General features: G+C 41.9%; 3 protein-coding genes and 1 pseudogene across 5 annotated transcripts; 1 reads left to right on the top strand and 3 right to left on the bottom strand.

Moving 5' to 3' along the window:
• Window positions 1–16,519: 16,519 nt before the first annotated feature.
• On the top strand, window positions 16,520–63,357 carry DYTN (dystrotelin; the record flags this gene model as incomplete). The annotated part of the gene is made up of 12 exons (XM_080932975.1): window positions 16,520–16,713; window positions 18,011–18,096; window positions 19,068–19,168; window positions 28,311–28,382; window positions 28,596–28,759; window positions 31,615–31,726; window positions 33,740–33,888; window positions 46,216–46,360; window positions 49,818–49,888; window positions 51,554–51,713; window positions 55,065–55,527; window positions 63,254–63,357. 12 exons carry the CDS (start codon window positions 16,520–16,522, stop codon window positions 63,355–63,357), a joined length of 1,821 nt encoding a protein of 606 aa, XP_080789101.1.
• A 2,867-nt stretch (window positions 63,358–66,224) lies between these two features.
• Window positions 66,225–70,365, bottom strand: FAM237A (family with sequence similarity 237 member A; the record flags this gene model as incomplete). The annotated part of the gene is made up of 2 exons (XM_080933073.1): window positions 66,225–66,355; window positions 69,954–70,365. 2 exons carry the CDS (start codon window positions 70,363–70,365, stop codon window positions 66,225–66,227), a joined length of 543 nt encoding a protein of 180 aa, XP_080789199.1.
• Window positions 70,366–96,708: 26,343 nt separating this feature from the next.
• ADAM23 (ADAM metallopeptidase domain 23) lies at window positions 96,709–232,515 on the bottom strand (the record flags this gene model as incomplete). Of its 2 annotated transcripts, none has more annotated exons than XM_080933339.1 (26): window positions 96,709–96,867; window positions 108,382–108,472; window positions 116,190–116,301; window positions 118,910–119,078; window positions 121,950–122,069; window positions 123,215–123,320; window positions 125,387–125,450; window positions 126,110–126,160; window positions 131,771–131,851; window positions 133,117–133,206; window positions 133,806–133,877; window positions 137,283–137,382; window positions 139,264–139,312; window positions 141,199–141,289; window positions 142,140–142,224; window positions 143,038–143,201; window positions 145,419–145,490; window positions 151,647–151,712; window positions 153,451–153,524; window positions 154,256–154,328; window positions 157,940–158,003; window positions 159,448–159,530; window positions 166,496–166,559; window positions 201,766–201,842; window positions 230,841–231,058; window positions 232,314–232,515. In XM_080933339.1, 26 exons carry the CDS (start codon window positions 232,513–232,515, stop codon window positions 96,819–96,821), a joined length of 2,487 nt encoding a protein of 828 aa, XP_080789465.1. In that variant the 3' UTR covers window positions 96,709–96,818. The 2 variants fall into 2 exon arrangements, with proteins under 2 accessions (XP_080789465.1, XP_080789466.1); XM_080933340.1 differs by lacking the exon at window positions 108,382–108,472 and adding an exon at window positions 104,361–104,451.
• LOC308433298 (ATP synthase subunit d, mitochondrial-like) lies at window positions 198,420–198,966 on the bottom strand (annotated as a pseudogene). Its single transcript has one exon. The product of its transcript is annotated as an ATP synthase subunit d, mitochondrial-like (transcript).
• Window positions 232,516–258,320: the final 25,805 nt, after the last annotated feature.

Raw genomic sequence — 258,320 nt, 5'->3', positions numbered from 1 at the left:
AGTGAGCCTTGAATTCATTTCTTGCACACCAGTCCCATAGATACTTTAGTCTAGGTTTCACATGCTGGCTAGAGAATTCTTATTCCATCTTATAAATTGCTCTTAGGATTTCTTAAAGCTGTCGCCATCCAAACCAGTTTTCACTACAGGATGGAGCCCCAGGTTCTTGGTGCTTCTTGTATAACATCTTTCTTTCTTGAAGATGTTTCTCTTTAGGTTTAACACAATCTTCTGGCTTAATGACTCTTTTTGTCTATTGGAGATGAGACTTGTGAGACTCCAAGAGATGCAGTGAAGTAAGGTCTTATATAACCATCAATTTGCTCACTTTCTGGCCTTAGACTGAACATCTTTAACTCTGAGATGGTCCTGGCCCAGAGCTGCATGCTTTCTCAGGCTGCAGAGGACACGGAAAGGTTACCCAAGCTTGTAGCTGAGCTTCTGGCAGCAAACTGGTAACCTCCCAGTGTGAGCATCTGCTCTGCCCCTCTCAGTAACTTTTTTCTGGGCAGAAATTAGGAACCTAGAGAGAGATCTAATCACAAGTTTCTTGCTTTGCTGGTACAGAGACACATGGTTTTTAGTGAAGGTTCCACAAGCCAGGGTTTTGAGGAGTACACTGTCTCCTCTCTTCCAGTAAGTATGTTACTACTTTGCGGGGAGAAAGGCCACAAATTTTATCCTGTTCAAGAACAACATACATTAGTCACATTCAAACAATGCTACCAAATCAACTTTCATACACACCCAAGTGTATTTACAAAATCTTGTAATAGGTTCTCAGTATTTGCTGTGTTTCCTACTTTCATTTGTATTGCTGTGATGAGACTCTAGCACCCAGTAAGTAACCAAGGCCCCTTACAAAAGAAAAGCATTTCTTTGGGGTGTACAGTTCAGAGAATGAATCCATGACCATAATAGTGGAGAGTGTGACAATAGGCAGGTCAGGGTGTGAGACACACATCGCGATGCCATAAGCTTGAGGCAGAGAGGGAGAGCCAACTGAGAACAGCATGAGCTTTTGAAATCTCAAAGCCTATATCACCAGTGCCATATTCCTGCCAACAAAGCCACACCTTCAATCCTTCCCAAACACTTCCACCATGACGGGGGTAAGCATTCAAACATATGAGTCTTCAGGGGCCTTTCTTATTCAAACAATTATATAGTGGATTGGACGTGTTTGCCCCTCAACGGTTTGGGTTTTTTGTTTCCTTTGTGTTGTTTGTTTGTTTGTTTGTTTGTTTACTCAGTTGGTTGGTTGATTTTGATTTTGGTTTTGGTTTATCCTGTGTGGTAGTGCTAATAACTGGTGAGAGTTTCAAGTGATAGATTCTCAGTATGAGGTCTATTGAAAGCACTGCCCCCAGAAACAAGTAAAATTGTCCTGAGAGACTCTGAACTAATTATAAAAGAACAAGACATGTAATGCTGATTCCTGTATTATCAGGTAATTTTCCTTTCTGAATGTTCCTCCCTTCATATTGCCTTTTGCCATGATATGACACAGACACAGACATACATGCAGACTCTCACCAGAGCTGTCTCTGTATTATTTGGACATTTAGCCTCAAAGATCTATAGTTTTGGTGGCTGAAAATAATATACCTGCACACACATGAACACACACACGTGGACACACATACACATCAGCTACCTGGCTTTTGGCAAAGATCAAAAGCATTCACCAGAGAGAAGGCATTTCTCCTTCAAGAAACCATTTCAGGAAAACTGCTATCCATGTGCAGAAGAATAAAGCTATATCCCTCATCCTTCATCCTGTACAAAAGGTAATTCAAAGTGAGTCAGAGACCTTTATGTCCAATATGAACCCTGACATTGCTGGAGGGAAAACACTGTAAGATGCAGACACAGGAAAGGATTTCTGAATTCCAGAATTGATGAATGATGTTACAATATCCAAAGCTTCTAAATGCAACAGCAATTACTTACTAAGGAAATTGCTCAGAAAAGAGGAAGAGAAATTTCCATTAACTAAGAAAAGACTAATATCTAAAATATATAAAGACCTCAACAAAACCTAAATATCAATAAAGCTAAGCAATCAAATCAATGGGCTAATGAAATAAAGTTCTTAAAATATGAAGTGTAAATGGCCTACAAACATTTTAAAAATGTCCATTAGCGATGAAAGAAATGCAAATTAAAACTACACTGAGATTCCATCTCACCTTAGTCAAAATGGCAGCCATTTAAAACCACAAATGCTGCTGAGACAGGGAAAGAGGAGTCTTAGTCACTGCTGGTAGAAATGCAAACCAGTCCATCAACTACAAAAATCAGTGTGGAAGTTCCTGAAGGGAAAAAATCAACTAAGTATAGAACTAATGTCTGACTGTTGTATCACTCCTGGATATCTACCTAAAGGACTCTAAGTCAATAAACCTCAGAGATATTTATTTGTTTACCGCCGCACTGCTCACGATAATCAAAATAAGGAATTGATCCAGGGATCTGTAAATGGATAAAGACAATTCAGTTGTATATACAATGGAATTTACTCAACCTCAAAGAAAATGAAATCCTGACATTTGGGGGAAATTTGATGAAAGTAGAAACCATTATGTTAAGCAAAATAAGACAGGATTAGGAAGACAGATGTTTCATGTTTCCCTCACACATGGAATCTAAATTTGAATGTTGTGTGTAGGTTATGAAGTTAGAAAGGGGACCATGAGAGGGGAGGGAGACGTCTGTCAGGGGGGAAGAGAAGAAAAGTAGCTGACAGAATAACAAGAAAGCAGAGAAGGCTCTTTGACAAGAGGTAGGGAACTAATACGTGGGGTCAGAGTGGATGGGAGAGGGTAACAGAGGAAAAGGGTTAATAAAAATAATAACAAAACATTGTGATACAAATGTATCAAAATGTCTTAAAGAAGTTCACTACTTTATATTCTAACTTAAAAACTAGTTTAAATACCAATGATTCGTATAACATAAGATGTTAATGATCACATGAATAACTTGGGTGTAACACTGCATTCAATCCTGGTGATGAAACCCACACCTTCACAACTCACAACACCCCAGTGGGGCTGCAACCGATATATGAAGCTCACAATTGGCTGGACCTCATAATCTTCTCATTGGTTTTTCTCTATGACCTTGCACCTGTTGAGATGGCTGTTAACCAAAACATTAGAGATAAAAAGCCTCTGTGAGAATAGGAAGAAAAGAAACCATCTTATACTGGTAGCCGACAGGACTACCAATGAGTTCTGGGTTGAGTGAGATCCTGCCAGCATGGGTAAGGTGGAAGAGTAGCAGAGGATGAGTTCCAACATCAACCCAGGGCCTCCACGTGCATGTATGTCTGCATGCACACACACCCCCACACATGCACACATGCACCCACATGCATGCACACACACAAGCACAAAAATGAAAAAAATAAAATAAATTTAAAACGAAGTAACTATACGAATCAGCACTGTCACTCATGAGCACCTATCCAAAGGAAAAGGAATGAACACCTAGAAGAGATGCCTGTGTTCCCGGGCTAAGGGTCAACAAGTAACAACTCAATATTGTTAGGCCTTTTCCAAAAGGGAATTTTGTCATTTCAACAATACCGGTGAACCTGCAGAACACTGTTATGGAACATGAAACCAAACATATAGACTCAGATACTGTGTGATCTCATTTATATGTAGATTTCCATTGAACTGAAGCCAACAGTTGGATGGAAGTCTCTAGTGTTGTGAAGATGTTGGTTGGTCCAGGGGTGTGCAATTTCAGCTAAATAGAAAAAGCCTAAGGAACCTACTGCACAGCAAGCCATAACCATGTAATAGTTATAATAATGCATTTTAAAATATAACTAAGGGTAGATTGTTTTTGTTACCACAAAAATATAGTGTGTGAGGAGGAAACATATTAGCTCAGTCTATCTGTTCCTTAGTGTGTTTCTGAAAACATTGTGTCATTCATCAATTTATGGAATTGTGTAATCTAAAGTTAATTCATTTATAAACATAATATTTTTACCAAATGCATGTGTAATATCTACTAAGCTATCAGACATCTCTTTTTGGACTCACTAACATATTATGGAATCAATTTTGAACTCTCAGTCATCCTTGTTTATGTCCATAGAATTAAAGCTACTTGGGCACAGTAGTCCTTCAATGCATGGTTCATAGTCTCTTTAGGATTTCTTCTTAAAGGCTTGTAAATAATATTGGCCCATAAACATTTTGCAAGCATATGTTTGAATGGATGGAAAGAGAGAGAGCCATAAATCCTCTATTTCATCATTCAACTTTTTGCTGGGCTCATAAAATGAATTTTATATGCTCATATGTCTTCCAATCATATTCACATAAGAATATTTTGTGTTTTGAAAACAGTAAAAACACACAGCTTGCTTGGACTCAGAACATTATATTTTTAGCTCATTTGTTGTGTTTTCCTTGGTAATGGCGACTCAGTTTTCTTGCATCAACATTAACAAATTAACCTGAAAGAATTCAACATAAATATTTTCATAAAGTATTCTTGATTTACATATGGGATTGACTACATAGGTTTAATTAAAATCTATAAAGACTCCTCTCTGTCTCTCCCCCTCTCCACCTCCCTCCACCTCCTCCACAGTTACATTCTTTATATTTATGTATTAAGCAGAGAGTGGGCAATCTCCTGTTTGCCTCCAACTGTACCCCTTTGTCATGAGGAGTGGTCACCTAGTTAGCTTCTAGAATTCCTATGCCTAACTCAAGGCAGGTTGTGATGGAAAAGGAAGCCTGACCTTTTCCTACCTACTTGTTTGGTGAGAGTTGTTTCAGATACAGAGACTGGATTATCTACCAATCAGCATTTTCAGAAACTGCCATGTTAGCAAAGATCTCATCTTGACAGTCACTTATAATATGAAATACTGACAGCGGGACTTGATTAGCAACCTAAAACACACAGAGAGAGATGAGAAAAGACAGACAGAATGAATGGGAACGAGGAGGGGAGAGGAGACCTTGATGTGACTTTGGGCTTGAGCCACAGTTTGCAATAGTAGCTACAAAGTTCCACTCATCAGAAGTAACTGAAACCAGAAGTCCAGCCAAGTTTAAGACTACCAATGATCAATTTGCTAAAATTACTTTTGCTGTACTTTTATTCATTCTCTGTGTTTAAAAGTAATCTAATTTCTCTTAGTTTGATAAGGACTTTAGACAACTCTTTTTATAGGTACAATATCTTAATTGACGGAAGCAGTCCATGGCAGCTATCTGTCCAAATCTGAGCGTGGTGTCATTTAGAGACACATTCAGACATTTTTCCCCATTGCCAATGTCAGGAGGTATATTAGCTTGAGGCAGATACAATATACAATGCATTCTTGTGTATTGAAGAAGGCAGGGGCTGGGCCACCTTCTTCTACCCCTTGGCCTTCTTTCCTTTGGGCATCTTGCTCTGCTGGAGCAGAGAGAAAGAAGAGAGAATTGTGGGCGATAAGTAAGGAGCCGTGGAGATCGCGCGATAAGTAAGGAGCCGTGGAGATCGCGCGATAAGTAAGGAGCCGTGTAGATCTCGAGAGTAGGCTCCCACTGCTTGACATCTTTAATGGTAAAGTTTTAATACATTTGGTTTGTGTGATAACACTTTTAGAACATCCTAACAAGACTAGGACAGCTAAATTTTAAGTCTGAACGTCTTTAGAAATAAGACATTAAGCTAGATTTATGACTTAGAAGGAAATGTGAATTCACCAAAAGTTATTAGCATCTTTCTAGTGATTGGTATTATATTTAGTATCTTTTAAAATGTAGAACCACACCTTTACATTTGCCAAAGAATAATACATTGAGTTTGACTCCAATCCTGTGTAACTCTTTTCTGGGTTGGTTTGCTAGGTTCTGTCACCTGGGATTTGGGGTCCTAGTCACTGTTCCCTAAGCTCTGTGGTGACTCTTGCTCCTAGCAGAACTGGGACGTACTTTATTTCCCTCCTCATTACGTGAAACTAATACAGAAATGACCCTTTGAAACAGAGACGTATGAGTGACCTTAAATTATTCAGCGTATTATTACTAATGAATGTACTTCTTGGAGCTCTTAAAAGTGCTGCAACTGCTGTTGACTCTGTTGTGCCCATAGCTGCTGGGCAGTCAGGAGGAGACATCAGGCCAACATGAGAATGTGGTACCTGGGCATCTTCGATTCCTCACCCTTCCCCACAGCCAGAACAGTGGAGCCACAGCTGCCGAGTGCTTAACTAACATGTTGCTCCAGGCAAACTAAGAAAGGTAAGGGGCTGTCCTCGGTGCAGCTCTAGCTGTCCAGGCTGGATGGAGGCCATCTTTCCACACCACTTAGGAGTGGGGGGGTCATCTGTAGAAGCACGCCTGTACTGAGGAGAGTTCTGACCTGATATTTCTTGCTGCATGTTTCAAAACAGACTCTACTTGAAATATCCGGCAACCTCCTGAGTTTTGGCAAGTATCGGGTTGTCACTACTGCCGTTATTGTGTTTCCGTCTTATTATTTTTAACAACCCTTAGATGGAAGTTCATGTGTCATCTTTGGCATGCCCAGCTTTGGCCACACACCTTTATATTCACTTTCTATGGACTGGGATCAAATCCAGGGGGCTTCCTTTTAAGGAATCATGCCACCAATCAAGCCGCATGCCCAGCTAGCTCACTGTCATCTTAAAAAAAAAAAAGAATCAGTTTCTGATGTACTTTTTATTTAAAAATGACATTTATCTGCCAATTTGTTTTTACAGTTTTTAAGAATGATTTTATTTATCTTATGCATGGGTATACAGTTGTCCTCGGACACACCAGAAGAGGGCATCTAATTCCATGTGGTGCTGAGAATTGAACTCAGGACCTTTGGAAGAGCAGTCAGTGCTCTTAACTGCTGAATCATCTGACTTTTTTTTTTTTTTTTAACCTTAACTCCTTCATTTACTAGAGGAGGTGAAAATACTATTTAAATTGAATTGTCTTATAACATTTTGATTGTCTTCAACTGTTGTTGTTAATGAATGTCTTTTTTATTGGAACCGTATGCCTTCCTTATATCATAATATTCTTTTTAAAAATTCTTTTGGATTAGTTTATTTTATGTGTGTGAGTGTTTTGCCTGCATGTATATATGTGCATCGTATGCACACACAGATGTTAGAAGAAGGTCTTGGGTCTCTTAGAATTAGAGTCCCAGGTAGCTGTGAGACACCATGTGGGTGCTGAGAATCAAACCCAGGTGCTCCACAAGAACAAATGCTCTTAACTGCCAAGCCGTCTCTAGCCCACGCATAACATCCTTTTTAATGTAAGAGTATAGTTCTTAGTTTATAGTTATTAACCAGGGAGATAATTCACTGACTTTTCTAAACAAAGGGCCAAATTCTATGTAGATACATTTGTATGCATGTTTATGATACATGGATAGTATCTGTTAAAAATATTATGTATAGAGTTATTTGGCATAGTTTTATTATAAATTTAAACAATGGAGGTCTTCATATTTGACCCTTAGCATTTGAGTAAACTTAATACTTTCTTCAAATGAGAATTCAAACCACGTTTTAAAATGCAATTGCTTCCTATTTTTAAGTATTAGCTTAATAGAACTATTCCTAGTTTTCTAAAAAAAGAAATATCTATCAAAGTGTTCCTTGTTTTTTTAATCCCCCAAGGGTTGTAATCGTCTTCCCTGAACACCTGTGTTCGCTGCTCCACAGGTGAACGATTCACTGGCTGCCCCTCATCAATCATTCTTCCTCTGCGAAACCTACTGCAGAAAATGGTTCACTACTAGTTACAGGGACCATCTCGCCATCTGTCCCCTCATCCCAGGAATTCTGTAAGATGGACGCAAATAAGCAAGGTGAGTATTTATTGTTAGACTTTTTGACAAAACTTACAGACACAAATTTAAACACAGATGTGGTTTTAGACCCCCGAGTCACAGAGTAGAGATGGGGCAAATTTGTGGGTAAAAAGTTATTTATTGGGTGACTAAAATGGTCTTCTCTCTTCTAAACAGAAATCCATAACAGGCAGAAGAATATTTAATCTATTATCTCTAAAATCCTAATAATAATTCAACAAAAAATTCTCAGCATCAACACAATTATATTGTAAATTACTATTCTTATCACAGGAACTTATATCTTGTTTAACGTCATCTCTATATATGCTTTACCAAGTTAAGATCAAAGTCCAACATGGACTCAGAGGTGATCGAAAAGTCCCCCACTGTCACTGAACAAGTATTTGGTAAATGTATTTGGGGAATCTAATGCCCCTGATTCCAGCATATCTAAATGCCATGGTGAGCCCCAGAGGGGTCAGTGGCATTTTTAGTTTTGAATTCACTTGCAGCTCTTTTTCCTTAGCAAGTCTAGACTGTTAGCCTTAGTTGTTCGGTTTAAAGTCCTATGATCTCATACTATTTACTGAAAACAGCAATATCAATGTTTCAAGTTACCTCTAACCTTTTCAAATCTGAGCCACGCCACCACTGGGCTACCCACAGAGCAGCCGGTAACCCATTTGTGGTTCTGTTTTCTGTCCCTAATGCAGTGTTTCTCAATTCAGCGTGCATCCATGGGGCTCGGTAAATATTGGGTTCTGTCTTCAAAGTTTGTGCTTTGGTGCTTCTGCGTGGTCTGGAAATGCTCAGCTGGCAAGTTCCCAGACAATGCCAACAGGGTTTTCTCGGGCCATCTTTGGAGGACCTCTAACCTGCTGTGTGATTTTCTAGATATCAAACTCATGGTGGGAGACTGAAAGAGACACTATCATATTCACTTTGATATCTGTGGGAAATAAGCACATTGCTGTGGCCTGAACAAAAATCAGGATGGATGAAGTCTGAAGTTCCTCAGACCGCTTCTGGGAACAAAACACACAGCTTGTGTTGTTACAGCTTCGATCACCAAAAATTGCTTCTTCGTGGCTTGAGACCTGAGACATACAGCATTTCCTCCTTTTCTTGAGTTTTTCTCCTATTATCAGGAAAAAAAAACGAATTTAGTGGAGCCTCAAGGAGGTGGGGCTGGCAGCAGGTCGCCTGGGACGCTCCCCCATTCTCCACGGCACGTTGTATCACAGCTTGCCACGTTATGCTGCATAGCTTCATCCGACGACGCTGCAGGGCATTACTTGACAGGAATGACGGGCCAGAGGGCTGTGCAGCTCCGCGCCTCTTCAAAAGGAGCTGCATCTGGGGGCCTGCAAGGCTCTGGGTCTGCTGAGTCTCTGTGTCCGTTTGATGCATCAGGGAGAAATCGGGGCATAGAAACCTGCTGATTTCCAGAGGTACAAGATGCACCATTTATCACACTTTCACAATTATTTCTGCTCTACCCTTAGTGTGTTCTCCTCCAGAGGCTACGATGCTTCTGACTTCTCTCGTTCTCTAATGTTGTCTGGAATGTAAGCATCTTTAAAGCACAAGGAGACGCTGGATTCAAAGTATGCAGTCTGTTATGTACTTCCATGACGCTTATTTAAAAAGGCAGACACAAGAAGTTTGGGACACTGTCTCTTTCTTGGATGACAATCTTTAGGCAGAGCCCACTTCTACCCATATAGGGGGTCTTTGATCATGAATTGCTTATTGAATGAATACATATGTTCTTTGGTATTTACAAAGAATTCTAAGTCCCCAGAGATCCAAATCTGCAAATGTTTGAATTCCTTACTAAAATGTCCTTCATACTTGCATATACCTGTGCATGTCTGACCATACTGAAAATCATCCCTAGATTATTTATAATACCTAATGAAGTATGTAGTCTGAGGAAATAGATCTTATTACGTATTTGTGAATTAATTTAAAGAAAAGCCTGTATAGATGAAATTTTATGTCCATTTGTGATCCTTCACCTGATTGAATCTACAGATGTGGAGATTTCCAATACAGACAGACAGCTGTTAAATTCATAGTGTGGCTTGTAGTCTACCCTAACTTCGAAGGTGACTCTGGTTTAGTTCTGTGTTGCCTTGTTCAACACCCCCAGCCACTGGGATTTTCAGCTAGATTCACAGTAGCAGTTGAGTTGCCTCCTTGAAGCAGGCATGATATACTATCAGAAACCAACTGGGTATCTCCATGACATGTGTGACACTATTGTACGGGTGGGTTAACATTGCCTAGCCAGGAACTATTGTTGTATACAGAGTTTGCAGCTGAATAAGATCATTAATGACAATTCTTCCCCAGAAGCCTACACAGGACCTCTGGCATCATGGACTAAAAGTTAATGATGAAAGTTGAGGGACTGGAGAGATGGCTCAGTGGATAAGAACAATGACTGTTCTTCCCAAGGTCTTGAGTTCAATTCCCAGCAATGATATGGTGGCTCACAACCATGTGTAATGCCCTCTTCTGGTGTGTCTGAAGACAGTGACAGTGTGCTCATATGCAAACAATAAATAAATAAAAAAGAAAGTTGAGCCCTCCTAGAGGCAGTCCTGACTGCCATCTTTGTTTCACAAGATGAGCACGTCCAGAAGTATCTTTAACCTTTCAAGAATATGTTCTATGTCTGGGGGTAAGATTGCCCAAAAATCTTTCCTTCTGCACCTGTAAGTTTAAATCAAATATGTCTGTGGCTGTCCCTCAATTACATAGACATAAACATTAGATATAGATATAAATAGTAGATATAGATAATGTAGATAGATATAGATAAAATACACACATACATACACACACATACATACAGAAAGGAAGGAAGGAAGAAAAACAGATATAGAGGTGGGGTAGGGGCAGAGATTGGGGTAGAGGTACAACAGGGGGAAGAGAGAGGGGAGGGAGAGGATATTCTGCCCTTCCCAAATAAAAGTCCATGCTATTTTTATTCAAGGAAAACATTATTGAAAATAATTCTCATGGCCTCTTTACATGCTGTCAGCAATAAATTTTTCTCTATTCTTTTATTTCTTGGTGGTGCTAACTTTGGCTTTGCACTCATCAAGATTCTAAACTCCTTAAATTCTGATGCACTAAAGGTTCATGGACTGCTCCTTAAATTCAAAGAAGCTTTAGTTCTCCTCTAAAGAACTAGAAGAGCGTGACCTTTGACACACACACACAAGAGTGATCGAGAAAACTCTATCTTTTCACCCTATAAGTTCTCCAGTTGCTGCCTGGAGAAGAAACAAACACACATGCTATTATAACTCTCCTGCCTTGTACGCTCCTTACTTCGTTCCTGATGGGGCCACTTAGCAAAGGCTGAAGGACTGACTGTGTTTCTAATCACGAAATTTCCCCTGCACAGTAACCCACTTATTCCTGACGTCCTGCAGCTTAGAAATCAGCTGGTGTTAAATTTAAGATTAGTTGCATTTGGAAGTCTTTTTTTTTCCCTTAGCATAATTAATATTTCAGTCTTGAGCTCAGAGCTCAGCTGTATATAAAACATTTGCTTCAGAAGGAACATTATGGTTATAAACTATTTCGCTGCAGTTGGTCACCGCAAAAAAATATCCAACGTACAAATTGCCCAAGATACAGAATACAAAATACAAGGGCAGCTCTTTCCAAATTTTACAATTTGTTTCCTCTCTCACTCAAGAGCCCTAACTAATCCAAACTTCGTTATTTCTGAAGTTTTTAGATCCTCGTTCTTAGCTTGCTTTCTATTGTTGTAGTAAACACCATGACCAAAAGCAACTTGGGAGAGTGTAGTGGCTATTTCTGGTCGCCAACTTGACTGTATCTGGAATGAACCACAATTTAGAATTGGGAGGCTCACCTTTGATCCTATACTGAGGCACAGAGGCTATGGATCTTAGGACACTAAGGCAAGGAGATGCTGAGCTCAAGGTCAGCTGGGACAAAGGGAGTCCCCAATCCAGGTGTGGTGATACCTGGGACACACCTTCCATTCGAGGAAGGAAAGCTCTGCTCTCTCTCGGCCTGCCTGCCTTGTGGGACGGAGCATCTGCTAGATCCTTGGACTTCTCAGCTGCTGCTGACCATGGTTGGGGACTTGGACTGCAGAGTGTAAGTCACCAACAAATTCCTTGCTATATAGAGACTACCCATAAGGTCTGTGACTCTAGAGAACCCTGACTAATACAGAGAGGAAATGGTTACAGCTTAAATCGAGACAGGATGGAACTGTAGGAGATCTGTAGCAGAAGCCATAAAGGCTTGGCTTACTGGCTTCCTGAGCACCCCACTTGCTCAGTTTACCTTTTTGTACAACCCAGGAACACCTTCCTAAGATAGCACCATCCATGGTCTGAGTACTCACCCCAAAATCATTAATCAGACAGTGCCCACAGACTTGATTCCAGGCCAGTCTAATAGAGGCATTTTCTCAATTGAGGTTCTGTCTTTCCAGGTGACTCTTGTTTGTACCTCGCTGACAGTACAAAAAAACAGTACACCCTACACCTGTTGAGTGAGTGAACTTGTCCCCATTCATAAAGAAAACAGCAGCTCTCAGACATGACAGACATCACTGTCAGTCACATTCTTTTACTTAGTCTTCATCTCAGGGAATGAGGGATGATGGGATTCTCAGGAAAAGGAATTCCTTCAGCTGTGCACCCTCTCCCATCTGGCCTCTCTCCAGTGAAGCTAGTGGTATTCAGTTATGACAGAGATCTTTACCCAAAGAGGCTTTACCATATCATTTAATGGTATCTCTATGGGGAGACCCATTTTATAACAAGACGACAATATACTAATACGTTGCGTTCTTAAAAATTGCTTGGGGACTAGCTCTTAACTATTCTCATCACCCAAAAAAGTATAACCATGAAAGGCAAAGCATATATTGGTTAAATCTGCATAACTGATCTATAATATGCACATCTTAAAAAAAACATACTACATGAAGTAGGACTTGGGGTATAGCCCAGTTGCAGAGTAGGTTGCTCAGCACATACAATGGCCCATGTTTGTTTTCATGTTTTTCTGGGAAGAATGCTATACATTAGACATGTATTGTGCCTGTTGAAATCCAGCAGGAGAAGCTCAGTCTGCTGGCCTGACACCTTGAACATAGAGTCCTTGGACGAAGATTTGGGGATTAAATTGTACACATGCGTTGATGTGTACACTTCCTACTATGTATAGACTTTGGCTTCATTTTCCAACAAACAGAAGACAGCTGGCATTAAAAGGGTTTTGGGAACTTAGCTTAGGGGAAAGTCATTCAACAGAAGAAAAGTAAAATACGCTACAGGCACATGTGCTCCCCCAAAGCGACTTTGCTATGACAAATACTACCTGGACCCCTTCACTTTTTGAGGCCACCACCAGTTCCTCTTCTGACTCCTCCTCTCCGACCCACAGATATATTCTAGAATTTCTTATGCTTTTGCAATGCAGTCTTCATTTTATATGCTGTTTATTCTGGTGTTCTCACCTACCCCTCAGATTAAAGTTCTTTAAAATGTCATCTTCTTTGGTGTTTCCTCTTGACCCTCCATTCTCCACTCAGGCCTGTGCATTATGAGGGCTGCTTTCATGACTCACCTGAACACACTCTAGCAAAGATTTCAAGAATCAAGCTGAGGCTCATAAACAGCACAGTAGCTCAGAGCTGATGGTGTAGGGACTAAACCAATAGTTTGCCTCCAGTTTCTAATGTTTGCCTTGTTTGACCTTCAGACACTGCTTTCTCCCACTACCATTGGTGTTCTTTCTTATATTTCCTCTTGGACTTCTCTTTCTTGTCAGTTAATTAATGGATTGTGTTCCCCACATTCATTTCTTAGTTCTACTTTTATCCACTAACTATTCACTCTACTCAAGCAACCTAAGTGATGGACAAGATACGGTCCACATCAAGCACGGATGGTGTGTCTCTAGCTCAGCTCAAGTAGCAGCCCTGACTTGAGATGCATAACCAAAGACTGGGGACCTGACCAGCACTCTGTGTAGCTTCTCTTGAAAGCTGAACTGTGAAGGCATAGCCTTTAGCCACATATGACTTTTGAATACTTGAAATATAGCTACAGTGAACTGAGACATGCCACAAATGTAAAACATTTCAATGATAAAAATACATCATGAATAATTCTTGACATACTTGTTAAAAGTAATAGGGATTCCAATAATGCCCTATATCCCTGCTATAATATACCACTAGTATGGAGCTAATAAGTAAAATACCAGAATTATCACTTGACTTTCTATAGTAACGCAAACAAGGTAGGGTCTCCTCTTTGGCAAACCTTGTGAAGAAAGTCTTCAACTAAATCAGCATCCACTCATTAGATGTGGCACAGAATAATAGATTGAAATTTATTCTGTTTCTATTTGTAAACCACAGTCTATAACATATATTTAAATATTTGGAAAAACAGGGTGTTGGCTGATTCCAAGATCTATAGACAATCTTACTGTCTAGAGATAATTCCCAAAAGTCATTGCCAGTTCCTAGACAATTGCTCTAGAATTATTATTTTTTTTTTTTTACTACAGAAAGCTTTCAAAACTTTAGCTGGCATACATCTACTTCAGGGCCTTGTTCAGGAGCACATTGCCTATACCTGCCCTTGGAGTGTGTTGTCAACATGCTACAGCCACGTTAGACTGTGAATTTGTAACACGCTTCGGGTGGTGCAGATGCTGCTGAGACAGAAACCACACTCTGAGGACCACTGCTTTGCCCCACCACCAACCGGCTTTAGCAGACAATTTTGGCTGCTTACAATAAACTGAACATGTTGCGTGTAAGACCTTCTAAAGCTTCAGTGAACATGAACACATGGGGAGATCTAGTCTGCAGCTTTACATTTTGTTAGCTGTGAAGACCGATCACCAGTCTTATCAGACAAGAAATCTGTCGTGAGAAGACGAAAAGCTGAACTGGGAAATTTCTATGTGTGTTTCGTTGGCATTTGCAGATAAAATAGCTTACCGTCTATCTTAATTGTCTCGATCACAAGATAAGGCTCCAGGAGCCCTTCAGTTCTCTCCTGGGGTGTGGGATTTGCTTAATAATATAACTTGTTATCCACTCTACTTCATGTTTTCTTTGCAGGTGCTCTTAATAGGATTGAGAATTCTGTCTATAGAACAGCCTTCAAATTACGAGCTGTGCAAACTCTTTGCCAATGTAAGTACAAGTTCTTTGTAACACTCGAGACAATCTGACCCTGATAAGGTGTGACGTTCCGTTCATGAAGGAAAGCAAACCTTGCCTCCTCTCAGGTGCCTTCCTGGACCTGTGCGTTGAGCTCATTGGTAACACACAGAAGGTGGGGGTGGGGAGAACTCGCTGTGAGCAGTCTACCTATACGTTGCTTCACTGACAGCAATAGGAAAGGTAGGCAAGGATTTCAGAAAGCAAAACATCGAAAATTCCAAGACAGTGTTTCACAGGGACTCCAGGTAGCAAGATCCAGAGACTATCACTATTCACAATCTTGTGAGATTAATGGACCTTGCCTTTATCTGCAGGGCTGTCATTTAGAACTCTCACAAGACAAGAGCCCCCTGCATTCCAAATGCCAGGCCCAGATGATAGGGGTTTGTAATCAATGATTTAAAAAAAAAAAGTTTGCAGCTGTGGCCACCTGTGGCCAGGTTTTATTGAAGAGGTACTCCTCTATGCCCTAGACTCTCCCTTCAAAGCAATATCAGAAAACAAATAAAAATTTTTATTATGCTTGGTGGATTCCTTACCTGTGAGGGTGATTTATGAAGTAGTGAGAAGCTCTGGGTTTTATCATTTTACAGGCTGAAGCATTTTAAATGCCAGCAGCTCTTGGGGCTCTTGACACCCCCACGTCCTGGTGGTACAGAGGGTGTTTATTAAACTTGTCTGTCACCCTCTGTTGGCAAGAAACTATAGGGCTAGCTAGATTTCCTTCTTCTCTCTATCTCCTTGCCTTGTAAACGTTTTACATGATGGCTCTACATAAGTGTGCCTGTGAGAAATCAGCCACCGTTTTTTTTACAAATAGCCCTGGTTTTATGAAGTACCGTCTCGAGATGATAAAACTGATGGAACCAAGATTTTCAAAACGTGATGTTACTGAAGAAGAGAGAGCCCCACTTAGTCTGGTAATTCAGCCACTGATTTTAGGATACCCTTAAGATTTCTATTTTACTGTGGGAACTGCAAACATTTCAGGACACTATATTTCTTCCAAAGCTAAGCTGTAGGCTGTACCCAGATAGGAAAGGCCAATGTTTAGTCCTCCCAGGGCAACAGTGCAAAAAGATTCTCTCCCACTTCATCACCATAGGCTTTCAACTTCCTTAGAAGCTTTACTCTTCCCATTTCTGTCTCTTCTTCACCCCAGTTTGTAAAATCCACACCCCACCCTCAGCCACTGTCCTACTAATAGCATTTTCATGACTTACTGACATATGGTTTCCAAAAATAATCTAGGTCCGTGGTGGACATATTTAATTCCCTTTAATGACCACCGTAAAACAAACAAGCCTTTAAACTAACGACAACATTCTCACTAAAACACAGGGAGATATTTGCTGTGTTTGACACTGTAAGCCCTCATCAGAAAATAAGTCTCCATCCTTTGTCTGGCCTCCCACAGTGGAACTGATGGACAGCCTCCTGATTCAGCAAGTTCTATGGTGTGGACGTTTCGGGCAGAGCACGGAGACCTCCATTTCCGTGCAGCAGCTTTTTCAGGAGCTCCGGGAGCTGTTTCAGAGAACTGGAATGGGAAATGCAGCCCAAGTCCAAACAAGAGCACCGGAACTCACTCTGAGTCTTCTCATGGCCATGTTTGACAGGTGAGGATGTGGGCGTGTCCCACGGCCGCGACAGCAAGATCTCCGGCCACTGGCTCTTCCGTTCTGTCTAAGGTTCACCTGACATCTGGTGTGAAGGTGCTCTCTCTACTTGTCGGCTTTATTATTTGTCACTAACTGACTCATTACTCACCAATGAGGAAATAAAGAACTGTTCCTAGGTGTCGATTGTACAAAGGATGCATAGGTAGCTAGAAGCAGGAAATCTCTTTGTTTTTTTGTTTGTTTGTTTTTGTTTATTTTTTTTCTACAAACTCGTTTCCACCCCAGAGCAATATCCTCACCTTTTGGAAGGGTGAAATGTCTTTATACTGCACTTTACCCTTTGCTCTCTGGTAGCTTATTTCTTGTTCATTTCTTTCTTCTCAAGTTTTGGCTTAGTTGAGTGTTTGGCTGGGAGGGAATTGAATACGTAGCACATGGACAGCAATTGTACATCTCAGAGGTCATGCTCTGGAGACAGTGACTTTGTGGATCTGTGTGGGCACAGGAGAGTGTGTACAGTATGTGCTTTGCTAAGCTGAGAACTTTTTTCTGCTGCTTCTCGGTTTGAAGAGAAGGATGAGTACGAATGAGAAGGAGATGATGATGATGGTGGTGATGGTGGTGATGGTGGTGATGGTGGTGATGTAAACTTGCCTCTGGGAGGCAAGCACAACATAAATCCTTATATTTGTTCTTCTTCCTGATTTGCTACTTATTTCTAACTCTATAAATAATAGATAAATACATTCTTGAGTAATCGTGCTATGAGTTTTATTCTCTTTAAACATTAAGCCTTGGAGTGTCTTTTCAATTGGCGTACTTGCCTCCAGTAGCTCTCCCGCCTTTGATAAACTGTCTATCCAGGGCAGAAAGTGACAGAGCTAGTGGGCAGAGCGTAGTCAAACTTGAGGCTAGAGCCCATGAGTATTTTTGGAGGGCACATGCTTTTTTCATTTTACCTTGCTTTGCTGTGTGAAATGCAGGTAGGTGAATCCTAAGGAAGTAACACTGCCCATTCCATCAGGACAGGCCACACCCAGACCTGGCATAATGCTTATCACAAAGAGGCATTCAATAAATAATTACTGAATTATGAATGGATAATGAATGAACGGGACAATCACATTCCTTTAGTGCCCTGTTCTGCCAAATTCTAAATATATTGAAGAGACTATAAGAAGTTAGCAACATAGCATCATATATGAAATACCCATGAATGCTTCCAATTTTTATAAACCATTTGTATGAATAACTCTGCCCTTTCTGTCCTTGTCTGTGATGTGTGGTCCCACAGAACAGGATCGGGTATTCTTAAGCTTCAGCCTGTGGCCGCTGCACTGGTTGCCCTCTCTGGGGACAGTCCTCTTACAAAGTACAGAGGTAACGTGCATAGATGCTGTGTGTTCCGAAGCATGGTGACTCAGCCCCCAGTGTCTGCTAGCTTCTGAATCCCTGTGGTAACGACCTGCACTTCAGCATGGTGGTTTGGTTTGGTTTGGTTTATTTACCTATCTTGGCATTTTACTTTTATTTTACGGGTGTTTCGCCTGCATGCATGTCTGTAGACCCCATGAGTGCCTACAGAAGCCGAAAATGGAAGTCAGATGCCTTGGGGCTGGAGTTACAGATGGCTATGAGGCTTCTCACGGGTAGTGGGAACCAAACCCAGGTCCTCTGGAAAAGCAGTTAATGTTCTTACCTGCGGGCCGCTTCTCTAGTCCTTATCTTGTTTATAAATTTTTTTTTGAAAAAGTTTGTAAGATTCTCTTTTTTAAAAAATCTATACTTTCTAGTTTTGTATTACTTAGCTACCCTTGACAAGTATGATTTTAAAGATTACCCAGAAACCTTTAATTACTATTTTTTTAAAATAGGGATTCTCAAGAGGCCTTTGGTCCAGTGAAGGCCTGTGTCCCCAGTGTAGGGGAACGCCAAAGCACTGAGGTGGAGAGGGTGATTGGGAGAGGGAGCACCTTCGTGGAAACAAGTGGAGGGGAAGGGGGGATAGGAGTAGGGGGAAAGGGGGTAACATTTGAAATGTAAATACAGAGAATACCCATTAAAAATATAAATAAATAAATAAATAAACAAATAAACAAATAAATAAATAAATAGGGATCCTCACTTTGCTATTCTCCGAGCTTTACCACAGAGGTGTGGAATCACCAGAGGGTGAGATGTGCAGGAGTCATTAGTTATTGATGACCCGCCCTAGATGCCTTCACAGTAACAAGCAACCAGTGAGAATAAAGTCCGCAGCTCTTTATACTCAGAAAGAAATTTCCTCCAAGCACGTACCCTTCAAGGACACAGGTCTCAACAGCAGATCTCGTCTCCCTCTACGTGCCTAGCTTTCTTCCAGCTCTACGCAGAGAACAGCAGGAGAGGCAAGGACGTGCAAGCCCGCATGACCCGAGGAGTCTTGAGAGCCTTGTTAACAGATCTGCAGCAGGTAAATCCCTATACCTGGGACTCCTCAGCGGATGTCAGTCATACTAACCTATTATTGTTGTTGCTGCTGTTGCTCTTCTTACGGTGTGGAGTCTTCTTTATGGAGCCCAATCCTTATAGAGCAGCCCTGACTGCCCCTTTCTCTGCACTGAGCCACTGACCTCCCCAAAATGTGTCACTTTGTATGAGCCACCTTTCCGGTACAGGAGACCTGAGGCAATCAACTTGAGAAGCAGAGATTTGTATCTTGGCTCACTGCTGTGAAAATTTCAGCCTGTGGCCAGTTGTCACTGTTGCTTTTGGACTGTGGCAAGTTGAAAGCATCACAGTGGGAACATATGGTAAAAAGAAGCTGCTCATCCCATGGTGACCAAGGGAAAGCAAAAGACTAGACTCTAATCATATTCTTCAAGGGCTTATCCCAAGTGAGGCCCCACTCTTACCATTTCATCTGTGTTCTGATGCCACCAAGCTGCAGCCAGGCGTCTATCTCATGCCTTTGAGGGGACACTTAAGATCCAACCACAACACAGTCTCATTCCCAAAGTTCTTCATTGTCCAGTCCCATCTGCAGCGGGAACATCTACCATAGCTTCACAAGCAAAGCTAGGTCGTTTGACCTAAACTTTCTCTCTAAAAACAACAAATTTCTGACTCTCATACAAAAAATAAAGTCTGCTACTCATGAATTAGAAAAAGTCAACTTTAAGATGACTATAACTAACCAAAAGGAAAAAAAAAATGTCAAAGACTCTGAAGACTAAAATGAATTTATAGAGGGGCACAAAACTGAGTGTTGCAGGGGGAGGCGTGCTGCCTTGGTTTTCAGGCTGGTGTTACAGGAGCACACCACACTTAGCTTCTAAAACTGTGGGTGCCACTGAAAAGTGTTATCCAAATCTGAGGTGTCTGCAGGTGTGGGTGCTGGATGTTGTGCACTGAGGGAGAGAGAGGGAGAGGGGGGGAGAGAGAGAGAGAGAGAGAGAGAGAGAGAGAGAGAGAGAGAGAGAGAGAGAGAGAAGAAGAAGAAGAAGAAGAAGGAGGGAGGGAGGGAGACCCAATATATGTAAGTAAGCCCTCTCTTTAGGCAGCTCTCCAGTGCTGGACAGGCAGAGGCAACAGCTGCAGGTTCCCTGGTTCTTCCCACTTTACCCCACATCTATGAGGGGAAAACTACTGCTTTTCAGATGTACATAAATAGCCAACTGTCTTTAGTCTATATTTTATTCATATAGTGATAGGATGCATTTATTTAGAGATTCGTGAACCTACTTAATTGGGACCGCTATGCTGTACAGTGTAAATAAAGCACCTTTCGTGACGCAGGCCCTGGATATGGTGACTCAGGTCCTCCTGTGTGCATGGCTATCACTCGGCCTGCTGAACTGTCTCCTTGGCCATATTTCTTTCCATGGGCTTCCTATGTCTTTCCATCCCATCTTAAACGAGAGCTACATCTTTGCTTGTTGGATGCTGTCCCATCATTCTTTTCCCTCTACGTCATGCTTTCTCTCTTTCTTCTCCCTGGGTCGGTACACTTTCTAATCTTCGTCTTGAGTCCACACGTCCATCCTCCCGCCCCACAGTTCTGTTGCTGCTGCTCTGCACCGTGGCTTGCATTTTGCTCCTTGAACTATTCTGCTCTGGTATTCACATTTAGTTTGTATTGCCCTCAGCTTCTCTGAGAGGTTTGTGAATTGTTTACATCCATTCTCTTGCCATTTGATGAGCTTCCTTATTAATCGGTATCACTGTGTCTGCACATCAAATAAGTAGGTAGCTGTCTTAGTTATTTTTTTTTTTATTATTGCTTTGACAAAACACCATGACTACAGAAATTTATAAAGATAGCATTTAAGTTGAGGGCTCGTGGCTCCAGAGGGTTAGAGTTCACGGCTGTCATGGCAGGGATTGTGACAACAGACAGGGAGACATGGTGCTGGGGCGGTACCTTGAGAACTACTAAACAAGGAATACTTTAAGGAATCAGCTTTGGGTGTTGACAGTGGAGGGCTGGCCTTCTTCCTTCTTGATGTCCTAATAAAATTAGTTATTCATTTTTAGTTTACAAGACTAAAGTAATTAGTGTGCAATTGGAACATTGAATCCACTTAAACATTTTATTTTCAACAGGCCAGAAATATGTATTAAAAATTAGGACAACAGAGAAAGAAATAATAAAGTCTAACTGACCAGTAATAATGAATGGGAGATCTTCAGGTCACCCACCAATTCCTGTGAGGACAAGTAGATGAGCTACCAGGATTCAGGATAGGGGTTGGGCAAGTAGATGGAATGTAAGGTTGTTTGAAATATGGAGGGATGGGAGGAAAGGTAGGGTGAAAATTGAGAGGTCTAAGCTACCACACCTCCTAGTTTGTTGGGAAGAATAGTGTAGACAAATAGGAAATATTTTTTAGGTTTAGTACGAGGAAGGGTTGAGGAGGCTACTAGAGTGGAATTGTCAGCATCTCCTAAGCAATCGGGGGAAATAAGACTGAAATTATGGGGATAAACGAATAACAATGAGGGGCTTATGATACCTTTGATTGTATAGTAGGCATAAATGGGATTTTATCTGCAACAGAATCTAGGCCAGATTACATCTGATCCATAAACATGACTTAGAGACAGAGAGCGCTAACTGGGAATGATATGGGCTTTTGAACCCTCAAAGCCCACCCACTTCCTAATGACATGCCTCTTCTAACAAGGCCACACCCCCTAGTTCTTCCTAAATAGTTCTACCAACTGGAAACCAAGTATTCAAACATGAGCTTATGGGGGATGATTCTCATTCAATTCACCACAGTGGCTGTTCCAGTTTTGATGTTTACCTTTGTCTGGAAATATCTGTTAACAGTGAACCTGTGTAGAATATCTAGGCAGACTTGCTGTTATGGTCCTTAAGCCCATGAATTCCATAGCCAGTGCATTGCTGGGAGGTGTCCTAAGCCTGGGATCATTGCAGCCAGCACAAATGTAAATCGAAATCCCAGCCTTACCCTCTAAGGCCTGCCTATCACTGAGAGTTAGTTATTCAAGGTCACTATCTCCAGCCAGAAATAATACAGGCTGGAATGTGAATCCATCTCACAGGGCCTAGAGGCTCTCAACTGTATGTTCTCTAGATACTGTACTACCTCGGGTTAGTGGAAGAGTGACACTGGCTATATAAAACGGGCACCCTGCCTGTTGGGATTCTGTAAACCCCACCCCACAGTTACCTGGCAACAGATATGCTCCGCCCCATTACCTGACACTATAAAAAGGGCTGCTTGCCCCCTCCTCTCTCTTCTGTGTTCCTGCTCTTTGCTCTCCGGCTCTTGCTCACCCCCTCTTGCCCCTTCATTCCCCATTCCCTTTTCCCTCTATCTCTCTCCATGGGCTCATGGCTGGTCTCTACTCTTCTACTCCTCTTTTCTCTCTCTCTCTCTGCCCCTACCACCCTCTTAACTTCCCTCCCTATGTGACTGGTCCCTCAGGTGGAGGGGATCCCAACATGGGTCTCCCAGAAACATTCCCCTTGCTCCCATGCCTCATCACACCTCTGTGGAGCATTACCCCGCCCTGCTTCATCTTTTTCCTAACACTGCCTTCTTCAGTGGGAGGAGGGGAGAGAGTATATACATTCGAGTGTGCGTAAGAGAAAACTGGGAAGGACATCAAGTGAGAGTATGGTTATAAGAGTTTGGGTACCTTACCAATAGCTACACCACTAAATAAATGTCTTTCTTTTCCATCAGTCATTAACTTCATATACATTCTCCAAGGGGAGCAGAGTCCAAGACATGCTAGGGTACTGACAGACTCAGTCTTATATAGACTTTGTTCAGGAGACTCATAGCTGCTCTGAGTTTGAAGGCAACGGCCACGCAATGTCCAGACATCAGTATTCCATGACTGACTTCCCATTTCCTCTCAGCTCTTCTATTCTTTCTGATGCTCCCTGAACCTTGAGGAGGAGGCAATAAAGATGTCCCATTTATGGCCAGGCACTCAACAGACATTTATTTCCTGCACTTTGACCAGCCATGGGTCTGTACAGTGACTGCCAACCACTGCAAGCAGAAGCTTGTCTGCCCAGAGTTGACAGCAGGTTTTAAATGTTTTAGTAAGGTTAAAATGTTGCAGGCAGCAAGTGTTGGGGGTTGGGGGGTCTCAGGAGCAATAGAGAGGCATAAATGTTCTCACCCCCAGAGATAGGATTCAGCTCTGAGACAAAGGAATTATAAAATAGTTTTAACTGGAAAACAATAGCACAGACTCGGGAGGCAAGATGTGGACAGAGTCATATCTTATGGAAAAGCTCAATTAAAAAAATAATGATTCATAAACTGAGGTAGATAAAGGGAAGAATTTCCAGGATTAGTCTGTTTTCCTAGCTTAGAGTCTACTCCCGTTCTGTTCCTGCATTGAGTGTTTAAATGAGTCACAACATCAAATACATAGTGGGAAGTGTCAATTATGAAAATCTAATGATATGGAAATGCTAAAATTAACAAAAGGCACTTAGCATACATCTTGACATTGGTCCCAACTGGTCTCACAAGTGTCCTGACTTCTGTTTGTCTTTTTCTTTTTCCTTTTGTGACCCTAGAGTTCATACTGCTTACTATTTTAAAAGAGAGAGAAACAGAGATAGCGGTAGAGAGACGAGAGGCAGGAAGACTGTTAGAAAGAGACAGATTCAAAGCCAGATTTGGGGAAACTTGAGGAGATTCTCTGACTCAGATCTGCCTGATGGGTTTAGTGTGGTTTTATGGAGGGAAGGGGGGATGTCCAGAGAGGTCTGTGCTCTGGGCAGGGTCTTCATCATCCAGAGGTGTGCCTGCTTCCCTTGTCTCTGCTGGGAACCACACATAGACTTGGCCATCTTGCAGCTAGTGAATGAGAACCTCTAAAGTCTTCTTTTCAGCCAAAAAAAAAAAAAAAAAAATTAGAAAGGAAGAGTGTGCTGGTTAACTTGACACAACTGAGATCATTGGAGAAAAGAGAATGTTAATTGAGGAAATGTCTCCATCTGGTGGTGCGTCTGTAGGGTGCCTTCTTAATGATTAATGTGAAAGGGCCCTGCTGTAGATGGCACCACGCATAGGTAGGTCTTGAATTACATAAGAAAGCAGCCATGCAAAACAATCCAGTAAGAATCGGCCCTTCTTGGTCCCCCCTCACCCCCATTTCTGTTTGAGTTACTGCCTTGATGTCCCTCAACAAAGGACTGTGAACAGGGACCTGTAAGCCAAATAACCCTGTCCTTCATAAGATACCTTAGAACATGATGCTTATCACAGCAGAAGGTAAGCAAATTAAAATATGGCAGGAGGGGCAGTTCTCATGATGACCTGGTTTAACGCAGTTCTGTAATCAGCTTATAGCTGCTACACAGTTTGCTTTTCTCTGGACCATAACAACCTGACTCAGAAAAAATGCCAGGTGTATTAATACTTTACTGCTCTTCCGGTGGCTGCAAGAGTGCATAGATCCTGCCGCAGATTTTCTGCTGTCTGAGGCATGCCTCAGGCAGCCAGCATTGCAGATGTTCATCCTTAACAACTCCATGTCTCGGGGCTCAAGCAGGTACCAAGCCAGGGGAGGCTTCATCTGCTTAGCCACTTGTTCCACCAGACTGGTAACAGTAGAGCCAGTTTCAAAGTGGATTCGATAAAAGGAACTGGGCAGAGGGGCATTTCTCTCTCCTCTACAAGTCTTTGGGACTTCCTGATCAACACTCGTGGCTTCTGATTAGCTCTAGTCTCAAAGGATCTTAAAAATCCACTGGTTTCAAATTCAATCAAGGTCAATGGGCTGCTGAGCTGCTGAGCTCCTGGCTCTCACCGCCTCTCCTTCCTCTGACCATACAAGGCCAGGTTTCTGAGAGGGCCAGTGGGAAGGAGTTTTGCAATTTGCATAGCAAATTATGATCCCATTGGCTTCCATTATGGGATCCAAGACAGATTATGGCAGAAAATTCCAGTCCTCCAAATGTGATTCAGATCATCCCCTAGGAATGCTAATTATCATTCAGAGTGCCATCCTGCCCGAGAGAGAGTGTGCCACCTAGTCACATTTCATTCTTCTCCATAGAACACCTGCAAGAAATTAGCCAAATAGGCAATTCAGCCACAGAGAAAAGCCTTTTCGCAGATATTTAAAGGGGAAGCATCAGGTTTTAAATTCTACTACAGTAGGAATCCCAACTACAGGGTCAGAATCACAGAGCTGGTGATCTGTCTTTCAGCACTCATGTTTTACATATGAACTGAGACCCTTTTCTTCATTAGGGATAAGGACACCACTGTAAGAAGTATGTTGGATCATCAATGCTCTTAATGAGTGGCCCAGTTAGTCCATCAGCACTCAGAAGGCAAAATGGGAAATGAATAGCTGGGAGGCTGCTGCTGTTGTGGTTTTTGACTAAATAACATAGGGAGTAGTTACTTATGCCCTACTGGTGACAGGGTTATTAACAATTTAAAACGCAAGCCATCTTGTTACTAGTAGGCAAATGTTTGTTGACTTTTGTCTGGCTAATTGTCAGCCAAGTGGTTCTAAGTGCCACTTTCCTGATTGGGAGGATGTTTATCTGAGTTGACGGACTCCGCAGGAGGGCTTTGCAATTACTTCTGAGATCGTAGGCAGTGTGGCTGACAGCCTGCGCTGGGCAAGATGTCAGATGTGAAACTGGGACTCCTGTCCAAATGGGAATAAATGAAGGTGACGGGTTCACACATCTGTGTACACAGAAACCAGAGCCAAATGTGGTCGCCATCTTGGAAATCACAAGAGGTTCTAGGTCCCTTAGTTAATACCCCTGTGGTGACAGTGTTTGGCAGGACGGAGCACGGACAATCAAGTCACTAGATTATCAACAAAATCAAGATAAGCAAGTAAATAGAATGTAACAAATTTTGTCCCTTTAATAAAGAGGGAGAATTTCTAAGATGATAACCCAATCTCCCAATAAATTTGCTTTTTCTTCTCTTTTTATCTTAAACACAATGTTATCACTTAGTGATCCCTTGATCTATTTAGTTTTAAAAATTTCTATTTAACAAAGATTACATGTCCGAAAGCTGTGAAGGGCAGCATAGTGAAGTGCACATGCCTGTGGTTCCAGGGACTCCGGCATAGGATGGGAGGATGGTTGTTTGAGCTCAGGAATTTGAGGCCAGACTGCAAGATCCTATTTCAAAAGAATAATTACAGAAAGGAAAAAAAAGCAAAGGAAAGGAAAAAGGGAGGAAGAGAGGAAGGGAGGCATGGGAAGGAGGGAGAGGAGGAGGGAGGGAGGGGGGAGGAAGGGAGGTCTGTTACATCATTATGTATCACAGGCAACACAAACACTCACAGGACTGTGTAATGGTCACCACAGTTTAGTCACGTGCACACCCATCTACCCAAGTCACTGTTTGTTTGTTATTAGGGTCCAGTAATGAAGGAAGTAATGAAGGAAGACCCCATACTCACATAACATGCAAAGGCACAGGGCAGTTATTCTGCAGAAATTACCAGCATACAGGGGTCAACCATTTATCAAAATGGTGACCCCAGACAAAGGTGTGCCAGCCTTTGGGAACTTTAGCTAAGGTGAGGTAATCTAAACCTTCATTGATGGGTGCTGGGGAAGTTATATAGGTCTGTTTCTGATTGGCTGCTATGTTAGTTTTACTATATTTGGTGAGGCCTTGAGGAAATTCCAGGATCCAACTCAGCTCTGAGCTTAACATAGCCATTAGTAATTAACAGACCATCCTCAGTTGCTTCCGATGAAAAGCCCAATCCACTTCCCCAGGAAACCAAAACGTCTCCATTCTCAAGGTTTTTTGTTTGAGGGGGGATCATCTCTCAGAGTCAATTTATGACTTGAAAATGAGGATAGCCCCAAACCCGGTTGCATGTCAAATATCGAGTGTGCAGGATGACATCACTAACACGTTACTGTGCTGTGTGTTAGATCCGCAGAACCCATCCACCATAAAGTTTAAGTTTATACTATTTGAGCAACCTCTCCCTAATTTTCCCACTTCAGCCCCATCTCAAAGAAGCCACACTCTACTCTCTGTTTCTATAAGTTCAGCTTTTTAAAGATTTCTCCATGTAAGAGAGAATGTGCAGTATTTCTGTGTATGGCTAATTTTAATTTTACTTAGCATATTTTTCCAGGTTCATTTATGCCACAGCAAATGGCAGGGTTTCCAGTTTTTAGAGGCTGAATAACGTTCATTGATGCCAACAAGCACCTAGGTTGTCCTTATATCTTGGCTGCCATGAATAATGCAGTGAATGTGTAGATATCTCTTTTTGATTCAGTGAGTTCAGTTCCTATCTGTCCTTCCTTTCGCCGATGGTGATTATCACCCTACTCCAAAGACTGGAGTTATGGTTTACATGTAAAGTGCACCCCCAAGAGACTCCCCAGTCAGAAGCTCCCAACCAGTAGATCCTGTCACTGAGAAGTGAGTGAAGACCCTGATCTAACCAATGTCTGAATACATCAAGGGAGACAGACTTTGAATGAACTATTGGTAGAAACTTTCTTTGGGGCCTAGTTAAAGAACTAGGCCAACAGTGATATATTTCCCTGGGCCTCTCATTCCTCTGCCCCTTGGTCACTATGAGGTCTCTCTTGCCACCTTGACAATGCTCTTTCTTGCCACAGTCCGGAAGCCACAGACTGAAAGCACAAACCAACCTCAAACTCTCCTCTCGGGAAGTTCTTTATGTCAGACATGTTGTCAAAAGAACAAAAGGAATAGGACAGACATGTGCTCAAATGAGATGATATAAAAACACTTGACATGGTTTTTCTTAAAGCCACTGTAAACCTGAATGCGGTGTCACTGTAACCTCCACGGGGGTGGGGGGAGATTAAAATAACCCACCTGGAATTCTAAGAAGCCAGACTATAGGCCTCTACCCTTTGCTACCTCAATGCCTTCCTGCTGTGATCTCACCCTTGGCCTTTCCTTTTTCATCAGTCAAACTCAACCGTTACATCACACAAAACCTAAACTTAACTTTTTTCTTTTGATTGAGATGCTTCTTCCGTTCTCAGATGACCTCTGTTGTTGCTCGCACGGCCTCTGTGAGCATCATGACTAAGTCCATTTTCAGAAGTTAACCCAAGGTTGCCTTTGCAGATTCCAACTGTCGTGGGAGAGAGCTGCCCTTTGTGTCCCGTGGAAAGTGCTATCCACAGCTGCTTCCGAGGGGTGAGTACTATGGCCCAGGGAGCTGGTGCTGAGGCTTTAAGACTTTGCTTATATTAGACGTCACGTGGATTCCAGGACTACCTAATTTTGGAGGCAGCCTTGCCTCTAGCTTTCAGATGTCTTTATCAAAGCAGATACAGAAACAGAGGGGAGAAAGAGGGAAGAGAGGGCAGATCCCTCTGGACGTGGTTTCAGCCTGCTCTTGCTTCCCAGGTGTTGAGCTCTGGAATCAAGGAGGAGAAGTTCCTGTCTTGGGCACAGTCTGAGCCTCTTGTCCTCCTCTGGCTCCCGACCTGCTACCGACTGTCGGCCTCAGAAACAGTTACTCACCCTGTGCGGTGCAGTGTCTGCAGAACCTTCCCGATCATAGGACTGAGGTACCATTCAGTATCATGTTCCCTAAATGGTCATTTGACAAATGGACCAATGGTAGAGCTGCATAGGACAAGACTCTCTCTGGGATCCTTTCTATACATCTGGAATTTTCTTGCCTTTAGATCATTAATCGCCTGGCTGAGGCAGCCTGGTTGAAAATAAATTTATTTCCTATAATTGGTGAAATATTAAGGTTTTCTTTTTCCTTTGACTCACACTCAGAAGAAGCCAACGTCTTTGTTCTTCTAAAGCAATGGTTTTTCACCTGTAGGTCAAGATCCTTTTAGGGTCAAACAACCCTCTCACAGAGGTCAAATATCAGATACACTGCATATAAGATATTTATGTTATGACGCATAACAGTAAAATGACAGCTATAAAGTAGCAACAAGAAATTTTATGGTTGGGGTCACCACAGCATGAAGAGCTGTATTGAAGGGTGGCATGAGGAAGGTTGAGAACCAAGGTATAAAAGAGGTGTCTTTTGTTCCAAACAACTTTTTAAACACTTTGACACTACCACCAAGAATGGTTTGTTAATTGTGAAAGAGCCATTAGGCTGAGCAGGTCATAAGGATCATGTCTCTAACGATGTGGGACAATCTCTACAAAAGGCTACACTATTATCTCCAGCTTCCAGAAACATTAAATCCTGTGGTTAGCAGGTAGTAGAGACCAGTGGTCTAAATCCAGACTCCCTACCTTGCCACCATAAGAACAAGGTTTGGGAGTCAAAGGAGCCATCAATCTAGAGCAGATCTGCTGAGACATGGGCAGATGTGAGAAAGTCTCGTTCATGGACGAGAACTTCTGAGCCCCTCCTTGACTTTAACAGTCACCGTTTAAAACCCCTTCCCAGAGGTGTGATGGTACACACCTTCAATCCCAGCACTCGGGAGGCAGAGGGAAACTGGATGCCAGCCCTCCACAAAATAAGTTTCAAGAAAAATGGGGCTACAAAGAGAGACTCTGTCTCAAATAAACAAGTAAGTAAACGAGATATCATGACTTCGAGGTGGTGGCTCACGCCTTTAATCTAAGCACTAGGGAGACAAGGGCAGACCAGTACAGTCACCGAGTGAGTTCTAAGACAGCCAGGGCTGCATAGAGAAACAGTGTCTGGAAAAACAGGGAGAAATAAAGGAAGGAAGGAAGGAAGGAAGAGGGAGGGGGAGAGGGAGTGGGAGAGAGAGAGAGGGAAAGAGAGAGATTGACGTATAGTTTTGAAGAGAAGCAAATGAGACTCCTAGGCCAAACATGAGCAAGCCATGAGTCATGATTTATGGACACAGGTATGCGGCTCTGCAAGGGGGAAACTCCCAGACTTCAGTCACAAGGGGCCTAGAAGGGGAGGAAGTCAGAGCCCCAAGGCTTCTCATTGGCCAATTTGGTCCCGTTCTCTTGTATTTCCTGATCTTCACTAGTTTAGACATGAAACACATTTCTCATGGGCAAAAACAGGTCTGCTGGGCCCACTGGAAATCTGCAAATCAAGTTTTAATTTTGCTGAGAAGCTATGTTGGGTTTACAGGGGATTTGGAGAAAGCAGCAAAATGTGACCTATAAAAACCTCTTTGCAGGTAAAGGTGTACTTTATATAAATAACCACTGTATGTCAAAGCCCGATAGAGAATTAATTTGAAATTACACAAAATACAACTTGTTACATTGAAAACGTTTTCCCCTCAAAAATCGTTATTTTATGACATTGAGTATCGTGTTTTTTATGTGACTTTATGTTTTCATGTGACATGCTCAGTCCACCAAGAAAACGGCAACACATAGCATGAAATGTGTCAGACTTCTGTCCAACATGCCTTTGTCATTACAAAAATGAAGTTAAACTTAGATTGCTGGTGAGCTAAGGAGCACTGGCTCCAGGGATGTCTGTGTCTTTTAGAGAAGTCTCTTGATACGTGTTTAGATGTATTACAGCCAGAGCCTTAAGCTTGTGGCTTTGGCTCTCAAAGCTCAAACAACTGCTTTGGTTTCAAGGAGGCTGATGGAGAAGCAACCACAGAGCAGAAGCCACCATGGTGCTCAGAAGGTGCAGGAAGAGTGAAAGGCTCGCTCCACTATGGGAAGAAAAGGGGGCTGGGACATGGCTCAGTGGATAAAGAGTTTGCATTGAAAGGGTGGAGACTGAGTTCTATTCCTTAAAAGCTGTGGGCACTGGGGGGGGGGGTGGAGGGCAGGACTAGAAACACAGGAGGACACTGGAGATTGGTGGTCATTCTAGACAAATGGGTCAGTAACAGACTCAGTGAGAGACCTCAGGTCGGAAAATAACGTGGAAGACATCCAACATCAGCCTATAGCCACCACCAGTGTGGAAGGAGGGAGGAAAGGAGGGGGAAGACAAGGTATAAAGATCAGATGTTGTCTCTGTTACGAGAATTAAGTTCTAGATAGATGGGTATCATTTGTGTTCTTTAAAATAAGTCATATAAGGCTGAGATGAGGTGGTAGAAAAAGCTTTGCTGAAATTCCCAACAAACCAGCTGTATAATTCAATCAGCTGTCTTTCTTGTGACTCTGAAGATGACTTCAGAATTTGAAGGAACACACTTAAGGGTCATTAATTAGCATACCTTCCAGACGATTCCCTGTAGCTCTCTACAATGCTGGATGGTTCATCCAATAATCCTGATTAAAGGTCTTGTTTCCATCTTCTACCTTGTGTTGGGAAGGGGAGTGCCTTCCCACTTAAAGTGTGTCGATTAGTTTTCAAAGCTGCACAAAATTTTACAAGGCCAAGAAGGCACGCCCCGTATGTTTGGGGTTCCCATTCTCTACTTGAATCTCTTCTGTTCGCCCTCCTACCGGTGATGATGTAAGCTTCCTTTTCAATCGGCAGATACCGCTGTCTAAAGTGCCTCGATTTCAACATCTGCGAGCTGTGTTTCCTCTCTGGTCTCCACAAAAAATCCCATCAGAATTCACACACCGTGATGGAGGACTGTGTCCAGGTAACACTAAGGCAGTGTGGGAAAAAATGTCACTGCCCCCATCCTCACAAGACATTTGATTTAAAAACCTGTCCTTTTGAGCTGAAAGGGATTGCAACCCCATAGGAAGAACAACAATATCAACTAACTATATCCCTCAGAGCTCCCGGGGACTAACCCACCAACCAAAGGAAGCCATAGTTCCAGATAGATATGTAGCAGAGGATGGCCTTATCATCATCAGTGGGAGGAGAGGCCCTTGATCCTGTGGAGGCTGGATGCCCCAACTTAGGGAGATGCTGGAAGGGTGAGGGTGGAGTGGGGGGTGGGTGGGGGAGCACCCTCGTAGAGGCAAAGGGGAGGGGGATGGGATGGCGTTTGCAAAGGGGAGACCGGGAATGGGTATAACATTTGAAATATAAATAAGTAACCAATTAAAAAAAAAACCTTTTCTTCTGTCAGTTAACACTCAAGACACTGGCGAGGGCCAGCTCAACCATCAACTTTCTTAGTATCACAGGGCTCTAATGTGACCCAGAGCAGTGTGTGCTGGAGGAGAAAGTCATAATGATACCCATTGTTTCTTAGGAGTGACACATGCATGAGACTAAACGTCAATGTGCTTTGTTTGCATCTCAGGTTTTTATAACTGTTTTGGGGACCAAGAAAGGCTTAATGGGCTACAGTCTGACCCCTGATCTCATGCTAGGAGACACCTGTCAGAGTTAGCAACTGGAATGAACACAGAAGAAGGGTGTAGATTTGACAGAAATAACACCACCAAGCTTCTGGTTGTGGTCCTACTTTCAAAAGCTTTTAATGTGACTTCCCCCAAGTCCTAAATTTCAAGTGCCTTTTCCTTTCCCTTTGGGACAGAAAGAAAAAAATGTACCTAGGTTTTTGCCGAAAAGTAAAACTCTGTAACTCTTGATTCTTTTAAAGAAAATCATTAGGAACCAACAAATCCATTTAATTCCAAGAAGAAAGAAAAATATAATGCAGATGCATTTTGCTGTTCTTATGGGGGTGGGTAGCAGTTGGGGTGCCTGAGAAAACATTGTCTTTTTAACCACTGATTTCAGGTGAATCTGTCCAACGAAGTTTTTCATTGTACTAAAGGCGAAGGTTGGATTGCCTTCACCAAAGACAGTTTTCTGGTTCTTTCCAATTCTCTCTTCAAGATCAAGGTCCATTCAGGATGCACAGGCTCCTGAATTTTTCCAAATACTTTCCCCTGGAGCAAAGCCTTGTTAAACTGCTCCAGCTTAGTTCCTTGCCTCTGAATACCTTTCTGGCCCTTGGAAGCCTGTGTCTTGATGGTGTTATAGTGCCACCATGTGGTCATCTTGCTAATAGACATTCATTTTCAAGAGCTGGAGACTGCAAATTGATTATCACTGTTTCTTTTCCCTGAAGCTGTTTCGGTGGGTGGTTTGGCTAGGTTTCGGGTCCTCCACTACCCACTGACATCGTATACAGTAGCAAACCGGCCGGGAAGGGTGTTCCTAGAGATGAACCCACAAGCCCCCACCTTATTCTTAACGGAACCCACGTCTCCAAATGTTAGCAACCATAAACTCAGTTCGATGTTCAAACAGCTTTTAGAATCCCCAGTCTAAGAAGCAGTTGTTTATTGAAGCAGTTGGGGGATTCAGCACGGAGACTTGTGCTACATGCAGGTTTATACATGAAAGGTGTGAAGGAATTCTAGGAGCAAGGAAGATTATGTTTCCCAGTTGTCAGCAACAGAAGAAATAGTTACCAATGTTCCATATCACCACCAATGGATAAGGAAAGGTCAGGCTTAAGCTGATCTGATGCTCTTTAAATGTTTCACTTGTTTGATTTCATGACTTTTGTTCATTTGTGTGCATGTGTGCCAACAGCCAACACATGGAAGTCGGAGGACAACTTGTGGGCACCAGTTTTCTCTTTGTACCGCATGGGATAGAGGGTCAAACTTGGGTGGTTAGGTTACCCACTGAGCCATCCTGTCTACTCGTCAGGACCCGTCAGTGTTGTTCATTTCCACAGATGTCAGCAGCAGAGAATACAAAACTCCTCTTCACGAGCCTCAGAAACAACTTGGCCCAGAGATGCCACAGGGCAGGAGCTACGGGGAGGCAGGGGCTGCTGGGCCAGCTGGCTTCGAGGGACTCAGCTAGGAGCCATGGGCAGACCAGGTGCGTAGTGTGGGTGCTGGTGTGACAGCCAGCACAGATTATAGTCACAGGTTTTTATTTTTATTGCTATGTATTAATTATACACAATAATAGGTTTATTATAGCAGTTGCCTACACTCATATAGTTTATCGTTATTCACCGTGTTGCCTTCTCTTGTCCCCTATTGCTCCTACTGTTCCTCTCCATTTCCGCCGTCCTCTTCTACTTTCATATCTTCCTCCTTTCATGTCCCACATCTGTTTCTTTCTTTCTCACCATCCCCCATCCCCCGCAAGCAACCTTAAAGTGAATATAGATCTTCAGGGAGGCACGGGGTCTCCAGGACCTCTCTTCCCCTGGTGACGAAATGCTGGTGGGGCCAGTCTTGAGCAGGTCTCCTGCGCAGGTAGTCACGGGTAGCCCGAGTTCAAACGCAGATTGGTATATGGTGATCCACCCTTTCATCTCTCTCTCTTTCTCTCTCTCTCTCTCTCTCTCTCTCTCTCTCTCTCTCTCTCTCTCTCTCTCTCTCTCTCTCTCTCTCTCTCTCTCTCTCTCTCTCACACACACACACACACACACAACCTTTCTGCTTCCTCTTCTGTGATATTCTCCGGACCTTGGAGGAGGAGCTACACATTCTGAGAACTCAATGACTGCTGAGTCTCAGTGCTTGCACTATTCATGGGGCCCAGCAGCAGATTCAATGCTAAAGCCCCTGCGGAGGACAGGGATGGGAAGAGGATAGAGATTAAATGACTTTTTACAGCCTTTAGGTCTGCAGAGAACTAAGAGGCAACAGCGCCATGTAGTGGCCACTGAAGTAGTTGCTCTTGCAAGTAAGTGAAGGCGTCAGGGCCTTAGGAGATTGTGTTTGAGTAAGTGCCCTGAGAAGTGGGGGAGAACACTTCGCGCTTGAGTGTGCGTGAAACCGGACTTGTGCTATAGATGAAATTTCACATCCTTCCATTCGCTTAACCTGAATGGTTAAGCTGTCCCGGACATTATCCTCCAAATAATTATTGCATTTTGTTCTGTTGTCTTGCTTTGCTTTTTGAGACTCTGATCTGCTGTGTCCCAAGCTGGCTTTGAATTCACCGTGTGACCCAGACTAGCTTCTTACCTACTTTCTTTCACGTTTTCAGTGCTGAAATTGCAGCTGTATTCCCACCACTCCCAATGTAAACTATAATTTTTTGTGTATATATACATGCTTATATAATGTGTGCAGATGCCCATGTGTTTGAGGGTACATCCACATGCCAATGTGGAGGGCAGTGAAAGACTTCAGAGTGCTTTTCTCTAGACACTGTCCACACTTTTTCCTTAAAAAATGCTGTACTTATTTATTTGTGGTGTATGGGAGCACATATTCCTATATGCCACATTCATGCCTGGTGCTCATGAGGACTTTGGATCCCGTGGAACCGGAATTGTAGATGCGTGTGAGCTGCCAGGGTATTGAGAACCGAACCCTGGTCCTCTGGAAGAACCCAGTGCTCTTAACCATTTAGTTATTTTTCCAGTGCCCCCTCCCCTAGTTAGAGATACTTCTCTCTCAACTGGCCTGAAACTTGCCAAGTCAAGTGCTGGCTGTACAGCGAGCCCCAGCTTTGTCTCTTTCCCAGTGCTGGGTTGAAGGTACATGCCACCACACTGGGATATTTAAACGAGGGGTTAGAGATTCAGACTGAGATCCTCATGTTTGCAAGGGGAGCACTCTACCTACTGAGCTTCTTCCCAACCCCACAAGTCATCATTTTGATAGCCCACTCCCCTTTTTTCTCAGGATAGCCTGCTCTCACCCTTCTCTGGAGAATCGTTGTTCATCAGCAAGCGCACACATGCTTAGAATCTGGGTGAAGAAAATACGGAGCCCCGGAGTTTGATAGGAGCTGAAACAGAGAAACCTCAGACTCGCCCAGTGGCACATTGCAACCTTTGCTGTTCTGTGACTTACTTTCTTCATCTCGTTGCAGAAAGAGCCTGTCCTTCATTCTTCCGACATTCTGTGTGTGGGGACAAGATAAACAGAGGGAACTGCAAGGGTCGTACAGCTCTAAAGTCATTTAAGTTCTTGGTTTTATATCTGATCTACCCCAAGTATAATAAACGTGATAGCACTTATTATATATAAGTATAATATCTACCCCAAGTATAATAAACATGTTGTTTTCAGCATGGTCTGGTACTCAGGGACTCTGACTGGTGACCAGTCTGGCAAACCCATGTGCGTGTTATAATTTCACAAATGTGATCGCAGGCAAAGAGTCTCCCATGCTCCCTGTCAAGCTGGAAAATCAGGGATGCTCATCTTCTGTGGCGATGGTTATTGCCCGGGGACAGAACCGGACTGGTTTAATAATTCAGCAAGCTATTCTGCACGAGAAGACGCCTCCTTCCTTTTGCTATAGATTTGCTTACACATGGCTGTGCACATCAGCAAGAATAACTTCCATTTATAAGAACATAATTGAAAGTGAGATGTCAGGCATTACCCTTATTAAATATTTGGTGGAAGTTCTTGCAAACATAATAAAAAAAAAAACAAAATTAAAATGCCGAGGAAGAGAGAAGATGAAATCACTTGGAACCAAAGGAACTTAGCAAAAAAAAAAAAAAAAAAAAAAAAAATTAAGGCTTTGATTGATGATGGAACATGAAAGAAATTTGCATAAAATCGACAGTTCTTCACTCAATCCCTGGCAATAACCAGCTAGGAATTTCATGAAACTCTCGTTTATAATGTACCCAATTTTACAGAGAAATGATGGACAAGCTTAGCAAAAAACGAGACGCATAGAATAAAAATCATGCTACGTCAATAAGTACGGAAAACAAGACCCAAGCAAACAAACAAAAACGCATGCTGGATAGCTGGACAGGATGCCATGAACACAGGGTGGGAGAAAGTGAGTAGGAAGTCGGTCATAGGCCAAACTGAGAAGGGGACCAAAGGCCATAGATTGGCTCAGAAATGTATTGGCCTTGCTCACGGGCGGTCCTGGGCATGAGCTAGCTGACAGCAGGAAGCTTGGGTAGAGCTGAGGCTCCCACAGAGGTCCTGCATCGCTGCAAACCTTGATGGGGTGTATCATATCATCCCTGTCCTTCCACCCAAGACTTCCTGAGATTAGCTTCCTCTTTAGACAGGCCAGGCTGACTTCTCCCCAGCGATTACCAGTGAGGTTGCGTGCTTTTTTAAAAACAGGTTCATTTAGCGTGATATTCCCCTGTGTGCACTGCCTGTCTGTGGCGGGCAAGCTACTTAATACAGAATAGTAACTTCCAGGATGCTTCCCGCCCTGTGTGATTCATTGTATGATGCAGAAATCTGCGCAGTGAAACTGACCCACCATTCCTAATGCTCACACATTCACCCACTTGCAAACTCTTCTATGTGATGCAGAATCAGTATTCAAGGTGCCACGGTAGCAGTTACAAATCGGCAGGAGATAAAGGTCACCCACACGAGCCTCTCCAAGCTGCCGTTGGACTGGAGGCGGCTTTTGCTGCCTTGTTTCAGCTTCACACTGTAAACAAGTATCTTTCACACGGTCTATTCTGGACTAGATATTTTCACACTTTGGTGCCTTTCAAAGTGGTTTCCACAGCTGCAAGCAGCCCTCTAGTGTAGTGCTGAAGTATTTTCGGGGCTCCCGGAAAGCTGTGATGTCGCCTGATGAGACATGTGTGAGATGAAATTTCTGAATAAAACATTCAATGTGGTAAGGAAGTAACTTCTACCTGCACCTGATCTCAGACTTCTTTTTTTAATTATTATTAATTGGTTATTTTATTTATTTACATTTCAAACATTCTCCCCTTCCTGGTCTCCCCTCTGCACACCACATCCCTCCTCTTCGCTCTCCCACCCACCCACCCACTCCTGCCTTACCACTCTAGCATCCCCCTACACTGGGACAACAAACCTTCCCAGTACCAAGTTCATCCCTCCCACTGATACCAGATAAAGCCATCCTCTGCTATATATGCAGCAGGAGCCATGGGCCAATCCATGTGTACTCTTTGGTTGGTGGTTTAGTCCCTGAGAGCTCTGAGGTATCCAGGTAGTTGATATTGCTGTTCTTCCTATGGTGTTACAATCCCCTTCGCCTCCTTCAGTCCTAACCCTAACTTTTCCATTGGGGTTCAAGGGCTCAGTCCAATGGTTGGCTGGGAATACCTGCATCTGTCTTAGTCAGATGATGATGAAGCCTCTCAGAGGACAGCTATACTAGGCTCCAGTCTGGGAGCAATTCTTGGCATCAGCAATAGTGTCCAAGGTTTGGTGTTTGCAGATGGGATGGATCACTGGGTGAGGTGGTCTCTGGGTGGCCTTTCCCTCTGTCTCTGTTCCATTATCTCTCTCTGCATTTCCTTGAGACAAGAACAACTCTGGGCTAAAATTTTTAGATGAGTAGATGGTCCCATCTCTCAATTGGAGGCCATACCTATCTACTAGAGGTGGTCTCTTCAGGTCCTATCTCTCCTCTGCTGGATATTAAGCTAATGCCATCCCCATTGGGTCCTGGGAACCTCTTACTTCCCTGATGTCTAAGACTTTCTGGTGCTTACCCCCACTCCCCACTCCCCACTCCCCACTACTACACATTTCTATTCATCCTCCTGACCCTCTGGACCTTTCTTATGTCTTTCTCCATACCTGATCCTGCCCTGCCTCTTTTTCCCCTCCCCCTCCTCTCTCCCTCCCTGGCCCTTCCCTCCCTCTACCTCCCAGAATTATTTTGTTCCCCCATTGAACTAGGATTGAAGCATCCACATTTTGGTCTTCTTTCTTGTTAAACCTCATACGATCTGTGAGTTTTATTGTGGTATTCTGAGCTTTGGAGCTAATATCCAGTTATCAGTTAATATATACCATGTATGTTTGTTTGGGTCTGGGTTAATCTCACTCAGGATAATTTCTAGTTCTATCTATTTGCCTTCGAGTTTCATGAAGTCATCATTTTTAATAGCTGAGCAGTAAAAATGTACCACATTTTCTTCTGTTGAGGGGCATCTGGGTTGTTTCCAGCTTCTAGCTATTATAAATAAGGCTGCTATAATCATAGTGGAATAGGTGTCCTTGTTATATACTGGAGGATCTTTTAGATATATGCTCAGTAGTGCTATAGCTGGGTCTTCAAGTAGAACTATTTCCAATTTTCTGAGGAAGTGCCCAATTGTTTTCCAAAGTGGTTGAACCATCAGCAATGGAGGAGTGTTCCTTTTTCTCTATGCTCTCACAAATTTCTGCTATTGCCTGAGTTTTTGATCTTAGCTATTGTGAGGTGGAAGCTTCTGTCATTTTGATTTGCATCTCACTGATGACTAAGGATGCCAAACATTTCTTTAGGTGTTTCTTGGCCATTTGGGAGTCCACAGTTGAGAGTTCTTTGTTTAGCTTTGTACCTCATTTTAAAATACGGTCATTTGGGTTTCTCAAGTCTAACTTCTTGAGTTAACAGCTTGGTTATTAGAACCATTTGCTTGGAAAATTTTTTCCAGCCTTTTACTCTGAGGTAGTGCTTGTCTTTGTCACCAAAGTATGTTTCCTATATGCAAAAATATACTGGGTCCTGTTTACATAATCGGTCTGTTAGCCTATGTCTTTTTATTAGGGGAATTGAGACCATTGATGTTGAAAAATATTAAAGACCAATGATAGTTGCTCCCTGTCATTTTTATTGTCAGAAGTAGAATTATGTTTGTGTGATTCTCTTCTTTGCTTTTGTCATGAGATTAATTTCTTAAGTGTAATTTTCTTCCTTGTGTTGGAGTTTTTTTCTATTATCCTTTTTTTTTTTTAAAATAAATTGAACAACTTGCTTAGGGTCTCGGTTTCCACCCAGTGGGTCCGTGCATGCAGAACAGGCACTGAGGCCATCTGCCACCAGGAACAGCAGAGATCCAGGGACACAGGCCTGGTGAAACTGCACAGGGAGTAGCAGAGAGGTCTGTGCTGAGCGCTCAGAAAGTGTGCCTCCCCCCCCATTGGTTTAGGGGAGCAGGAACCCTGCCTTAGGGACTTGGTTTGCAACCGGAGAGCCCATGCATGCAGAACAGGTGCTCAGGCCATCTGCCAGCAGGAACAGCGGAGATCCAGGGACACAAGCCAGGTAAACGGGAAAGATGAGAACCAATCACTGGCAATAAGACCACATATAATCACAGACACAAGATGGCAAGAGGAAAGCGAAAGAACATACCCCAGGGAAACCAAGACAACCTGGCAACACCAGAACTCAGCTCTCCCATCACAACAAACAGCAGAATGCCAAGCACTCCAGAAAAAGAAGACTTAGACCTGAAATCATACCTCAAGATGATGGTAGAGATCCTTAAACAAAAACGAAAGGAAAGGCATAAAGAAAAAGATGTTTTTAAAGAGAAAACAAGAAAAACACTCAAAGAACTAGAGGAAAACAGAACCAAAGAGATTAAGGAATTGAAAATGGAAATGAAAACAATAAAGAAAACACTAAAAGAGACAATCCTGGAGTAGAAAACCTAAAAAAGAAATCAGGAGTCACAGATGCAAGCATATCCAACAGACTACAAGAGATGGAAGAGAGAAGCTCAGGAGCCGAAGACAACATTGAAAACATAGACAAAACAGCCAGAGAAGATGCAAAAGCCAAAAAGCACCTAACCCAAAATGTCCAGGAGATCCAGGACACAATGAGAAGACCAAACTTAAGGATAATAGGAATAGAAGAGGGTGAAGAATATCAACTAAGAGGCACAGTAAATATCTTCAACAAAAATCATAGAAGAAAAACTTCCCTACCCTTAAGAATGAGATGACCATGAGGGTAAAAGAAGCCCACAGAACTCCAAATAGAGTGGACCAGAAAAGAAATTCCTTCCGACACATAATAGTCAAAATGCCAAGTGCCCAAAGCAAAGAAAGAATACTAAAAGCAGTAAGGGAAAAGGGTCATGTAACATATAAAGGCAGACCAATCAGAATCACACCCGATTTCTCAACAGAGACTATGAAAGCTAGAAGAAGATCCTGGACAGACATCATGCAGACCCCAAGAGAACACAAGTGTCAGCCCAGGCTGCTATACCCAACAAAACTCTCAATCAACATAGATGGAGAGACCAAGATATTCCAAGACAAAACTAAATTTACACAATGCCTGACCACAAACCCAGCACTACAATGAATTACAGGTGAAAAACGCAATACAAGGAGGGAAACTACAACCCAGTAAAAATAAGAAAATACCTAAGCAAGAAAACCAAAAGGAGAAAGACACACAGGCACAATTCTACCTCCAAAAGCAAAAATAGCAGGAAACAGCAATCACTATTCCTTAATATCTCTTAACATAAAAGGACTCAATTCCCTAATAAAAAGATATAGGCTATCAGAGTGGATACATAAACAAAACCCAGAATTTTGCTGCATACAGGAAACTCATCTCAGAGACAAAGACAGACACTATCTCAGAATAAAAGGGTGGGAAAAAAACCTTCCAAGCAAACGGCACCAAGAAGCAAGCTGGAGTAGCCATTCTAATATCAAATAAAGTAGATTTTCAATCAAAAGTTATCAAAAAAGATAAGGAAGGACACTTTTTACTCATTACAGGGGAAATTTGTCAGGAGGGACTCTCAACCCTTAACATATATGCTCCAAATACAAGAGCACCCATATTCATAAAAGAAATCCTACTAAAGCTCAAAAAGTACATTGCACCCCACACAATAATAGTGGGAGACCTCAAAACCCCACTCTTAACAATGGACAGATCATGGAAACAGAAACTGAACAGGACTCAGTAAAACTAGTAGAGGTTATGAGCTAATTGGAATTAATAGACATCTACAGAACATATCATCCTAAAACAAAAAAATACACCTTCTTCTCAGCACCTCATGGCACCTTCTCCAAAATTGACCATATCACAAAACAAGCCTCAATAGATATAAGAAGATTGAAATACTCCCATGCATCCTATCAGATCACCATGGTCTAAGGCTGGTCTTTAATAACAACAAAGACAACAGAAAGCCCATATACACATGGAAACTAAACAATGCTCTATTAAACGATTCCATGGTCAAAGAAGAAATAAAGAAAAAAATTAAGAATTTTCTAGAATTTAATGAAAACGAAAACACAACATACCCAAACCTATGGGATGCAATGAAAGCAGTACTGAGAGGAAAACTCATACCTCTGAGTGCTTTCAAAAAGAAACTGGAGAGAGAATACACTAGCAACTTGACAGCACAGTTGAAAGCTCTAGAACAAAAGGAAGCATATAAACCCAAGAGGAGGAGACGGCAAGAAATAATCAAACTCAGAGCAGAAATTGACCAAATTGAAACAAAAAGAACCATTCAAAGAATCAACAAAACCAAGAGCTGGTTCTTTGAGAAAATTAACAAGATTGATAAACCCTTAGCCAGACTAACTAGATGGCAAAGAGAGAGTATCCAAATTAACAAAATCAGAAATGAAAGTGAAGACATAACTACTGGAACTGAGGAAATTCAAGAAATCATCAGATCCTACTACAAAAGCCTATACTCAACAAAGCTGGAGAATCTGGAGGAAATGGATGAATTCCTAGACAGATACCAGATACTAAAGTTAAACCAGGAACAGGTAAACCATCTAAATAATCCCATGACACCTAAAGAAATAGAAGCAGTCATCAAAAACCTCCCAACCAAAAAAAGCCCAGGTTCAGATGGGTTCAGTGCAGAATTCTATCAGACATTTATTGATGACCTAATACCAATACTCTCCAAACTATTCCAGAAAATAGAGTCAAATGGAACACTACTTAACTCATTTTTCAAGGCCACATTAACCCTTGTTCCTAAACCACACAAAGACCCTACAAGGAAAGAGAAATTCAGACCAATCTCACTTATGAACATTGATGCAAAAATACTCAACAAAATCCTTGCAAACCAAATCCAAGAACACATCAAAACGATCATTCACCATGATCAAGTAGGCTTCCTCCCTGGGATGCAGGGATGGTTTAATATATGGAAATCCATCAACATAATCCACCATATAAACAAAATCTCAGCTGTTCCTGTTGGCAGATAGCCTGAGGGCCTGTTCTGCACACAAGGGCCTACTGGGTGGAAACTAAGACCCTACGGTGGAGTTCCTGCTCACCCGAACCAGTCGTCAGGGGGTGCACTTTCAGGGAGCTCGGCCCAGACCTCTCTGCGCCCCGCTACTTGCAGCGCAGTCTCACCAGGCCTGTCTTCTATTATTCTTTGTAGGGCTGGTTTAGTGGAATGATATTGTTTAAATTTGATTTTTCATTGAATATCTTGCATTTTTTCACCTATGGTAATTGAACGTTTTGCTGAATAAAGTAGCCTATTCTGGCATTTGTGTTTTCTTAAGGTCTGTGTGACATCTCCCCAAGACTCCTTTCAGAGTCTCTGTTGAGAAGTCTGGTGTAAATCTAATAGGTCTGCCTTTATATGTTGCTTGACCTCTTTCCTTACCACTTTTTAATATTCTTTCCTCATTCTATGCACTTGATGTTTTGATTATTATGTGATGGGAGGAATTTCTTTTCTGATTCAATCTATTTGGCATTCTGTAGGCTTCTTGTACATTTATGGGTATCTTTCTTTAGGTTAAGCAAATTTATTCCTATACTTTTGTTGAAAATGTTTACTGGCCCTTTGAAGTGGGAATCTTTACTTTCTTCAACACTTATTTTTCTTAGTTTTGGTCTTTTTATTATGTCCTGAAGTTCCTAGATGTTTTGGGTTAGAAGCTTTTTACCTTTTGCATTTTCTTTGACTGCTTTGTCTATGTTTTTTATGGTATCTTCTATGTCTGAGATTTTCTCTTCTGTCTCTTTTATTCTGTTGCTGATGCTTGTATCTGTGACTCCTGATCTCTTTCCTGAGTTCTCTATCTTCAGGGTTGTCTCTCTTTGTGATTTTTTTATTGTTTCCATTTCCATATTTAGATCATGGTTTTGTTTAATTCCTTTACCTGTTTGATTGTGTTATTCTGTATTTCTTTAAGGGATGTATATGGTTCCTCTTTAAGGGCTTCTGTTGTGGTTAAAAAAAAAAAAAAACCTGCGGTAACCAATTATTTTGGGCTAGTGCCTGCATCAACAAGCTATATGGCACTGTAGAGTATCTTTATCTCAGCAGTTCCATGCTGCTCCCAAGTACTTGCAGACCCCAGTTTCCTTTGATCCAGGCAGTCTGATCTGCCTGCCCTGAATGCTTCAGGCCTGGGTGATCCATGACCATCCCAGGGTGCTGTTTTCACTCACTTTCCCTTGGTGGGTTGTTACCATGCCTGGCACACACCCATCCCAATCACGTGGTGGGCTTTGTGCATCCCCCTGCTACACTTTCTTTTCATCCAGTTAAGTCACCACATTAATGAACACACCAAAATACTCATAACAACCTGTAATTATGTGCAGAGAATATTTACATCCTCCACCGTGTTGGCTTCCTGCTCATTCCCCTTCTACCTCTTCCTCTGGCTCTCCTGATTCTTCACTTCTCCCCTTCCTTCCTCCTTCATAGACTTTTCCCATATACCCTTCCTTCTCATCCAATGATAGGCTTCGCCTTATCCTGGACCCACCTTGCTACTTCATGACCTTATCTATGGCTTCTATCTGTTTACCTGTATTCCCTTGTGTTTGTTTAAGGGACTTATTTATGTCCTCCTTAAGGTCCTTTATCATCCTCATGATATGAATTTTTAGATCAGAATCTTCCTTTTTGGTATGTTAGGGTATCCAGGGCTTGCTGTGGTGGGAGAACTGAGTTCTAATGTTGTCAAGTGGCATTGGATTCTGTTGCTTTTGTTCTTGTGCTTGCCTCTCACCATCTGGTTATCTGTGGTGTTAACTGCCTTGCTGTCTCTGATTGGAGCTTGCCCCTGCTGTGAGCCTGGTTAGGTTGGGCCTCCTTGTGTCAGGCTGTCTCTGGGTGTGGGAGGGGGTCTAGAGTGCCCGATCTGTGAGGCTGATTATGGTTGACCTCCTGGGAGTCAAGATAACTCAGGTGTGGGTGGGGTGGGAGGTGATGGAGCACAGGATCTGCTCCTAGACATAGTTGGGAACCAGAAGAAAGATGTGTCTCTGGCAAGGCAGGAAGTCCTGCATCTTCTGGGCCTGAGTGGGGAGGGTCCAAGTTAGAGTAAATATTGGGGCCAGGGGTGAAGTGGTGACAGAATTTCTGGGGTCAAGCTGGCTCTGGGTGTGTGTGGAGTGTGGAGGGAGCTGGAGCCTGGTCTCAGACTTCTAACCTCTAGACATGTAAAAGAAAACAAAGTCTGCTATTTAATGCGTGTTGTATGTGGCATTTTGTTACAAACGTCAGAGTTGAGACAGTACAATGACCCCGAAGTGTTTAAATTATCTGATGAGACAAGGATAGAATGTGCCACTCCAAAAACGTGTTGCTCTCTCTAGCATTACACACCCACCTCCTTGACAGAAGTGGCTAGCTACAGAATAATTACTTTTTATTTTTTTCTCATTGTGTCTTAGAGTCATTATCACAGTCTATAAAAAGCAACAGAACCAATCTGTTTCTTACATGTGAAGTCTTTGTGAGCAGTCAATTCCCTGCTCTATCAGAGTTTTCTTCTTTTGCTCAACTATAGTAACCAAAGATGGTAAAATGCTTCCAAAATAATTTTGAATAAAAGTAAATGGAACACTGTACAGTCAAATATTTCTGACCTGACAGTCATCTGTGATCCTTCAGAGATGACAGAGCAAGCTTCGATGACACACCCATGCTTTGACTCCCTGGTCTCTGACCTGGACAGCATGACCCGGAGTCATTATCATTGACTTTCCTTGTATTTTTATATCTAGATTGGCATGGAGAAGGGAACATGGGATTTCCATTCACTTTTTTAGCTGCCTCGATCTCTACTAGCTGGACAGTCTGTTTAAGAAAGAACACAGGAGAGAAGTGGGAAGTGGGACCACATTGTCATTTGATAAGACAATGACCTTGACATCTGACTTCATTAGCATTTTCAGTCAGAAAGGGGGAGGCAGCTGGAGAGATAGCTCAGCAGTTAAGAGTGCTTGTTTGTTTTCCAGAAGACCCAAGTTTGATTCCCAGTACTCTCATTGGATAGCTCACAAGTACCTGTAATTTGAGGCTCAGGGTATCTGACATCCTCTTCTGGGTTCTTTGGGCACACACAAATGGCACACATGCAAATATACCTGCACCTGCATGCACACACAAATAAATCTTTTAAATACATTTTCAGAAAATATTTTCCTTAATATTATACTTAATCATTAAAAAATTGCTCCAACACCTCATAAAAGTCTGCATTCTAACAGGCTTTGTGTTCAGTATAAAGGCCCTAAAACCCCAGTGTGTGCAAGCTCAACCAGAGCAGAGGAAACAGCTGCCACAGAACGCATCAGGTTCCTGTGCCAAAGGCCATCTTCTCCTCTACAAGCAAATGACAACCCACATCACCAGGTAAGTCCAAAAGAGAAAGAAGCACAGCATCCACTCTGTAAGCACGCATCAAGGCCTATTAAACTAATTAATCCCATACTAATATAATTAATGGAAACTATGGAGCCATGCTTTCAACCATAAAATATTACATTTTGTGTGTGTGTGTGTGTGTGTGTGTGTGTGTGTCTTTTGAGACATGGTCTCTCTTTGAAGCCCAAACTGGACTAAAACCATATCAGTGCTTGGGCTTTTGCCTCCAGAGTACCAGGATCACAGCTGTAAGCTGCCCGGCCCACCCTCTCCCCGGACTGCACACTTGTTACCTAAAATTTGGAAAAAATAAGTTTAAAAAAATGAAAATAATCCATGTGTACGCATCATTAACATTTCAATAAGCTTCACTCCCCTTGAATATTTTCATTTAGAGCGTACTTTGAGATGTACTGATTAAACTGTCAAAGTGTCAATGTAAATTATATTGTGAACATTTTTCCATTGTCAGAATTCCTCAAAAACATCTGCATGGTTATTTAAATAGACAGAATGCTATTCATTTAACTTTTTTTCCCTGACATTTAGGTTGCTTCCGATTTTTACTGTAATTTAAAATTTACTTTTAAAACTTCCTTTCATTCTTCTTTATGTACAGTTTGCCCTATTGTCTCTCTGTGGTACATTTCTAAAAAAGGATTACCAAAAAAGGTCGTTGAAAATAAGTTTAAAGTTCATCATGCTTATTGTGAAATTGCCTTTCAGAAAGTTACACCAGATCACACACCCAGCACCTCCAACTCCTAGCTCACTGAAACCTGGCTAAAGCTAAAATTAACTATTGCCACATTTTAATTCTATAGTTAACAAGAAAGTAAAATATAATTTCACCTGCTTTCATTTTTCTCAACTTGATTGAAATAAAACTCCCCTCCCCCAAGTACTTTAGAAGCCATTACATTTCTGTCCCGCCCATTTCCTGCCTCTCTCCTTCAGAGTCTCACTTCGATATGTCAATATATTTAAACTTTGCCTCTTTCTTGGCAGAAGAGAGCCTTGCTTCCTTTAGTCTTTTGAATAGAATGGCTTGCTTTATGAATTTTTTCTCTTTGTAGTTTCTCATAGTTTTAGCTCTCCAATAGAAAAATCGAATGACTCCTTATGAATATTTTATTTTTAACAGTCACACTTTAACAGTGACTTGTCTTATTTCCCTGATGGAGATTAAAAGAGGCCTGCTATGTCGTCCTCCCTCCTTACCTTGTTCTAGTTTGTACTTTCTCTAATCCTATGCTTGTAGTGCATTTCTGGTTTATTTAGAATGATTTTAGTAGTATAAGGAAGATGTGAGTCTGGAGTTTGAAATACTTTACCTGAAGTTGAAGTATAATTGTCATATTAAAAGGAGCACATAGTACCACATGTTTAATTTGTACCACTGTGGAGTGTATGCACAGATATATGCCCATGAAACCACAACCACCATCCTGACCATGAAATACCCAACATCTGCCCATCATCTCCTCCAGCTTCCATTCAACCCTGTTACCGTTATTGCTCTTGGACTTACTGTTATTACTGGTATGGCAGGTAAAAATGGGTAAATGAAATGCTACACTCTGACAATGTGGCAGATGTCTAGGACTTGTTTATTTTGCATAAACACAACTCTATCTCATATACGACCACCTGCCCGTTTCTTCCACTTCTCTGTTAGTTTTCATACTGCTGTGAAACAATTATTCTTCTGGAAGAATATCAAAATGTTCGTCGCTGATGCAGTCTAATCTTCAGGGGGACATCGGGGGTGATCATTTATAACACTTTTTAAATAAGTTTAATAATCAAGAAAAAGATTAGTTTCCAAAAGACAGCTGTGCTAAGTAGAACCATGCCCAGAGAGTGGGCAGTGTACCCACCAGTGCCGAGAGGCTAAGAACCAGGTGTTGAGCTCTTTTCAGCTATAGGAACTTTGACCCTGGTTTCTCAGGGGTAACTTGTTTTGGGTTAGTTTTTTTCCATTCTTTTCCTCTACATTTGTGTGTGAGGAGGTGTGTATACATGTATGTGTAAGGCCTAACTATTAAAATGACAAACCAAAAGCCTTTTTACACACTTACAAGAAAGCCACACACTTTTTTTGCTGCATCTAATTCTAAACAACTAAAAACAACCTTAGGCACCTGGAAAATGGCTCAGTGGGTCAAGGTACTTGCCATCTAAGATAGACAACCTGAGTCCAATCTCAGGAGCCTGTCCTCTGACGTCCACCCAGGCACCATGCACACACATGCCCCATCCTCAGTGACGAATAAAAAATCAACTAATAATAAAAGTTTTTTAAAATTAAAAAAAAAAGTTTTATGCTCTTTAATGGAGAATAACTCAACAAACTATGGTATCTAGCCTGTGAACGCCGTTGTATATTTACATATAGAAACCTAAAATGTTTGTCAATTACAGAAGAAATGTATTATATGATAATATGGATGCAAAAGTGTTTACAGTTTCTTTTTACATTAATAATATAAAGGTCATTACTGTAAAAAGCTGTGCTTGAACATTTAAATAAAAATAACAGCCTTTCACTCGGAAGCAACAGAGAGTCTACACCGACAAGAAAGGTGAATGCATGTTTGTATATAGCTCCTTCTCTTCTTTCCATGGTCCCTTTTCTTTTCTGCCCAATGCGCACCTTTGATCATCTGAACAGTGTTCCTCTGGGCCCAGGCCCTCTCTGAGTCATTCACAGGAGGAGGGGAGGCTTCAGAGTAAAACCATAGTTGCCTAGAAATGGAAAATGGGGAGATCCGTGTCTTACCCAGATGGGTAGCAGCCATGGGCTGGGTCTCTGTACTGTGACCCAACCAAACTGAGTTGGGTCAACAGAGATCCTTTTGTGGCAGCTCAGGAAGTAGAATGTGACACGAGAAAGTACAGTGAGGAAATCCTAAGGAAGAGTAGAACCACCATTATTCATTCAGAAGACTTGGTGCATCCAAAGCGAAGTGATGGCTGTTGGTAGCCATCCAGTTAGGAGACAATGAGGAAAGAGATGTGGAGAATTGAAGGAAAAAGTGAGAGGCTGAGATCAAAGTTTAAAAGGACCCAACCACGTTCTGTGGATGACTCTAAAAGTTCAGAGAAGCAGCTAATGGGGGCAACACAGAAGACTGCTGTAACTTACCCCTTATACTTCAGTATTTTATATCAACATATATGAACATATTATAATATATTAATATTAATGTATAATATTTATAAATTAGGCTTTGTAAATTAGGCTGAATGACTCTACTTTTCAGAAATTAATATTTGCATCATTGTGCTTGGACACAAATCCAAACATCAGCTAGTTTATAAAACACTGCATTTTATTTTATAAAAGATACATCCGTTATCATGCTCAAATGACAGTTTTTTTTTTTAAACGTGCTTAAGTTCAAACTAAAATAATTATTTTCCCAATTTCTTGCTTCTCTAGACCATAGTCAACATGAAGAATGAACTGTGGAGGACCCGTGACTCTGTCAATGCTTTGCACAGGGAAAGAAGGTAAGAGCCACACGTAGACATCTGAGAAGACAGGAACCTCATGTGGATATGTGACAGCAGCTGAGCCAAGCCAGGAGCTCCACCCTGAGCTTTCATAGAGACATTTCTATAGAGAAAAATGGAACTCCCCCTTTTAATTGGAAAAATTATTTAAGCAAGGAAGTCTTATATTTCAATGTGAGGTCTTTTTTAAAAAGGCAACTTAACGCTGAGTGAGTAGTTAGGCTTAATGGACATCATCTAACTGGGTACAGTACCGTTTTACCCTTGATCACCTGAGGTCATTACTTGAAGGGAGAGTAAGAGGGGCTGTGTAGAAGTCTCAGTTGACAATATACTTGTCACATAAGCATGCTGATCTGACTTTGATCCCTAGGACCTACATGCTGGAAGGAGAGAACTGACTCCTGCAAGCTGTCCCCTGACCTCCACATGCCCATCATGGCACACACACACACACACACACACACACACACACACACACACACAAACACAAACACACAGCCAGGCATAGTGTTGCATGCCTTTAGTCCCAGCCCTCAGGAAACAGAGTCAGGGGGATCTCTCTGAGTTTGAGGCCATTCTGGTCCATAGAGTGAATTCTAGGACAGTCAGAGCTACATAGTGAGACCCTGTCAATCAAAATAAATAAAAAATCCTTGTAGCTTTTCAAAAATGATTTTAGGCTACGTTACTCCCTGTATGTAATCCATATCTGCTGCAGACATCACTTGTAACCTGATAAAATATTTACCACTACAAAGCATACTAAAGTATCAGACAAATGTATTTAAAGGAATGAAAACCTGGGGCTCCAGTTTGGCTGTGTGCATCAGCATTTTTATTGATGGTCTGTAGACAGCACACATCTCGGATGTATGTGTGACATGATATAATAGGTTGAATTTGGGATTATTAACACTTAATTCCTGAAACAGTACAGCAGTCAATAAAGACATACCTTCAAGGGATTGGAAGGAAACGGAACAACAGCTGGAGGCCCAGGTTTTCAGGAAACAGCAGAAGTGGCCTGAGATGGACACTTAACTGTAAACTCCGTGAGAGGCAACATGAAGTGTCTGGTAGCGTCACAGGGCCCTGACTCTGTCTCTGATCATACATTGAAAGAGCGTCATCCAGTTGTCAGTGACAACTTCTTAGTCTTCAGTATCTGGGGACTCAATGAAACTGTGCCCTCACACAGGCCTTCCAGGCCCACACACACAGGATTCAGTGTGCTTAGTTACAGAGGGAAAATATGAAACTTCTACAGGACCGATCAAAGAACAAGACCGTGTTCATTGCATACCTATTATGTGACAGGACCAGTCTTCGTGCTAAGTGAATTGCCTTCGCAGATGGGGTATTTCTAGACACAGTAATAAGGGCAATGTGTAAATGTAAGTCAGCGCTAAGCCGTGTTGTCCAAAGTAATCCAACAGGCCTAGTGAGCTTTCTAAAGATGTTAATGCCTGTGAAATATTTAGTTGAAAGGAACATGTAATGAACACAAAGGGTATCTGCCCACAGAGAGGCAGCAGCAAGTGGTGTTGATAGAGTTAAATGGGGGTCAAGGCACAGGCTGCCCACCAGAAGGACCAGCTGAGCTCTCGCTGAACTGTAGGTACCATACTCTGCTTTTATGTAAACCTGTTTCCTTACCAGGCTCCTTAGAAAACAGTTACATAGATACAAGCACAAACTGCAAGGCACGTGCACCTTACAGGAAGAACAGAACTGCAGATTTGAAGCAAAGATTCGGGAGCTCACGACCAACCAAGACAACCTACAGGCACGGTTACAGCAGATGAGGCGCGACCTACAGGTACAAATGTGAGAGCTGCTGTCAACCTCAAGTATCCCCTGCCTTGACCAAAAAAGGGCTGCTTCGCAAAACCTCACACACCACTTGGACCAGCCTCTTTCCTTCCACTCCCCTCCATCTCCCCAAGTCTGCCCCCCCTTCCACCCACGATGTTGTCCCTCTTCCAGACAGTAGTCTTGCTACACAGAGGAAACAGTAGAGCAAAGGGCTCCCCTCAAAGTGCTCCCATCAAAGTGCTCCCCCCAAAATGCTCCCCTCAAAGCGCTTCCCTCAAAGTGCTCCCGTATAGCATTTGGCCTCTGACCCCTTTGTACATTGTTAAAGGGTGTAGAGGACTTTCCTGGGATGCTTTATCTCTGTTGCTGTTTTATCCTGTCAGTAACAACAACAGAGACGGAGAAGTATTCCAAAAACATCTTCATTAACTGAGACATGACACTGATAAACTATTATATACATAATATTTTCGAGGAATAACTGGATGTTTTTAGAGCCTGGAAGGGTGTCAATGGTTTGTGTGCTTTGTTCAGTCTCTATAATGTGGGACTTAATGAAAACGGAATGTTCCTCACTGTAAGCAATCTGTTAGGAGAGGTTAACTTAAGTTGTGTGAAAAAATCTAGTCTTCCATAAAGGTGCAGTTAAAAAAAAAAAGAAGAAGAAGAAGAAAGAAATCTTGCTGTATGTAGCCTTTCATATAACTAATGTATTATCCACTGACACAGCGTCAGACATAAAAAGCAATTGTTTTCGAAAGGGTAGGTGTGTTATAAGATCTGAAGACGTGTTTGTTTCATATTCGGCTTTATTAAAATTCCAGTGTTCTAGCTGCTCTCTGAGTGGAACTATCCATGTTTCATGTTGTAATATATATTGGCCACGTGGTGAATATTGACTCACCGAGCTGTGCTGAACCTCCTAAAGCTTGCCAATTTCATTATACATTTTTTTTTTAAGAAAGAAAGATAAGAAGAAAAAGTCCCATGTCAGAAAAACATTGAAGAATTGAAAAGCTATTCAGCTTACCCATGGCAGATACATGCTTTCTAAAATTTTAATTATTGCTTGAATCCCTGACTGTTATGACCACAGAGTTAATAATTTTCTCTGCAGTGTCACATTTATTTTCTTCCCCCCGGAAAATTATTTCCTAATGTCCCAGCCTAACATAATCTGTCGGTCTTTCCTCGGCAGGAGAGGCAATGCCTGTGTTTCAGGGCGCATCTGTGATACTTGGTGGGTACTTCCCATTTCACTACACACAAATCTGAAAAAAGAATTAAAATTTGTATCTCTTGCTATACCAGCAGATATTAAGTTAAGCTTCTTTTTACTGTTTCTTTATTTACATCACAAATGCTCCCCTGCTCCTGCTCCCCCCTCATAGTCCCCCTACTCCCCCTTTGCCTCTGAGAGGGTAGCCCTCCCTGGGCATCACCCCACCATGGTGCATCAGGTCTTTGCAGGATTCGTCACATTCTGTTTCACTGAGGCGAGACAACGCAGCCCTTCTTCTTCTTCTTCTTCTTCTTCTTCTTCTTCTTCTTCTTCTTCTTCTTCTTCTTCTTCTTCTTCTTCTTCTTCTTCTTCTTCTTCTTCTTCTTCTTCTTCATCCTCCTCCTCCTCCTCCTCCTCCTCCTCCTCCTCCTTCTCCTTCTTCTTCTTCTTCTTCTTCTTCTTCCTCTTCCTCCTCCTCCTCCTCCTCCTCCTCCTCCTCCTCCTCCTCCTCCTCCTCGTCCTCCTCTTCTTCTTCTTCTTCAGTTTAGTCCTTTAATAGTGTCCCAAATTTCCTGGATGTTTTGTGATATGAATTTTTAGATTTTTTTTCATTTTCTTTGACTAATGCATTTTTTTCTATTGCATCTTCTATGCTTGAGATTCTCTCTGTTGCTTGCATCTATAATTCCTGTTGTCTTTTTTAGGTTTTCCATCTCCAGGATGGTCTTAATTTGTATTTTGTTTATTTCTTCCATTTCCTTTTTCAGGTTTTGAATGATAGTCTTATTCATATTGTTCATGTTTGGTTGTGTGTTTTTTATATTTATTTGCTTCCTGTTTTAATGCCTCTTCTGGTTTGAATGCATTTTCCAATATTTCCATAAAGGATTTATTCATGTCCTCTTTAAAGGCCTCTATCATTTTTATAAGATTGAATTTAAGATCTCTTCTTGTGCTTCAGTTTCATTAGGATATTCAGAGCCTGTAGCAGGATAGCTAGGCTCTGGTGGTGCCATATTACTCTATTTTTCTTGCTTGTGTTTTTATGCTGTCCTTTAGGCATGTGGTTTTTCCTGGTTTTGGCTGGATGGTCCTGATAGCAGCAGGGCTTCTCAGCAAGGTGGTGGGAGGCATGGGCCAGAAAATGGAGGTCAGGGTACCAGACTCTGCTGGCTATGGCTCAAGTAGACCCTATTCTACAAGCTGTGTCCTGGGTGTACCCTACTCTGCAGGTCGTATTCCATTCAGACCCAACTGGAGTGGCTGACATGTCCAAAAAGGGTGGGTAGTCAGATATGGTTCCAAGTTGGTTAGTGTTGGTACCCCTGAAGGTTTCCACAAGGATGCTCTCAGGGTCCCTGAAGGTTTCTCCAGACATGGAAGCAAGGCCAGAACTAGACAGACAGACTCCAGAGATCATATGCACCTCCATCAGCTGTCCTAAGTGGACCAGCTGCAGCTATCTACATTTAATCATACCAGCATAAGATAGTTTCCTATGAGTTTTGTGTTTTGATGTTATCTGGGTTCCTGCTGTGGCAGCATTGTCTACACTCACTATTGCTGGTTGTAAACTATCAACATACATTTCAGTATAGACATACAATTCAAAGAATTAGTATGTAAATAATTTTATTCTACAGATTCCAACAAGAGTCTCTAGGTTCCTGAGCACCCTGGTCCCAAACTAAAAACAGTAGAATATATCCCTAAAATCTTGTGTCTCCAGCTTCTCATGAAGTCCCCCACAACACACCTCTGAGGCCTATCATTAGGAGCATGTTTCACTCTTATAAGTTGTGCCTGTCAATCACCATGAGTGTGTTTCAAGAAATTCCTTATGACACCATTAGAACCAGACATAATCAGAATTAGACATCTTTCCAAATTTCTTGGGGTTGTTTCTGAAACATTTTACAACCTGAGCAAGGCCCAGTCTTACACACTTTTAGATTTATATTGAAGTAACAGCATCAAATAATATTATTGATATGTCAAAAGTAGAAAGCAAACAACAACAAAACTAGCCAAACAAAACCAAAGCATGTCACCAGTGTGGTTGGGATGCTGAACTTTAATAAATTTGTGGAGGCAGTAAATGATTTCTCCCTAAAGAAGGTTTTCTTTACCCAGGCATTGCTGCAGCCACTCCATCCTTCACCTCAAACCACAGTACCCCAGATTGTCCACTCTTTACGAAATGATGGCTTATGGAAAGGAGGTGACTCTTCCCACATCAAGAGCATCACTAGAGATGGTCTGGAATGGAAACCTCTTACCAACTCTGCGGAGGAGAATAGAAAGCACAAAGGTCAAGCAAGTTCAGGTAAAGTTCTACCAGACTCTGAATCCCCAGAGGTCATTTTACAAAGTCACCCACAAAAGATGCAGATGAAAGGCCACAATTCCCCATCCGCTCACCAAGAGGAACTGCAGGACACTCTCCAGATTCCTCCTACTGAAGTAAGCAGCCCTGCTCAAATACCTTCACCAGGAAAAGAGCTGGACTGCTTCAGTGAGAACAGCCTGGTAGATGAGGAGCTACAAGCACTGTTGCCCAGACTCCTTGATGCCTTTGACCTACACTCGCCAACAGGTAAGGGACACTTTGGGTTTTGTCTTGTAAGTTCTTTCTTTACGTTTGTTTGTTTGAGACAGGTTATCAGGATGTAGTCCTGCTTGGCCTAGAACTGCCTATGTAGTCTAAGCTATGCTTAGATTCACAGAAGTCTTCCCTACCCTTAAGGAGTCCCAGTCATGTAGGGATTTTAGAGCCAAAAGAGGGTGATGGCCAGGAGCTCATTCCACTTGTTTAAATGCCAAACTTCATAACATGACTCAGTCTTTGGGTTCAGTCCCTGTCATTGACTAATTCATAAGATCACCATGAACACTAAAGGTTATCAGTCATTTGAGACATTACAATAGCATCTGGCATGTAGTAAATTTTTACTATTTTGAACACGCAATTGTTGTTCGTAATCTGAAATCATGCATACCCGAGCAGCCCAGTGTCACCATTTTGAAATGAGAACAATAATGCTCCTGTCCTAGTGTGATAGAATATGGTTTCTTTGTTCTAAGTTGTATATCATCACCCATAACTCATTGCTAAGTTATAAAGGCTTTTGGTACTCTACTAAGACTGTTTTATAACCACAATGTCTTCTTTCTATTTAGAATACATCTATCTATCTATATATATATATTGTGGTTAATGGTTTCCCAATAGAGGATCTGTAAGATCTGGAGACTTGTATGAGAGTGGAAATGGTATTGCTTTGTGTTTCTGCACTGGAAGAAGTTCTCAGTAGTTATGTTTTCTATAGATGCCACACAGTAGGGAATGTAAACAAACAGAAAAAGAAAAATGAGTAAGGAAGAATCTTTAAGAAAAAAAGAAAAAAAAGAAAAAGAAAGGAAAGGAAAGAGGGAGGGGCTGGGCATAAAGGGTGCAGTATAGGGGAAAAGCGGGGGAAGAGGATGATTTTTCTCTGTTCTGGAGGCCACAAGCCCAAACTCAAAGTGTCATTGGTACTGGTTTCTTCTGAGGTCTCTTTCCTTCATTCATTCATTATCATCTTCCACCCATGTCTATATAGTTTCAGTCTGTTTATGTTTACATCCATCAGTCATATTTAAATAAGGTTACCCCAATGACATCATTTTAACTTAATTGTCTTACACACACACACACACACACACACACACACACACACACACATGCACGCAACCCACTGAGTCCATTATTTAGTGTTGTAATTACCTCTCTAAAATTGCTGTCTCTAAATATAGTCATATTCTGAGGTTCTAGGATTAGAATTTAATAAACTTGAGGCTTTGAGGGTCACAGATCAGCCCATGACAGTTAGAGCTATGACCTAGGCATGTGACAATGTCAACTATATACAGAACTTGGTAGACTCTAGTCAATAGAACAGAAAGTATTATAGTAGAAAGATTAGAAGTCACAGTCATAATGTAAAAAGAAATGAATTCTCAGTGATATCAGGTCAAAGACAGGAGGAGAACTTTTTATGCCTGATTCTTACACCAACGCAAGATCCTGTGCTATGGTTCTGCCCAAGCATCTTTGGGATCTTAGTATTCAAAACAAAGTCAAGATCCAATTCACCTCCTCAGTACAATGTCACTGACTGATTGGGCTTTATTTTAGAAACTGGAGTTTGTGACATGTTTACCTTGCTTTTTGCTTTACTTCCATTTTCCAGTAAGCTGATGAAAGCTTCAGAACTCCAAACCATTTCCTTGGGTCAGCCCCCATAAATGCAGTTGCTGTAGTGTTGGCTTTAGATTCCTCATGGTGTATTTTAATATCTTAACATTTGTCCAGTTTCATACCTGAGGGTAAAAAGTTAATGCATATTTAAGTGACATTATCAAGGTCTGTACATATAACTATGTTTATATGTATTTATCATCATTATAACATCAAAAGAAAAATATAAAACTTAAAAGAAAATCATCAAAGAGTAAGTATGTTACTAAGTTTGCTTGATATGATCATGTGTAATGTATAATTAGAATTGCCTAATGGTTTAGAAAGTACTTTTAATTCTCAAAATGTCACCTGTTTCCATTCACAGCAGAACCATTGAGATGTTCTTACAGGAAATGTGCATTATTGTATAAATATTCTTATGATTCAAAAATACTAATTTGTGTGTGTGTATGTGTGTGTGTGTGTGTGTGTGAAATATATGCTTGTGGTATGTTGGTGGTAGGGTATCTGCAGACACTCACAGAGGCCAGAGAAGACCATCAGTGTCCTACCCCATAACTACTTACTTTATTCGCTCAAGGCAGGCTTCTCACTGAACCTGGAGGAAGGCTAGTGCCCAACAAGTGCATATTATGCCTGTGCTGCTACTCCTCTGGGCTGAGGCCCATGTGCAGCCATGCCCAGATCTTTTATGTGGGTGCTAGGGATCTAAACTAAGGTCTTTCTGCTTGTGCAGTAAACACCTTTTCCTCACTGACCAACCACCTCAAACCTCCTCCAAAATGTGCACATGAGGATGTGTGCACATGAGGATGTGTGCACATGGGGCATGAGGATGTGTGCACATGGGGCATGAGGATGTGTGCACATGGGGCATGAGGATGTGTGCACTTGGGGCATGAGGATGTGTGCACATGGGGCATGAGGATGTGTGCACTTGGGGCATAAGGATGTGTGCACATGAGGATGTGTGCATATGGGGCATGAGGATGTGTGCACATGAGGATGTGTGCACATGGAGCATGAGGATGTGTGCACATAGGGCATGAGGATGTGTGCACATGGGGCATGAGGATGTGTGCACATGAGAATGTGTGCACATGAGGATGTGTGCACATGAAGCATGAGAGGATGTGTGCACATGGGGCATGAGGATGTGCACACAGGAGGCATGAGTTAACGTGTGTTAACTGCATGGCTAGCATTCCTCACTCTGTATCTTCCGGCTCAAGTTATTTCTAAAGGGTTGTTTGTGTGCTTGTTTGTTTAGATACAGGGTCTTGTGTAGCCCAGACTGACCTAAAACTTGCTATGTATGGAAAGAAAACCTTAAACTTGTGCTTCTCTATTTGCCCAGGGCTAGGATTGCAGATGTGTGCCATCACTGCCAACTGATATAGTGGGGGGAGGGGCAAGTCAGCCTGGGCCCTTGCATGCTTTGCAAGCACTGTGCCCATCCCCCATAACCCTTTATTTACATTTTTATCCTTATTTCAGTCTGGTGTGCATCTAATCTTTTCTTCAAACTCCACCTCACCATTGGTAGTCTGGATTATATAAAAATATCTTCCATAACCTGTACATTATCTATACAGACTTACCAAAATTACCCTAAAGCCAAGCAGAGCCAGATGTATGATAACCACACCCATGAACGTGTGGGAAATGCAGCTAAATTAAGTTATTGTCCACTTGTTTTTATTTCCATGATTTTAACAGAAGCGCCAGATAACAGCACAAAGATTCTCATCATTTTACTGTTCTTTTAAAGACAGAATTGTTATTAAAAGTGAGAAATACCTACTACTGGCATTTAATAGTCTAAAATTTGCCCAGACAGAAGGTCACTAAATTCATCTGGTATGGCAATTAGCCCAGGAGTTGATTGCCTTCGTAGATGACACTTTTGTTAGGAAACTACCACATTTTGTAAATGAAGATGACCTTCATTTTACTTTGAAGCTTAAGGTCATTTAAACAGAAAATGTGGTGATCATTTTGAGGCCACTATTTATATTAACCGAATAGAATCATTCAGTATCAGTATCTAAGATAATGAGATTTCCAGAGACCATGGGAGTTTAATTGAAAGAGAGGGGAGGAGGGAGGGAGAGACTGAGAGAAAAAGGGAGAGGAAGAGGGAGAGAGAGTTATATAAAAGGAGGTCCCCAAACCTCTGAATGTTGGAAGTTAGTAGCAAATGAATTAGGTTAAAACCATTTTTAAAAAAAGTTAGATTTGAAGAAGTGTTTAATATTCTTTTCTTATGATAAAAGGAAAAAACATATAACCTCTAGCATTATTATCTCATTTGTTATTTCTTTCCATTTGAGATTGGAATTCTCTACACTGGTAAATTCTTTTTCTTCTTGCTCCTCTGCTTTGCCCTCCACTGGCCACTACCTGTCTCTGTTGTGTGCAGGGGAGGCAGAAGCTGTGCTGCTGGAGCAGTAGGGAGTGACTGGAAAGCAGGGATGCAGTGAGCCAACAGGTCAGCACTTGCCAAGGTCTGCTCCTTCCCCACACTCAGTACAAAATTCCACATTCTTGCTCTGAAAGAAACCAGTTTGACTATGTAACTATGTGCAGCTCAACACTAACCCTTCTGAGATCTGGTGCAACAAGTAACTGAAATTGTGTACAGGTTAACACTAACTCTTCTGAGATCTGGTTGAGTAAGTAGTGATAAAGGATTGCATAATTAAGAGATATTATCAAGATCTCTTGTATAAATTTATTCATATGGGTTTATACAAACATCATTGTATTATTGGAAGGGAAATCATAAAAGTCGAGAGTAAATTCAAATGACCTAATAATACATAATATGCAATAACAATTATCTAACTTTTTAAACAATTTGAAGTATTAAAATATCATGTTTCCAATTATATTCTCAGTAGTACAACTACTGAGATCCTTTCACTGGAAGTGTGAGCACTGCTTTTATTGTTGTTAGTGGTGGTAGAGACTTAACAAAAAAAACCTGTCATGCAAGACTAAAAGAAACTTTTTTTCCATTTCACATAGCCAGAGGTTTCTAACAACAAAACCAGAAGCTCTGACTGATAGGAAAATTTGAGACATTCCTGACACGTATTATGAATCCGGGGCTTTCCCGTGAGACTCCAGGGAGAGTTTATGAGAAGAGTGAGAGAGTTGTGGGTTTTTTGTTTTGTTTTTGTTTTGGGCTGTGTGGTTATTAGCATGGAGAGGATGGAGATGAGAAACCTGGTCCAGTCAAAACCACACGGCAGAACTCCAGAACTGGACCCCCAGAAAAGGAGACATATATACATCGCCTGACAGAGAATGCAAAATGATCACCAGATACTAGTACACGTGTGAGAAGTGGGGGAGGACTATCTGAGGCAGGAGAGGAGGCCAGCCAGTGGGACCAGAAAGCTCAAGGGAGGTGCGGGATGCAGCCACGCAGACCACTGTATCTGTTACATACATTCTAGGGTCAGAATAGAAAACCAGAAAGCATATCCAAAGACACAATCTCCAAAGTTCAAGTATTAGAAAGACTAAGGAGTACCACAATAAGGCCCAGAAGACCACAAATTAAAATAACTCAAAGGAGCCCACAACAAGACAAGACACATTTAGGGAAATCATCAGACGTCAAATACAAAAGAGAACTAAGAACTTGGCAAAATAACACCATAAACACATTTCTCGAGCTAGAGAGAAACCATCTGATGCATTCAAAATGCTCAAAGGAAAGTAACACTACCAGCTAAAACTATTATAGCCCAAAAGCTACTTGGTGAAAGAAATATGTTAAAGAAAAATATAGAATACCACCATACTGAAATGGGGTGTTTATTCACTTGGTTGGCTTGAATGCTGTTAGAAGGACAGGGGCTCAGTATCTCAGTATTTATTCCAGAAAAATAATCATAGACTAGACGATTCAATAGTTTTTAGTTCCTACTTCTACCATTCTGATAGCCTTCTAGCACAATTCTGATTTAAATTATAATTAAAGAAATAGTTTTTGGTATTGTGATTTCCTCTGGACTATCATTTTCTAATCTATGCTATATTACTTCAACACCCTCACCACACACATTTTTACCTAAGATCATAACCAGTTATTTGGTTCATGTGCGCATGTGTGTTATACATGACTGTGTGTATATACATGTACACGCATTGTGTATATGCATATGCATACGTGTGTGTATGTGTGGGCATGCATGTACATGTGTGTGAGCATGTGTAATATGTAGTATGTGTGTATGTTTTAAAAGTATGCATTAAGGAAAGTATTAGATTCTTGAGTCATATCTTAGGCTTTTGTAAAACATATTTTTGAAGAAGCTTACAACAGCAAGAAGATAAACTCTTGTGTATGCAATGGATTCTGCTGTCCTGCTTCTGAATCACTCTATTTAAAGCTTTTCTTGGGGGTCAGGGAGAGAAGAGATGGTTCATCAAGGTAACAAGCTTCCCACCCAGAGCTATAACCTGAATTCCATCCCTGGAATTTAGATGGAGGAAGGAGAGAACTGAGTCCTACAAGTTGTCCTCTGACCTCCAGGCGTGCTGAGGTGCATACTCACTCACACATGCACGCACACACATACACACAGAGAACTAAATATGCCAACTATTCAACAAATAAATATAATTTTAAGTTAAAATTCTTTAACCATTCTGGAGAGAACACCTTGAATCCCACAGAAAATAGTGCAGATATGCTGCAATATAACCATGACACTACTGGAAGGATTTTCTGAGTCCTCATTCTATGCCCCTGCCATGTTACATGTTGACTGTAAATTAAAATGCCAAATACAGGACATTTCTAAAAAGTGAGTTTATTAGCATAACCACAACTCACACTCTTTCTTCCAGGTGATCTTGCATAACATTTTAGGATATTTTACTTTATAAAATTATCGACACATATGTGTCTTTACCTCTTCAACATGTTAGGGAATGTTTAAATGTAAATAAGAACAGATTTCTTAAAAATAAAAGCTCTTGTTTTAAAGATTATAAACGTCAAATTTCTAAACAACAGCTGCCAAGTTCTGTTAGTTTTACCACACAATTCCTATTATAACAGATCATGGGGGAATACTAAAACCTTTTTAAAAATTAAATTAATTTATCTCATCTCTCTGACCCATTCATATCCACTTTCAAACCCTGCTCTCCCAGAGTCATGGCCTCTTTTACTTTAATTATTAATAGTACTATATATGACATGAACAAATGTATAAGCACAACCCACTAAGTCCATATAGTGCTGCTGTATGTATATGACTTTAGGATTATCTGGTTAGTGTTTGATAACCAGTTCAGTAGCTCATTCCTGGGGAAGACTGATTCTCCCTCACTCACCCAGTGGCCATTAATTGCTTGAAGCTCTTCATCTAGGGGTGGGGCCCCATGAGATTTCCTCCATACACATTGGCATTTTAGCTGGTGCTGTTTCTGTTCAGGTCTTAAACAAGACAGCCATATTGTTTGAGGTTCTATAGATGCAACTTCCTGTCATATATAGAAGACACTATCATAACACAACATATATCCTGGGCCTCTCTCTTACATTCTCTATTTGCCTTGATGTTTCTTGAGCCTTATGTATAGGTGTTGTACTGTATCATGTATCCATTAGGCTAGGCTCCTCACAATTGCACTCTCTGCATTTTGACTAGTCGTGGCTTTCTGATGGGGTCTCTACTGTTAGCTGCAGGGATGTGGTCTCAGAATATAACCATATTATCCCTAGTCAGGTGCTCTAGAATCCCCTGGATATTTAGAAGCAGATTCATAGGCTGGACCCACTCTTGTGTTGGGGCTTAGGTCGCAAAATGTTTCAACAGTCTTCAGGGCATTTTCTGTTCCACAGATTCATTCTAGCAGCTGGGATGGATGTATAGGACACACTATAGTAAGTTAAGTACTGATTATCTTCCCTGTTGAGGGAAAGGGCAGCATCCTCTGGAATGAATCAAAGATGGGATCTGATTCTTCTCTGTGAGTCAGAACTGTAGTCACATAGTTCTTCAGAACCCAACGTAGTATTATCCTAAAAGCCTTCTCTCCCTGCTGGTTTCAGGTCTTCAGCCTTTGGTGGACATGGAGCTGTACGGTAGAGCCGAGCAGGTGTGCAGGGCCTTCTCTGCCTTTGTGGATCAAATCACCTTGCCCAGCTTGGAGTAAAAAGGAATCCAGACTCAAAGGCCCCTTGGTGTGATGGCAAAACCTTTATTCAGCATCTGAGTTGTAAAGAAGTAAGCCTTCATTGTATCTCTAAATGGTTGATGTGGAAGGTATGCTCTTCCGTTTTGGTTATTTTCCCTACTAGGCTGTCTTAGTTCTTCTGTATAGAGTAAAACTTTGAGGGCAAAGAAAGGCAGAGGAGGTAAAAGAGAGCACATGTCAGCAGGTAAAATGCTGGTGGTTGAGTTTTTGTTGGTGAGATGCTCTCTCTCTATTGGTGCTATTATTCAATTGTGTGACCTATATGAATGCAAACAACAGCCTTCAAGTGTCATTTGTAACACTGAATTTATGACCAAGTTCTCTATCTGATGCTTCTGTTAAACAATATGTTTAGAAAAGACCACAGCGCACGCGCACGCGCGCGCGCACACACACACACACACACACACACACACACACACACACACTGTTTAAAATCTGGACCTTGCCAGTGTCAATTTTCCAGTTGGGATGTTGTAGTATAGTTATGAAAGATATTCTTTTTGAGGGAAATTGGACAACCCATATTGTATATCAATGTCTCTGCACCATTCCTTACAATCATATCTAAATTAACAAGTAGCTCAACCATTTTTTTAACATGTGTCTCTTTCTGAAAACCCCATGCTTGAGGAGTCTTACCAAAGCACTTACATGGGGTCCTTTCCCCTTTGGTTGAATTGTTTTCATTGATGTTTATATTGATATCTGGGATACTACATAACATCTTCTTACCACTATCACACTTCATTTGTAAGCATCTTGTGTGCATTTATATATTTAATTCTCACAACAAACCTAAAAAGTCTTTAGCTTCTAAAGGCACAAAGAGGGAAAATGACCTCCACAGTCCCCCAGCTAGCCTCTCATGCTGTGTCCAAACCCTGTGCCCAGATCTATACATCAGTGACTAATCACTCATTTCTCTCAATAAACATTGCCGTGACTCCAACGCTTTGGTCTTCAAGCTGTATCACAGAGAGAATGATCAATCATTCCTAAGCCTGCCTGCAAAGTGAAGTAGGTCCAGGCATGTTTGGAACTCTGTGGTATCTCTTCAATCTAATCCCAATGTTTACATTTTTTCCTTTTCAATATCTCTTAATGTAATCACTTTCCCTCTTGCATCACTCCAGAGCCTTACTTACAAGCTTGATCAGCAACTCAGCTCAGTGCAGGTCAGCTCTTTATGGCTGCTCACTGTCTATTTTGAACTGGCTATGAGATTAAAAAATGGCTGAAAAGGACAAAAAAAAAACCTGTGGCATGTAAAAGTTGTATGGGTTTAAATGTTCATGCCCACATTTCGCTGGACTGCAGCCCTGCTGTTTTGAATACCCTTTAGCTTCTAAAGGCACAAAGAGGGTAAATGGCTTCCACGGTCCTTAAGCAAGTCCTTCATGCTGCATTCAAATCCTGTGCCCAAATCTTGCTTGGTTTTCTCCTGTTCTACCTAGACAGATGTCATGGAAACAGGCACAGGACAACCCACAGCACCAGTAACAGTCATGCCCTGACCCATTATGGAAAAATGAAAACTTTTGGCTCCTGTATGGAGTACAGCGCTAGGGAAGGAACAGAAGAAGAATTGTATTGCTTTGGTGGTTTGTAAGAAGCAATGCTCTATCCGAAATGATTCAAAGAATTTGATGAAACACCATAGGCTAGAAAACAGGATGGATGAAGAACATGCGCCTGTACAGAAAAGTAGTCGGAGTGCTAGCTTATTAAAGTTTTCATTTCTCTGGTCAATCAAAGCCCAAGGCCGTGTCTCCTTCACCCCCTCCCCCAGATCTTTTCAGGGTCCCATTCCATGTTGTTAGGTCACAGAAAACCCACCAATGAACTGCATCTTCTGATACGCTTTAGACAACTTTTCCAGTCTGAAGATGGCCCCAGACTTCAGCGAATCTTTTCTTGAGGCTAATTGCTAATATAGCTAAAATTCAAACTCTTCCTCAAGCATGGGCTTTAAGAGAAGGATTACAAACCTGGGATTAATTTAAGTAGGAAATAGTGTCATGACTAGATCTCACACATATTGACGGCCTTGGACAAATCTCATGCAGACTGGTCATTTTTTTTCAGGGAAAAAAAATATAGACAGGTTTTTCTTGTATCTTGTTCACTTTAATTTTATTTTGCTTTTCAGTGCAAAGTATAACCACTTATACGGCTTTAATATTTAATCAAACAGCAAATATATAATTGAAAGATAATTATGCTACCTTATTAGAGCTTGGATACAGTTCGTGCTAATATTAAAGATTTAAATAAAGAGAATCCAATAACATCAGTTGGGAGCCAAAGCTTTTATTAATTTTGTTTTTATTAGATGAATGTTTTATTCCCTCGTGAGCTTTTTTTCTTCATTCTGTATTCAAAACTATTCTCTCAGACAAGGTTGGGAACTGCAGACCAACAGCATCAGTTCATGTATACAGTCCTTCCACACCAGTTTCATAAGCAATTCAGCAGTTAAAGGCTTGTGATTTGTACAGCTTATGATAGCTAAATGTGTGGCCCTCTAGTTCATTAGCATTGCCAGCCCTTTCCAGGCAAATGACCATACTGTAAAGAGACAAAGCCCTCATTCCCAATCATCTTTGCAAGTTCTCTAGCTCCTGTAAACAGTGGGGTGGTTAATCAGTAATTACCATCTGAAGAGACCAGCTACCAACCAAGATGCTGTAAAGACAATTCTTAGAGAATTTGACCCAGTATTCATCTTTGGACATTTACACTGCTTAAAATACATAAATCATTGATAGGAAAATATTCTTTTTTTTATTATTCCAAGGCTTGAATTAGCTCTGAATTGAGCTTTATTTTCTCTTTACTTCCAGCTTCTCTTTCTTAATAAACTGAGAGCCCCGCCTTTGCATTTTCATGCTTGTCAAATCTTCCACCAATTCTTTCTTCAAGTAAAGGGTCTTAAGGAGCTGAGAATATGCACCTGAAAATAGAGAAAGGGAACTTCATAAGGTCTCTGCATTAAATTTAGGTTTGTTGTTCTACTTAACAGAAAGAATTGGCATTTTTGCTATGCCACCATTACAATTCTATATACAGTTAGAACAGACATGTAAACTTATATTTACAGTATTTTCTGTCTCATGAATTTTACTTATGTAACCAAAGTAAAACAAATTATTATTTATAATGTTTGTAAATTAAATAGCATGTGATCTTTAAGTTTTGGAGAGTCACTTTTTTGTCTTTAATATAGAAACCCAAAGCAAACATTTTAAACCACCAAGAACATAACCTTCCAGAGGCAATGCTGACCTCATTCCACGCTTGCTCTGTCTTGTTCCACTCCTACCTACTGGGGTCATATGGATTATTTCCACATTTTTTATAAATAATATTGTTTAACTATTACTCCATTGTGGACATATGGATTATCTCTATGTTTTTGATAAATAATATTGGAATGAAGAGTCTTGTACCCCAGCATTGACTGTATTTCCTGACACTTCCTGACAATCGAGTTACAAATGGATGCTATTACAAATGGATGCTTGCAGAACGTGTGGCTTAGAAAAACTTCTCCAGCAAAGAGGAAAATGAAGCACTGAAGAATCTGTTCATGTGGTAGAAGCAGTGATTTTGTGTTTACTGTCTAAAAAATAAGAACTATAAAAGTTTGTTAGACACTTATCACAAATGTCATCAGCTTATAAACCTACATTTTAACTTTTCTCGCCACAAAAAAAAAAATAATAACCTCCAAATGCACAATGTTTCAGGAATGTATAAACTGTCAGCTTCAGGAATGCAGATCCCTACTCCCAACCCCACCCCACCCCTGTCCTTAATGACAAAGCAAAACCTGCTGTAGGAAGATGGTATCACTTTTACGCAGAAGATATTGTGCTACAAAATCTTTTTATTTTCAGAGAAGCCTTTAGAGGTTTGTGAGTGAACTCCGCTATTTCCTCTTTGGGGGTTAACCAGTGTACTGCCCTCAATCAATAAACCAACCAACCAATCAACCAACCAACCAATCAATCAATCAATCTCTCTCTTCTCCCTCCCATTTGCCATCTCTCCTCCTCTCTTCATCTTCCCATTAATGTCTTCTCAAACTCTTGACATCCTCTTTCCAGAACCCCCATCAGTGTTTACAGTTAAACCTGGAAATATGGATCATATTTAGAGCTTCCTACAAAGGCATCAGGATTTGGTTACTAATCAGTGTCTTTCTAGATCAAAGTTAATCTTTATAATCTTTTCTCATAATGTCATCTGCATCCCTTAGAATTTTTAGAGCTCTCGTGTTTGACTTCTTCTGTCCCTGCTTATTACTGTTATAAACAGCCATGGTGTCCTGGTTTGTCATTACAGTTCAGTCACCTGGTCTTGGGTAAAGCTTTCGCAGTTTCTCCAGAGTTAGGGCCTTTCATAGAATCTCAGAACATTCAAACACATGAAGAATGAGAAGAGATTTTGTGGTTCATCAAATTCTTTCCATAGTCTGTGTTTCCCAATGAGAAGAGTAAGAACTTACACAGATTAACTTTCCTGGGGTTCCATATGGATTTTATGTCTCTTGTTTTCATATTTGTTAATGCCATATTAAAAAAATGTGATAATACTACTACAGCATCTCATGGTCACATGCAAAGCATGATTCATAGAGAAGATTTCATAAGTGGCTTTAAAGTAATTTATTTTAAAGTCATAGGAACAAGAGCCCTTTTGCATATGACGTATGCAGTAATTTTAGCTATATCGTTTTGCCCTATGCTATGATTTTCCTGAGAACTATGGGGACAAACACCTCTTCAGCTTCACCTTCCTCCCAACTTTATAGCACTCCATCCCCAGGAACAAAAGCAAAACTAACTAGAGGATCCACCCTGGTACATCCAGAGCCTGGCTGAAGCACTTGAGACTAATTGAGGCTGCTTGGAGGAAACCACAGTGTTCCTGTAACTATTTAACTCCCAGACATGTATGTCCTTGACCCAAGACCCCATCTTACTGTGATTAGACCAACCAAATGGAAAGTCTCATTTCCTGATCTTCAAACAGTTGCCTGTGCAAAACATTAAAATAACTTTAGTAAAGGGAAATGTAGGCTTCTGTTACTGAGCTATTCACAAACCAACGTCTCCTAAAGTTTGCAGAGCAGCTGAGGCTATCTCAACTTTCTGGTGAAGAGCAGGAAGTGACTTTTAGAAGTTTTGGAGGCATATTCTTTTCATGTTCAGCTGAATACCATAAGTCTTTCATTTATTCTGGAGACATTTCTCATAATTGTGGAAAATGAACTCAAGATTTTAAAACATGAAACGTGGTGGCATCTTAAGTGCAACAGCTACCTCTAATGAGACTAAATGAAGCCTTACAAACCACCATCAGGAGGCTTCAGAAGAAGAAAATACAGGGTTCTTATTGGTCAATGCTGATGTGATTGTTATGCCTACTTATATAAATGATAAATGAGGATTATCCTGTTTCTTGGCTCAGCAAATCATGAAAAATGTTTAATTACTGGGGTTAAGGCAAACTATGTGTTTTAGAAGCACTTTAAAAAATCTTAACTGTGGAACTGTTACTGACAAATTTTTTTTTCAGTTGAACCATTATAGAGACAAATAACAATGCTTACGATTAAATATTCACTACTAAAGATGGTTCTGCCTTGATTTCCCCCCAGTGCATAAATAATCCTAACTGCACCAAATTGGCCCTTGCTACCAGATTTGGAAAGTTATTGATGGAAAGAACACCCAAGAAGGAAGGAAAACAGGGTGGCTAGGGCACGGGTGTCTCTCAGAACTTGCAAGAGTTTATTCCCTCACTAATTTTATATATGGGACATTTCGGCTGAACCTCTAGAGAAGACTAGTTTTGAATTACTATAGAGTAGTCACTGCAGTGGTAAAAAAGCCATTACACAACTTATTAAAAATTAATAACTTACTAGAAGTTAATTGCTTATTTGTGATTCATTCAAACAACAAAGTACAAATATAAGTTAGTTGGTATTTTTGATTTTGACATCATCTATCAAATATTTCTCAAGATACTTCTTTAGGTGCATGAAGGCAATGTTTTGTTTTTACTTTAAAGGGGGCAAGAAGTCCCATGCTGCAAACACCCCCCCCCCAGCTCCTATTTATGTCTTATTAGTCTCACACCAAGGAAACACCAAGTTACCTTTAAGTTAACAATGAAAATTGTCTTCGCTTTAGGGCAAGCTTTACACCTTTACATTGCAATTTTTACACTGGGCCTCTTCTTTCCTTTCTTTCTTCCTTTCTTTCTTCTCCTTCCTCCTTTATTTCTCTCTTTCCCTCATTCTTTCTTCCCTTCTCTCTTTCTTTTCTTTCTCTTCCTAATGACCTTTTATTTTCATGTAAAGTTCTAGAATGAATACACTATGTTGACTCGAACAACTCTTCCGTTATTTGAGCCCTCTTGGCATCACCCACTTAAAGGACTATGTGAAATATTAGCTTCCTCTAGAGCCTCATCCCTCTTCCTCACACATCAGCACAATCACATTTGATAGACAGATTCAGCAGGTCAGGACTATGCACCTTGTTTAATCCCCAAGTGCCTCTGCAGCACTTTTGAGACTTTCTCTTCTTCTCCAGCCAATTCCCTCCTTCCTAAGCCATGGTTCCTGGAGAGGACACAGTCTACGTAGATGTCCCAGAAGACTTGGGCCAGATCCCAAAACAGTGCCCCATGCTTCAAGTTCTCAGATGACTTCAGGTAGATCATAAAATCCCAAAAGCCAGAGACAGTGTTAGAAACACGAGGCTTCCACATCTCCAAGAGAAGTATTGATGAGGACTCCCAGCACTGGGGATCAGCTTGGTTAAGAGTCAGCAGGTCTGTGTGACTGTGGCAAACAACAGGAGACACATAGCACATTCCCACAATGAGCAGGGAGCAGGTGAGACTCAGGGGGCAGTGAATCTTGCTTCTGTTCCCAGGATCAGCCATGGTCCTGGAACAGCACACATGGAGGTATATCAGTCCAGGCTTGCTTTTCACTCAGTAAGAGAAATTCATGTTCCCCTGAGAATCTCAGTCCCAGGAGAAGAAACACCACATTACTAATTAGGAAGAGAATATCCTTCTTCCCCATCACAGGCCTCATTCTCTCTAGATAACCCATTCCCAATCTAAGAAGACTTCCCACGATGTATTCCACGTGAGATGATAGGTGAACTGTTTACCGTGGACTGTAGCTCAAAAGAATACTGTGTGAAAATTAAAGTTCTGCCATTTTAACACAAAAGTGCACTACAGTTAGGAACTTGACATTTTTGTTCTTGTATGCATGCTTCCTGTTTGTAGTACCTTTTAATTTTTAAAAGATGTTAGGCTTATAGAATATTATAGCAGAAATAAACACACAGTTGACTCTTGACTTGTGGACAAATGTATTTCAAGATTGGAGGACAAAGTAACAGTAATGGATAGTTTGTAAGCTTAAATGTTACTCGATTCTGATACACCTTTAATAAAGATATTGCTTTCTAATTTCTCTCTGCTTGCAGTGAATCTCAAAGTATGTCTCCTCTTTGACTTTTCTAGTTCACATTGTCTATTGTAATAAAATCATCTGAACAGCCACATGTCACCTCTAACTAGTCCTTATGCCACCTCTTCAAACAAGTGCAACAGGAAATTACACCCTTGCTATTATCAAAACTTTCGTCCCCCACCCCCATTAAAAGTTCATCTGATTACTCTCCAAATATCCGAAGCAATTCAGCACAAAGAAAGAAAAACCAGAGGGACACGCATACTGCTTACTTCCTCATCAGAATTTGTAATAATGACACCAGAAGACAGGCTCTTTCTCTTTCTGATCAGCAGGGGGACAACTGGAGACCCTGCTAAAGTGTTTCAGAACCTGTTCTTTAAGGATCATGTTTGAAATAACAGATCACTCAAAAAATGTTTAGTTTTTGCATCATTTTCTCATTTACTTTACTAGAAACGATTGCATTAAGATGAAATATCAAAGTCACACCCAAAGGTTATCTTTGTTCAAAGACTGCACAGCTCTGATATCCAAGTTTTTAGAAGCTAAAGTGGAGGGCGCTGTCCGAGGTGCTGAAGTTAACGTGTCCTTGGCATTCTCCCGTTTGTGCTAATCTAGCTGGAGACTCTTCAGAAAGGCTCTCCATTTCAGGACTGTTTCAGAAAGCTGGGCTCCCTAACACAGAAGTCCCCTTGTGCGCCCTGCTGAGAGTCCGGTGCTGGCCGAGTTTGGGCCAGGCACCTGCTCACGCTGCTGCTTCGTCCTCCCAGGGAAGAGCCTCGGGGTCAGGGTACCACTCACCTCTTTGTTCCTTCTTTTGTTTGCTTCTTCTGTGGGTCGGTAAGGCGCCGCTCCGCAGTTAACTGCCCTACCCGCGATCCCTCGAGTGCGCGGAGAGGACGCACTCTGGCTGTTCCCAAGGCAGGTGACTGTCCCCAGCTTCCGAGTCCTGGAGTCCTGGATGCCAGCGTGTCTCTTCTTAAGCAGTGGGAGTGTTCGGCTACGTCAATGGACCTGCAAACTGCTGCCTCTCGCCCCCAAGTCCCCATCCCAGTCTCCAGAATTCTCTTTGCCCTCCCCCGCAGAGGTTTGCAGTTTGGAAAATAGGGCGCTGGCTGTAGACCCCCCCCCATCCCTGACCCGGGCCCACATCCACGCTCCTTTTGAGGGCAGTCTTTTTGTAGCCAGGCTTTCAGGACCCACTTAGCTAGAGAGTCAAAGTGCTGCAAAGTTGGGGTTCAGCTTGATGCTTGTCTGGGGGATAGTGAAGCCGACCTGGACTTTCAACAGTGCTTTATCTGAGTTTCAAAGGGTGAGAGGGGAGGAGCATGGGAGCCCTTAGGGTCTGGAGAAGTAAAAAAAAAAAAAAAAAAAAAAAGTGCAAATTCCCAACTGCAGACAGAGTATGAATTTCTCCTACTCCACTGAGGCCCTGAGGCAGATGGGAGAGAAAGTATGGCAGACTAGGAACTTGTTGCTGTTGATCTGAGGTAGGTAGCCCTTTTGTTTTTAGCCTGGGCTGCTGGGGGTGTCATTTCTTTCCCTCCGATTTTCCCCCAGAATTTCTGCTCTCCCAAAATAGGGGAAGCAGCTTGGATGGATTTCCTCTACTTTGTCTTTTACCCACTCAAGACCTCAGTCCCAGGATGCAGTCCATGACTTCTCAGTGGCTTTGCTGGGCGTTGGTGCCCACTTAGAATCATTCTCTGCTAAGGGATCTCGAGTGAAGGGCCTTTATTCCCTTGTCTTTCTTGAAAGGTCCCCAGCATCCTAAAAACAAAACAAAACAAAACTCTGTACTCTTCATTACATGAAGGCTTTTGTGCCGCTTGACAGTATCCATGGTTACCTGGGGGGGCTTAAAGTGAGGTTTGTTGAAGGCTCAGAAAGCCAGCTTCTCCAAAGATAACATTAGGATGTACTCTGAAGGAGTCCAGAGGGTCTTTGGATTTTTCCTCCTCTCAACTGGACCAAGTGTGCTTTTGTTTCCATCTTTAAATTGGCGCACACACACACACACACACACACACACACACACACACACACACACACAAATACCTGCTTCCCTTTGCCCCCAGTGGGTAGGTAATGAGATCATGGTCTTGCTTCCTGGACTTCAAGGACCCTACATCCTTTTAGATATTCTTACCAGAAAAGTGGGCATTTTAGAGAAGCCAGTGGACACAGAAATGGGTCTGTTGAAACCTAGCAAAGGGATTCGACTCGGAGCAAGATGAGAATGATTTTCACTAAGTAGGAAGAAGCCAACAGAGTCACACGGATTCAGTCAAGGGTCCCAATAAAATGAAGGGAAAGGAGTTTCTAGTGGGTCTAGGAAGACAGGTGATGGTGAGAATATTAAGGGTGATCTCATCTCAGCATCTGCGGGATTGTGGTGAGTAAAGACAGGAATGGAAAGTCAGCAAATAATGGCAGTACCTGAACCTTTCCCTATAAAACTTGGATATCAAGATGGAGAGCAAGTGGAGGCTAGAAATTGGGCGTTGGTCATCCAGCTGAGGTAGGGAGCCCAAGAGAGACGGCTGAACATCAGGAAAGGGTGAGTAAAATTGTCAGAAGTGAGGAGCAGATAGGTAAGAAAAAGGAGCCAACACCTAGGAGAAGGGATGACAGCTTACTTTCTCAAACAAGAAAGAAGCAAGAGTGCTGTAGGCACAGAGGACAGGGAAGAAACAGCTAAGAGAGATGGTAACGGATAACCTCAGTTTTCTTACTGAAGGTCAAAAGTAAAGGAGACGCGTGTTAAGTAGGGAGTCTAGAGAAGGGAGCAAAGCTTTGGAGTATCTGTTGCAGGCAAGAATGGGGAGAAGAAATGAGAGAGAAGACATATTTGAAGGCATCAGTAAGAACTCAAAAAATGCACAAGACCATGAATTGATAGTATACTACATTGTATGCCTGAATAGTTTTTCTGAGGCAGAATAACATAATTATGACAATTATTCTCTGAATCCCAATTGTCTGGGTTTGATCTGTGTGTCTTTACCTTGTCATAGTTCGTGGATTACCAGAAAAACTTTTTTGTACACTTACCATGCCTGAGATCAGGATGTATCTGTCAACTGACAGCACTCTGGCAATTAGATTTGCAGCATTGTCTTTTTTTTTCTTTTTAAAATAACGAGATGTCGATCACAGATGATGTCTTTGAACTGATAGAATGCCTTCAGAAATGTGATTTAACCCCTAGGAGACCACCCTCCTGCTTGTGAAATGGACGAAAATACTGTTAATGGTTCCTGAGGATAGAGTGAACTCATTCTCAGAAAACAATTGAGGAGATGGTAGGCGTGGCAAAATGTGACAAACATTAGTGTTTTTCTTGTTCTCTTACAGCACTCAGCAGACTGGGATAAAAGAATGGTCAATATGACACAGATTCGGTCTTTTTTTCCCCTTTTTTATTGGATATTCTCTGTATTTACATTTCAAATGTTATCCCCTTTCCCCCTCCCATCCCTACTTCTCCTCCCCTTGCTTCCATGAAGGTGCTCCCTCTCACAACCACCCTCTCCCACCTCAGCACATTGGCATTCCCCTACACTGTGAAAATGAGCCTTCACTGGACAAAAGGCCTCTCCTCCCATTGATGCCAGAGAATGCCATCCTCTGCTGCATATGTACCTGGAGTCATAGGTCTCACCATGCAAACTCATTGGTTGGTGTTTTAGTCTCTGGGAGCTGAGGAGGGTTTGGTTGGCTAATAATGTTGTTCTTCCCATGGGGTTGCAGACCCTTTCAGCTCCTTCAGTCCTTTCTTTAGCCCCTTTATTAGGGTCCTTGTGTTCAGTCCCATGGTTATCTTCAAGCATCCTCACTTGTATCAGTTTGGTTCTGGCAGAGCCTCTGAGGAGGCATCCATAACAGGTTCCTGCCAATAAGCACTACTTGGCATCAGCAATAGTGCTTGGGTTTAGTGACTATATATGGGATGGATCCCCAGGTGAGGCAGTCTCTGGATGATCTTTTCTTCAATCCCTGTTCCTCTATTTTTCCTTTATTTTCTTCCATTAGTGTTTTTTTCTCCCTTCTAAGAAGGACTGAGATATCCACATTCTGGCCTTTCTTTTTCTTTTCTTTCTCTCTTTCTTTTCTTTCTTTCATTCTTTCTTTCTTTCTTTCTTTCTTTTTTTTTTTTTTTTTTTTTTTGAGCTTCATAATGTATGTGAATTGTTTCATGGGTATTCTGAGCTTTTTAGGCTACTATCCACTTATCAGTGAGTGTATACCATGATACCATGAATGTTCTTTTGTGACTGGGTTACCTCACACAGAATGATAGCTTCTAGTTCCATCCATTTGCCTAATAATTGCATTAAGTCCTTGTTTTTAGTAGCTGAGTAGTACTCCATTGTGTAAATGTACCACACTTTCTGTATCCATTCCTCTATTGAAGAACATCTGTTTTTTTTTCAGCTTCTGATTATTATGAATAAGGCTGTTATGAACAAGGTGGAGCATGTGTCCGTGTTATATTTTGGAACATCTTTTGGGTATATGCCCAAGATTGGTATAGCTGGGTCCTCAGGTAGTACTATGTCCAGTTTTCTGAGAAACCACCAGACTGGTTTCTAGAGTGCTAGTACCGGCTTGTAATCCCACCAGCAATGGAGAAGTGTTCCTCTTTCTCCACATTCTTGCCAGTGTCTGCTGTCACCTGAGTTTTTGATCTTAGCCATTCTGACTGGTGAGAGGTGAAATCTCAGGGTTGTTTTGATTTGCATTTCCCCGATGACTAGGGATGTTGAGAGTTTCTTTAGGTGCTTCTCAGCCATTTGATATTCTTCAGTTGAGAATTCTTTGTTTAGCTCTGTACCCCATTTTTAATAGGGTTATTTGGCTCTCTGTAGTCTAACTTGAGTTCTTTGTATAAATTGAATACTAGCCCTCTATCAGATGTAGGATTGGTAAAGATCTTTTCCCAGTCTATTGGTTGTTGTTTTGTCCTTTTCATAGCATCCTTTGCCTTATAGAAGCTTTGCAGTTTTATGAGCTCCCAATTGTATATTCTTGATTTTAGAGCATAAGCCACTGGTGTTCTGTTCAGAAAGTTTTCCCGTGTGCCTATGTGTTCTAAGCTCCTCCCCACTTTCTCTTCTATTAGTTTCAGTGTATCTAGGTTTATGTGGAGGTCTTTGATCCACTTGTACTTGAGCTTTGTACAAGGAGATAAGAAAGGATCAATTCTCATTCTTCTGCATGCTGACTGCCAGTTGAACCAGCACTATTACAGATTCGGTCTTAAAACTTGGGGTAAGATGTTGATGAGCAATGAAGCTATCAGGATTGTGAGGGCATAAGTAGCTTAGAAAAAAAGAGGCAGGGTAAAAAGAAAAAGATTTCAAGGAAATGAAGCAATCTGGAGCTGTCATTGACATGTGGTAAGAAGGTGTCAAAGGAGCAGAGAGATTGTTTGTAACCAGAGGATCTGTGGTCGTCAGGGATGGAGAGATTAAGACTCCAATTGAATTGAAGGTCTGAGGAGAAGTGGGTGCAAAGTCTGCTTCTCTTGAGTTTCACTTGCATGTGAGGATGAAGATAAGGAATCAGATGGCCATCCTTGCTTCATAGACACTGTGGGTGGGAGACACTGTTTGCACAGCCACATTCCTGAGATCAGGATGTACCTGTCAACTGATGCCATTCTGACAATTAGATTTACAGCATTTAAAAAAAAAATTAATAACAAGATATCTATAATTGATGGTATCTTTGAACTGATAATAATATTTTTAAAAATTATTTATTTATTTTATGTACATGAGTACAGTGTAGTGTCTTCAAACACACCAGAAGAGGGCATTAGATCTCATTACAGATGATTGTGAGCCACCATGTGGTTGCTGGGAGTTGAAGAGCAGTCAGTGCTCTTAACCTCTGAGCCATCTCTCCAGCCCATGATAATATTTCTTAATACCTTAAAATGTTATGTAAAGGTAAAGGCTGCTACTGTTGAGCCCTGCCTGCCTTGTAAGTAGGAAGATAATGGGTTGAATGGCCATCTCTGCTTTCCAGACACTGAGCATATGAGACTGACCCCCAACCAGAGCCCCAAGCAGCTGGAAGTAAAGACTCTTAAAAGTACACATTTTAAGACATAATGGTAACTAGTCAGATAATCTTTTTTTTTTTCTTTTCATTGTTATCACTTGGCACTGAAATTACAGAGTTTTGGTAATACTTACATGTAGGTTCTAAAGTAGAATCTCTAATTAAGCATTCCTCATAAATATTAACAGCTTGTACCTTAAAACAAAACAAGCAATCATTGAACATTTTTATTTAGACAAAGAGCCTATCCATCACCTACTCTAGTGTGATAAATATTTCATATTTTCCAATTTACCAGGAAAATTTAGAGAGATTCTTGGGAAGAGGAAATGTATGACTCTCTAGTCCCAAACTTGGCTGTCATCATCATAATTACAAGATGAAAATGACATCCTAATTTATGTTGTTAGATTAGGAGAAATTGACACCAAGACATGTGATTAAAACCTTTATCTTCTGCTGAACATATAGGCTGTCTTTTCCACGATGTCGTGTTCTGATTGCTTCCTTTGTATATACTACAATCTCCAGCAGTGTTCACATGTTTGCAAAACCTCATTTTCTACCTGGGGCCCTATGTAATCTTAAGAAAAGCATCATTTGGCCTTCATTCTTTTCTGTTTTACTATGTGACAATTTCTTTAGGGTTATTAAACTGCTAAGTGTTAGGTTATGGCTTTGTTCCTACACTTAAATTTCATTCGCTGTGTTTTGTCTGTCCCGCGTGGTGTGCACACACGGGCACATAGCCTGTCATTCTGTCCTCCTTTTGCTGTCTTTATCCTCACTCTCCTGTCTGTTCCATAGTACCAACTGGGAGAGAACATAAAATTGTTCAGTACACAGAGAAACACACATCCGAGCTCAGTGCACACCATCATCTGTATTGTTAAGAAATATTGAAGAGGCCCTAGAGAGTCGGCTCTTCACCTAAAAGTACAGCTGCTTTTCCAGAGGACTTAGGTTCAATTCTCAGCACCCACAAGGAGACTCACAGTCTGTAATTCCAGTTTCAAGGGTTCTGATGCCCTCTTCTGGTTTCCATGGGTATCACATATACAAGTGATGTACATGCAAGCAAAACGTTGAAGAAATGAAGGATCATTTAAACCCCTTTGCACTTAGGTGAATGGCTGGCTTGTCTGGCATTTGGTCACCCAGAGTTGTTTGAGTTTTATGAAGTTGCAGCATACAGCTGAAAAATGAGTAGTTGAAAAGTAAATTGCAATTAGCTGAATGTGCCCCATGGGTAGATTTTCTGATTTGTGCCACTTGAAGCAATTTTCTAAGACATTAAAAGGGACTTGCGATTAATTTTAATGAAATTCAAGAGCAGTTATGTGGACAGTTTGCATCTTCAGCACTGCATTAAATTTGCAAATGCTAGGGCAGCCTCTAAGAATGGGACGCTTCCTTAACACTCGGGATCAGATAGTAAAAATAATCATTCCTCTCTCATTATTTTGTGCTTCTCCATCATTTAAAAATGGCAGTAAACAGGAACAATTTCCTGGAATGCCCATTGGGTTAAGTGGATGAGTCACTACTTAAAAGGCATCCAATTCACAAGGACAAGTTTCAGTGCAGTAGTCAGATGATACTGGACATCAATCCCAAAAGGTGTGAAAGAGAAAACTTACCCAGGGACCTGGAGTCATTCATAGCTTCTTGATTGACCAGGTAAGGAGGCCACCGTGGTCAATGAGAGCTGAGATGTCACAACCATAGTACTGGGTGTCTTTTAGTGGCTTCTTTCTGTGTGTCTCTAAGAGAACTTTGTTTTTTGTTCATTTTTCCCAGAAGACCCCAAAGCCCAAAGAAACTCTCGTGGCTTTGTCCAGCTTTGATTTTACTGATTAAGACAAGTTCAGCAACTCAAGAGTATTGACTTTTGAATTGGTCTTGTCTTTTGGACTACTCACTTTCTACAAGACCATAACTTAAGGGATGTTTGTTTGTTTGTTTGTTTGTTTGTTTGTTTAGGCAGGGTCCCACTGTATAGGTCTGGATGACCTGGAACTGGTACATAACATTGGCCTGTCACAGAGCTCCAAATGTCTTTGCCTCCTGAGTACTGTGATTTAAGGTGCACACACCTGAGCCATTATTTTTATTGGATAGTTTATGTATTTACATTTCATATGTTATCCCCTTTTCCAGTTTTCCCCTCTCTCATCCCCTGTCCTCCTGCTTCTGTAAGAATGTGCCCCCTTCCACCCATCCACTCCCACCTCACTGCCCAGGTATTCCCCTGCACTGGGGAATCAAACCTTCACAGCATCAAGGGCTTCTCCTCCTATTGATGCCAGACAATGACATTCTCTGCTAGATATGTGGCTGGAGCCATGGGTCCCTCCATGTGTACTCTTTGGTTGGCAGTTTAGTCCCTGGGAGCTCTGGCGGGGGGGGGGGGTCTGGTTAGTTGATATTGTTGTTCTTCCTATGGGGTTGCAGACCCCTTCAGCTCCTTCAGTCCTTTCTCTAACTCCTCCACTGGGGTCCCCGTGCTCGGTTCTATGGTTAGCTGCAAACATCCTCATCTGTATCAATATGACTCTGGCAGAGCCTCTGAGGAGACATCCATATCAGACTCCTGTCAGCAAGCCTTTCTTGGCATCAGCAATAGTGGCTGGGTTTGGTGGCTGTACATGGGATGGATCCCCAGATGGGGCAGTCTCTGGATGGCCTTTCATGTAGTCTCTGCTCCACTCTTTGTCTCAGTATTTCCTTTAGACAGGAGCAATTCTGGGTTGAAATATTGAGAAGGGTGGGTTGCCCCACCCCCCATCTGGAGGCCTCGCTTAACCTTTTGATATGGTCTATACAGGTTCTCTCTCCCTCTTGTTTTCAGCTAATCTCATCCCTGTTGGGTACTGGGAGTCTCTTGCTTTCCTGGTATCTGGGACTTGCTGGTGGCTACCTTGAATTCCCCATTCCCATTGCTACAAACCTCTGCTCAATTTCTTGACCCTGCATATATTATCCCCCCTCCTCTCATACCTAATCCTGCCCCCTTTTTTTCCTCCCCCTCTACTCTTCATCCCAAGTCCCTCCCATTAGTATATTATGCTCTCTTCTAAGAAGGACTGACGCATCCACATTTTGGTTTTCCTTCTTCTTGAGCTTCATATGGTCTGTATCTTGGTATCTTGGGTATTCTGAGCTTTTGAGCTAATATCCCCTTATCAGTGAGTGCATACCATGGGTGTTCTTTTGTGATGGGGTTACTCAACTCAGGATGATATTTTCCAGTTCTATGCATTTGCCTAAGAATTTTATGAAGTCACTGTTTTTAATCGCTGAGAAGTACTCTATTGTGTAAATATACCACATTTTCTGTATCCATTCCTCTGTTGAAGGACATGTGGGTTCATTTCAGCTTCTGACTATTATAAATAAGGTTGCTATGACAGGCTGAGGAAGATATTAGAGAAACACCACCCTTCACAACAGTCACAAATAATAATAATAATAATAATAATAATAATAATAATAATAATAATAATAATAAAACCATCCAGTGAAAAAAAGACAGCATTTTCAACAAATGGTGCTGGTTCAACTGGCAGTCAGCATGCAGAAGAAAGCAAATTGGTCCATTCTTATCTCTTGTACAAAGCTCGAGTCCAAAGACTTTGGATCAAGGACCTTCACATAAAACCAGGTACACTCAAGCTAATAGAAAAGAAAGTGGAGAAGATCTTCAAACACATGGGCACATGGGAAAATTTCCTAAACAGAACACCAATGGCTTATGCTCTAAGATCAAGAATAGACATGTGGGACCTCATAAAGTCGCAAAGCTTCTGTAAAGCAAAGGGCACTGTCAAAAGGACAAAACAGCAACTAACAGACTGGGAAACAATCTTTACCAATCCTAGGTCTGCTAGAGGACTACTATCTAATATATACAAAGAACTCAAGAAATTAGACTCCAGAAAACCAAATAACCCTATTAAAAATTGGGCACAGAGCTAAACAAAGGATTCTCAACTGAGGAATATCAAATGGCCAAGAAGCACCTAAAGAACTGCTCAACATCCCTAGTCATCAAGGAAATGCAAATCAAAACAACCCCGAGATTCCACCTCACACCAGTCAGAATAGCTAAGATCAAAAGCCCAGGTGACACCAGATGCTGGTGAGGATGTAGAGAAAGAGGAACACTCCTCCATGGTTGATGGGATTGCAAGCTGGTACAACCACTCTGGAAATCAGTCTGGTGGTTCCTCAGAAAATTGGACATAGTGCTACCCAAAGACCCAGCTATACCACCATGTAGGTTTATGTATCTAGGCAGTATGACAAGGGACTATGGTTTTGTCAACAATAAGATTCCAAGGAGCAATTATAAAACTTAATATAAGATTTCTACCTGAATGCCATGTAGGATTCATAGCTTCAGAAGTCAGGGGCTGAGAATAAGCATAGGCAGTTGGGCAGAAGCACAGCGGATGGATAAGTGAGGGCACAGATCTTTGTGGTGAGGCTGGAGTCATCTTACAGCTTGAACGAGGCTTCCAAGCTCAGGATTTTTCTTTGACACCTCGCTGTCTCTGGAACTTAGTTCTACTCTGTTTGCGATTCCATGATGTTTTGTTCCTTCCAGCTACACAAGTACCTCTGATCTCCATCACCTTCTCATTTCTTCCAGCCAAAATATGAATGCTTTTGAGTGGGAATCATGTAATAATTGTTTGTGTGCTTTTGCATGCATAACATACCACATATTTGCATGAGTATACATGTGCTTCTCTTAGTGCATGTGGGGCCCGAGGGTTGGGGGCATCACTGAAGGTGAGTATGTGAGTGTATGTGTACAAGTATGTGAGTATGTGTGAGTGTGTGTGTGTGTGTGTGTGTGTGTGTGTGTGCAAGTACATGTTGGAGTGTGTGTAAGTGTGTGTGAGACAGTCTATGTGTACATGAGTGTGAGTATGTATGTGTGAAAATGCATGTTAGCGTGTGTGTATGAGAGGGTGTGTGTTGGAATCTGTGTGTGTGTGTGTGTGCATATGTGTGTGCATACACAGATGGAGACCAGAAGTCCATGTCTAAAATTTCTCTCAATCACTCTCTACCTTTTTGAGATAGAATGTCTTATTGATTGCAACGTTCACTGATTCAGCTAAACTGGCTTTCCAGCAAGCTTGAGAGATCCGCCCGTCTCTGCTCCTCCAGCACTGAGATTTTAGAGATACGTACCTGTGTGCCCAGCCTTGTTTTACTATGTTATTTATTTTTGTTTTATGTGCTTTGCTTGTATGTATGTCTGTGTGAGGGCGTCAGATCTTGATGTCAGATCAGAGTTGTTAGCTGCCATGTGGTTGCTGGGAATTGAGCGCAGGTCCTCTGGAAGAGCAGTCAGTGCTCTTTATGGCTAAGCCATCTCTCCAGCCCCTTTGCCCAGCTTTTTATGTGGGTTGTGAGATTGTCTCAGGGCCTCATGTTTGCATGGTAAGGACTTTGCCTACTGAGCCTACCTCCCAGCATGGATAATGATTTTTAAACAATGCTGACTTAATTCAGTTATGTAACTAACAACATTTGGAAACCAAGCCTGGAACAGTGAGAGTAGATGGTCATCTTTGATGAATTTTCTTTCATGTGCCTTGACAACAACAACAACAACAACAACAAAAAAGAATCAGTTACTTTTTTTTTCTTCATTCAGTACTCAAAATTTTTATTATACTTTTCCTGAATGGGCCCATTCCTTTAATGTGCTTATGGGCATATTTTCTGAAATGGAGTTTTGGATTGACATACTATGATGTTAAAAGTAAATGGAAGATATAAACACACAAACATATTTTTCTGTGATCAAATCAACTCATATCCAATAGCAAGATTTTAAAGTTGATTCACTGAAACACAATTGTGTTTCTACATCTATTTTTGAACTTATGTTTATAACATGCTATGTGAGCCAGGAGTTTCTTAGGTCACAATCAATCTGAGTTTGCTGTCCTTAATAAGCAAGTATGTGGTTGTTGGGGGTCGTGCGGTAATCCCAGGATGCCAAGCTCTACATTTCTGTGGTTCTCTTGACTCTCCTATCTCATTTAAAGTGGGAAAGTAAACGCAGTTTCCCCCATCAATGGACTTAGGTTTCCAATCTGTGTGTTCCAACTGTGCCACGTGGTTATTTATAAACATAAGCATGTCTAGGAGAGAAAGTGCGACTGTGGAAGACAGTAACTCATATTGTTTATGGGCTGGGGAATGACTGTTTTCTACCCACAAGGTTAACCTCATAAGACAATGTGGCCTAATGGGAAACTCAGCAGTTAATAAGCTTAAGTTCAAGTTTGAGTTAGAACAATTCTTTTGTTGCTTATCCAGTTCTTAGATCACAATTCCCCTGATTTTAAAAAATGGAACTTTTCTTATTCTTGAAATCCTTCTGCCTTGACCCACTGAGTATCTGGATTGTAGGCATGAGCTGTCATCTAAATTTCAAATAAAAAATAAATAAATAAATGAAGGAGAGGAAGAGAAATCAAACAATACCATTTATGGAGGCCCTTACATCATGGCCTTTATTCCCTCACTTAAAACATATTATGGAAAAATTCACTCATTGAAAATAGAATTATTTTATTTAACTCAGCCTCCATTAGAATATTCCATCTAACTAGTACTAATAAAATGGAGGGAGGCGGGAACGTGTCATATGATGCCCTGAGTTGTGGTAACAGCAGCCACTATTCACTTCCTGGATTCATCCATCTAAAGCTGCACTTGCTTTTCTGGAATGAAGTCAGGACAGTGAGCAAAGTGGTCCAGCCATATGCCTTCCAAAGTAAGAGATTATGAAGATGACTCAATAGTCACTCACTGTTTCCAAATGTATCTATCCTCTGCTGAGTCTCAAAGGTCATCAAGGTAAGTCCTAAATCACTGATGAATCTATGAGCTAGTGGGGAACATAGCTTTTATAAAAGGCCCCCAAAATGGAATGGCACACACCCATACCAGAGTAATCCATTTGTTCAATATTTTATCTGCATACATTGAGATGATGGCATTCGCCGCCACCGTAAGAGGGTGCATCAAAAGACAAGAGAGGCTAAGTCTTTGTTCTTGTGGAGAAAGGTAGCATTACTTAAGTAAACAAGCAATAGGAATAAGTAAAAGGGCAGGGAAAAAAAACCAAAAAGAATGAAAAGGAGGCAGTAAAATCACGGCCAGCATTTTGCTGGAGATCAAGAAGAGCAATATGGCTATGAGAATAAAACCGACCTCTGTCCTTCCAGCGTTTGTAGATCTCCCAGCTTTGAAACTACATCAAGGCTCCTTTGATCAAAATCGCAGTCCCTTGTTCTCATCAAATTGACCATGTCATCCGGACTTCAAGTGTCATTAGACACACGTTTCTGAAGCCACAGAAAGGACCCAATCATGCACCAAACTCAGGGCTCTTCGGCATCTCCTTCTCTGCACCCTATTTCCGGTTCTACACCCACACAATCATTCATGAAACTCTGCAACACTTCAGGTGACTCCTGTTGCCTGAAAGCCAGAAGCTCCCAAGGAAGTGTGTCTTTCTGTTAGGTGCCTGTTTCTAATATATCTGTCCTTCCCCTTCCAGATTCTCAACGCAGACAGAAGCAGCCTAATAAGGACAGCATTTATTTTGGCTCACAGTTTTAGGTTACAGTTTCTCCTAGTGAAGAGCTCATGGCAGCAGGAACTCGAGGGGGCTGGTCACATACAATTCATCCAGGATTGGGAGCCAAAAGCAATGATCAACACATGTTAGTGGTCAGATTACTTTATCCATATTACATAGCCCAGGATTCCCTGCTCAAAGAGAGTGGCCCTACATACAATTAACATGGGTCTTTCCATGTACAAATTACCCACTACAGCCATGCCAAGAGGCCCATTTCCCATGTGATTCTAAATTTTGTTGACAATTAATGTTAGCCATCACAATAGCCTAAACCAAATTACCTATTCAAATCTATACTTAGTAAGTATTCATATGATAAATATTTTTTAATAAAATATTGAATCCTCCATCCTGTTAGATAGAGCTTTCATATTCAAGCTAGTAGTCACGACTGTCTTAACACAGCTTTTACCACCCGTGGTTTTGATTAAATAACAACGCAAAGAGCTTCTAGACAAAGGGAGTTATTACATCAGCTGAGAAGACAATTAAGTGCAAATGGGACTTTGCTATGTTTTACATCTGAGCTTGATACATAGTTTTTTTGTTGTTGTTGTTCATTTGTCTTAGTTTATAAACCTAGTTCAAAGTTGTGATTCAAAAATATACGAATCCTTTCATCTATAGAATACTAGTTTTATCACCAAAGGGGAAAATGATTTCTCCCCTTGAGTTATATAGGGCACCGCCTCTTGAATGAATTAATGTATGAATCAATCAATCAGCAACCAACTAGATGAAAATTGAAGGTAGCCAGGCCAAGCGGCCAAGAGCTAGCAGATGGGCAGGATTTTATTTCTGACCTCCTAAATGGCTGCCCAAGAGTTTTAGGTCTGAGATCTTTTCAATTGGAAAAGTTGAGGAAGAAATTCTATATTCTTTCCCAATGAGTAGCTTGCCCAGACTGGCTGGGCATTTGATGAAATGTCTAACACACATGTGTCTTGGTGAATGTTTGCCTGGTGTCTTTTTGATCCTGAAACAGATCAATGGCAGTGATCTATCAAAGAATAGAACGTTCTGTATTCTTCACTTGTGGCAGCCAGCTAATGAGGAGTGGACATCAAACTGGAAACAACGAGAAAATAAACCACATTTTCAAAAGTCTGACTTACTTACAGGTTGTCAAAAGAATGGTGGTTCGGACACAGTACAGCACTTTCCAGACTTCACACTTTCCTCTGACTCTAAGATGGCCCCGGACAAGAAGTAGGCCATCCTCTGCTTTCTCCAGCAGCCTCCCACACACACACTTAATAGTGAAAAGCTACTACGAGGTGTGAGTCCTGAGGTTGGGGGGTCATCAGGAGTTGGAATAGTTATACCAGGGATGCTACCAGGGTCTCGTGCTTCTGTGGTGGAGGAAAGAGAACCCTCTATCAAACGCAAAATCTCAATAATACTTTTGACTGCCAATTACTTCTTGTGCAGGGAGTTCAGTTTAAGATGTCGTCAGGGTCTGAGTGGGAAGTATTTCCCACTGTCCTTATGAGGGGAATGCTTGGCCCATGGTTAGTAATGCCTGATGCTGTTTTTGGAAGACTGGGGAAACTTTCAGAAGTGACATGCCACCACAGGAAGTAAGTAAACTGAAAGGGGATGTCTGGGGGTTTGATAGCCTAACCCTACCTCCTCCAATCTCCCTTTTCTGGCTGAGGAAGCAGTGTGACTGTTAACATGTCTCCCTCCTCATGGTGGACTGTAGCCTTGCTTAAGTTGTGAACTAAAACAAACCCTCCCACCTTTGAGTTACTTCTGATCAGGGGATTTGGTTATCGAGTTGAGTAGATAAGTAAAACAGGCACTGACTATGTCTTAGGAAAGAAATGAAACGTGTTTATTGGCTTTAAATTATATGTAGCATGTATGTATGTATGTATGTCTATAAAACTTCATAACCAAACAAATTGTAAAGGCACTTGTCAGACTGTTCTCATATGCAGAAGGACTGGGGATGTCGCTCAATGGTAGAGCACGTGCCTGGCACAGAGAAAGCCTGGATTTCTTTCCCAGGATTGGGAAAGAAAATAATTTATTGCAGGCAAGTCAGCCAGGGAGATAACCTATATTGTAAATATTTGTGAGAGTCGGCTAATGAAAATGATGTGCAATTGATTGATGGCCCAGTTGTTTGGCTTTCTGCAGGATGAAATTATACAGACACAGGAAGCCGTGGAGCGTCCAGGGACGCTCATCCACAAGTTATCCATCCACGAAAAGCTGGAGGCTTTTTACTCCGTATGGCAGCCGTCCACTCAGTATAGACTCCGAGAACAAAGCACAAATGGACTCAATTGATTGTATTGTCTTCCTTTCATCTGAGTGCACGGTCTCCTATAAATACAAGGCTTGTTCTTATTTTTTTTTTTCAACGTCAATGAACAAAAAGATAAAAATTTCTTCATTTCCAGCCACAGCAAATTGAATATGACTTATTTTATGACTTCCCACAAGGCACTGGAAAGAAAGGCTGTGGAGCTTGCTGAGAACTTCATGTAATGCAGTCAGAGCCCTGACCTTTTGTGAACCCCTTTCTACCAGCTCCTTTTATTTCTTATTTTCAACACACATCTCTAAAGATACTAAGTACCCAGTGAGATGTCTTAAGCATCTCACTTCTTCTGTGAATGGCTCTGAGGATATAATTTGAAAACTGGAGCTTGATAACAACTTTCTTTGTGTCCCATCTTCTGCCCTCTTCTCCTTTCATGTCATAGCGACCCAGAATAATACTTTTCTGCAGAGAGCTACTGTAATATTATTGATAAACAACCATTCTGCTGATAATCAAAATTGGCTTCTAATAAGCATTGGAGTGTTATCCCAGTCTCTTAGAGTGCCAAAATGCTGTCATTTCAGCTTTGGCTCCAAGAAAATTCAATTATAGTCATAGTAATAGAAGTAAATGTTTCTTTTTAAAAATCAGTCTTGCTGTGCTGAGACATTATCTAAAGTTCCTTCATTCTAAATGTTTCTTTTCTCTGTACCCCATTCTCCTCAGGAACTGGTTTTATGTTGTCCTCTATAAAAGCCCACTATTCATTCTGTAGCATGTGCAGAAAGAAGATCTAATTCATTCTCTCTGAACAGATTTTGTTCTTGTGAACAATAGCATCCAATTCTCTGAGCATACAGCAAGCACCTTCGGAATTAATGGCTCCTTGCATGCTTCAGCCTCTCTGCATTTCCTTTTTCGATGATGACATTCTTTAGAAACTGCTTCACATTTTTGTGGCTTAAGGTGTATCTTGAACTAATTCGAATGTTAACATCTATGTGTAGTTCTTGAGCAAGTATTTCCACTTGAATCTCACCAGTGAATGCCACACCATTGCAGCAGCCTGCTGGGTGTCTTTGACTAGATTTCTTTTAGCTCCTTAGCCTCAGCAGTCCCAGAATGAAACAGGCATTTGTGTCCTGACTCTGTCATCTCTGTCATCCCTGGCTACCAACCTCAACCTTCATATTTTACTCTCCTCCCAACTTGCTGCTCACTTGCTAATTTATGGAGAATTCTTTCTTGTTCCTCCATTTGGCAGCAGCAGAACTCCATTCCACGTCCATGACAGTAGCTCCTTATCTTATATCATTATGTTTGGTTGGGATAGTCTAAACTATTTGCCCATCCCTTGCCTCTCTCCCACAGTCCATTTTGTAGATTGTTCCTAACAGTCTCCATTACTCTAGTCCACAGAAGCCTATTCACATTTGCCTCAAGAATCCAGCCTATGTGTGACAACTCAGAACATCACCTCACCCAGAGCTACATTCACTCTTCCTTGCTTCCTCTCCAAGGATATTGCCCAATTATTGTCACAGATGAGACGTTTTAGAAACACTCTCTGGGGAATGACTTACAGATCAGACCACATTTAGACTATGCTTTTCCATACCAGCAAAGACTAAGAGGAGTAAATAGGATTGTATGGGGTAAGGTTGTGTGGCGAGCTTCCCCTCAAAATAACTTTTGAAAATGGGACGGCTGCTGTGGTGTCCTGAGTTGTGGGAGTGAGAACTCTGCAGGAAAGGAAAACTTCTATTGTATTTGAGTCCTTGGTACCTTGCTGACAGTTGCCCCCACTGGACTTACACATGCCTTGACTGTCCAGATGGAAGTACTGAGCATTGAAATTCCATTCCAGCTCCTGTTTGTTCACATTCCCACCAATTATCCAGATCCTGTTGAAATGTGCTCTCCTCATTGGGGGTGTACTGATGCGCTTTCCAGATTTCCTCTAGCAGGAAACTGTATCCTTCTCTGTTGACTTACTTCCCTTACTGAGTAGAATATTTTCATTATAAATGAAAATCTTTCCATCTTTCTTAACTTTTCTACCCAACTATAATATCCCGTGGGGAAGAGTCCTAGCCTCGTTCTGACCCATTGTGTCCACTGGGAATTCTTTTACTGAGGAGATATTTGCATTATATGTTAACCCGGTGAAGTTCCTAACTAGGAGGTTGAAATTGGCATTCTTACGATTTTTCCTTCATATGTTTTGCAAGAGCAAACTGTTTAACTCATCATACACAAGACGGAAGCACATTTTGTCTCTTCTTCGTGAGAACATCGATCCCCTTCAAGTAAATGCTCATGGAATGTGCCTGCAGCCATCCCTTGGGAAGGCCTTGCTAGTCACTCTGGCTCTGTGCCTTCTTGCTTTAGTTTTAAGGAAAGGTTTGATATTCCTACTTGGACAGTGGAGTATTTAAAAAAAACACATTCCCCCCAGTTTAGATACTCTCTCCTTGTCCTAGTGGTTGACCATGGTACCAGTAGCATCCAAATTCTATCTGGCAAGTGATTCTCTTCTGGGGGTTGGGGTGGGGGCTCCTGCTGCCCTGTTTGCTCACTTTCTTGTGTCTTACTGCTACTACCTATAGTCTTCTGGGCCCAGGAAGGGACTCAGAATGTAAATTTCCCAGGTCATGGTTCTGGCTCTGGCCTTGCTAGAATAGTTGTTTCGGGGAAGGTTCTTGAAATCTACAACTTTGAGCTTTATTCACTCACTATATAGATGACTCATGGTAAGGACTCTGGGCTCTCATCCCTGCCCTGCCACTGACTTAAGCTCTTGTCTGTACAGACTAAGTTCTACAAAGATCAGAAGTGATATCATGAAGATGTTTGATGAAGTGACATTTGGGCATTTGCTTGATGGGTGGATGCACACAGGTGTGAGCCCGCACACTCACGCACATACATACAGGAATATTCACATTCTCACACACACACGTGAAAGTCCTGAGAAAATACTTGTCCATTTTTGGAGACTTCTGGGATTATGAGGTATGGTGGGAGAAGTAAAAGAATGAAAAGACAAGCTGGAAACATTAAAGAGATTTCAGTGTGATTGGAGTGTAGTGATTTTTAACTTTGTTTTATCAGATTTTATTCGTTTTCCAAATCAAAAATTTATACATGTAGGTTTTTATAATAAGGAAATAAATTGCTTTAAACCACCCTCTCTGCTGAGTTTTGAGATTTTGCATCTCTTAGGTCAAAAAGTTCTTTTTTTATGTCACTAATGTAGAAAACAAGGGGATTCCGGGGTAAACAAGGTCAACAGACTCATCCCTATATCTAAGAGGCATTAAAAGTCAATAATAGAAAGACCTTATCTAAGGGGATCTAGTTGGGTCCTAGAGGATGCAGTTTAACGGACCTGTGTAATCAACCTCTGATATGGTGGTTGTAGATGTAGCTCAGGGCTCTTCACCTGGTACCCTGTACCCCAGAATGACAGTAAGGCCACATTTGCATACTCCTCAGGCAACTAGCTATGAGAGGCCATGCGTGGACTTGTTATTTTAATGTCTGTTATTTTAAGATTACTTGCTTTCTAAAGACGAGCATGCTATGCAAAGAGCATTTCCATCTGTACCATCTTGATACACATAGATATATGAATGTATGTATATGATATGAATGAACTTCACTACTACAAGAAGGGGGTTTTGAAAAGTCTCGATTTTGGCTACACTAAGAAAATAAACGAAATGAACAACAGCGTGCTCATTTTCCACTTAGTGACAAATGGCTGGATCTGAAATTAGCTGATTCCTTCAGGGCAAGGTGCTTCTCTCCAGCATGGCTCAATCTACCCCCCATCTGTTTTGGTTCCCCTTTGGTCCAGGTTGGTAACTGAGTCTCCTGTAGACCTCATTCTTTGCGATATTTGAAGTGTGAGCACTTCACCTACATCGAAAGAGCATGTAAGGCCACTGTATACACATGGGCACATGCACATTCACTGCTTCTGTGTGAGAGATCTTATCTTTCTCCCTTGGGATAACAGAGGACTCCCTGCCAGAATCTACAATCCATGTCACGTTTTTTCTGTCTTCTTCTGAAGACCAGAAACTGAAGAGGCAACTTTGTTCCAGGCTCATTTACCCCCTGAAGGCCAGAAGCTATTTAAAATACCAGAGAACTCTGAAGGACTCTAGACCATTCAAGATATAGAGATATTTTGTTTGTTTGTTTGGTTGGTTTTATGTTGCCAGTTTTAAAAGACTGCTTTATCATGCTAATCATGACTTTCAAGATCATCACACTTAGATATTTTGCTACGAGTGAACTCTAGTGTCATGATTAGTCTTTACAGATACACCAGAGCACAGACGGGTATATACAATCAGCTGGAAGAAGATGGCCCCCAGATCCTAGGAGGACAACTATTCCATATGACAAGGGACCATGGTATTGCCTTTGTTATCAGAAGTCATGTGTGTGCCTATAGACTTGAGCCAGACCTGCTAATATGTTTTTGAAAAGGTTAAGGAAGGGTAATCTTCCCTCCAAGGCATAACAGAGAGACAAGGCCTAATTTTCATTGGCAGAAAGTATGGCTGCCCTTAGAAAATGATGTTGACCTTTTATTAACAGGAAGTCTTACTAAATGGTGTTTTAACCGTTTGTGATTCTTCTCCACCCCCTTCACTCCTGACTGAGCTTAGCCAGAATCTTGATGGGAAGAAAAAATACTGCCAGGTCCACAGCTCAGGCGAAGAAGCAGTTGTTTCTGTTGTCACTGATCATCCCAAGCAGAGTAGGCATATTCATAATGAGCACCTCAGTGAGAAATTATTCAACAATCTAAAGTTCTAACAGACACCTTAACCGTGGCACAAACAAGACACTCAGGAATTGAATTAGACAACTAGACCTGGACTTTACAAGCTATACAAAGGATTTATGGGAGACCTTTTTCACTAAGATGAGATCACTGTTGTTGACTGTACGATGGTATCAAAGCCAATGTCACAGCCATAGCCTTTTGCTCAGCTACTACCTCCTTTTTGAAACCCTTCAAATCCCAAGAGCAGGGAAAATACCTCCCTCCTCTCTTCCTCTGGTGTTTATTAGGAATGAATTATGCCCCATTAGGTCACTTTTTTTTTTTTCACAAAATAAAGATGTCATCCCTGTGTGCTTAGGCTTTGAAAGAGTACTAGACTTTTTATTTGCTGCCTCAAAACAGTATAACCGAAAGGGGCAGCGGATCAAAAAAATTCAGATAATTTGACCAGGTGTGGTGGCACACGCCTTTAATCCCAGCACTCTGGTGGTGGAGGCAGGTGGATCTCTGTAAGTTTGAGGCCATCCTAGTATACAGAGCTAATTCCATCCAGGACAGCCAGAGCTACACAGAAAAACTTTGTCTTGAAAAGAAAGATTACTTGAGATCCCTCCTTTAAAGTCAACTATAAATGGCACCGTGCTTACTTCCTTAAGTATGCTATTTGTGCTATTTAAGTGTTTCTGCATTTCCTTTATTACGTTAAATTACACAGTAACAAAAGGATTACAGATAATGGACATAAAATTTGAGAAGATTATTCAGGTTCAGTAGTACAGGCTCCTTTAGGAGACCTTTAAGATGACTAAGGGAGGATGGGAGTCGGTCAGACCTGACAATCATGTGGTGAGATCATGAGCTCAGCAGCACCTGGGCTCATCACGGAGTCTGGAAAGTTCCCTAAAGGAAACGAAGAAGGCTGCAAGACTTTCGTGATGACAGCAGTGTGGAGAGCACCTACGTGTGTCCGTGCTGTGTCTCACAGATAACTGAGGCACAGCAGTAGGGTGCAGGGAAGAGATAGTTAGAGGAATGTAAGTGGTTGGCTAATCTTATGAGCTATCAGGGTCCCTTACGTTAAATGTTTTTGATGATGTACATAACCAGATGATGTTGCTGTCTCCTTCTTTCATCTCCTGTCTCCTTCTGCCTGTCTCTTTCCCCTTCCTTGTGTGTGTGTGTGTGTGTGTACATGTGCTCGTGCATACTTTCATTGCTAATTTGGTACCAAGTCAAAGTGTGGATGTTACCGCTAACTCTTTAAACTCTGAGGACAGACACTAAAAACACAACATAAGATCATCAGTGGTATGATTCTTGTTGTTATTTTTTTTCTTTGTTTCATTTATTGCTTTCTGTTTCATATGAGGCAAAGAGCTTTCAATGATTCCAATAAAACTAAGTCCTAATCCAGAACATGTTTACCATCAACCAGAGAGTTTATTTCACTCCATTGGCTGCTTCAATCTGCAGTGAACCTTTGATTGAGACTGCCCAAACCCAGACGATACCAGGCACACAGCCATTTAACCACTAATGTAAGAAAACAGAGAAGAAACGGAAGTTAAGAAAAACCAATCAAAGCACAAAACTACAACATCCTACAATAATAAAACTTTTAATGCACAGTCAACTAAAAGATGCATATAAGGATGAAGGAATCTGTTCACAGGCAGCTCATAGGATTGGAATTTAACTTCAAACAAAAGTTTGAGTTGTGCATCTAAAAATTACAAACCATTAAAGTTGAAGGGAACAAAAGAAAGAAAAATAACAACGGAAGCATCAATAACCATAACATGTGATGGGATGATTGAAGAAAGAATTCAAGTATCGGAAAGTTCTTCAGACATATCTTGGAAGTTTGTGCATTTCCCATCTTTGCATAGTAAAAAAAAAAAAAAAAAAAAGGTAAGAAAGGAAAAAGAAAGAAAACACATCACTTGGCAAAACTCCACAGCTCTATGTGATTCATGTTTCGAACATGCACCTATGTGTACTGCTCACTTAGCTGGTAGAAGTAGCTCTAAGTCAGTGGGCTCATGCACTATCCCCGGTGAGCAATGAAGTTAGCACACGCCTCCTCGTCCGGGTGTCCTTAGTTACTGCAGTAAAAGTACAGCCGGTGAAATGGGAAGTCAGTCATCACTTGACACTCTTGTTGGGTAATGTCGAACAATGGGAGGCCTGTGCTGTGAATTCAAATTAATAAGAAGGAGTACTCACACCCCTGAAATAAGCAAATGGATGCCATGTGCAAGAGGAAAATGCAGCACGGAATTTGAAACAACGTGACCTAACACCACTGAAAGTGATTCTGACCCATTTTGTACAGTGCTATTGCACGACCCTCATGTCTGTACACACGTAGCTTAATGCTCGTGTATTTTACATATACACATGTAATTTAACATTGGAGCGCAGGTGTGTTCACCTATGAAACCGTCAGTGTCACAAAAAGGTACACTGGCATTTGTCATATGTACATAATATTTGGGGACCACTGTGGTCTGATTTAAAATGTAACATCGCACATTTACAATGTTGTTCGTGAAATGCTCAAAGGTTAACAGTAGAGACCTGGTTTGTCACTGACGTGGTTTTATGTTGGGTAAAGTCACCGTGGTGCCTCAGAAATAGTGATGAAATGAGTTATGGTGACGTTGGCAGCTGCTGGTATCTCATAGTGAAGTGGACCCCGAAACGTTGCAACAACAGAAGAGATACCAAGTCATCTAAGTTTCCTCTGACCTTCCTCCAACTGAACCATCGGCATTGAGTAAAGGGGTACAACCTGTGTCTTATGGAACCAGGAATAAGGCCAGGAGGCCTTACATATAGCCCTGTTATTACTATATAGACAAACTGCAAGTTCAAGCGAAAGACTGCATACCTGCATAGCACCTGTTTCTCAGAAAGCCGTCCGAAGGTTAAGATGTTAAATTATGGTATGGGGTAGTAGACAGCAGTCAAGCTTTCTGCTCTGTGAAGGTGAAACCTCAGCAATTAAAGATACCTTTGAGGGAGGAGGGAGTTTCATGCAGTCCATTATTAGGAAACCCTCCTCCCTTATGGTCAAGGAAAATGTAAAACTTAAGTCATGAGTCTTGCTGGAGAAGGGCTTAGAGCTCAATGTAAAATGTAACTCAGTGCCAGGAAGAAATGCATAGTTCATCTGGATGTCTTCCTGCTAAAAATGGACCAGTGAAGAAGTAGGGGCTCTCTGGGGACTCTGAGTTCTTGATGGGTTTTTCACTGTATAGATGTATGTCCAAAGCAAACGTTGGAGAAAATACCCTCAGTAACTGTTCCCTTAGAATTGCAACAGAAGCTTTCCTGGCAATGCTTAAAGAAGGAATGGGGGGGAAGATGAGGGAAACTCAGCCCTGGGAATGCCAAGACTCCATCTCCCCAGCTCCTGGGGGGAAAAGCATGTGGATTCATCCACACTGGAATCCCATCACAACCCAGAGTCCACGGTCCAGCAAAACACTAAAGGCCAGGTGAGTTCTCAAAATCACCATTCAGCTGGAATGACCAGAAATCACCCGCTGCTCTGCCTTGCCACACTGGGGCTTTTACACAGGCTCCGAGGCAGAAGGTGAAGCATAAATAAAATTTATCAAAAACAAACAAACGAACAAAAACAAAAAACCAAGAAACAAAACAAAACAAAAAAAAAAAAAAAACCCCAACATATTAACAGAACAGAAAGCTGAACTTTCTCCAAGCATCCAACATTTAAGAGTTATTAATTTTTTATTTAAGGCTTTAAGTTTCTCCTCCTTTCACATTTACGACAGGGAAAGAGAACTGTCGGAACCAGAAGCTAAAATGATGAGCTTGGCACTTTTGTGATGAATTTGAGAAGGGTCTCTGTGTTCCTACAGTATTTACATGTGCTTGTGATGACACCAAAAATGTTAGACTTGTCAGTGCACACACACTCACATTTACGTAGTATTTTGTGTTCTTGTTATGGGTTATTTTGTGTCCCCCCCTCCCACCCCATTTTTAAATATTTGGTTTCAAACATACTAGATTTGTGCCCAAACTCCCTGTATCTGTGGCTACGTCTGTCTTGTTAAACGAGCTCAACAATCCGTGGACATGCTGTAAGAGAGGACAGAGACAAAGGAGGAAAGGAAATGAGAGAGAGAGAGAGAAAAAAGATGTGGAGCAAGCAACAAACTCAAGTCTAGAGAGAATCTTTGCAAGGAAAACATTTCCATACAGACAAGCGAAAACGGCGTGTCAGAATCTCGTTCCCATATCTACATTTAGAAAACTGTACAATAGCATTGTTCAAGTCCCAGCTCCTATTTCCAGAGGATGCTTGGTCCAGGAGAGAAACGATGGGTACAGTGCTTCAACAAGAACACAGTCCAGAGGAGTGCTGCCACGGTTGGTCTCAAGTGGACCGAGGGGCATGTAGGGAAAGGGTTGGCCAGGGTGGAGGTGGAGGGGTGGAGGGGTGGAGGGTGGGAAGGCATTAATCCAAAGCCAGGCAGAGTCTGTGTGGTCACCTGTCATCTTCCCCTCGGGATTTCCACTGTAGGATTTGCTGAAGGTTGGCTTGCTAGCTTGTTGGAATATATGCCATGCAGTTTTTACCCTTCCCAAAATTGGATCTTCATGCCACTGGAGCTTGTCCTTGATAATAAAGGGGTGAGAAATCATGCCAAATCACTTAGAACATATTAAGTGCCAGCAGGCTGAAGGGGGAGAGGGCCATTTGCTATTTGTTCTTTTACTGCGCTTGTTGCTGCTTCCTTCTTCTTTAGTTAAAAAGAAAAAAAAATAAAGGATTCTGAACAGGTTTATATATATATATATATAATGACATGGCCTTTAAGCCCCTCCCCTTTATTGACAGGTGATAGGGGGTTACTTGAAGTTGTTTCCAAAGGGCCCATTGTCTCATACCCATCCCCATCCTCCGATTTGAGCTCTGTAGTCATTGCCACCCAATGGTCTTGTTTACAGACTTAAGAGTTCCCGCAGCATGGCTGAAAACATGTCGTTCCCGGAACCCAACAGTGCCAGGTGGCATTCCTCCAGTGCAGCTGACTCAGATGGGGCCTTGCTGAGTGGGGTCGAATCTCCTTTTCTTGACGTTTCTTCCAGAGTACGTCAGAAGAAGATGGCGGGAGGAGAGAAAGAGAAGCCACCATATTAATCAGATGACAGTGGGAGACAAATGATGACAACGACAATGGTGCCAGTCCCAGAGCAGCGTAAATCCACTCACACAGAGGCAGTCTCCAAGTAACTGGAAACACAGAGCAGCTAATGTTTTCGAACATCTTTGCATTTCCCCCCACGAGACTACGCACTTTAGGGGTAACATCAGGGGAAACTTCAAATTGTTCATTTTCAACCATGAATCAGTCTAATTTTAGAAGCAAATACCATTCCTAATTCACCAGATGAAAAGGACTACAGGTTAGTAGTTTTCACCTTTGAGAACTAGGGAAAACGCAGAAGGTCTTGTAGCTGTGGCATCCACAACCCCCAGAGTTCTGTGGCACCAGATAGGCCCTCAGAACAGGAGCAAAATCCTTGCTCTGTCTGGCTATTTCTGCCTTGGGTGTGTGAGGTCTTACTCCACTATGGAACAGGCACTTTTCATGGTGGAAAGTTGGCAGACAGAGTGCACAGGGAGGCGGTACACTCAGGAGAATGGACACAGGCCCTGGTTAGCCAAGCAAATGCAGCGGTATAGGTCAGTTGAGAGAAGCAAGTTCAAGTGCCTTGCTCAGTGTCCAGTCTCCTAAAAAGTGACTCCTGTGCTTGAAGAGAAAGAAAAAAAATTAGCAAGACACAACATGGCAACACTGTGAGTTGGTTGTAACCTCCCCATGGTCTGGCCTCATGTGGGGCATCAAGCAAGGGGCTCATGCATTAGTCTGCATACTGGCGGGTACAACTCCACGGCCACCAAGGCATCATGCAAAACTTGAGGCTGAGGAGCCCTTGCTCCCTCATTCCCCTGCCCACATACTCAGGGCCAGCTGAACACCTTCACTAGCCTTAGGTACCAAAATATTATAACAGATTCCTCCTCCCCCACATGACCTTCAAAACAGAAACACTACCAAAGCTTAAAATATGTAGGAAAAATGTCTTGCTAAGTTCCTACTTTACTGAAGGCCCATTTCAGCTTTCCTTTCGAAATACCAAGCATGAGCATCCTCTTCAAAAATTTCCCTTTTCTCTTTTTCTTGAACCTCCATTGAAGCATCTTCACAAAAGCCTGGACACATGGTGGCTTGGCCTAGTGACTTAACTCACTGCAGCAAACATCTTTGCATTAGAGCCTCGGATTTTTCTTACTGCCCAATTCTCTGAAGTCAACGACGGTTTTGAGAGCAGGCACTGCTGACTATACAAAGAGTGTAGGTAAGACTGAATGGGACATCTCCATCATGTGGCTGTCACCAAGTGAACTTGCTGGGGCTGCTCAGGACCTGCATTTCCTACCAAAGTCCATGCTCTCTGAGATGTCTAAGAGTGATATATACTTACTGAAGACTTGGGGGACTGCCTAACCTTGAGGACTAGGGACCCTCTCTAAGCCAGATTATGCATTACTACAATTCAGGTAAAATATATAATTTGTGTCTCCTCAACTAATATAAATGCTGAGGACAGAACAAACTCAGCAAGCACCGAACAGGACAAGACCACATTACCCATATTTAAGTTCTTTCATTCAAACACAGGGTAGGTCCATGGTCAGAACAGCCAAGTAGCATGTTTTTAAAGAGAGAACTGAAATTCTACTTCAGTCAAATTTGAAGCTTAGATTGTCCTTTTCCCATCAAACAACATTCCAAAGGATTACTAAATTCTTTGGTCAGACTAAGACGTCATTACCCCATAGAACCACAAACTTTCTGAACAGTACGGACCAAGGACTGGAAGCCATTTTCTCCTCCACTGAAGTCCCAGCAGTGAAGAAAAGCAAGCTGTAGTCTGGGGGAGAGGGAGCCTAGAGATGTGCAGAGAGGGATAACTCTGCAAGGCCTCTGGGATGTTCCCTTACAAGTAAGCCATACATCTGCTGTAGGTCACTGTACATTGAGCCCTGTCTATCCTGAATTTTCTATATGAACATAAGACTTTTTGTTCAGTATTAGTGTGAAGGTAAAAACTACAACAGACAGGTCCTTGCTGGCTTCTTTCCCGAACCATTTCATTTAAATGCCCTCTGCTCACTGGATAAAAGCAACTTTGTTAGCACAACCAGAACAGTATTTCTGGATCATTGTAAAATATCAGTGCAATCCATTAGCCTCATAATGACACAGTTTTTTTAATCAATGTTTGGTACTTAAGGGAAATCTAAGCTTTTGCCTATAATGCATATATTATATACATACACATCAATATATCAGTAAAGATCTCTAAGTAACAATAACTACCATGGGCCTTCTAACAAGGATGCAGAGTTACCTACTATTCTCACCCTTAAAAAATGATGTGTATGAATGTTTTGACTGAAAGTATGTAAGTATACTCATGCATGCCTAATGCCATGGGACACTAGGAGAGACTACCAGATCCCCTGGAACTAGAGTTTTAGACAGTTACAAACCACCATGTGGGTGCTGGAAACCAAACCCCAGTCCTTTGCAAAGGGTACTAAGTGCTCCTAACTGCAGAGCCATCTCTCGTTACCTTCTGTTTCTCATCTTAGTCCCCATGCCATCACCAACACACACACACACACACACACACACACACACACACACACGCACATGCACACGCACACACACACACCAAACCTCTAGGCCATCTTAGATTAAACTTCCTGGTCAGCAACGGGATGTATAAAAAAGAAAGTGCCTAGTCCAAGAGTCTTGGACAGTAAGGTAATGTAGCACCTTATTCTGCACTGGAGTATGACACAGAAATTAGAAAAGAAAGCAACCATTTGGTTACCATTCTCATAAAGAAACTGGTTAAAATTTATTCCACTGCATCCTAACTTTAAGACACCACAATTTGGTTATTTTTCTGACCAGAGTCCTTTGATTGTCATTTTAGAGGGGTATCAACTGTTTCAATCTTTTCTTTAGAGAAGAAATGGAACAGATGGAACCCAGGCTAACCAAAAATGGCTTAGAACTAAGGGAGGTTGCTCATGCCAATGACATCTCAGTAGGAGAGCCACCTTCGACAACTGCAGGTTCCTAGAGAACTTTTATCAAGGACTGCCCTGAGAGGTTACTATGCTCTCTGCTGGCATGGTGAAAACCCACTTTGCCACTGGAACCCATGGAGACCAGAGGGGGTAGTGGGGCATGATTTGGGATTCCAATGAGTAACACATTTTAATATGGTAGAAGAATCCATATTCACCCTGGCATCAATGATCTAGTGAGGACTGTCAGAAAACTACTCACTGACACTTTCACGTCATTTTCTTGCCACCATCATTGTGTGCACATATTGTGTGCACGTGTGCTCTCATCTAATTCTTGTATTCAAATTTAGAAGGTTGTGCTGGCTATGTTTCTGCTAACTTGACATCAGGAAGGAGAGCACCTCGATTGAGAAAATTCCTCCATATAATCAAGTTGTACACAAGCTTATAGACAAATCTTAATTAGTGCCTGACAGGGGAAAGCCCAGACCACTGTGGGTGGTAACATCCGTGGGCTGGTAGTCCTGGGTGCTATAAAGAAGCAGACTGAGCAAACCATGAGGAGCAAGCCCATAAGCAGCACCCCTCCATGGCCTTGGCATCAGCTCCTACCTCCAGGTTTCTGCCCTATTTGAGTTCCTATTCTGGCTGCCTTCAGTGCCAAACCATAATATAGAAATGTAAGCCAAATAAACCCTTTCTTCCCCAATTTGCTTTTTGGTGATGGTGCCTCATCACAGTAACTCTAACTAAGACAGGTATGCTGCATAAACAGTTTCCTTGAATGTAATAATAGTAACACTGTTCTAAACGCATATTCGAAATTTTCATCCCATTTTTTCCTAACCTTTTGCTACTAAAATAGTCGTCTATTTCATTTGTTGCAATGTCCAGTAAAAATAGTAACTCCGGTAGTTTAATCGAGTATCTCTGTGATGGTTTGCATATGCTTGGCTCAGGGTGTGGCACTGTTAGAAGGTGTGGCCTTGCTGGAGGAAGTGTGTCACTCTGGGGGTGGGCTTGGAGACACTCCTCTTGGCTGCCTAAGGATGCTCAGTCTGTTCCTGGCTTCCTTTGGATGAAGATGTAGAACTCTCAGTTCCTCCTTCACTGTGCCTGCCTGGATGCTGCCATGCTCTTGTCTTGATGACAATGGACTGCACCTCAATTAAATGTTGTTATTTATAAGACTTGCCTTGGTCATGGTGTTTGTTCACAGCAACCAAACCCTAACTAAGACAATCTCTATTATTCGGCCTGAATGACAGAGGTCAGAGGTCAGTAGTCCCTCCTCACAGCTCCCAACTTCATTCTATAGGTGAAGAGGAAAAGCATGTGGCCAAAAAAAAAAAAAAAAAAAAAAAAAAAAAAAAAAAAAAAATTGCAAATGAAGGATGAAGGATGCAGGGTTGCTGTGTCCCAGCCTATCTTCATGTTCCATGAGACACCTTAGAATTCAGCACAAGATTCTCAACACCTGCTCAGCATCTCCACCTAGGTCCTCAGACTTCTAGAACATGGAGTATGGCTTTAACTAATGTTACCAGATTTTCCATTACTCGATGTAACAGAATACATGAATGCAATGGCGAAAGTCCCACTGAACAGTACTTTTTTCTTTTCTGGGAATTCTACAAATTCACATTTGGAAGTCTTGTGTGCATTAACCAAATGCTTCAGGCTCAGCCATTTGACTAAAAAGAAGCAACCTTAATTCATGTTATTTTTAGATCACAATAATTTTCATACATTAGCATAACCTTACTACACGAAAAGTGCACCCACTCACACATACCCACACGTTCTCCAAAAGTAATATCTTTCAGCACCTAATTCAGAAGAAGGGTGCTCTCGGGCAAGAATCCGACACACAATGTGACAGTTTCGGCTGACAGCATAGCTGTGTTTCTTGCTCGTATTTGTGTATCTGTGCAGGTCAGGGATGGTTAGGACCCTCTTCCACACCCAAATCACTCCGCAGATCTCATCTAAAGGGCTGTGACACTAAAAAAGTCTCCCTCCCCCATCACTGTCATCTCAAGTGTCCACACTCTCAAAGGCTGCAGGCGACTTTGCTCCAGTTTCAAGAAGGGTTCCCAATCGTGCTGTCTAAAACAGTCAGTCCTTTTTACAATGATTTCCAGTTTCTGCTTCTAAAGGAAACTAGTTTTATTTACACTGAACTCAATGAAGCTTTGAAGGACTTCCAATTCAGTATTTCCAAATTATCTCTAATGGTCTTCAAAACCATACATGTCCCCAAGCGCAGACAGCCCTCCATTCCTCCCCCAGTGCAGACAGCCCTCCATTCCCCCACCCCACCCCAGTGCAGACAGCCCTCCATTCCCCCACCCCACCCCAGTGCAGACAGCCCTCCATTTTGAGGCAGGAGTAACAGTTCACAGCTTGATACAAACCACCAGCTACTATCTAAAAGCAAACAGCATAACAACAATGTATGCGTAGCAGAGAGTACAACAGCGCCTCTAAAATCCAACTCCAGAAGTCACAAGAAGTTAATCATCTGAGAAACATTTTTGGCCTGCCATTCTCAAGGCATGAAACATTTACTGCATGGCATTGTGCCTTTCTACCTTTCACCAAAAAGGAAATATTACAGCGACAGAACATAAGAAAGGGGCTTTAACTGAGCTCATTTGGAAGGGTCACCACACACAGTCAGTGGGGCTGGGTTTAAACTTCTGTGTTCACCCCACACACCTCATGCCCTGCTCTCCTGACGACTGGACATCTCTCAAATGCGAATCATCTGCACAGAGCCTAATCCACTCATCCACACAGTGATTAAAGGCTTCTCCCCCAAAACATGCAGTTCAAGCTGAGAGCTAGCCAGGCTGCTGTTTCGAGGTCCTGCTACAGAACAGTGTGCTCTCCCAGAGAACAAAGAAATGGTGCATCTGCCCTGCGTGGCAATGGCGCTCAGGAGACGGTTTCTTGGGCATTTGAGATGAACGTTTCTTAATGCTAAGGAGCTATGTGCCAAGGAGTGAGCCAGATTTCTTTTTCTGGAGGTACATTAACTTTTTTTTTTTTTTTTAAAAGGAAGCATTCTAAATAGAGTAGCGACTTTCTGTAGTACACGGAGCCTTTTTCACAGTAGTAGGACGCTAAGAAAAGTTTTCTTCTGGATTGAGGAAAACCCAAAACAAAAACATACAGCTTCTGAGCTGTTTCCTTATGTGCACCAGACTGGACAAAACCTCTGTCAAACGAGGAGAAATCCAAACACCAGGTGCCTGTTTAGCGTGTGTGTGTTTCTGAAAGAATGTGGATGCCCAAATTACTATTTCACTAAACAAGTCCAATTTTACAGACAGCTATGTAAAAAACAAGCGCCGTTTGATACATGTTTCCAATTAGAAGCTTTTCAAAATGCTACGGGCTTACTCATTAAATCCTAACACCAGAACAAGTTAGCAAAAAATGTTCATTTATTTAGATTATATCTTGTTTTGTTCTTTCATAATCACCTTTTAATAATAACATTTTAACTGGCTTTAATGAAGGCCATCACACTGTTTGTTTAGGACAAAGCTTTCTCCATTGAGTGGCTAAATGGAAGGGGATGAGGTGGGGGTAGGGGGGCATTTTGGTTTGACTGCAGGCTTTATTTCCCACTTAAATTCATCCAATCAATCTGGATAAAAACATACTTAGTTTGTGAAAAGAATACATTACAGAGGAAGGCTTATCTATAAATATTAAAAATCAAGGAACCAGGGCCCAAAATGCTTGAAAGTGATCCTCCAATGAATCAGAGGTACAAAATATCCAAACTAGAGAACTTGGGTTTAAAAACTTTAAACACAGGAGGTTTATCTACAGTATCCAGTATAGTCTACTTTAGCAATCTTAAGAATCAATATGCAATCCCAAATAAAAGTCATCATGAAAGCACAGCAGGCCAGTTATTTATGTCAATGTTACATTAAATGCCACAAAGCCATTGCTTTCAGTTAAATTATTTTTAAGTAAAAAAAAAAAAAAAAAAATGAAGGTTTCAAATCACAAAGTTACACGTAAGAAACGATGGTTATGTGCTGAGGTTACAGAAAACCGCAATGGACTGTAAACCAGGGTTCAGCAGAAACAATGATGAACTCAAGTGTATTTATTTTCAACATGTTTGCTTAGTCACCTAAGTGCACTTGAGAGCGCCCCAGGAAGCTTGCTCCCACAAGCTAGAATGTCTTCTAGGACTTCAGATGAAAGTGAATTCCTTCCTGAGGTTGTACTTCTCTGCTTGCCTGCAGATGGCGTTTGAATCTCCAGCTCCTCTGTCTCTAACCCACTTCTGAGTAAAAGCGCGTATTATTTTTTTGTTTGCGGTGGTATCACCAACACCCAAGTCTAGTAGCAGGAACTCAAAACCAGGTTACGTAAGCAGAAAAGAGAGGTGCCCGAGCCACAGAGGAGGAGAAGACATGCGGCATTGCTTACTTAAATCCCCAGCCTGTGCCCCCAAGGACAATAGCTGCTACCAGGATGGCACCAGCGATGGAGCCTATTATGAGATTGGTGGCGCTAGGACCTGTGACAGAGGATCATGGGAAGAAAGTCATGTGAGCCAACTACTTTTGTAAGCAGGTAAGCAGCTTCAGAGAGCAAAACCCTGCTGTGCAAGGCCCCTGATGCTTTTTTGTCCTAGCTTAATCTCAGGTCGGACACTTCCTTCTGTAATTGGTTGGATTATTACCTTTAAGGCTGTCCTTTCTTTCCCACTGATATAAAAACTCAGTTCGGCTAATCTTTCCTCCAACCTTGAAACAAATCAGCCCTGCTTGCTTTCATAAATGTGTTTTGTCTCTTTCTCCTCTCCACCCGCGTCATAAATCAAACAGGTTTGTGCAAATAAAGAACGGGGGCTCCATTAGCACCGGCCCCATCTGCTGCTGAACCCATAAGATAAGAGCCCATGACGGTGTCCCTCCATCTGACACTCTCAATGTTGTTTGCTCTGTACTGAGAGGCAGTGCGAATATCGATCACTGGAAACCTGGCTTTGAAACTCTTTTTTTTTTCTCAGATATTTCTTTAGTGTTAAGCCCCCCAAAACGAGCTTGCAGATATAGGAGACCTTAAATTTATAGGAGCAATTTATAGCAGATGGGGAAGAAAGGATTCTTTACATTCCACCTAGAGATATATATCTTTAAAATTTCATTGCTAACCGGGAGACACTTGAGACCTGGTAAACTATATCTAAGGGGAGGGGATGTCAGGAGTGATAATGTGAAGAGACCACCATTGTTAAAAGGTGGTAACGAATTACAATAACTCCAGTCTTCTTCTTCATTTGGCCTTTAAAAACCAAGACAGTTACACATAGTTAAGATGAAAGAGGAAGTTTCACATCCTCCAGGATTTATGATGCACATGCTTAGCAGCGCCTGCTAATAATCAAATACCTTAAGTGCCAACTACATAGACTTGCCTATAAATCACAACGTAGCCCATTTGGCTGGTTTTCCTAAAAACCTCTTGTTTTTTTGTACAGACATTCATTCTTTGCTGAGCAGGATAATCTCTTTTCTCCTCACATCTCTACAGCTGAGCGGGGACGGTTTTGCTTAGAAGCCACACAGCACCAGAAGTCTAGGTGAGCGAGCAGAAGGTGGTGGAGCCCCAGGATGGAGGGTCTTGTCTGGCTCCCAAATCACAGAAGGTCTACAGAGCACGAATCTCAGGCCCTTGGGGATACACCAAGGACAATAAGCAGCATCGGTGAGAAGGACAAACGCTTTTAGAGACTGTAGAGTGAGCATCCACTCCATTTCACACGTCATCGCATCTAATCCTCCTGACAAAGGAACACTCGGGGTAGGAATTTGGACCACAGAGATGAAGGGCCAGACAGTTATGAAGTTAATATGTAACAAAAACAAGATCCAAACATGGACTTGGCTGACTTCAAGATTTGTTCTTTAAGCCAAGGGTTAGAACACTGGAGCCCACAGGCCACACCAGGCCTCACTCTCCCTTTGGGTAAAGACATTTTTACTGCAACACAGCCATGACCCTTTGCATATATACTGACTATAGCTGTTTTGACAGCACTACTGAGAAAATGTGATAGATACCTCATAGCTTGGAAGACAAAAAACTATTTGCACCCACCCTTTATAGGGAGTTTGGGAATGACTGAATTTACATCCCACTCTTCATAGGAAACTTGTGGATGATGGCTCTGACAGAACTTCATTCTACTCCACATGTATTTTGTCTCCATCTCTCTACAGTGACATTTGGAGAAAACATTCAAAAACTATGTTCATAGTGCCATGTATTGCACCCACACTTGAGCAGATTTACTTTGTTGGTTCAGAAGAGGTTGGGATCTGACTCAATGCAGAATCCATGAAAAGTAATCCCTGGTGTTCAATAAACTATATATTAGAATTTAAAATTTCATTCTGTCCATGGAAACCTTCTTGGTTATGTGAATGTCACACTGTCAGTTAAACCAAGAAGTATTACAACTATGTTGTCCTATATAATACTGTTTTCTAAAAACTCATTATATATCAATTGCAAATAAATGAAACTCCAAGGGGGAAAAGTTAATAACATAGAGAAAATTTTCATGAAACAAGAACACCAAGTCTTATTTTTGTTTTTTTAAAAAAGCATATACTTAGACACTTACCTGTCACAAGCATAAATAGAAACATACCAGCCACACTGGAAAGGATGGATGGGAACAAAGGTAACAGGACTGCTTACAATTAAGATTTTTATTGATCCTGTCCATCTCTAAGACTGGATGAATGAGCAAATTTCATGGCTTCCACTCTATCTGAAGGCACTGAAACTATAGCCACTATGTAACATAAAAGATATATTTGAGACAATCTTTCAAAAGCTGTCTTTCCCCTGAGAAGAATCTCACATGAATATATGTCTAGATTTTGGCCCTGGGATAGGAACATCTGGCCAACAGTCACAAAATGCAACTTGCAAGACCACGTTCTGGTAGTCAAACATTTTAGCATGGTAACATGTTCATCTTCTTACAGGTAAAGGAGAAACACAAGCTCTTTCCTGGGGCTCCTCCTCCTGATCTAAGATGTTTCACGGTAACTAAGGGAACCGGAGTTAAGAGCATAACAAGGCTACGTTGGCTATGAGTGCTCATGCCATAATCCCAGCATTTAGAAATCTGAGGCAGGGGGATTGCTGCAAGATCAAGGCCAGCCTAGGCTACCCAGTTAAGTTCTAGATGAACATAAGCCATAGAGTGAGACTGTGTCTCAAAACCTTTTTAAAAAAGATTGGCAAGGCCTTGCAGCTATAGTAGAATAGCTTCATGTGTAACACACACGCCTGCTCCCTTCTTACGGCTATCTTGGTGCCCAAGTTGCCTGACTAAGGTATGTAAGAAGGGCAGATGTGTGTGTCCCCAACTAGGGAAACTGAGGACATGCTCATTCAATGGGCTAGGTGAAGGATAGCTGGTGTGTCCCTGAGACGCTGGATTTTTATTTGTATTTGTGTTTTTCGCTACTATGAAGTGTCAGTAGAACCCCAGTAAACAGAACACAGGGTGTGAAGGGTGATCTCTGCCACGTGTGCATAAATGCTCTCTGGGCGCTAAGGAAGAAAATGCTTCCTGATGAGCTAGTCTGTGCAGAGCAATCTCAGCTACCCAGAGGGCGAGGATGGAGGGCAGAGGGAGGCGGCCAGAGCCTCGGGAGAGTTGCGTTTCCGGGAAATCTAACGGGCAGGTGACCATAACGCACCGGTTCAGACGATGGATACTTTAAAGACAAACCACCAGGTGAACTGCAGCTGTTGAATAAGATCGTGCAAGTTTGAACTTAGTATATTTTCATGTTTAATGTCCCTTGCTCCAATGTGTATGAATACTTCAAAGCTAAACCCTAAACCAATTTTATAACAAAAAAGGGGAAGTAATTATCCGTCTTCCTTGATGTCCTCAGATAGTTGGCACATTATCATTCTCAGTGCCTTTAAAAGGTGTGAGAGTTTTTGGTATTCCCAATTGTACAGATGGATTTATTTGAGTAGCAAGTAAAATCCTTAAAAGCTTCTTTAAAACACTCACTTAAAAGCATTTTGCCAATTAATAGTAGTAGTAGTAGTAGTAGTAGTAGTAGTAGTAGTAGTAGTAGTAGTAGTAGTAGTAGTAGGAGTAGTAATAATAATAATGTCTGAACTTTGAAAGTCTTGCAAGCAGGAGAGCAAAGGGAGCCTTGGGCTCTTGCCTTCATTGTGAATATGCACCCAGCACTGTTCTATGCCCCACATTGTTCCAGACAGGAGAAGGTTCTATGGTACACAAGAAACATCACAGGTCACAAGACACAGTACATCCAAATCACACCACAGATGACACCAACATGTGAAACGATCAACAAGACAAAGATGGAAGGGTCAAGTCCAGGCCAGAGTCACCTCACACACCACAGAGAGACACGCAGACACTCAGGAGGATGCTTACTCTATGCCCCACCCTGTGCCTCCAAAAATCACCCCCAGGGCCAGAACGGTGCCAGCCACGGCCCCTATGAGCCTGCTTGTGGCCATGTTCACTGTGTGGAGGGAAAAACGGAGATTTTTTTTAAAAAGCAGAGAAAATCACACACTGGTTTCACTATTGTACAAAACAGTCTCTCCAGGAAATGCTTTGAAAGTTGGCTAAGTTTGGATATCTTCACTCAGAAGTTTGAGACTGAGATGGGCATGCATCAGCGAATATACGAAAATGATTTTTAATCTTCAAACTCTACATGTTCTACCTTAAAACACAATCTCTTATAAATACTTTTAGGCTCATAAGTAATCCATTCCGAATTATAGCTTTGAGCAGTATGAGGTAAATCTTCAATTGCATTATAGCAAATTTATGTTTTAATTATAAACCAACCATTGATGCATGCTTTATAAATTTTTCAAACTGCAAAACATGCTTAACATCATTTAAATGGGGGAATAGATCATTATTCAATTTTTTGAAAATTCATAAACACCCAATAGAGTAGCTTTAAAATTCTTTGTAATTTACCTGGGAAGTTATTGGACAGTATATTTTGAATTACTGCAAGGTTTGGACTTCTGTCTTAGGGAGTGGACATTTAGTTACTGGACTATAGATTCCAGTGTGTAACCGTGTGTGTGCTGGGAGGAAGAGAGGGTCTCTGAAGACAGCAGAGGCTGCCTCAGACCACCAAGCTCTTCTGAGCAGAGCAGAGACACTCTATAGCTGGGCACCCTCACTTCTGTGTGAAGCTTCCCAATGTTGGGAGATAGACCTGGAACAGGCAGAGATCCCCAACATGTTCTCCACATGGGTTACCCAAAGTTAGAGGAGAGCATGTTACTCAGCGTCAGTCATGTCTGTGTAAAAGGGAACCAGCTCAGACATTTTATCCCTTGTTTCTACGTGAACTGAGGGTATTGGATGCTATTGACATTCCCGATGAGAACGGTTTCGAGTCAACAGGACTGTACCACCCAGACTGTATTCTGTGAACACAGGGGACTGTGACCAAGAACTGAGACTCATGGTCACAATTGTTTAAGACTTCCTACTGCAATCATGGACCAGTTAGTAGGATATTGCCCCACAAGGGGAGAGGATCCTAGATCTCTAAGCCTGCTTAGCAATTTCACAAATACTTCATTTTATCACAAGGTAAATAATATAAGTGAGAGTCTAAGGGCTATTAACTAAATACTAGCTGAGGTAGCTTTTTAAAAATAAAAAGATGGAGACACAACATGAAACAGAGAAAGCCTAGTGAAGCACAGGAGGGGCCAAACAGGTGGCGGTCCCAGGGCGTGAAGCCCACATTGTCATTCAAAATGACTCAAACTACATCTCAAATTTCCAAACCCTAGAGACAAAGACTAGGAAGGAAAGGGATTCCAAACATAAAACTTGACTTGTTTTTAAAAATAAAACCGCTGCTTCCAGGATGCTAAATTAACAAATACATTAGTTCATAACTTTTGGGGGTGGAAAGGGGCTTAATTTTTCAGCAGTGGTTCTCAGAGCCTAAACACACCAGTCCATCACCATTCCCTTTAACTCTCACATGAGGTAGATCTCATTTGGTTAGAGGAAAACATTTTCTTGCTCTCCCATGTGGTGCTAACTTAATATCTGTTAATTTAAAAAACTATAACTACCACACGAAAGGTAGATAACGATATTGCAAACTTGTCTACGTTTGTTACATAATCCCTTACTGTTGAAGCGGGAGGACTAGGTGGCCCACTGCGCACGTATTAGAAACCAGATCAGGAAAGAAGGAAAAAAAAAAATTCTGCAGATGCTTCAAGCACGTATTCCAGGCAGGCAGATGATGAGCCTTAATCAGCACTGAGAAAGAATAATTATCTTCAGATTCTTAACAGATAAGTGCTCTTAACATAAAGCAAATGAGCCGAGGTGGGGAACAGCTTTCTCAGAATTCATCTCGTGAACGCTCCCCATCACGGGGCCAGCTCAGGCACGCTGGAAAAACACGAAAAGATCGCTGGACAGGTCCCTTGCTATGATCCCGAACAGGGTTTTATCTCTTAATTAAATATCTTAATTTCAGACGCGGCCTGATTGGCAGGGACTGATTGAGTGACCCTCGGGTGAGCATCATTATACAGGGGACAAATTTGTGAACGCAGCCCAGATGAAAAGTTTGAATTTTTTTTCCCTTGGGCCTTTGGAAGTTCGTGGTGTAGCTTTACTTGCGCAGTTGTCGAGTTATAGCGGAACTGCCTTTGTCCGTTAATTCTCACTCATATGCAGTCATTGCCTGCAAACCCCTCTTCTACTCCCAGGCTTTCTTGTACGCACAGAGACTTATCTTAATTTTCTCTTATCGCCCCGATCACGGCACTGCCAGGCTCACAGCTGATAAACACTATCCTGGTTTTGGAAGCTTGACACTGCCCCCTCGCTGTCTGACACACTTACCCTTCTTTACACTGGGGCCACAGATCATGGCCATTACCTCGGTACCTTTGTGTGTGTGTGCGCACGTGCACATGTGTGTATTTATTGTTTACAATCCTGCTTCCTCTTCTCTAGATTTACCCGTCCTTATCTTTGAAAAGAGACATTTGGTAAGAGTATAATAATAAGATGCAAACTATAAATGTTCTCCTTTTTTTGAAAAAAAAAAAAAAGTCTTCATTTTGCATGTAGAATTCCTGCACAGGTAAGTTAGACTTCACACATTGAAAGAACAGTGCTCTTTTTGAAAGTGAATGCTCCTTAGAGTTTCCAAACCAGAAGGACACAGTGTGCCTCCTGTGTGGGAATGGGTGGGTCAGCTCTAAATGCCTCCATTGCTTGGCACTTCAAAGGCCACAGTTCTTCCTATAGGGAGTTGCTTTACTAAACTGCAGGTTAGAAACAAACACTTAATAAATCCCTTTATTTTACAGCATAGTGCCAATATTATAAAAGTATCTTATCTAGCTTGAAATTTCAGTGTGCTAGACATAAATTCATACCTACTTCTCCCTTTCCACGTAATAAAAATAATTCGGTTTTAATATATTGGAAGGCATGTCTGGAAGGATATGCAATAAATTATTTCATGACAAATATTATTTTGTTGGAAGTTGGTTCTAATGCTTTCTCTTAGTTTGGTGCCCAAAATTAGGAATCTGTGTGTCCAAACCCTGAAGGTCCCTGTCCCCAACTGGCTTTCAATTGATCATTAAAGAGCCGATGGCTAGTGGATGGGTAAGATGAAAGAGGCAGGATTCTAGATTCCCAGGGAAGAAAGGAGGAAGAAAGGGCGGCCAGGAGAAGGGGTAGGACCGCACACGGGGAAGGAACAGGAAGGAGTGATGGCGGAAATGCAGGCCCAAGAAGGAAAGTGGCCCCTGGAAGCTTCTTGGGAAGATAGGGGGTGGCCCAGAGGAGCCAGGAAAACAAAGATAAAATGTGGATTTAGGAGGCATTAAATCAGGAATACCCCCCAAGAGTGTTTCCGGGCTGCTGGGAGTTTTAGAAGTGCCCAGGCATTGATATCAAAATTAAGCTGGTGAATGTGTGTCTTTCATTTGCAAATCCAGTGATCTCTTGAGCTGGTCTGGAAGGGCTACCCATCAAGAGCCAAAGCAAGCTAACTAATTCTTCAGTACAATATTTCAGCTAAATATGATGGCATACACTTTTAATACCAGCAGCTGGGAGGCCCAGGCAGGAGGATTGTGGGTTTGAAACCAGGCAGAACTACTTAACAAAATTCTGTCTCAAAAAAGGAGGGTGGGGGCAAACACTGCAATTCATGCTATTACATAAATAGGCACTAAAATATTGTAGAATATGATAATATTCTTAATAATATTCTTAATCTTTTGTGAGTCTGTGGCTAACTAAAAAATGCCTGACATACATAATATTTCATACTCACATATAAGAATCATTTAGTGATCAGAACTATAAAATCAAGGCTTTGTCATATCTAGTCCTCTCAAGGCTATATGCAAAGGCTACAATAAATAATATCTGGTGTATTATAAACATTTAAAGTCACTGTTTTCAAAGCTCTAAAATCTAATGATATACTTCATTTCTTCAGAGTCATATTAAGTACTGCTGGTAAATCATTGATCCTCTAATGGGCTTAATCACTGCTGGGCCACCATTCCTTCTCTTCCTTATACACAAAGAACTAGCAGAAGGACTTGGCATTCTGCTTTAAATGAGGCAGCAGCAGAAAAGACACCGGGGTTAAGCTCGTGTGATCACATTTTATTTAATTAGCTCTTAACACCGATAATTAGTTTTCCCATTTGTAAAACAGCGGATCTGGACCAATTGCCTTCAAGGTCCTTTCTATCTCTAATTTGATGGCTATGGTCCTCATTAAAGGGGCTGGTCCAACCTTCCTAGGCATTCTAGGCCTGCCCACACAAGTCAGTGTAAGTGATATAACCCACTTTCTTGTCTTTGCTCTTGTTACAGTGACGGCATGATGGACAGCAAAACTCCATCACAGCTCACAATATGCACTGAGCAAAGTGGATACAAATTAATGAAAAATAAATGGCAGTCTCTCTCCTCTCTCTCTGCATGTGTGTGTGTGTGTTTCTGTCTATATGTGTGTGCACATGCAAACATGGGTATGTGCACACAAGTGTGTGTAGACCAGAGGTTTGCATCAGGCATTTCTCTCAGTCACTCTCCACCTTAATTTCGAGGCAGGGGCTCTCACTGAACCTGGAGCTCACCATAAGTGCTCTAGACTAGAGCTCACATCTTCATACAAGCGCTTTTCCCACAGAGCCATCTCCTTGACCCCCAGAAATTCTTTTGAACAGAAATGGAGGATATTCTATCCTTGCATAATAAAGGAAAATAATTCCTTTCAGTGATGTCAATATAAAGGACTTGAGAGAAGAACTCAGAAGGTTTTCAAATATAGAACTAATGGCAACATAGGGGTGGATGATGATTTTCAAATACCAAATAGTTTTTTGAAAATCCTCCAGAGGGCTGGAAATACAGTTCTGTGATAGAACTTGCCAAGTATTCATGAGGCCCTGGGTTCAACTGAGAGCCAAAGGGGGTTAAGTAGAAGATAAGAGAAGCAGAAAGAAGGAAGGCATGGAGAGGGGAGGGAGGGAGAGAGGGAGGGAAAGAGAGAGGGAGGGAAAGAGGGAGGGAGGGAGGGAAAGAGAGAGGTAGGGAGGGAGGGAGGGAGGGAGGGAAAGAGGGAGGGAGAGAGGGAGGGAAAGAGGGAAAGAGAGAGGTAGGGAGAGAGGGAGGGAGGGAAAGAGGGAGGGAGAGAGGGAGGGAAAGAGGGAGGGAGAAAGGGAAAGAGAGAGGTAGGGAGGGAGGGAGGGAGGGAAAGAGGGAGGGAGGGAGGGAGGGAGGGAAAGAGAGAGGGAAAGAGGGAGGGAGGGAGAGAGGGAAAGAAGGAGGGAGGGAGGGAGGGAAAGAGGGAGGGAGGGAGAGAGGGAAAGAGGGAGGGAGGAGGGAGGGAGGGAAAGAGAGAGAGAGAGAGGGAGGGAAAGAGGGAGGGAGGGAGGGAAAGAGAGAGGTAGGGAGGGAGGGAGGGAGGGAAAGAGGGAGGGAGGGAGGGAGGGAAAGAGGGAGGGAGGGAGGGAGGGAAAGAGGGAGGGAGGGAGAGAGGGAAAGAGGGAGGGAGGTGGGAGGGAGGGAAAGAGGGAGGGAGGGAGGGAGGGAGGGAAAGAGGGAGGGAGGAGGGAAAGAGAGAGGTAGGTAGGGAGGGAGGGAAAGAGGGAGAGAGGGAAGAGGGAGGGATGGAGGGAAGAAACCCTCATCCACAGTGTTTGCACATTTAAAGATCTTTTCTCTCAACTACCCATGGTTTCTGGTCTCACATCACTAACCTAACTTCTGTACTGTGTGTCTACCATAGTCAACTTTAGCAAGTTGATGACTACACAATATTCATGTTAAGTCTCTACCTACATCTATATATTCATCTGGGATGTAATTTTCAAAATACTCAAAATAAATAGGTCCATTTATGACACCTTCAACACAATAGAAAGGGATCTGTATACTCTACCCTTACCAACGTGGTCTCGCTCCAAAGGGCTGTAGTTAGGCACCACCTTTCTTTTTTATTTTTTTTCATAATAGCATGTATGATTTGAATTACCAAAAAAATGGGGAAATATCTTAACTATAACGAACATGGCTGCCTCATAAAGTGAGAGCAAGTCAAACCAAAAAGCAGCCATAAGCACTCTCTTCTCTAGAGTGCAGCTGTGTGCTTCACAGCACTGAGCTTGACTTTCCTTGGTAAACGAGCAGGTGAAGAAATGGCAGACAGGAACAGCTCACGGAGCCCCATCCCACCTACCAAGCAGGAGAATGTAAATCTGCTCCGTCAGTCAGCGTACAAGCACGCCCATGTGTCACAGAAGCAAACAGCACCGAGGTATCTTTGGAAAACACAGTAGTGCTGTGCAGAGGGTTTGAAGAAGGAGCCTCATTTCTCTTGTCAGAGCCCAAACCTCCAAATCTAACATCTGAAGGTGGACCCAAGAATGTTTTGTTCTGGTTTTAAAGTAACAAAGCCTGAATGTGGAGTGGAGTGGATTTCTTTTTAGAAACAGAGGGAAAACAGAAATAGACTGTGAGGGTGTAATAATTATTCTTATAGAATTTTAATATCCCAGGCATATTAAGCAAAGGAATGAAGTGTGTTTTAACACACCCACTGTTATGGAACAACTCACACTCATACAAACCAGACTACGTCTCTAGGAACGGTAGTCTAGGAAGCTTAATCTGCTCTGAGGGTCGTGCACTTCCATACAGACCACACTAAAAAAGGTCAGAGTTTAAATGTCTCATCCAAAGCAAGCTTGATCAACTCGACACTAGTCCTATGTGTTTAAGAAAACATTGTGGCAGTTAACTTCTAGGATACTATTAGTAGTACCATATAAAAAGAAGCTGAGGTACAGTGCCATGGTCAGAATTGGTACTAGCGATAGTTTGTTTCTGGGAACTGGAGACTTAGATGCTACATAAAGCCTATTGTAACTGACAGCTTTTCATGATCTTTGGGAATCAACTGAGGGGGTGAGGGAGGGGAGAGTAATGAGAAAATGACTGTCATATTCACTTTTACATAGGCAAGGCTGTAAAATGATGCAATAGAAGCTGAGCCTGCTCCCAGGTTGGCCTCTGGTTGCCTAGGTAACAGGCATGTCACCTGACCTCGGGCCTGAGCATTCTCATCTTCAATATCACATGGTGACTAGGAACTGCCACAGACTCATTATGCTAAATTCTAATCTCTCTCTCTTCTCTTGGCAGCTGCTTAGAACAAAGCTTCAGACCTTTTACGTTTCCTTTGAAAAATTAAAGCTATCTGAAGAACTGATTCCTTTACCGAATCAAAAGAATTTGTTAGAACGGGGCAAAAAAAAAAAAAAAAAAGACTACAAATTTCCCCTGGAGGAGTGAAAAAAGTCTCATGTCAGCCCCAAAGACTGTACCTGTTTGAAAATGGAACAGTTTATATGAATTATGAAATAATTGGCTTTTGGGGAACATGTAGGGCTTAAAGGGCAGAGAAGAAACTGGATTAAAGAAAGCCAGTATATTTACTTTTCTTCATTCAGCTCCAAGCTAAGAGGTAATTTAAATATGCTTTGAAAATACGACACACACAGGACTGTGTATCTTCATGGCCAAAGGATACATTCCTGTGTGTCTCCTTCCAAAGCCACGGAAGTGTATCACTGTCGCAGTGGGAGACTGGGATACAGTCTGCAATAATCTAAAACCGGAATCGTACAAACCCTTAGGTCCTTCATCCTTTGGGGGGTTGGGGTTCCGAACTGGATCCCGGATGCTGCAGTCTGTGCCTGCCCAAGTGAAGTCACAGATGCAGGTGGCTTCGTTGCTACACACCTGCAGAGGAGAGAGAGAGACAGTAATGGGGACCACCGAGGACAAGCATCATCTAAGCAGATCCTGTATGGACGGATCTTTCAACATCACTTAGGTTTCCACAACATTCCCATGGCTTTGAGGACCAGGTTCACGGCTCAAATTATTGAATATATGTCTAGTAATTATGGAAAATTTGATTAAGATGAAGAAAGCTTTTTAAAACCGTATTATTCACAATACTAGATATATTTAGATATATAAAAGTCCAATGAGATAGGTTTATTTTTCCCCTGAAGCAAATGTTTCTAGGAACAGTTATGAATGTTTAATACAGTAAGCTATCAGACATGGGACTCAAAAAAAAAAAAAAAAAAAAAAAAAACAAAAAACAAAAACACAGCACCAGAGAAGAGAGGGAGTGGTCCCAGAGCAATCCTCAAGCTAAAAGACCAAGAGGCACAATCACTAACAGGCTGATCTAGCCACTCTGCCTGCCTAGTAAGCACTCCCCAGCCCTCCCACCTCTACAGAGCCATTCTTTCCCAGTCAGCAGGCTGGCACCCTCCACCAAGCAGCAAACAGCAGGGACTTGCAATTCACATGAATCAAATAAAACACTCCGCAAACTAGAGAGAAAGGTGTCTCCTTTTTATCGTTAGAAATGATAACGTCAAATGCCAATGCTTTTAAATCTGAGATGCTGTGACATATGGTTATAATTAATAAGACCGAACTTTACTTTAACAAAAAAAATGGTGAAAAACTTGATGGGTCCAGGAAAAACAGCACAGAGCTTTTATGTTTTTATATTTCTAGAGCAGCGACTAAATGCTTAAGAAGCTGGTGGTTTTATTTTGCATAGAAATTGTGCTGCACACTCATTACATATCCTTTGCTAAAAATGTCACCCAGAGCCTCTCACTCGCTCTACACACTGTCAGCTCAGGGCTGAGAGAACTTAAATATCCACTCAGAGTCATTAAGACATTAAGAAGCAGGGCCAGGATCTAAATCCAAAACTCTATCCGGTGCCTGAATCCATGCTCTTAAATCACCAGATAGGATGGCTGACTTCAATGTCATCTTCTTGGGATTAATAAATACCCAAAGGGCATGCATAAGGCACACCTTAGGGAGGAGGGTCTGAGTGTGTTTCCAAAGGATCACCTGCAGGAGAAAGATCCCACCTGAGTGTGGGTCCCTAAAAAATGGGTCCCTAAAAAATGGAGGAGGTAGCTAAGCACCTGTGGTCCCTGCCTTTGCTTCCGGCTCTGACAAATACGAGGGATAACTTCCTGGATGCCGTACCAACCCCCATCCTGCTGGACTGAACCATGAGCCAAGCCACCCTCTCCTCTTGAGCTACTTCTGTTGGATATTTTGTGATGTCAACAAGCATCAAGCTACCCGGTCTCCCTGTGAGTTTGTGTTTTAACCAAGCATCGCCAGGAGAGAAGCTTCCTGGTTCTGTCTGCCTTGCCCTCCTCAGTGTTTCTCTCTGTGTTGAGCTCCTTCTACCTGCAGCCCAGCATCTTCCTTTTTTATTTCACTTTTCTTTGTGTCCATTTTTCTAATTTCTGAAGTCTGTATAAGTTTTGGAATGCATTCATTTTGCTGAGACCAATCTAAATTACATTACATAGATTACATAAAATTACTGCTATTAAACTTGGCCTTTTCCGGGAAAGGTAACATTCTCAAATGCTTGGTCACAGAATTAAAGCTACACACAGGTTTGAATACAGAGAGCATCTTAGATGGGGGCTTGAAACAGTCTAAGTTTATCTGTACATCTTCCCGCACATCTTTAGAAGTATTCATGTCCTCTGTGATCCACTCTCCTGTGGAGATCCACTCAGTGTGATCTGAGACGAAGGTCAGTAACTAACATGACATATGTCGTTTTGTGATATCAAAAAAAAAAATAAATAAATAAACCAATGTTGACACAGAGTCTACAGTCCCTCAGGAACCCTATCAATTTTCTTCCAACTGTTAGGATGTCATGAAGGCTAATTTCATATGCCAAGTTAACTGGGCTGTGGAGTGCCCACTTGAACATCATTTCTCATGTTCTGGGTAACATCTGAATGAGGAAACTCCAGACCCCCCCCACACACACACACTCACACAAACAGCATAAGCAGAGTCTGAGCTGAGAAACTTCATTTCATCGTTTTCACTCCCAGAACATCAACCCTGCCAATTCTCATGTCTACAGACCCAAATGGGTCACACCAACGGCATGCATAGCAAACAGTGGGCATCACAGCTTCCAGAATCACGTAAGCTCATTATTCATAACAAAATCCTCTTAGTCAGACAGATACTCAAAAGGATGGAAGGACAGGCAGAAGATTCATCTTATTCTTCTACAGACTATTGATTAACATAGATGTCCAGTTGTATCTGGAGAAAGTGGTCAATATACATTACCAATAATGATATGAGAAATAAACAAATTAACCAATAGATGACTATTTAGCAGACAAAAGCACTAAGAATATGGTGATAATCAGGGCACAGAAAGTGGCCACAGCCAGTAAGAAGTGGCTGTGTCTGACTACCTTGTCACTGTGAACTCAGGGTCCCAAAGGCTCAGATCATAACACTAATGTCTACTTACCCCATGGCCTGAGCAAACTTTACCCTTGGAGTCAAGTGGGCAGCTGCTCATATTTAGGGCTTGAATCTGTAGGCACTTTCGATCTAAGCACATCATGGAGGGGCCGCATGGAGTCCCATCTTCTACATAACCCACATCCGTGTCATCGTCTAAAACTACGTGAGCACCACTGAAAGCAGAAAGTGACATGTTGTATTAAATATTTAATCTCAATTGAGGGCTCTACCCCACCTTTGATCATTCAGTTCCCAGAGGAAAGTCACAACCCTTTATGTTTATGAGCCTTTTAAGCATCAGACCTGGGCAGATATCTACCCTTTAAGATATTAATGTCTACTTTCCTATTGATAACCCTAAGTTATAATTTGCTGTGATCTATCTGGGCTGCTTTTACCTCCAGTTGGACAATCTTCTTGACCATGTTTTCATGACTCACCTAACCCATGCCATCTTCTCCTCCCTCCACCTTTCTTACCTCCCATGGTCTCCTGCCTCCAAGCCCAAGCCCAGGAATTGAAGCCTCACCTACTCTCTTCTGCCCCACTACAGGTTGTAGGCCTCTTTATCCACCAATCCGGGCTAACATAGGGGGCAAGGTTAGTATCACTTGGGTCTATGTAAGAATCTCCTCATCCCTGGGGGCAGCCAGGGCCAGGATTTAGCATTACAATATAGAGCAAAAGACCAAACCTCAACAGTGATCCACATACACATGAACACCACACTGTCCAACAACAGCTAGCAAGAGCTTATTCCTCCCTCCCGCCTATCTCTAATAAAAGTGTGAGAGAGAAACTGCCTCTTGTCATCATTAACAGCACACATCATTAGGAGCAAAGACTGTCAGCAGGAGACAGTCAGACTCTTTGGGTGTTCTCCATATTAAGGATAGGTGAAAGTGTTTGTGTAGACAAAGAAGAAAGTGTGTCGTTGATTCTCCAAGGCCTAGTGGGAAAGAGACAGAATGGGAGGGAAAACAGCGAAGGAAGCTATTTAAAAATTATTATTATTATCTCAAAGGATTAAGCTATTACAGTTGAAAAGAGAAAGCCAGGTCTTCTTTACTAAAGCTTACTTCTTCTGTTTCAAAGTTAAGGGTAATTAGAATTTGGATGATAATTAGAAACTGAATGTAACTATTAACAGAGAGTCTTGCTGAATGTTTACCAACATGGCAGTTTGTGATACAGCCTTATAATTCAGGAAGGCTATTAAAGACACATAAGGTTGCACATGCTGGGAGAGCACTTGTGGACAGGAAAGGTCTAGATACACAACTACAGATGTTTCCCAAGGAGGGGCTTACTCTCCAAGGCCTGGTTAAAATTATCTTGGCGTCAGTTAACAAGATGGAAAAGTAGCAGTTATCTAACCAAGACATCATGAAATTGTGCAGAATCACTCTTGGGTAATTTCCAACATTTATTCGCTCCTATAAAAAAGGTGGTTTGAAATTCTGGGATAGTGACAATAAAGGCGCTGTGTCAGTTCTGTGGTAGGATCCCAGAGGTGTTTTAACAGCAGTGCCTCTGGACAAGAGAATGCCACCACAGAACCACAGTCACTCTGAAGGCAATGGTAATTACTTGTGACATAATACAGCTTCCTGGCTGAAAACAAAAGCCTCTGGTCTATGTGCTATGTGCTCACAGACAAACGAATACGAAAAAAGGGGGTGGTTGTGCTAACATCAATAAAAATATTTAACAGCTATTTTCTGTATGGGTCTGGGTATTTCTTAGGTTGTCATCTAAACCAGACACATGCAACATAAAATACTGCTTAAACTGGATGTTTTATGAAAAGACAACATGGTGTTTAAATAGTGATTCACTGCAATGCTCACATTTTTTTTTAAGCCAGGGATAAAAAATGAGTATGGGTTGAGTATCCCTAAGCCAAAACACTGAGCTCTGAAATGTTTCAAATTCCAAAACTTTATGACTACTCACAGCATGTCACAAGTGGAAACATCCACTTAACCCTCAGTCACAGTCAAAATGTGGCATCCTAAAAGTACCGGGTAAAAAGATCCCTGCTCAGAAGAAGAAACATAAATGGCCAATAAATACAGACAAGTGCAAAATGACTCAGGGCACTGAAGTTCAAATCACAATAAGATGTCAATTCCCTTAAAGCAGTTGTCATTTTAAAAAAAAATTACAAATGCTGGCTAGAGTTGGAAGAAAAAGACAGCCTTAATACCCTGTGAGTAGAAGCAAAATTAGTACAGTCTCTAGGAGAACACTGTGGGGGGTTCTTCTAAATACCAGCTAGGACCACCATATACTTCCTGTGGCATTATTACAATAGATGGGCTATAGAATCAGTATAGCTAGCCATCAATGGAAGGAAATAGATACAGGAGATAAGGTGTAACCTTAACAGTATTAGCTGCAAAGAAGAACGAAGTCTATCATTTCCAAAATAGATGTAAACTAAATTCCATACCAAAAGATAAACACCACACACCCTCTCACACATGTATACACCTTAAAAAGTTGATGTAATGGTACAAGAGAGAGGAGTAGGAATTTGAGACTATGTGCCAGGGTGTGGAAGGATGGCTGGGTGTAATTAATAGGGGCCACATGCTTTTGTGAAGGTCTTTCAATTAATACACACGGTTCATATGTCAATAAAATAAATGCACAAATGATAAAATTTCCTTTGGCCTGTGTGTATAAGGTGTAAATGAAAAAATAAATCCATGTTTAGTTTCGGGTCCCATTCTCATATTTCATTATTACAAACATTCTAAAACCTGAGCAATTCTAACTTTGAGCTTCAGGTATATGAGTTATAACTTGGAGCATAACCCTATTCCTAAGACTGTGATTTGGAAAATAGTCTCAGTTACTCATAACCACTACGATTTTAGGCAACTAAAATGTGCAAATCAATACTACTTTATAAAGTCGTTCTTTACATGGAAGACAAAGACAGAATTAGAAAATCTCAGATCTTTGACGTTTTCAAATTTTTGTTTGAAACTTGTGGTGGTTGTTCTTTACTAGGTCTCCTGACCTCTATCCGTTACCTGCAGTCAATAACTCGGCCTTGATGGTAGAAGGAAGTTGGGATGATCTCTCCTTGAAGTTGACCGATACGGGGAGCTCGGGTAAGATTGGTGCAAAGCAGGAATCCACAGAACACATCACTGCACAGGTTTAGAAGGCAGAAGACAGGAAGAATCCAGCTCAAAACACCACTATGCATACATTAGCTTTTACATGTTACAGTTCTGGGAACTAAATGCAGAACCTTGCAGACACTAGGCAAGCAATCTATAATAAAGCCTAGTTTCCAGCCCTCAGATTCCTCAGTAGTCTCTTCATTGCAGAATACAAGCACTGAGAGGCTGTCTTGGTTATACTAGCCTCATTTCCTTGTCTAAAGGACCACAGCTTCACTCCTGGCAGTGATGTGTGCACTGTTGAAATAAAGACCAGCGATATTCTCAATCAGTAGCAGTGTGCTCCTGTTCCTGACATCCCCTGCCCTGTGCATCCATCCTCCCCACTGTAGAGTTGAGGGCAGTATAGCCTGCCTAAAGATGAACGTGAGGAAGAGCCACCTTTGAAAGTGCAGCTTTTGCCTCCACCTTGCAACCATGAGCTCACAAGAGTAAAGAATTTAGAAGTCAACAGAGTCAAGCAGAGGCGAGCAGCGGTCTGGATCCTTGGTGATATTACATGACTCACCTGTCATGAGGATACCTCCACCTCCACCCTAGCTTAGCTGCTCAATAAACAATGAGTCATCCAGGATGACGACAAACAAGTTAAGTGTCAAGTTGCTAAGTCGGAAGTCCACAGCCCATGGTGCATAGAAATGTGGAAATGCCTCTTGACGCTTGAGAAATGCAGATTAAAACCATGCCAAGATAGCAGCCCCTACCCACCAGACTTGATAAACATTATAAATCTGGTAAGATCACATATTGGTGAAGACAGCATATATTACAGGAGAGTTTCCTAGTGCACGACTATTTTATGTCATCTGATGACAATGAAGATATGCATCCCTGGGACGTGGCAATTACTTTGCTACATCCCCAAAATAAGATGGAGACAATATTCACAGGTCGCGGGTACAAGAAGACCCAGAACAGTATAGTTTATTTATGCTTTACCTCTCCTTTTAAAATTTACTTATTTCTATTTTTAATAGAGCATATCACGCTAACCCTTTGACAGTTCATATAGGGACACACTGAGCATCCACAACTCCCCACTTCTGTTCCCTGTGCGTTTGCATTGGTCTGGGGGTGGTTGCTATACCCCAGGGTGCCCACCCACTCACTGTTTGCTGCATTGGATCCACCGGTCTCCATCCTTGCCACAATTGCCCTTCTCCGTGCCTTCCGTGTTCAGCTTTTCATAGCAGAACTTGTCCGACCCCGCAGCCTCTATCAGAGATGGAGGAGAGAAAAAAACACATTTTAGTGCTCTGGGCCACTCACATTCAGCGGGGTGCCACAAACCTGTCTATCAACTGCCTCCCAGAAAGAGGACAAAAAGGAACCTTGATTGCCTGTTCCTACTGTGGAAACAAGTAAGCGCTGATTTCAAGCTCTGAATGTGCCCTTTGCTGACTTATCAAACTTCCAAACTTCAGGGGCTTTTGTGAGCTGGTGCAAAAAAAAAGTTCCAGCATAGCACAGTCTGAAATGAGAAAAATCTCTGGCCAGATCTTATGGTGGGTTTTAGAGACCAGTGAAAAAAATCACCAGCAGCAACACATATCCCGCCGCCACCACATAGTAAACAAGTCTGTAGTCTTAACTCTGTTTCATGTCTACGGGTGTTGTGCCTAGAAGTGAGGCTGTGTGTCATGTGCATGCAGTGGCCAAGGAAGCCAGAAGAAGGCATCAGATCTCCTGTAAAAATGGAGTTACTGACAGGTATTAGCTATCGTGTGGAGGCTGGAAGTTGAACCCATGTCCTCTGGAAGAGCAACCTGTGCTGTGCCACCTTTCCAGCCTTCATAAGCCTATTTATGTTAAAATCAGGGATTAATTTTAAAGTTTCAGACCACTGACGTTGTTGGGTCTTTTTAAATCTTTTTGAGACAGAGTCTTCACTTTTTTGACCCTCCTGGCCTGGAACTCATTATGTAGTACAAGCTGACCTATGACTACTAGTAATCCTCCTGCCTCAGATTCCCAAATGCTGAGATGATAGGCATGAACTAACATGCCAGTGAGTCTCATTTCTCTGCTTTCCTGTCCTGGTAGTGTTCATCAGCTTGACACAAACTAGAGTCAGCTTGGAAAGAGGAAGTTCAATTGAAAAGTTGCCTCCATCGGACAGGCCACTGAGCAAGCAGGGGGTGGGAGGCATTTTCTTGATTAATACTTGGTGAGAGGAGGCACAGGCACTGCTGGTAGTACCTCTCCTAGGCAAGTGCTGCTGGGTGAGTGGGAGAATACCCAACGGGGCCCCAAGTCGCTCAGGGAGAAGTGGAGGGGGAAGAAGAAAGGATTGTGGGAGGGGGTGACCGGGACGAGGGCAGTGAGAGAAATGTAAGGTGAATAAGTAAATAAAATTAAATTAAAAAATAAAAATTATAGTATAGCTAAACAAAAAAAAACCCAATTTTTTCAAACACACAAGTAAATATATTTATCAAAATAAATAAATGAAAATATAACCAAAAGAAAGAAAGATAAAAACAAACAAACAAACAAAGCAGCCAGGCAGGCTGAGGCCTTCCTGAGGAGCAAGCAAGTAAGCATCACTTCTCATCTGACTCCTCCTCTGCCTCAGTTCCTTCCTCCAGGTTCCTGCTGTGAATTTCTGCCCTAATTTTCCTCCCGATAGAGTGTGATATTCAAATTTAAACCAAATTAATCCTTTCCTCCTCAAAGTTGGTTTTATCAGTGTTTCTTGTTTTGTTTTGTTATCAGAAAGCAAAGTGGGTCAATTCCTATGTAGCCTTCATGAACTGAAGCTCTGAATCACAGTGAATCTCAGCCAGCAGACGTGTGTGTTAACTTTCAGGCAGTGTTTGAAGTTCCTTACCAAGGTCCTGTCTGCTACCAAAGAAATTCCTTCATGTTATCACTGACCTTGAATAATAGCCAGAAAACCAAAACCAAAACAAAAGGAAGAAAAAAACATCCAAACAAAACCCTCAAAACCCAAAACCACACCTGCTGCTCTCACAAGGTAGACCAGAAAGGTACAAAGTAAGATGTGCAACCATGCAAGTGGCCAGACAGCAGCTATGATGGAGGCGCTTCGGTTTCCATGACGATCTCTCACTTGGATATCTGTTCTGTGGTCTTTGCATCAGCAGCATTGTTTGAGGTGTGCTGGGAACGGCAGTAACTGCAGTCTGCCTAACTTCTATACTATCTCTTTCCTTTCCTCCCTGGCTGGACTTTTCTTTCCCATCACTTCATGCTGTGTATCTCTACCACGGACCGAAAGAGCAGGGAACCACGGAAAAGAAACTGTGCTGGCCACCTACTTGTCCCCCAGATGTACTGGCATTGGTTGTCTCTTGTCTTGCACTCTCCGTTGTAGCAGCGACCCTGAGAGAAAGAACACACACGTTGTGAGTCTCAAGGCACCAGGGCCATTGTCCCCATTATCTGACTACAAGGTCCCGTTCTGGTTGAGTCACACAAAGGTCTCATTCCAAACTCCAGCCTTTTCACCGTGGGCAATAAGAAACATAAAGTTATCAAAGAAGTAGAAAGTCTGCCAATTAAAACCGTAAAGTTATGGGTACATGCACAGCAATTCTCTTTAAATGTAAGATAATTTCTTAAACTTTTATGTGGAGCAAAAAACTGTGCCATTTGCAAATGGTACTGAAACGACTTAGCTACTCTCATGTGTGACTGTTGAAGATATTAATGCTGACTTGGGAAAGGCTCATAAAATATGGTCTTTTTTTTTTTAACTGAATAGACAGGCTGAAATTATTTAAGGATAGCTACAACTCAGCAAATTAGACTCCTAGTTTCCTTAGCCATTGCATTTCATTCTCTCCCTTCCCCTCAGTCTGGACAAGCTGTCACTGGTTAGACATGGATGATCTGGAAGGAAATAAAGCTGATATAAACCAGCACCCCACTGCAATTTACTTGGGTAAACTTTCTCCCCAAGTTACATTTACCAAAAGTGGGGAAGGGGAAATGACACTAACCCTTTCTAAATTGCACTGAAATCTTATAGCCCAGCATACCTGATTTTGATTGCAGGCATAACCATCCTGTTTATGTAGATTCGGTGGACACTGAAAAATATTATCTTTTTAGTTGATATATAGATGCATACAAAGTAAATTCAGAAAATGTGTTTAATATAATAAAACAAGAGGGAAAGTAAATGTACAATTAGGAATGCTTAGAAAAACACGTTTAATGCCATTAATGGATTTTTAAATTTAATTTAATTTTATCATTAATGAATGACGTCTAATGCAGCTAATTCGTTTTATGTTTTATGTTTACCAGGAGATGGGTTAGATGACAAACAATGTTCATTTGTCAAGTAGCTACAGCAGAAGGGACTAAAATGGGGAGCGAGGAGAACGGACCAGCCTGCTGCAGAGGAGTAGGCACATTAAGAACTAATTCACAAGACTTTGCACAGCTCCTTGTAAATGTCAAATCTACATGTGACACTGTGACATGTGCCTATGGGACATTTTTGCAAAAGCGAAAGAAACCATCTTGAAGCACTGTGTAATCAGTGTAAGTGCGGTATCCCTCTGACCTCTCAAGCCAGACTCGTTACTAGAATGATCTATGGTGAAGTGGGGTTTGCTGCTGCTGCCGCTGCCGTCACTGTTTTAGCCAAACCACCATGACATGGTTTCAAAGTACACTTCACCTTCCTCAGAAGTTATCCAGAATAACCCCAGCTATACCTTTTAAACGTTTAAGAGAGTTGGCGAAAGGTCAGGGACCATGATTTTGAAAGCAAACACAAAAGAAAAATACTTGTGGGATGGGAAAAAAAAAAGCTTATACGGACAGTCACTGAGGTCCCTCCCGTTCGCCATTTTCTCAGCAAATGTCTTTTCAGCCAACGACACCTCAGGTTCCAAACCAGAGTCTCCGTTATTCTTTATCTGTGTCCCCCTCTTTGTCTTTTTGTCTCACACACTCCATCCAGTAGGACCGCAAGTCCTCGGAGTCACGTCAAAAATGTCAACTCTTTTCCTTGGCTTCTACCATTCAATCCCAGGTTTAGGCTGCCATCACTCTCAGTGGATTGTCTCCTCCCAACCTAACTTCCCTGCTTCCACCCTGGTTCCCGTACTGTTCCCAGAGAGACCTATCAAAACACAAACACCAGATCTTGTTGGTCCCCAGCCTAAAAATTCTAAATAGCCTTCCAAGGTACATGGGATCTACTTCTCCCATCCACACCCCTCCATCCCCCTCCTCATTTCCAGCTCTCTCGGTGGCTGATGGGATTCCCTGTGAGGTGCCAGCCCACTGCCTACTTCCTGTGGGGCTCATCTCATCTTCCCTTTAGGGATTCCTCTCAAACCTTCTCTAACCACGTTCTTTAGAGCGGCAGCTCCCTCCCATGCTGGCATCTCTGGTCCCCCTTTCCTACATTGTCCTTCTTCACCACACTTTCCACCCCCCCCCCACCAATCCACGTACTTCCCTAGTTTATTTGCTTCTGCCCCCACGATTATGTGAGCGCCACGCAGGCAGGGTTTTCTGTTTGGCTTCCTGCTGCACAAAACAACACCAGGATGTGGTGGGTGTTCAATTACTACTAGCTGACTCAGAAAATGAATGAATCACCCATACTGGTAGAATGAAGTTGTTTAATGCTTGTACTCACAGGGCAGTTTACTGAGCTCATCGCAAGAAAGATGAAGGATGCATGCGCGCAGTTTTCCTCAGGAGCAGTGACACATTACAGGACACAGCAATAGACTATCGGTTCTGCATCTTCCTAAAGGCTAAAGCCCCTTTCAGACTCAGCCACCAGGGCTTTTCACTACCTGGTTCAGGGGCTCCCAGGGATGCAACAACTGACAGTAAGCAAACCACACGGAAGAGATCCCCGAGGCCTCTTCCATCTTTCTGGGTTCCCTCGGAATGCAATCATTATTCATTGATCCTATCATAAATTATTCACTTACCCTAAAACCAGTACAACCAGAGTAAATAGAAAGGAGCGTGGGGTGCTCCTTTGTGATGTCAAAAAGGAAGGGGGAAAAGGAGAATGCTTCCTAACCCCCCCAAAGCCCTCATTAAAAACTGCCACGGGTACATGTGCCTTGATTTCTAATCAATCTGGCTTTAGCTTAGGCTAAGAAAAGCCAGTTGTTAGACAGATGTAGCCTTGCACACCTGCTGTGCTGATCTGAATAGAATGTCCCCTGTGGGCACACCGATTTGAATACTTTGGTCCCCAGTTGGTAAAACTGTTCAGGCCTTTTATAAGCTGTTTAAGTTATGGCATTTGTCACAGCTATAGAAAAGTAATTGAAACACTTGGAATCCTAACAGTCAGGAGGCTACAGAGAAAGGATTATGACCAGGCTGGGCAGCAAAGTATGACCATGCCTCAAAAACAAACAAAGAAACGAACAAACAAAGAACTCAGCAAGGCCAGTCGCTAATCTCTGAAATGTTTAACAGGGAAATCACCTGGAGGTCCTTAACATCCTCTAAGGATGTCCCAAACAGGGACAAATCTGGATATTCCCTGTGTGATGAAGGGATGCTCCGGAATTTCTGAGCACCACTGCTTCCGGGTTCACCAGGGATGCTGTGCAGGAAGATCCAGCTGAAGCAGTTTCAGGGGTACCTACTCATTTCTAGTGCCCTTAGAGGCCATGATCACAGCTTTCAAATGTCTTTCCTATGTCACCGCATTGTTTGCTATGGTTTTCTTCCCGTTGCTTGAGTATTTATTATTCCTGAGTATTGATTATTCTGTCATAAACTGTGCAATGAAAAAAAAAAAGCCCAACGTGGCCCTAAATGAGATATCTGCATCAAATCTGTCCCCTCTGAGCTCAGGGAACCCTGTGGAAGAGGAGGTGAAGGAGGTGGGGGGGACAGTGGGGATGAATGGCACTGGGAGAACAGGACCCTACAAATCAACTGAACAAAGCTTATATGAACTCACAGAGACTGGAGCAGCAACTTCAGGGCCTTCAAGGGTCTGCACCCAACCCTCTGGATACACTATAGCTTTCAGTTTACTACTGTGACAAAACCCCGGAATGTGTGAATGATGTGACCCTTGTCCCTTCTCTTGGGGCTCTTTTATTTTCCTGTTGGCTTATCATGTCTAACGTCAATATAATGTTTTTTGTTTTATCTTAATACATTTTATTTTCTTGTTTAAAAACAAAAAAAATGTTCAGAGAGATCACTAAAGGCTAATATAAAATTAATTAAAAACATGAAGCAAATAAATAAATAAATAAAAAGAGAGAGATGAGTGTATAATGCAGCCATGTAGATCATGGTTCTCAGTGATGAAGAGGTTCAATGTTCATAAAAACTCTGAATATCAATAAATCCAAATTTCACTGCCTCTTACACAATAGAAGAGAATATTGTGGATTTTAGGTCCTTCTACTTCAACGACCTACTTTGGGTTTATTATGATGATCACATTTTAAAATTATTAATAAAATTGCATTCTATTCTAATGTGCCACTGAAAGATATAACAATACGATTTTCGCCAAAGATACATGACAGCAAAAGAAAAACAACTGTACTTCTTAGACAATAAAATAGGTTAAGGAAAGTGACCCTATTTACTTGTGTGTGTGTGTGTGTGTGTGTGTGTGTGTGTGCGCTCGCGTGGTATATGTGGGTATGTATCTAAAAGCCTTATTTCCATCAGATTACAAACCAATCCAGGAATTAAAATTCGAAAGGGAAACCTATACTTTTAAAAAAGGCTGAACGTGAGAGTCGAGGACATATATTATTACAGTTATAATAATAATAATAATAATAATAATAATAATAATAATAATAATAATATCCTATAAGGCTAACAGTCAAATGGTATATCAGAATTGGTATACCTGTGAAAGACAGAATCCACAATTCTTGTAGTCTGTCATTACAGTACACAGAAAGATTACGAAGAAGTTTGTTTACATACTTAAATATGAGGAACACATGTGCAAGAGTGACGTATATATAAATAAAGTCAGGATGTATTTCCATGTGCCATATCACTTGCAGAGCCATGGGTAATAACACACAGACCTTCCTAAAGGTTAATTAACGTCTTTTCTTTCTCTCTTCTCATGTTCCCTTCCTCAGCACAATGCCAAGCACTCTGCTCTCCCACTACTGGTGAATAAGCTGGTGAAGAATACTTAGGTCTGAGCCAGAAAGTCTAATGTGGGTGGGAAACAAGCACTGTCCACAGCTTCTTCAGGCTGAAACCAACTGCCAGTAATGTGCTACAGTTTGACCCAGGATCTCTTTGGCGACACATGTGGCCCTTGTAGTAAGTTATGCCGGTCATTTTTGTTTTATAGCATGACCTTCTGCCTTGAAACTGCACTATATTCATTGTGACCTCAGTGGACACCAGTCGGCCTTGAAGTTGGCAACTCCAATTGTGGGAATGTATCCTACAGAGATAACCCTGCGGGAGAGATATTCCTCCAAATGTACGACAAGTCTTTACTTCTATACTATTAAATGGTGAGAAATTACTGATATCTAATGGGTGATCTCTGGGCAAAAGCCAACTGATGACTTTGCATCGTACTATCATAAAATGAGATATTAGCACAAGGAAACCTCCTGAAGACACATCAGAAAGAAAGCAAAAGTCCAGTGAAACCCCAAATCCTTCCTGTGGAATACAGGTAGCCCTGCCAGAACCATGACATCCTTTGAAACTTCTCTAGTCTCCTCCAGCTCTGCCGGATTTCGTTGCACATCCTGAAGGAACAATGTCTCCACACTTGCTGCTATAAACTAATGCCTTCCATAGCTACTATCCCAACCTAATACCCCACACTATTCTTTCCACAGGACTCTCTTTTATCATATATAATATAAATACATATGTATATATATATATTTGTGTGTACATGTGTACATGTACTTATATATACATACACACATATTTTATATAGTATGTACAAATACATATACATATGTAACTTACCTGCCTCTCTACACACAACAGAACTAGAGTAAGAAATCAACAACAATCATGCTCCCTTCCACATCCTGGCATTTAGCAGTACTTGGCAAGTAAGTCAACAGATGTTCATTTGAGTGGCAAATAGGGCCATAAAATGACACACTATAAATAAAAAGCACAAAAAATATACAAATAGGGAGTCAAGAAGTCAATACTAATTATGGCATTAAAATAATTTTAATGGACCCAAATCATGCCAAAGACAGAGGCAAGAGGCAGGCCCCTCATAGGCACAGCGGCGGTGGCAGAGACAGAAACCCAGCCTTGGCCCCCGGCCACAGTGGTTCTGCTTGCTCCCAGTTTCCTACAATAGCACCCTTCCAAAGTTTGTTTTTTTTTGTTTTGTGTTGAGTTTTTTTGTTTGTTTGTTTGTTTTTAAATTCTTCAAAATGTTTGAAAACAGCATGTAAGACTTAGGGACCCAAGGAGCAAAACATGAATTGAATATAAATCATCTAAAGATATTTATGAAGGGGACATTAGAAAAAAAAAAGAGAAAGATGAAAAGCCCAAAATATGATACCAAACTTCCTGAAGTAATAGTTTGGTAGAGAGCCGGAATACCTAGAAAACAAGTCTATAATAGAGAAACAAAAATAGTCTACACCCGCAGTCTTTATTGAAGGATCTAAATCCTGTCTTGCACAATAGAGAAGATAAAATGTGGTTTTCCATACCTGGCCAGAGTCTCCAGTGCAGTACTCGGTGATGTCACAGCTGTTTACGGCGTCCCGACATTCATACCCTCGTGACTGAAACTACAAATCAAAGCACAGCATTAGGAGGCAGCATTGGTTGAAGTCGACAACGCTGCCATTCCTACATCCGACAAGCCTGGGCTTTATCACAATCCGCACCCACCTGCTTCACAATTTGTAAAACCAGTGCAGGTTAGAAATGAGGCTCAGATGCTCATCCTACATTGAGGGGAGCATCAAACAGGTACTAAGTATGCAGACTGTAAAACCCACCATCTCCATACACCGAGGTAAGAAAACAATGTGATGAAATTTATGTAAAGAAGAAACACCGTTAGCTTAACACAAAGGAACAAAAAATTGTCATTAAACGTGTGTGTGTGTGTGTGTGTGTGTGTGTGTGTGTACCCAACCATAACTAATTTACCCATTAGCTTGAGTATTAATCTTGCTTCAGATAAATACACACAACAAAATTACAATGAACTCATATGAATCATCTTCAGAGACATCCATGACTGCATATGATGAACAAAACATTTGGTTTGTCTGGCACAGGATGGACTAAATATGAAGTCTCATTAGCCTCAAGCAATTTATCATTTGGTAGGTAATATGAAGCAAGCACAAACTGAGCTGATATCTCTTAGAATATCATGATGTAGAACCTCCCTTGGTGTTGAAAATGCAATAAAATCATGTAGTTTTTATAGTTATTCAAAATGCCATAGATCTGACATATGAGAAAAGGGGATATTAAAATGACTTTGGAAAAGAACTGTAAGTCACTGAAGGTAGAAAACCCTACACACACACACACACACACACACACACACACACCACATATAAGCACACACATACACACATACACACATGTACTTCTTCTCCCAGCTTTCTGGACTTTATAAGATTCAAAAAGCCAAGTGTGAGACACAGCACTAGTTTTTATACTATGTGTCTAAGACAAAGCAGGGTAAGTTTTAAAGAATGATTGTTGGAAATAGGAAAGTTGTGTGATTTAAAAGACCAACAGAATTGTTCTTCTTCTATGATTCAATCTGTTTGTCTGTGTCAATAGGGTAACTTGTTAGTTTGAAGGCTGTAGGGGTGGGTTCACCCTCTAGAGGAGGCCTGGGAGGACAGGAAAGTAGATAATGAAAAACAGAAAAGACACATGCTGTGGCCCACAGAAGTTCGATACGATCATCACTGAGCTAACAAGCATAAATGCGTATCAAGTCACTCAAAGGCTCAACAGATATACTGGGACGGTTGGCTAATTTGTCAAGGAACGAGAAGAAAGTAGAAACTTCCAGGTGACTCACTAGACATGAGGTGTTGTTACAGCAGGGGCCGTCACTGCAGTGGGCCCCGTTGGACAGCGAGCATTTCTTACAGCAAACCCCGTAGCATTCCTAGAGAAAACAGCTCTTTGAGTAAACCAGGAACACCCCACTGCCCGTTTGTATTCCCTCCACATGTAGTTTACACATCACATGACAGACGTTCTATAAACAGTACGTTAACATTTTACAGAAATCGATCAATTTAAATGATGACAGATTCCTGCCACATTTTTCAGCGGAGTGATCTCCCAAGAGTATGATTATTCATTAACAGGCACCCCCCCACGTGCCTCAGTAACAATGCCATGCTCTTAATGCCCTGGTTTTGTTTCATAAAGGAAAAAAAAATAATAAATGCAGCATGGGAAAATGCTCATGTTTCAGTACAGGTGCCTGAGATGGATATGAGCCCTGAGTTAACTTCTTAAAGGTCAGGAATTTGATTGGAACAATCCATTAAGCTTTTCAGACACAGCCGCAACGACAACATGACTAATTCTTAGTGTCTGAGCTGGGACAAAGCATTGATCATAGCAATCAGAAAAAGAAGAAGAAGAAGAAGAAGAAAGCAGTGGCCCCACAATGAATGATAACGTGCCTGCTCTCTACTGTTCTTCTTAGCTCGGAGGATGAACTGAGCTGAAATAGAGACAGTCTCTTATACCTACCACATGGAAACCACAATCACACTCCTCCCCGGCTTCCACATATCCATTTCCGCATTCTGTGGGCTCAAACAGCTGAAAGAGATTGGAGAATGCAAAGAAACTCATTTGAATTTATTGTAGAAAATCCACACAGCAAGCTCATCATATACATGGCTTTATCATATGACTCTTCTGTGATTTATTATTCCTTTACATTCATTTTTATGCGTTCTGTGCATAGCTATATAAGTGGATGCACACGTGCATATGGGTAGCTGAAGAGGCCAGAAAAGAATATTGGGGCGCTTGGAGCTCGAGTTACAAATGATTAAAAGCTGCCTAGTCTCAATGCAGGCAACCAAAATCCAGTCGTCTGAAAGAACAGCAAGTTCTCATAACTGCTGAGCCATCCTTCCAGCCTCTTATTACTATGCATTTTATGTATATTTAATATATAAGCAAAGCACTATTTGCTTATTAACAACACTCTTACAGTTAAGTTAGAAAGGAGGTGGTATCTCTGGGGATTTCCTTGATGGGCTCTTGAGAATGACTGGAGCTAAGCTGTCAAGAGAAATAGATCGTTTTCCAGGCTTTCTAATGGAGCTGAAATGTATTACTAATAGGACTCATAGATATCTAATTTGCTGACTTGACTAAAGGCAGCCAAGAAGACATAAGAAACTGTCAGAAAGATAAATATGTTCAGTCAAAACCAAATGTGAGATGTACCACTAAGGAAATGCCAATAAGCTAAGAACAACGTTGTAAGAGATTCAAATCCATCACATTCATTAAAAAAAAAATTTGCATTGTGTGGCAGAGTCCCACCATTGCATCTTTTGAGTTATCTGTGAGTAAAAAGAAAATTAATTCAATAACTTAGGACTTTTGATAAAGTAATTATGTATAAATACCCAATCTCTTAATACCCAATTTAGTTTCATAAAGAAAAAAGTAAGTATGTCAACTTAATGTATAGACATGTGATCAATAAAAATCTCTCAGTCATTGCTGCACTCACAGCAGAGGAAGTTTCTAGAATATCCCCATCCCCAGTGGTGCCATGAACTTGTTTCTGGGTAAAAATATTGTAGATTGTGCAAGTTGCTTACTCATGACAAACATGTCTATATCCTACTGGCTGTACCAGGATTTCCCTGGTATGATTATCACTTCTGGGTGTGTGAGGTAGGAGGGTGGGAATCTGGAACAACATGTCTCAACACAAATGCTCAGAGTCATGAACATGAGAGAAAGAACTTGCCCCCAGCAGCCATACACACTATGGGAAACAGTCATCTTCCACTGAGTCTACAAACGGAAGACCTGGTTCTACTACTTCCAGGAAGTGACTAGTATAAGAAGTAAGGAAATGTTGCAGCCAAGTTGGATGGTGGTCAATAGTGTTAATCTCTAAGCTACTTTGATTGGCAGGCAGGAGAAAGCAGAAATAGGCAGGGCAGTGGAAAGATGACCAATGCTCGCAACCAGGCTTCCCATCTTTTAGTTCTTGGGTTCTTTCCCATTCCTGAGATTGGTCACTATCTCAAACCAGATGCAAATCACAGCAACTGGGAAGATTTCTGAAGCAGAGAAAATAAGCATATAAACCGAAAATAACAAGCCACACATGCCTATGCATATATTCATGGACTAAGAACACTAGGGATAAAAAGTGGCTCTTAGGCATATACATACAAACTACTCTACTGGAATTCACAGGGTCTTCTTTTTTGATCGCTGTAATTTGTAGTTTAGAAGGAGAAATTATTCTATATCTAACTTCTGGAACTGCATATGTAAACCTAGTGTGTGTGTGTGAGAGAGAGAGAGAGAGAGAGAGAGAGAGAGAGAGAGAGAGAGAGAGAGAGAGAGAGAGAGAGAAGTGAAATTCCCAGGTTTCCTGGATAATTTTCTTCCTGCATACAGGAAATCTGAGAAATGTAATGATGGACCTTTGTGTATATCCCAGAGACCTTAACCTCTCCAAACAAGCCAGGGTTGTCTCCTTAAGCACAGTGCTTACAACCAGCTGCCAGCTGCTAACGATAGCCATGCACCGTGTAATTCAAAACAGCCAGCAGCTCACACGAGTTCCACATTGCAGACCCCACTCACCTCAGAAGCCTTGAAGACTTCTGGTTGCTGTGCCCAGAGGTCACTGCCAGCAGTGACCAAAACCCTATTTTAATGGTGCAAAGTCACTTTTAAAGTCTCGGTTCTCTTGAGATTTACAGAGCGTTTCCTTTACTGAGATTTCTCAGGGATTTCGGGTTCCAAGTTTTCATTCTGACATGAGCTTTATAACTCTCTTGTGAATATGGAATAAATTAGTCTATCTGTTGTTTGCCTTGGTGACTGATTTTTTTTTATGAGAAGGTCAGCCCAATATTGCCGCTCTTTAAATTTGCAGAGTATCAAACATTTTCTCTACAAATGAACTCTATCTGACACGTGAGATGTTATTCTAAAGAAAAAGTAAAATTTTCCATGATCAAATTCTGATACCATCTGCTAATAGTACTGGTCCTGTCTTTCAACTGCTGGCCTGCTTAGTTTCTAAGTATGCTCCTATAAAAACAAAGAGCCTTCTGCAAAAGCATTAGCTGTTGAGAATTCTGCCTCTGCTGAGCTTTAGGAAAGTGTGATGATTGGTTGTGTTCTGTGTCAAGGGGACTGGAGCACATCTTATAATCAAACAATCTCACGCTTCTACAGCAAGAAATAAATATTTATACCATGAGGGCCAAATGAAGATTTTCAAAATTTAGTTTTACTGTCAAATGTGTTTTCTGAAAACTTCTAAAAAATCCTTTTCTGGAAATGTATAATTTTCTTTAAATTTGTGCTTGAGGAATTGCAATTTTGTTCATACATACTCCTATAAAACACCAACAGCAGCGTGGGCTTCCAGGGGAAGGGAACTATGTAGTAGAAATATTTGAGGTATTTATGGAACTTGCAAATGTTAAACCAAGACCACATTTTTCCTTGGCTGATATTAGTAACATTTCCGGCCTGGGACCAGATCGCCCCAGAAAGTGGAGGTTGGTGCTAGACAGTAGGTGAAACTCTGGAAGAAGAAAACTAAGTCTCCAGAGGAATGCCAAGGTTAAATGAGATTGTTGACAAAGAATGCATCTGAGTAAAAGTCCTCTCCATTTTGACTCCCTACATCTTAGCAGAAAAGTGAAAACACCAACCCAAAATGCTGGAGAAATTTTTTGCATTTTGGAGAACTGCAAGAGAGCACTGAACACTGACCCCCTGCCCCCACCTGATCTTTTGCTCAGTCTTGAGCAGAAAGAGGCTCTCGGTAACTGTATACCTATCAACTAGGTTTAGTGGCTCCTACCTGAGCTCCCAGCATCTAGGAAACTGAGGAAAGGAGATTGCTTATAGCAACATATTAAACTGTGTGACAAGACACTTGCTTTCTGAGGACAATCTCTGATGTCTGGCACACTCTTACTATTGAGAAATTAAGTTACTAACCTTAGTTGGCCTATTGAAAAGACACGCCCCGCCTCCTCTCTGTAAAAAGTCTCTGTACTCCAAAATGCTGCACTTGGAGAACTTTCGAGAGTGAGACACCCTGAAGAAACAAAGAACCAATTATGTAAAAAAAAAAAATCACAAAGGCAATCATCATAGAAGAATATTAAAAACCACTGGAAGTTCATTCTGGATGTTGATGGATCAATACAAATATTTGACAAGAAGCTTGGGTACAAATGGTTACATTTATGGAAAAGAAAGGGACAGAAAAAACATCACAGGACTAGGAGCTATGATGTGATCCCAAGCTACGCCCCCGTCCTGACTGGAATCTGTCTTGGAACACTTTGCTTGAAAGGTTTGCTACAAAATCTTAAATCGAGGCTAGGTTTTAAAGTTTGATTATTTTTATTTACTATATCTCAATAGAAGCAACCTTACTTTCTTTTACTCTGTTCTGTACAAAAGGGGTCCAGCAGCCTATAAGACCTTGTTTTTCAGAGAAGAGTCTAGAAGGTCAATTTATTAAAGACAGTGTTACCCAGACTTCAACAATCCAAAGTGTAAGTAAATGAGAAATCCCTGTAGGCTGTGTGGGATCATGCTGGATCATACATGCATATGTTATTAATGTGTATGCCCACAGCAAAAAAGAATTAAGGAATGCTCCCGTGAGCAATGGCTCTTTATTCTTCATTTCAAATACAATTATTGAGCAATATTCATGATTTAGCATGAATAAAAAATGAACCTCTCTGTGATTTATTCAATCAAATTAAGACCCCTATGTCAGCACACAGGGGAATACCATACACACGTCAAGGTTAAGCTAAATCATACACATTGGTTCCTCGGGAATGTCTGCAATAGGCCATTCTAGGATATAATACAATAGTTTTATATATGAGGGTACATGAAGAATTAAAACCCACCTCTATTGACAGTAATGTCTTACAAGAGGTATACCAAATATATCTTTGAGAAAATATACATTAACTTCAAATAGTTTATTACATCCTATGAGTATTCAATCTAAAACTCATTTAGAATTTGACAGTTTAAAAGGCAACAATATCGCCATACAAAAGCAATATATAAATGGCCCTCCTTGCTGTGGTACCCACTAAGCCTACATCATCATAAAGAGCTCAACTATGGAGCATAAGTAATGTGGCCGGGGAAGGCAAGCATTTCAAGATCGGACTGCATGTTTTCAGGCATCATGGGGCTAACAACTGAGTGCACAAACGTTCTCCTCTCCATGGAAGAAGAGGGAAAGGCCCCCAGGGAAGGAGATGGTTTCATTGACAGTAAGAGAGAAAACTTTCACCACTACAGCGAGCAGATTGTAGCCTAGGATGCCCACTGGCAATGGCCTACATAGTGGAGGGGTCTCCTGGACATAGCAGTGGTACCAGAACTCAGGCCACTAAGTGCTCACCAAGGAAAAAGAAGTGAAGTCATGTTGGTTGTCTACCACTTGGAGACTCTTTCTTTTTTAGGCATTATAACTGAATGAATCTTTTTTTTTCTTTTTCAAAAAAGCTCTGTTGACTCTACAAATAGTATGCTACAAAGTCATTGCCATAAATATGTGTTTATAAGTTCCTAAACACGTAAATGGATGGCTTAATTTCTTCACTGGCTGCTTCAGGTAAACCATCTGCTTTTATTCTAAGTATATTAAAAGATTAATACCCCCACTAAATGCAGAGGCTTTTAGTCATGTGATTCCTGTAAGGGTTAATAAATAGAAGCAGCTAATACATTTCACTTTTCTCCCCATCCTTAGATTAAAAATTAAAACATAAAGTGAATTAGCACTGTCAGTTTTAAAATATCAGACAATTAATTATTGAATTTATACTAAGCGCTTAGCCTAAAAGACCAGTACCTGAGAGACTGTGTCTCTAATGATTATATATGCAGCAATTTTTGCAACGGGCATACATCACATGCAAGAGTGATGCAGACTTACCCTGTTTCTTCCATGATACAGCCGCCCCAGGACTCTATGCATTCACACTCTATCCCAAGGAAACAAGAGCAACAAAGGGGGAGAGGGACAAAGTCACAGCTTTAGTTTGCACGCTCCTACAAAACTCCCTCAATACAGAGTGTCAAGACTCCTCTATTTCCTTTAGGTCAATGGGTCCTTCTGCCTGGAGGATAGATCGCTTCCTAAGGGGACAGGGAACACCTTGGGCTGCTCTTCATATCTGTTACTCAGATACCTTGATTAGATCTCTAAAATCCAGTGTTTAGTTCGACCTACCATTCACTGGCAAGAAGCCAAAAGCTGAATTCCAGTCTACCTTTTAATGTCGGAGAAAGTCCCATAGAGAAGACACTCAGCTTTTTTTTTTTTTATTTTGGGGGGGGGGGAGGTCTACTTTAAAATGGAAGTGGTGTCTCTCTATCTATCTCTCAGCATGGCTTTAGGGTTCACACAGACAGATGGCTTTTCCCAGATGAACTGTATGAATACAGCACAATGTCACCAAAGTCCTTCAGACACAGGGCAGCTAAAGAATAAAATTCAATTTGCTGGAGTCAGTGCCAGGATCAGCCAGAGACTCGGACCAATCTCATCTCATCCAACTGCACCATTCAACCCAATAACATCTCAGCTGACCTCCAGGGTTTCCAACTAAGCAATGGAACCCAGTGTTCTTCTTGAGTCTGAGCTATCTGGTTCAACTTCTGAAACTTTAAAGTGGGGTGGCCACTTCCTTGAGAAAGCCAACAGTATGATCTTAGAAAATGGAAGTGTAGAGCGATTAGTAAAATGTTGCTGGGCACTTGTCATGACTGTGTGTACTTGGTCATTAACGAACCATAAAGGGATTCAGGAGCAAGAATAGGGGTGTTGTTCTACTTCTCCACAGCACTATATATGAATCACACAGAGGACAGCACACAAGATGATGCATTTTCCTTTTCTTCTCTGGGAAGGCCTGGGTGGGAAGAGAGGTTTTATGCTCCTAGCTCTCACAATTATAATGACAGGATTTCGGCTTATTTTCTCATTAAATGAACAATGGATGAATATGCTGCTCTCTTTCTCCACTAGGTCCCATTGTGATGCTCTGCCTTCTACCGAAAAATGTACTGAGATTACATTTGACTACCGTCACACAAAGGGGACTGTAATTTGAGTCGGACTTTATCCTGATTTTAAAAGAAATGAAATATGGACTTTATCCTGATTTTAAAAGGAACAAGGTATTTCCATGGGCTTCTAAATAGCTGATGGTCCCTCAGTACTCCTTGAAAAAAGTTAGTCCTATCCTGCCTTCTTTCAGCTGGCCAGCAGTGGTATCCACAGTTCCTTGTCCTACTTTGGTGCTGCATGGGTCAGAGGCCATAGATGAACTCCACCTTGAACCTACCACCACACAAAGGGGGCAACTGTGACCCTCTCCCACACATCCCAAGCTTAAAGGGCCAGTGACAGGCTTTGTCTAGGGGAGACTGAGGCGGGGGCTCACCTTCTGGATGTGATCATGTGGGTAAGTGTGGTTAGCATTTAAATATGGGCTCCTTGTATGCTGTAGCTCTTGTTCCCTGTGCACTGCACCTGTGATAACCTCTCCACAGAGCTGTATCTGGCATTTTGTGTCTACACTCAAATGGTTAAATCTCTAAGGAACGTTTCTGTACAACCACCTGTCTCAACATTCTCCATGCAAGAAACAGTTGACCAGGTATGAGCTTCTGGATTTTGAAAGAGAAATGTCTTCCCCTCAAATAGTCTAATAATGATCTCAAAATGCTCACGATTATTTTTAAGGCATAAGATAGCCACTGTGATTAAACCACAGTGACACAGAAATAAAGCATTCTCAACGGCTGGGCAAGCATTATACACACAGAACGTCCCGGGGACTGGATAAGAGGTCAGTGTACGTACTTGGCTTCCTGCTCGAAGGTTCCCACTGGATTCCAAGGTTTTGAGCCAGGCTCTGTGATAAAACTTGTGCCACCGCCATTGGAAGACCATACTGGTTTTTCAGAGTTGAAAATGTGTGGGAAACATTTGAGAGAGTGCAACAAAGCCAGTTATTACTCCTCCACCAGTGTCAATGTCATCTCAAGTCCCTAAGTAGAGCCAATGTCTAAAGATGGCGTCCAATCTTTAAATCATGCCTCCCCAAGACTCTACCCCTCGAGCATCTTTCAGAATAGGATGTCTTCATGTGGGAACAGAAAATGGAAGTGGCCAAGACTGTGCTCCAACTCAACATATTCAAATGTGTCAAGAAAGGTCTCCTACTGAACTAGTAAGACTACCTAACAAGACCTATTCCAGTGCCTGCCAGGACTTTGATATAAGTGGCTAATCTTTAGAGTGCTTTTGTCAACTAAAAAATTTTGTGATAAAGGTACCCAAACAATGATTCTATACAAACATTTGTTTTAATTCCTAACAAACTTAAGTAGAAAACATAAAAACAAAAATGTATATAGAGACAAAATATATAATAGTAAAATTTTTATTTAAATGGCTAATTCAAGTATGTACAGGAAAGCATTCAAAACTTAAAAAAAAAAAAGAGTCACAGGAAATAGTTTGATAAGTTTATAAACAGCTAACATTTCAACTATAGACCTAAAATTCTCTGAGCCAATTTTCACTCATAAGAGTGCAAAACTACCATAGTGGTATTCGAAGATGTCAGTGTGAACTCAGGAGACCACTCTGGGCTCCATTTACTGATCTAAGCCACTCAAATTACATCCTCAATGTCATTGTTGAAGACGTGTGGGAGAAGGGTTTATACATGGGGCCTTACTGAAGAACAAAATCAGTTGCAAAGACAGAGTTATAGTTACAGAAACCATGAAACTTACCTCATTCACACCAACCCCTCTTACTCGAGAACACACACCTCCAAAGTAACTCAGACTGCTTCTCTTATAATGGAATGTCACGCGCCTTAAGAAAACAAGGTACTATCAGAAAACACCACATAAACACTCCTAGAACATGAATCCCCCCATGCCACACATCCTAAAAGACACTCCCAACAGGAAACTAAAAAACAAACAAACCCGTGTTTAAATGGATTTCCATCTATGCTGTTATAAACACATTGACTCCTTTTCTACTAGAGAATGTCTATTGCTTATTATTATAAATTGATAAAGGCTGAAAGAAGAGGTGGGTAAAGGGTAAAAGGGAGACAGAAGGAAGGAGTATGTTGCTTGGTTTGGTCACAGGACAGAACCACGGTGGGAGAGATGAAAATGGCCATGAGGGGGAAAGAGGAAGAGTGGAAAGAGAGGATGGCCCCCTTCCTTGGTGACAGAAGCAAACTTGCATTTGATGGTTGTCTAAAAAGATGCTTTCTAGACTTTTGCTGACTAGGTGTGGTCACATGACGATGATCTAGCCAACTCGTGTGAGGTAAATGCACACAAGCTTTCAAGAAGCCTGCTTTACAGACGTTGGCCTTACAGAAGGAACACCCTCTTGCCTTTCTCCAAGACAGGCATTCCTGCTGCCTGTAGGGAAGGCGTACCAGGGGTACCTTAGGTTGTGCTTTGACCTTAAGGATAGCTCTGTGTTTGGACAGTAGAGCTGGAGTTTATGAAACCACAGCATCCAAGCCCTGGAATTCTACCTCTATGAACAGAAAAAGGTACCAACAGCACCTCTGTCCCCTGGTACATAAGCTAACTGATCCAATAAGGGAATAAAGATAAACCGCAAGCCAAAGCTGCAGCAAGAGTCTGGAGGAACACGTACGAGATGAGGTGGACCGCGTCGGCATGCTGTTTGATACGCTGCCGGTACTTGGAGAACTCATGAAGCATCTGCACCGGGTTGATGGTGATGTCAATTTGATCTTTCTCGGTCCACGTCTCTACAGCCACCAGGACAACCCTGGTGTTGAGCTGTTCCTTATAAATCTGGGGGTATACAACAGGACAGGTGCAGGAGGAAAACACTGGGTCAAACATGCAGTCAGTGAGTCAGTCATTGGAAGGGAGGTGGGGGAGGGAAGAGAACATGGGGTCACAATTAGCTAATCATACAGAAGCTGCTTCTCCTTTCTCTTTCCCAAGAGCCAAATTAAAGAAGAAAAGAAAAAAAAAAAATCACACAAATCCGTATTCTCTACTCTCCTTAAAGATTATTTCCACCCCCCCCCCCCACCTCAGCCTTTTCCATTGCCCGGCATATTACGAGAATGTGGGGATGTCAAGGTTCTCAAGTCTGGACCTGCACTGTCAACAGGGTTCAGCAAAATAACCTTTCCAAACCCCATAGGACACAACAAGCTGAAGCCTGACATAGAGACTCCAAGTGTAATATAACCTGCAGGCTTGGGACAGTTCATCAAACAGTGCAGCTGCCTTGCTACACAATATAATAACTCTCAGAGAGAATCACAGAGCTGAGGCCAAGTGTGGGGGTGGGGGGGCAGATTTGAGTCACCAACCTCACTCTCACGTCACAGTGGCACCACTCACACACATCTTGTTATTCTTCTGTCCTCGCTACGGTGGGCCAAATAAATAACTCACAGAATTAAGCAACTTCAACGAGAGCTGCCAAGTTGTCTCACTTTTAAACTAAGAAAACAAATGAATGGTCTTTGAAGACAGTCAATAAAGAAATTAGCATCATATTAAAGCTATAACGGCTGTACAAAAAAATGAGTTAAGGGCGATGCATTTCTGCAATGGATGATCAGCTCCAGGATATTATAAATATAACATAAACTAAAAAAATTAAATTTTGCAAAGTATGATTTTATTCAATCATGCAAAATAAAATGACTAATGCAGAGATGCTGCTGGCTAATAAATAGCTTTTGCATGGGAGAAGATGTGTTTAAGATTCTCTTTTCCATGTGAGCAGATTGACAAGAGCTGAAATTAAAGAAAAGTAATAAGGCAGATGTAAACCGGCTCTCAGGGGCTCAACCTTAATTTTATATTACATATTCTATGCACATCAACTCATATTACAATTTTGTCAGCTGTGCCTATGAGACACATAACATATGCTAGGTGCACAAAATATGTTATGAATATTTACATGACGGGTGGTTTGGGGCTGTTTAAAAGGCAGATCCTCAGAGTGAGTAGCATTTAGATGCTTGGCAATTTATAAAAAAGATTTTTTTTCACAGTTAAGAGGGACCATACAATAAATACAAGATAAAATATATATATTTAGCCTAACAAAGTAGCACTTCACATCAGAATATATAAATTAATTTATGCAACTCAAATTGAATTATTTATTGGAATATAATGTATGAAATCCGGCCCTGGGTGGTTGCTACCTAAGGCAGGAAACAAGAAAAAAATCCAAACAATCATTCTTTGGAACTTATAAAGACACAGGAGGGGAAAGCATGTCAGTACTGGGGATACGTAGGGTCAGACTCCTCTGAATGAAGCAGACATTTCATTGTTGCAAATTATTGTGTGTGGTAATGACACCTAATTCTATCAACCAGAATACTAGAAATTAAGCCTGAAGCATTCCACCCTGGGAGAACTAAGACTATGAATACAGGGCCTTGAGCTTTTCATCTATCTAAATCCTCTAAGCACACGCTGCCTCAATCCATTAGGACTTCTCTACTTACGCAAAATATTTAGGAAAAGCTCAAGTAGTTATTAATAAAGTCTCATTTACTGAGAATAATTCCCAGGCCTTCCCGTCTTTCTCCGTTGCACTTTATCCCCCATGGACTCCGGTAATAACAGAGACAATGCTGTACAATCACTGCAGGTTAATAAAAATTCCTCACTGTTTAAGGAGGCAGTGATGCTAGCTACTCTGATTTGCTCATTAGATACCGTACACATGTATCAAATTATATCACTGCACCCCACAGATACCTAGAATTAAAGTGATAATTAATGAAAGTCAATATGCTTAGAAGAAAGAAACAAAGCTAAGGCTTCTTAGGATGTCTGAGGATTCTGAAGCTCAGATGTAATTCCTTACAAAGCTCTCTCCATCCAACAGTCTCTTCACCAGGGAAACATATAAATACTTTTTTTTTCCATTTCATCCAAGCAATCACTGAGCGTAGATCAAGAGATAAAAAAGACCAAGCTTTTTGGATCAACGAAAAGAAGCTTCAAGAAATCCAGGCTACTTACAGAATCCACAAGGTTGACCACAGACTTTGCGAAGTTGTTCGTATGCGCGTGAGAAGAACGGTGCTTCTTATACTGGGGGGAGAGAAGAGGGACCAGTCACTTCCAAGTCCCAACTGACAATGTCAAACATCTCATATAAACAGAAACCTCTGAGAGATGCTAGAAACGGGGATCAGAAGGTCAGAAAGTGATCTGCACCAAGCTGGATACCCTGATGCTTTCTTACATTTGTTTGTTTGCTGTTTGTTTTTCCTTTCCTTACAACACAAGCCCAGGCAGCAAAACTGCAAAACATGTCTCAGGGCCTGAAGGAGCCGACAGATGTACACACAGAAACTGTCCCTCAAAGTCAACTTTTTTTTTTTAAAGATTTATTTATTATATATATAAGTATACTGTAGCTGTCTTCAGACATACCAGAAGAGGGCATCAGATCTCATTACAGATGGTTGTGAGCAACCACGTGCTTGCTGGAATTTGAATTCAGGACCTCAGTGCTCTTAACCACTGGGCAATCTCTCCAGCCCTCAAAGTCAACTTTTAATTCAGTCTTAACAGCTACTATTGATTTCATAAAAATGAATCTTTATAAAGGGTTTAGACCAAACACTAGTTTCATGTGGACAACTGTCTCTCTTTAAACTCAAGGCCAAGCACAAGTCAAGGCCATTTCTTTTCATGTAGCACTGGCCATGACAGGAAGTATTTGTCCTGCATTTAGTAAAAGTCCTACCAAGGATGCCGCTCCTAGAACAGGTCTTTATTCTAGATAACCGAAGCCAAAGAGGAGTCAAAAAAAAAAAAAAAAAAGGAAGTATGCCAAACAATAATGGCTAAGTATAATTATTTAGAAAAACTTTTCAAAAGCATTCTTTATGTCAACCTGTGGGCCTGGAACCCTGGTGTACATCTATAATCCCAGCAATTGGGAAACTGGCAGTGGAAGATCCCTGGAACCCAAGAATTAAAGACCTGCACAAAATAAAACTCAAGAACACAACAAAATGTCTAGGGATATTCATTTGGGGTTATGAGAAGGTGCTGTTTGCAGGAGACACAGTCCAAGACTTCATACTCTACCACTCTAGAGCCAGTGCTCTACCATTGGATGCCAACTCCCACTAAGGGCCTGAATTTTTATCAAGGAGTCAGACACATTAGTCAACATATGTTGAAGAGGAGACATTTGAAAGCTTAAGTCAGGGCTAGAGAGATGGCCCAGTGATTAAGAACACCAGCTGCTCTTCCAGAGGTCCTGAGTTCAAATCCCAGCAACCACATGGTGGCTCACAACCATCTGTAATAGGATCTGACGCCCTCTTCTGGTGTGTCTGAAGACAGCTACAGTGTACTAATATATAATAAATAAATCTTTAAAAAAAAAGAAAGAAGAAAGCTTAAGTCAGCTGTAGAAACACCATGCCCTGGACAGTTCTTTCTGTAACCATGAGGAAAAGGAAAAACATGGTTTAAACTGGTGTTTCTTTCATATCATGTGTTTGAAATTTGTTATCAATTATCTTATTAAGTTAATTGTATCTTTCAGAAAGATTAAAAATATTTAATACGCAATAAAAATCATGTTTTTTTTTCTTTTTACATAAGCCTAGATAGATCCTTCTCAGAGTCTCTACCTCTCAATACCACCATGTGAATTTGAGAACAGTTCCTAACACATGAATTTCAAAAGACACTTTGGAACCAGTCCAGTAACTTTGAACTGTGATTTAGGAGTACCATATATGAGCTGCCTATTCCGTATCAAAGAAAAGACACCAAATTCACAGTATAGAACTCAGAAGCCTAAAGTTATAAAGTAAAAGATCAGAGATCTTAAGTCATGATCCTACTTAGGGCTTGAAACTGGAAGCTGTCAATCAAGATGAGAACATGGGACAGAGTCCAGAGCCAAGTTCCCAAACATGATCTAAGGGGTCAGATATTAAACAATTAGAATAGCAGGGCGAGAAAAATTACTGGGTCACAGAAACCAGAAGAGACGAAAACTGTTCTCAAATGATGATGGTGGTGGCGTTGGCGGTCTGTATACAGTGTTGGTAAGAGGAAGGGAATGACAGAACAAGGCTGGGGAGGAAGCTCAGTGGTAGAGTACTGCTTAGTAAGCAGAAGTTCTTGAGTTCCCAGCCCCATAAAGAAAACAACACTACCTTTATTAACTCGAAGCTCCATCCACTAGGCACCCAGGATCTATGAGAAACTACGTTCCCCCCACAACAAATATTTACTCCTCGAAACTCCATGAAGTGAGCTGTATTATCCCCAAACAGCTTATCTGGGATCATGGAGCTGAAACCAAAGTTTGTCCTACTCTGAGCTTAAAAAAAAAAAAAAAAAGAGTTTAACTTATCCAGTTAATAATTCCCAAAAAATAATTATAAATATTACTCATTATATAGCCGTCTCCAACAAGTCAGGATTATTAATGAAAATCTGTAATTTGTTTGCTCCATTAAAAAAATACAGTGGTTTTTAAATAAGGAAAACCAAATGAGGTTTTAATTGAAAAAATATTTGAGTCGTTGATGATTTGCACCGTATTGGTTCATATCTAATAACACGGCAGTAATACAAGCAAAATACTTGCTTTACATGTGCTTTGAAATTTTCAAACCAATTTGTTATTAAGCAGTTTTTAATATTTATTTTTAGTTTAAGCAGCTCAAAGAAATGTTTGCAGACTTTTATCAAACTGTAATTGCTCACAAATCAGGTTCTGCAAGTGAGGTACCAAGATGCTTTCTACAAATTGGAGAGATGTTTTTTTTTCCTTTCTAATTGAAAGCCTCTGATAATTAGGCTGCTTGTTCAAAACACGAGAGGTGCCATTTTTCAGATGGCCAACATTAGAGAGGGAAGCTCGAATGCAAATGTAGGCAAAATGTTTCCATTTCCTGCATGAATGAGAACTAATTTGGCAAATAAAGAAAAATGTGCGGGCTCTATTTATGATAAAACTCACCTTCACATTTTCTGATCACTGAAAACCATTTCCATCTAAGCCGGCAAATTGGCTTTCACTTCCTGGATAAATGAGCCCCTTAAGAAATGCGCCCTTTTGAAAACAATTAAAGCTGAACCTTATTTTCCACCCAAAGGTAAGAATTATAAAATCCCGCTGGCTCGTATAGTACAAACACCTGAGATGGGGCTCCTCGGTGGGATGATTACGCTAAAACCCAGCAGCAAATCTCCCGTCGGAAACTGACGTATTCACTTATCTAGCTCGGTCTGGCTGGCTGCAGGGTGCGGGTTCCTGCGCTCTTCGTTTATTGTGTCTTCGCAGCAATTGATTAGATTCTAAAGCTTCGTTTGTTAAAAAAAAATTACCTCAAAAGGGGGAAATTTTCTCAACTCTTATGAGGGTCTTAAAAATGAGTATTTATTTGGGACGGAATATAATCTGCTCTTCCAGCAAAGGGATTGTTTAGTGCTATTAGCACAAAATAATAATTCTTTAAATGCTAGAAACTCTCCGGTTGCTTTGTTCCATCTTAGGCATTATCACCATTCAAAAATCACCAAGGTTTGTTATTTGTTTGTTTGCATTTTTTAAATCCAACCCCCCCTAAATTTATGATCAAAATACAATGCTCAGTTTTCATCCACTATAATATAATGAAATGAAAACTCAAGCATTGTTCATTTAAAAACTTGGATTTCTTTTTTAATTAAGAGATGTGGGCTGGTGAGCGACTCAGTGGGTAAAAGCCCTGGCCAGGCAAGCCTGGAGACCGTTCATTGTCTAAACCTTTAAAAAAAAAAAAGGCACCTGCAACCCCAGCCCCCGGTGCCGACATGGGAAGTGGAGACAGAATTACTAGCTAGCCTGGAGAACATTATGGCAGAAACAAGGGGCTGACCTCTGACCTCCACAGCACACATGCCTACAATCCTGTATATAGTATACGCACATACACACAATAATAAATTGATGTTTAAATAAATGTTTAAAAGAACTTAAATTGAAAGACATGGAACCCCAAATATAATGTTTATTTTTATCACAAAATGTGTGATATAAACAACTAAGGTTTTCTCTGCAGAGAACAATATTTTTGAGAATGGTGCTATGAGATTATTTGTACAATTGGGTACAAATTGTGGTACTACCTCCTGTGTACTCTCTTACCTGGGCTCTTTCTTCTCCTCCCACCCTCTCTTTTCTCTCTCTCTCTCTCTCTCTCTCTCTCTCTCTCTCTCTCTCTCTCTCTGTCTGTCTCTCTCTCTCTCTCTCTATCTCTGTCTCTCTCTCTCTCACACACACAAACACACACACAGACAAATAGTAAAAATAATGTTCTCAACTAGTCATCTGGAAGAACTGCACATTGCGTATTCAACAATACTGTATACAAATATATATTGTGTGTAGATAAGATACAATTATCTATACATTACGAGATTTGTTTACTGAACTTGCCACAATCATTAAATTTAAGCCTTTCTTAGCACAAGTCCCCACCTGAACATTTGGTTTTCCTTACCAGGGAACACTTCTCCTGAGTCATATGTAATTCCAAAAAAAGTTTCCTTCTCACTCTTATATCTCAAGAAATTTAGTTAAAGGCTGATACAGAAAATTAAATCTGTCTACAATAAACAAACAAACAAACAAACAAATAAATAAATAAATAAATAGAAAGAATTCCACTGGGGGGGTGCGGAAATAATTTTCAACATAGCTGAATTATTACTTAGTAACTAATGGTAATTAGTTTAAATATCTATTAAAGTAAAAGAATCAAATAAAAATTAAATATACATTGAACCTTTTATAATACGCAGTTTCAGGACTTCTCTGATGAGACTGAGCTGAATGGAATTTCATGCTGTCACTCTAGTACAAAATACAACTCATCATACAGCTCCCTACCATTGATCCCCTTAAAATAACAAGGACTTAGTGGAGCTTTAAGTTGTATTCCAATATTTTCTAAGGGTTTCCTCCATATCTGACTTCTAAGCACAGAGTCCTTAAAAATACAACGCCACTTCCATAAAATCAACTACTCTCAATGAGCAATTTTTAGAAACTGCATAGCTGTAACAAAACAATCCCTGCCCTAACGAGATTGGGGTTGTGGCCGCGGTAAGACCTGATGCAAAAGGCTCAAGAGAACCAAAGGGTCACTTCCATGCCTAGATTCAGTTAATGGTATCACTTCCATAGCTGGACACGCTGGAGATGAGCCAGCACTAGAGAAGTGTATCTGAGAGGTTGCCACAGAAACGGAGCACAGTCGTGCACATCCTTGACACACGACTCTCTGAGCTGACAACGGAGAACAGGCACGAATGAGTGGTGTCTCTGTCTGCACTTATCTTAAGCATCACCAGGGTGCAGCTCATGCGGCTCTGATGGGAGTAACACATTATTTATACTACACATTATTTATATATTTAGACAGGTGCTTCATTTGTTTGCTCAGTGTGGGGGATGGGACCCAGAACCTCACATGTGATTTTTTTTTTTTTTCATACCAAAGCATGGGATAGACCAGTGGCCAAACACACAGATGTGAAAAGTAGGAAGCAAGTGTTTTTAAACTGGATGAGTGAAATGCATCGCACTGGCAAATCTACCTGTTATAAATCTCTATTAAAGAGGTCATTTTGGAACTGTCAAAATTCCATAAAGTTACTGTCTCTTCTTCATCTAGACACACGATGATGATTATGTCTAAACATCTGGACTTTATTGACTTACAAAACAGTAGTTAAATCAAAGTAAAATGCATTTCTTGTTTAACAAGGTATTGGGCTCCTGTGCTGGCTGGAATGAGAATGGTCTCCATAGGACCATATGTTTGAATGCTTGGTCTTGGAGAACCTGCTTTGGGAAGGATTAGGATGTATGAGCTATTTGGAAGAGATGAGTCACTGAGTGTAGACCCATGCCAGTCCTCTCTCTCTCTCTCTCTCTCTCTCTCTCTCTCTCTCTCTCTCTCTCTCTCCCTCTCCCTCTCCCCCTCCCCCTCTCCCTCTCCCTCTCCTCCTCCCCCTTCCCCTCTCCCTCCCCCCTGTATGTCTGGTTCACCTGCCTGCTGCTATACTACACCCCCCACCCCGGTTAAGTTAATAATGGACTCACACTTTGAAGCTGTAAGCAAGGCCTCAATTAAATGTTTTCTTGTATAAACGGCCTTGGTCATGGTGTCCCTTTGCAGCACTAGAACAGTAAGTAAGACCACAATTTTATATTCTTACCGTCTTGTGATCATTAACAATCATAAGCTCCAAATACTTCATCTCTTCAAACACACCACGAGATGGCTAAAGAAAAAAAAAAGCAGGGTTAGACATAAAGTATCTCTAAGCCTTAAATTTCAAGACTCTTCACTGCGTACTGTATACATATCTAAAAAAAAATGCCTGGTAAAGAAATTGCTCATATGTGACTATAAAGTGTCACTGAACGAAGAAGAAGCTAGAGTCATACAGCATCATTATCTCTATTCACCAAAATGAGAACTAGGTCATAGGGCTTCTGTGTGGTTTTCCATGTAAAATTACGCTAAAGAAAAAGGCATGATATAACAGCTAAAAATAAATAAACTTCCTTTTCTATCGCAATAATGATAAAATAGTCACATTTACTTAAAACATCAAAGGGAATTTGCTTTAAATTCATCTCCAGAGAGCAGCAGGCATCTCTGAAATCCCATCAGGGTGGTCAACAGGAAAGAGGACTAGAATAAAAGGCATCTGACAGACTTCCAATTTCCAGCCCCTCACAGGGACACACGCCGACAGAACACTTTCGGAAGAAAGACTATTCGACTTCTCAGTCACTCGCATCCTTTCCTAGTTGAAAAGGTAATGAGGACGGGTCTTCCTCATTTCGCACTGAGGAACAGTTCAGTGTGGGGTAGACTGTAGTGAAAGGAAAGCCGAGTAAACCAACTGCATCTTTGGGAGCAAGCGCTGAGTTCTAATTAACTGAACATAAAAATTGTACTCATGATTACCGTAATGCCAATGAGCACCGTGCCAGAAGATGATTCAAACTTCAACTAACTTTTAGATCACTGGGGGGTCTAATTCGTTTAACACACACACAAATACATTCAACTATGTCTTATCTAAAATGTCTAATTTGTGCTATAATTACTCATTAAGTCATCTAGTGAATTACTATGTAACCTATAAGCTGTAGAATTAATTCTTGGTTACATGGCATTCACCATGTAATTACTAAACAGCCCCAATCATTACAGTCTCCTAATCTATTACATAGTTAGTTACGATGCCTCTGTGCATCTATCAGTGCAGAAAAGGCAAGCATGCAACAGTTACTGGTTATACGGTCTCATGACTTTTATTTAGTCACTTTTATTTGGCCATATTGCCAAAAGAGGGACGATGCTGTGCCATTCTAGTCTGAAAAACACATTCAGATTTCAACTTTGGTATAATAGAGTTTTTTGTTTGGAAGAAATACAAATAAACCTGATTAGCCAATTTTTTTGTTTGTTTTAACAGAGATGTTCTATGTTACACTGTAGAAGCTGGAGTCCTTCTGAGGCTGTGGCACAGTCTCTTTATTGTATGTGTGTGTGTGTGTGTGTGTGTGTGTGTGTGTGTGTGTGTGTGTGTGTGTGTGTTTGGTTGCTTTGGTTTGGTTGTGTGGGGAGGGTGAATGCATGAGGAAGCCAGAGGTCAACTACTGGAATCAGTTTTCTCCTCCTTCTATCAGGCAGTCACAAGGATGGAGTTCAGGGTACTTCATCTACTTAGCCATCTTACCAGCCCTACTGTGCTTTTCCATGGGGGACAGGGGTTGGATGTCCTATTTTCCTAAGAAAAACGTGTGGAAGACACATTTTTACATGACATAAGGGTTCATGGGGCACTCTAATCAGTTCACATCCTAATCAGGAGGGAAGAAAAAAATAGCATGATGCTGAAAATCCCCAAGAGATGGAGCTTCCCTGTGCTGCTTTTGTTTTGAAGGGGAAAGTTAGACGGAGTGTGGGGACTGAGAAGGAGCCAAGCCTGGGGCTACACTTACATTGACTGCTCTTTTCCTTCTTCTTAGCCACTGTAATTCAGGTAGCAAAGGCCACTGGTCACTGCCATCTGTGCCTGTGTAAGAGGGAAATTAACATCAAATGGATTCGGACAGTGTCCCATTGAGAATACTCTTCATGAAGGAGCGGTGGCATTAATAATAAATGTCATCACAGAGCCCAAATAGCCTACAGTGAAACAATGCATTGATTGTTCAACGTTTCACACTCACGGAGACAGTTCAAATGCTATTTTCTTCTTGCCATGAAAAATGTGAGTTGTCCAAGGTAGATTAGAAGACGGTTATTTGACCTACAACCATTTGACAATAGCCTAAGAAGTCTATGTGTGCCCAATTTACTGTTAGACTTTAGAATGGTACGTGGCATAAAGGTTTTGTATAGATTATGAAAGATTTTGAGCATTAGCATATAGGAGTAGTATCACATGCCCACAGGAAGCCAAAAGAAGCCTTTGCTAACATAAGCATACTAAAGATGCTGCAGGGGCAGAGAGGCTGGGGGAGGCAGCACAAACTGGGGAAAAGCAAACCAGAAAGTATGGTTAATGCCTGGCCTTGCAGGACTCATTTGCATTTGGCTACAGGCAGGACCTTCATTTGTCACCTCCACTGAAGCAATTTTCCATGCTTCATCCCAGGAAAGGCTCAGCCGACACTGCACTCCCCACCCACACAGCTGACCCGAGTCCTCAGACCAATTTCCCTCCCCAACAAGCGTGCACATCTACAGAGGTCTGCAAGTCCCAGCCCCACACATACCATGGCTATTTTAATTAAGACTTACTGAGGTTCTTCATCTGCTTAGAATATTGTCCTGCCAAGGTTTTCTGGATTATGTGTGGTCGGCCTGTGCTTTTCTGAAACAAAAAACAATTGCAGGAAATGAAAACGTAAGACAGGAGGACACCTCTATGAGTCTATGAGGCAGTGTTTGCGTAATGCTTCTTCTAATATCCTTCCTTACACGGGGACGTGAGATGTGAGAAGGAAGAGGCTACGCCTTGATGAGTCTTTAATTTTAAATGAAAAAGTGCCCTTCAACTGCTCCACTTCAGATCAAAGCACTGTTTTGTCAGTTGCTCTTGAATCTAAGCTTCTTTCAAAGCCCCAAGTGGGAACTTCGTAAGAAACGCCCGTCCGGCCTGTCCGGCCTGTCCACCAGCATGAGACCATGCTGGCTGCTCCTGTACACTTTTAAAACATGAGATCTGAAAAGATGAAACCGCAATTTTCCCATCCACTTGTAAATGATTTAAAAATGATAACATCCATAGTTAATTACAGCTGCAAGGCGGAACTACATCACTGGTGACAGGGTTTGAGAAAGATTTTAATAATTTCCGTAAGGAACCTTGAAAATGTTTATGTCCTTTAGCCAAGGAATTTCCTGGACACGTTACATTGTTAGCAGTGCAGGTGGCATCAAGAGCTGAGTGCTTAGTCTCAGCCAACCCGTGTTTACGTGTGTATTGTCCAAATTATTCTCAACAAGAAGTCCACGTAGTCTGTATTCTATTCCTGTTCTGGGTTGCCTTCTGTTGCTATGATAAAACACTGGGCATAACAAACTTGAGAAGGAAAGAGCTCATTCTGATTTGCAGCTTCCAGTCCATCACAGAAGGAAATGAGGGCAGGAATCTAGAGACAAGAACTGAAGCAGAGACCATGGACGAATATTGCTTACTGGCTTGCGTCCTCTGGCTTGCTCAGCTACCTTTTTTATACAGCCCAGGGATGCCTATTTTATCTCAGCTGTCTAAGGATAGTTTTGCCCACAGTGGGCTTGGCCATCCTACATAAGTTAGCAATAAGAAAACGACACACAGACACGCCCACAGGCCACTCTGATGGAGACAGGTCTTCAGATGAGTTTCCCTCATCTTGGGTGAGTCAAGTTGACAACCAAGATCAACCACCACATTTCTACCCAATGAATTAAAATACTGAGATTCAGAAAAATACATAATTGGGCTAAGTTGTGCTATGAAACGATCAGTTTATTTAAAACATATATGGAAATATGCAACTGAAAGATTGTGTGAATATTTGCTAAAAGGTGATAAGAAATTATCTTTGGGGATGGTATGATGGATAATTACAATCTAATTGAGTGTTTGTTTTGCTTTTCAAGTTGTTTAGCATATTACTAGATTTGAGCGCTTTTGTAATATTGATATTGGACCCAGAGTCACATGCATACTAAATTAGTTCTGTTCCACTAAGCAAAGCCTGGCTTGTTTCCTGGTTTGTTTGTTTGTTTGTTTGTTTGTTTGTTTTAGGTGTTATTACTTTGTTTGGTTGGCTTTGTTTTTTGAGGTGCATCTCTGCTTTTCTTTTTTTAAATAAAGTTGTAAGACAAAAAAAAGTAAGAAAACTTACTGCACCAAATAAAACATGGATTTGGATCACACACACACACACACACACACACATACACACAAAGCCTTTCTTATTAGATTTGATAGACAACAATAATTCAGAATATTGCGGACTGCTTTGTACTTGCAATAGAACGTGAATTCTCACTGGAACTGTCCCGTCCATACTCAAAGCAGGCTAAAATCAATAATAACAATAATAATATGAACAGCTAAAAATCCAAATTTTATTCTAATTTGTTCTTTATCCTGGCAACATGCGACTAATTTAAAGTCTGGGGTTCTGCTCCTTTGCCCCCACCCACGGCGAGGAGGAGTGCGAATCCCTCTGAGAACAAAGGGAGGAGGAGGAGGCCGGCAGGGAACAGAAGATAATAAGCATGTTACCAGCAGCCCCGGGAGTGTAATTACAGTTACAACGGCGAAGCAGCCATTCCTTAAACATTTTGATAATTTGAGTTTATATGTATATAAACCCTTTCAGCAGTTCAGCAGACACCACAACACATTGGTGAATTCACCCCCCCCCCCCCGTCTGCAAAAACTGTCTCATATGGATGCACTGGAAATTACCCCATTTACACTTTCCAATGCAAAAGCTTAGAGAACTATTTGGATTCACTGTTGTTGTTTTCTTTTGGGGTTTCTCTGGTGAGGGAGGTAAGACAGCAGTTACTCAGAGCCAATAGTCAGGAGTTTTGCTGAGTGTATGAAGGTGGCAGTTTTGCTCTAAGATGGTTATCTGCCTGCCCATGGAAGAGGAAGCATACTTTACTCATCAAAACTTCTCAATCGAGACTAAACTGTCATCACTCTCTGGAAAGTTTTTAATTTATCAAAACCCATACAAGCCTGTTCAAATATTGTCATCCTCATGTACAATTTAATGGGTTTTTTTTTTCTCAAATTTGAAAAGTTACCTCATAGTTATATATATATATATATATATATATATATATATATATATATATATGTGTGTGTGTGTGTGTGTGTGTGTGTAAATATATAATTTATTTTCATTTATACACTAGATAATATATATTTATATATTATAAATAAAAGATACATTTATGTGTGTATTATATAAATATATAGAAGTGTGTTATATATTTTATATTATATAAATATATATATTACAGAGTTGGTGAGAATGCTCAGCAGTTGAGAGGTCTTGCCACACTTGCAAAGGGCCCAAGTTCAGTCCCCAGCACCCACATGGTTACTCTCAGCTCTCTGTAACTCTACTTCCCAGGGCTTTGATGCCCTAGACTGGGCTCCTGGTGTGTGTGTGCATGCACACATATGTGTGTGTGTGTGTGTGTGTATTCATGTATACATGTTTTAACAGCCTAGTGACACTATATTTTTCAAATAAAGTTGTTTTTTTTTTAATGTTTTCATCTGGACATGGTAGCACCAACAGAATATTCATGAGGGCTGGACTCAGGATGATGCCCTGTGCCCCACCAAACTTGTTTTCTGCTCCCCTTCAAATGACTCTCAAAAAACGTTTTGTTTTATTTTTTCTCATTAAAGTTTCCTCCCTAGGTCTCGCACACACACACATCCCCATCTTGAGTCTCTGGATATCAGTTTTATCATGAATGTAAACTACTGTAAGCTTTCAATATAATATTGAGGACTCTGTGTTAGACTACCTTGTTATGGTAGTTGGCCTGTGCAGGACAAAACACTACTTTCCTCTCCATCTGGAAACTGTATGTCGTATCATGTAGACATTGTTTAGACCACAAATTTCCCTACTAAGTAATTCTAGGAACAGGAAGTAAGTATATTCTTACACAATCATCTAAAGAAGACAGTGGAAACAGAAGCTTTTCTAATGGAGTCCAGGTTGTCCAGTGCAAAACAAAAGCCCTCCCTGTTCTCTTGGAAGACTGAGAGATAAGCTTGCTTCAGAATACCTTAGCATCATCATACCTCTGATCTGGCCTCACTGGCATGAGGGCCTGGCATTGTACCATTCTAAGTGTGACATCACATAACACGGATAAATGATCTTTGATGGGTTTTGTCTTCACATGCTGGAAAACCCAAATACCATAAGGAAATTGGTGTCACAAACCCACCTCATCATGAGTCAGCTCCAGAGGCTCTATCATATACACGAAGGTGTCGTCCTCAAACATGCCACTGTAAGACAAGACACCAAGAGGAGAGTCACCAAATGTGGCAAACAATGAGAACAGACAAGTGAGCTCCTCTACAATGTCTTCTGAGAATGCCTCAGGGCAAATTTCTTCACACAGCCCCAGATAAACTCCCAATAGCTACATGGAATCCTCCCACGGTCTCAGCTTCAGCACTCCAAGGATTCTACTAAGCAGCTTGCAAGCACAAAAGTGTAAAGCATTCCCCCAGTGCACACTACATGACATAATTCATTTCCAGAAATAAACTTATGGCAACATTGATCTGGAATAAGATCTCTCACATTTTGTGGGAAAATTGCTTGCTTAAGAACTATATGAAACTAGTACAAATTTCTTGTTATGCAAATTACACATCACATAAAAGAAAGCTGACCACCCATTGTCTAAGAATATTCTAAGACCATTTCTGATTCTGAAGACGCTAGCAGGAGTACCTTTACACTTGTAAATTGTGAATTCCTATTAAGTGGTTTGTCATTAAAAAACACACACATTTAACTTGGGGAGACATGAGGTTTCTTTAAAATAACGTTAGAAAGGAGTTTTAAGAGCCCTTTTCATCCCATGTCTAAAGCTAAGTCTTCATCCTAGGCATCACTTGATTTGGGTCTAAAACGTGTTTATGCATGGTTTCAATGAGTTTACCTCTAGACAATGGAAGAGTTCTTCTTAGCACCCCATCCTTCCCAGGAGATACCTAGTTAGACTTAGAGCTAATCCAATTGATGACCTTTGCCATATATCTGTAAGTGCTGTGTCAACTGAGTCACTCTGTAAGCTTCTGGCTAAAGTTTGGGTCGTAAATGCCCAACAGACCCACTCCTAAGGAACCGATTTCTCCTCGGAGTGGTGCTCCTGGCAGGCAGTGGAATCACCATGAGCCTTGTAAGAAGTCTTTAGCTCATGGCAGGGGTTAGGGAAAATGCCCTTGCAGGGCACTGTGAGACTTCAGTCTCCTTCTCACTACCTCTCCTTGCCACATAGTGAGCAGTTTTGCTGCACAACACACATTCGATTCACAATGATGTGGTTCCTCACAAGTAGCCCAAAGTAATGGGGTCAAGCCATCATAGATTCAAACCTCCAAGGCTTGAATGAAAGTAATCCTTTTCCCTTATAAGTTGAGTACCCTGGGGATTTTGTTTCAGTGGCAGAAAGGTAACCAACACACCCCTAACCTTTCCCTCTTAACCAAAACGGGCCTGACTAATCTATGTAGTTATTTGTTTAATTTCTGAGTTTTCTGCAAGGTCTAGGTGTTAAAGCAGACTTTAGCTTCCTAGAACTGCTCTGTATTTAATCCTCAACATATCACTGACATCGAAGGTCACTGATATAAAATATCTGAGAATTAAAAACTGTAGGGAGTGGATGGATATGAACAAGCCTGAAAGTCAGGAGAACCCAAGAAGAGTCCCACATACTGGAGTCCATTGCAGGTCGACAGAGCCACCCTGGAGTCCTTGACACCTCTGATGCTTCCGTGGTAGTAACAGTGCTCTCCGCCCTACAAACAAAGAATGCCTTATCAATTGTGTCTTAGACATTGCCAGCCCTGCTTTTGATAGTTCTATAGAGAAAGGCCACCAGAGACGAGAAAGCATGTGCACAAGAAACTCTCCTACTGAAGTCACAAATAGGGCTGGAAAAGCATTAAACATAAGAAGTTTGCATGTGTTTAATGGAGGAGAAAGGGGGCTTTGTAGGAAATACAACCAATGGAAAGATAAAGCTTGCATGCACTTCTTAAGCATGCATTATAGAAGTAGTTACAGATGTGGTTACACAAGAATTTCCTCTCTCACACCATGACTCTTCCTCTTGTGTTTATAGGCATTTAAATAAAAACTTTATACTGCTAATTTCAGAATCACCCCACTTTAGAAATCCTCTTCCTAAGGTTCTCTCCATGTTATCATAAAAGAAACACGAGCACCAAGCCAACCACAACCCTGTATCTACAATGCTGTACTTCTTACAAGTCCCACTCCACCAAGTGGAACCATATTCAGTACTGCTTTGTGATCGAGAATCTGAAACCAGATAGTCCAGGGACTTAAGGTAAAAACCAAACAATACTGATGTAATAATAAAATGACGCTAAACGATATTCTGCTATACTTATAAATCAGTGTCTTATTCAACCATCATCAGAGACACTTCCTCCTGCTGCAGATGAGAACAAATATAAAAGCAAGTAGCCAGACATTCCACAGAGAAGGAGAGACCTTGAATACTCAGCTCTAAATGGGATGTCTCCCTCCCCTCATTACCCATGGAAGAGGAGACAGAAGGAGTGTGCGAACCAGAGAGAATGAGGTACTTCAAGAAAACCAGGCCCTTTTAAATCAGCATGAACAAAGCTCATATAAACTCGGAGACATGAAAGCAGCATGCACAGGGCCCGCATGAGTCTTCACCAGGTCCTTCTGTTACGGCTTCTGGTTTAGTGCCTATATGAGATTCCTGTTTGTGAATGAGTGGGTCTGAGCCTTAAACCTTCTCTTGGGCGGCTTCTTCGTCTTCTTCCTCTTTCTCTTCCTTCCTCTCCTCCTGTCGATTTTGCTTGTTGAACTTGGATGTAATAGTTTTTGTTTTATCTTACATCTTATTTTGTTATACTCTTTTATATAAAGCATAAATGAACGGATAAATGAAAACGTAGGCACTAGGATAAAGGTTAATGATCGAACTGTCATTTACACCGGAAGAGGGAAAATCATTTTCCCCCAGTGCAGTGACACTGGGTTTATCGACTGTTCCTCATGGTCAGTGTAGTTTGCCAACAGTTAATGAAGGTCACAGGGTTTGGTGTGCTTGTTATTTGATTTCCGTTTATTATTAGTGTTGTTGTCTTTGGGGTGGTGTTTCATCTTGCTTTCTTGGTTTGAGGGGGCTTCGTTGTTTTATTAGGACTTTGAGAAAAAATTTAAAGTTGGGTGGGTAGGGAGAGGTAAAAAAATCTGGAAGAACTTGGGGGAGGGAAGATATGATCAAATATGTTTAAATTTTAAAATATTTTAGATAATGAAAATATTATTAAAAAGAAAATTATAAAAGAGCACAGTCAATGTATTTGCATTATATATATATATATATATATATATATATATATATATATATATTTAATTGATAGTAAAATAAGGCATAAAAAAATAAAAAGGTACCTCCCTAACACAGACTCTTGAAACCCTCTCTGGCCTTTCAGTCTGCACTGCCCATCTTGGGTTAAGCTGCTATTGACACTTATGTTGTGACTCTAAGAAGCTGTTTATAGCTGTGTTACAGTTTGATTACAGTATCTTTCTACATTTTTGATTTTGGGGGGGGGGAAACATTGTTTTGTGTCTTTGCTTATATATGCAATTAGCATCCCTATCTTCTAAGAGTAATCGAAAACTCTTCCTAAGTCAGTGTTGGCATGTGTATTTTGAACCTAAAGATAGACACGCGTGTGTTTGCCTCCAGTCCCCTCCATGCTTCAGTCCAGCCTACTGAGTTCTGGGTCCTATTTACAGATACCATTCAGGACTTCCTGGAACACTGAAGTCTTTCCTTCTTTGCCTTCTACACTGGACCTTAAATTCCCTGTCTTCCTCATTTACTGTCACTACCACCAACCTCCTGTTAGAGACACACAGTGTCTGCTACCTTATTAAAAAGTACTTATGGCCGATAAGTTTAGCAAGGACTCATGAGGGTAAACCTTTCCTTCTCGGCCCTCACAGTAGAGCCAGGTGTTGGGTAGAAACTCGAAACTGCCCATTACTTCATTCTGCCACCTCAGAGGCCTCTAGAGTCTTCTAGTGTCTGACAATGCTCATTCAGACACAATTCCAGCAAAGGACAAGGGATACATGCTTGAGTGGCTGTGGGGGACAAGGGGACATTTGTAGACTGTTGGAAAAACTACAGATAGGCATGGCCAACTGAAGAATGAAAATCTGTCAAAAACAAAACAAAAAACAACAACAACAAAAAAAAAAAAGGAATCTGAATCTCAGAGAGACAACTGTGTGCACGTTCATCTCAGCTGCATTTGCGTTACCAAGCTAGAAAAAATGATGGACGCATGAATGGAGAAATGTGTCCGCCACGGAATATCAACCAGCTTTGGAAAGAGGGAAATCCTGCCAGTGTGACAACATGCTCAGACACTGCTGATGGGCCCGTCCACTCAAGAGAAATGCTGGACAAACCCTCATGGGCTACATGACAGTCAAACTCATGGAAGCAGAGGGTGGAATACTGGTTGTCAAAGGCAAGGGGCAATTGAGCAAATAAAGAGATGCTAGTCAATGGGTCCAAAGTTTTAGTTATGTGGGTATAATATGGTGTGGTGCCACACAGTGACTAGAGTTACTACAGTATATCTTTAAAATCTGCTATAAGGTAGATTTTTTAAAGTTCTCCCGAACATGAATATCTGCAGGAAGTAGAAGATGTGTCTGTTAGTCAGCTTCAATGTGCTGATGCTTCCCCAGTGTACACATACCAAAGCATGACATTTGGTACAACCCAACTCTGTCCTACTCTTATGTGTAAAATCTAAGTTGCACACTTTTAATACACAATTTGCATTTTTCAATTATACTTCAATAAAGTTGGTGGAAAGAAACCACTTACAAAGGACCACATATTATAGGGTTTCATTTATGTTCCAAATAAGCAATTTATAGAGGCAGAAAAGTAGATTAGCAGCTACCTACGATAGGAAGGAAAGCCGCTGGGGAATGGCTGCTAATAGATAAGATGTTTCTTTGTGGGGTGGTGAAAATGTTTCAAAATTAGATTATGTTAATGGATGAATAATTTTGCAAATATAGTAAAAACAATTTAATTGTGTACTTTAAGGTTACATAAATTATGCCCTAATAAACTTATTTAAACCAAAGAAAACATAAATATGTTGGCTTTTAAGTGAGTGAAATGAAATCAACAAAGTTGCTTTATTGTACATTATAACACACTTTGTGCAAGGAACAGTGGAAAAAATCTAATCGTAATAAACCCTGCTTGTCTAGGTATGCAGAAGTTGCTCATGTGCATCTGCAAACACCTACCTCGTGCCCAGACCATGAACTTGGGATTTTCGGTTTTTTGTTCACTTGCTTGTTTTTGTTTTTTTCTCTCTGGTTTCTGTCTTTGCTTCTCTTTTCAGCCCACTTTCATTCAGTAAAGTAAATGTAAAAATATGTACTTCTCATCTAGGAGTGGGAAGGAATGAGGGCTGCCTGGCACTGTGAAATGGAGAGACCATAACAGTGCCTGTTCTCTTAATACCTATGCATCCGGATTTTCATATTGACTCTCAGAGTACTTTAAGTATCCACATCAATATTTTACCTCAAAGCCCTCACAGGTTGTTTATGATTCCAGGCTCTTCTGGTCAAATAACAGCACACATGCCATTTTCCCAGCCCTCAGTTCTGGAATGAACAAGATGCCTTGACATTCATTGCTACGTGTTAGCTTCCTTTCCTGGTGCTCCTCACAGAAGCTTCCTTCAACACTGCAGGAGCAAATCTTTATAACATTCATTTTTTTAAGTGCTTTTAAATTTCTGTATGTAATGAGGAATGTGAACTTATGTGAAATTTCTCAAAGTTTCAAAAGCAAAATTTGTCGTTGTGATCAAAAGTCATAAAATATATACAACTCTTTGATTCAGGGAGCCTTTTTCTTAAAAATTAAACTTGCAGCAATTACTAAGACTGTGTTCAGACCCCATCTAGGAAGTGTTTCCATAGGAAACACTAGGCAAGGGTGGAAGCCAACTAAATATCAATATATATTTAAATAAATAGTAACAAACAAGTTAGAAGAACATCATACATTTTTTTAAATAATGATCTTGCAACAATAAAAGATTTCATGTATACTGAAATATTTATAAGAGCAATATATTTTGTAAATCTTGCACAGAATGTGTGCACAGCATATGCTTAGGGTTTGGTGCATATACATTTATATACACATAAGAAAAAAATCAGGATGTTACCATTAGTCCATTATCTATGGATGAGTAAATTTGGGCTGTCTTAGAGGAAATGAAAGAAACGAATGAACACAAAATCAAGCTACAGTGAATGTACCTTCTTTGCCAGAGTTGATGCAGCTTTTGCTTTAAATATGTTATAACCACAGGAGGCTTGGAATAGCTCATTAATAAGAAGGCCTCATTTGGGGTACCTCAAATGAACTCCTTATACCAATTAGCTATTGTACTTCTAAAAAAAATTACTGAGCTTCTGAGAGGAAAGTTTGGGTCAGGTTACTGCGGCTGCAAAGGTGGCCCATTTGCTGAGTCTGGAAAGTCCTTGTGTGATCTCCTCTCTTCCAGGCTCATGAGTCAGCACGCAGAGTGCTCAGAGCACCGGCACAGCCAACCACAGCCTCGTTTTCTACAAATGCCAGCAAGCACCATTCCCGCACTTGAGCTGTCCCTGGTGGTCCCTCTCCACGGAGTTAAGTCTCGGGGAGGTTTGAAACTCCCAGATGCAACGGGAGGAGCGGGCTGACAATGGTAAGATGCTCCTGGCAATGTACCCACCATTAATCAGACAGACCAAGTCCTGAGACACGCCATGGCCATAAGCAGTGTTTCCAATGACACCCACTTATAAGTGTGTGCCAAGAGGATATGGGCTAGGAAACCCAGGCCCCCTGGCTTACGGCTTTGCAGGTCTGCATGTGAAAGTCATCACTGCTATGCTGACTTTCATTAGCCATCAGCAAAATACAAATTGCATTCCCCACCTTTACTTGTTTCTTGCTTCCTTCCCAACGTCTACGGTTTACCTGTGCATTACCGAATGTCCATGACACCTGGACAGCCACTAAAAGAAAGTCCTAAGTCCTTTTCTGTGCTCATTCTGTGCACTTCCTGCCTGACTCGTGGAAAGCACTTGCTTGTCGCACATCACCAGTAATATTTCCCTTGCCTTCACTTAACCCCATTTTTTTTCTTTATTCATCCTTCCTGGTGAGGAGAAAAGATCACCTCCCCTTGAAGAATTTCAGATATATGAAATCACCTTTATGTGACAACCTGTGATGACCCTGAGTGGGTTTGCCCCCTTCTCTGTACCTCTGTGTGTTTCACTTTACTGCAGGAGTAAGAATACCCACCTCATGGACCTGTCTTGATGATAAAGTAGGGAAGGGCCAGGGCTACAGCTCAGTGGTGGAACATTGTCTACCATGCTCAAGGCCCTGAGTTTGGTCCCCAGAAAGAACAAACAAATAAAATTTTAAAATAAAACAAAATTGGGTACAACAGCACATGCCTATAGTCTCAACATTTATGAGACTAAGGCAAGTGAACCTCAAGTTTGTGGCCATCCTGGGTGTGGTGTGCTGGATAGATATGATCCCCATAAATTCAGGTGTTTGAATGCCTGGCCATAGGGAGTGGCACTATCAGGAAGTGTGACCTTATTGGAGGAGGTGTGGCTTTGAAGGAAGTGTGTCACTGCAGAGGTGGGGCTTTGTAGTCATAGAAGCTCAAGTCTGGCCTGTGACACTCAGTCTCCTGCTGCCTTTGGATCAAGATGTAGAACTCTCAGCTCCTTCTTCAGCACCATGTCTGCCTGTACACGGCCATGCTTCCTACCATGATAATGGACTCAACTGAATCTCTAAGCCAGCCCAATTAAATGTTTTCCTTTATAAGACTTGCCTTGGTCACGGTGTCTCTTCACAGCAATAAAACCCTAACTAAGACAGTAGGTTGCAGGCCCTCAAGAAGAGGCAGGGGAAGAATATCCCAAGGTCTCATTTTGTAAAGTGCCTTTTACCCTTGGGGATCAGTTGCCTGCACTAAACTGTCACTGTAAGAGGTCACCCAACCGTATAATTCTGATTCGATGACCATGATGCTGGCTGAGCATCCCTAATCCAAAAGCCTCCAAAACTCTGGAGCACCAGCTTGACAGCAGGAGTGGAAAATTCCATACACAAAATTGTTTCGTGAACAAAATTATCTAAAATAAACAAGATTACCCTTCAAGCTGTTTGTACAAGGCATAGGTGAAACATGAATGGATTTTCTGTTTAAACTAGAGCCCTGTCACCAAACTCAGGCAAATTATTCTTTAAGAAGTTTAAAGCCAAAGGACTTATGGTTCCAAGTCTTTTAGGTAAGGGATACCCAAATGGTATTTTCAGTGCTGATAGAGACTACAAATCTCATTTGGCCATTCAATAAGGTAATAGATGTAAAAATCAAAACAATAAAGTTCTGTTATGGCCCTGAGTATAGAGAATCAAATGCTGCCTCCGCATTTTAAGTTCTCATGAATTCTTCCTCAGTAAATTAGTTCCCTTGCATAGGAGGCCAAGTGATCTTCTTGATACGCATCAGAACAGCACAGTGAAGCTGGTACAGTGAGCCTTGGTCAGCTGTAGGATGAATGTACTTTATTCTGCAAGAGACCCGGCCACTAAACTTATAGTATAAGGTTACTATACCTTAGAGTACATCTGCTTCCCATCTTCATAGTGGATCTCCACGTAATCAGAAGAGAGCAAACCACTGCAAAGGAAAGAAGATAGAGTGACTTCTGCAACCAAATGCTGAAGGCTTAAAAATTGCTCAAAAAAAAAAATGGATGACAGGGGCATGAGAAACCACAAATCTGCAGTCCATAGTTGGGGCAAAGGAGGCTGTGGTCAAGTCTTAAAACACAATCCAGCAAAAAAGAAAAAAAAATCCTCAGTCTAGACTCAGAAACATAAAACACAGGCAATCGAAAGGATACCCTCAGATTCTGCACCTAGGGGACCTGTCAATCAAAACTACTGAACCAAGTTCATGTGGAAGACAAGCCCTATTACTCACAGACAGACAGACAGACACACACACACACATACACTCACTCACTCACTCACTCACAATTAATGCTCTAATGGAAAATTTTAAGAGTGTAGATTAGTTGGGAGAAATACAGAAAAGTAACTGGCAAGCACTTCCCATAAAGGCCAGATAGTAAACACGGCTCTGCCAGCCATGTGGTCCCTGCGGCCACAGTCAATTCTGCCATCAGCAGTACATAGACAAATGAGTGTGGCTGTGTCCTGGTAAAGTGTTATTTATGGAGAATGATATTTGAATTCCATACAGTTCTAATGTACTATGAGATAATATTACTTTGAATTTTAAAATTCATTTTTAAAAAAACGCATAAGGCCATCAAGATGGGCCAATGGACAAAAGCGTTTACCACACAAACCCAACAACCTGAGTTCAATTCCCAGATTCCCCCAGTGGAAGGAGAGAACCAACTACTGAAAGTTGTCCTCTGACCTATGAGCATGCATGTATGTGTGCACACAGAGTATATTCATCAGACCCAAGATCATGTTTAAGATAAATTTTAATTTAAAAGTTTAAGAACATAAACATAAACATAGAGTTTACACCTAGCACAGCCCATGAATGGAGGTGTCAACACAGACAGGTCTCACTAACTTGTGTAAAATGAGACTATCAAAACCATGAAAGTCACAGGGCACTGTGAAGATAAACCTGACTGAACCACAAGCACGCAGATCGTGAACCACTTGGCCTAGAGATCATCAGCATTGGGGGTTCAGTGTCGGGCACTGTGGCTGTCACCACTGTAACTTTAACTCATCCTTTCTGAACGTACCCTCCACTGTAAACATGGGCAATAAGCCCTTGGTTGTGGGGGTGGAGGGAGACCTGAGTGTGAGCATTCTTGGTAAGGACCAATGACTCAGACCCATGGGAACTGCAAAACCCTTCTCTGGTCTGTCTGGAAATGTTGACTGTGTATACAGAAGGTATCCAGGTAGTTTACTGCCTGAGGTTTGCCCCTAACAGAGGCCTCCTTCCTAGACTAACCACTTCTCGCTCTCTGCTACTTATACTAACAAACACCATGGGGTTGGGGCTGTTGAGCAGATTCTTCTATCCAAGCATTCATGGTGCTCCTGATTCCAGCTGTTCTGTACACCCAGTCAGGTTTTCAGACTCAAGTATAGTGCAAAGTGCTCTGTACCCAATGCAGAGGGCTGGGTTAGGACACCTGGGTTTCTGTCCATATGTGCCACCAGGAGTAATGAGAGGAGTGACAACTTACCTTTTTGGGCCACTTCCTCCATGTAGGAGGCATGAACACATGCCTGAACCATTTATATATACTATATGCAGATCTTTGTTCCTTCTTCTACAAAAACGAAGGGATACAAAAGATGATCCTTCACGTCCCTTCCTGATAAAATATATTGACTTTCCAGAAGTCACTCAACAGCAGGTTTACTTCTAAGAAAGCATCAAACTCCTCTAGCCGAAGAATAGGAAGACTCTATGGTTCTGCATATGTCAGAGCGATGTCCGATGGGAAAAGGTGGTCAGGAGCCTGCCCTGCATCTAGCATGTCCTATGTGCATCAAAGGACAGCCTTTACAACACAGAAATAAAACAGAGGTCTGTGGTGGTTTGGATGAGACTGGCCTCCTTAGGCTCATGTATTTTGAATACTTGGTCCCAGTTGGCGAAACTGGGAAGAATTGTGAGGCATGGGACTGAATACTGGAGCGGTGATCCGTGAGGTGAGTAGAAAGGATTACAGGTTGAACAGAGGCTTTGTGTTAAGTTGGACAAAGATGGCAGGGGAGGCCAAGGCTGAGGAGTGTGGGCACAGTGCAGGTGAACAGAGCTGTAGGCAGAGAACAATCCTAGCAAGGGAGGATGGAAAAGGGCTTAAGACACTGTAGGGTTACAAGGGGATTTGATGACTTTCTAAAGGACATGAGATGCCATATTGGAAATTTCACAGCACAGGTCTCAGGTGAGGAGTCCTTGGACCTTAATACCATTTTGAAACCATCAAAAAAGGAGAACAAGAAATATGAGGCAGTGGATTCATAGTAGAGATAAGAAAGGAAGAGTTAGATGAAGATCTGAGACAGGCTTTAGGTGTAAGAATAAACAAGTATAAATAAATATAAAAAAAATACACATGAAGTTAACAGCAAATCCCTAGTTTAAAAAATAAAATAATCCATAAGACAAGTCATGACTGAATGAAGCAATTCCCTGATTTCCTGTGGGGATAGGCCATGTTGTAACAATATCTACCACCTTCAACCTACTTGAATGTTGGTGCAATCTCAAACAAAATCTGAAGAGTTTTTTAACAAGACAAATGACTCTAAAATTAATCTTAAAGAAAAATGAGTCATTTTCTCAAATAAATTAACAAAATCTGGTCTTTGTGTCAATATTACAGGAACTTAGATGAAGAACAGGAGTCTGATCTTCAACCCAAAAGGCACAGAAAAACATCAGTAAAGTCTAAAGTTCAGATGAGAACATCCTAGGTTTAAGAATGGCAATGAAATCTACAAATAATACAGTGGAAATCTGAAAGCCATCAGGAGGTCATAAGGCAGGAAACAAGTCCAAGAAGGGAAGAAAGAATCAACATCTTTCAGTCATGTTCCTAAACATTGGAGGAAGATAGACCACCACCCATACCCTATAGCAAACCACAACTCTATTGATTAAGGTTGTATATGTTTAAAGTCGAGCTGTCTTAGTTAGGGTTTTACTGCTCTGAACAGACACCATGACCAAGGCAACTCTTTTTTTTTTTTTTTTTTTTTTAAATGCTTGGTTTTGCTTACATTTGTATTTTTTTATTGAATATTCTCTGCATTTACATTTCAGATGTTATCCCATTCCCCCAATCCCATCCCCCCTTGCCCTCCCATTGCCTCCATGAAGGTGCTCCCTCTCCCAACCACCCTCTCCCACCTTAGCACCCTGGCATTTTCCTACACTGGGAAAAATGAGCCTTCCCTGGACCAAAGGCCTCTCCTCCCATTGATGCCAGACAATGCAATCCTCTGCTGCATATGCACCTGGGGCCATGAGTCTCTCCATATGAACTTATGGTCCTAGGGACCAAGGCAACTCTTATAAGAACAACATTTAATTGGGGCTGGATTACAGGATCAGAGGTTCAGTCCATTATCATTTAAGGGGGAAACATGGCAGCAGACAGGCAGGTATGGTACAGGAGGAGCTGAGAGTTCTACATTTTCATCTAATGGTTGCTAGCAGAATACTGACTTCCAGGCAGCTAGAATGAGGGTATTAAAGCCCACACCCACAGTGACACACCTACTCTAACAGGGCCATACCCTCTAGTAGTGTCTCTCCCTTGGCTGAGCATAAACAAACCACCACAAGAACAATACAGTGAGTATAGAAATCAGGGTAAACACTTTGAATATATGACCTTAAAACCAAAAGCATAAATAAAAGTATTTTTAAAAAACCTACAAAAATAGAGACAATTTGTTAAAGCAACCTACATTTCAAAACAAATGGATAAAAGAAAAATAGATGCAAAACAAGTTTAAAATATTAACTCTTCAAAAAAAAAAAATACAAGAACAAGAGAAAAGCAGACAAAAGGCAGCCACAAAATCAAAATCAGGTATCCAAGGAACAACTCATGCAAAAACACAACAGGAAATGCCAAGGGTGATCAGTCATATACAAATGCACAATTATAATACCAGTAACAGACTTAAATAACATGGAAGGACATTTACTTAATCCCTTTATAAAATAAAAATGAATGATAGTAGGAAGCACTGGTGCAAGGGTGTTAGAGAGCTACCACTCCAGAGGGACATTTAGCAAAGGATGTCAAAGCCTATGGTGTTCACCCGCTAATCCAGGAGCTCTGCCTGGGATGATTTGATGAGGAAAAAAACAAGGTAAAAACAGCACTCGCTTTCTCTCACACACACCTACGCATACATATATACATCACACATACTCATATACGTCCAGAGTCACACACATCCCCACTCACATTAACATCCATACTCACACTCATGTACACTCACAGTCACTTACATCCACACTCACACACAGCCATGTGCACACTCACCACACATACACACACTCACACACGCACTCACTCACTCACACACACACACACTCATACAGACACACACATATATACTCACATACACACATTTACACTTACACTCACTCGCACATATCTACTACCATCCACACTCACACCTACACTCATGCATATTCACATTCACACACACGCACAAAAGCACACACACACACACACACACACACACTTACATAGATACAAAGTGTTTGTTGTATGCTATTTTACAGTCGCTTGGAGAAATTACCACATAATCAATGAAAGAAATCTGTGAAAAATCTTCGGGGTGTTTAAATGCATCATTCATAAGTAGAAAAGCTGACAAGAGCTACACCAGCTCTTACTTCCTGCAGAAATTCCCTATCATTTTCCTTTCTCTCTTTTGCTTACCAAAATGTTCTTCAGTGATGACCTTTCTTTCCTATTCTTCTTTTGAGACAAAGTTTCGCTATGTAGCCCTTGCTGGCCTGGAACTCTGGGGAACTGCCTGCTTCTGCCTCCTGAGAGCTAGAATTAAAGGTGAACACCACCACACCTGGCAAGGACTACCCGTCTAATGAGACACCAAAGATAAAGCTTTATATTGATGCCAAAAAATATGATGCATCTAATTTTGTGCTAAAGTACATTATCTGTCAATTGTGTGTGCAGCATCTATCAATTGAACTCTGCTAAGCCCCCTAAATCCACAAGCTGAAAACAAAAAACTTTGTAAAAAATGTTATTTTGTATACGTGTAGCTAAAACACTAGCAAATAAAACTTTTTAGTTTAGTTTTTAAATTTTGCATACAGTGTGCTTCGGTCATATTTCCTCTCCCCCAGCTCCTCCCAGATTCTTATCCACCCACACCATGTCATATTCTTTCCGTCTCTTGAGAAACAAAAACAGAGCCAGAACACATATACACATGAAGAACAAAAGGAATCTAAGGTCCGTTGTGTGTTGGCCACCTGCTGCTGAACATGCAGGAGAGAGTGGGGTGGTTGGAAGGCAGGTTTCGGACAGTCCACGGGTTTACATTAAGCAAGGGACCTTTCGAAGGAATGGATGAGAACCTGGATTTGGAAAGCTACATATAAAAGCTTAAAGCAGGAGTTACTTCCTGTGTCCACAGAGAATCCGAGGTCTTTAGGACCTGGAGCAGGCTGAACATAGAGAAGCTCCTTTACTGGGTCAATTAGAGCCATCAGCAAAGTAATTAATGTTAGCAGCAGGACAGAGCTGCAAGAAACCAGCACACACGCAAGGAAAAGGTCTATGGGCACATGAGACCCTGGAGCTGAGACTCTCCTCCACCCATTTGATTAATTGCTGGAGATTGAAGAAAGCAGGGGGAAGAAGAGAATTTGATAATTAAGAGAAATGAAAGATTAATTTTCCCATTTCTTCAATTTATATTAGAAATTAAACATATATATATATTAGAAAAATCCGCTAGGCAAAGGCCAGTTATGATTGTAGGTATAGGCAGGTGTGTGTGTGTGTGTGTGTGTGTGTGAGAGAGAGAGAGAGAGAGAGAGAGAGAGAGAGAGAATGTGATACATGAAGAATCAACACTGGCTGTCTTCCCTAATCTCTCTCCACCTAATTTTTTGACACAGCATCTGTCACTGAGCCTGGAGCTCACTGATTGGCTAGACTGGCTGACCAGCAAGCCCTAGGGATCCACCTAATTTTACCTCCCTACTACCTCCAACCTTTATAATGGGGTGCTGGAAACCGACCTCCAGCACTATTATGCAGAGAGCACTTTGCAATATAAGCCATCTCTCTAGCCTATACTTTGCAGCTTTGTTTTGTTTTAATAGTAAGGTTTTTGTAGAACAACCACAGTTGTCTATTAGGGACTCTCTCCCTACCCAGGGAAGCTAGCCCTTGATTTCTGCGTGGGTTGCCCCAACCTGAGCCTGCACTGCTGAACTGAGAATAAAGTGTCCACAGACAAATTCTCAGGACACAGAGACTAAGAAAGAATCAGCACAACCCAGCACAGGAGAAGACCATCTGAAGCCATCTCCTGTGCTACACAGAAAGTAGCTTTCTTCCCCAACATGGACTCCCCGTACATAAACCAGAGACAGATAGACAATATAGCCAAGGTCCTTCCTATGTGTAAGGACGGAACTGTCACAATGGTGCCATCAGTATCAGCACAGCATTGTGACAAATAATGCAATAAAGGGAAAAGGGGAGAGAAGAGGCTGTAGGGAAGGAGTGTCTTCAACAGCTTCCTCATGCAAACACAGAATTAATACCACACACACACATACACCACACAGGTTTTTAATTATCATTCAGGAAAAAATGACCTTCAGGCAGTTCTAACCCTGAGCACAACCATAGCATCAAAGAAAAAATTTATTCACTGGCCTTGAATTGCTTTTTAAACATTTATGATTTACCTAGAGCACGACTGATTTCTCTAAGGACAATTTTCATTCTCCCAGATGGATCATTTCAAAATATTAGTAAGGCAACAGACTTCCGAAAGGAATTTGCTAGAAACTTGCCCATTGTTGTGTAACATCTTTAGGAAGGTTCCTTTTCCCCTGGAGAGGATCTTGAAACTTCATGCCATTCCTTAGCAGGCTAGCTGGGGATTTATGGGTTTAGTGTTTAACTCAGTCCCCGAAGAAAGCCTTAACTAAAAACATCCTGGAGCTGACATTCTCTGAGATCTGGGAGATGCCACTTTGTCCCTTACAAAAACCAGGAACACTGGATCCCAGGATGCTTAAAGAAACCTCCAACTCTTCCTCGCTGTGTGATTTTTATGGTCTGAGTCTAAAAGAATACCCCAGCTGCTGGCTATACTGAGAAACTGTGGAACCTTCCGGAGCTTCAACTGGTAGAAGTGGCCCCCTAAGCGGGGGGAATCAGCTCCTGCTCCCTGTTTCCTCAGGGTGTAAAGACCCTTTGCCACCCGATTTCACTTCTATGAACTGGGCTGCTCCATTATACCATCCTCTCACCATGACAGAATGGAACTCTCCTTGCTTTAAGTCATCTCTTTAGTGACACAGGCGGAGCTAACCCACCCCCTACAGACAGAGGTTGCTTCACAGGAAGCTCACTCAGTCTGTCTAGTGGGTACACTCTGCCAAATAACCTGTGTGGGAATGTCCGGTGCCTGTGGATCACTCTTTTCCAGAAGGTGCTGAAAAGACAGCTCCATCCATGTGACCTCCATACTGTAAAAAACTGCCTACACGTTCCTCAAGTCTACATATTTCTACATACCTCAACCAAAAGAGAACGCCTCCATTTTCAAGACATCATCTGATACTCCTTATGCAGATCTGATTAATAGCTAACAAAACACCCTCTTACACAAAAACAAATCTGAAGGCCAAGAATCAAGACCTGCCAAAGCCACATTTGCGTTCACTAATCTAACTGGTCTGTAAAACCATCTCTTCACTGTGACTAAAATAAATCCAAAACCTCATGGTCACATCAACATGCTTTATCATAAAAATGCTAAAAATCTAAGGATAACAGGGAGAAATTAGTGCCCATCCTGCAAGACTATCTTATAATTAGCAAATTGGAGAGCAATTAATGTCACTTTGAGAGACGTGTATAAAATAGTGATTAGAAGTGAGTAATTTAATCTATCCCAGTCTAATTATAGAGTCTAGACATTTTGCATAATATTAAAACTGGATTTTTATTGTTTAAAGGCTATTTAGAACACTGTGCATGGCCTTTTAAAAATGTATCTTAAAATCATTTTCAATATTTTAGAGGTAAACACATTTCTTCTTGATCTCTTCTTGATGTAGCATGCCAGAAACAAAGTGAAATTGCAACTGGCTTACAAATGCAGAACAGATCTATAGGTCAGAGTTTGAAAACAACCTCTATAAATACTGCAGCCAGACAACTTTCATTGCACGCTCTTAAAATTTCCGCCCAGGTCAACAGTCTCACATTCACAAAGTGACTCTCAATATGTGGATCAAAAGCAAAACCTCTGTAACATTCCAGAAGCAGAGAAATCCCAGAGAGACTGACATAGAAAAAAAGAAGAAGAAGAAGAAACTATTCTATTTGGAACTTTCAGGGGATCCATTTATAGGTTAATCTTAAAAAACGGACATTTTTAGTGCCCTGGTAATAAATTCTAGAATTAACTGTATATGATTCACAACAATGAATTCACTAAGTGTCAAGATAGGTTCCAAGACTATAAGGGGTTAGGACTAGAGATGGCAGAGAAAGAGATGGATTCTAAATTACCTGATTCACATCTAAGGAAACCATAGCAAAAATCATAAATCTCCTAGAGTCAAAATTCTGGACCTAGACAAGAGTCAAGAATTGAGTTGCCTGCAAATGCTGGAGAACATAGTAAATAATGCCCCCCCCAAAAAAAAAGCACACAGAGGCTGAAGACACGGCACGGCAGTTAAGAGTACACGGGCTGCTCTTCCAGAGGACCTGAGTTCAATTCCCAGCACCTACATGGCAGGTCATACCTGTCTGTAACTCCAGTTCCAGGGGAACCAACACCCTCACACAGACATACATGCAGGCAAAACAACGATGAATATAATATAATAAATATGATGCTATATAATAATAAAGAAAAGCTCATAGGTTTCACCAAGCCACCATCTCACAGTAAGTGCACCTACCACAGTGCCCTCAGATAAGGTCATGAAATGGAGCTCTCACAATGGGATTGATGCTCTTTTAAGCAGAACCCAGTTAACATGAACCACGAGTAAGGGCCTAAGTCTTCCGTCCAGCACAAAGGGAGAAGAGAAAGTAGGCGGAAAGTAGGAAGCTGGTATCAGGAGACAAGAAAGACCCCAGAGAGCACCCTTGCTTTTTTTCTCAGTAAAACAATCATATGCTAGCCAAGAGGAAGGCTTTGCCAGCATCTAAGTTTATGACATTTGTGAGCCTTAGCAGATTAAAATGAGAGTGAAACCTCCTCTTAATTCTAGACAAGACTTTCTAAATGGAATTTTAAAAATAAATATAGGACTCTGTTCTAATATAACTACCGATTCCCACTGTTATCACATTTACTTATTTTTAAGATGTATTTTATGTGTAAGAGTATATCAGTCACATGTATATATGTGTATCAGGTGAATGCCTGGCACCTAAGTAAGTCAGAGAAGGGTGTCAGATCCTCTAGAACTGGAGTTAGGGATGACTGTGAGTGGGAGTATGAATCCTGGGAGCTGAGCCTGGGTCCCCTGCAAGAGCAATAAATGCTCTTAACTGCTGAGACATCACATGGTCTCCTATTACTGCCACCTTCTGTAAGGTGGTTGTTTGCTTTGTGGGTTTTGTTTGGCTTGGGATAAAAATTCTCAAATCTACCTAAACTTCATCATGAGGCACAATCAGGGGCAGGAGAGGGTGGTGGAGGACACACGGCAGTGTAGGACATACAGAGAATTTCTAAGACACTGATCATGTCAACCATAGTAAGACAATGCTATACATATTGCCATGAATATTCAGGAATGTGCATTTATCATTTATTTATTTATTTATTTATTTATTTATTTATTTATTTATTTAGGCAAGGCCTAGTACATCCCAGGTTGGCCTCAAACTTGCTACGTAGCCAAGGATGACCTTGAACTTCAGCGCTCTCCCTCCATAGTCCTCTGGTTGCAGGCATTCACCACCATGTCCACATGGTGTTGGGGATCAAACCCTGGGTCTCGTGTGTGCCAAGCAAGTTTTCTACCCACTGATATACCTCCCCTTGGAAGAAAAGGAACGTAGAATGTCTACAGTTAACAGAAGCAGAAAAGCTTAGTCTAATTCTGCCACTGAAGATTCGGAGTACAAGACAAATGGAGCCAGAAAGCTAACACTACTAAGACTAGAGAGAAGAAACTACGGAACCTGTGGGAGGCAAAAGCACAGGGAAGAAAAGGGGCTTTCTCTCTCCTCTAGAAACAGCAGCATTTGGGCTGCCCACAGACTCTAGTGCGCACACAGGAGTCTATTTCTGCTGGAGGAGGGAATATTGAAAGGGGAAAGGAAGTGATTGCAAAGCACAGAGGAGAACTGCACAACAGCAGTAACCAGATCTGAACTACATTAGTATCACCCAGAGATCTGACGCCTGTACTAAGAGAACTGAAGGCACAGAAAACCAAAGGATGAGCAGGTAGCCTTCCATATGTTACCGAACTCCAAAGTTCATCTGCAATGTGATACACACATGAAATAGTCCTCCAAGGACTTCAAAAACACTTGACCATCAAAACTTTGCCACGGACATGTGTCACTGTGGGGGCCTTACTTACTTACACAGTCCTGTGTGTGGAGCCTTTGGCTCAGGCAGGGTTCTCGCTTTTTTTTTTTTCATCAGACAGTATGTTACAGTGTGAACATGTAGAACGTCCACTAATTCTGAAGAGGGTTATTCTAGGAGTGTTTTAAAATGCATAATCAGAGGGTCAGGTCACCATTTTAAATTGCTCTGCTTATATGCATAATTTTTAAAATCCTCAGGCCATGTAATGGTACTTAACAGCCTTTCTGATGATTAATAATATCTTAAACCAGAGACATTTCTGAAATGGCTAATAATTTAAACGCCCACTCAAAACGGTAATCCAAAATCAGAAGGGATGAGCGAAGGTACCCTAATGAGCTACCCCTCCCCCTCCTGGGCCTCGTGCCCGATCATTGTATAACTCTTAACTAGAAGAAAATTTCACTTTGCTTATCTTTTAAAAGCAGATTGCTTGGGAAGCTGAAAAGTAAACTCTAATTTTTCTGTTTATTTTTAACCGACATATAATTATACTCTCTGATGAGGTACAATGTCAAATTCTGTTAAAATGGGCAGTAATCAAATCGGGCTGATCTGAATGCCCCTCTTCGTTAGCGGTGATCATTCCTTTGTGGTGAGAACCTCTGAAACCCGTTCTATTGGTTCTTTACAAGACACATAATGAGTATTTATGTGCCGCAGTCCGTCTCTGGGCCCACTCCTGGGGAACCAACAGGGAAGCTGGTTATGCCTGTTATTTAACCCGCCTCTGTCTCCCAACCCTCTTCTCCTTTTTCCCTCTGTCCTTTTCTATTTCTTGCCAATCAATGTTGTTAGATTCTACATACACGAAAGACAACAATCGGAGCATTTGACTCCATGACCACAAGAAATAAGCACCTGTATCCCAGGGAGTTATGGCTCCCTCAGGTTGCTCGGTCTCTCCCATGTGCGCCAGTGAGATGGATCTGTAAGTTCTGAAGCTCTTGCATCTCCACCTAGTAACTGGCGCAACCTTACTTCTTGACCCTTCATGGCTCCCAAGTCACTTCTCCACTGTGAAATCCAAGTCACCTGCCCGTGTAACATGCATAGACCAATACATAATGGCAAAAACAATTTTTTTTTTCAAAAGACAGAAAATGTTTTCCTTCCTCATTTTTTTCAGACTGTAATTAATTTTTACACCTTATGCCGCTAGCTTTCTCATAAATAATAGCAGAACCTAAGAGAAACAAAAAATAGTCATTATTTTTAAATTACTCTAATCTTAAACTACCAAAACCTATGAAGCTAAGCAAAGCTGGGTCAACATTTGCTACCTTAGAGCCTGCACAGGTCAGGGGACCCACGGGAGTGTCCTGAGGAACAATGGGACTGCACACATCCCCTCCCCACCTGAGTTTTTAGGACACTCTGTCCTGGGCTCCACTGGTGCCACTGCCCCCACGAGAAACGTCCATCTCTAGGAGGCTAGAAACACCTCACTGAAAAGTGACCAAACCAACAAACTCCAAATTAGCCAAAGGGTGCCAGTGTGTCCTTCCCTGCTGTGGCACGTGACTCTCTGTACCAGTCTGCTTCAGCAGATCGCTCACAGCACCAGGTAATCCTGACCAAAAAGGGGGGGGGGGTAGTGGGGAGGTCCTAGGTCTAGACACTGAGAAAGAAGAAAGTGTTTAAGTCCTGGAGAGATGAAAGGTATATATCACAGGAAAAACAGAAGAGATGCTCAAACACTGTGGCCTCAAGAGAATTTTAGAAATAACTTCTCTAAAAGGAAGTCAAAGAAATATCATTAAAAATACATAAAAAAAGAAGCTGGTAAGGTTCAGGAGGAAAATTAGAGAAAAATAAATGTTGTAAGGATATAAATCAAATCATAAAGAGAAAAGGAATAAAGAATAAAAACATTCGGAACTCAATGATAATATGATATTGAGATACTAGGCAAATAAGAGGAATATCATCCTGAAATAGTTTTTTTTTTTTTTTTTTTTTAATGAAAAAAAAAAAAACCAAGAAAATACAATGGAGTTGGAGAGTTGGCTATGTGGTTAAGAGTTCTTGTTGTTCTTGAGGAGGACTCGTTTGATTCCAGCACCCAAATGGATGGTGGCTTCCAACCATCTGTAATTCCAGTTCCAGTAGACCCGATGCCCTCCTCTGACCCCCATGGACGGGCATCAGACGTGCACATAACACATATACACACTCAGGCAAAACTCTCATGCACATAAAATAAGTAAATCTTAAGACCAATTTTTAAAGAAAAAATTACAATGAACTTGTAATTCCAAAAGGCAGATCATGCTCATGGAAGGCAATAGTGTTAAGGAATGGTGCCATTAATCCCAGTAGATATTGATGAGGAAAAAGATGGGACCCCCTAGAGTAAACACACATGCTTTCTAGACACTGTGAAGATTAGCCACACCCCAGGAGAGGCTACATACTCAGGAGTATTTGGCCAACACAATAAAGACTCTATGTTTGTTTGTCTGGTCTTTTCAGTGTGTGTGTGTGTGTGTGTGTGTGTGTGTGTGTGTGTGTGTGTGCATGCACATGTGCATTTTTGGTATTTTGGTTTCATTTTTTTGTTATTGTTGTTGTTAAGAGAAAGACTGTAAAAAGAGGTATTTATGGAGGGTGGGTATGGACAGACTTGGAAAGGAGAGAATATGACCAAAATATGTGCATGTAAAGTTTTTAAATAAATATCTAAAATAATAAAGACATCTTCTCTGAAGAGGGAACTCCCATTGTCTGAGACTTGTTCCTAGGAATTCTCAAGTCCACGGACAGTCACTCTTGAAATATCCCAGGAAAAGGAGGGCTGACGGGTTTCATATCAGCCCAAATTATTCCTCAATTACCAAGACATTGGATAAGCATTCCTTTCATAATGAATTCATAAGACAGCACTCAAAGGTCTACCTTGAATAATCTACTTTTGAGTTAATTCCAGTCAGGCAAGGTGCAAATATCCTAGGAAGGGTGTAGACAATAAAGGACTCATTTTGAACTTACTAACTCATTTAACCATCCAAATGATATCCAAAAGATAGAGGGCTAAGAAGAAAAGCTTCCCAGTAGAATTAAGTAAGCACAGATCCAGAGGGGGGGGGGTACTATTTATCACTTCTCCACAGATCTGTAATACCCTGAGCTCTCCTAGAGTACAGACCTAGAAATGAAGAAAGACCAACATGGTTGTGCAGTGACCACTGGTCTGCAGCCTGTGCCCTAGACCCCTCACTGCTCCCAGTCATTGCTGTGAGGGCAGAAAGAAATTTTATCAGAAAACAAAACACTCCTGCAAAGGGAAAGCAACAGATTTACGAAACGCGTTTGCAATTTTTCTATCCGTAAGACCAAACACAAACAGAAACCAACGGCCAAAACTACTGAACACTGGACCTTCAGACAAAAATCTCAGTAAAAAGAATGGGCTCTTGAGTCAGGCGACAGGGGAAACCAACCACCATGGAATAAATCCTCCAGCAAGGCTCTGTCTTCTGCCAGACAGAATGCCATGACTTTACCCACAGTCAAAGTTCTAAATACACGTTACAAGAGTTGAGGGAAGTAGCCTTTCATTTCTTTCTTGGGGAATGAGTAACAAAAGAGACCTAAAAATAGAAGTGAGTCTCCTTTTACTTCAAGATAAGGTACAATTGGATCCCACAAATGTCTCTGGCCACCTTTTTACGTTTTAAATGATTTCCGCCTTCCTACTCTTCTTCATCTATACTTCTAAGTTTACACAACTGTTAATTTTGACAAATGCCTGCTGTTCGATGTCAAAATAAAAGAACAATTTAACTGGAAAGCAAGATTTTTCTCATTGTACTTATGCAAGACTGGGAGACAGGCTAACTTGACATCTGTTTAAGAATAAGGTTCTTTTGTGAAAACCAACAAGGTTAAGAATGTTCTCCAAATGATAACAGAGCATAGGAGAGATTGTTTTCTACTCAGTGAGTTCCTTGCACTCAATAGGACCACATTTGCAATCTACCAAGGGAAAAATCTGACTGAAGGTCATAGGTCAGCTTTCACATGCAAATATAGACTACAGTTTATCACTCAGGAAATGGCACAAACAGTAAAGGCCAAAGAGGGGGAGTCAGGAGTGCTGGGGTTTGTGAGAGCCCGTATTGTGGGTGGATGGAGTGGCCCTGAAAAAAATATTGAAGTGCTCTCCAGCTAGAATTCCACCCCCAGCCCCAACCCCACAGCTGCTCAGCTCTGTTAGAGACAGAGGCAAGTTTTCCATCTTAATTTCATATGCTGCTATTTGCACAGTCTTCCCACGTGGTTCCCACCATATCTTCAAGTGTAATGAATTAATTCTGCAAAACTTTCTCACACAGGACAAAGGGTAGCTTTGTAGAAGAAGCCTGCCTCTTATTAAGAGCAATGGTAATGATGAGAGAAAAAAACATGTGGCTTGACTAGTGGCTTGGTAAGAAATTCCATAAAGGCCAGTGGTATATGAGGCACATGGGAATTTAAGGGCAAAGAACCGATTCTATTTGGTATGTATGGGAACTCTAAGCTTTAACTCTTCTTCTATTTGAAATAGGGGTAAAGCAGAATCTCCCTCTGTGGCCAACCTGGAATGTGTGACAATCCCTGCCTCTGCCTCCCAAATGCTAAAACTACATGGTGAGCTACCACTTAGAGCTCTAAATCTGACTGTTCTTAATGTAATTAGCATTTTATAAAGGAAAGCTGGCCCTTCTTGGGAGTCAAATGCCCCTCAGTACCCCACAAACATCCAATTATCCTGTGTGCTTGCAGCTACATGGAGCTGCCTCTTCAGAAACCCCAGAGAGCACTGGTGCCCAGGGCCCCACCGAATCTCATAGCTAGAAGATATACAAACCTCAATGTGAGGCCTCAGTTCCTTCTTGCCCTCGCTCCATTATGTGTAAGCAGGAATACTTATGGTAACTAGATCCTTAGTCGCTGTGAGGATTAAAGACTTAGTTCCTTACAAGGCTCTTAGGCACTGCAGCGAGCTCTGGGCATGCTCAGTAAGTCTGTCGTTGCTGTTAGATTTGTGTGAATCCTAAGCCCCGACACTACAATCTACCTGAGCTGAAACATACATCCTCTTGCTGGTGGTTCAATCAGATTTAAGTTTTACTGTTGAAAACTCTAGTTTGCATTCATTGAGTGGTATGTTTGGTGGTCTCTTCTTTCTTCTCTGTGTACGTGTACGTGTTGTGTTTGTGCATCCATGTCCGTATGTGTGTGTTTGTGTGAGTGTGTATGGTCAGAGATCAGTGTTGCAGTAGATATTAAAGAAAGGCTTAACCTTTTATTGGTGCTCTAGTGCGGAGCCAAGCACACACTTTCGGTCCCCACACCACTTGGCGCTCCAGGCCACCTCTAAGAACTCTGGCATGACTCCACCACCCCTGCTGCTTCTGTCCCCTGCATGTTGTTTTCACTCACTTCCCCTTGATGTGTTGTTGCCAAGCCTTAGACACACACATCCCAACTCTGTGGCGAGCTTTATGTGTTCCACCACTACACCCTTTGAACTCAATTAAGTAGTCACATCAAAGAACACACCAAACTACTCTGATCCAATGAGTGTAATATAATTTGCCAACCTAGACAAGTCAAATGATCTTGGACAATTCCATCCCTTATAAAACATTTATAACAACCTTATTTATGAAGAGATGCGCCAAGAGAAACATACGCATCAGCCTCCATCTTCATTCCTTCCAGAATCCCTACTCCTCCCCTCCTCTTCTGTCTTCCTAGCCACCCCCCACCCCACTACCTCTCCACCTTAACATCAACCCACATATCAGTCCCTCCTTCTACTGCCTTCTACCTTATCTTTTGAGATGAGATCTCTCCCTCGCTCGAGTCAGTGCTTCGTCTTCTGACCTCCATGGACACTAATGTAGTATACAGATGAACAGACAGACAAAAACACTTCTACACACAAAATAATAAAATAATTATATCTTTAAAACTTAGAAGTTTAAAGAGTTGAGAAATAAATATTGTTATGTGTAACCTTAATGGAGAACATCACACTCCAGTGCAATCCTGTGCAAATGAGGCTTCACAATACAGGTGCTTAAAAATAGATCTTTATATGTTTTAAGAGAAGGGGAAAAAATAGGTCAAAATTTACATAGTCACAGCCTATACAGCTGTGTAAGTACAACTATGATCCTTTTGAGAAGACGCTTAAATAGAATATGACAGTATGTTCAAATGCTTCTATAAATAATAAAACTAAACAAGAGAGAAGGGAGGGAGGGTGGGAGGGAGGGAGGGAGGGTGGGAAGGAGGAAGGAAGGAAGGAAGGAAGGAAAGAAGAAAGGTATGAAGGAAGGAAGGAAGGAAGGAAGGAAAGGGCTTAAACACCTTTATACCAAAAATGCCAAGACTGGAACCAATTTGTGCAGAATAATTACAGAAAGAGTCTGAACACCAGCCGGGGTATACCAAGTGTGCTCTGTCAAAGGAACCAGACATGGCTAAGTGCCGCATATATATGAAGGTTCATTCCCCTTGTACCAGGCTCCCCAGGGAGCACTCTCCTGTACCATGCTCCTCAATCTAGGTGAACAGTTCAATGAACTGAGTCTGAGTGGCCCCACGATTTGTCACAATGGCAGAATCAGAAAACACAGTGAAGAATTTTGCTATAAATCACTTTGCTTTAACAGCAGCTCACTATCAGCGTAATCATTCCAAGCTCAGGCAGAGGCTCCGCCTGGCACAGGGCACAGTCCTATGCTATGGCTGATCTTTCTTTGCTCCTTTCCCCGGGCACACCATTCCTCCTGTCACCTAAGTTTCAAACAGGCACCTCCCCAGGTATCTGCAAAGGTTGGCTATTCAGTTTTGTAATCTTTGCTCTACACCAAGGGCCCTCTTGGCTGGTGGAATGACAGGTGGCTTTGAATACATATGAATCCAGCCCCTCACACTAAATATTCAAGGTAACATTATGATAACGTTGGATAACACAGTAGTCTGAAAGAATAAAACTCCACTTCCCTAAGGATCACAGTGGCCTAAACAAATTAACACAATTCCTTTGGGAACTAATTTATACTAAAGATAGTCATAATCTTAATCTTCCAGCCCTGAAAGTATTATCCACTAAATATAACCAATAGAATTCTCAACCCAGCTTGTTTGGCACATGAGTGCACTGTGGAGCTCTGCGCTCTGCCCGAGGTGGAGACAAGTGTAGGCTGTTGGGAGGATAAGCCCTCAATACTACAGCAAGTCTGAGTACATTAGAGAGCCTCATACAGGCCTATGGGCTATATTTACACTGACTCATACAAACACATTAGAATATAGCCTATGGATACACGGAGCCAGAAGGAATCTAGATCTTTCTCCCTGGGAGAGTGAATAGGTGCTGGACACAATCCGGAGAGCCACTGCCATGCTTAGAAGTCATGGAAGAAGAGACATCGTTACAGATGTTTAAATACCATGTTGAGGAGAAATCTACAGAAAACATCCTTATGGGAACGGCCTATGAAATTATAATGTATGTCTTAGAAGAACATACACAGATAAAAAGATTATGTGAAATGCATTCAGAAATAAGGTAGGTAAAAAGAGGAAGAAAGAAGGAAAGAGATAAGAAACCCATTTAAGAAAAACACTGGGACCTTGCACAGAATGTTGCATGCTGTGAGTGGGGACAGAGAATGCAGACTTCTAAACTGAAGTTTGTTTGAAATCCAAAGGGGAATGAGTTACATCTACAAAACATGCTTCTTGTAAGTGTTAAATTATCTTGTTCTTCAAAGTCAACTAAAAAAAAAATCTACCACCAATATACTAAAGATTCAATAAACAGTATATTGAAATTACAAAAAGAAAATATCTATTTAGTGTGTATATGTGTGTGTGTGTTGTGCGTATGTGTTTGTATCTATGTGTCTGTTTCTGTATGTCTGTGTGTATGTGTGTGTGAGTGTATATGTGCAAGTGTGTGTGTGTGTGTGTGTCTATGTGTGTGTGTCTGTGTGTCTATGTATGTGTGTCTGTGTTTCTATGTGTGTGTGTATGTGTCTATGTATGTGTGTATGTGTGTGTGTGTATGTGTGTGTGTCTATGTGTGTGTGTCTATGTGTGTGTGTGTCTATGTGTGTGTGTGTCTATGTGTGTGTGTCTGTGTGTTTATGTGTGTGTGTCTATGTGTGTATGTCTGTGTGTGTTTATGTGTCTATGTGTGTGTGTGTGTGTGTGTGTGTGTGTGTGTATGGAAGTGCTTGTCATACCACACATACGGAGGTCACAAGAGTTGGTTTTCTCCTTTCTCGTTCTGTGGGTTGTAGAGATCACCATCAGGTCACCAGGCTTGCATGGCAAGTTTCTTTACACGCTGAGCCATCTTGCCAGCCTAGAAAATTCTTTTTAAGTCTCAATGGAGAGAAGTTTCTGTTGGCTGACAGCTAACACAGGAGAAAACAGCTACAGTTATCTGCAAAATTTTACAATTTTATATGTGAAGTTTTAAGTCATCAAGGGGTGACTTGTTTTGAACTAGCTGCATGTTATGTACTACAAGTAATTAATAAACAGTAAAAACAGAAGTATGAAATGTCACTCTAATGGCTTCTACAAGGTGCTGTCATTTCTAAAGTTAAGACGAAGGAAAAGTCACTGCATACCAATCATATTCCCCCAATACAGCGGGATCAATATTAGCATCAAGCCTAATATTGTCTGAAGAGGCCAAGTACTTCAGTTACCGCAGCATAATCCTGAAGAGAGTGTTGATATATCCCCATCCACGTTAGGGCCATTTGGTGTTGTCAGCTGTCTGTCGATGTGTGTCTCTGAATGGTCCTCTCACAAGGGACTGCATGAAGTTTACCTTGTCTGTGAAACTCTGAGTCAGCAACCCTGGCAGCATTAGGCTTGAGATAGCTTCCAGCTTGCAAAAGTTCTTAAGAACTTTAAAAATGGCCTTCTGTACACTACAAAACTGCCCTTCTGATCAACAGTACTGAGCCCAGCAGGGAAGGTCTATAAATAGGAACTTCCATGCTCCAAGTGTGGACTTCTCATGTGTTAAAAAAAAAAAAAAAAATCCTCTCTGAAACTTCCTTTTCTTCTTGGAAAAGGCACTGTACCTCTTTGTACTCTGGCTGAACATGTAGGAACAAAATTTTGGCTATTTTCTTGGGGACAATAGCAATCTCAGGGACCATTTTCCAAAAGGTAAGTGGCTAGTGTCCAGTGTCCAGGAGTGAGAGGCTTTTAAGTACAAAACGGGGAACACACACGCACCACACACAACAGGAAGCAAGGACGAAGTCTAAGAATCAGTCCTGTCAGGCCTGGTCGGGCACGGGGGGGAGGGGGTGTTTTTACCCTCAACTTATCATGATATAAAGAAGTCTATTAAAAAACGAGCTAGCTGTCCTCAGAATAGGAAGTACATAAGCAAGATTCATTGTCTCGCTGGTGTGTCTTAATGAAGGTTCTTCTCATCAGCCTCAGAGCCTTATAAACCCTTTCACCTTCAAAAGTTACACACTCAGCCGACTCTAACAAGGGGACACAGCTTCTGTAACAAGAGACCTTTTACTCAGAAAAGGGGACTAAAAAGGAATGGAATAGGCTGATTTAAACTCAGAAAACCACCAGGTAGGAAACACGCTCTAATAAAAACACCCAGCTCTCAAAAGACAAGATGAACCAATCATGTTTTCTTCCATAGTAAGGGTACGTCATCTTCTATTTGAGGATATATGGGAGGAACACCCATTCAAAACCAGGGAAGTGTCACAAGAGCATTTTTTTCCCAGGGTTTTGGGCACAAACAGTTTCCTACCCTGAATCACAGAGCTGCAACCCTTCCCTCAAAACCTTTCCCTTTAAGAAAAAGGAATGGCTAATGGTTTCTTGAGGCATGTGTGCTCTTTGCCCACAGTTCAGAAACTCAAAAGCTCACAAGGAATACAGGAGTGCTAAGTTAGAGGAAGAGGTAGAGAGACTATTTACTCCTGAAAGTGTTGCTAGCTCTTGATATCTATATTAAAAACTATATTACTGACATCATAGAAAGAGGCTAATAAGGCATAGATGTGTTTCTAATTCCACCAAAAACATCAGAACTTCTTCTTGAGGCTTATAAAACTCTGCTGAAGATGCATGGGGAAGAGACATTAGTTAGAGAAAAAAAGATGCAGAACAGATAACAGTTTATCATTTGTACAGTTAATAAACACTGCAGGTTGGTGACTCATCTCAGGAAATTAATGAGTGCTCAGAGAGAGTTATTTTCCTGCCTGAACAACTTAGTCATACTTGAATTACTCAGCCTAAAGTTGCAGTACCAAGCCCCCCCCCCCCCCCCCCCCGTCTCTGATCCACTCCTGAATTGTAGGCTCCTGGGAACTTAGTCTCATTCTTGTCCAATAGCCACACGCTGTGTAGAATGTGGAAGGAAGGGAACAGAGTCAAATAAAGACTCCAGTATCACCGTCTGAATATTTTTGAAGAGCAGAGTATGTTCTTAAGGCCAAGTCAGATCAGTAACAGTAGGTAAGAGCCCCTGGTCCTGTTGTATCTCCAGGAAAGCCCTTCTTGGTAAAATGTAGAAAAGGAGAAAGAGAGGAGGGGAGAAAAGCGGAGGAAAGGGGAAGCAAAGGGGGGAGCAAGGGGAAAGGGGGAGGGGGAAGAAAGTTAGTTAACCAAGAATTTCTAGGACTCTGATGTACCTGAGAAGGCAATATAAGACCGCTGTGCTGTGTCCTGAAGTTCTTGAAGACAGGACTTTTTTTTCATGTCACATTTAAAAACATTGATGAGTGCAGGGAGGAAGGAAAAGGAGGAGGAAGTGGAATAAGAGGGAGGAGAAGGAAGACAGGAGGGGAGAAAGGAAGAAGAGGAAGAAAGGAAACAGGAAGTGATAATTATATCGGTGGTAGTACGATTAGTTTGTCTGTTAGCCTGAGTTTAGTAGCTACCTACAATAGAGACAGACAGCAAAACAACATACTATATGTATTAAAAAGTGGAGCCTTGTTAATTACATCCCAGTAAAGCCAGGGGAATGTTTAAAGTAGAGCTCTTAGAGATTTGTAAAAAACACAGCCTGTCTATGCGGCGTACGAATCGTTGGGTCACGTCAGAAAGACTGTTGTATTACATGAGAGGGCTGGGCAGAAGGCAAATGAAGAAAGAAATAAAATGTGCCCTGTGTGGTGTGGGAGAGATTCTTAGTCTCTTACTTGAAATGTATCCCTGCAAAAAGGTAAATAAGTAAATGCAATTTTAATTATTTAAATCAGGCTTGAAAGTTTTCACTGGGAAAAAGAAGAAAAAGAGCCCTTCCTTCTAAAACAGCCTGAACAGTAAAGCACACAGGCGTCATCAAGGAAGATGAATTAGAACTGACATTTCTGAAGCCTGCATTTTAATAAACAAGTCATAACCAACTGTAGTTATGATTCTAATATTGGGACTTCTAATTTATAATTAATTTAAAAAGAGCAGAGAAATGACTTTCTATGGTGAATCTTGTCTGTGAATCACCAAAAGAAATATGCTAGAAGCAACGCAATCTTTATTGGCACATCTCTAGGATTATCTTTATAGGTTCGTCTCTATAGGGAGTTTCAAACACATCTGGTATGTGTCCTAAAACTCAAACTAGAACTTAACCTTCAGGTGATGTCATGAAGATGTGGATTCTGGGGGAATAACAAGGCCTCGAGGACTCTGCCCATATAAAATTATGACCTCAGTGCTGTGACAAGACAGGCGTCAGACAGCTGCCTTGACCTCCCATCTCTTCCCCAGTGTGAAGACACACTTTTTATCCTTCTGCCCCTTGTGGGCACAGAAACATCCCAAAGCAGACATCCTTCACCAGAGTCAAATCTTCTTGCACCTTGGTCTTGGGCTTCCTCACCTCCAGAACTGCAGAAATAAATTTCTTTTATTCTGGGCTATTTTGCAGTAGTTTCACAAATGAACTAAGGTAATGTCTCAGCTCCTAGAGGCTTTGACAATGGACAGTCCCAGGTTCTGCTACAGCTGTCATTAGGAGTCACTGTTAGGCCTGCTTATCTTGTTGGCATCCATTTTGCTCTCTTTTTTAAAAATTCAAATTTATTTATGCAGGTATTTTGCTGGCATGTATGTCTGTGTGAATGCATCAGATCTCTGGGAACATGGACAGTTAAGAGCTGCCATGTGGATACTGGAAATTGAACCCAGGCCCTCTGCAGGAGGCACCACCAGTGTTCTTCACAGCTGAGACCTCTCGGGCCTCCTCCATTTTCTCTTAATTAAAGCCTCCAGATCTCCACTTTCATATGTCTACCTATCCAATTCTTAGAAACAAACTTCAGGTCTAATTTGGAACATTGATTTCCACAAAGATCTAACTCTATAGCCACTTCGAACCCTAATCTAACCTACATGTGTAGTGACCAAAAAAAAAAAAAAAAAAAAAAGTGTTGAGAATTTGGGAATTTTGGTTCCCTTTAAAAACACAGACATGGAGCTGGAGAGATGGCTCAGTGGTTAAGAGCACTGGCTGCTCTTCCAGAGAAGTCCTGAGTTCAAATCCCAGCAACCACATGGTGGTCACAACCCTCTGTAAAGGGATCCGATACCCTCTTCTGGTGTGTCTGAAGACAGTGTACTCATAAATAAAATAAATCTTAAAAAAAGAAAATCACAGAGACACATTATAAAAATATGCTTTTGTTTTAAAACCAGGTGTAGAGATGTGGGGTTGTTGTAAACTCTCCATAGCAACTGGCTATGATTTGCCTCGTACTCTAGCAGGGGCATGTTTTTTTGCCAGCTGTAGAGTTTCTATGATTGTGTGATCTTTGGAATTCTGGAACTATTCAGAGTGTATATAAATGCTAGGGTCCCAAAGTAGCAAAGACCAGACACACATATGTGCTTGCTATGTGAGTGAAAGCACCTGTATTCTTTACTACAGTGCTTCTAGGACTTCCATTAAGAGATTGTGGAACTATCTCCACCCCAACCCACCCCCACCATCCTGTAAGCTTTGTGAGGAGATTCCTCTCATTCTGGAGCATAGCAGACAATCTATAAATATCATGAAATAAAAGTACTGGGGATGGTTTATGAAAAGCTTCCTTCCATCGGTGGGAATTTATTGGTCATTTCACTGATGTTAGAAAGAACTTTATGTACTTGGTTCATACAGGAGGTCAGTATGAGAAGCCCACTTAAGTATTCTTGCTGCTCCTTTGCAAAATGATGGTTATCCTAATAACCATAATGCTGATAAATGTCTTACTGTTCCAGGACCAAAAGACTAAGTTCCTCCTTGGCAGGAAATAGTTCTATCTGTAATATTTCTATCGGTGGACAGACAGGTGAATTCTTACAAGATAGTGAAAATTAATATAAGCCAGGATATTGCCTTTCTCGTTCGACTGTCAGAGAATTAAGATCTAGCTTCAATAACTACGGCAATTAACTCATCCCCAGTGCCTAGTCACGCAGGATCCTCTATGCTTCTCCCTGTCTTGTCATGACTAATCTCCACCAGCAATTTTATGTGCAATTTTTGACTTCAAAAATGATTAAGTGCACTGAAGAATGAATGCACCAAGTTCTGTTTAATTCGGCCATATTCCACCCCACGATGGGTGCCTGAATGTGGTCTCCTTTTATCCATCAGTCAAGAAATAGTTACTTGGGGTTACAAAGATGGCTCAGAGGTTAAGAGCACTGACTGCTTTTCCATAGGTCCTGAGTTCAATTCCCAGCAACCACATGGTGGCTCACAACCACCTATGATGGTGCCCTCTGTAATCTGCAATCCGATGCCCTCTTCTCACATGTAGGTGTACATGCACATAGAGCATATAATCTGTATATTTTTAAAAAGTACAACCTTTCCTTGAAATAAGAAAAACAAAAGAAAGAGTCCCTTACTTCACTAAATTTGTATTTTATACCCTGTATTGAATAACAAGTGCCCAGAGATGCCACTGACAGGCAATTAGATTGTTTTGATTTGGATATAAATTATTCGAGGTAGCACTTTCTCTCTGTTGTGGCTTCCAGGTCCTCTGTTCAGAGACAGCACAACTATATTTCTAGATCCTGGAATTTAGGGAAAAAAACCGAAGCTAGTTTCCTGAGACCATTCTTATATCCTCAGCCTTGATGATTCTCCTGTGACAATTGTTGTCAGCAGACAGCAAGACCTGGGGCCAAAGAGCCTCTGACTATAAGCAGAAGGAAAGCCTCAGCTAGATCTTGTTCATCTGTGGAAATCAAGGATCAATACATAGACTGCAGGGAGAGCTCCTGACTTCGTGCCCCAAAGCCCTGGTTTTGTTTAAGCTGAAACATCAGAGACAGGGAGGGTACAGAGAGAAATACCAATGTTTGGAGTGTGGGTTTTCTTTTGTGTTGTTGGAGACAGGGTCTCGCTATCCTGTAGCTGTAGCTGTTCGGGATCTCTCTATATCTACCGGGCTGGCCCACACTCACAGAGATCTGCCTGCCTTGACCCCTCCTGAGCACAGGGTTAACAGTGTGTGCTACAATGCTTCTGATTTTATTTTAATGTTGCTGTTATCATTGTGTTTGATTGGTAAAGCTATTCTTGTTCAAAGTAGACAACATAAACATTGTAAATAGCTAAAACTAGAGCCTGCCAATATTCGGAGAATACTTATCTCATATTTTCCACAGTATCTGGACCTGATCTACAGACAAAGAGATGCCTATCAGACCAAGTAATATCTAACACATTGAATATGGGCTTAGCTCTCCAAACAGAAATGTCCAGAGTGAGAAGTGGTACGTTCTTAACTGGTGAGAGCAAAAATGGCAAACACCAGAGCTCTCTGGATCCCTAGAACCAAAGTATTCAGAACTAAACAGGACAAAATGTCTAAGGGGAGAAACCCCTTAGCAACTCCTGCCTGGCAGGAGGAATTTCCCCACAGACCAGGGACATGAAATCCAACTGCGTCCTAGCATATGTAACCCCATTCAGTTGGGATTTGTACTCTTGGAAGCTACTTTTTAAGGTTTCTTATTGTTACAGAAACTTTTTCTGAAATTACCAAGTTCCAATCTTCTTAAAATACCTAAATGCAAAAGAGACCACAGTCTCAAATTAGCACTTGGAAAAGAGTTAGAAATCATCTGTGGGAGACAAACATTCCCTTATAACAGCAACACTAACGCTGCATCTCTGGCTGACGTGGATCAGAATATTGAGTCAGTAGGCCGAGGAACCAGATGCAAAGTACCAGGATTGTGGCTTAAACCAACAAGGAAACCATTTCCTTTCATCTCAGGAGCCCAAGGATCAGGTATCAAGCGGGGCTGGTTAAATTCTCCTTGACTTACAGAGGTCACCATCTCCTGATCGTGTGTGGTTTCTCTACGTCCATTCATGAGTACTCAGATTTCTTGTTATTATGAAGAAACCAGTCGTACTGAATTTTAGTCTTGCTCAAAAGACTGTATTCTAATTATCTTTTAAAAGACCGTATTCCAACCACAGCTACACAAGGTTCGTAAAAACTGAGCATTTTAATTAGCGTTAGCGAGATAAAGGTCAGCTCATGATAGATAGCCATGCTTAATGCACGGGGCTGTTTTAAATGCAACTGGAGCCTTGTGTGTGTTCTATATCATTAAGAGTTGGTCGATATTGTCAGTCAACATGAACATATAAAATCATGAGAACTATGCCCAGCTCACTAGGATATTAACAGGACAGTGCTGTAATCACTAAATAGCCATAGAAGAAGAGGCTCCATCAGACAACCAGACTAAAATTCCAAACTGCAACGGATTGTCACCAGCTCTCAGATTGCCCAGAAGCAGAGGAGATGAACACATCTCTTAATGGGTTACTAAAGGAGTATGTACATGACTTGTGGTAAAGGGCTTAGGTGAAGGTCTATGACATCATCATTAGTATAGTTCAGAAGTCTCCTTCTGCAGACCCCTTGAACTTAGGAAAGAAGCATTTGCCCAAAATAGCAACACTTAAAGCCACAGAATCTAGAAAGGGGTTCCATGGATTAGCTACTCCAACTTCTTGAGACTACAACCCTGAAAGTGTGTCAGCTGGTAACCTCTGGTGCAAAACTAAGATGTAAAGTCTAGCTTCCAAATTTCCTGCACTCCCTTGGCTGTGTGAAAGAAAGTGAGCAGGGAGACAAACAAGCTGAGGGAAGAGAAAGCCTAAGTGTCTTATCACAAGGCAGCCATCTTAGGAAGAGAAAGCCTGGAGGTCACAACACAAGGCAGCCATTTTAGGACAAGATTTGTTAAGTCCAGAATTCAAAATCTAGACAACTCTCCAGCCTGGGGCCAGGCCCAGGTCAGTTGGCTTCCTGCTGAACCTAGCACAAGCTCATTGTATTTGATCCCATTCATTCACAAAGGCAAACTGAAATAGGAGGCTAATTTCTTCTCACATGCTCCTTCTTTCAAACCAAAGTGAAGGCTAGGCCTTAAAAATCTACAGACCATTTTGGGAAGAGCCTAATGTGCCCAGCCCAGCTGAGTTCTGAGCACTCACCACACAATTCACCAGCAGCTCAAGAAATACCTGAGATATAACCCGAGAGTGTTTCTCCTACCAGGGAGGAGGAAGTGAAGAGTCTCGTCCCCCAGAAGCAGTTCACAGCCAACTATCGGGCAGTTGGTGAACAAAATCCAGCTCCTTTGCAGACAGGATCTAAGAATGCAGAGTCCCAGGATTCCTCTGGGTAAGATGTTCAGATGTTCGTAGAAAGCAACAACCTCACTTCAGTAGTCTTCTCTCAGCCTTGCCTTTCCTTTATCCATGACTTTCTGGAATCCTCCCCTCAGGCTCTGGCAGCGGGGACCCAGGCTCTACAGCAGCATCCGGTAAAACTCAGGTCTCACTCACTGAGAGAAGCTTCTCTCCTTGCCACGGTCGCTCTCCTCCACACCCTTCTTACTAAGGTTGTTATTTAATATTTTTTAACTTTTTGAAATTATAATATAGTTACATCATTTTTCCCTTTCCTCCTTCCGACCTTTCTCATAAACCTGCTTCCTTGCTCTCTTTCAAATCTGTGGCCTCTTTTCCTTTAACTGGTATGTGTGTATAGGAGTGTGTGTGTGTGTGTGTATGTGTGTGTGTGTGTGTGAGTGTGTGTGTGTGTGTGTGTGAGTGTGTGTGTGTGTGTGTGTTTCTAAATCTATGATTACAACCTTTTTAGTCTGAATAATGTTACTTGTATGTATATTTTCTGGTATTGTATAATATACAATTATATGATATACAAATATATAATATACAATTGTATATAATTAGTGTGTTCCTCCCTGATCCATCATGTTTTAATATCGTCTGTGAACATTTTAATTTCATTTCTCTGTCTTGGGTTTATTTGTTTGTTCTTTTCTTTTTAACCGTGGGCTCTTGGGAAGGAGAAAAAAAACCCTCTCACACAGTTCTGAATTCTCTGTGCTGCTCAGCACAGCATCTTACACAAACCAGACGCGCAGCGTGTTGACTAACTGAAGGATGAATTAACCATGTCAGTCAGCACAAAAGTCGGTTCTTTATTCAACCTAACTGAAACGATTTCAGTGAGGCTGTTTTCTTCTTCCAAGAGTACAGCATGAACTGCTTTTAATGAGCAAATTGCTGTGTGCATATGCTTCTGTAAATCAGCATTTTCTGGGTAGTCATCGTAAACACCCCTGAGTCCCAGAAAATTCAAAGAACTTTTCTAAATCTGGAAATACCTTCCTGGATATATTATAGTAACACTTTTTTTTTTAATCCTGCTCTTTTTTTCCTACTTAACTCATCATTGGGGCCATTCCCATACACGCAGAGACCTTGAAGGCCCTGAAGTTATCTGATCTGCCCCCACTGTCACCACGCACCATATCTCTGCATGTCTTCTCATGACGTACCGACACAGCACCTCCCCACCCCCGAGGAGAAGGAAAATATGAGAGCCAGCCAAAGTCATGCCCTATACACAGGAGGGTGCTCCCACCGGGTTTGTGTGCTACTCTGAATCCCACAGACTTTCTTCTCCAGTGCCTGCTGGTAACCACAGCTTTCGGCATCGCCCCACCTAGTCTAACCTGAGTCACTGCATCATTAACCCTTCCTCATCAGCTCCAACTCTCAGCTTATCAGCTTGCTCCGCCATCACAAAAACAGATGCCAGGTGTCCTTCTAACTCTTCCTCTCACCTGTAAGTGCCAGTCTGATTTCCTCAGATGAAATTAAGATAAGCATCGTGGACTGAATGCGCAGTGTTCCTTTCTCTGTTCTAACTATCCCGAGGCCTGGAAGCTTCTAGCCTCCATACAATCTAATCTTCCAAGCTGACTGACTCAATCCGGCTTCTCTCAGCTTCTGACCGAATTGCTCTAACTGGCCCCATAGTAACTTTGGCAATTTGTTCTAACCTCCGGGCTCCTTCTCATTCTCTGACTCATCCCCTGTATGCCAGTTCTCTCTGGAACCTGTCTCTATCAAACTGTCCAAGTACAGCTGCCCATATGCACACAACACCACACAAAACCTCACTTTTTTCTCTCTTGCTGCTTTTATGTAGCCTCTTCTTCCTCTGCGGTGCATGTGAGAGTTGGGTGTATCCTATCTCTGTTTCATTTTGTCAAATCTGATTCGTCACTTTGTCTGCCCCTAGATGTCACTTTCAAATATGGCTGCTTCCTCTACAAACTACCCTTGTGTATTAAGAGTGTGTCTATATTCCAGCCATATCACGCTGTAATGCAGGGTGGGTCTGCTTTCTGGCCAGATCATATCTTTGGATGTGATCCCTGGCCAAAGCAGCTATAGTACTGGATTAAAATTCCTCTACATTCACCCAACCTTCAGTGGCCATTTGCTGTTCCCACACTGTTACTGGTTTCCCCCAACACCCCCAGCTGCACTAAAACCGCTTCTCACAACCACCAGTGACAAATCAACTGGAAAACCCAAAGGAGGCTTATTGCTTCTTAACTTACCAGAGCATTCAACTGCAGATAATGATGTGAACCTCGTCTTCCAGTTCTGAAACTGTCAACATCATTATCCTGCAGCTTCTCCTCCTACTTCTGCCGTCTCTCATCTCCTTCGCAGGTTCCTCTCCTCACCTCCTGTCTATCCCCCAGCTCCCGTTACTCTGCCTCTCCTCCCGCATTTAAAGACATATTTGTCATTAATGTTTATAGGGAAATGACTCGAAAGGCTATTCCCTCCGGCTCACATTTCTCCAGATACAAACTGTCAATCAAGACTCTTCTGTAGGCTTTAATGACCTTTTCTGCTTTGTCATCCCTGTTAAAACAATTGTAATGATTTTTACCAGCTGAAGACTTCTTACAAGTTTCTGCTCCCTGTGCGTCTTAGCGTTGCCTGAGAACAAGACTTCTGTTTAGTACTCGTGACCTTTTGCAACTTTGGGAATGGCTCCCAAGTACTTGAGCATAAGTTCCGGACCATTCATGAGTTTTCATCAAAGAAAAATAAATAATTAAACACTCAGTCTTCACTTGCTTTTAATCAACAACAAGGTCACTAATTTTGAACGTCAGGCAGCTGGGTGACATTATTAATGTCCACCAGATTTTTCCAGTAGATAACATCCCTACTATGTGGGCTATAATCATAATGGCTCCCTGGGTTACTTTGAGGGAACTGTAAGGCTGCTGACTCTACTGGGACCTGTGGATGCCATCTTGAATGACTAGAAAAGGACAAAAAGCCTTGGCATCTTTCTCTTCATATTGTGTGGGGTTTGTTAATTGTTGTTGTTGTTGCTTAGTGGTTATTCATTTGGGTTTCCTCCTCCTCCTCCTCCTCCTCCTCCCCACCCTCCTCCTCCTCCCCCTCCTCCTCTGGATCTGACTCTACTCAGCTCTGGAAACAAACATGCTAACCAATGAGAACTGAGTTGTCCACAACTCTTAACATTCTAATTTGACCTAATCTCTCTCCTCTTCCTCCAGCTCCACATCAAGAACGTTCCTGAACGTTCTTTACTCGTTTTCAGGTGTATCGCCCTTTATATAGCCTCTGTCTCCCTCAGCACTTTGCATCCATAACTCAACTCCGTGAAACTCGAAGACTGATGTGTGAGCAAAGTTCCCTCTCTCCCATTCTTTAATCACTGAGTACACCCTCAGTGCATCTCCTAAGCACTGCTTTGTCCTATCAGGAATTTCTAGACTTGGGTCACAAACCCCAACAAGTTGAGCTACCCTTTGGCTTAGATCATCAGAATTATCTCCTTCTGTCATACCCTTATAATTTGTAAAAATTTCAACGAAGAGCCAACACTCACTTCATGCATTGTACACATGCCCCTGCCTTCTTAACATACACTACAGCAGATCTGTTTGATTTGGGCCAGGTGCTACCCAGGCTTCTTTCTCTACATACCTTTTATTTGCTATGAAAGAGATGACAGGCACCCTGTCATGCTGTCTGTGAGTCTGTAAACCTCAATTCCCCAAAGGATTTTGACCAAGCACATTTTGCAGTCAGGGGCGAAGGCGTCTCACCCTGTATGATAAGTACACTCTAACTTAAGCTGTCCCGATTCTGCTGCCTGCAAATCAGAAACAACCTGATTATGGGATAACCATTACTGTCATAACATGGATTTCCCCACACTCTCTGAAACCTATAAGAAGGGACCTCTGCTTAGCCTTGTGGGTCTCAATTCTCTTATACCCATCTTTTTATCTGTGGTGTTAATGATTCCTCTAATAAATATCTTACCCCAAAAGATAATCCATCTTACTGTCTCTCTTGACCTTTCAATGCCTGAATGCACTTCTCCATCTTCTCCAGCTCCTTCTCCCCTCCTCCCCGTTTCTCAGTACTTGCCTTGCTGATAACTGCATGTCTCACAAGGTAGGTCTCCAACAGTACTCCTTCTAACATGTACTTTCACATTCCTGCTGCCTGAAGAGCTGCCTCACCTTAGTATGTCAGTAAGCTGCGAAAGCGGAACTTTTAGTTACATGTGAAATAAAATGCTGTCCCTTTAAATGCCTCCTGACATCCTTTTAAGTTGTTTTGTTATTGTAATCATAAAAAGCACCATTTTAAACCAAGCAAAATTGCTGACCTTTACTCCAGGTAACCAAAGTATAAACTTTGTTAGTTATACTGCTAAATTCCTTTTTTTTTTTTAAAGCACGTAAATGTTTTATTTCATGTCAGCCAGAGCTCCCTCCTGGGCTGCTTCATAGGTCCTAGATGGGCTGGTGGGGCCAGTACGGGTACTTCTTCTTGTCTAGCTTGGTTTCTGGAAAGAGCTCATTCAAGTCATCAGTGGTCATCTGGTCAACGGGAATTATGTTCCTCCCTTTCTCCAGCTGCTTCTCATATTCCTGGATCTGGCCTGAGATCCAGACAGGAAGTCAGCACAGTTCTTCACATCCTCCATCTCCTTGTTGTCCACCAGGGCTGTGTGTTTATCCTTGGGCACAGGAATCTTCAGGGCATTATACTTCTTTTCAAAATCACCCACCAAGCCAACTTTAGCCACATTAGTCTTGTAGTAGCCCAGTCAATCTGGCAGTTTCTCAGACAGACTAGCCAACCTGGTGTGGAGGGCCTCGTTCCAGGACTTTAGGGCATTTCCAATTGTCTTCTGGTTTGGGGGTATGATCTCCACAAAAGATACGAAATCAGTGGTTTTTAAAGCAATTTTACACCCAGCCATCTTGGGATACTTCATCGACCCCCAGGGGAGAGCTGTCTCCTGCTAAATTCTTTACATGAGAGCTTATAGTCTCTGGCTGCTGCCACCCACTATTTCTGAACATGTGATTTATGAGAAAGTTTATTCAGTGTCTCCTACTGAACATGGTCATGAATGTGTGAGAGTCTACATGAGATGACACAACTCTTTTCAGTGTGAATATGCATGAATCTTCCAGTGAAATCCCCAGCCTTCAGTGTGCAGAGACGGCGCCTTTTGAGTAATTAACCTATTCCCAGTGTTGTCCTTCTTGGCTACAAGTAAGAAACCTTTCTTTACTCACTCTCCTAACTGGCTTGGTCACACTACTCTAGCATTCCACGTTCACCCTTAGCACAATGCACTGCACACTCCTCTGGAAGTTATTTTTACCTCCCTATCAACCATCCCCAACTAGACTAGATTCCTCATGCAGGGATTCATAATAGGTGTTCAATCTGATTCTTCTGCATGTTAAATGTTAGGTGATGAATACTTCTCTGGCCTGCCGCCATACTCTAAGAACCCTGGGCATCCCAAAAGACCCTTTCTCAGACATGGCTTATTTGACTGGAAAGTTCTGCTGTGGTCATGACATTTTACTATTCAGAATAACGGCAGTTGGGGCAACAGAGGTGGGGCAGTGGTAAGCAGAGCTGCCCTCCAAAGTACACTGCAGTACTGGCTGCAGCCTCCACCTCAGGCAGCATCAAATATGTAGAGGACGAAGACGAACTAAAATTAGCCTCATCCTGGTACTCAACATAGCCTACGACTTGGCAAGACAATTTCTTATGCAGGCACACTGCTGACATAGCATGGTGAACTGGAATCCAACCAAAGAAAACCTGCAATATCTTTAACCCGGAAATTCTGAGTTCTGCTGACTCATCCTGACTTAAAGCTTCCATAACACTTGAGTAAGGAGCCCCCAAGCTTACTCCGCAACTTTTTTTTTTTTGTTCTGCGGAGCTGACAGAATTTGGCATCCAAGAAATTTAATAGTCTTCTGCAATTCCTCAGATGCTGGCTGTGGTCATCTGCATTATGGTGTCTGGTAGCATTAAGTAATCATTTCTTATAAGATGTAAGAAATTATTTCTTATAAAATCCTGTGTAAATTACTGGTGGGAGCTGGAAGCCCTGCCTCATGTCTCTATCAGTGAAGAGACTCATGGGAAACCACCTCCACCAAAGGCAAGAGCACTTGTTCACACTTTGCACAGGAACATCTGTACAAATTGCTCCAACTTAGGAAAAATCATTTGAATATCAACATAAACACAGGCACAGAGACAGTGGGATGAATTTTCATCAGTACAAAGTTTCAAAGGATCTACATCAGTGGGAATTATGAAGCAAAGAGCCCTCTCAAACTAGATACATGCGAGTCACTGCTTGCTCTCTTCTGCCTACAGAAGTCGTGTGTGTTGCATTATAGAAAGTAAAATGGAAGAAATCTCTAGATTTAAGTCTAATTATGTTTCAGTCAGTAATGTTTTGTGTTTCTTATATGCTAATAATTACAGTTAGCATTTAATTAACTAGCATTACTTCAAATATTTATCCCTTTTAAAATTATAGGGCTGGAGAGATGGCTCAGCAGTTAAGAGCACTGACTGCTCTTCAAGAGGTCTTGAGTTCAAATCCCAGCAACCACATGGTGGCTCACAACCATCTGTAATGGGATCTTATGTCTTCTGGTGTGTCTGAAGACAGCTACAGTGTACTTATATGCATAAAATAAGTTTACTTGAAGGGAAACAGGATGGGTGGGTATTTGAGATGGGGAGAAGATTAGAAAAGATGAGGTTACAGTAATCAGACTATTCCTTATATACTTATAAAATTCTAAAATCACAGAACCAACATAAGCAGCCATCCTCCAGATGTTCCAGAGTCAATACCATGAACCACAGTTCCCAAGCTATCTTGCCCACCAATGTCAGACTTCCTCCAAGCTATGAGACAGTCAAAGAAGAAAACAGGATGACTGAGCTGGGGAAACCATCCACTCAGCTGTTGTGAGGACCACCATTATCAACATGCCCAGACAGATCTCTGTGCCTGACCATGTATGTGGTCAATGAACTTTTCTTCAATGCCTGCTGCCTGGGCTTCACTGCCTATGCCTACTCAGTGAAGTCCAGGAACAGGAAGATGGTGGGTGATGTTATTGGAACCCAGGCCTCCAAAGCCAAGTGCCTGAACATCAGCTCCCTCCATAATCTTCAGCATCCTTATGGTCATCATCTACATCATTATTTTCTTTACCACCTCTTCTAGTATCTCGTCCACATCATTATTTTCTCTGCCAACTCCTTGGTAGCCTTTCAGTCCTTTTCACAAAGAATGCACATTCTAGATTCTAGCTGCTCTGTGTTCCACAGTCCACATCTGGATCTCCCCCTAGGCTGAGGCCTTGACCCTTAGCCCTAAGTGTATGCAAAAGTAACCTTCACATATCTATCCACAGTAGATTCAATGAAGTACACTTGGTGGAAAAAAAAAAAGTCTGAAATCATCAACAACTCAGTAAAAGTTACTAAGAATCATAATAACTAAGTTCTTTATTTGGAACATGTAATGTTAAATGTTTTATTTCAGGAAAGGAAAATAAAGATACACCTACTATTCAGTCTTCTTGTTCTTCTTCAAGTATTCTTTGCCAAATAATGTACTAGATAATATCATTTACTTCAGCACAGACATTGTTTTGATGCATCTTAGAAATGAAGTTTTACTGTCCCTGCCTCCTTGGAGGATTTGCTGAATACTTACTTGTTCAGTATGAGGTCAAGAATAAACTTGGAGCCAAAGGCTTCGATCTGGAAGCTTGCCTGGGCCAGATGGACAGCCTAAAGGCAAAAAGACAGAAGGAGCCTTAGGAGAGATTTAACAGGACCAGCATTCTTATGTAGACATTTTTATGAATCTTTATGTATTTAGACTCATGACTTTAAAGGACTGGGCATGCCATCTTGGTTTTGCTTGGAAGACCCACTATGTGAACAGCAAACAACTGCCCTCCAAAACAAAGCCACTGTGGCAAGAATCAGCAGCATGTCCTGCTGGGTTTCCAAAGTGACCGTGATAAAGTGTACAGAACTCAAATTAAAACTTGACTTTAGACTATTTTGTGACCCCCAAATATAGTTTCTTGCGCACCTACATGAGAAATCATGTCAGCACTTCGCTCTTCTGTGGGAGAGGAATGCTCTCTGTTCTCTAAGTATATCAGCAGAATAGGTCAATAAAATGTAATGGCATAGCCTTCTGACTTCTGAAAGCATTCAAAGTGTATCCCCTTAGGAAGACACACACACATATATAGGATATATAGGCAACAACCAGACCAACTTCTTAGACTCATTCCTAAGGCAGAGACAGCACCCAACAACAGGGGAAAATGTTCCTTGCCTTGTAACTGGCAGTCAACTTAACATTCTCTGACAACTTTATATTCCTAGTCTTTTCTGTCACTATTCCAGGCTCCTCTTCCATTCTTACTTATCAAATGCTCCTCCGATTCTTCAAGGACATCCCAGTCAGCCTACATCACACGCAACCTCCGACAGAACTCTGGTCCTCAGAGCACAGGAACACTTTCTTCCCCCCTCCTCTGTCTGGTGGGATGCTTGCATTTTTCCATTTCCTCCAAGGAGTGAACACCATTACACACGTCACAGGAGTTTAAGTGGTTGTAGATTAGTGACCCTTTCCTTCCAAACTGTCCAAACCTTCAGATAAGTCACCAAACGTTTACTGCTGAGGTTATGATCTTGCCACGGCCATAAAAACACCATCAATGAAACTGTGGTTTCTACTTCAGTCAACCCACACCCGCTACTCAATAAACTCAGTAAACAGAATTTTAAAGGCAATTAACACATACTAAATTTCAAATACAAACCATTTAGTGGTTCCTGCTACCCTAACACCATCAGCCACCATTTCAAAATCCAAACCAAATAGAACAAGATCACCACGCATGTCCAAGTTTCATGAATCTAACCTAAAAGCAAGAAACATCCTTCTTGTCAAGTGTGGTCCCTGTCAACTGCAGCAGACCATCCATACCAAAACGAAATGCGTAATCTTTTCATGAATTGATTTTGTATCTTGTACCGTCAATTTTTGCTTGAAGACATATAAACAGACAAATCTATAAGAGAAGGTATTTTCAGCTATGGTTTGCAGAAGCTTTTTTTTTAATCTAAAGTTTATTTCCTGAGAATATAAGTACTTATGCACATTTTTCTCACAAAAATATTATGTGACAGGGAACTGTTCACTTGTGGTAACTCGGCTTAGCCAGTCTGATCCATAAAACCTCCGAATAAGGCTCTAAGAACCCGGTATCAGCCTAGGGAAAGATTCTCTCCTTGCAAATAAACAAGGAGACAAATATAAACACCAAGAGGACCTTTTCGGAAAGCAGGGTAGCCTAGTGGTAAGCACGGCACACCTATTTACACACTTAACATAATCAGATTGCCGCTGAGTTTATCCCAAGTCAGCGTGACAAACTTCAGTGTCGCACAGTCCAAGGCATCATTTAGCAGATGGCACTGGGTTTGCCTTCGGCCCTTCCAGGAAGCTCAGTGCAGAAGTGCCATGAAGAAGTCTTACAGGTAAAGACGCAGGCTGCGCGAAGGTCCAGTCCCAGGGAATTCGGTGTCCAAGTAGCCGGTGCGAAGGCTGAGCCACAGTCCTGGCAGCCACACTCAGGACAGCAGCTATGGAAAGATTTGGCTAACAAAGCGCTATCCGAGTAAAAGGTCAGAGGTCAAGTAAGTTAAATACTCCCACCTATGAGGGGAACGAGAGATGGGTTTTCAAAGATAGGGTCAAAAAAAATGAATGTGAGAATAGAGAACTCTCATCAGTTTTTAAAAAGCGTGTGCTCTATAGGCAAGCAGCCTGCAGAGTAAAACATCACCGGGCCTGGAAAGATGAGCTGCCCACTGGAAGGCTCTGTATGATGCAAATGTGAATGCAGGGCCAAGATGGCTGCCTTTCCTGCAAACACTCATTCCTAGCATTCACTCACCAGCATCTAGTTCATACCACCATCATCATCACCATCGCCCTCCAAATATATGAGCTAATAACTCTCCAGAACCACTGAAGTTCAGCCAGCATACCTGTTTCCCACGGAAGTAAAAAAGAAAAAAATCTGGTTCATTATCTTTTTTTTTATTGGATATTCTCTGTATTATATAACAATTATTATTCTCTGTATTATATATAACAATTCAAGTGTTATCCCCTTTCCACCAATCCCATCCCCTCCATGAAGGTGCTCCCTCTTCCAACTTCCCTCTCCTACCTCAGCATTCCCCTACACTGGGAAAACTAGACTTCGCTGGACCAAAGTCCTCTCCTCTCACTGACGCCAGAGAATGCTGTCCTCTGCTGCATATGTACCTGGGGCCATGGGTCTCTCCATGTGTGCTCACTGATTGGTGTTTTAGTCTCTGGGAGCTGTGGAGAGTTTGGTTGGTTGATAATTTTGTTCTTCCCATGGGGTTGCAGACCCTTTTCATTATCTTTATCCACGGAGGTGGTTTAACATTTTTAACTTCCTTCATCTTTAGCAGCCAGGCTGCACAATTCTTCTGTAAAATAACATTGCTTCTATATACGGTTCTTCTTTGCTCATATTATCAAAACCAAGAGTGTGAATTCACTTAATAGAGCTGCATCCATTTTAGATGATGTATTTTTCTTGTACCCTGTGTGCCTTCCCGCTGTTCTTCACGACGCTGCGGTCCACACAGCACAGAGTCTGCACGGCTGGCAGGGGCTTCTTTCCCATAGTCCCGTTACCCCAGTGCTCCCCTTGGTACCACATTCACAGACTTTAAATTTCTGAATTCAGCTATAGCATTCAACTGATGAGATTTTTTGTTAACAAAATAATATAGTTTTGAGGTTTTGTTTTTAATTTGAAATATGCAGTATAATCAAGCCAAGTGAGTGCTTCATTCTGTGTGTGCACATCTACTTATGCCTGTCTGTTTTATCTTTGACACAGTTTGTTTGTTTTTTCTGAAACAAGGTTTTTCTGTGTAGCTTTGGCTGTCCTGGAACTCACTATGTAGACCAGGTTGACCTCCTACTCGGAGATCTGCTGGTCTTTGCCTCCCAAGTGCTGGGATCAGTCATACGCCATGGTGCCCAGATTTGAGACAGGTTCTTAAGCAGTCAGGCTAGACTCAAATTCACCAAGTAACTGAGGCTGGCCTGAATTCCTGCCACATTTTTATTAACACATATAAATACATACATACACATATATATGTATGGTTTTACACACACACACACACACACACACACACACACACCTTTCAAATAATAGAAAATAAGCTGGATAGCAGAAATGAGTAGGGCTTTGTGTAATTCAGCACAGCCTTTCTGATTGCTCTAACAAGTGTTCAGAATTGACAAGATGCTGAAAATACAAAAGCCGCCTCCAGCACTGCCCCTCTCTTTTAAAGAAGGAATCGAGCGTGGGGTTTGTATAAATGAGATCCTCAGACCACTTCAGAAGGGTTGGTGAACCCCACAGGAGGGCAGTTGTTTTCCCCTTCAGGATGTCTGTTAAACAGCCTGGTTTTATAAGGATGCTCTGTACTGGCACTGAAGAAGGACACAGAGTTTTATAGCCAGAAAGCATCATTTCACAAGGAGGAGCGCACTGCCGGGCTGGGAATTAGCACCCTGAAGGACTGGAGACAGCTGTTGCCACAGCACTTTGGTACTTTTCTTTTGACTAAGAATCTGGCCCAGGGAAATTGCAGGCGCTCCATAAACAAAAACAACTAGAAGCAATTATACACGCGACCCGCCTTTGCGGGGAGACAATTCACAAGCCTGAAAGTACTCTTTTGTTCGTCTGGCCTTTTTTTTCCATTCTTTTTGTCTAGTAGACAACGTCTAATGCTAACATATTAAGCAACTTTAAAAGCCTGTCCCCATCATAGGCCAGGTGCATTTGTAAGCTTTACCGTCAGACAATGCTGTGGTGTAACCCAGGCACACAGCAGATGCTGAAGAGGCACAGTACTCTCTGTTCTTGAGGTTTTATATTCACACAGTTAATAGGCATAAAGATGAAAAACATATCACCTATAAAATATATATAACTACATGTAAATATATAGGTATATATAACATACATATCTATATATTTTCTATATACCACCTAAAAAATATAATTTAAAAAAGTCATTGGAGCAGACGCGTATTAGACAGGAAATGGTGTTTCGCACGGTATTCTCTGTCTTTTGTGGGAGCCGAGCTCTCTCTCCTGTGCCCATGACTGGAACTAGTGCTGGGAATCGGAAACTCTACACTTTACCACTCACAAAACCTAGCCAGAATTCAGTAAAAATTGAGAAAGCTGAAGCCCAGTCTCCACGTTTCTTAGCTGTGATGCTCCACTCCATGTGTGGCTTTTGGAAGCAGAGGTCAATCTGTAAGTGGTTTTCTCTTAAGCATACTGTTATTTATAGAGACATTCCTTCAAATAACAAAGGAAACATTAAAGGTGACTGATTGGGGACCGTAGAGATGGCTCTGCAGTTAGAGGCTTGCTGTTCTTATAGAGGACTTGCGTTCAGTTCCCAGACCCTTATCAGTCAGCTCCCCGCCCTCCAACTCCCAGGGATTTAACATCCTTGTCCTCTTCTGATTTCCTCGAACATTGCTCTTGTGTACACTGAAACACAGACATTTTAAAATCTAAATCTAAAACCTAAATAATTGCTACTGACATATTCATCCCTTTCCCCTGTCTCAGTCATCCCAAGCCACAGTCAGATTTACCCAGAATACACAGAAAGTGGGCAGGACACATGTTCTTACTACTTTTCCTAACAGGAAGAAAGAATTTAAAGGGATAGAAGATTAAGGGACATTCTTGTCCAAGGTCACACACCGGAGAAGTGCAAAGTATTTGCTTCAGTTCAGTGAAAAGTGCCAAGCACATGTTCTTAAATCTGTAAGCTTCAACAGTTCCTAGTCATTAAAATATAAGTAACAATGCCTACCACAAGGATATGTCCAAGGATTAAATTAGACCATAATGTAACTAGAAAAGCTTGGTCACATAGAAAGGGCTTAATAATTTAGAAAAGAGTAACACAGACTGAAAAAGGAGGGGGGGGAATATATTAACATTTTAGTAAGGGTACAGATGCCAGCTACCTCAAAATATTTCCTCCCACTATATCTGGTTACCTTCTAGCAAATTCCAATGTGCATTTCTATTTGGCAGAATTTGAAAATGTTATATTTTTATTACTCACTACCATTGCAGATTATGCTCTGACCTTATTCAAGTGCTGTGTCTTTGAAACAATATGAATCATTTTCCTGAGAAGAGAAACAGCTGCACACGGATCACGAAGGCAGTTTTGCAAATTAAGGTAATTTGCTGAACAATTCCTGCCAAGGTACACTTAAATAGGTAGTCCGTGGAAGAGAATATTGTCATGAGCTCCTCTATTGTGTTCTAATGCACAGTATTATGAGGTAGCCCATTAACAAGTTGGAACAGGCAACCTACCATGGATGAGCTATTGCAGAAAATGTAAGGTTATAGAAAAATTAAGATTCACATTTAAAAAGATGACCATCTGGGACATGAAATGAAAAACAACTGCGTACGAAATATAATGTTCCAATTAGATAATAGCGAAAAATTATTTGTCATCATGGGATACAGGAGCATGATTAATCATAATATTTGAAGTATGGACAAGCATATTAGACCTTGAAGAGAGAGCATTTCGGAAGCTAGGGATAAGTGGCAATAGCTTATGGAGGAGTCTCAGCAAGTAGAATTCACATAGCTCAAGCATTTAATAGGATGAAATTACCAAGTGTTTCTAATGCTTGCTAATAAATAGATGTATCAGAAGCATGCTTTTAAAGCAAAACACAGGGTATACTGGGGTACTGGAGTGCAATTTAGATTGTGGTGAGAATCAAAATTGACAATGCATCAAAAAGCATTTCACGACATCAATAGATGTGATAAATATATATAAACCCAAAAACGCTAATGCATTTTAATAAGAAATCTATCTTTAGGAGAAACTAAGAAGCTGAGCCATGTCCTTTGCCTCTTTTTGTTTTACAGAGACCAATGCATCAGCCAAGCGCCCTTCGCTCACAAGCTGGAGCTCAGCGCCTCCCAGTCAAAGAAGCAGGTCACTGCTTGACTTTGGTCTCTATGCCAACCTCACTAAGAAAGAGGGAACACAGAATCGAAGCGACGTGGCCAGTATTCGACTACTGAATGTGATGACACAGAGCAAGGAAAGCACGGCCTTATAGACCCATGAAACTTCTGGCAAATCTTCTGCAAGAACTCCTTTCCAAACCAACCATCCATAAAGAGACACCAGTTTTAGCCACTTCTCCTTTCTCATCATCCTTCAGCCTAGGGTATTCCGAAAGTCTGATACAGAAAACGGGAACAGAAGAGAAAAAGAAGCAACAGACAGCGATGATCCAAATAAACAATCCAATAAACAAGCACCATGATTCATGAGCACTGAAACTTTCTTTGTAGTCTCTAAAGAGGAGTCAAAGATGAGACGGCATATTTAATATTAGGAGGAAAAAGGGACCACGAAAAATTACTCCTGGTGATTATCCAGCAGCCCTTTAGGACTCTGTGAATACATCAATGACAAAGACTCTTTGGACATGTATATTAAATATCTTTTATACCCTAACCTTTGGTAATTACTCTCTGCTGTGTATTCAACTTACAGTACCAACAAAAACAGACAAAATCACAAGCCTGCAGAGTGATTTTATTCCAAGTAAGGCATTAACAGTATCGCCACAGCTGTATTCTTAGGCTTTCATGTAGTATGTGAAAGACAGTAAGAATCCAGCTATGACAACAGTTGCCATGGAAGCAGTTTCTTTCTGCTGCCTTCCTGAATGGTAACATTTAATTTGATGCATTAATCTAGTAGCTGAGGTGTGACCCACCTTCTTCCTTCTCCTCATAAATTCCTACATCACCTAATGATACAGCTCCAAATAGGGCCTCCCTCTCCAACTCCTTTGTCCTAAAGTAAGAACACATTCTGTCTCTCTAACCAGAATTCTAAATACCCACTAAATGATTTCAATGAAGGAAAAAGAATAGAGTCTGGAGATGTTGTTTAGTGGTAGAGCATTTGTTGTAAATGTATGCATTGTGAATGTAGACCCTAGGTTCAATCCCCAGCCCCTGAAGGAGAAGCTGGAAGGAGAGAAGGAAGAAGAGGAGAGGAAGGAAAGAAGGAGGAAGGAAAGGAGGGACAAAGCGAGTAGGGAGAATGAGATACAAGCTTTGGAAAGAAAACAAATTGTGCTTTATGCTTATTGTCGATGACTCGTTACCATCTTTCTAGAATTGCTTATGTAACAGTAGTGCTATCCTGAAAACCAGCCTGCTGAGGACAGCACCCCATAACGACCCAGCCTGCTGAAGACAGCACCCCATAACAACCCAGCCTGCTGAGGACAGCACCCCATAACGACCCAGCCTGCTGAGGACAGCACCCCATAACGACCCAGCCTGCTGAGGACAGCACCCCATAACGACCCAGCCTGCTGAGGACAGCACCCCATAACGACCCAGCCTGCTGAGGACAGCACCCCATAACGACCCAGCCTGCTGAGGGCAGCACCCCATAACGACCCAGCCTGCTGAGGGCAGCACCCCATAACGACCCAGCCTGCTGAGGACAGCACCCCATAACGACCCAGCCTGCTGAGGACAGCACCCCATAACGACCCAGCCTGCTGAGGGCAGCACCCCATAACGACCCAGCCTGCTGAGGGCAGCACCCCATAACGACCCAGCCTGCTGAGGACAGCACCCCATAACGACCCAGCCTGCTGAGGACAGCACCCCATAACGACCCAGCCTGCTGAGGGCAGCACCCCATAACGACCCAGCCTGCTGAGGACAGCACCCCATAACGACCCAGCCTGCTGAGGACAGCACCCCATAACGACCCAGCCTGCTGAGGACAGCACCCCATAACGACCCAGCCTGCTGAGGACAGCACCCCATAACGACCCAGCCTGCTGAGGACAGCACCCCATAACGACCCAGCCTGCTGAGGACAGCACCCCATAATGACCCAGCCTGCTGAAGACAGCACCCCATAACGACCCAGCCTGCTGAGGACAGCACCCCATAACGACCCAGCCTGCTGAGGACAGCACCCCATAACGACCCAGCCTGCTGAGGACAGCACCCCATAACGACCCAGCCTGCTGAAGACAGCACCCCATAACGACCCAGCCTGCTGAGGACAGCACCCCATAACGACCCAGCCTGCTGAGGACAGCACCCCATAACGACCCAGCCTGCTGAGGACAGCACCCCATAATGACCCAGCCTGCTGAGGACAGCACCCCATAACGACCCAGCCTGCTGAGGACAGCACCCCATAACGACCCAGCCTGCTGAAGACAGCACCCCATAACGACCCAGCCTGCTGAGGACAGCACCCCATAATGACCCAGCCTGCTGAGGACAGCACCCCATAACGACCCAGCCTGCTGAGGACAGCACCCCATAACAACCCAGCCTGCTGAGGACAGCACCCCATAATGACCCAGCCTGCTGAGGACAGCACCCCATAATGACCCAGCCTGCTGAGGACAGCACCCCATAATGACGCAGCCTGCTGCTCCATTCTCTGAAATGTTGACTATGACTCAGTGAGCCTCCTTCAACTTCAGCATCTCTCTGGGACAGAAGGCTCTTTAAACTCATGGTGGCCACATGAGCATTAGTAGAGTTAATCTGAGATACAAAACGAGAATCAGGGTTCAGTAATTACACACTTTGCCTGAGCACTAGTACATCTGGCAAACTTTAGATGATGCAGTGTGGATCCAGATATTCATTTCTAGTTCTCCCTCAGGAAGATAACACTAAAGACAAGTAGCTAAGAGGGGGGTTAAGCAGATGAGTCTACACAGCAAGTTAGAGAAGATGGCTTTTTCTGGAAGCCCTTGCTGGTGACTCTGGCCAGATCTCCACACAATTCTTGTTTCTGTTTGCATGGATTTCCCAGACTTTGCCTAGGAGACTGCTCCAAGTTCATCCTAAATGTGCAACTATTTACCTACGGTGTTCCTAAGATGTCTTTGCCTACTTTCCACAAGATTCAAGTCACAAGCTGCCCAACCCCTAAGTGCTGCCTCCCTTTTTCTCTTCAGGAACTTACATTGATTATGAAGCTCTCCGGATTTTCCAGGGTTTGGCTATAGCTGCTTCTGTCCTTTGCTCTGAATTCTGGCCTTGTCTACAATCACCAATGTGTTCCTTTCTGCCTCTTTGGATAGCAAGAGCAACTTTCAAACTAAAAGACCTGGACTCCCCCACTCCATAAAGCTGCAGGTAAAACTCCTCAAATCACACTGGGGCCTGTTCCCTGTCAAAGAGGCTCAAGGCTGTCTTATTTTAAAGTTTTACTTATACACACACCTAGCGATTGAGAATCCCAGGCAGAAGAAACACTACCCCTGGAAGCCCTAACATAGAAATGTTGCATAAGTCAAAGAAGAGCAGAAAGCCCGGTTCCAGTGGAAGGAGTCACGAAGAGCAGCTGAAGCAGTGCAGTTAGGGAAGTCATGAGGGTCAGGTGTGTGGGAGCCTACACACAAGGGGGTTCCTGGCTTGTGCTTCGAATGAAATAAAGTCACTAAGTCAGGACTCGGGTCTTCAATTTTAACAGTTCACTCAAGGGTATGGTGTTAACAGTGGACTGAAGAAGTCAGGTGACAAGAAAGGAAGCAAAGGGTCCGAAGGGAGGTTGCAGCAATAATCCAGGTAGGAGTGCCAATGGGTGGGTTGGACCAGGGTGGGTGGCGGAGCTGCTCATGGGACTGCTATGAGTTGAGTGTCACAAAGAACACTGAAAGCCACACAGCAATTGTCCTGAGGAATCAAAGGGAGCAGGAAACGTTATGTGTCTTAGATATTCCAGCAGGGAATCGGAGAAGACACAAGGCCCCTTGCCTTGATGTTAACAAAAGGTAAACCTTTAGTGAATGGTTGCTAAGGGACTAAGAAAACTAAGAAATAACAAGCTAATAAGTCAATGATCCAGCATATGAATTAAAGGACAAATCAATGTACCTTGGGAATATAAAACAGTTCCAGTAAAGGAACTTGGGGGGGGGCAGATGAGGAGCTCACTAATTGGTTATCAAACTTCAAATGATCAGCCCTAAAAATGGATACATTCAAGTCTCATTATATGGACTAAGCAGGATATACTTGGATATTTAGAAATACAGATACAAAAACATACCAATAATTAAAGATAAAAAGGCCCATGAATTTGAAAGAGAGCAAGGTAGGGGTGCCACACAGGAGAGGTTGGTGAGAAGAAAGGAAGGGGAAATAATGTCATTGACTATAGTCTCAAAAAATAAAATCTTATTATAAAAAATTACATGGGGAGTGGCTGCAGCTATGGCAGGAATTAAGGACCCTCGATGCTCTGGCAGAGAATTGGGTTCGCAGCATCCATAGGACAGCGCATAGCCACCTAGAACTCCAGTTCCAGGGCATCCACTGACCTCTGAAGGTACCACGTGGTGTTCAGATGGCGTGCATGCAAACAAAACACTCAAACACATCAAATAAAAATCAATAAATTTCCCTTAAGATCTGAGGAAAGAAAGAAATTCAGCAGAAAATATATTCTGTGATGGGATTAGGATTTAAGTAAAAAAGCTAAAGTAAATGGGGGAAAAATTACAAAAATCAACACAAAGCAATTTACTCAGAGTCTTAAAAAAAAATAACATTTTCAAGCATACTAGTGAAGTGCCATCTCGTAACTCAAGAGCTGGTATATACTGTAAAGTTTGCTCCCATAAAAAGAAAACCCTCAGTTCAAAAGCATCCTCCTCAGCGATCAGATAACGTTAGCTCTGTTACAAACCACAGAGGTCATGGCCGTGGCTGTATAGATGTTAAGTTTTCTCAAGGAACAATAAAATGTTTACTTTTGCATTTTTGAAAGTGTATCTTCATATTTTAGAAGTGATACTGTCGTTAACTCTCAATATTTCGAATCTGTCACTTACAACCAGACACGCAATGCCACAGACTTTTGGGATTTTGCGAGTCATTCTTAGGGGTTTTATTTCACCATCTATAGCTTCCATCTCAAAGATGGAAGTTGGGGAAATTAAGATAGGTTTTTACATCCTACTAAATAATGTAATTTTCTCAAGGTCTTTTACTAGTTTAGTTTAGTCACCAAGGTTTGTATTGTGGGGCTGGTGAGATTTTTCAATGGGAAAGTCTGAGTTTAGCCTCTAAATCCACAGGGGAAGGAGAGGAGCAAAAATTGTCCTCTGATCTCTGATCTCCACTTGTCTATGTGACATCTTTCTCCCTCCCTCTCCCCTCCCTCCCTCCCCTCTCCCTTTCTCTCCCCTCCCCCCTCTATATAAAATATCTCCATGTCCATCCATCTCCCCTGTCTCTGTCTCTCTCTGTCTCACTTGCACTAATAACACAAAATTTATATTTAAAAATCTAGGAGCAAAAGAGCCTCCAGACCACTGTACAAAACTCTTCTCCCTGCATCCATTACTACGGCTGATACTTAAGCCAGCATATGAAAGCAAAGGAATTTTTTTGTGAATATTTCTTTTTAAATCACAATGATTCAAGACAGTTAATAGTGCCAACAAATAAGAAAGATATTGGGTCATTTTTCAATTTTTTATTATTTTATTTCAAGCGGTTTTTATTACCTGACATAAGCAGACATAAGCAAGTAACTGCGTGGGGTGATATTTAGTCCGTAGTGATCAAAGAGGGCACAATGCTATCAATATTTGATAAATAGCAACAAAAACAAGCAAACAAACAAACAAAACACCTTAGGGGTCATGAATTTTCTAAAAGTAGGCTTAGAATAAAAATGTAATTCTTTTTTCTTACACACAAAAAAAGAAAATGCCATTTGAATGAAGACTTTATAGCGTATTCTTTCTCCCTTCTTTTTAAATGAACGCTATATTATTAGTCAGTTCCCTACAAAGTCTAAACCTTGGAGATTCCGTAGGGAAGTTCTGGTATTCGTTTGACTACGTTCCACTGATACTTCCTTATTTCCTAGCTTGTAAACTTGCAGGACTCTGGCCGGGCTTCTCATCCTAAACCTCCAGCCACCTTGAGCTGAAAGTCTCTTTGGTAGGGAATCAGGTGGATATCTGCACCCCAGCCTCTACCCAGAGATGACCCCAGCACCTGATCTTCAGCGTGTGACAGAAACACCCCTTGGCATTGTCAAATGGTCTATATGAGCCCAAGCTACCCTAAGTTAAAAAAATCCCTATTTCGTATATCCAGGAGCTATGTGAACTTAGATTCTTCTAGATACAATCAATGCCTTTACACTGATTCCTGTAACCTGACCTTCAAAGTCTGCTTGCCACCATCCACAAAACCCTTCAAATAAGACAGGAAGTGGATGAGAAACAAAAAGAAAACATTTGGGTTCTTTCCACAGGTAGAGTAAGCCACCTGAGAAGCAGGATCTAAAATTTTTTACACCCATAGAGATTCCTCTAAATTAATGAACAGGTTTAAATCTGTCAACAGAGCTCACACACATCCTTCAAAAAAAAAAAAAAAAAGAGAGAGAGAGAGAAAGAAAGACAGACAGAAAGACAGAAAGACAGAAAGAAAGAAAGCAAGTAATAACGCAACTATGTGCACAGTCCAAAATTTCAATCTTTTTAAAGGATGCTTAAAATTACTTTCTTTCCTCCCGAAGTGACAGCTTCTTATTATCTTTTGAAATGTCATTTGGTGACTCAAAAGAAAACAACTGTAATTTAAACAGCTAGAAATGAGAGGGAACAGAGTTATAATGGAGCCTGCGTTCGGAGGTTACTAAGCTGTCTTTCCACAACTGAGGCAGTATCCTCTCAGTGGATGAAACTCCAGGGTCCTTAAATGTCATTTGTTTGATGATGGCCCCCACATTTCCATCCCACCCCACCCTGTCCCTGACACCACAGCTAAGTCACTCACAGAGATGACTAGCCATCCTCTGTGGCACAGTGGGGGTGCCCTCTCCACTTGCTTCTAAACTTCCTTCATGAGTTCCCTAGGAAAAAAGCCCACCAGGCATTTCCAGACTTCTGGGTAAGTTTCTTATGCCTGCTCTATTGAATGTCTATAAAAATTACATTACAAACAACACAAACTGTTATCTAACACTCCTGGACATCAAAAGCCCAAATCAAAGTCTACAGACTAAAGCGAAGGTATTAGTGACCAGGGTTTCATCTGTAGAGCTGCAGGAAGATCCTATTTTCTTGGTTTTTGTAATCCCAAGAATCACCACACTCTTCAGCTCAATGGTTCCTCCACACGAGTATCTGCATCCACAGCCACATCCTCTGCTATCAGTCTGCCTCATATGGGCCTGGGTGCTTGCATGAGGCCACCCAGATGACCCACATGCATTCTAATCCATTCCACAACTCTCTGTTTAATTATACCCACCAAATCTCCTTTGTCATGGAAGGCGCCATATTCAGATTCTAGAGATACAGATGTGGGCAGTTTAGGGTAAGAGAAGAGTCTACCCGTCTCCACAGCTCCTCTTCTATTCCAGCCCAGTCACCAGAATGCTGGACGCTCCATCTCTAAATGTATCTACCTATTTATCTGTCAGACCACAATGGTTTCTGCCCTGTACAGCTCTGAGCAAGTCCCAAACGGTCTCCCTACATCCATTCTTGCCCTACCGCAGTCTACCCTGAACAGGACTGCCAGATGACCTTTTTAAAATATGAGCCAGGTAATACTACTTTCTTTCCCTTTTAAAACACTCTAGTATGTTCCTAACATAATGAGAAAGAAATCCTAACAAGAACTTTGTCCTCTGGCCCTTTCTTATTTTGAGCAAAGAACACAGCAGGAACTATGAAACACTTCCCCTCATAAAATGTCTCTCTGTCCTTCACTATCAACCTTCCAAGGCCTTGCACACTGAGCATACACTCCTGAGAACTCATCATAGAGGGGAAATTTGTTCTGGCTGCTCTCCCCGGGTCTCCAAGTTCATCTCTCTCTCCAGAAGCCAAAGACTGCAACTCAACACATAATTCTAAAACTAAATCCCTTCAAGATCATTTTAAGTATATGATGCTTGCTAAAATCACAAAAAAACAGGGAGAGGCAAGAAAAATATGTCAGAAGTAAAAGTCAGGAGTTGGAGAAGAAAGAAGTACACTCTAGTGAAACACTTTCACCTCTCCTCGAGGGGAAAAAAGATAGTATCTTAGGCTGATGGGTCTCTAAAAATAGGTCAGAGATAAATTATTAAATGTTATAAGAACTAAAAACAGAAATTGAACAGCCTTTGAAGAGTGCTAGCAAAGAGACTTGCTATTCGTTTTGTGCCTCTATGAACTCTGAATTCTTATACCACACTGGGAAACATCTAAAAGTAACTATGAATTTCACACAACATATTTATGCCAACTTCACACACTGGAATGTATCTGCTGTTAGGTATTTACCTATCAGAATGTTCCTTTGCCCTGGAGTCCCAACATTACTCTTTGGAATTCTATTAGCAGAAACCAAGACACAGAAATGTCTTGCTGAGGACTTCATGATACGTCAGAGGTGTAACATGATCCAGTTAGCAGTGTTTCTATTTAAAACCACTCCTTAGCCTCTCCTCTGCTTCATTTTTCAAAATCCCTTTCCTCTTTGAATCACTTTACACCACCTCATTCCAGAAGCCAGCTAGTGCCCCCACCGTCCTCGGTCCTACGTGTTGGTGTGGGTCCATGCATAGGTACACTTGAGTTGTGAATGTGTGTGGAGGTCAAAGGCATCAAATACCTTCCTCGAGGTTCTCCGCCAATGTTTTGAAGCAAGATGTCTCACGGAACGTGTGGCTCACTGATTCACCCAGGCTTAGCTGGCCAGCGGGCACTTGGGGTCTACCCATCTCCACTTCCCAACTCCTCAGACATGAGCCACCATAACCAGTTTTTCCTTTTGTGGGCTAGTGTAGATCCGAACTCAAGACCTTGAGCTTGCATAGCAGACATGTTGCTGAAATGAGCCTTTTTCCCACTCTACCTTCTTCCATTTTCACATACACATCCATAATCTGTTATTCCTAGAGAAGTTCAATCAATGTCCATCGAGGACCTACACCCCGCATCTAAGCCCTAAATAACAAAACTTCCAGAAGACATGGGAGCAGGAAAAAAAAAAAAAAAAAAACATGAGGGGGGAAGCCTTGTAACACAGGACTTGGTGATGATTTCATGACTATGACTCCAAAAGCAGGGACATTAAAGAAAAACTAAACGACACATCATTTTTTTAAAAAATGATAAATAAACTTTTGTACATTAAACATCACTGTCAGCGCAGGCCCATAATCCTAGCTACATGCAAGAGGCTAAGGTAGGGAGGTTGCAAGTTTGAGGCCAACCTGGGCTACAGAGTAAATTCAAGGGGAACTGGGCAATTTACCGTCTTGTCTTGAAATAAAGAGGAGACAGAGAGATGGTAGAACCCTTGCCTATATGCCTTAGAGTCCATTCCCCAGTGCGAATGTCAACAGAATAAAAGAGCCTACATAGAACAGGGGAAAACATTGCAGGTCAAGAGACTGGAGATTTATACTCAGAATACGTGAAGACTCTTCAACAGCTCAACAATAGAAAACAAACAGAAAAGAGGAAAGATTGAATAGGTAACTTCCCCAGAGAAAATACATTTGTCATCAACGAGAATATCAAAAAGCGTTCAACCTTAGCAACACTGAATAAATCAAAGCCACGAGGGCTTTTATCTCTCGACACCTTTGAGGATCACCAATACTAAAAAGCCGAAGATAGCAAGTATTAGCAAGGATATACAGTCCTGCTGTGAATGTAATACGGGCTCTTTGCTATCACACAATTACATACTGATCTGTCCTCTCTGCCTAGGAAGCCCAAAGGTTGCATTATAGCTATTTCCGTAAGAGCCCTACCCCAAAACCCTGTGAAGACTTCTGTCCTCACTACGGAGTTTCCCATTTCTGGCCCTAGATACCAGGAAGTAAGAAAGTGTCCCTTTCTACAAAACTAAAAATTATCATCATCATTGTGCCACAGAACAGCCCTCCTTTGGCTGAACCCAGAAGCATCAACTTCTTCTGTGGTAATAAAATAGTCTGGACAAGACTCTGACCCTTACAAGCACTTCAGGATAGAGACTGATGCCCCCTAACGTGTCACAGCATCAACAAATGTACTGAAATGGCGTCTGTCTTCTATTACTAACATTTTAAAAGCTCACTTTAATTGCACGGTCTAGGATCTTAAGCTAGGAAAACAAAACTTTTTATTAAAATGTGAATTAATCAAAGTACATAAGCTAGCTATTTTAGTATACATTTTAATTTTTTAAATTTAAACAGAATTAAATTAAGTTGAATTAATTTCTGTGGGAAAATTAATTCTATGAAATATAGCTTATTATATTTCAAAGAACTTGTAAAACTGGTATTTAAATCTTCTTCAATTTTTTAAGTTATATACTCAGAGATAAAAACATGAAGAGCACTTGTATTTATCCAACTATAATAGTAACAGCCTAATTTTCTTCAGTGACTACGGCATCATGATTAGAAGGGTGGAACCCACTTTGAGAAGATGAAAAGCTCTTCTCGGAGTTTTTTTTTTTTTTAATTGAATAAATAATTCAACTAGGAATTTAGCAGAATCATTTTGCCTGGTGCATGAAGACATGGCAAGGCTGGGGAGGAGAGAGGTGACAAGGACAAAAAAGGAGCTGTCGAGACAATGTAAGGGAGCGGTAATGGCGCATTAAACCGGCTGGGTAGCAGCGGAGAGAAGTGGTCAGCTTCTGAATGGACAACGAGGCTAGAGAGCTTGAAGTGATGCTGTAGGAAAGAGTAGGAGAAGGTTCTCAGCCTGAGCAGCTATCTGGAAGCTGATGTTCCCATTACCCTCATGGGAAGAGCGTGGGAGGGGCAGGCTGGGATAGGAGATGTTAGAAATAGAAGTCCCATTTTGAACGTGGTAAGCCTGGGTTGTCTATCACTCGTCAAAACAGAAACAAAAGGATAACAGTCTTCAAAACTATGTCGAGAATTGCCTTCTATGAAACGTCCAAGACTCTCAGACACTACAGCGAGCAAGTGTTTCCTAACAGCGAGTCAGGTTAGCTCATAAACGTTTAACAGATCAGGGTGAAGAAGCATCCTAGTGGGGTATGCAAACTTTGGGCAATTAAAGTGAAAAGACAAACTTAAAATCTCTGGTAGGCAGGTGTTTAGGTTTTAGTTATGCACAAAGAATTTATTTTCATAGAAACAGAAGGCAGATTTCTAGGTAATTGTGAAGAGAATGTGAGAAGGAACAAGACAGTTTATAAATATACTGCTTGAGCAACTGTGTTAGATGTTTCAGCCAGGTCTTGAAAGGATGAACGCCACTCAAATAAAAGAATAAGTAAAATAAAAACAATATATATTAGATTAATTATAAGGGAAAGGAATAGTGATTAACCATTTCTGAAAACAATTTTACACACCATTAGGAAAAAAAAAAACAATACAATGGCACCATTTGGATGTCCCACTGGTTCTGAAGGGGACAAGCAACAGCGTTCACACAGCCCAACAGAGATGAATGCGGCCAACTGTTGTATGAACATTTCACAGAGATGAAAGGCCACTGTGTCACACAGGACAGCAATTAGCAAAGTAATTAGTGAGAGCCAACCACAAAGCCATCATTTATAAGCAGTGAAGATCAGTACGCCAGCTCTTCTGGCAAACCTGCACACAGATTTTACATGCTGGCCATGGTCTGTTCAGTGGTGTCCCAGTGGGGAGATGAAAGCAAGCCGTGTATCTGAGATTCTTGTCCTGTTGGGTTCTTCCTAGTTGGAAGATGTAGACACGTTCTATCTGCCACGGCCTCATCCTTCCTATGTCTCATTTCCATGCCAGAGAACTTTCAGTGGCAAATCGATGTCTGTCTTGGGTTTGTCCTCCTTGGAATCATTGGCAGGAGGGAAGAAAAGTGAACGAATTGGCTAACTGGGACAGTTCTTGGGGAAAATGATCTTTAAGACCTGTGTTATTCAGAGCACAAGTATCGGGGTGGGGGCTTTACCAATACCCTCAGAGGGGAGGGAAAAGCTGCACCCTGGGGCTAGGGATGGATCTCAGCAGCATGGGTACTGGCCTGGCACGCAGACACCTTGGGTTTCATTTGCACACTGCCAAGAAAGGAAGAAAAGGTTCACCTTACAACTCACTACAATGCCTGCTTTCCAAATGTCCTGGTCATCGACAAAGGTTTAGGGAAATCAGCTGTAGCTGTCAGCATGACCTGGCAAGGGCCACAGATCACTGATTCATTAGGCGTCATGCACACCTTTCTCAGGATCCGGCCACCAGCTTCTCGAGAGCTGGAGTTAAGTCTGTGCCCCCAAGCCTGGTTCAACCCTTCTGCCTCCGTCCATCTCCCGCAGATCAAACTCATCCGAAGCTCAAAACCAAGACTCTGAAAACCCCCAACCACTCAGCAGCAGCAAGGCTGGCAGAAGCAGAGGACAAGTTCTGATGTTCTAAAGCAGCCCTCCTCACGGGGCTCCGACAAACACACCAGAAACGAGACCTAAGAAAAGAAGGGCCCTTTAGCTATGCTTTCTGAGGCTTCTGCCCACAGTCAGCAGGCACAGCAGGGGCGTGTGGCAAACACTACACACTTCCTGGTGGCCAGGAAACAGCAGGGTGAAAGACAGCCCCAAGATCTACTTCCCCCAGCCAGGCCCCACCTCCTAACATGTCCATCATCCTAAAATAGTAACACCAGCTGGGGATTAAGCCATTAACCCACTAGCCTGTGGGGGGGCATTTCATATTCAAAACACGACAATGGCCAAATTTTTTATAATCACATATGTTCCCCAAATAAACAGATATACCAGGTCCTTAAATGGTCATTTCCTTGCTTTGAGTTGAACTATCATCTTCATCTTGAGTCCCTGGTTATGCTACATCCCATATGCTAACAAACACACTAAATTGGGAGTTCTCTCCATTTCTTCCCTTAGCTACTAAAAAAATAAATAAATAAAGGATGGCTTTTACCAATTCTTGTTAAATCAGCTTGCTTTAGACGCCCACCTCTTTAAGCTGTAAGCTCTTTAAGTATACAAGAATACTTTTCCAAGAAAAGAAGTTACTCCTAAAATGAATCAAATGTCTGACATATACTTTGGAAACACCAAACACAGCTCTACCCACCCCCCTCTCTCCATAAGGCAGGAAAATCTTATAGAAGGAAAAATAAGATGAGGGGCAAATAAGGAAAGATGTCAGGTAATGGGGCACACCTGCAATTTCAGTATCTGAGTGGCTGCAGCAACAGTACCTTAAGTTTGAGGCTAGCTTGGGCTACATTGTAAGTTCAAGGCTAGCCTGAGTGTCACAGTATAAATTTGTCTCACAAATTTAAAGAAAAGGGGGGTGAGGAGAAGAAGGGAGGGAGGGAGGGAGGGAGGGAGGGAGGGAGGAAGGGAGGAACCTGGGAGAGAGATAAAGACAAAGCTACTCAATGCAAGGAAATGCTGAAGGCAACAGGAAGGGACACAACTCAGCTGTCTTTAGCTCACAGGACTTTTGACCAAGAAGGCAAGCATCTGGACTAGAGACGGCTCAGCGGTCAAGAGCTCAGTCACATTGTCAACTGTAGTTCACAGTCTAGAACTCCAGCTCTAGGGGACAGGACTCCACTTTCTTTTAGTGTCCGTGGGTACTGCGCTCACATGCGCACCATAATTTAAAAATGGTATGAGTATTTTGAAAACAATTTTTAAATAAATACTTTTTAAAATATTTTTATCTCAAAGGCAAGACAAGTTCTCTATGCCCCGCCCCTGGAAGTGTAATAAAAGAGCAGGAAACGGGAAGGCCGGAGACCAAGGTTCTGCATCTAGAACATGGAAGTGATAATCACCTCAGTAGTTTCGCTATGAGGACTGTGGGTGAGAGTTACAGCAGCACCTCCAAAAAACTATAGTTCCATACAAAAGCTTTGGGTTGTATTTGCTGCTGCAAAGCTTTGGAGAGTTAAACTTGCAAGTTAATTTAGTGTGTTCTACTTTGATAAAGTGAGGAGCTGGGAGCCACGTGAGGGAGAGACTTGTCTACGCATGGCTTGCTTTGTAGCTTCGGTGGAGCTCATCCACAGCCCGCTTTCATGTGGACTGGCAGGCCTGTGACACGGGACAGCACAAAACGCCCAATTAAGCGAGCCAGACTGCAACCTGCCACCAGAGTTTTTACACGTCCACACTGAAGGAAATCGAACTCCAGGGAGATCCTGGGACTCAGCAGACACTCAAAAGAATCATGCCAGTGCCTCTCTTGTTCCTTGTTTATTCATCTCTCTAGTGATATGGGATCAGACCCAAAGCCTTGCAAATCCTAGGGAAACACTTTATGGCTGCCTTACACCTCCAGCCCGCTAGGAGGGGGCGTGATCTGCTTTTATCTTGTTTCAGGTCGGTTGTGTTGCTGTTGTTTTGCTTTGTTTTGTTTGGGGGGTTGTTTGCTTATTTGTTTGGGGTGGTGTGTGTGTGTGTGTGTGTGTGAGAGAGAGAGAGAGAAAGAGAGAGAGAGAGAGAGAGAGAGAGAGAGAGAGAGAGAGAGAGAGAGAGAGACGATCAGCTTCTGCCCATGCTTAGGTCAGACTACTCCTAAATGTATCTTTAATCCCAAGGGGCAGAAGGAGGAAGTAAGTGATCTGGTCACCACCATCCACCTAGCATCTATAACTGGACCAGACCAGTCCCTCAACAGGACACTTCCAATGAGCAAAGTAAGAGGTGAACGCCAGTACTCCTCTGTGTAATGAAAGACTGAAGCCCCAGAGCAGTATAGCCCTGGCCTGTTCAAACTTCTCCACAGCAGCCCACTCAGGTTTAACTGCTCTGCAACTGTGTCTATCACACGGCAGAAGTCTGCTCTCAGTAACCTGCTTCTCATTTCCAACCCCGAGGAAACAGTTACTGTTCAGGTTGGTCCCGTTAGCAAATGAATGCACCAAGTCATAGAAGAATTCCAAGTGGGGGAAATTTCCAGGGGAGGAAATGTGCTTCTAATCACGCTCTAGCCAAAGATGTCAGCAAAGCTTTGAGAAACTGAACTGTCGGCTGCACCAGAAGGATAGAGACTTCTATCTGCCCTGACATGAATGAGCTGGGTTCTTTCTTGGGATCATTACTCCAAATAAAAGATGATAACTAGATATATCCCTTTCATAATAGGGTTTCTAGCATTAAACTCTATTAAAGTTGTACTAAATATACATAAATTCTTAGCACAAAGACTCCCCTGGGAACACTGAAAGACGCAGACTTTAACTGAGTGTTCACTACATTTTGTGAAAGTTCTTAAGGGTACCTTCACTCATTGGTAACTGAACACCTTGGTTGAATAAAACGTTATGATTATGTATTTTATGCCTATGTACATTCTTGAAAGAAAAACCATTTATCTGAAAACTCGAACCTTAGGAGCAACTAATTATTCGGGTCTTAAAGGTAGATATGACAAGACCCCCCCCTGAGCTAAGTAGGAATTAAATGGAATTTGGACCTTAAAGCTTCAGGACACATCAGTGATGGATTCATTTCTTTCCAAGGAGCACAAGGGTTTTCTGAAAGTAACCTCGTAGTTTGGACAGATATGGATGAAATCAGGTCCACAGACTTCCCCCATACGTGGAGTGACCCTTGGAGAAACAGACCGAGAAGATGCTGGGTGAGAAAGACCACAGTAGCTCTGCAGGGAGAGAAAAAAGCAGAGACACACTTGTGTTCTGCCCGAGGAAAACTTATCTAGCTGAAGTGATGCTTGCTGCGTGTGGAGAAAGGCAGTCACGTGATGAAATCGGTGTCCCGGTAAGATTAATCTGTCAGCGGTGGGACTTGATGGATTGACAGAGAATGGGACAAGAGGCGGTGGCAGGAGCACAGTGCAGCAAGAGGAGGGGGTGGACTCAGGGAGCAGCACCAAGACTTGGTAAGTGACTATTTATAGGCAGGAAATGAAGGGAAGAAGAGTCAAAGATGACTCCCCAAGTTCACTCTTCCATGCTGAGAGACAGCAAGTTCCAGTGAGGAAAAATAGGGACAGTGAGGACAGCTTTCTCCTTGAAACGTGACTATTGTGCCCTGGCTGAAGCCACTAAACCTGGCCAGTGCCACCACCAAAGGGTCCTGGCCTATTTTTGACTGGCAGAAGAAAGGGGCAGTGGGCTACTAACCCCAAGAAGTAAAGGTAAGATGATACCAGCAGTTATATAGACTTGGCAAGAAAGAGGCAGGCCCTGAGCAGGAAGCATTTGTTCAGGAACACACAGTGAAGCCAGACTTTCAACAGCAAGGCTCAACCGTGAGCTACTCAAATTGTTTTTTTTTTTTAAACTGGTCTAGACCTGATAGGAGAAATGAACCAAAGACCAGGATCCACATACCCAAAGACACTAAGAAAGCAAAAGAAATCAAGAAAGGTACAACCGAGGCAGGGAAATGCCTCCGTCTGTTGTCTGTTGCTATAACTGAATACTGCAGACTAGATGATGTAGGAAAACCACAGGGGCATTAGCTTATGATTCTGGAGGATGCAAAGCCCCCACATAGCACTAACATAGGCAGGAGACCTTCCTGATGCAGCGTGACCAGGCTGAGAGCATCCCATGGCAAACCAAGTGTTCTAGCCAGAGTCTCTCTTGCTCTTCATTGAAAGCTATTGATGTCATCATGGGGCCCCTGCCATCCTGACATCCTCCAATGCTACTTACTTCCCAGGGCCTCCACCACCACACACCACTAATGTATGAGTTTGAGAATAGCATTTCCAACACAAAATTCTGTACCCTCCTCTGCCTGTCTACCACCTTATGTTCCAACAGCTAGTAATGACACGGACAGGAATGGCACCTCACGGCACCTCAGTTCAGACTCTCCACCAGGACAGAGTAGAGACTAAGAACTGCAGTCTTTCTCCAGCCTTTTCTCCTATCCTTATCGAAAGCATAGCCCCACCTTCTCTAGATAGGAGCTACTTTTTACCACTCGGTGGACTTGTCATGCCCAGAGTCTAGGCCCGCTCTGCCCTTCAAAGGAGACTAGTATTCTGTACCATGCTCTGTTATTTTACCTTCTCCAAACACGAGTAATTAACGGGCTGGTCTTAGGAGTAGGCTTGTCTGTGCCCCTCCCCCGAAATCCCCTTGGGAAGGTAAGAGCTCTGTGAGCCACAGGATTGCTGTTCAAAACTATGTTCTTTCCTCCTACGACTCACCCCGTGACATGGGATAAGTCAAACCCCTGCAACTGTCTCCTCACTGTACGGCCTCCCACTTCTTCTGACACTGTCTATCGATCTCCACCAAGGGCTCCGCCTAGGAAAGAAGTGGATTTGAACCCGGCTCTGTCTGCAGCTTTCTAGCTATTAGTCCTGTTAGGAGACACTAATGATAAATCTCAACGGCGGCATCTAAAATAAACCTTGGTCACTAGATTGCTAAGGAAGTGCAGAGGGGGGCTCTTTTTCTTACTAGCCACACTCCCATCCCTGGTTTCACAAATACCTAATGCACTGTATTCATCCTTCTCCTCACTCATTAACGATGGGTTAACTGAAATGCCTAAAAGAAAAACTGTCAATGAAGCCGGGGGGGGGGGGGCACTATATAAGTGTTTTTGCAGCTTTAAACATATGTTTAGCGACTTATGCAATGCCAAAACTCAAGATTGAAATTACCACTCCTAATGATCCAAAATATATAGAAGTTGTGGGCTATTTCTCTTTAATTTCAGTATGGTTATAGCATGAGAGGTATGGAAATCACTAAATTCTTTCTTTATAATTTCTTATATATTGATGTTCCATGTCCTGCAATAGTTCATATATTCCAGACTTCTAAAAATGTATAAGAACATCTTGTAGGTGAAATCCTTGGGACTTCCTTATCCCATACTTCTCTTTCTGTTGTCCCATAAAAAGGAAAAATGAAACTTCTGGCTTCTAGAAAATCAAGAATTGAGGAGCCAGCCTTGCCCTGAAGTAAACTCAAAAGCATAATCACTCTGGTCCAAATTCACTTACAGCTGACATGCGCCTCCGTGGTAGATATACATTCAGTACATGAGTCTCTGGATTCAACTCCCAGAACCAAAAAGAAAGAAATTGACTTTATAAACTCCCCCTTTTCTCTCTTTAACCTGGAATTGAGGGGAGTAAGGAATAGCCTGTTTACCTAAAAGCCAGCTGTGACAAGAGGTACCTTGTTTAGGTGACTCCAATGATATCTGGGCCACCTTGCCATGACCCTAAATTGTGCCTCATGTCCCTCTCCCATTTCTTCCCAGTCAGAAGAGAGACTACGTAAAAAACAAGTAAATTTTGAGCAACATTCTTGGGAAAAGACCTCCCAGCATCATCTTAAAGGGGAGTGAATGAAGGAAGAATGAATGGGTCTGTTTCTCCTGCTGCTCACATATATTGTGCATCTCATTTATAAACTACATTGGAGATACATTGTTACCTGTAATAATCTATGCCACATAAACTCATAAAGACTGACAAGTTTTTGATAACAGACAGACATAAGAAAATGCAAAACTCTTCTTCTATCTTCATTCTCGCTCAATACTCAACTCAACACTGTTGACAAGAGTTGTCTGGGCCTTCTTTCCCACACACCGAGCAATCTAAGGATTCTCCATGATGATCAAGCCAGGTCCTCTAATTCCATTCCATTCAGACACTATCCATCGGAAGATAACGCTGGATCTCACAGGGTGAAGGCTGAGTCCCACAAGACTTCAGATGCCAATCACAAGCTCCAAGCTAGGGTCTGAGCTGACAGCAGGCAGGCTACTAATCAGGCCTCTCAGCACTCCCTCAGAGTTGACTGACTTGCTAAGAGCAGCTCGCTGAATTCAGGGGAAACATTTACTAGTTGCTATAAAGGACATTATTAAAAAGAGATAGATTCAACAGCCAGGTGGAAGAAATATATAAGACAAAGTATGGGAGAATAGTATACTACACCCAGAATCTGATCCCTTTAGATCAGAAGCCTAGAGAAACCTTATTTCCTACATGTGATTGATCATGACACTAGACAGTGATGATCAACTAAATCTTAAGGTCCTTTCTGGATGGTTGAGGCTGAAAGTCCCAACCCTTCAATCATGCCATCTTTCTAGTGACTAGAATGCATTCTTGCATTATGCCATGAAAGAGCCTCTCATCACTCGGATGATTTCAAGAAAACGAGATGACACCAAATATGTATTTTCCAGTATCCCATTAAATTAAAATTCTTCATTAGCATGCCCTGATACTGCTATGTGATAGTAAACTGACATCTTAGTTAATAATGAGATTGTTATAATAAACTATCAGATGACAAGATTGCCTATCAAATCTTAATTTGGGATAGTACCAAACGTAAAAAGAAAAACTAAGGTATCTATTCGTTCCTTGCCCACTGTTGACTGACTTAGTTTATGCCTCATATCCTGGCACAGTTAGAAGGGCTCACTTCTCTCAAAAATGGAGCCATTTGGACAACTGTTTCTTCAACATCACTTTGTATAGAAACTGAAATGATTCCTGTTTCTACTGCTGTGATAAAACACCATGACCAAAACAACTTGTGGAATAAAGGGATTATTTGGTTCACACAGGCCATGCCAGGTCATGATCTATCACTGAAAGAAGTCAGAGTAGGAGCTCAAGGCAGGAACCTGGAGACAGGAACTGAGGTAGAGACCATGGAGAAATGCTGCTTACTGGCTCTTTGCCCATGGTTTGCTCTGCTTGCTTTCTCATACAATCCAGGACCATCAACCCAGGGTAACACTGACCAAAGGAAGCTGGGACCTCCCACATCAAACATTAATCAAGGGAGTGTCCACAAGATCTGTTTGCAGGTCATCTGATTAAGGCATTTTCTCAATTGAGATGTCCTCTGCCCAAATGATCATAGTTTGTGTCAAATTGACAGATGAAGAACAACAACAACAACAACAACAACAACAACAACAACAACAACTAACCTTCAAATTTCTAAGCATTCCTTAGCAAAGAAATGTTAAAGCTTTCAAAACCAATACCATATACAGAGGTGCACCTCACATCCAGCTTTCAAGCCACCCGTATATGAAAGAGTTAATAAGCATTTTAACCTCTGTGACTGTTAAGTATGAAGGACACATCCACACACACGATTACAAAGCGTCTTCAGACATAAATGTGGAGCGTGGCCTCACAACCTAGATCTGGAAATGTCCCATTCCAAATCTGCCCCCAATCACAGGGATCCATGAGAGAACCACAGTGACTCAGCATTTCTAAGGCACTCATTAAAAATGTGCTTCCGTGCAGCAGAACCAGAGCAAAGAAAGGTCCAAGTACCTTAACACTGAAACTCTTGTTTAAAAAAAAAAAAAAAACAAGGATGGAGGATTCTGCACTGTCTCTGTCTCATTGAAACTTTTAAAAAGCAGCTGAGCTGGTAACTCTCTCCTCACTGCTGTTAAGCAAGTCATCCCAAGATCCAGTGGACAACAGGAAACACATCCAACTGTCCAGTCCACAGAAGCTTAAAGACACAGGGAAAAAGGAACTCAAGAGACCACAAAAGGAAGTCAGGGCACTGGAAAAGCAGACTGGTACTATTAAAATCTAACCCCAGCTCGCCTCAGGCTCTGTGTCTCCTCGAGAATAAATAAGACATTTTCATCCTTACGACCCCTACCATCTCTTGTCTGTGACCCTTTACCATACAGCTTTGCATATGAGAAATATACAACAGATGCTTATTGAATTAAGTTAATAAGAAAAGGACATTCATATATCGTTTCTGTCTAAACATTCTTTTCAAAAGTAGAAAAGAAACCAGGCTCCCGGGGTGAGGAGAGTCAAGAAACATAGTCACTCCAATAAGCCAGTGCTCCACAGGAGAAATCCATTTATCTACGTAAGTGGCAGGTAAAAAGTCAACAAACCGTATTATCATATAGTCAGACATATGCAGTGAATCACACCCACAAACAAAGCAGCCATCTAAGGCTAGACCATAAGACAAGTTATTAGAAATAACATCCAATGCCTAAGTTTTAAAAAAAAGTTTCACTGAAATCCCTCTCAGATCTCTTTCAGCTGTGGAGGGCTTAGACCTTTTTTAAAGAAGGCTTTGAGGCAGCTTTGAGCTTCCTCCAGCACCCTGTACAAAGGCCCTGGAGTTTAAGAACTACAGACAAGGAATCCAACCCATTCCCAACTTAGCATAGGGATTACTCATAAGGGAAGCTACCAAGTCCTCACTGCATGTTATGAAGGAGGCCTTGGGCATCTCTTCCTAAAGACAACATCCATTCCTTCAATCCGTAAGACATGAAGTATTAGTTACTTCACTGAATTACAGACAACCTTTCCGAGCGAAAGGCCTGCAGGAGGAGAAGCTCATAGTCTTTGCCATGGTGAGCAACACCCCCTTCAAAATCACCCAAAGAAGGCTAAGGGGTTAAGGAACTTATTCAGAATAAAGGACACTTTTTCTCAGACTTAGCTTGTTTTAAAAATAGTAACAATTAACTGTCAAACCTCATAGCTGCTGTAAACCTTGAGGAGAGTCGCATGAAGACCTTCTATCCATCCCTACCTCCCCGTTTATGAAATTGAAAGAGGCATGACCTATGTTTCAGAAAACCAATCACACGCTGATGCAAACCCCAGAAACACTGCCCAAATTCTACATGTTTAACCAGCTCCCGCTCTTGCCAACTGACCAGGGACAGTTCAGAAGGAAATGTGTAACCTTATTATCATCAAGTCAGACATTTGCAGTGAAATCACGCCCACAGATAGAACAGTCTGTTTTCTGTGCCTAAAAGAGCGCAGTTTCCACTATCTCAGTGTGTAGACTTGCTTTGAGTCCAAAATATCATTGGTTCCAACAGTAAGACCCAGGGATGGGGATTCTTTAAAGTCTTGGGACATTGGATACTTTTGTGTTTCTTTGAGTATCTTTCTCAAGTTCCGGCCAACTTTCACAACCAACCTAAAAGTAAAGCAAATGTTCACCACGGGTGTAGAGTCTCAAGGAGGATGTCAGTGAAAACCGGTCAATCTCTTATGTAAGTCACTGCTTTCGGGTCGTCATAGTCTCTTGAAATCCCAAATCGTTTACTGAAAACATATCATAGTCGTGTTTACCCCCCTGCCCTCCCACCCGCAATGCCCGATTAAAGAAATCAAGTAAAGTCAAATGCAAGTTCTGCATAGCCTGCTGGGCAAAGTACAGCCACACTGCCTCTCAGAAAAGCCTTCTATGTAGACTGCCAGGACGTTTTATCACCTGGAAGATAGATTCCTACACTTTACATAAAGGCTCAGAAACAAGTCAGAACTGCAAATAAGTTCACTCGATTGCTTAGTGCCAAGGTCCCCGAGAGACACGGAGACCCAGTTTGTCACAGGACCTCTGAAATTGCTCAGTTTCTATTTTGGTCAAAGAAACAAATAGTAAACCGGGTCCCGGTCGATCCCAAGTTAATCCCTTCTAGTTTCTCCTCTACCATCATATTCACTGCTTACTTAATAAAATGCAGCACTGACATTTGTGAAATCAGATTCTGGCAGAAAATCAAATGGACAGAGAACCCTTCCTGGCATCAAGTTGGGCGTACTCAGCCTCCTGCCTACCTTATTGTGTTTCTGCTGGTGTCTGGCCTTTGTGTCAAGAACATGATAGGGGCTTTCTGAGTCCTGGTTGATGTAATACACCAGTCTTGAAGGCAGTGTGATTTCTTTCTGCACTGCACTGCTGTAGCTGGTATTTCTGCTGTTATTCTGTTGCAATGTGTTGTCTTCACCTGCCAGGACTCCCGGGTTTTCTCCTGCAGTTTCATTCCAATGCAGAGCTGGGGGGGAGGGGCAGGAAGCACAAATATACACAAACACACATATACATCCAGTAAGTATATACGTTCTAAAATGAATCTTTCCATTAATTACGTTAACAAAGTTTTCTATCGCTAAGAAGTTAGGAAGTGGAGACACCAAAAGACAAGTGATTGTAACCGTGGCTTGGCCTGGATAGGCTAGGAGCCAGGGAAGCTTATACAATCATATACCCTACACATGTATACCTTTTACATCCATCTGCTCTTAGATCTGAACGTCTGGACTGTGATGGGGCGGAGGGCAGAATGGGCTTAGAGAAGAGAGCAGCTAACATGTTCAAGGATCCTGACCCTCGGCCCCTCCCCCCTCAGAGGATGCAGCAGCTCAACTGTACCTGTCATAGCATCTCCCCATTTCAAAGCTAAGAACATTCTGACATAACGTGGATGCTGAATTCATGAACACTGAATGTAAAGTGAATGTGTGTGTGTGTGTGTGTGTGTACACATACATACAATATATATATTCACATTATATGTGTGTGTGTGTGTGTGTGTGTGTGTGTGTGATTCCTGTTTCTTTCTAACTTTGAGATGAGCAAAAGAACTGTTTTGCCATAAAGGGCTATAGATGCTGGCAACTTTCCAAATTCTTTTTTACTGCCAAGGCCAGCTTTCTGCTTTCAGTGACTTCCAATCACCAGTGTGCTCAACATTGTATTATTCTGATTGCTCATTATGACAAGCGTTTTGGGAAAATACAGCCAAAGGTCATCCGTTGTGTCATCTTGGAGACTTTCATTCTCTGGTCCCCAAAGTATACACCTCTCTCACCTTAATTCCAACAGCAGGGCCTAAACATGGTGGGGAATTTGAGGGAACAAACATTTCCAACTGTTATTGCATGCCCCCCACCCCTTCGCATTCTTATGAAGGTTCCCCAAGGCAAGAAGCAACTTGCTAGCTCACTGCATCTTCCTGTCACTGGAAGTTACATAGAGAGCGCTAAAGGACTCAGGAGCCACCAAATACCTCTGGGTGGAACCCATAGTCACCAGAATGGGTCTTTAGTGAATGCAACAGAAACAGACTTCCAAACGTGAACTAGCATGAACCTGGGCTTGGGACGGACAAGGGTGGAGAGGTCGACAGGGAGGCGCTCGAAGGCCAGGCTGGGGACCCACACGTCCGGGGTACACGCACCTGCGTGCCCTTCTCTCTCCTCCCCAGGGCCCCGCAGGGAAGGCAACGAAAGGGCACCGGCCATACCCACCGCTGGGCGCAGCGGCCCCCCGGGCACGGGGCCGGGACGAGGCGGCGAGCGCAGGCAGCAGGAGAAGGACGAGGAGCAGGCGGCAGGGCGGCGCGCGGGCCGGCACCGGGCCGGTGGGGCAGCGGCCGGGGCCGCAGGAGGCGCCGGGCAGGCTGCAGCCCGTCAGGGGCGGCCGCCGGGAGCTGCTGCCGGGCGGCTTCATGGCTCATCGCTCCCGGGCGCCGGTCCGAGTGACCCGCGAGAGCGCCGGGCTGGGCTGCGGGGCGGCTGCGGGCGGAGCCGGTCACGCCGGCTGGGCGCGCATGCTGCGGCCGCGGGCAGGGGTCAGGGGCTGGGGTCTCGGGGACGGCGGCGCGCCCTCCTCGGCTCTTTCCGCCTTTCGGGGAGCCGTCCGCAGAGGGGGTCCCCGCCGCTCCGCCAACTTGGAGCCTCCCCCACCCGCTGCACCCTCCCAGTGGCGGGCGCGGCCGCAACAGTGACTGCGGGGGTTGCTGCCGGGCCTGAGGGTGCTGGGGAGACGCGCGCGGGAGCGAGCGACGCGGGGACGCGCGACGCGGGCTTGAGACTCGGGAACGCGCAGCGCGGTACTGCACCCCACCCTCTGGGAGCGCGCCCGAACAGGGTTTCGGGTGCGGATGCTGATGCTCTTGCAGATGCTGATGCTGTAGCCTGCATGGGCCGCGCTGCGCATGCTCGACAGAGGGAGCCCTGGGGAGGTGTGGGGAGAGGGGGGTGCAGAGTGATGCAGCATCCCAGGCAGCATCAAAAGAGATGGTGGCACCTCCAATGATGGGGTAGGGGAGAAAGAAGTTTGCAGTCAGGGGATGACCCCGAAGAGAAAATCACTGGGGTTTCCAGGCCTGAGGCAAGGCCTGATCTGGCAACAACTTGCCAAGAAAAGCGACCCATCCTCAGCACCCTCTCCTATAGCAACCCTCTCCAGCTCAGGGAAAACTGAGTATGCATTTCCCTTCTCAAACATTTATTTATCTCCTTCCTTCCAAAGGGCTGCAGCCAGGGAGGTAAAAATAGTTGTGCCCCTCATAGCAGCAAGTGGGACGACAGTGGGAAAGCACTGTGGTACATCCGCAGGCTGGCGTCTGTAGGCTCCGAGCCACTGGGATCCCCTTGCAGGGTCGTGGGTCCTCCTTCCTTGTGCCCATTGGGCTTTGAAGAAAGCTAAATTCAGAAAGTATGACGGGCCATATTCTGGAATAGAAGAAATACAGAGATTAGAAAGCAACCGTGGCAGCTATCTTGGGAAATCTATCGTTTGTCAACCAGCCTTGGGGGTGGGCAGGCATTTTTGAGAACACACTTCTATTTTTGAGATCCAGTCGTATCTTGTGCAGAGAAAGGGGGTATTTTCGTTCAGTGCTGTCGGTTCCCTGGTTTGGGTGGGTTAGCAGCCGCTACTAATTCTGGTGGTTCCAAATTAGGATTCGAGGCACATTTTTACCACCTGGACTCTGGTAAAACCAACAGTAACTTATTCACTCTCCCAAGGATGGTCTGAGTGATAACAAAGGTGTCATATTCCATTATTGGCACTTAAAATAGAGCTGAGGATATCTACTTGGAGAGGGCCAGGGAGGGTTCAAGAAGGGAAGCCACCCTCAACACACCCACACCACCTACATTTACACCACAATCATCCTGTCAAGACTGTTAGCCATCTTCTCTACCTGAGCTTCACCAGCAGAGCTTCTGGAGACAAAGATGACAGACAGGCCCACATGCAGACCTCAAACTGCAGAGCCGCTGAGGTGTGAGATATTAATTTAAACTTCTTCTTTCCAAATTTCAGCAGGGGTATATATTGGGCACCCGGATTTAATTAATCACCTAATGTTAAAACACACACACACACACACACACCCTATATGAGGGCAACAACACTTTTTATTCACATTGTAGCTCTAGGTCCTAACATGATATCTAGGGCCCAGGGAAATCTCTTAGATAATCCATGGTCAATGAGTAAGCTAGGTGATTGTCTCAAAGTTATATATATTGATATATTGATATAATATACATATTATATATTAATATAATATGACTGCTGAAAATAGGCTTGGGAGACCGGAAGCCAAAAAGAAGATGCACAAGGGTTTCCAAGGGAGAAGGCAGTGAGAGAGGAGGCTGTCTTGGCACAAGTTATTTCAAAGGTTATCTCTTGCCACAGAGTTATAGTCTCTTACTGCTCCCTAAACAAACCTACCAGCTGAGAGGGGTTGAGTAACCTCCAGCAGCTATAACCCATGACCCTATGCTTGTGGGGTGCAGGATGAGGTTCGTTTTAGTTTCTGATGAGGAGTGGGGATGCTTTACAAGGAAGGCTGCTGACTTATGCTGTATAGTGAGAAACAGCAGTGATACACAGAGATGTAATGTTTACCGATGCTGTTGGCGGTCAGTGTATCTGCACGGGAGGCAGGAAATGAGTAAGCCACCCAGGAAAGTTTACTTATTGAGATTTTTTTTTTCTTTAGCCTCTCTATTGAAATGAAAGTTAAAAACAGAATCATATATTCTTTAGTTGGCCAATTCATTATCTTTACCCACTATTCTTACTTAGGTAGTTTATGATGTTTTCTTGTCATAGAATTTACTTCTAAATGGACCCACTTTTACCCACATCTGTGCCTGATGTTAGTGGCTTTCTTGCTTGCTATCAGAATGCTTGGCTCTGCATATGCAAATCAGCTTTTTCCTATCAAAACAAGGCAAAAGCAGGTGCTGGGGTGTAGGATTTACCTATCCTGTAAGGGCCCTGAGTGCTCCTTTCCAGCATCACACAAAAAAATTCTCTGTGTCTGTCTGTGTGTGTGTGTGTGTGTGTGTGTGTGTGTGTGTGTGTGTGTGTGTGTGATGTCTGCCATAGCACATGAAGATGTCAAAAGACAACTGTATTTGGGCTGAGTCAGGCCATGGCCTTAGTGGGAACAGAATGACAGAGTTCCTGTCCCTGGGACAGGGTCAGCAGATATGGGCTTCCGAAGGTTTAGATGGCTACCCTGGGCATAAGACTTGTTTGTATAACAATGTACATACTTTACATTCTGGATTGGAGGAATGTCTCCATGACAATCAGAGATTAGCAAATGGTCAAAGCTAGGACCTTCAGGACAGCCTTTAAAGCTTCAAACTTTTAAAGAACTCTAAAATAATGAGTTTGAAAATATATAAGTTTTTAACTACGAAAAATATAAGGATACAATATGAATCATGAGAGGCTTCATGAATCTAAATGAACAAAAGCAGCTACACTATGAGGCATCTTGTCAGAAAGATACAAAGGCAGGCAGATTCCTGAGTTCGAGGTCAGCCTGGGACACAGAGAGTCCGGGCCCAGGTGTAGAAGAAATGGTCATTTCAGGATGGGTCCCACCCAGCTATTTTAGCGTCTGCTTACTAGAGGCAGGCAGGTCTCAGAATACTTTTGCAATGTGAAAAGAAAATGTGTGCTTACTGTTTCCTAAGAATTAGAGGGCTGGGGTCAGTAGATGCTGATTCTTAGGATAATCAAAAGGAAGCCCTAAGCAAATGACTGGATTGATATGTAAAGTAAAAGTCTGGGCTTATGAACTGCAGTTTTTTAGAATAGCAAGAGAGAACTGCTTGGAGAGCTGTCTCGGGCAGAACTTAAAGAGAAAGAACTGTCTAGAGATCTCCAGAGAAAGCAGATCAGAGAGAAAGAATGCAGAACACAGACTGCTAGCTTGGACCCACAATTTGACTTGAGTCCTTTGTTTTGCAGCTCCCAGACGCCCTTTCTCTCGAAACCACTCTCAAAGCCAGGGCTGGTCCTTGGCATATTTGGGTAGCAACAGGAGAGGTGCAGCAATCTCAGCTGAAGTGAAGAAAATCAGAAGGCCAGGCTGAGTTCGGGCCATGTCGAGCCTGGTGACAAAGGCACACTGAGCTGCTTCGGCCATTGGTGAACTGCGAGTGTAAATTTGGTCAGGACACCAGATGTAGAAAATGGTTGGTGTGAAAACCCATGGAGGAAGAATCATACCACGCCATACGGACACCAGTGAACACAAGCAACATCCAGAGCACACAATCAAGTACTTGCACAAACGGCTCGCTGGCCTGGATGGAAAGCCACCTGAATGAGGCACTGCTTTTGCCGTGGTCTGCTTGTGAACGTTAAAACCACTGAGACAGACTGATGCAAGAAAAAGTCAAGCAGGGAAATAGTATTCTTAAAAGGGATATGACCCAAAGAGGTCACAAGAGAGGACCTCAGAGGGTAAAAGCAGGTGAAAGGGGGAGTTTGATACACCAGAATCACAAGACTAATCAGAGTGGTATAATTATTTGGCCAAATTATAAAGGTTAAGAAGGGTCTGGAGCAAACTTTAGAAGCTGATGATAAGAAGGAGTCTAGGAGAGAGCAAGAGCAAAAACAAGAGCAGGCAGGACTGCCCCGCAGCTGAGGAATAGCTGGCATCACAGAGCCAGCTGTGGCTGATTATATCACAGTTTTACATTGGAGACTTTTACAGTGACTCTGAATGCTGGGTCTACAGGAGGAAGGCTACTTTTTAAAGGACAGTCACAATTCATTTATTAGTAAAAGCTTAAAATGAGGGCATTGGTATTTTCCACGTGACTCAGGGACCAGCCCTGTTCTCTGTATCTTACTGGACAAGCAGTATTGTGGGCTCTGTGAGCTGAGAGATCCTTGACACCTATTTTTCTTTTAGCGACCATTTAGAAATGTAAAAAACTAGTGCATGAGATGGCTCAGCAGCTAGAGGTGCCTGCTACCATGCCTGACAGCCTGGAGCCTGCAAGTTGCTTTTTAACCTTGACCACCAAAAGTATCTTCCACAAGCATGCTAACTGCAGTCTTGCTCTGTGTATCTTAGTGTATATGTGCTTATGTGTCTGTGTCTGTATGCGAGTCTAGTGTGTTTGTATACTTATGCATATGTGTATGTGTATATTAAAGGACCCGAGGGGCTTCTGCCAGCTTTACACCCACCACCATCTCAGGTGAAAGCTAAGCCAAGTTTTATTCTTCATCCACAGTTCTTGGAAGGAGCAGGCAGAATGTACTGACTAAGTCACCTGACCCTCTGGTCCCATGGCCTCTCACAGGCTTGCTAGCCAATAGATTCAAAGGCCAATATACTTACCCAATGAATTTAAATTATAACCTTGCTGATGTAACCTATAGCCTTAAAAAAGTATAAAAACTGCTTGTAACAGCCTTTTTGGATCACCTCTCCTCTGGATGTAGGCCATCCCAGTGCACTGGACTAATAAACCTCTTGCTTTTACATTGATCCCGATCTCCTCATTCATGGGAACCTCAAATAGATAAGACTCATTTACATTTGGTGCATTGGCAGGGAATAAATAAGACTCTCAGAAGGTACACAAGAGGCCAGTGAATGAAGAACACAGGAGGCCTCAACAGGCCTCAAGACCAGGTACTGTGCAGTTATCTTGTCTGATTGTCTTTCTCTTGTTCTTGGTTTTGGTTTGCTAGAGAGTGTCTGTAAGTCATGGGGAGTCTGAAGGATGTTTCAGGCCCCTTTGGAACCTGTTTGACTCTGGCCAGCAGGAACTGGGGAGTCGTCTTTTTGACTCTTTGTCAGAGTTTCTTGGCAGGGCAGCCTGCTTACCTGTTTTCTGTGCCTATGGCAGGAGCAATGTCTACATGTTTGATTGTCTTAATCTTTGTTGATTGTAAGTATCAACAAGAGCCGACAGAGTCTTGTTTTGTACCCTTGGGGTGAACAACCTTATGGGTTGTTTGTCTGTGTCGCTCTGTTCACTTTCGGCTTGTTCACAAACATCTGTGAATCCTGCGACTGGTTGATCTCTTTGTGGCCAGTAAGCGGCGGGCAGACATGCCTTATTGTCAAGGCCACTGAGAATCTGGAGGACGCTTCAGAGTCTCTGGGAAATTCTAGTGGAACCCCACTAGTCAGTTTTGGAGGCTGCAGACTGTGAGACCCACAGCCCAGTCAGTGTTGGTGGCTGCCTGTGGCATTCATGATAGGGATGCCCGGAATTTTTGTTTCAGTTTCTATTGTGTGTACGTGTGGACTTGAACTGACCGTATTTGTTGACGTAAGACAGAGCACCTCTACCCCTTTAAGTTTAAGCCTAGATTACTAGAATGATGTTAAGAAGAGGAGAGTTTTAGGCCCACGGGTTGGTGGACACCCTGATCAAATTCCTTACATCCTGGTCTGGTAGGATCTGGTGTTGGACCCTTCTCCATTGGTCCAACCCTTTCTGCCTTCCCCATCAACCCAGATCCTCCCTTTACAGGACCCCACACCATCTAAGAAAGAGATTCTACAGGACTCTTTGACCTCTTTCTCCTAGATCTCCCTTTTTCTGATAATCCTAGGGGGGGCTCTCAGACCTTTTAGATTCTGTTTTGTTACCAGTGTATTATTCTCCAGGCCATAAAGAACGTCCCCGGGGCAAACAGGACTCCTACTTAGAACCCTGCTGATGTAGACAAGGGATTTCCTCTCCGAAGACCAGACTGAGACTACAACTCTCCTGAAAGTAGGAAGCACCTGAAAGTCTATCACCAGGCTCTGTGGGGGTCGCAGGATGACCCACCAGTTTGACAAAGGTACGGGAGGTTAAGCATGGAACCACTAAGCACTTTTTTGTAGACACAGGGGCTCAGTCCTCTGTCCTACTATGAACTGAGGGACCCATGTCAAACAAAAAGTCATGGGTTCAAGGGACAAGGACACCAAACAATATTCATGGACTACCCAAAGGTCTGTGGATCTCGGAGTGGGCCAGGTATCCCACTCATTCATAGTAATGCCAGACTGTCCCTGCCACTGTTGGGGAGAGACCTCCTGACTAAGATGGAGGCACAGATTTATTTCCACCCTGATGGGCCACAGGTTAGAGGGCCAAAAGGGGAGGCTGTGCATGTCCTAACCGTCTGCTTGGAGGACAAATATTAACTCTTTGAGCTGCAGGTGTATCCACAAGCCTGGGTAGAAACCATAGGAATGAAGGAAGCTAAGAACCAGCCCCTTGTCCATATAGAACTGAAAAGCCCAAGCTAGCCCCATAGCGGTGCGTCAGTACCCCATATCAAAGGAGGTGCCAGCAGGGATCACGCCACACGTCATCTGGCTACTCCAATTCGGGGTTCTGTGTAAGTGCCAGTCAGCCTGGAACACACCTCTCCTACTGGTGTGGAAACCTGGAACCAACAACTGCGGGCCAGTCCAAGATCTCCGAGAGGTAAACAAATGGGTGGCCGATCTCCTCCTCATGGTACCCTTATAACCTGTTGAGCTCATTGCCCCCATCCAGAACCTGGTATACAGTACTAGACTTGAAGCAAGTGCATCAGTGAACTCATCTTGTGGTCAAATTCATTTGTGCCAGATTTGAGGTGTCTGGTGGGACAGGTAGTGGACAACTGTGTGCCTCTCATGTGGAACCTGTTCCAGCACCCGAGCCATCTGACATCTCCAGTTGGAGACTCGAAAAGACTGACCACCCCCTAAAACTCAAGATATCCCAAACACCATGATCTGGCTACTTGTAGTAGTTTGTCTGTGGCTGGCAGAGGACATTTCAAGAACTGTAAGCAACCCCATACCCCTGCTAGACTTACATGGCAAGTTCTACAAGCTACAGGTGTGGTCCATGTACACACAGTGGCCCACTTTAACACAAATTTGTGTAAAATACCTGCTGAGTTGGACTCATGGGATATTCCTACTCAGGAACGAGGAGAAGGACTATCCGAAAGCAAGGGTAAGGATTAGGATATGGGCACCCTTAGCTAAGGAGTAAGATACTCCTTGTCCCAGTCTAAGTGTGCCCCCAGGAATGAGCAGAGTAGGGCATAGACCCATAAGTGCGGAAGAGCTGATGGCTACTTTTTAGTGCATAGAGTTTGAGAGACCACTCCCCACTGCTCCTCATGAGATTTAATTATGGTAAGAAGGAATTCCACAAGTGGAGGGCTAACACGAAGCAGCTGTTACACACGCTCATGGACAGGTAGGGCCTCCGGCTCATTTGGGGTCCTTGGTGCCCATCCTGACATCACCCAGGGAAGTGGTAGCTGAGAAGGAGAAGGGCCCTGTCTTAATTTCTCCTACAACCCCCTCTCCTTCTGATTTACTGAAGCAGGAAAAAGAGCATGTATTTGAGAAAAGAGAAACACCTAGAGACTAAGGCTTTATCAATCTCGCTATGATAATGGGCTTCTTTGTACCATCCACTTGTTGATTGAGGCCTTCACTACCTCCATCGGACCTAACTCTGTTATAGTCCCAGCACCTCCAGCCTCTCGACTCACTATTCCAACCCTTACGGTATGTCCCAAGGTGGTGACTGGGGTTACTGTGGTAACCAGAGTGGCCTTGATTATAAAGAATCTGTTTTCTAATCAGGATTCCCCAGGGTGATGAGCATCCGCTTCTAAACCTTATAGAAAAGTCTTATCTAGTTCTAAACTCAACCAAGCCTTCCCTTACCACTTCTTGTTCGCTCTGCTATGATACAGTTCCCCTATATTATGAGAGAATAGCTGCCTTGGGCCCCATAAGACAAAACACACAGATAAGGGCTGCTGGTAGAGGTCCCCATAATCTCTGCACCTTGCAACGAGTGTCCGAGCAAGGACTGTCCATAGGCACTTTTTCCCTCCCAGAGAAAAAGTTGTAACTCTACTCATGACTATGGCAGATGGGTATTTGATTCTCCCTGAGGATAGGTTTTTGTCTCAAATAAAATAAATAAATAAATGAATAAATAAATGAATGTAATAATGATAGTCTTAATGTAAAAATAAAATCTAGACTGCATGTGCTAACTTATCAAGCCTACTATGTTTAACAACAAAATATGTGTGCATATATTACATATATATGTGTGTGTGTGTGTGTGTATTAAAGTTTAAAGTTATCAACTATATTATGTTCTGTGGCTTGTTGGTAGAAAAGTAAGAAAAGCACGTACAACAATATTGCAGGGTTTTAATTTCAAAAACATTGGGGATGTGTAAGGTTCCTCAGGAGGGAAGTATGTTTGCTGCCAAGCCTGACACCTGAGTTCTGCCCCCGGTACCCAGGTACCCACGTGGTAGAAGAAGAGAAGCAGCTCATCATTCTATTTGTTCAGTTGGGTTGTTTATTTTAATCAACAGGTATTAGTAACTAGTCACTAATTTCTTTAAAGATGTTCAGTACATGAAAGGGCTTCTAAGGAGAAACCAATCCTCCTTTTTGGAGCTAATTCCCAGAGCTTAGATGATGGGATAAGTATCAGAATTTATTCACCAAAACAATATAGATATCAAAAATGTCCTGAACTCTTCCTTTACTGTGCCAAACTATATTTTTCTGGTGAGTGAAGAGGTGTTGAATAAACTTTACAGCCATCACAGGTCAGAAGACAGGGTAGCACATGTTGTGGCAGCCCTTCTGCAAGCCTGTCATCATCTCTGATTTGCTCACGCTCCTCACACACAGTCCTGGAGAGCAGATGAAGGAGAGTAAGTTTGTGCTCCAGACACATGATGCCAGTCAAAACCTGCACCTTTACAGAAACAGCAAGTCTGTATTAAGCCCGCTGTTTAAGGGCTGGAGTGTAGCTCAGCCTGTGCGTTCATTCCCCAATATAACACCAGGACTGGAGGTGCACACTTATAATCTCCACACATGGAAAGTAGACAGAGAAGGACCAGAGTTCAAGGTCATTCTAAGTCACTTAGCAAGTATGAAGCCAGCCTTGGATGCCTGAAAACCTGCCTCAAATTTAATTAGTTAATTTATTATTTTAAATCTTAATTTAAAATAATTAATTTGAAAATTTTAGAGGTATGCTAGGATTTATTCTGAAGGATGCCAGCGTTTCACGATGTGACTGACTCCTACACCCCTAGGAAAAGGAAAAAGAATTCTGTGGATTGTCCGGCAGCCGTTTGTATTTTGATGTTAATTCCACTTCCCCAAGAAGGGCTGCCTAGTCTCATACTCAGGTGACTTTATCAGAACCTTCTTCCCATTTTAATTTGTAAAATAAGCTGGTGATTGGGCAGGGGAAGGGAAGGTGGAGAGAGGGTCAGAGGGTGCACAAGGGGAGAAGAAGATGGAGGTGGAACAGGTGACCTGAAGAAACCGCAAGTTCTAAGGGATCTCATAGCTAGGGAATAGAGTAGTGTAGTGGTAAATCTGCCCAGTCTAGGCACGCAGCTTGCATTCATATTTACTGAGTTGTGTTTTCATTGAACGGGTTTATTTGGGTTGAAGAGGTTAATACAACAGAATTCCATACCAAAGGGACACTGGGGAGAGTTAGACAGAAGTGTATGGATCTGGGGAGTGCCCCATATCTGACAAAAAGATGCTCACTGAAAAAAGCTAGGTTACCCCAGGCAACCTCAGGAGGTAGGAGGTGGGGGGGACCCTCTAGAATGTGCCAAAGACCTGGGAGGTGAGAGACTCTCAGGACTCAAAGGAAGGAATCTTGGATGAAAGGCTTTTTTTTAAGTGGGAAGAGGGAACTTAAAGAGCCCCCCCTCCAGTAGGAAGACAGAGATGGGGGTGCCGTCCCACAGTCAAAAGCTCTGACCCAGATTTGTCCCTTTCTGAAAGAACTGCAGGGACAAAAATGGAGAGGAGCTTGAGAGAAAGGTCCAGTGACTGGGATTCAAGGGGAGGCCCTGGGCCCTAACACTGTTACTGAAGCTGTGGTGTGATTGCAGACAAGATCCTAGCATGGCTGCTCTCTGAGAGGCCCAACAAGCAGCCGAAAGAGTCAGGTGCAGATATTAGCACCCAACCAATGGACAGAAGTCAAAGACCCCTGTGGTTTAATTGGGGTAAAAATTGGAGGAAGCTGAAAAGGAAGGCTGACCCATGGGAAGACCAGCAGTCAGTCTCAACTAACCTGGACCCCTGAGATCTCTCAGACACTGAGCCACCAACCAGGAAGTATATACACTAGCTGATATGAGGCTCCGGACACTTACACAGCAGAGGACTGCCTGGTCTGGCTTCAGTGAAAGAAGATGCAACCCTTGAGAGACTTGAGGTCCCAAGGAGTGGGGAGGTATGGTGGGATGGGGGTGGGGCGGTGAGGATGTCCTCTTGGAGATGGGGGAGGGGGAGATACACGGGATGGGGAGTGGTCTCTGGGCAGACTGGGAGGGTGATGAGGAATAGAACTGTAAAAAAGGACTAAAGGGAAAGAAAAAACAGAAAAAGTTTCAAAAGGATATTGTACTAAATGGAGTTTAACTGGGGATCTTGGGGGGAAAACAAGATAAAATTTGAATAAAAACAAAACAAAACAGTTCATTCTTCTCTCATTTGGCAGATGTTTACATCATTTGTGCCGTAGTTTAGTGTGTTTACGATCCACGGTACAGAGGGATAAACAAGTATGTCAAGATGATAGCTTGTGTTGGTTAGAAATAGCCACCAAGTTGTCAAATGGTGCTCAAACCCTCACTGGGTTTTTCTTACTGGGGCTGTCTACAGCCTGCAGCCAGAGGCTGACAACAAGGACTGGGGACTGCTTTTGGAGACCAGAAACTAAATTTTCTCTGAAAAGGTTTGAACTCTAGCCACAAAACCAATGTGCTAATTACAATCCTTCCCTGTACATAATCAGAACTGCTGAAAATCTTTTTTTTTAATGTAGCTTTTCTAATTACTGCGAATTTATACAAAGTGAAGTGTTTTTAATCTGTGCTATTCTATACAAAGCTCAGTCCTACAGTGTGACACATTTTAGGTTAAGGCACACCAGGGCTTGCAGGTGTGATCCTGCAGGGATCTTTTACCTGGTTGCACATTTACTTGGCTAACAAGCTTCTTATTTAAAATTGAATAACACGATATGTGGATCGACATAGTGAAAACCATCAGTGACAGGCAGCGGTGTGCCTGCCAGAGAGCCTCACCCTGCAGCCCTGAGCAAACTCGGGAGCCCCTTTTTGCAAACTGATGCTTGGATAAAGTTGGGATTCTCAGTTTTGCTGCAGAAAGGAATTTCAGAAACAGTCAGTATGAAGCAAAGTTAAAGTTTATTAGAAAAACATCTTAACGTAGATTTAGGAACTGGCCTAGCTGGAGCATTGAGGGAATGAAAAAATTCACACACACACACACACACACACAGAGAGAGAGAGAGAGAGAGACAGAGACAGAGACAGAGACAGAGACAGAGACAGAGAGACAGAGAGACAGAGAGAGGAGCTGAAATCGGGTGGGCTGTGCAATCTGAGAGATGTGCACCTGCAGCCCAGCCCAGAAACTCACCTTGTTTATTACATGCCCCACTGACCTAGGAGGTGGGTTTAGCTAATCTCAGGAGGAGGTCTATAAGGGAGCAGTCTCAGGATGTAAACCCTCTGGTAAGAGAAAGCTTTGGCTTTTCACACACTATCAACATCTGCATGTAGACAAGAAGAGGACCTGGCCATTTCCCAGAGCCTGATCCAGGGAAGGCTTTACCAGTCCCATAGGTCTGAGGCATTAGGGTCCTTAGTACAGCAGTGTTTGTATCAACAACACACTTTCTCAGGACTTTATCTGCTCACTAAACTATGTGTGGCATGAACTTCTAAAGAGAAAATCTCACTTAAGTGTCTGATATATATATATATATATATATATACACACATATATATACATATATATATGTATATGTATGTATATATATAATTAAATACATAATGTGTGTATAATTTTATATATTTTCTTTACTGTATATGGATAGAGTAAAACTACAAGGTAAATAGCTCATGCATACATTCATACATACAGAGGGGGGAGAAAGACAGAGAGACTGAGAGAGTGATTTGATAGCTTCTAAAGTCAAAACTGAAACTGTTGTTAAGGACCTTAAATGAAACAGGAATCTGGACAGGTGAGGTGAAGCCCCTAGTACAGAAAGGATACATGGGAAGCACTGGGTAGTGGTGTCACATGCCTTTGTCCCAGCACATGGAAGGAAGGCAAAGACAGATGGATGTATGGGTTTGAGACCAGCCTGGTCTACAGAGTAAATTCTAGGATAGCCAGTGCTACACAGAGAAACCCCATCTTTGGAAAAACAAGACAAAATAAAGGAAAGAGTGCAGAGGGAGTTGGTGATCATTGTAAATGAAGGTCAGCAGCTCCCTGGTGAAACTCCCAGCAATAACAGGTCATGACTCTCAGGCCTCAACACGGCACACGGCTGCTTCAGCATTCTAATTTGGAAATACTTCTACACAGAAGTATTGCCTATAGAGGCAACTGTCACAGCAAGTTTTACTAACTGTCATTCTTGGCTCTCAAGTACTTCAGCCCGACTTCAAGGTGAGAAGCCTCAGTCTCTTTGTCTCCTCCTAACTCCCCTGCCTTTCTGGATGCTGCAACTCATTGCTAGTCAAGCAACCTAACCGAGCCGTCATCTATGGTGAACCACAGCTTTTCTGTGTTGCAAGAACACCTCAAACCCATGCATAGTAATTTCTCATGATGTTCTACTCTGCTGCCAGCTATAGTCCACACCACACATCAGTTCTCTAGACTTATTCCTTCTCCTCAAAGCAGTTCTGTACTTTGGAACCTAAACCTCTCCGGTCCTTCCTCTACCTGCCTCCCCTGATAACCACTACTGGATTCTGTCTTGTCTCCTGTTTCTTTTACTGTTTGTGTCTCAGGTATGTCCAAGGGACAAGTTATGAATCCAGTGAGTTTCTTACAATGCCATTAAGATACCTTCCGAACTAAGTAACTGCAAACTATCTATTTGTAAAAACAGGGTCTTGCCGTGTATCTCAGTCTAGACTCAACTCCTTGATCCTCTTCCAGCCTCCCTCCCAAGGCTGGGATGGCAGGTGTGTGCCATTATTCACGGTTACAAATTAAAACTTTTAAAATTCTGCTTAGAGTGCTACCAAATTTGATAAGAAAGAATGTAGAAAACTGTAAATTTAATATCTATCCATTCATTTATTTAATGGTGTCTTTCATGTACATGTGTATGTATGTATGTATGTATGTACATCTGTATGTATGTATGTTCACCACTTCTGTACATAGTACCTGCAGGAGTCAGAACGGTGCATCTGACCCCCTGTAACTCTCTGTGTGCTCTCTTACCATGATGTCATCTGTCCTGTTCTGATGTAATATAACTGGAGGTGTGCTTACCAAAGTGACATCATACTGCTTAAATTCTTCACCCCCCCAACTATGAAACAATAAACATCTTTTCTCTATAAAGTAGTCTGTCTCAGATATTTTATTCCAGTGCTATAAAGCTGACTATTATAAGCCCCACTTTTATTGATAAAGGAACTAAGGCTTGGTGACATTACATGACTTGTCTGAGTTCTAAGAAGAAGGCTGGGCCAGGAGCTCACAGTTGCCTAACACAAAAAACATTAATTATCTACCAAATCATAATGATTCTTGAGCATTATCAACCTATCAAGTGTTGTCCTCAGGATGTCTTACATACTTTTAAGGAAGGAAGGAAGAAAAGAAAGAAGGAAAGAAGAAAAGAAGGAAGGAAGGAAGGAAGGAAGGAAGAAAAGAAGGAAGGAGAAAACAAAGATCCAATTCTCTACTCGTTCTATATTAACAGTTAATTGTGTTTAAAACTAGAGTTGAAAAAAAATGTTGATCTTCGATAGTCCATATGACTACAACTCCAAAGTAAGAGCCTGAGACACTATCTACAAAAGAACAGTAACTTGAAAATGTGTACTTAACTAGAAGTACAATTTACATTTTATTATTAAACTTTTGTTGTTGCACTTGTGTGTGCAAGCCGGGGTGCACACTTGTGCTATGGCCCATGTGTGGAGTCAGAGTACAATTTTAAGGAGTTAATTCTCTCCTGCCACCTAAGTGGATTCTGGGGCTCAAACTTGGGCCACAAGGCTGTGTGGCAAATGCCTTAGTCTGCTGAGTCTTGCCAGCCCTTACATTTTATTTTTGTCTATTTAAAACTACTAGATTATTTATTCACACACTTCTGTTCTAAATTGTGTTCCTAATTTTATATTAAAGATTTTTGAAACCCACTCATTATATGTAATTATTTGTAGAATTACAAAACAAAAACCTAATTGTGGCCCAGATGTTTCTTACAACAGAGTCCACCCTACAAGATCTTTACTTACCAGTGAGTTTAATTCTTGTTCTAAATTCTAAATTAACCAATAAAGGCACCTATTGTGTTTTGCTTAATATGATTAATTATAATTTGCAACATTTATTCACCCGTACCAGTGACATTAGCTTTTGGCATATTAAGATGTTTAGATTTCTAAGAAAATAATTAGGGAAGCGCAAAGCCTGGGCAGAATTCATTAGATGTTTTTATCCTGTTGTTCTAAGGCAAAAGGACAGGCCAGTACTAGAGCACAGGACATGGTCCTGCATAGCTCCAGCTATTTAGTGCCCTGAGTTGTACAGAGCTGTGCTGACCTGCTATTTTATTTCTCTTCATTGTCATGGGAGTAGATTATTCCTGTCACGAATATGGGCATGGCTTAGGGTCAAGAATGGGACAGCAGAAACAAACAAGCTCGATTTCCCAGAAACTCCCTGTGCTTAAGACTTCCCTTCTGCTCTTTTGATAAGTTATCAAAAAGGAAAGACCATATGGTGAAATGCCCTTTCTGGCAGAGAACACTGATCTCCGACGCACTCAGTGTTTGGGTGAACTGGAATAGACTATAAACAGATTTTTTTACGAGGCAGAGTTATGTGGCCTGAAACTGATAAAGAGTTTTAAATGCCAAACGTACATTTTTGGGAAAAGTAATATAAACTGTTTACATAGAGACAGACGCACGACCCACTTCGAAACATCACCACACAATAAATTAATATCCAAATGGCATCTGACACTGACACAAACACAAGCGGGCACACACGTGCACGCACACCCACAGTCATTAAATACATACTTTTAACTTTGAAATGGGAAACAGACAGTGGTGTCTACAGTAACTGATCTTGAAACAAAAGAACCACATCTTAAAATGCAAACAAAACAATGTTGGGGATAAAACAGAGAAAACCGGCCAAATTGCACCACGCCTTGGTGTGCAAGCCCTAGAAAAGAACTGGATGCCATCCAAGAGAAAGCGCTGTAAATGCCCACAGAAAAGAACCTAAAAACGATAAGAACAAAACCAACTTGTACTATGGAGAAGGGGAGAGGATATTTGTTTCAAAGCCTTCAAATTTTGTTCTTAGCATATATTCTCGGCATGCAGGGGGGGAGACAGAAAGACCAGGCATTCAAAACTAGCCTTGGCTACCTAGCAAGTTCGAGTCTTCCTTGGTTACATAAGACACTGCCTCAAACAAACAAACTAATGTGTTCAGAACAGTATCAGCAGTAATTTCATGTCATCTGAAATGATTCAAAATGAGGGTTTCCCAAAATAAAGGAGAACAGGAACGTGACTAGACCCTTTTTACACTGCATTTTTTTTGTTCTATCTTATTAGAACCCACAAAAGGCTGGAAAAATGGCTCTGTGGTTGAGATCACATACAGCTTTTGCAGAAGACTGGTCAGATTCTCAGTACCCATGTGGAGCACCTCACAATCAGCTCCACCTGTAGCTCCAAGGAAGTGTAATGCCTCTGGCCTCCTAGAGTCCCTACACTCACATGTGGGCATTCACTCACAAACACATATGAATACTTTAAAATCATATCTATAAATATAGGTATATAAATATATACATATATATGTATATTTGTATGTATTGTGAATATGTAAAGTCATAGATTTGAGGATTGGCTTTGAACCATATGTAAAATGTTTACCTATCTCATAGGTTCAATCCCCGTACTTAAGGAAAAACCCAACTTGATGAAACATAAGCAGTAGTTTCTTTTTAAAATTATTTGATCATGTTGTGTACCTGAGTGTTTTGCTTCCATTCATGAATGTGTATTCTTCTATATATGCCTTGTGACCTCAGAGGCCAGAAAGGATTGTCAGTGCTCCCTGAGACTCTAGCTATAGATGCTTGTGAGCTGTCAAGTTGGTGTTAGGAATTGAATCTGGGTCCTCTACAGGATCAGTAAATCTCTGAAGTATGGAGCCAACTCTCCAGCTCCCAACAGTTAACTGCTCTTAACAGTTACAGCCAAAGTCAAACCTGACTCCTTGTCTTACATTAAAGTACAAAGGTCTGTCTTACATGTAACAGATGGTGATTTCAGCAAATTCAAAGAATGTCACTTTAGATGGGTCACATTTATGATACACTAGCGCTAAAGTTTTTCTGAGTTTTCAGTATGTTTTATGGGGTAGTTGAACCCTTGTGTAACCCACACATAGAGATATTCATTTTCTTTTTATGGTACCTAATTTCATTGCCTTCTTAAAAGAAACACTGGTAGTCAATCTTTTATTTATTTGATATATTTCATGTTCAAAGTCAAGAGGCAACCTTCAATTATAACATCGCTCTCATGGGAACTTGCTTTCCATTTTGTGATGATTTGCTTGACTGAAAGGCTTACAGGAAAAGCATTTTAGCAAGAGTCAAGAGCTGCTGAGAGCAGCCGGAAGGCAGTACCCAGCAGCAGCGAGAGCCGGTGATTCGGAATCAAAGGGTCAAAGGTCATATCTCACCACAGCAATAAGAGGGCTTTAAAAATCGGTGGCATGGAAACTCTGCCTCGTTGCAGAATTGTCAGTTGCTGTATTTAATAAAATGTTTATTAGGTCAATTCACATTATTAAAGGGAAATAGCGAGCTTGGCATTGATCTAATATTTGGTATTGTCCTGGAAGAAAACCATGCTCTTTTGTAATCTGCGCCTTCAAGTGGATCATGGGTTATAATTTGTTGGCAGCTAGTAACATAGACCCTGTTCCTTTTTCTACAACATTTCCCAGAGATGGAGCAGCATTTGTAAGGCAAAAGGTCATCCCACCGGTGGAGTTCTGCATACATAGCAATGCTACATGGTTCTGTCTCTGTTCCTCATGAAATAAAAGGGCAGAGACGGTCCCTTTCATGTAATGGTAAGGGCTCAGCCACTTTATTGGTTTGTTTCAGTTACTGGGAAGAAATGAGATAGAAGCTATATGTTCGATCAATAAGGAGAGGTTAAACACCGAGTACTACTCCACTAACTGTAATCAAACTGTACTGAAAAGCGGCTACAGTGTTTGGAAGCCCAAGTGAACAAGTTTTAACCGGAACCCAATCAGCAGCACAGTGCTCTGCGGTGCCTGACACTCCCAGCTTCCACTCCAGCGCTTGACCATCTGGCTCTTTAGAATCCTTGCCTTAGCCACACCCTTTTCTATTAACAACTATGTTCTAGTAAACATCTTGTGCCTGGCAGTGGGCTTGCCTGCTCATTTAATTCCTTCTGATGGTGCTTTTTTCTTTTCTTCTCTTTCCCTCTTATTCACTGCAGAAGTTACTTAGATTTCCAAATACGGTTCAGTGTTTCGTTTTTTTCTAAACCAAGTGTCTTCTTTCAGTCTCTGCCTTAAACACTTTTTCTCTGTTTTGTTGCTACTTGAATTTATCAGTCACTCCCCTGGGCTGACGATGAGGAGTATGCCCATCTGGCATGGCTTTGGGGTTCACTGCTCGTAGATAAAGCCACAGAAAGCAATTGAAAGAGTGTGAAAAGGGCTGTGATGGTGTACTGTGAGGCAGTGTGGGTGGACAAGGAGCACAAGCCTAGACAATGCCGAGGGAGCAGGCAACAAGGGAGCCTGGGGTGTAAGGAAGGGCGCGCTGAGGGAAAGATGAGATGGCTCCAGCAAAGTTGGCCTCCTGCCCATCCAGCCTAGAAATGGCTCTCTACTGTGTGTGTTGGCCACTTTTGTGTTTAGGGCCAGATGAAAATGTCTCCTGTTTTCAGTGTTTCTAGAACAATAGAAAGCCATCTAAATAAAAAATAGCTTATTAACGAAAGAGACCTCGTCACATTTAAGACGAAATAAGGCTAGGTAAACTAAACAACTTTCAGTTATGAGATGCTTAACTGCGCCCCAACATACATTTCAGCAGCTTTGAGCCCAAGTTCCTGCTTAACTCGAACCAAACCAGTATTAGCACAACTTCCCCTTTTTACTAAACAGCCTAAGGAATAGCACAGAGTCACTCTGTCTCCCAGGTTTTGTTTATTATTGTTAAAATATCCTTCAGTACAGACAATATGATGGGGGAAATGGAAACACAAAGAATGGGGTCCAATTAGGCACCAGGATGGAAGTCAGTGCAGGAGAGATGAGTAACCTCAAGGTTGTTCGCTAAAGCCTCAAGGAATCCATTTTACATTCACTTAAAATTATACATAACACATGGAAGTGCGTGTGTATGTACATATATGTGTTATATACTGAGTGACGTTCTGCCACTCGGGCTGACGGTGCTCCTCACAAGAACCACACACTAATAAAAACTCAGTAGGCACATGAGAAACCTCCTGTCTTAGTTAGTCTTATTGCTGTGAAATAAAACCATGACCAAGGCAACTCTTATAAGGAAAATATTTCATTGGGGCTGGTTTACAGTTTCAGCGGCTTAGTTCATTATCACCGAGGTGGGAAGCGTAGCCGTGTGCAGGCAGATGAGCCAAGTGTTCCTCATCTTAATCTGCAGGCAGCACTGAGCCACACTTCCTCCAACAAAGCCACACCTCCTCAACAGGGCCACACCTCCTCAACAAGGCCACACCTCCTCAACAAGGCCACACCTCCTCAACAAGGCCACACCTCCTCCAAGAAGGCCACACTTCCTATAAGCATTCAAACTTGTGAGTCTATGGGGGCGGGGGAGCACACTTATTCAAACCATCACACCTCCTTTCGGAATGGTGTTCATGGCAATCCAGGTGATTCTCAAAGCAATATAAGCTACTGCCATTGCCCTTGGCTGATTCTCAGAATCTGAAGGCTAAGGCTCTATTGCTGAAGACATCATACTCTGGACGCAGGACTCAGGTGGTTTGAACTGGATCTAACCAGAAAGCTAGACTCCTCCTGCATTCTAGCTTCCATGGTATCAGAAAGTACTACAAAAGCTGTGAAGAGAGCTGAGTCACCACTGAAACCATATGCACACAAACAACAAAAATGGAGCCAGCAGGCTGTATTTATGTATCTGTGCACGTATGTGTGGGTAACAATGATTTAAAAAAGGAGGTTATTCGTTTGAGAATGCAGGGAAAACATGGAAGAGGCGAGAGGAAGGTGTAAATGGTGTAAATGTATTTTAGTTAAAAATGTATCATAGATGGCAACATATAATAAAAGTACCTTATAGTAAAAGGAGGAATACATACGAAAGCTATAAAAATGTACAGATTAAAGTCATTTCTGATCCATCTTATTGGTTCTTAGAGATGATAAAGATGGGAATAAGTGATGGCCTGTAGTATAGGAGAATACTCCACAGATTGTCATGGAACTGTTGTCTAGCTAAACTCATACTTCCTACAACAGGTTTCTTTTCAAAAGGCTGTTTGCTGACAAGCACGTGTTTAGAGCTAAGACACACATAGCAGATTTTGTAATTTATGCCTCTTCCCTCAAAAACTGTGGCTTAAGAGATAATTCATCTGAATTCCATAAATGTAATTTTACATTTAAAAAAGCAAAAGTCTTCACATTAGCCTCTTTTAATTTACTGATGTCCTGGTTATGATTTTCTTTCAACTGTTTCCACCTCACTACTTCTCAAGAACCTACAGCACTCTATTGATTTTCATTTACAGTGTATGTCGGTCTCACCTCCAGTTGCCCATTTAAATCTCCCAGTTTCTTCCTTTTGCTCTAACAACTTGTTAGCAGAAATGATTCTTCCCTCCCTAGCATTTCTTTCCAAGGGGGAAAAATCTATTACATTCTACATCAGGAGTTTCTCTGTCCCCTTGCTTTTCACACTTCTGGGGTACAGAGATGATTTATCTGGTGAGTAAATTGGAGAAGCATAAACTGAGCATGCTCACATCGGTGTCCCCCACTTGCTTTGCAACTTCCTCTCTCCTACTGCATTGTGCTCCCCACTGAGATCAGATGGAGCATAATCTCCAGCCATAATAGGGTGATGTTTTGGCCACTGTCTGTCTCTCAACTTGCACAGAATGTGGTTGCAAGAACTAGGGAGCTGTTTATTGAGTCCTCTGAAGGATGCAACCCACCAATTTCTCCACACTCAAGAGATTCTGAAACACTGCTGACCACCAAAAGTACCCCCAGAGCACATTTCTTACAGTGTCACCACAAATCACAGATAGGAAAAGTGGGTCCCAGAAATTTAAGTTACCTGCCCCTACGCTACCTGTTACTACAAAATTTTGGACAAGTTTTTTTTTTTTTTTTTTTAATTCTTGAAATTCTTTAAATCATTTATCTCCAATAAAACAAATCGTAAAATGGTTTTCTTGATGAAAGACAAAGTTCAAAACTCTCATCATGGATTCAGAATTACCAACTGTATGTTTTGCTATAAAAGTAGTATATTCTTATTGCTCGTTGTAATTTTAAAAAGATCTAAGCTTGGGCTGAAGAAAGGGCTCAGTCGGCAAGAGTGTTTTGCCCACAAGCATGAGAACCTAGGTTTCATACTTAAAAATAAAACCTAGTGTAGATTGGTGCACATTGCCTGTAATTCAACACTGGGAAGACAGGGACAGGTAGATTGTTGCCTGCCAACCAGCCAGTCTAGCCTACTTGGGTTCGAAGCCAATGCAGGGGTGGAGGTGAACTGAGTCAGAAGCAGGGGATGGCTACAAGGAAGCATGGTTTTCCAGGTACAGCAGGACGGTGGTACATATGAACTCCCAGCAGTTGTTTGCAAGTACAAGCCAAATTATCCCAGCTTCTTTATGGTTGGCGTAAAGTCCCATTCCTAACTGAGAATGTATTGCCAGTTGGTAGCTGCTGGAAAGAGGGAGTCATCGTCTTTAGGGGTGCAGTACTAGGTATGTTGAATAGAAAGCCACACATGCAAGAATATATAAACAGCACAAATTAGACTTGCTGTTCCCCTCCCCCAAAAAGTACACAAGTTGGGTGGGTAGGAAAGGGGATATGTGTGAAAGAAGTTGGGGTAGGGAAGTAAATATGATCTAAAGGCATTGTGCAAAAACTCTCAAAAACAAACATAGATGCCACCTGAGGAATATCACCCGTAATTATCATCTGGCCTTAGTATGTGCTAGTGCTCTAGCAGACACACACACACACACACACACACACACACTTGCCTGTGCTTTCACATGCACATACGCACATACACAAAAAAGAACCTAAACTCTAAGCCATGCTTTATACCATGCGGTCTCATGGCCTAGCCCTCTGTCCATTTTGTTACTGGCATGTTTGGTTGGTTTGATTTGGTGTGGTTTGGGAATTGTTTTTTGGAACTGGGACCCACTGTGTCACTCTGGCTGGCCTCTAACCTGTGTTCCTCCTGCTTTGGCAATTTTCACACTCAAAAAAGAACTGTAGTAGAGTTAAGCTTTCTCGGAGACACAGAACCCTGGTTAAGGAGTCATTTCACATGAATACAGAAGTGATATGCAGCTAGTAAACTGGAAAACCAACAGAACCAACGTGTAGGTCTGTTGAGAGCTGTTTGTGCCGCACCCAAACATGGCGCCGGCTTCCCGTCGATGACTCAGCAAACAGAGCTGTTGTCCAGCCCGATGGATGTAGTGCACATGTGCTACAGACGTCACAGCCTGCTCTCAGAGCATGCTAATGAGTTACTGGAGGGCACACTAATCAGGTAGCAACACGAGTCTCCTGGGCATATAAAAGCAGTGCATTTTCCTTCCACAGGTCCCCTGCTCAAAGTGTTGTACAATAAAGGTTGTTCGCAGAAGAATCCTGTTGTTGCACGCCATTCCTGCAGGCGGGAAGTGGGGCGCGCGACATAGGTCCAGTACAAGTTGAAAGACTAAAAGCCAACAGAGCCAATGGCTTCAGTACTATCTGGAATGAAGCAGCCTCAAGACCAAGAAAAGCCAGTGTTGTGATCAAATTTGAAGCTTTGAAAGACATGAAGTCCTTCTTCATGGCGGGTTCTAGAAACAGATTAATTATGAGGTCAAAAGGGAAGAACTTTGCTTGACTCAGTCTAGGTATTCAATTTAGTCTTGTCCAGAAGTATCATCATAGATGCATCCACAATGGTGCTCAGCCAAAAAAAAAAAAAAAAAAAAAAAAAAAAAAAAAAAAAAAAAAAAACAAAAACAAAACAAAAACAAAAACAAAAAACCTAGGCAACTCAGTCATGGCCTTATCAAGTTGACTTATATAAAATTAGCTGTCACAAGTCCACCTCTTGTCAAGTTGTACACATACAAATATCTTTAAATCATACTGAACTCCAAAGAAAGGTGGCAGTTCCACAAAACATGAATGATAAAACCATCTTGACTCCATCTTCCTTAGAAGTATTCCACCCTTCCTTAGAAGGGGATGTGAAGACATACAACACTGTGTACTGTCCACACAGTTTGAATACTATATGTGTTGGGTTGTTTTAAATAGTATTTTTACTCTCTAAAGTTTTCAGACACTTGTATACTGTATACTGCTCATATCCTTCCACCATGACCTTCCTCTGATTCCCCTAGTTCCCCATCACAATTAATGACCAACTTTATGTCCTCTTTTTATTGTTACTTTTTATACATTTTTAATTAAAATATAACTAGATAAACTCCCCTCCCCTCCCTCCAACCCCTCCTACATCCCCTACTCCCGAAATGATTGATAGTCTCATTTTCTTTGATTATTATTGTTAAAAATATAATCACAAATAAATAAATACAACCTGCTAGGTTTGTTGTTTGTGTGTATGTGGATTCAGGGCTGACAACTCTGAGTTGGGTAACCAACTTAGTACCAGGGCTAAATGAATTCTCCCTCTCTGAGCAGGAGATAAATAAAGACCTTTATCTAGAGGTAGGATGTTTTTTTCCCACTTCTCATTTAGCATGTCTATTGATATTTTTAAAGTCTCTTTGAAACAACTGCATAAAAATAATGTGGTGTTTACTAAGCTCCTGGCCAGAGGTAGCTAGCCCAGTAATTCATCAATTTAAGTCGTGGTCACCAAAGGCCAGCTAACTCAAAACTCAACATGACCACATACCTTTGCATATGAGAGTGATATGCCTGTTAATAAAAGTCTGCCTCAAGTTCAGGAGACATAATTTATTTATATTTATCTTCCTAGTCCCAGTAGAGCATTGTCACAGACAGGATTATGCAGCATCCTTCTGACCACAGGGGACAGAGGTCACAGGATTCAAGTGACTGAAGTTGCTAGGATACTGGACTGACTAATCCAAATCAGCTGGGTCAGAACCACTCACCATTGACTCTCATCTACATTTTATGGACTTGTTTTGTAAGTAGTAAAATGCAGGACAACAGTGTGAACCAAGCACGGTTTCAATTGCTGGAACTGGAAAAAAAAGAACAAAAACAAGTGTCAGTGTTCTGGAATGTGAACCATATTTCACGACTTGGGACTCTTAGAAATATATATATCTTAGGTCTCTATATATGAATATATATGTATGTGTATGAATATATATATATATATATATATATATATATATATATATATATATATATACACAAGCATTGTATTACTTTACAAAATGAAATATTGGGTAAATTATCATATGATAAAATTGTATAATTTTTTTTCATTTGCAGATTGTTTCTCATGTGCATATATGTTCTTCCTGCATGTGTGTCTGTTCACCATGTGTATTCAGTCCCAGTACAGCTAGAAGAGGGTGTACCCTGCAACTGTACACCTGGAAGAGGGTGTACAGATCTCTATGAGCTATTATGTGGGTGCTGGGACTCAACCCAAGGTCTTCTGAAAAGCAGCCAGTGCTCTTAACCACTGAGCCATCTCTCCACCCCTATTTCCAAAGAGTTTTTTTTACAATTGCCTAGGGAAGTTCTAGCCTTGCATCATTAGGTGATAGAAACTGAATACAAATCAATATATGAGTTACAAATTTACCCATTAAAAATTTACACTTATCCACATTAAAAAAAATCAATTAAATGAAACTGAATAATGAGATTATAGGCTATTAATGTCCCTTCCTTTTGTCTTTCTTTAGTTTCTATCTTTTCTGCAGAAATATTACATTCATTTGATTGTTTGATTGATTGATTGTTTGATTGTTTGATTGATTGGTTTTTCAAAATAGAGTTTCTCTGTGTGGCCTTGGTTGACCTGGAACTTGCTCTGTAGACCAGGCTGGCCTCAAATTCACAGAGATCTGCCTGCCTCTGTCTTCTGAGTGTTGGGACTAAAGGTGTGTGCCACCACTGCCCCGCATAGTGCTTTAGTTTTAAAGTCATAAAATATTATTTAAAATCATGTCTATGGAATCTATAGTGAGATTTAAAGTGTTAGTTCTAGGTTCTTGGCAGTAGAATTCAGGGCTTAATTGTGTAGCAATAAAAATGTTTGTAATAAAAAACCAAAAGCCACATAACTGTATATACTGGATAGATGTAATTGCTTAACTTTGATACAACTTGTATATATATATTAAGAAAGGCAGATTCCAAAATGATAACTGTGGATATCCATAGTAATACTGAATATTTCTCATTTGTTTTCCTGTTTTTCAGCATTATGCAATTTTACACAATAAGAACATATTGATTTTTATGATAAAATGCTATAGCTTTTAATTCAGAATTCATCTTGGTAGCTCATCTTGGTAGAAATTTTTAAGTGAAAGATTAAGACTAAATTAGAGATCAAATTACTATGTTGGGAGGAATCTTTGACAGAAACCATCCTTTGGATGAAAACAGCTTCTTTGTAGGCTTGAAAAGAGCCTTTCAACTCCATTTCATAATCTAAGTCTGCGATCACAGTTGGGCTTAAGATCAGCAGTTCAACTCTGACATTTTCTCCTCTGTTATAGACAGTGGCTTTCCTCTTCATCACAATAACTCACAGTTAAGCCAATTATTAAACCCA

This window comes from Micromys minutus, assembly GCF_963924665.1.
Source record: "Micromys minutus genome assembly, chromosome: 19".
Classification (NCBI taxonomy): Eukaryota; Metazoa; Chordata; class Mammalia; order Rodentia; family Muridae; genus Micromys; species Micromys minutus.
Note: the sequence above shows the minus strand (reverse complement) of the source record. Positions and strands in the feature narration are given on the sequence as shown.